Source organism: Trichosurus vulpecula, chromosome 8 (assembly GCF_011100635.1).
Source record: "Trichosurus vulpecula isolate mTriVul1 chromosome 8, mTriVul1.pri, whole genome shotgun sequence".
In the NCBI taxonomy this organism is placed as follows: domain Eukaryota; kingdom Metazoa; phylum Chordata; class Mammalia; order Diprotodontia; family Phalangeridae; genus Trichosurus; species Trichosurus vulpecula.
The window spans coordinates 88,803,886-89,092,243 of NC_050580.1; the positions used below are offsets into that span (position 1 = coordinate 88,803,886).

At 38.4% G+C, this 288,358-nt stretch overlaps 3 protein-coding genes across 3 annotated transcripts; 1 reads left to right on the plus strand and 2 right to left on the minus strand.

The window, feature by feature from the left end:
* Window positions 1-8,354: 8,354 nt before the first annotated feature.
* On the plus strand, window positions 8,355-31,029 carry C8H10orf88 (chromosome 8 C10orf88 homolog). The gene is made up of 6 exons (XM_036735230.1): window positions 8,355-8,759; window positions 11,654-11,857; window positions 21,340-21,409; window positions 23,082-23,288; window positions 24,309-24,781; window positions 29,156-31,029. The coding sequence occupies exons 1-6, from the start codon at window positions 8,575-8,577 to the stop codon at window positions 29,388-29,390; spliced, it is 1,374 nt and encodes a 457-aa protein (XP_036591125.1). The 5' UTR covers window positions 8,355-8,574; the 3' UTR covers window positions 29,391-31,029.
* Window positions 31,030-31,153: 124 nt separating this feature from the next.
* Window positions 31,154-217,010, minus strand: LOC118829577 (deleted in malignant brain tumors 1 protein-like). Its single transcript, XM_036736542.1, is given in 60 exon segments — window positions 31,154-31,329; window positions 33,053-33,321; window positions 36,202-36,593; window positions 38,218-38,390; window positions 39,453-39,667; window positions 41,481-41,631; window positions 42,704-42,912; window positions 45,368-45,503; window positions 46,295-46,412; window positions 60,174-60,487; window positions 63,286-63,476; window positions 66,230-66,256; window positions 66,983-67,036; window positions 67,226-67,229; window positions 71,988-72,187; window positions 73,607-73,760; window positions 94,046-94,224; window positions 94,226-94,352; window positions 94,726-94,925; window positions 126,046-126,336; window positions 127,703-128,085; window positions 130,361-130,536; window positions 131,017-131,049; window positions 132,720-132,755; window positions 134,317-134,628; window positions 137,935-137,967; window positions 138,314-138,340; window positions 140,591-140,623; window positions 141,489-141,527; window positions 144,629-144,664; window positions 147,071-147,100; window positions 162,410-162,439; window positions 163,673-163,681; window positions 166,461-166,605; window positions 168,013-168,042; window positions 171,588-171,877; window positions 175,984-176,037; window positions 177,161-177,472; window positions 178,378-178,595; window positions 179,551-179,704; window positions 181,304-181,330; window positions 182,429-182,461; window positions 183,784-184,095; window positions 184,681-184,898; window positions 186,542-186,695; window positions 188,268-188,309; window positions 188,998-189,312; window positions 190,744-190,961; window positions 197,212-197,365; window positions 198,823-198,855; window positions 201,380-201,412; window positions 201,705-202,022; window positions 203,580-203,609; window positions 205,057-205,374; window positions 208,878-209,068; window positions 210,750-210,897; window positions 213,390-213,422; window positions 216,163-216,192; window positions 216,325-216,642; window positions 216,980-217,010. Coding segments are annotated over 60 exon segments (8,916 nt in total).
* LOC118828550 (60S ribosomal protein L19-like) lies at window positions 135,719-136,413 on the minus strand. The gene has a single exon (XM_036735233.1). It carries the CDS (start codon window positions 136,386-136,388, stop codon window positions 135,798-135,800), a length of 591 nt encoding a protein of 196 aa, XP_036591128.1. The 5' UTR covers window positions 136,389-136,413; the 3' UTR covers window positions 135,719-135,797.
* Window positions 217,011-288,358: the final 71,348 nt, after the last annotated feature.

The window sequence follows — 288,358 nt, forward strand, 5'->3', positions numbered from 1 at the left end:
GGGAATCTTTCTGGTTCCCAATTTTTTGCTTACAAGTATTGCTATATATATTTTTTGGATCTATATTTATTCAGTGATGTCTGAATAAATGCATACTCCACAGTCACTTGGTCCTAGAAAGGATAAGATTATGGTTCCTTTTGGCCCTCCCACTGTATCAATTCAGTGCCTCAGTGGCGGGCCTGTGAAGTTGGATGACCCTATGTGGCTCCTGCTCTGTGAACTGAGAGGCCACGTGGTTCTGAAAGTCCACTCCTATAGATTTTATACTCTGTAGTATTCTTTCTGAGCCTCACTTCTCGGTTGCCTCTTTGGACTTCCCCTAGTTTTAATTGCTGGTGAGACAAGATACTATTTGTTTACCAGTTCTGGATCTTAGCTTTAGCATTTTTCAGGCTTTTATTTAATTGCTCTTATCCTCAATTGTGGGATGCTCCCTTGACATAGTAGCCTAGGCCTTTGGCCTCTATGGCTTTGGCAAAACTTATGGGTTCCTTTTGAGGGTTGAAGAAGAGACTCCTAAGTTGGAGCCTACTCAGTGTTAAATTGCAGAATAGAGGACAATGCTTGTCCAAGCAAGTTATCATAAGAATCTTAAAGGTGGCCTGTTGAATAGGCTTGTGCCCATCTGAAATAGCTTCCATGACTCAAGACTGACCTAAAAGTCACTTTGGGGGACATAATTAACCATCCTGGATAAGTATATTCATGTGACAGTGAGGGAGAAGGGCACGACCTGCTTATCAGGAAAAGGGACATGTCTCCTTTCCCCCCTTTGCTATTTACTGACCCTGCGTAAGTTCTAGCAGACCACTTCTTTCTAGATCTGTTTCATCATCAATAAAATGAAGACATTGGACTAGATCATTTCTAAGGCCTCTTCCAATTCTAGGTACGTTATCCTATGTAACACTGTGTCTCTGAAGTCTCTAAGGATACTGGTTTCAGGGTAGATATTCAAATCCAGTGGAATCCAGAATTAAATTTCCCAAATGTCATTATATATATAGCTAGTGTTTATGGGCTTTCAGGTTTGCAAAATGTTTTACATTTGTTATCCTATTATAATGATTTAAGCCATTGCCGTTTGATTTAGCACATTTATATTAATCATATAACTTCAAATTGTTATAAGTTAGGAATCCTTTAAGATCCAATACCAACTTTTACCAGCTACTTTGTTCTTCCCCTATCAAACCTATTAACCAAGGTAAATTATCTGCTTTTCCCCAAATTTACCAGTTCACTCAGACATTGCCAGTCACTTAGGCCTCAGTGATTTTCAGTTCACCAGCAGCAGTTTCCTTCTATTAAGCCCCAATTGCTTATTACATATGACTGCGGGGGGTGTGTGGGGGTGTCCCTGCCCTCATGCCATAAACAGAGGGACATAAGGTCGACCATAGGTGTTTATAAGAAATCAGACTAGATGAGACAGAGTCTGTAAAGGAATAAAAGGCATAGAAATGAGTGCCATCACAGCCAGCTGGAATTTGCAGAACACTTTATAGTTTATAAGGTGCTTTCATATGCCTTATCTTATAGATTCACAATAAGCTTGTGAGGCAGGTTAGTAGGGCACATATTATTATTCCCATGTTACAGCTGAGGAAATGCAGATTAAATAAACCCCTTTACAGGGTTATATAAGCCAAACAGAAAAGCAAGAACCAACAGCCAGGTTTTTCTGATTCCAAATTCAGTGCTCTTTCTCTATTACATGCTCTTAGTTAATGTTTTTTTCCACAAAGCTATATAAACACATTTAACACAGCTGAAGATTCCTCATCTAGGAATTATTTAATGAATGTGGCTGAGTCACTGATATATTACCAACAATGGCTATATTTTATAAATATGATACTGAATATGTCACTGCATCGTGAAGTATAGAGGTACAAGAAAATTAACCTTTCTACTTTCTTCCAACATAATCTCATGAATCTGCTTATGGTCTGAAAAAATTGAAATATACCAAAAGGCACCACAGAAACAATTTACACCAAGAGGCCATCTAGCTCAACCCTCTCATTTTAAAGATGAGGAAACTGAGGCCCAGGGAAGTTAAGTGACTTTTTCATGTTCCAAAGGTAGTGTTGGAGGCGAGATTTGAACCTCTATCTTCTACTTAAAAACAAAACAAAAAATGCTGAAACCTAACTGTGTGACATTGGTGGAAAGGTTTCCACATGTTATTCTTTTTAATTTATACTTTTAAAAATTTATTATCTAACTGGAACTGTGCTAGATACAGCAGGATTGAGGGCACTTGAACCCTCTACTTCTCTATTTCATTCTCATTCTGTATTCTGGCATGGGGGACAGCCAATGAAAAGGCAGCATTGAGAGATGGGAGTTGAGTGCTAAGAACAGCAAGAAGTCCAGCAATGTTTTGCTTTTCCATTTCAGCTTCTTTTGGAGACTTTTCATTTTTTGACAGTGGAGTCAATCTCTTTTTAAAGGTCCTGAGTCATCTACTCTTCTTGCCAATGGCCAAAAATGCTATTGCCTTCCCCAAAGTACTGGAGTCTTTCACTGCTAAGTTAAACCTGGCAGACTGGGAGCATCTAGGGACTTCTCATTCCCAAGGTTTCCAAGAGCTGAGCTGGCACAAATACCTGGCAAGAAGGGCAGCTTTACATATGCCCTGTCACACTATTAAAACAAAGATTCTATTTTGATGTTACCACACACATTTGTTAATAAACTTTAAAGAAGGATGTTGTGTTTTTTAATTTGTTGGATTGAATTGGTCACTTCTACTTTTTATGCATCTTAGGTACAAGGCAACAGACTGCCAGGTAAGTTCCTATTGTTCCTATCAATACATCTCAGTGTTCTCACTGAAGGTCTATGTTCAAAAGTTTAGTCTCATTCATCTAACTTCATAAAGTTGCCCACATTTATAGGAAAGAAAGGAGTCCATCATATCTTCCTTTTAAAGAAAAAGTACCTGCCTCAAATTTCTACTTTGCTTGTTTTTAAAACTACATCAGCAGCAAATACAGAGGACTTAATTACCACAAGATTTTGAAGCTAGATGACTCATTAGTCCCGCTCATTTCATAGAAAAAGGAACTGAGACCCAGAGAAGGGAAATGACTTGCCCCAAATCATTCAACTTACAATCTCAGATTTCCATTGTAAGAACTCATTATAATGCCTACCTACAGATTAAGTAGAGGTTTTAAGTCTGTTGAACTGAAGCTGAGTATATGTATAGCAAAAACCTACCTAAGACTGGTGTTATGAAGGAGGTCACTCAAAATATCACTTAGGTACCTGGTGTAAGTTCATTACCACTGATGGGATCAAACAAGTATTTTTATGTTTAGTTGTATCCAACTTTTTGTGACCCCGTGAACCAACTGTCCATAGGGTTTTCTTGGCAAAGATACTAGTTTGTCATTTCCTTCTCAAATTTTAGGCAAGGGTTAAGTGACTTACCAAGGATCACACAGTTAGTATCTGAGTTTTCATTTATAATTAATCAATAAACATTTACCAAGGACTTATGTGACAGTCACTGGGCTAGGTGGTGTATTAAAAGGTATAACCAGTCATCACTTACAATATTAACTATTTAATAGTCAATGTACACAGGATAAAATTTTATAGTCATGTATGTGTGTTCACTGCCCAAAAAATACAATTAAAAACATCTCTGATAATGAAGATTTCTCTTTTTATTTGAAGATTTCTATAATTAAAAATTATACCTTTTTTTGGTTTGTATTCCTTTCTGTAGAGAACAGATTGTAATATCAATTAAGTTGAGTGTCTTTGAGTCTCACTAGGTGTTAAACTCCAGGCCCAAGCCCCTATCTATTAGGTGCTAAGCCTATGTGGGTGTGAAGCCCTCAGAGTCCCAAAGGGAGTTGCTAAGACCAGAGCCATCAGTAGGAGCCTGAGTTCTGGTCGCTCGGATGACTTGATGACGGCTAAAGAGTGTATAAAAAGAGAGAACAGAGCTATTTTCTTGGGGCTCTAACTCTTGGAAGCATGTTGCTGTGGAGAATCTGGGAAGCTGTAGTTAAGAGCCTGCCTCCCTTCCCCCCCCCCCCCACCCAGATTGTAAACCTGGATGTTGGGACTTTGTTAAACCCTGGTAACTATGAATTAAGATTTGAATCTGACAAGGTCTGTCTGTTGATGTTTGTAATTTGTCTGTATTTGCTCTGAAGTTCAGGGTGTTGGCTTTTTCCCCTGAACTAAGTGAATGATATTTGTATGTTGGATTGAAATAAGATTGTTAACCTCTTAACGTTGCTTTCCTTAGTAAAGCAGATCAAAAGAAACTGTGTTGACAGCTTTCTGTGTGCTGGTTGTTGGTGGATCTTACACCCTTACAGGAGCTGCTGGCCGAATTGTTGCAACACAGAGGCATGCAATAATTACATTTACTCAATTCTAATTTTTAAGGAATTATTTTCTTCAGTTAGCTTTTGTACCTCCTTTTCCATTTGGCCAATTCTGCTTTTCAAGAAGTTATTTTCTTCAGTGGATTTTTTTTTCCATTTGGCCAATTGTATTTTTTAAGGAATTGTTTTCTTCAGTTAATTTTTTGTTCTTCCTTTTCCATGCTGTTGACTCTCTCTTGAATACCTCTCATTTGTTTTTCTAATTTTTCTTCTACCTCTCTTAATTTGACTTTTAAAATCCTTTTTGGACTTTAAACCGATTCATATTTCCCTTTGAGGTTTCACATGTAGGCATCATGACATTGTCTTTTTCTGAGTTTGTATTTTGATTTTCCCTGTCAACAAAGAAGTTCTCTATGGTCAAGGTTATTTTTTGCTTCTTGCTCATATTTTTGCCTATTTCATGGCTTTTAAAGTTGAGCTCTGCTCCTGGGGCACAGAAGGCACTGTCCCAAACTTCTTGTGCTGAGGGCCAGGGGCCTGCCTGGTCACTGGCTTTGTACACTGGGACCTCAGGTGCTGGCAGTTTGTTCACGTTGCTGGGATGGCTGGGGCTAGAGTCCTGACAGCTGGCCTGCTGTGCCACTGGCCTGCTAAGCCAGGACTGGGGAGTGTTGACTGTCTTTGTTAGGCTGCACTCCCCTTTTATCCAAGTGAGAGAGACCTTTTCTGAAGTCCTTATAAGTTATCTTAAGCCAGAAAACTGATTCACGCAGTCTTTTTGTAGGTTCTGTCACTCCAGAATCCATTTAGAGGCTTGATTTAATGTTGTTTCCAAGGGAAACTGGGGAGAGCTAACGCAACTTCTTGGTTTCTCTCTGCCATCTTGGCTCTGCCCCTCAAGTGTCCCCATGCAATAAGTACTTTGGATTAGTTTTTTTTTTCAACCTGCAGTTTCATGGTGTGATAGTAGTCCTGTAGCCACTGTGCCATGATGCCTCTTCAATCCACTGATTACCTCAAAGAAAAGGTTACTTGTTAACCTAGGTGAGCACAACTAATTTTATTAGGGTGTGTACCCAGGAAATTTTATTTATTTTACATGGCAAACATTTATTGAATAATCATTAAGACAATATTTTTATTGATCAATTAAAAAAATTAAAACAACTTTTTTTTTAAAATTAACAACTTACCTATTCTGAACTCTCCCCTCCATTAGTAAATAAAATTAGGAGTTAGTTTCTTGAAAGAGCTAATTATACATGTACATTCATACATATGTACGTATATACACGCACATACATAATATGCATTACGTATGTGTATGTATTTCCCCCCTCCCCCAACCCAGGAACTGGGAAGAATCATGTTACAGTACAAAAAAAACTTCTAAATATATGTATGACACTAAAACAAATACCACCTGCCTCAAAAAAAAAAAAAACCAAACACCCCGATTTGTAGCTTTTGGTGAGAAGATCTTATCTATTTTGGAGCTGTGGTTTCTGTCCTTAAGACTAGGCTCTGCATGGTGTTATGTTATGATGGCATGAAAAAAATGAATTGGGGGGAAAATCTATCCTATTAAATCGTCTTAGCGTCCTCCAGTTGTAGGAGAGTAGGGAGTGTGGAGCAGTGTGGGGAGTGGGGGTGGGGAATGTAGTCAAGAGGTACTCCCTTCTTAGAGGCCTCAAAAGAAAGGATTTGGAGGAAGGTGTCTTTTCATTAGGACAGAATAAGAAAACTTGCCCTGGACTTTGGAAAGTACATGGGCATCTAGGGAAATCAGATGGTGGTGTTGATTTGTATTTTGACAAGGAGGAAAGGGAAGGAAGACCAAGGGGTACAGCTTAATCCTCCTTCTGCCAAACTCTTCCCCACTCTTCAGGGCAGTCAACAGGAAGGGAAGGAAAACAATGGAACACATGTTCAGAGATAGCTAAAGAGCTCATTTTTCTTGCTCCAGCAGTCCATCAGCAGTGTCCATTTGCTAATATGTTTCTGGTGAGCACCATCTTTCTTTGGCAGCTGTTGGGGAGATGTTGAAGTAGAAAATAGGGTCAGTGGAGGAAGAGCTAATTTGTTAAAATGGGAAAACCACACCACAAATATAAAAAATGAAAAAGGATAAATTATAACATATGAAGATGAAATAAAAGAAATTGTTAGAAACTATTATGCCAATTATATGGCAAGAAAACTAATAACTTAAATAGATGAATGTTTACAAAAATGTAAAAAACCCACAGAATAGAGAAATTTAACAACCCAAGTTCAAAATAATTGAAAAATCTATAAATATAACAAGAATAATAAAATCCTTATTATTATAGCAATAAATGCTAAAAATGCTTTTGATAAAATACAACATTTACTTATGTTAAAAGCGGGGAAAGATGAGGGTAGAATTATGCTATGGATGCAGTTAAATATTCAAAGAGGTACAGCTCCTTGGGAAACTGTCCCCAGGGGGATAATCTGAGGTCCACGGAAGGGTTTTTTTTTTCTTTTTTCTTTTAAAGCCATCTGGGCAGAGGGACTTTTCCAAGGAGTAAGGAGGGACCTGTGCCCTCAGAAGCTTTTCAGATTTAATAGAACCACTTCAGGGATGCCTCTATCTAGGGTGATTAAATATGTCTTTGTAGATAATAGTAGTAATCTGTGTATTTTTATACCTCAGTAAAAGCAATTAACTGATTCAAATACCACAGGATTTTTTTGTATCCCATCAGATCCAACTTGGGCCACTCTCATAAATGGAAGCTAGACTGAGGGCGGAAAAAACTTGATGGAGAGCCCTGAAGAGTATACTTGTATTCTACAGTATGGAGAACAAGTTCAAGTTTGTGAGAACTCCTGTCAACACAACCATCAAGATGAATGTCAGAGGAACATAGGGGAAAGGTTTAGAGCTTGAAGAGACCTTAGTCCCTTAGTTTAGTCCAACCCTCTTATTTTATAAATGAGGACAGTGAGGATGAGAAAGGTTAAATGGCTTGCCTAAGGTCAACGTGGTAGTAAAGTGGCCGAGGTCAGGGGAGAGGAATTATCCCATTGTAAATTCTGTAGCTCTGTTCTCACAGTTCCCTTCTCCAGCAATCTAAATCCTGTCTTTCCCAGAAAGTCCCACGTCTTCCATGAGTTGTTCTCTGGCCACTCTTTCTTCTTCTAGCTGCTCTCATAACATCTATCAAATCTTTTAATCCTTATTTGTTGACCCAAACTTTTCTACTTCCCTCCACAATCTCCTCCCAAAATTGCTGCCCTGTTTTTCTAAAATAGGCCAGTTCTTAGAACATCTTCTCTACCTTAGCAGGTGAGTCAACAGCAGAGGACCCAATTTCATTTAAATCTCCCGTTGGAGAAGCATCTAGGTGGCTAGGGGGTCACCTTGGAGTCAGGGAGATGAATCTGAATACTGCCTGACATTTAACTGCGGCATGACCCTGGACAAGTCACCTAACCTTGACAGGACTCAGTTTCCCCACTTCTAATTTGGGGATAATATCACCTCCCTCACAGGGTTGAAACCCCGAATTCCCAAAGACAACCGTGGTCTAACCACTCTAGGCTAATCATCTTTCCCTCTTCTCTCCAGTCTCAGGGCTTTTGCACAAGTAGTCTCCCAGAATCCCTGGTTTCCGTCCAAATTCAGGCTAAACGCCACTTCTACAAAGGGCCTTTTGAATTCCCCAAGGTTGCAAGTGCCCCTTCCTCCCATTTCTTTTTACATATAGTTTGATGTCCTCCCTTCCCCAATAAAATGAGCATTTTGAGAGCAGGGGATGTTTGCATCTATATCCCAAAAAGCACTTAATGGTGGGTGGTTGAAATAATGAATGAACGAGGACAGAACAGGTAGGAAAGCGCTAGATAGGAAATGCGCATGCCCTTTCTCTTGGCTCCTCCCCCTCCATCCTTCCCACGGCTAGGTCTGCGGAAGAGGGAGGCCAAGGAGAACCGTCGTACGCATGCGTAGCTCGCGGCGCCTGGTTCACGTGATCTTTTCTCAGCCGGCCAGGGCCAGTTAAGGTATCCGGAAGTGGCCCTTTCGCTGGCTAACTCTACCGGTCTGAAACACGTGCTTACGATAGGGAGGTTCCTCAAGCCCCTGCCCGGGTCGGTTCGGTCCGGGTTCGGGGTGGGGGTGGGGCCGGGCCGGCCCTGTCAGGGCGGGAAGGGAACGGTTGGCGTGGGAGGCAGAGGCGGCATGGAGCCGGGGGCCGAAGACTGCGGGGAGGCCGCTCGTTTGGTGGCCTCTTCCTCTTGGGAGGCCCCTCGGCGGGGCTTGGTCCAGAACCTGCGCCTGGCCTCGGCGGGCCTCGGAAGCCCTGACGACGGCGGCGGCGGCGGTGATGGCTGGGAAGAGGAGGTGCTGGGGCCACCGGCGCCGGGGTAAGTGAAGGGACGTGGGAACCCATCCCCCGGATGCCCGGCTCCCAGGCCCGGGCTGGGGGGGGCGTGGCCCAGGGTCTTCCCGTGAGCCGCCTGTCCTTGCGTCCAGACCCCTGGTAAAGGGGCGGGGAGTGTGCGCACAGGTGTGTGCAGGGGAGCACGGGTGCATGTGTATGTATTTGTGCGTGGGTGCACATGCATGCTTTCACAAGGGCATGTGTGTGTACATGAAAGCACCGAACTTCAAACCACCCCTTGAACCTCTACCCATCTCACCCTGCGGGTAGAGTCACTGGCTCACACGTGACTTTTTTTCAAGTCTCAAGTCAAGGAGCCTTTCCCTGCCCTCCTGAATGCTAGAGCCCTGCCTTTGTTGATTGTCTCCAGTTTAACCTGCGTGTGGTTTGTTCGTGCAGATGTTTGCCTTAGACTCGGCGTTCCTTTGTATCCAGCAGAGTTTAGCACAGGGCCCGGCTCATAGGCGCGTCAACGTTTATTGACTCACTCGCCGATCTTCTTTGTATTCCCAGTACCGAGCACAGGGCTTCGTGCAGGGCGTATGTCATTAATGCATGTTTGTTGGCTGACTTGAATAGACACGTTCCTGGTCACACAGCTAAGCGTAGGAACAGGAATTGGGACCTAGATCACCTCTGACTACATACAGGTCCAGTGTTCCTTCCAGACAACATACATATGTACACGTGCCTATGTGTGTTAAATATGTGCATATTACGTATGTATATACAAATACATAAACACTATATGAGTGTATATATATGCACGCATATATATATATGCACACGTGTGTTGTGTGTGTGTAGAGGGAGAGTGTATTTCTATGTGTGTACACAATTCCATTTTTTGTCAGTACGACCTGGGTCCAGTCACTTAACCTCCTCAGTTTCCTTATTTGTAAAATAAGGAAGTTGAAGCGGACTAATGGACATAGTGTTGGACTTGGAATTTGGAATCGGGAAGACCTGGATCCAGATATTCCCTGTAACACTACTTTGTGTAATCCTGGACAGCTCATTTAACTCGGCAGAGCACCCAGTTCTTGATTTGTAAAACGGGGATAGCAATACTTGTGGTACCTACTTCTAAGGTATTTTGGGGCTCCAATGGGATAATTTATATAAAGTACTTTGCAAATTTTAAAGTTACAGTCAGTAATAAGGTCCCTTCCCATTTTAACTACTGTGGTCCTACACACATGCACATGTGCACATACACAAGTGCGTATGCACTGTATGTACAGTAACCAGCTATCATTTTCGTAATAACAATAGCTCCTATTTGTGTTGAGCTTTACAGCTTATAGAACATTTACCTCACAAGAAGGTAGCGTGGTTTAGTGGAAAGAATAAGACTTAGGTTCACAACTAAGCTCTGCTTCTTTCTTCAACTCTTCAGGCCTTGGTTAACTACCATGATATTGTAGAAAGAACGATGGACTTGGAGGCAGAAGAAAAACGGGTTCAAACCCACCCCTGACACCTACCAGCGGTGTAGTCATTTAACCTCCCAGTGTCCCAGTACAGTGGGCTCATTTTAACTGAACACCTGTGTATTTAACTCTTTGGAACAGAAGGGTCAAATGAGGCACTGTATGTAAAGTGCTTTGCAAACTTTAACTTGGTGCAGGTCAGCTGTTTTATTATACTTGCTAATACTTTCTCATCTCTAATGTGAGGAGAGTGGATAGGATGATCCCTATGGTCCCTTTCAGCTCAAAATATTTTTATGTTATAAAGCCTGTGAGGTGGGTGTAGCACCAGTGCAATACCCACATGCTGCTGTGAATATGTCGTGTAGTTCTGAATTGCAAAATATAACAGTCTGTCTTCATTGAAGGCAGAACCAAGACATTTATTCAAACACCAGAAAGCCAAATGCATCATAGCAACAAAGTAATCTATACACGTTATCAATGCAGGGGGCACCTCAGTCCCCAGGCCTTCCCTCTGTTAGGGCTCTCCCTCACACTGGCTGCTGCTCTGTGTCTGTCTGTCTATTTCTCCCTCCCTCTCTCCTTCCACCCCCTCCCCTATGTTCCCCCCTTACCCCCCCCCCCCCCAGCTCTGACTGCACCCTCTCATTCCTCTCAGTCCTGCTCCACCTTTCCTGCTCTACTGTTCATGGAACTCCTCCCACCACAGACTCAATGTGACTCAGGTCACATGGGCCTATTACTGGATGGGAAGATCTTCATTGTATTAATGTTACAGTGGGTAGGGCAAGTCTTACCCCATTTCACTAAAGTGATTCAGTTTGATTAAAATGATTTGTCCAGGGTCAGGTGGCAGAGCCAGATCTCACATTTGTCTGATTTCAAGTCCAGTGCTTTTCCCCCCATATTTGCTGTGAATGTGGTTTTTCTGCAGTATGTTATCACACGCTCTATGTTTTACTCCTAGCTTCTTCAATAAAAAAATTGCCATGTCCATTCTTCACTCCTTTCTGAAATAGCACTTAGAAGCTGTTCCTCAATTCGAAATAGTTATTGACTTCTCTGATTACACCTATTTTACAGAGGAGGAAACAGCTCAAGAGAGGTTGCATTTGTTCTTAAGGGAAGTGTGTATGTGTGTATTCATGGCCACTTGTTTAGTTCCCGAAAAACAATTTTTTCTTTCTCTCACGGAATCGAAAAGGACCTTATATTTTTCTGTTGCTTCCCACCAAGAGAAAAGGAAGACAGAGGAAAAAAAAGATGAATACAGGGAGTTAGAAAGGTAATATCCCAGTGAAGCTAGTCATTTGTTACCCTGGACTAGAGGTAGAGTTTTAAGCTTGTGGGCAGGACTTGGTATTAAAAACCCAAAAGTTATGATATCTAGTAATAATCATACTGTTAAACAAGTATACATTAAAAACAAATAATCTTTCAGTGAGGATCTTGTGCTTCTGAAGAAGAAAATGGACAATGAAGAAGAAAATTCCTGCTTCCTATACCTGAAGTGTAATCCTCACAGATGTGAAGAAATAGTTTCACTTGGGATTTTAAGTGAAGCCAGGAATATGGAAGTGTATGCCAGAGAGGAATATTGTGGAACCAGTAGAGGAGAGAGCGTTTGTACTGTCCAGCGTAACAGGTTTGTGCCTTTAAAATTTGAAGTTTTTTTTTAATCTTTTGCTTATATTTTAATTATCCCAGCTCTTTGCCTAGTCATTGACCCTGAAATTCATTATTCAAATGTTTACTGAGAAAGTACACACATGGTACTGTTGGGGTTACAAAGATGTACTGAAAGATCAGCATTTTAGAGATTAAAAGGGATCTTTGAACTTCCATTCCCACCCCCTCCAGCCTGACTGCCCCTTAACAAATAGGAAAACAAGCTCCAGAGATTACATGTAGCTAGCGATGTCATCCTAACTGTGACTAGCGCTCTTTGCACTTCATCATACAGCCTCCAGTTTTTAAATGAGTTGTGGTCCAACAGTTTACTTGCAAGTTGGTCATTTAGAACTTAAAATGCTTTTTCCCATATAAATAGCATCCTGTGTGTTGGTTAAGTTTCCACATCATTTTACAAAAGCCTGTTTAACTCAAAATGCAACTGAATGATAGTATTTTCGAATTGTTTCTATGGGATGATGTATACTGAGATTCATTTGTCAAAATGGGAAGTCAGAAAGATCCTAGTCCCTTTCCAGGTAAGAGTAGTCTTTTTTCTTTTCTCTAAACAGAGACAGACAGGCAGGCTTTCTCTCCGTACTCTTGAGTAATTTCACGCTATCATTCTCTTTTCCCTTTGTTCCTGTGTTTTTTTCCTCCTGGACAGAAGCAGGGACCTCCCTGCTGTGACAGGCGAGTAATATAAGGAATTAAGAGGCAGACATTCTTGCCATATAAGTAGTGTTTGTAAGTTAGACACTCCTATCTCATGAATGTGCTGCTCTTTAGAAACCTAATATCTACTGGGAGAAATAAGATAGCTACACAAAGCACTAGATCTAGATAATTTTATACTGTGAAAGATTTATAACTTCCTTTCTATGTGATTACTTTCTCTACTAACATAGACTAGAGCTTCTCCAGTCAGCCAGCATCAAGTGGCTGCTTTGTACCCCAGGCCCTGTGCTAAGTGCTAGGGATACAAAGAAAGGCAAAAACAGTCTGTCTCTCTAGGGAGCTGGCATTTTGATGAAAGACACAGCATGCCAATAATTGCACATATAGAAGATATAGATATATACATATATGTAGAGAGAGAGAGTGTGTTTATGTGTGTGTATGTATATGTATATATGTGTGTAAATGGAAGGTAATCTCAGGGAAGGCACTATGGAGGTGGGGGCCTCCTGGAGAAAGTGGAATTTAAGCTTAGCCAGGGAATCCAGGAGGTAGAATTGAGGAGGGAGAACATTCTCGACATGGCTCACAAGGAGTGAAAAGGCATGGAGGAGAGAGGGGAAAGGGGTATATAGCACCTACTCTGTGCCAGGCATTATGTTAAACCAGGCTTGGAGAACCCACAGCCTTGAGGCTGCATGTGGCCCTCAAGTGCAGACCTTTGAATCCAAACTTCTTTGTTTTGTGAAGTTAAGATTCAATCAGAGGGCCACACTTGAGGACCTAGAGGGCCACATGTGGCCTGGAAGCCGTGGCTTCCCCAGCCCTGTGCTAAGCTTTTTACAACTATTATCTCATTTGAACTTTGCAACCAACCTAGGAGGTTGGTGCTATTATTATCCCCACTTTATAGTTGAGGATAAAGTTGAAGTAAACAAGTAACATGACTGGCTTAGGGTCTCACAGCTAATAAATGCCTGAGATGAGATTTGAACTTAGGTCTTGTGGATACCAGGCCTAGTGACGTGTGAGCAGCAAGTAGGCCCACGCAGCGGGATGAAATGTGGAGGGCGGAGTCAAGTGAAAGAAGATTGGAAAGGTAGTTGGGTTCTGGAAAGACTCGAACACTAGTACTGTCGGGGGCATTCATTGGGCTAACTGGAAAATAGTTTGAAAGTGCATAAGAAGATTACTTAACTGTTTATCTGTATTGAACCAGAGAGCCAAACTCAACAAGGTCTGTGAGAGAAAGAAATGTCCTAGAACAACAATATTCACAACAGTGTTTTTTCTGAAATAGCAAGAAAACTGGAAAAAACCTCTTTATTAGGCATTGGCTGAACAAATTGGTTTATGCATGTTATGGAGTATTATTTTACCACAAGGAACGATGAAAACGAGTAGTTCAGAGAAACATGAGACCGTATGAATGGTGAAGAAATCAAAACCAGGAAAACATTTTGCCCAGTGACTATGATAATGTAAATTAAGACATCATTAAAAACCTGCACAATTCAGATAAATGCAATGACCATTTCTGGTTCCAGAGGACTGATGTTTCTTTGGGTAGATGTGGAATGTTACTTGGTTAGTACCAGTTGTGAATCAGGTGGTTTGCCTAACTTTTTCAGTAGTTACTGGGAAGTGATTGTAGCATAAAAACAAAATGGAACAAAACACATTAAAAAAAGGAAAATGAACGCCAGGCTAAGAAATTTGAGCCCTGTTGACTTCCATTAGTAGGCAGTGGGGAGTCATTAACGATTGAGGGAGAGGAAGAGGCGAGATGACTTCTGGTGTTTTTTGCCATATGGATAGGAAAGGGGAGATAATGTAGTTTAAGCTGCATTTTCTGACTTCTGAAGTCAATGAAAGAGAGTTTGAGATGCCAATAATGATCCTTCAGTTTTACTTTTAATTCTATTACATTTGTAAAAATTTCCATTAAATTTTGAAATCCAATTTTGTGTCATATGCACCAGTCTTACCAAGCTGGAACAACTTTCCGTGTGAGTATTAACCTGGCTGAAGGATAATAAATTTTTTGTTCACAGGTCCTTTTTTTTTCTTTTTCTTTCTTTTTGGGGGGATAAATTTATTATTTGTTTTTTCCCTAATTACATGGAAAAACAATTTTTAATGTATATTTTTAAAAATTTTGAATTCCATATTCTTTCCCTCCCCCCATTGAGAAGTCAAGCAATTTGATATGTTATACATGTACAGTCATGCAAAACATTTCCATATTAGCCATGTTATGAAAGAAAACATAGACTAAAAAAAGACCATAAGAAAAATAAAGTTAAAAAAATATCCTTTGATCTGCATTCAACTCTTATTAGCATTTTTTGTCATAAGTCCTTTGGAATTGTCTTGGATAATTGTACTGCTGAAAATAGCTAAGTCGTTCGCAGTTGATCATTGTACGATATCCCTGATACTGTGTATGGTGTACAGTGTTTTGGTACTGCTAATTTCATTTTAAAAGAGTTCATGTTAGGTCTTTCCAGGCTTTTCTGAGAGCATCTTGCTCATCATTTCTTATAGTACTTACATTTTACACACACACACACACACACACACACACACAAGCTAGCTGTCTTATAGTATTTCATCACAATCATATACCACAACTTGTTCATCCATTCCCCAGTTGATGAGTATCTGCTCAATTTCCAACTCTTGGCCAACACTAAATCAACTGCTATAAATATTTTTGTATGTATAGGTCATTTTTCTTTCTTTCTTTTTTTTTTATCTCTTTGGGATACAGACCACATAATGGTATTGCTGGGTCAAAGGCTATGCATGGGTTTTATTGCCCTTTGGGCATAGTTCCAAATTGCTCTATAGAATGGTTGAATCAGTTCACAACTCCACCAACAGTGCATTAGTGTCTTGATTTTCCCACATCCCCTCCAACATTTGTCATTTTCCTTTTCTGTCATGTTAGCCAACCTGATAGGTGTGAGGGATGGTACCTCAGAGTTGTTTTTCATTTGCATTTCTCTAATCAGTGATTTAGAGCATTTTTTCATATGACTAGATAGCTTTGATTACTTCATATGAAAAATGCCTGTTCATATCCTTTGACCATTTATCATTGGGGAATGGCTCTTATTTTTATAAATTTGACTTAAATCTATATATCAGGTCTGCACAACCAATTTTTGGGCTCCCCGAAATTCTTTGGCATGCTGCAGGTTGTGCAGGCCTGCTATATATATTTGAGAAATGAGGTCTTTATGAGAGAAACTTGCTGTAAATTTTTTTTTCACTGTTATGATTACAAGCTATATTTCCCTCCATCCTATTTCCCCCCCATTTATCCTTCTCTCTCTTCTTTTGTCTTCTCTTGTCTTCTCTTTTCTCTTGTCTTTTCTTTCTCTGTCTCTCTCTCCTTTCACCCTGTCCATCCTCAAAAGTGTTTTGCTTCTGACTACCACTGCCCCCGATCCATCTGCCCTTTATCACTCTCCATTCCCCCACCCCCCTTTTCTCTTATTCCTTTCCTCTCCTACTTTCCTGTAGGTTAATATAGATTTATATACGCAACTGAGTGTGTATGTTAGTCCCTCTTTGAGCCAGTTCCAAGGAGAATAAGGTTCAGGTGCTTCCCCTCCCCCATTTTCCCCTCCACTGCTAAAGCTCTTTTGTACCTCTTTTGTATGAGAAAATTTACCTATTCTATCTCTCCCTCCCTTTCCCCTTCCCCCAGTGCATTTTTCTTTCTTGTCCCTTAATTTCATTTTTGTAGATATCATCCCATCATATTAACTCACACACATGTCCTCTGTCTTTGTTTATCCTTCTAATTGCCCCAGTAAGGATAAATCTTCAAGTATAGGAATGTAAATAGTTAATCTGTATTGAATCCTTTATGATTTCTCTTTCCTATTTACCTTTTTATGCTTCTTTTGAGTCTTGTATTTGAAAGTCAGATTTTCTGTTCAGCTCTGTCCTTTACATTGGCAGTGCTTGAAAATCCTCTATTTAATTGAGTGTCTTTTTTTTTTTTTCCCCTTGAAGGAGTATACTCAGTTTTGCTGGGTAGGTGATTCCTGGTTGTAATCCTAGCTTCTTTGCCCTTTGGAATATCAGATTTGAAGCCCTCTGATCCTTTAACGTAGAAGCTCCTAAATCTTCTATTATCCTTACTGTGGCTCCATGACATCTGAATTGTTTCCTTCTGGTTGCTTGTATTTTCTCCTTGATCTGGGAGCTCTGGGATTTGGCTACAATATTCCTGGGAATTTTCATTTTGGAATCTTTCAGGAGGTGATTGGTAAATTTTTTTTTAAGTTTCTGTTTTTACCCCCTGGTTCTAGAATATCAGGTCAGTTCTCATTGATAATTTTTTGAAGGGTGATGTCTAGGCTCTTTTTTATATCATGGCTTTTAGGTAGTTCAGTAATTCTTAAATTCTCTCTCCTGGATCTATTTTCCAGGTCACTCTTGCTTTTCCAATGAGATAGTTCACATTTTCTTTTATTTTTTTATTCTCTTGATTCTATTTTTATTGTTTCTTGATGTCTTATTAGCTTCTACTTGTCCAGTTCTAATTTTTAAGGATTTTCTTCAGTGAGCTTTTATACTTCTTTTTCCATTTAGCCAATTCTATTTTTTGTATCTATTTTTCCATTTGATCAATTCTGCTTTTTTTTGGGGGGGGGGGTGACAGTCGGGGTTAAGTGAATTGCCCAGGGTCGTACAGCTAGTAAGTACTAAGTGTTTGAGACATAGCTCCTCCTGACTCCAGGGCCAGTTCCCTATCTACTGTGCCACCTAGCTGCCCTTCCAATTTTACTTTTTAAGGAGTTCTCTTCAGTGGATTTTTGTGCTGCTTTTACCATTTGGCCTATTCTATTTTTTAAGGTATAATTTTCTTTGGTATTTTTTTTCATGCTTCCTTTACCAAGCTGTTGGTTCTTTTTTCATGATTTTCTTACATCACTCTCATTTCTTTTCCCAGTTTTTCTTTACCTCTTTTATTTGATTTTTAAAAATCCTTTTTGGGCCTGAGAGGAATTCTTTTTCTTTCTTTTTTTTTTGAACATTTGGATGTGGCAGTTTTGACTTCGTGGAATTCTTCTGGGCTTGTGTTTTTATCTTCCCTCACCATAATAGCTTTTTGTGGTCAGGTTCTTTGGTTGTCGTTTGCTTGTTTTTCAAGGCTATTTCTAGACTTTTAACATCATGTTAAAGTGGGGCTCAGCTCCTGGGGTGGAGGGGACACTCAAGCTTCAGGTCTTTCTTGCTGCTGCTTTCAGAACTAGTTCTGGAGTTTTCAGTTCTTCCAGGGTGGGATGATGTAAGGAGAGGTATGTTTACTACTTATTCTCCTGGCCTGTGCTCTGATCAGATCTCTCTTCCACCCTGGAACTGTGACCAGGGTGCCTGCTCCCCTGGGACTGCAAGCTCTGGTGTTCTAGTGCTCCTCCTCTCCCTGGGACTGTGTCCAATGACTGCAATCCAGATCAGTGTGTGGGCAATACAGCAGAGTCCTGCACCCTGTGCTAGCAAAGGGACCCCCGTCATCTCCTTCTGACCACTTGTTCACCACTCCCCTTACAGTCCATGTGCTGAGAACACTCTCACCCCAGTGTGATGGGCCCGTCATGCCGACTTTTTATCTTGGGCTAGAAGATTGTTTCAGCACATCCTTTTGTTGGTCCTACTGCTCCAGAATTCATTTTGAGGTGTTACTTAAAATCTTTTGGAGGGGAATTTGGGAGAACTCAGGTGAGTCCTTGCCTTTCCTCTGCCATCTCGCAGTAGCTTTGAAAAATATCTAAGTTGTAGATTGGTTTCACTCTGCATCAATTGAGGAATTGCCCATACTGCTGAAATCCCAGATCCTTGAGGTAAGTTACTGTGAGATTTTTTTTAATCCCCATAGTAATATCTTCATAATGATTTAATATATACATAAGGAGCTAGCTAATATATGCATGAGGACTAGCATTAATTCACCAAACATTGAACACGTTCTCTTTGCTAAATACTGGGGTGGAATATGTAGGTAGTTTTCATAAGAATCCTTTCCTGCCTTCATGGAGCTTACTGTGTAGTAGGAGGATAACTGAGGGCTACAATGTTATATGATAAGTGCATTTCAGAAGTTAAAGAACACAGCACTTACTTTGTGAAATTTCACTGGTCAGGGGCCAGAGGCAGCTGAAAATCATATTTCCTTCCAGACCCTTTAGGAATCTGCCCCCTCAAGGCAGCAGCAGTTTTTGCCCCCCTCTTTTCTTCTTTACCCATTTTCTTTCCTCGCCATCTCCTGGGATAGAAAGGAACAACTTCTTCCCCTTGGTAAGTCTCCTTTCCTTCCTTTTTCTCGAATCCCGATGTGAAAGCAGGGAGAAGTATGGTACAGTGGAGCGAGCCTTGGGTTTGTAGTCGGAGCAGACATGGGTTTGGATCCCACCTCTGTCCTTAACTACCTGCGTAACCTTGGACATGTCATGGAATTTCCCTGATTCCCCATTTTCTCTTTTGTAAAATGGGGCAAATAAGACCTGTAGTTCCTACCTCAAAGATGGTTGTAAGCACTGTAATAACGTGAATTAGCATTGTTATGATTGCTAATATTACCACTGACCAGGAGGGTCACAGAAGCCTTCGTGGGGCATGTGGCCTTGAAATTGGGCTTTATCGAATGGGTAGGACTTTAATAGGTGGACAGTCTACACGTAGACAATGGTGTCATCAAAGTCTTACTAGCAAGCAACAGGTCTGAGAGCAAGGTTTGTTGATTTTGGCTGGGATCATAGAGTATGTTAAAGGAAATAAGAGAAGGCTAGAGAGGTAGGGGGAAAGTATCAGATGTAGATGTTGAATGAAGAAAGACTAAATTGTATCCAGCAGGTAACAGGGAGACACTGAGGATTTTTGAGCAGAGAACTAGCATGACCTGATATATATGTCTAAGAAAGATTACTCTTACAGCAGTATAAATGATGAATTGGGTGGAGAAAGTGTGAAAGCGGGAAGAACTGTTAGAAGGTCCCTGCAGTAATCCAGGCTGGTGGTACTAGGGTGAGAGACAGTGAAAATAGAGAGGGGATGGTGTAGAGTTGAAATAGACAAGACTTGTTAATAGATTAAGTATGGGAGGTGAAGGAAAGGGAAGGGTCGGTCCAAGGTTTCAAAGATGAAAAACTGGCTTAATAGTGGGACTGCTGGCCAAAAAACAAAATTGCAATAAGGAACAGATTAGGCAGAAAGATAAATAGCTTGTTTTTAATCATGTTGGATTTTCCATTTCTTAATAACCAATTGAATTTTTGAGTATTTTGACCAAGAGCTTAACTGTGTAATACTCTCAGTAGAGTATATTTTGAGGTCAAGTCCAATGACTCTTTAATTCTTTTTAATCTTTTTGCATCATTTGAGATTTTTGACTACCTTCTCTTTCCTTGTCTTATACAACATTCTGTTTTCTTGGTTTTTCTTCTTTTCTCTGATTCCTCTTTTTTAGTTTCTTTTGGTTCTTCCTTTTCTAGACCCCTGAAATGCTTTTCTCGTAGCCCACTTCTTTCCTTAGAAGACTTTTTTTTTCCTTAACCATTACATCTCCTTCCATTGTTTCAGTTGTCTCTTTTTAGATATCTTGCAAGTCATTCCAGGCATTGGACAATGCCTGGTTGATACACCAGGTGCTTAATAACTGATTTTTTTCTTTCCTTCCCTTTGTCCCCCTGACCTTAAGTTCCACATTTTTAACTCATTGCAAAATACTTTCACCTAGATTTCCCATCTACCCTTGAAGTTTACATGTGTAATACCAAAATCATCTCCTCAAATCTTCCCTCTCAGTTTCCTTATTTCTATATGGCACCATCATTCTCTCAGTTTTCCATATTCAGAACATTGGCTTCATCTTTGATTTATCCTTTTCCCACATCTCTACATATCTGGTCAGTTTCCAGGGTATGTCCATTCTGCCCTGGCAATATTTCTTCAATCCAACCCCTCTTTTCTACTTGCTCTTCAGTCCTTTGGTTTAGACTCTAATTAAATCTAGATTATTTTACTAACTTTTTAAATTGTCTCCTTGTGTTATTTATTATTGTTTACTCTTCACACTGTAGTGTAGTGCCAAATTAATCTTCCTAATGCACAAGTCGGATCAAATCCTTTTCTGACTTAAAAATCTTCAGTGATTCCCCATTCCTTACTGAATAACACATAATTTCCCTTGGGCCATGCATGGCATTGAAGGTTCTCCTTAGTCTGGGTCCAAGCCACCTTTCTAATTTAAAATTTTACAGCTTTTGTTCATTTGCTTTTGGTCACATCCAACTCTTTGTGACTCCATTGTGGATATCCACAGTGGATAGAATGCTGGTCTGAGTGCTGGGACTCCTCTTCCTGAGTTCAAATCTAGCCTCAGACACTTACTAGCTGTAAGACCCTGGGTAAGTCACTTAACCCTGTTTGCCCCAGTTTCTTCATCTGTAAAATGAGCTGGAGAAGAAAATGGCAAAGCACTCCAGTGACTCAGCCAAGAAAACACAAAATGGTGTCAGGGAGAATTGGACATGCCTGAAACGTAGCAACTACCCCTTTAGTTAACTTCTTTGATCTAGCCAAACTGAAAGATTGCTGATTCCTTCCTTGTCCTATCACTGTTTTGAATCAGTGGCATAGTGTTAGGAAACAGTCCCAGTATTTTTTAAATGTTGGTTCATTAACATTTGCTTTAAAATTTAAACTCTTAAAAAGTGATAGTGCATGGAATAAAAAAAGATTGTTTCTTTCTCTTTTTAGTGAAAATGAAATTACTTTGTATAAGAAATACCTAAAATTAGAATGTCCCACAGACTGCTGTAAAATTAAGGTAAGACATTTCATTAATATATTCTTTTAAAGGATTAATTTTAACTTTTAAAGTTACTTTGCTATTTTAATTTTTCGTTTTGGTGCAGTGACTAAAATGTTAGGATTAGAGTCAGGAAGACCTGAGTCTGCATCCTGCGTCCGGTGCTTATTTGCTGTGTGCTTCTGGGCAAGTCACTTCATCTCTCTTAGTCTCCATTTCCTCATCTGTAAAATGGAGATTTTACCACCTCACAGGGTTGTTGTGAAAATCAAATGCAATAGTATGTGTGAAATACTTCCTAAAACTAAAAGTGCAAAATGTATGTTAGCTCTTATCCTTAGCTATTTTAATTGAATTAGGTTTACTTAATTTGGGGCAGCTGGTTGGTGCAGTGGACAGAGTGCTGGCACCAGAGACAGGAGGACCTGAATCCAACCTCAGACACTTTAGCTAGCTGTGTGACTCTGGGCGAAAGTCACTTAACCCTGTTTGCCTCAATTTCCTCCTCTGTAAAATGAGTTGGAGAAGGAAATGGCAAACACTCCAGTATCATTTCCAAGAAAACCCTAAGTGGGATCACAAAGAGTTGGACACGAGTAATAAACAGCTACTCAATTTTCATTTGAAACAATGAAAATTTTGAAAGTTTTTTCCCTAAAATTCTCAATTTTTTGCTTGGATTTTTAATCTGTTGGTGTATGTAACATTTGTACTTTTGTGACTAGTCGGATGTGTTTTGAAGGGTACTGAAAGTAATAGAATATGTTTTTATCCTTATCTACTGAGTATATTCTGCAGCTCTGTAGGGGATTCCTGAGAAAACATGGTTGGATAGGATTCACTGCAGGCCAGCAAAAGGGATGGCGAGCTGCTTTATTCAGACAGTAGCAGAAAGGTTAGGACTCCTCAGGTCGGAGAGTTCATATAATCCTTTATGAATCAAGTGAATCCTAACTTTTTTTTTTAACCATATCCTACAAGGTTCCCTTAGAAGCTTGAGAGTGTTAAGGACAAATGAAAAGAATTAATATTTCACATAGTGTGACACTTTATTTAACTCATTACTTTCAAATGGTAATATTGATTGAAATTATTATAAACAGTTTAGACCAGATGTTCTTAACCTAGAGTCCATGAACTTTGGTTGTTTTTTGTTTGTTTTTTGCGAGGCATCCAAAATCCTTGAGATACTGAGGTATCCTTAACTTTTTTGAGGTTGAGGAAGGATAACCTTGCTTTATAAAAGAACAGCCTTCTACAACATAATCCTTTATGTGGACTAAGTCACGGTGCCGAACCAGATGGACTGTGTGTCAGACCCATTTATAGCAGTTAGGGTGTTAAAACATTGTCTTATGAGTTGGAATCTCACTATAATGTCATAAGGTATCTTGCAGTTGATCTAACTTAAAAGGAACTCTTTTGGGGATTTTGGTAGATAACCCTCCTGAGGAAGATCAAAGACAGGCTGCTCTCTTGTGAAATTTTACTCTGGAATAGCTTAGTAGCAAGTTTGAAAGTATCAGGGATGGGATAAATAAGAACTGTAATTGATAATTAAAATAGTTGGAACAAATATTAAAAAATGGAAAATTTCATTCTTGTAGAGTTACTATGTAGACATTATTTCAGCTAGATTACAAATGTATAACTACCTCATTCTAATAGTCTGAAAAACTTTTTTTAACAGCTGCTTTCTTTTGGTGATAAACAAAGTATATTTGTGAGTAAAATTGTAGTCCAAGTAAGGGCAGTTTCTGCAAATTCTTCAACAAGCTTTCCTGCTGTAGGATCAAGGATAGATCTAGACAGAGTTCAAACCATCATGGAATCCATGGGATCAAAATTATCACCAGGTGCTCAACAACTCATGAACATGGTTCGATTTCAACAGCGGGTAAGTCAGCATACCTTATAGTATTAGCATACTGATTAGAAATTAATGGAAAATTATATGAACAGATGGGTCTCCATCAAAAAATACATTGACTGTAGAAATCTTTGTATATTGTCCCTTTTTTACATTGATTTAGCAATTACTTTTTAGAGACTTTTTAAAAAATCACATGTATTGCCTGCTTTTAGAATATGTCATCTGGTCATTAATTTCTAATGAATTAGTCATTTTGATGGATTAAAATTGCAATTTTAAAGACTAGGCTAGAGAAGAAACTATGTTACCTCAGAGATAGAAGATGTTTTAGGGACCTTAGCTTTTTAAATTCAAAGTTGCCAGGTCTGATTTGTTTCACCATCACAGCAGCATAAAATGTTCTATAATAAAATATGAGGGTCTTTTTTCTCCCTGGAATGCATTAACCAGTTGATAGCTTTAAAGTCATTTTCTTTAAAAAAAAAATTTCATAGTTCAAATATCTGTTTGGTATTTTGTTCCTTGTGTCAAAAAGATAGTTTGAAGAAGGAGGAATTGGTCATATACACATACGGCTTACACTTGTTATAATCATATACTATTGTAGTAGTAATAGCACTGACAATATTAATAAAATTACTAATAACCACATTTTAAGATTGGTTATATGTATACTACATAAACCTATTACTGTGAGGTTTTACATCTATACAAAAAGTAATTATGGGCTTTGCATCTTTCCTGAATAAGAAAAAGTGGCTTTTCAGAGGAGAGCCAGAGAGCTTTCCTAAAAATAGTTCATGGTTAACTTTACCTTTTTATAATTGGGTAGTTATAGAATCATAGTAGAACTAGAAAGGACCTTAGGTTATTTAGTCCAAACCCATTTTAAAGGAACATTAAGGAAAAGAAAGCAGAGGCTCAGGTGCAGTTAGTAAGCACACACAGCGGCATTTTCAGAAAACTGCCTTTAGAGTGACTCACTCAAATGAAAACTCTTACTATGGTGATGGAGCTATATATTTTTTTTTCCTTTCCTCTTAGAATTGTATTCCTTTTGGAGAGCAACTTCAGTGTATCTTGGGGAAGAAAGAACCAGCTGTTTTTGGAGATGAACATATGCTTGATGGGTTGCACAAGTCAACAGCTTCAGGAGTGCTAGACAGGTCATCCACTATACCCTTTCCTTTTAAGTCTGGATTGACATCTGGAGCAGTCACGGAAGATATAAAAGCTTACATCGACAAAAGCACAGGACTGCCTGCTAGAGGAAGTATTCCAGATCTTGAAGAATGTAAAAGTATACAACAAAACAGTATTCTTCCTGAAAATGATCTTAAATTTGTAGTATCCTCTTGGTTGCAAAAGAAAGCAAATGATAACTCAAATATACCTAGTTCTGAGCTGCTTCCTTTTCTTCAAAACTTGTGTAGTCAAGTAAACCATCTCCGTGTAGGAGAAAAGAATAAGCCTCAGGGAAACAATACAAAGCCAAATGAAGGCATTGTAAGCATTGGGTAAGTCTTATAACCTTATAGTTTTGGGCATGATGGCTAGAGAGAAACTGATTTCATGTCATTTAGTTTTCTGTGGCACATCATCATTTTCTGGTTCATGTTCATAGCAGTGCTATTTGTATGTGCATGACATCATTCAATATTCATTTCTTAAATAGATATTAAGTATTTGTTTTTTGTTTTTTTTTTTGCTTTTTGGCAGGGCAATTGGGGTTAAGTGACTTGCCCAAGGTCACACAGCTAGTACAAGTGTCAAGTGTCTGAGGCCGGATTTGAACTCAGGTCCTCCTGACTCCAGGGCCAGTGCTCTACTCACTGCGCCACCTAGCTGCCCCAAATGGATATGAAGTATAAGGCTGTATGAAGTACTCAGAGGGAATACAAAGAAGATGAAGGCATTATTTCTAACCTCTGAGGAGTTTAATTCTAATAGCTGGCATTTATTGAGTTCTTTAAGGTTTATGCTTTGCATAAGTAATCTATACAACCACCTTATGGGCTAGGTAGTATAGAAAGGTGAGTAGCTGCTTATTATTTTTATCATCCTGATTTTACAGATGATGAAACTAAGGGGCAAAGAAGTTGGGTTGATTTGCCCTTGGTTATAGTGTGAGGAACTATTTAAAGCAGAATTGAGTCCAGGTGTTCCCAGATTCCCGAGGCCACTATTCTCTTTTACCGTACTGTGCTGCCTCTTTAGCTTTCCATGTAATATGAGAAATTAAACAACTACAACTAGAGCCCAAAGCAGACTATGAAATACATAAGACTGGCTTAGTGCCCTGACATTCAGAAAAGGGAGAGATCGCCTCTGGTTGTGGGATTGGACAATGGTGTCCGTGAGGGAGGCCACTTTTAAACTGAACCTTAAAAGAGGGAGATTTTCCTCTTAACAAAAATTTTTAATAGCTTTTGTGTTTATATTTCCTTCATTTCTGAATACATCTTTCCTTATCCTTCATCAGTAAGCCATCTTTTGTAACAAAAAATACAGAAGTAAAGAGGGGAGAAAATGCTTCAACAAACCAAAGCATTTAGTTCTTCACTTTGGCACCAAAAGGGAGGGAATTACATTGTTTCAACTATTATGTGGTAAAACTTGTTCATTAAAATTACACAGCCTTCAGTTCTTTCCTGATTTCTGTTTATACTTTGACATCGCTTTTCTGAATTCTTTATATTTGACATTTAGAACCCAGTAATATTCCATAATATTCATGTACCGTAGTTTATTTAGCCATTCCCTAATCAATGGGCATCTACATTATTTCCATTTTTTTGCTAGTGGGTAGGCTTTTCAGTGGAAAATATTTGGGTGTTAGCCAGAGAGAATGGAGGCATGAAGGTAGAGAAACTGGCAAGGCATTCAGGAAATGACAGTTCAGTTTTTTAGAGCACAGGGTCCATGAAAGGAAGAAGAATGAAAACGATTGGAAAGGGAGTCTGTAGTCTGGAGCCTGATTTTGAATACTATGGGTTCAGACTTGTAATTTATAGGCAGTAGGGAGCCAAGGAAGTTTTTAGAGTTAGGAGAATGACGTGATCAAAACCAGATATTAGGAGGATTAATCTTGCGTCAGTCTGTAGTGTGAAGTGGTCAGGGCAGAGGAACAAGGTTAGGAAGCTGTTGCTGTAGTCTAGGGGAGAAAGAATGAAGGCCTGAGGTATAATTGTGGTGGCGAGTATAGTTATTACAGCAGTAGATTTCATAGGATTTGTGGATTGATTAGATGTGGCAGATGTGGAGGAAAGAGTCAAAAATAATTTGAGTTTTGGAACTTGTATGATGGGGGATGGTACTGTTAAATAGAAATTAGGGAGAGGAAGGAGGGGGAGTAAATGGAGTAGAGAATGTTTATTTTTTTCTCTGCAAACAGTGGGAAAATTCAAAATTCCAAAAATATGTAAACTAGATGATTTACATGTCACTTCTCTTTGGGTTTAGATTGGGTTTTGTTGTTTGCTTTTTTTTTTTGGGTGGGTGGTAGGAAAAGAGGAAAGGGCAGTAAATTTCCTTTGACAGGTCATGTCTGACTTAGAATTTCAGAATCATCAAAAAGCATTCAGGTATGTTATTGGTCCAGCATCGATATGGACACCCAGGTACAGCATAGACAATTACATTTCCATCTGTTGAGTTTGCAGCCACTGATGGGGGTGAGGGATTGATGGGAGGTACCATGGCAGTTCAGAAGGTCAGGGAGAAACCATGAGCTTTACTCTGCAGAGGCTGTGTATGTTGGTGTACAAGTACACCAAATGAGGCAGCCCCTATTTATAAGCTCACCTTTTACCATAATGCAACAATACATATGTTATGTGCTGAAGAAAGAAAGAAAATAAATACAAAGTACTTAAGGTAGTTTGAAAGGGAGGGCACTTATTTGAGGGCATCAGGAAAGGTGGTGCATGAGGTATATCTTACAAGGAAAAGAGGGATTCTATGAGCTAGGGGTAAGGATGGTGTCTTTCTTTTTTTTTTTTTTTCGGAGGGGGGAAGGCAAGGCAATTGGGGTTAAGTGACTTCCCCAAGGTCACACAGGTAGTAAGTGTGTCAGCTGTCTGAGGCCAAACTTGAACTCAGGTCCTCCTGACTCCAGGGCCGGTGCTCTACTCACTGCACCACCTAGCTGCCCCTTTGGACGGTGTATTTCAGGCATGGGGGCAGCCAGTGTGAAGACACTGAGATGGGAGATGAAGTATTGTATGTGCTTGGAACGCTAGTGTTGGCATGTAAACACCTGTGTTCAAATCCTAGCTCCATATGTAATCTCAGTTAAGGAACGTTTGTTTCCATATGTATAAAATTGTGGCATTACTTATACTAACTGTATCACATTTCTGTGAAGAAAGTGGTGAGCCTTAAAGTATTATAATTGTGATCCATTAATAGTCATAGTCTTATTATTGTCATCATTATTGTCATTACAACAAAATAGCCTTTTAATTAAATAGTTGTGTGATGGTATAGAAAAGCAACTGCTCAAGTAGGGAACGTGAACCGTGCTGAGGCCAGGGGCAGGCAGGATGGTAGTCTAGTATGTATTTTTATAAATGTACATTTTTTTTGTGCCAGAACATCTGCTTTCTTCATATTACCCAATTAGTCTAGTGATGTTAAAATAAATGTTCAAAGCTATCCCAGACATTTACCCACAAAATAATTTTTAAAATCTCGCATAAAGTACGCAGAGGCCTCAGCCAGCTTTAGGTGGAACTACTTAGAAGAAAGATATGGAACTTTTTTTTTTAAGCTGGGAGTTCAGTTTTTTTCTGAATTTTGAAATTCAAAAGTAACCTGGAGGACTTTTAAAAGAAATGACCATGGAATAATTTACTGGGTTTGTGTTTAAATCTAAAAACTGAGGGTTTTTTCTGGTCATATTCAATTTTATGTACATTTTTGAGGGTTTAAAATGTTCAAGATATTGCTAGATACTAGAGAAATGAAAGAAATGAAAAGCAGTCTACCCAAGAAGCTTATATATACCTACTTATTTGGGTACATATAATCAGACAAGTAAGTAAAAGATAATTTGAGCAGGGAGAAAGGGCTTGGAAAGAATTTGAGTAGGAGGTGGCACCTGACCTGAGCCTTGAAGGAAGCTAAAATTTCTAAGAAGTGCACCGAGAATACGTTCCTTCTAAGCATGGGGAGTGGTACAGGAGGGACAGCTTGGAAAGGCATGTGGAGGTAGAAGGTGGAATGCCTGTCCATACCTGTGGTGTTGGAGATGTACTATAAGGAACAGCAAATAGGCTAGTTTTGGTTAGAATAGAAAGGGGGGGGTGAATAATATGAAGTAAGTATGAAAAGATAGGCTTGTTTTATCCTGTAAGTAGTAAGGGGGGGGACCCTAAAAATGTTGAAATGGGAGAACAACATGCTCAGACCTATGCTTTATAGGAAGATGCTTTGATAGCTCCGTGGATGATGGATTGCAGTAGGGAAAGACTAAAAACAGAAAGCCTATAAGGAAGTTATTGCAGTAGTCCAGGATAGATGAGGGCATGAACTAGGTAATTGTGTGAGTGGAGAGAAGGACGTGGGATATGCAAAATGAGACAACCAGCTAGATCTGGCAACTGTTGAATGTGGTGGGAGTGAGAGAAAAGAGTTGAAAAAACTGCAAGTATTATGAATCTGGGAGTTGTGGAGGCAGGGTAAGTTTCAGGTGAAGCAACTGATTTCTACTTTGGACATGTTTAATTGCCCAAGGCACATCGGCCATGGTAGGAATGGGCATGGAACTCAGGAGAGAGGTGAGAGTTCTAAATAGAGAAGTATGTTGGCTATTGAGTTGTATGACACTCTCAATAACTTTCTCTCTCTCTCTCTCTCTCTCTCTCTCTCTCTCTCTCTCTTATTTACAGAGTAGAACAGCAGCCTGTATGTTTCTACTTGGAAAAGATAATTTCTAAAAACATGGAACTAATGGAGAAGAAACTTATGGACTACATTGACCAGCGTATGTACAAACTCCAAGAGCACATAGATAATAAAGTTGTACTGTTAATGGACTTGCTGCAAAATTCCAATTCCACATCTACCCGGGTGACTCAAGAACATTATGATTCTGGAGAAAGACTCTCAAATGGCGAGCGATAATGCTTCATATTGTTATGAGCAACAGATGCCTGCTAGACATATGCACACAAAGCTCAAACCCCCAAAAGGTTTGGAGGGAAATGATTCAAGTTGATATCCTTCCAAGGGTTATTATCTGGTTAACATAAAACAACCTCAGTGTTCATTTTTTATTGCACTTGTTACTGTAATTCTCAGTATTGTACACTAAAAGTTAACCTGTTAGTGTCATAAGATATTTTTTACTAGTAATATTTTTCACTCTTACAAGACCTTCTATGGCTTTATTATTTAAAAAGAAGCTGTTTTAAAAGAGCCACTTTTAGAATTCTAATTCAGCTCAATAAAATTTATCCATACACCCTTTAAAGAGAGAAGCATTTTTCTATTTATATAAATGAAGACTTTAATTATTTTGTAATTTTTAAAGTTATGAAAAACTGCTTTAAAAAAGATTTGATTGCTGTGTTGGTTTGGTTTTGTTTCTAATCGAACATTATTTGAAAATTGAAGATTCTCAGACATGGAGACTTGGATGTTTAGTTCACCCATATTAAACCTAGCATGTGTGCATTTCTTGAGATAGAAAACTATAGCTAATGTTTGGCACTTGTAAATTAATTAACTATGGGGTCATTAACCTTCAGGCCATGTTGGATGGAATAGGGCAATAGAAATCAACTTTGGCATCCCCGTTGGTAGGATTATTATTTTTGGCTCTGGTCATCCTTAAGTAAATCCAGTGTCCATGGTGTTAATTTGTGCTTGCTAATTCTAACCTTATTCCTGATTGGTAAAATGAGGGTCTTTATATGTACAGGGTCAGGTTCCTTCTATAGTTATTTGCTGAAATATGAAATAACGATACTCTGTAGTATTATCAGGGTTTAAGTTAACGATTGAGTCAGGGCATTGCAGGTCTCTTTGGGACACATAATTTCCAGAATTTACTACTAGTGCATATATTTAAGAAAATATATTCATTTCTATAAACAAATCCATTCATTCTGAAAACCACTTAGTTTAGATAAATGAGAATCCATTATTCCACGTATTTTTGTGGTTAATATTATTGCTTAAGGTAATTTGACTCCTTTTTTAGTGAGATGATGTTTCTTCTTGGTTAATACTTTTGTTGAGTTGATTCCTTAAGCAAGGGTTAAGTGATCCTAAGTCCTATAGGATACTTACTATAGGATGTTCATCTACAATTAAAACACAAAAACCCAAACAATAAAAAAAAACTTTCTCTAACACATACTATTGTGAGTTACATTTTGAAATTAAAAGTAATGTGGGGAGATGCAGTAGAGAGACTTCTTAAAAACCCTTCATCTAATTTTGTACTTAAACCTATTTGGAGAAGTGAATCTGTTTTCATTAGAATATGTGAAAAACAAAATGCAGAGGGTAGTCTTTTGTCTGCAAAATATTTCCTTACCAAAAATTCTGTGTTCATCTTCTGGATTGTATTTATTTGAAATAGTCTTGGCATTATTTATTATAAAATAGGTACATATGTTTATCAGTAATTTTGGTGAATTTCACTCCTGTAGCCTTAATGGGGACATGGATTTCTTTGTAAGGCAGTATAGTGGGCTGTTCAGTTTAAGGTATATCTTAAAAGTGTTTCATTAAATGAAATATACTTTCACCAAAATGTTGTAGGAATTTATTCAGATTTATTTTAGAAATTCTCAGTATTAATTAACTGCCCATCCCTGGAACGACATTTTAGTATATGTTTTGGGAAAACGTTTCTCACATAAGACTGGATATTTCCATCAGTAACTCTGTAGCTTCTGGTATTGGCATTCTGTTCCACGATTTCTGTACTGTCTCACTAACATTGCTGCCACAATCGCCACATTCAGAGCCAAAACCATAAAGGAAAGGATATTTAAACTGCTGAATGGCTGTGCCTGTTGATTTTCTTCTGCGTGGACTTGATTCTGAAATTCTTTAGTTAGAAAAAAGACATCAGATCCAGAAAAAGAAAAGAGTTTTTTCAGCATAGTAAATTACTTAGGAGACTTAGACTTTTTCTAGCAAGGATGATGGTATATAAATTTTGGGTTCATTTATATATATTTATAATACATATCCATACATAGGGTAGCTAGGTGGCACAGTGGATAGAGTGCCAGGCCTGGAGTCAGGAAAATGCTTCTTGATATAGCCTTAGACACTAGCGCTGTGACCTTGGGCAATTCACTTAACCCTGTTGCCTCAGTTTTCTTGTCTGTAAAATGAGTTGGAGAAGGAAATAGCAAACTACTCCAATATCTTTGCCAGGAAAACCCCAAGTAGACTCATGAAGAGTCGGTCATAACTGAAAACAATTAAACAACAACATCCATACACATATCTGTGAATAGTCACACAGATACAGACACATAGATTTGATGGCAACTGTAAACGGGAAGAGCAGTGGGCAGATTTGAAAACATATCAGTTTCAAATGATGTATTGAATGTGTCAGTTTGAACTTTAGAATGAAGTTTTTCCATATAGGATTAATTGAGCTTTGAATACAGATGAGAAATTGCACTCAATGTAATTCAAACATAATTTTGAAATGAAAACAGCAGTCATCAGTGGTAACTAAATGACTTGATGCAGTATGGGAAAATCTATTTCATAAGCATTTAACTGATCAGCTTTCTTTGAAATGCAAACAGGATAATTTCTTTCTGTGGATAATTTCTATACCTAATTTTAATTTCAAATTAATATCAAATAATTTTATAACCAAGTGATTAAAATATCTCCAGTGAATATGTTCTTAACATATTCTGTGGTGTATGTTTAAAAATTTGACTAGATAAGAAGTTGACTGCCAACTGAGATGATGAATGTTAACATTTTTGGAAGTAGTAACAACACATGGCATTCATAATTTAGATTATTTGACGCTCTGTTTACAAAGAATTTTTACATACATTATCTCATTTGGTTCTTTGAGCAGTTCTCAAAGGTAGGTAGAACATGGGTCGCTCTCTTCATTTTACAGATGAGGTAACTGAGGTTCAAACACAGCTTAAGGTCTATTGTACTTTCTGCTGTGGTGATATGCCAGGTTCATTTCTATCTAGATTATTTTCCTCTAGACTTTTAATAATAAACCACAGTTTTATCTTCAAAGATAATTTGTTTTTCCTTTTAACAAATGCTCCAGCCACACATTTTCAAGGCCTTGTAGGTCCCAACTCCTAGGGGATTTGGAGCAGAATGTGTAATTGGCCCTGAGACAATACTTGGTCAAAGCCTTTTTTTTTTTTTTTTGGGTGAGGTGGGGGGGTTTGGTAGAACCTGCCAGAATTTATACTCTACCAACAGAGCCTTCAAAGACTTTCTTGGGGAGGTAGCAGAATGACTTTGGTGGAGGATTCAAATATTCAAGTGAAATATTGCAAATTTAATTAAAATCATACAGTCATTGTGATAGAGCTATGTATGGAATGTTTAAAATGTTTTGATAATTTTGTTAATAACTAGCAAGTAGAGAAAATAGTTTAAAAATTTATTGACATTTTGAAAATAAAAGCACTGATAAATAATTTAGGACTTTGTCAAAATATTTCTCTCTAAAACCTTTAAACTTGAAATTTACATGCTGTAAGAATGACAACTTGAATATTCTCCCTCTTGATTCTCTATTTCATAAATAGCATTTTGCTTACCTGGATTGCTACTTGTAATGTGATCTGTCTTCAGACGAATAGGACCTATGACTGATTCTGTCTTCCATTTATATGAAGAAATAGCCCTTTTTCTTCTAGAGACACAACCTTGATTACATCGAGATTGTGCATCATTACTTTCACAAATCAAAACTTTACATTGGAGATAAACAGATCCAAGTCTTCTCAAGAACTTAAAAGCACTGAATTGAAATCTTCCATAGTGTCCAGATAGGGGATAGATCTTACAAGTATCATCTTTACTACATCTGTAACAGAATTTATAGAGAAGTTAAAAATGATTTTAACCTAAATATTGGGTACAGATGACAATTTTCTTCTCATTGGCCTGGCTGGTGACCACTCCTCAACTCTCAAGTAAAATAAGATTTGGGAATGTAGAATTTAACAAAAAAGAGAATAACAAGTTTGCATTAATTAGCTACTTCTCAGAATGCTAACCAGTCATGAGTTCAATGCAGGTCCTTTTCAGTTCTGGAGTTTTATGTACTCGGAAGTTGACTGCCCTCTATCCTCAGATCTTTTCCCTTGTTTAAAACAGTTAAAAAAAAATAGGAATGAGCAAGAATGTGGAAGGTTTGGTGTAAAATTGTTGCCACTTATGGGGGGAAAGCACCCCATCCTGCCATGACAGTATTTTAATATGTCTGTGATCTCATTGCCTCTGTACTCCTTCCCTCTTTCAGATACCTTGAAAATTAGTCCTTCAGTGACTCAAAACCTGTCACATAGTAGGCACTTAAATGCTTCTTGATCAATTGACTGGATACATTTGTTCTACTCCAGCTGCGTTGTTTGTTCTTCATGTAGAGCATCTAGGAATGTTCCATTACAGTTCAATGGGGTGTTTTTGATGTGAAAATGATTCACTAAAAAAAATTTTCCCCCTCATTTTTACCTGTTCAATTTTATTCCTAAATGGGATGACTGCTTAGTTGAATTTTTCACCAAGTTTACTTTAAACTAGTTTTTCCTTCTGTGGCGTTTGTCATTTTATGAGTCAAAATACTACTTGTACTGTTCATCTTCTGAAAATTTTTATAGACCAGTTGACACTAAACTGGTCCTGCCTTTGGCTGCCATCTCTGCCTGGTAAGACAATCAAACATTTGTTGGCCAACATGGCTTCTAGGCTCCTTTAAATTGCTTGTTGTGGTGACTGATTACATCAGCTTCTTTTGGAAATGGTTAGAGCCTGTCAATGTCCTTTCCTCCACCAATTTCCCATTTAGGGGGCATCAGTAGTTTGTTTAAAATAGATGTGAGCAGTTTTAGCTGCGTACCTTATATTTTTATTCTTCTAGTTTTATTATTTTGTTCTAACAAGTCAGTAGTCTGGCAGTATTCAAAAAGCTCTTTTGGGAGTAACTTCCATTTAATTCATGGCTTAAAATGGAAAAAAAAAGTTTATTTTGTAATATGCTATTTGGGACTTGCTGTATCCAGTACCTTCCAATTCTTTTCTCAAGGAACAGACCAATGGAATAGAAGTATAAGGTTTCTGTATCATCTACTATCAGTCCTTTGACTCCTTATTTTCTTATTCCCAAGCTATATTTTCCAACATTTTTTTCCATTCTCCTTTATGTTTACTTTTGCATTTAAATCACCAAGTAAAAAGTACATGTTGCTGTAATTTGGAAGGTTCTGTTGAGTTCTTTGTAGACCTCAGCCTCCTCATAGTCTACAACAGATGTTAACACCCAACCTGAATTTATTTTCAACGTGATCTTTTTGCGAATAGTTAGCACTACAATATAAGATGATGACATCCCATAAAATGATGCTTCTTGCTTCCTTTGAAGATGCATGGGAAAACCAACTTTGTCATCTCCTCTGTTTTCCTCTTAGAAGAACCCATGGACCATGTAGTTCTACCATCCTTCCATATAACTCTATCTTTCTTTTGTCTCTTGGTTTCATTTGTAGATTGACATTCATTTTCTTAAGTGATACATATTCATGTGGTCATTGGACCATTGGGATCTTTCATTTAGAGAATTCGCAGATAATTTTATAAAAACTGTAACGCCTAGTCCTGTCTGCCCCCTTTTCTCCCACTTGTTCATTGTCACTGCAGAAGTAGTTACACAGGACAGAAAGTCATTTTGAATTTTTTTTTTTACTAATAGGTTGTCATGAATCGAAGAATTCATCACCAAGTAGTCACCTACTGGTTCTACTCTTTATATTTAAATAGACTTGTTCCTAGACTGCAGACTAAATCAGTCATATTTAAAACCTCCCACATGGTAAAAACTTGCCAGAGTTTTCATTCTATTGGCATTGCCTTTGAGAATCCAGAGTCATCTCTTTTGTCTTGGTGAAGCACAAGAGTAGTGCTTTGTGCAGATACATTAATAGCATAATATTTTGAAAGGATGGGCTATTTTCAGAGATTGACAAGAGTTTACAATTACTGAGTTTATAGTGAAGATATACAGAAGTTTAGAAGAAAAGTTAAACTAGCATAAAACAATCCTAAGAACAAATTTATTTCCGCCGGCAAAGATCCTGTGTATAGATCCCCAAATCTTAAAGAAGAGGATCCAACTGAAATTATTTTCTCTTGCGTGACCCCTTAGATGTTAACCATATAAAATTACTCTATTAAAAATTACAAATCTCACATTTTTAACGCCAGAAAACGTTTGGATCAAAATAATTTCCTATTCAACTTTTTGAACCTTCTTGGTTTACATCAAAGAGTCACAATTCAATTTATTTTTTTTTTGTTAGTTTACAATGATTTATTAAAATACTTCTAGCATATAAGAAAGATGTTCCTGTCTTGGGCATTCCAATGTTTTAGTATTAATTTTTTATTGTTGCTGCAAAATTATAATGATCAAACTTGACCCCAAAGTAAAGAGATATGGAAAGGTATCCTTTGCAGTGTGGAACACTGCATGTGACAGACTTTTTTTTTTTTTAAAATGTCATAGTTGTCTGGTTGGCTTTGCTGAGCTTTTTTTCCCCTTATTTTTTCATCCTCTCATATTGGGTGGCTTTCTGAAAGTAGGAGAGAGGAGACACTGGGAAATACATAATTTAAAAATAAAGTTATACCATTAAAATTCTAAGAAAATAACAATGCTATTGCTAAGTATGATTGTATAAGTACTTACCCACTCCTGATTAGGTCATACGTTGGTGGGGCCAAGTCAGATGTGGGAGATGCTGTACAAGTATCAAGGAACACCACTAGGTTTGGATCTAGCACATGAAGACTGACTTGAACAAAGAGTGTTTGGTTCAAATCCACGTAGTATGGTGAACTGAGTATAGGATTGTTGAAGGATTCTGACTCATAAAAAGCCATGCTTATATTGTATTTCCCCAAGGCACTTATATTTTTAATTATATCATCTTCTGTTATGTACATTATTTCTACAGTGGAGTTGTTTTCCATCTCACATTTCAGAATAATCTGGAGATGTTTCTTACGAGTGATCACCACAGAACTGGAGGAGTTAGTAACGGTGAGGATGTTCGTGTAAGTAATGGCGTGATCTTCGACCTGTAGGACCAGATGCAAGTAACATTATCTATAACAATTGTAGCACTAATCCAGCGTTAGGCACAAAATATTTCTGAAAATAGGCACAAACCTCATTTAAAAACAGACAGAAACAAAAAGCTTGGATTAAAGATTCTACATGAGTACGAAGCACAATACAAATCAAATTTATTTTTGTGTCTGAAAATACTGGGGCGATGAGAAAGAATAATAGCAAAAAAATAGGTTAAACAATAATAAACAGTCAATTTTCATCATTGGACATAACTATATTGCCAATTGGATCAATGAATACTGCATAGAATGTTTCTGTAACAGCCAGTGAGCAACAAAGAAATGCTTCCTGGGTAGCCCTCCAGGGTCCTAGTTCCATGAGTTTATTATCTTTGTCATGTAAACACTGACACCACAACAGTTACACTTGTTTCTAATACCAATTAACTTGATACTTTTTTTGCTGTTTCTGTAACATCATTCTTCTTATTCATCCTGGTAAATATTTTAGTTCAGGGTTTTTTGTTTTTTTTTTTCCTGCCCAGTATGGTGAGAACTTATGCCCTCCTACTACAGGCCAAGAAATTTTAAAAACTCTGGACCTGGTGGATAGGAGTGAATAGACTAGACATCTGAACAGTCATCTCTAAATTCTGATACTGGTCATGTTACCTTGGCCCAGAAACTTTAGTAATACTACTTATATTTATTCTGCAGAGCCTTGTCAAGTCCATTATCCTATCTGATCCTCACAGCCATGTAAAGTAGATTTGGTAGATGGTACTCAGGTCCATTTTTCAATTGAAGAAATTGATTCAGACAAGTTAAGTGACTTGGCGATAGTGATATAAATATGAAGTATCTGAGTCAGAACCTGAATCCATAACTTCTGACTCCAAGTCTAGCATTCTATCTATGGCACCACGCCGAGATCAGAAATGGCTAGCTCTGTGGCTGGCTAAGTCATTTAATTTTCGTTTACCTGAAGTTTCCTTACTGTAAAAGGGGGAGAATATGACACCTCCCTCCCAGGGTTGTGAGGATCAAGTGTGATAATATTCATAAAGCTCTTAGCATGTGCCCCGCACAAAGTAGGTGCTTAATAAATGCTTGTTTTCTTCTTCCCTCCCTCTTTATACACATTTATAATCCCCTTGTAAGTGCCTACATCCTTCCAAAGCCTTGCCCAACTCATTTAATGCTCTTTCCCTGAAATTATTTTGCCTAACTTCATCTACGTATGTGCTATTTCCTCTCAGACAAAGGTAAGCTCTTTGAGATCATTTTTGTCTTTGTAACCCCAATGCTTAATAGTGCCTGAATGAACAGGACATCTTTATCATCTCGTTTTATAGTAACGGATGAAAGATAAAAGAATATAGTAGGAAGTGCTTTGAACTTTTCTGAGCAAACATCTAAATTTAGAAGATGCTGATATCACATATATAAATTCTCATTAGACTATTAAGCTTTTGTGTCCCTTAACTTTTAAACTTGGTTCATTTTTTAAACATATTTTTCTTAAACTTTAGGGAATGATAATAAAAGCATCATTCTTCAATTGCCTTGATGTATGCATCTACTTGGGGATCACTTAAACTCATTATTACACATCATCGTCAAGGTTTACCTGTTTAATTGTACCACATTCATTCAGAGGGAAAGAAAATTCCAAAACATTTGATATTCTTGGTGTGCACAGTGGATCATTCAGTTGAAAGTCATTCTCATTATAGTGAAGCGACTCCAGATAAGATTTGCCTATGATAGCTGTCATTTGGTCAGAAGAACAGCTCAAAGATGCTGTGATGAAAAGAGGATACAGTTATGCTTTATGCAAGTTGGGACCTGCTGGTTTCCATGAAGATTGTCATAAAGGAATATCCATACAAGTGAAATGCTGAAAGGCATTTTGCCCCAGATTCTGAGGAGGAGAGATGGCATACAGTTACACCATTCTCTGTTCTTAAGAACTTCCAATTGCACATTAGAGTTTGTAAGGCTAATATTTATTATTGTAACCTTCTAGATGGTCTGTTTTCAAGTCAGAAAAATACTAAGATTATACTTTTAGGCCTTGGCTTTAGGGAACCTCTGGGTTATGTTAGAAATGTCTTACTGTATTTGAGATTTTTAAATTTATTAATTACAGAATAGATTACTGCTTATTCCAAAGTCCTTAACATTCAGTCCCCAGATTAGAGACTACTTACTAATACTCAGTTTAATTTGGATTACAATTTACTGAAAGTGGGACACAACTCTGATTTCTAAAGGAATTTAGTGAGATCACAAGGTGGGGAGTATCTTGTTTTATTTTCACCCCATTCCATTTACTTCTCCCACTGCAAAAGGGTGGAAAACTAATTTGTATTTTCTACATTTAGAGGAAGATAGTCAAAGAGACACATTTAATCCCCAGACTCTTAGGGGTTCTTAACCTGGGCTCTGTGAATTTTTAAAAATACATTTTGACAACTGTATTTCAGTGTAATTGGTTCCTTTTGTAATCCTATGTATCTGATTTTATGCAATTGAAAACATCCTTCAGAGAAGGGGTCCATTGACTCGACCAGATTGCCAAAGGAATCTACCACGCTAAAGAACCCCTGCCCCAGAGCTTGAAATGAGGCCTTGTGTCTTTGGTGTGAGAACGGTGGAAAATCACAAGCAGCTAACAATAAAACTTATTTGATTCTAGAACGTGAAGGCAGGAACCATTCATTGTTGATCTTTGTATCTACCACAAGGCCGAATATACTGCGAAGTACATATTATGCACCTGATACCTAGTTTATTAAAAGAATGACTTCATGCAGTCTTAATATTAAAAAACCAATAAGATAACATGGAATTGTGACCTACCGTTGACCTCTTTTTCATAAATTGGAGAATAAGTAGCAGAGAAGCCTCGGTAGGAATTGGCATAATCCGTAGAGAGCACAACTGTCAGGGTATTTGAAGAAGATTGAAAGGTGGGTGTGATCCGACCACACACTTGTGCAAGTAAGCCGGAATTTGTAGAGGGACCGTCATAGACAGCAACAAAGTCAAATCTGCAATTGTCATCTATTTCTAAGCTAGAGAATCAGGGAAATGTGATGAGTAGATTTTTCAGGGTGCAAACAGCAACTATTGATCCCACAATCCTGACAACCATGAAGCTCAAATGATTAGAATGTTTCTGCAATGGAAACTGATTTTGTAAAAACTAAATCATAGTAAATTCACACATAAACACATTCTGGTTTACAAAGTACTTACCTAACAACCCTGTAAAATTAGAAGTCCAAGTGTAATCTTCACAAATGAGGAAACTAGAGATTTAGAGAGATGAAGGTAACTTGCCCTGTGGGCCCATGGCAGCTCTGCTTCAAGACCAGAAGCTAAACTAGAGTCTTCTGGCTTTAAGGCCAATGCTGCTTGCTAATAATGATGCCTTCTGAATTTTTAACAATAGACTCATAAGGTCACAGGATCATAAGATAATTATAGATCTCGTATGAGCTTTGGAGATCATTTAGTCTGACCCCTTTGTTTTATAGATGACAAAATTGAGGCCTATAGAGGTTAAATGAACTTGCATACAGGTTATACTTCCTCTCACTCATGAGGAAGAGGTAGAATTCAAATTCAGATCCTCCAACTCCATAGATATAGATATATGTGTGTGTATGTATATATGTGTGTGTATATATGTGTGTATACAAACACACATATACACACACACACACACACACACATATATATATACACACATATATATACACATGCATATAATGTTGTTCGTCCTTCATTCTCCAAGAGGACCAATGACATCACAAGGGTCGTGTCTTGACTTGTGTGTAAATTGGATTTGTGAGGCAGATCTGTGCAAAGTCATCAGCCTCACTCCCTCCTCCAGAGTTACTGGAATCCAGTGTCAAGACAAGAGTCAAGATGACTGGCAATAGCCCAGCTCTAATAGTGGTATTGCTGTATCGAAGGATATGGACAGTTTTATATTCCATTGGGCATAGTTCCAAATTGTTCTCTAGAATGGTTGAATCAGTTCAGGACATTAGTGTCCCAGTTTTTCTACATCTCTTCCAACATTTGTCATTTTCCATTTCTGTCATATTAGCCAATCTGTTAAGTGTGAAGTGGTGCCTCAGAGTTGTTTTAATTTGCCTTTGTCTAATCCAGGTGTGGGGAACCTGCAGTCTTGAGGCCACATGCGGCCCTGTAGGTCCCAAGTGGGGCCCTTTGACTGAATCCAAACTTCACAGAACAAATCTCCTTAATAAAAGGATTTGTTCTGTAAAACTTGGACTCAGTCAAAAGGCTGCATCCAAGGACATAGAAGGCCACATGCGGCCTTGAAGCTGCAGGTTCCCCACTTCTAATCAATAGTGATTTAGAGCATATTTTCATATGACTGTTGATAGCTTGGGTAGCTAAGTAGCACAGTAGATGGAGTGTCAGGAAGACCTGAGTTCTAAATGTGACTTTACATAATAGATGTGTGACCTTGGTCAAGTCACTTAACCCTGTTTGCCGAAGTTTCCTTATCTATAAAGTGAGCTGGAGAAGGAAATGGCAAATCACTCCAGTATCTTTGCCAAGAAAACCCCAAATAGGATCACAATGAGTTGGACACAACTGAACAACAACAATTTAAACTACATATAATTTTCAAATATATATATGTATGTAATGTAGATATTATATATGTAGATATTATCAGTTTTCTTTATATTTTAATTCCTTGAAAATAGATAATCTGATTTGTTACCAGATCATTAAATGAACCTGGGCATTTCATTTACTACTTCTCTCTACAGAAGGAACTAAGATTTACTGCGCTTCACATAACTACAACGACATGTAGGTTAAGCAGAGTATAATACTTACAAAATCTCTTTGAAGGTCAGATCTATTATGTAGCCCTCATCCACTCGTATGTGCCACACGCAATAAGCAAACTCTGGGTGTGAGTTTGGGTAATTAGGGCTGGTAAAGGAGCCTCCAAAATCATCAAGGTAGCCTCCACAGTTATCATTACCTGCAGTGACAAAGTAAAGGACTAAATGTACCAATCTAGGTGCAAGCAAGGTCAGTGACTTTGTTAAATATTAGCTAGGTTTAATATTGGGGCACCTTGGCTTGCACGAAGTTCAATTATGATAAGAATTCTTCCTTTCCTCTCTACAGAGAGATGAAGTGATTTGGCCATGGCCCCACCATCGTGTAATCTTGAAGTTATCCTGTTCGATCTCTAGTCAGGTTATGAGAAAGAAAATCTGATTTGTTTCAGACCCCTGCATGCAGGCTTTAATTTTTGCAGTATCAATAACAGTTTGCATTAGATAACACAAGCACTTGATATAGGTTGTATCATTTGAAATCACAAAAGTCCTGTGAGTTACACCAAAGTACTATGTCTTTATCCTTTTATAAATGTGGAAACTGTGACCTATTAGAGGCAAAGAACCTGGCCCATTGTCAAATAGCCGGCAAATAAGCCAGGTCTTGAACCTGACTGCAAAGCTACCCAGGGTCTTTCCCCCTTCCTTCTCTGCCTCAGCTCCTTGACAGTTGCAAGGGAGTGAAAACCCAACATTATACCCAGTATTGTTAGGGAGGGTTCAGTAATTTACTCAGGGTTCTCTACCGCTATTCCTTTCCTCTTCCCAGTGACTCTGTATTTTGTTTGTATAGAGCATGTATTTGAGTGGCAGCATGGTATGGTAGGGAGTCAGCTTTAGAATCAGGAAGATCTGTATGCAAGGCCAGGCGGCCCCTGACACAGACAGACTTTAATACTGCCCCACCTCTCCCAAATGTGTGTATACACACTTGTATCTATATATAAATATGCAATACATATGCATATGTGTATAGATATAAATACATACATATGAATGAATAGAAGTTGAGGGTTGGCCTTTTTTTTGTTTACAACTCCAATACCTAGTACAGTGCCCAATATAATGTTCAATAATACTGGCTTTTTGGACTAAAGCCATATTTGGGGACTCCCTAGCCTGAAACTTTGGGGCATTGTACTCAGGGTTTCATTGAACTTTACTAGTATATTTCTTCAAGTTTCTCTTACTAGATTACTGCTAACTTACTTATTTCTGAGTAGTAATAGAAAACAAAGGCGCTTCTTTGGATTACTGAAGAGCTGGTGGATATCTGAAATGTCAGGCTGCTAGATGATGATTCAAATATTGGGACATAGTCAACTTTGCTGCAGACTTTCCCAAGGAGAGGAGTATCAGTAGTGGCACCATCATAAACTTTAATGTTTTCAACTTCACAGCTTGCATCTGGGTCAAGTCTGTGGGCAAAAAACACTTGTGAAATGATTGGTCTTTCCTTTATCTACCCTTTCCCTGATCCAACATGTATCCTGTCTAGTCACTAGAGCAGAGATATCTAGACCAGTTCTGATATCATTGCTTGCCTGCCCAGAACCTTCCATGGTTCACCATTGCTTGCTGGGTTAATCCCTAAGAGTGGCACGTGAGGCCTGCTACAATCTGGGGGCACAACCTTACCAGTTTTTCCCCGTATTACTCCCTTTCATATACTCCATGCTATTGTCAAGCTAGGTTACTCACCATTTTCCAAATTTTTCTTTGCCCTTTATGTCTGCCAAGTCTTTGCTCATCTCAATCCCTCAAACAAGAAAGCCCTTTTCCCGCTGTTAAAATCTGACCTGTCCTTTACAGCCTAACTGAAGCATCTACTATTACAAAAAGACTTCCTTCATCTGCCAAGATAGAAGGAATCCCCCCTCTTTCAAAGTATTTAAAAAAACTTCTATCTAGACATATGCTGATTGGTATTATAGATATGTCTTATCTCTCCCAGGTACATTGTAAACTTTTGTGGGGCAGGGACCAGTATTGTATTTATCTTTGCATCGAAGGATCTAAAGTTTCAAGGGATTGTAGAGATCATCTAAATCAACCACTTTATTTTGTAGATGAGGAAACTGAGGCCCGGTGAGGCTTTATGCAACTTGCTAAACATCATGTAGGGAGTAAGTAGCAGAGGTGGAAGAGAGCTTTGAATCAGTCGATTGATCAATCAACAAACATATATTAAGCACCCACTATGTGCCAGTCACTGTGCTAAGCACTGGGGATACAAAAAGACCAAAGATAGATCCTGCCCTCTAGGAGCTTATAATCTAAGGGGGGAGGCAACATGCAAACAAATATACAAAGTGAGCCATACCTAGGATAAAAAGGAAATAACAGAAGGAAGGTCCTAGATTTAAATGAGGTTGGGGAAGGCTTCCTGTAGAAGGTGGGATTTTAGTTGGAACTTCAAGGAAGTCAGGGAGGTCGGTAGTTTAAGTGTGGGAGAGTGTTCCAGGCCTTGGGGACAGCCAGAGAGAATGCCCAGAGCCAAGGGATGAAGCATCTTGTTGGTGGAACAGCCAGGAACACGGTGTCATTGGACTGAAGAGTAAGGTATAAGAAGGCTGGAAAAGTATGGAGGGCTTTGAATGCCAAACAGAGAATTTTGTGTTTGAGCCTAGAGGTGACAGGGAGCTGCTAGAGTTTACTTTATAGGGGGCTGAACTCTGAGGGATTCCTACGGTTAGAGAGCATAATCTAATCTGAAAGAGAATCCAGCAAAGAAGGAACCATCAGGTAGGAGAACCAGGAAATGGTGATGTCCCGAAAATCGAGAGAGAAGAGAATCAAGGAGAGAGTAATCAGTAGTGTCAAATGCTGCAAAGAGTTCAAGGCTAGTGAGGATTGAAAAAAAGCCATTGGATTTGGCAACTAAAAGATCATTAGTAACTTCAGAGAGAGAGTGTTAATGTTAATGGTAAATCCAGAAGCTGGATTGTAAGGAGTTAAAAAGAGAAAGTGGAGGCGCCTATCGTAAATATATGATTGCTGAGTTTTTGATGAAATTAAAAAAAATTCCCAGTGAATTTAGAGTTTTAGGACTGATTTCCATAGAAACATGTATATGCATAAATATGTTAGATTATTTTACCTGACTGCCTAAGCAGTTTAAGTCTAAACTTCAGTTTTCTTTTTTAATATTTTATTTCTTTCCTGATTATATGTAAAGACAATTTTAAGATTTTTTAAAAATTTTAAGTCCCAAATTCTTTCCTTCTATCCCCCCTCCCTGAGACAACAAGCAATCTGATATAGGTTATACATGTGCTATCACATAAGGTACTCCCCATTTTTGTTCCTTGGAATTCTTAGTTTTCTTCAAGGTGGAGGTCACATTACCATTTCCCACAGGAATCCTTTCTTATCCCCTTAGTTATTAGAATTCTCTCACTTCTCAAATGGTTGTGTCACTTACCTATTTGAATGTTGTATCCCTCTACTAGAGTATAAGGATTGATTCCATTTTTATCTGTGTATCTCTAGCACCAGACAACATGATTCGCACATAACTGGAGCTTAATAAATGCCTGTTGGATTGGGATTGTGCTTCCTGCAATCTTGTTTTGTGTAATGTATTCAAATGGGAAGGGTGAAGGGCACCAATGGTGCCACTTTGTTAATTTCCTATGGAAATCAACACATTTAATGTTATTCTTGCTTCCCCCCTCCCACCGTTCTCCAGGGCAAAGAGGGCACATATCCTCCCCTATTACATATTATATAGTAGTCAATATTTATATAGCACTTTATGTTTGCAAAGAACTTAGCATTCCTTATCCCATTTAAGTCCCACAACAACCCTGAGAGGTAGGTACAATGAGTATTATTCCCCCCATTTGAGGAAATTGAAGCTCAGTGACTTACTGAAAGTAGGAAATGATGAGTCTGACAGTTTGGTTCACTGGTCTTTCTATTGTCCAGGTGCAGTTTTGATTGGCATTGAGGTTCAAGATCATCGCCTTTTGGACGTCTTCTAGGAGGCCCCCGCAGCTCGATCTCCCTGATTGGGACAGTACTTTAGAGCTCAACAGTTACAGTCATTCCCTCCATCCCATTTCCCTACACAATGAAGAATGAACTAAATGTAAGCACATTTTAAAAAATGCCTCTTGGCAAAAACCAAAGTGATAGAGGGATTGGTGCTGCCTAGAAATGAATTTCCAACTCCTAGAATTTATATGTTGAAAATACATAAGATCTTTCCATATATTAAAGAGGAAGAAGAGGAGGGTGGCAAATACATACATGGACACACCCTACCACTACCACATAGGTGAAGTAATAAGAAAGCCAAGTATTTATAATGAAAAAGGCTTTCCATGATCAGTTACAAGAAAAACACCTCTAATTCTCCTATACAACATGACTAATTAATGTGAAAATATGTTTAATAGGAATGTATATAGAGAGCCTATATCGGATTGCAGGCCATCTTGGGGAGGGGGAGGGAGAGAGGCGGAGAAAATTTAAAACCTATGGAAGTGAATGTTGGAAACTAAAAATAAATTAACCTATTAAAAAAAATAAAGAAAAGAAAAACACCTCTCATTGTTGGCCAGCTCATCTTGCCGTTGACAAGAAGGGCTAACCCTGCTTGTGCCTTAGTTTCTTTCAAAGAAAAGTGTGGGTCAATGAAGACTCAGTCCCAGAGTTTGGGAATCATAGCAAGGCAGAGCCGGGAAGACTTCGGCGCTTATTCTCCCCATTTTTACAGATGACAGAACCTGAGGGTCAGAGAAGTTTTAGCGTTTTAACCCTCCCCCCCCAGGTTTCCTATGTGGTTTTTCTTACCTTGAGGCTCTGTCAAATTTTTTTCTGCCAGACATGATGAAATTAAAAGGGCTAAAAAAATGAGCCTTCCTACTGTCTCCATTCTTGTAAGTGGCCGAGCCACCTGGGAGGCTCTCACCTTTTATACTCAAGTTTTGTAATTATTTATATAAAGATTAGTAGTGTTACTGTTTGAGGTCGGCGGCTCTTGTCAGGTTCTAGGCTAGGAAGGTAGTTGATACAAGTGGGAAAACAGCAGGTGTTTTCCATTGGTCCCTACTGAAATTGAGTTATCTTTCTACTATATTTTCTTTCTGGAGACCAACATGTTCTTCTTACTTCACTTATCATTTGCAGGTGTAAAAGACATGCCAGCGGTTTCATAATCAAAGCTACTGCTTGGTTACTCCATTGGAGGAGGACTTCAACCTGGCAGAATTATATTCTTGACCTTCTACCTCTTACCCCTAGTGGTTTTGTTTTTTTGTGATGACCACTCTTTTCCCCTCATAAATAACACTCATATGATATAACACTCATAGTAGGTATGAATACTTTTGCTTTTAAAAATGATTATGTCAAGTCACATCTCCACTAACAATGTGATAGATAAAACATTTATGTGTTTACTACGTGCTAGACACTGCACTAAACAAGCCAAAAAACTCTGTTCATTCCATCAGGTAGCTTATAGTCTAATGAGAGAAAACTGTACATAAAGGGGAGCTGGAAGAGGGTATAATGCTTCTGCCTATTAGTCACTAGGAAGTGAGGTGGAGGTCTGATTCTGGTCAAGAATCATCTATCATAGCCCAAGGTGGTAGCCTGTTTATATCCCTTCCAGAACTTAACTTTATCATAAAAACACCAATCTTTGCCAAATCAATGGGGGTAAGGTGGCATTTTTGAATTTAAAAATTTTTATGTTTCAGATTATTAGACTATTTGAACAAATTTTCAGATGGTCCTTGCTTATTCATGTCTTTTTTTGAGAACTGCTTTTTTCCTTTGATCTCTTATCTACTGGGGAATAGATCTTACTTTTATAAATTTGTTCCAATTCCTTGTATATTTTGTATGGCGAAGAAATACTTGTGGCAAAGATTTCCTCCTGATTGGGTGGGTCTTTTTCTTTTCCTTCTAGATTTTATTGGTTTTTCGTATGCAAAAACTATCTTAATAATAGGGTCCATTTCTTTAGTATGCTGTTTTTTTCTCCTCTCCAGAATTGCTATGAATGTACCATTCCATTTTCTTTTAATCTTTTTATGATTTTTTTTGTATTTAGGTCATTGATTCAATTGCATTTTTTTGGATATTGTAAGAAATATGGAGGTGGCCACTTTTTCCTGCTATATTGTTAATTCTCCCCGACGGTTTTTATTTAACAAAGAGTCTCTTACCTTGTATTCTATGAGGACCTGACAAGGAAGCATTTGTGAGCTCAGAACAAGATTGAAATCTTGAGGTTCTTGCAGTGTAGAATTAGGAGTAAGGTCATACATAGCTGAATTGTAAAAAAAAAAAACAACCTGGCAAACCAAAGGCAAAAGAGAAAAGGCAAAAAGGAGAAAAACAAAGAAGACTCTGCTGTGTCAGAGAAAGGAGTTATCAAGGAGGGCCATTGGTCCTACTGACATCTTGGAAGAGACAAATTGGGTGATGCTACTGGTTGTACTCACCTGCTCAAGGACTGAGGGAATTTCTAAGAATGCACTCCTCAACTTTACCTTGCAGGCAATAGTATAAAATGGTGAAGGAGAAAGGAAAAAGCATTTCTTAAGGACCTACTATGTGCAAGGCACTATGTTAAGCGCTTTACAAATATTATTCCATCTGATTTTTGAAATAATGCAAATATATTTAATAGTATTTGTATGTTAAGGTTGGGAAGTTTTTAGTATTAGTGGAATAAGGAATCTTGTATTCCCTTCTAACAAAATAATTAATTTGACAAAGTATGATTGAGGACAAGTCACATTTAACAGTTAGAAGTCTGAATTTAAATGGAATGAATTTCTCTATAAAATGAAAAACTAGTCGAATTGATTAAAAACCATAACCTAATAGTATCTTGCCTACAAGAAACATTTAATGCGCAAAAAGCACAACAATTTAAGATCAAATGAACTAAAATTGTTTTAGCTAGTTCCAAAAATTCAAAATAGAAAGCATCATGAGAGATAGGTGAAGGTAATAGTATTGTTTTTAAAGATGTTATTGTCAGTGAAAGAATATCAGTATTTATCATTTTCACCCCTAAGGTGTGATAACCACATTTTAAGAGGAATAGTTAAATTATTTCTAAAAAGAATTATAAGGAAAAAGAAAAATAGCATAATATTTTTTTTCACAGAATTACACATTATAAATTCACAGAATTTGATATTGGAAAGTATCTCAGTGTCCATCTAGTACATGAAAGAATCTCTACTTTCCCATTCCCGACAAATGGTTATATAACCTCTCTTTATGGACCTTAAGGAGAAAGAATCCACCACTCTTCACAGTAGCCCATTTCACTTTTGAATAGGATTTTTTCCCTTAACATCAATCTAGAATTGAGGATAATGTAAAAAAAGTTTAATTCAACTAATAGAATAATATAAATCAAATAAACTCAATAGGAAGGAAGAAAGGTATAGACTTGACTAGGGTTATAAAGAAATTGGATTTGGTGGTGATTTGGAAAGAACTAAAGAAGAGAAAGTAGGGAATTGATTTATACACATGGGACCGTCATAAGAATAAGTCACATTCTAGGGCACAGTGAAGTTATAAATAATTTGAGAAAATAAATTTTTGACACATGAAAGAACCATAATTCAATGAAAAAGTTGTTAAATCGTGTCAGACTCTTCATGACCTCATTTGGGATTTTCTTGGCAGAGATACAGGAGTGGTTTGCCTTTTCCTTCTCCAGCTAATTTTATAGATGAGGAAACTGAGGCAAACAGGGTTGAGTGACTTGCCCAGGGTCACCCAGCTAGTGAGTATCTGAGACCAGATTTGAACTCAGGAAGATGTCTTCCTGACTTCAGACCTGGCGCTCCATGCACTATGGCGCCACCTCAAACTTAACCTCTGTTTGCCTCAGTTTCCTCAACTGTAAAATGGGACTAATCTACCTCTGAGGATGGTTGTGAAGATTAAGCAAGATATTTTAAAGTGCTTAGCACAGGTGCTATATAAATCCATATTTAAAAAAATTATACCTCCCCACATACTCTTCAATCTAGTGACCCTGGTTTTGCCTGGAATGCTCTTCTTCCTAATCACTGCTTATTGTCTTTCTTGGCCTACTTAGAGCCCCAGTTAAAATTCCACCTTCTATAGGAAGCCATTCCTTAACCTCTTTTCTAGTGCCTTTCCCCTGATGGTTATTTACAAATTTATCCTGTTTATAGCTTGTTTGTACATACTGTCTCCATGTTGTTTCCTCCATTAGACCCCTCTGTCTTTTGCCTTTCTTTGTATCCCCAACCCTTAGTATAGTACCTGATATAGTAGGTACTTAGTAAGTGTTTATTGACTATTATCTATAAAAATGAATCCACTTTAGTTTAAATATCACATAAAAACAACTTTATATAATTGAATGTCTATATTAATAAGAGAGAAAAATGATGAGTTTTCAGTTAAATCAGAAAATAGCCACAAATGAAGAATCATAATAAAAGGAGAAAACAATAAAAGAACAATTGGATTAATAAGTCAAATTTTTTGGAAGGGAATATTGTTCCTTAGAAAGAATGGCAAAATACCCTAGAATTACAGTACAAAAAAGAGAGGAAATCCAGGCTAACAAAATCAGGAATAAGAAAAGAGATATCATAACAAATGTCAACAACAAGAAGCATTTATTGAGCACCTACTGTGTGTCCAAGCACTGTGCTAAGAGCTGGGAATATGAAGAAAGGCAAAAAATGTTCCTGATTTCAGGGAGCATCCATTTTAATAGAGGAGACAACATGTAAATAACTCAGTAATATAATACAAGATATACAGATAGATACATGTGTGTGTAACTAGGTAATACAAGATATACATACAAGATGAAAGAAGAAAAGAAAGAAGAGGAAAGAGAGAGACAGAGAGAGAGAGACAGAGACAGAGAGAGAGAGACAGAGAGAGAGACAGAGAGACAGAGACAGAGAGAGAGACAGAGACAGAGAGAGACAGAGACAGAGAGAGAGACAGAGAGACAGAGACAGAGAGAGACAGAGACAAAGAGAGAGAGACAGAGACAGAGAGAGAGACAGAGAGACAGAGACAGAGAGACAGAGAGAGATAGCAGAAGATTGTCTTGGAGGAAAAGGTACTAGCGTCTGTGGAGGACTGGGAAAGGCCCCCTCCAGAAAGTGAGATTTCAGCTGAATCTTGAAAGAAGGGAAACTGAGAGGTAACAGGGCCAAGCATCTTAGGCATAGAGGAAAGCCAGTGAAAATGTATGGAGATGGAAGATGAAGTGCTGTATTGAAGGAACAGCAAATAGGCTAGTTGAGCCGGATTGTAGAGTGAGTAGAGGGGACTAAGTTATAAGAATATTGGAAAGGTGGAAAGGGGCCAGATTATGAAGAGCTTTAAATGCCAAAGAGAGTAGTTTATATATGCCCCTGGAGGGAATAGGAAGCTACTGGCACTCACTAAGCCAGGGGTGACATGGTCAGGACAATTCTTTAGAAGAATCACCTTGGCATCTGAGTGGAGGATGGTTTGGGGAGGGACTTGAGAAAGGGAGACCAGTTAGAAAATTATCGCAGGAGTCCGGGTGATAGATGATGAAGGCTCGAACTAGCATTGTGGCTGTATAAGGGGCGAGAAGGGGCCATATATGATGTTGTAAAGGTTGATAATTGGATTGGATATATGTTGTGAGAATGAGAAGTTGAGGATACCACTAAGGTTGTGGACCTCTGTGACTGGGAAGGTGATGGTGCCTTTGAGAGTAATAGCAAAATTCAGAATGGGGAGTGTTTGGGATGAAAGATGAGTTCTCTTTTGGACTTGGAATTTGAGCTACCTACAGGGCATCCAGTGGGAAATATCTAAGAGACATTTGGAGATATGTGGAGAGCTCAGTGGAGAGATTGGGGTGGGATAGGTGGCTGGGGGAATCATATGCATAAAGCTGGTAATTGAACTCATGGTTGCTGGTGAGATCACCAAGTGAGGCTGCATGGAGCAGAAACAAGGGGTCCCAGGACAGAGCCTTGTGGAACATTCATGGAGAATGGGTGCAACATTAGTGAAGAACCAACCAATGACACTGAGAAGGAGCAATTGGACAAATAGGAGGAGAACCAGGAGAAAACAGTATCATGAAAACCTATAGAAGAAAGAGTATTTAGGAGACAGTGACTGACAGTGTCTAATGATGCAGAAAAGTCAAGAAAGATTAGTATTGAGAAAAAAAATCCATTTGGTTCAGAAAATAAGAGACCAACGGTAATTTTGGAGCAGGTAGTTTCAGCTGGATGATGAGGTCTAAAGTCAAATTGCATATGGCTTACAAGAGAGTGTTGCTACAACAAGAGGAAATGGAAACATTGAGTATAAATAACCTTCTCAAGGAAAACATAAGATTGCAGAAATGGCAAGATCAACTGAGGATTTCTAAGGATGAGTAAACATAGACATCTGTGTTGGCAGCAGAGAAGGAACCAGTAGATCTGGAGAAATTGAAGATAAGAGAGGGAATGAGAGTAATTGTGGGGGTATTTGCTAGAGACTAATGGGATGTGGAGGGCAATTGGCAAGTGACAGCTCAGTCCTTAGGGCTTGGGAAGTATTCTTTGACTGCTACGTATCTACATGGAGGTTTGATGAGCCTGCTTCCAGTAATGGATGTGATGGAGAGGTTCTTCTTCCTCGTCTCTCCCCAGGAACTGAAGTAGTAGAGGAGAGTATACTGCCCGTTTTTGGAGGTTTTCGTACTTTGAATCTTGCTACAAGTCTTCTCAGTAAATAAGCCTTTTTATTTTTTTAAATAAAACTTAAATATACAGTAAGGAAAAGAAAAAGAAACATTATAAACTTAAATACTGAAACATACAATAAGAAAAGAAAAAAAAAGCACGTCATGTGCACAGCAGGACATAAAAGAGGATTCAAAGTATACAGCAATAAATTTCCATTTCAAGAAAGCCTAAATAATAAATACTCCTCAATGTGTTGAAAACTGTCCATCTTTTCTTTACTCCCTTGTTAGTTTTCTTTTGTTCTCTGCTGTGTAATTTTTACTTTGCTCTTTTAATCCCCTTTCCTCCTCCCCTCCCCCAAGGCTACAATTAAGTATGGATATGTTTATATATAGATATATACATACACATATATAAATACACATACATACATATAGACATATATAGACATACGCTTTCCCTAACAAATTCTACTCCTGATCTTTGTTTTTGTGTTTGTGTGTATCTCTTATTTCCTATCCCTCCTAACTCCTCTACTTTGCTTCTACCTGCTACCTTGCCCTCCTATTACTTAACTACACCTCCCCTCTCCCCCAAGGATCCCTTCCTTATCCTCCCATTCCCATTAATCTAAACAACCTTCTATACCCCCATTTAACCTGTTCCCTCACCCTCCTCCCTAAAGGTCCTCCCCTTATCTCTCCTCCCTCCCTATCCGATTAGCATTTTATTTCTTTCTGAATTTAGAAGACTTTTATACTCTTCTAGATATATATGTATTGTTACCTCTTGAACCCATTCCCAATGAAAGTAAGTTTCCAGAACTAATGGCCCTCCTCTCCCATCCAATTCCTCTGTGTTGGTTCTTCCTTCCATACCCCACTTGTTGTAACTTTAATGGAAGCCCATTAAGAGGCCAATAATGAGCCCATTAAGGGAAGATTGCTTAGGGGAGGCTTGCTTGTAGGAAGACTTTTACACCTTTTGCTAATTTCTTATTTTTGTTTTGTTTTTGTTTTTTTTAATTTAATATTTTTAGTTTTCAGCATTGACTTCCACAGGATTTTGAATTACAAATTTTCTCCCCATTTCTACCCTCCCCCACTCCAAGATGGCATATATTCTGATTGCCCTGTTCCCTAGTCAGCCCTCCCTTCTGTCACCCCACTCCCCCACCCCATCCCCTTTTCCCTTGCTTTCTTGTAGGGCAAGATAGATTTCTATGCCCCATTGCCTGTATATCTTATTTCCCAGTTGCATGCAAAAACAACTTATTTTTTTGAACATCTGCTTTTAAAACTTTGCGCTCCAATTCTATCCTCTCTTCCCTCCCCACCCACCCTCCCTAAGAAAGCAAGCAATTCAACATAGGCCACACATGTATCATTATGCAAAGCCCTTCCACAGTACTCATGTTGTGAAAGACTAACTATATTTTGCTCCCTCCTATCCTGTCCCCCTTTATTCACTTTTCTCCCTTGACCATGCCCCTTTTCAAAAGTGTTTGCTTTTGATTACCTCCTCCCCCTATCAGCACTCCCTTCTATCATCCCTCCTTTTTTATCCCCTTCCTCCTTCTTTCCTGTGGGTTAAGATACCCAATTGAGTGTGTATATTCCCTCTTCAGGTCAAATCTGATGAGAGCAAGATTCACTTATTCCCCCTCACCTGCCCCCTCTTCCCTTCCAACAGAACTGCTTTTTCTTGACACTTTTATATGAGATAATTTGCCCCATTCTATCTCTCCCTTTCTCCCTCTCTCAATATATTCCTCTATCTTCCCTTAATTTAATTTTATTTTATTTTTAGATATCATCCCTTCATATTCAACTCACCCTATGCCCTCTGTGTGTATATATATATATATTCCATTCAACTGTCCTAATACTGAGAAAGGTCTCATGAATTACACACATCATCTTTCCATGTAGGAATGTAAACAAAACAGTTCAACTTTAGTAAGTCTCTTATGATTTTCTTATATACCTTTTCATGCTTCTCTTGATTCTTGTGTTTGAAAGTCACATTTTCTATTCAGCTCTGGTCTTTTCACTGAGAAAGCTTGAAAGTCCTCTATTTTATTGAAAATACATATTTTGCCTTGGAGCATGATACTCAGTTTTGCTGGGTAGGTGATTCTTGGTTTTAACCCTAGCTCCATTGACCTCTGGAATATCATCTTCCAAGCCCTTCGATCCCCTAATGTAGAAGCTGCTAGATCTTGTATTATCCTGATTATGTTTCCACAATACTCAAATTGCTTCTTTCTGGCTGCTTGTAGTATTTTCTCCTTGATCTGGGAGCTCTGGAATTTGGTGACAATATTCCTACGAGTTTTCTTCTTGGGATTTTTTTCAGGAGGCGATCTGTGGATTCTTTCAATTTCTATTTTACCCTCCTCTGGCTCTAGGATATCAGGTCAGTTTTCCTTGATAATTTCTTGAAAGATGATATCTAGGCTCTTTTTTTGATCATGGCTTTCAGGTAGTCCAATCATTTTTAAATTATCTCTCCTGGATCTATTTTCCAGGTCAGTGGTTTTTCCAATGAGATATTTCACGTCGTCTTCCATTTTTTCATTCCTTTGGTTCTGTTTTATAATATCTTGATTTCTCATCAAGTCGTTAGCTTCCACTTGCTCCAATCTAATTTTTAAGGTAGTATTTTCTTCAGTGGTCTTTTGGACCTCCTTTTCCATTTGGCTAATTCTGCCTTTCAAGGCATTCTTCTCCTCACTGGTTTTTTGGAGCTCTTTTGCCATTTGAGTTAGTCTATTTTTTAAGGTGTTATTTTCTTCAGTATTTTTGGGGTCTCCTTTAGCAAGTCATTGACTTGCTATGTTTTTCATAGTTTTCTTCCATCACTCTCATTTGTTTTCCCAATTTTTCTTCTACTTCTCTTACTTGCTTTTCCAAATCCTTTTTGAGCTCTTCCATGGCCTGAGACCAGTTCATATTTTTCTCTTGGAGGCTTTCCATGTAGACTCTTTGACTTTGTTGACTTCTTCTGGCTGTATGTTTTGGTCTTCTTTGTCACCAAAAAAAGATTCCAAAGTCTGAGTCTGAATCTGAGTCTGTTTTCACTTCCTGTTCATGTTCCCAGCCAATTACTTGACCCTTGAGCTTTTTGTCGCTGTATGACTGCTTGTAGAGCAGAGAGTACTTTGTCCCAAGCTTGAGGGGCTGAGCTGCTATTTTCAGAGCTACTTCTACACAGCAAGCTCTCCCATGCCAGGGCTCCTTCTCCCCAAAGAACTGCCAACCAGGATTGCAGCCCAGATCCAGGCAGGGCAAAGCAGGCTTTGCACTCCCACTCTAATCTGCCACTTAATTCCTCTCACCAGGTGGACCTGAGGCTGGAGGCAACTGCAGCTGTAGCTCTGGAAGCAGTCTCAGAGCTGCACCACCTCCACTGCCCCTGGGGCAGTGGCCGACTGGGAACTCCTTTCACTCTGTCCCAGAAATCTTTCCTACTAACCTTCTCTGCTGTCTTTGGCATTTGTGGGTTGAGAAGTCTGGTAACTGCCACAGCTCACCGATTCAGGGTGCTAGGGCCTGTTCCACCTGCCTCCTGGTCTGGTTGGTCCTGACATGATCTACACTGGGCTCTGCTCCGCTCCACTCCCAGCTCCATGCAATAGACCCTTCCCAGCAACCATCCAGGGTTTCTGCTTCCCTTTTCTATTTCATGGGTTCTGCCACTCTAGAGTTTGTTCAGAGCCATTTTCTATAGTTGTTTGAGAGACCTGGGTGGGGGGAGCTTAAGCAAGTCCCTGCTTTCCAGCTGCCATCTTGGCTCCACCTCCCCGCTAATTTCTAATTAGGCACTGAGTCGGGTTGTGATGCCCTCTGACTCTGAGAAGGGTATATATACTCTGAAGTGAGGTTTTGCTTTGGGGGCTCGCTTGTGAGAAGGACCTTGTGATTCCCTGGTCGAGACTCTGTGTGGCCATATGTTCAGAGATCCCTGATTGCCCAGAGGTAAAGGCTCTCTCCATCCAGAGTGTGTATGTAAAGTGTATAGCAATATTGCTTTGATTCAGGCAATAGAGCCCTGCCTACTGGTCTCCATTTCTCTGCTTGTATTTTCTCTGAAGTTCAGGGTGCTGACTTTTCCTCTGAACTGGTGAATGTAATTAAAGATTGTTGACCCCCTTAAACAGCTATCTTTCCTGGTAAAGCATATCTAAGAACCTGTGCTAGCAGCCATCCTGGGTATGCCAGTGTGGTTGCCCTTACACTTGTATAAGATAATTATTCTTTCTAGTTATTCCTAAATGGTTTTACTTTTTAAAGTCATATCACACTCAGGTCTACCCCAATCTTTCCTACAAACTACCCAGTTACTAATAACAATCTTAGACATATGTTCTACATTTTACATACATGAAAGGTAAACAGTCTGTCCTTACTGCATCCCTTGTAATTAATCTTTGGTATGTACCTTATATTTCTCTTGGCTCTTGTATATCAAATCTTCTATTAAGTTCAGGTTTGTTTGTTTTTTAAACAAAGTCCTGAAAGTTTGACAGTTCATTAAATGTCCATTTAATCCCCATTTCCCTCAGGGTTACTCCTGGAACCTTGAGGAGAGCAGTAACCAGTTCTTCAGGGACCCTACCTGCCAGTGTGAGTGAGGACTTGTGAGAGAGGGGCCTTGTGGGAGAGAGGACTTGTGAGCATAAGAGAATACAGAAAAGGCATTAGTAAAATTTTAATACCCATTAATATTGAAAAAAAAACACTAAAAAGTGTAAGGAGGGAATTTATTGTTGCTCATGTTTCAGTTGTGTCTGACACTTTGGAGCCCTATTTGGGATTTTCTTGGCAAAAATCCTAGAGTGGTTTGCCTTTGCCTTTTCCAGCTCATTTTACAGATGAGGAAATGAAGAAAATAGGGCAAAGTGACTTGCCCAGGGTCACACATCTAGTTAGTGTCTGAGACCAGATTTGAACTCAGGAAGATGAGTCTTCCTGGCTTTAGGTCTGCAGTTCTATCCAATGTGCCACCTTACTGCCCAAGAAGGGATGTATTTTTTTTTGTTAATATGGTAAGAAGCATTTATATGAAACCTAGTTGTCCTTTATATATATATTGAAGAAACACTGGAAGCTTCCCCATTAAGAACAGCGCATAAAGCAAAATTCTCCATTCTCATGATTAATATCAGGCTTGGTTTTTAGAAATGTTAGTATAAGGGATATTTCTGAATTTCTATTCAGGGCAGTCAAGATCGTACTTGGGAATGATGCCATGCTTTTTCTGGACTACTACTCTTCCCCTTGTAAGGCAATTAGGCTGTTTTATTCACTAGAGTGAACCCTAAACTGCAAATACCAGAGGGCAGTGAGTGAGAATACAGATATGTTCCAGCACAAGGTTTTGAGAAGGGGTGATAGGGAAGTTAGGAAAGAGAGGGAGGAAATAGAGGGAGAAAAAATGTGTGTTATGGGAGTGAATGGCATAAAGCATTTCCCCTCAGGTGTTTCTAGGTTTTTTATTTTTATCCCCAGCACCTAGCACAGTGCCTCATTCATAGTAGGTACTTAATAAATGCTTATTGGATTGGCTTGGCTTGACTTTAATGTGAGTTATCTGGCCCATCTTGAATTGGGGATAACTCTGTCACAAGTGGGACCTCCTTACCACCCTGTTGTACCCTGACTGGTAGGATGGACTTTGATAACATATGTATATATGAATATATATATATGTATAATATACATATATATATATGTATAATATACATATATATATATGTATAAACTGTATCTATGACTACTATGAGGGGTTTCTGGATGAGGTACCAAGAATGAACATAAATGCTCAAAAGATCATGAATTAGGCAGTTTATTGCTCATAGGCATGCAAGTGTATGACTCCCCAGCCCTACAGTTCCACAGGCGCAGAAACGAATGGTGGCTTATGCATACAATGGGATGTGTACACCTATCAAGAGCCCAGATCCTTGGGTCTCTGCCCTTAAATCTAATCAAGGCAGATTCCTGAGCAGAAACAGAGTCCCAGGGTAGTTAGGCAACTTGCCTAATGCCACACAAATAGCTGACCAAGGATTTGAACCCACATCTTCTGACTCTTTTCATTCTACTTTATTCTGTAGTCAGTGATTAGAGAGAAAATTGAGAGCCCAGGCAACTAGTGATTTAAAATTCTTGTCACTCAAACACGATGACTTTCACCCCGCCACCCCCCCCCCCCCACATGCATTCCTTGTATTGGAAAGAAGAAGTTGGTCCTAGGAGATTTAGGGATCAATTTCTCTAACAAGCAAGGGAAAAGGAGGTCAATTAGGGTATGGATCTGATCAGACCAAAAACAAGGAAAGTCTCACTTAGATACTCATTGGAAAGAGGGATCATGGAGGCCTAAGCCTCATGCCCATGATTCCTGGAGAGCTCAGGTGCCACTCTAGGGCAGGAATTGGAAAAAGCTAACTTTACCAGAAGGAGAGAACCAGCTATTGTACCCAGACAGTCAATTTGTATCAGGAAAACCAACCTGGATAAAGAATGATGGGTCAAGGGTGAGATAGGACTTTTGGAAGCCAGAGCCATTAAGTATAAGAGGCTGAAGAAAGTGAGAGAGGCTTGGGTTCTATCAGGTTGGGGCAGCAGGATTAGGAGAGAAATCTTTGGAGGACAGATTAAAATATAGGATTTCTAATCTAGGGAGCAAAAACAGGTTTTTGAAGGAAGAGTATGGACTCACTGAGATCAGGTGGGAAGGAAGAGATTCCAAAGGTCTTGTGGAAGAGTCTGAAGCTCAGAGCCTTGTTTTAGGGGCATTGGAGTGACTAGAGAGGTAGGGCCTTTGGCCAGCTGGGAATATCCATCACCAGATCTAAGGTTAGGGATACAGATAATGAATCCTATGAAGTGTTTTGCATGAATTCAAATTTGCCGTATTCAAAGTTATAATTATATAAAATATAGTAATTGGTTCCATACCAATGGAAACATGCATTTCAAATTCAAATAATGCTACCCCATTCAGAAGGCTCATTATTTACTCTAGTGGGTACCTAGATTTAAGTATAGTCATAGCTCACATTCGTGAGCCTTTCAAAATGCATTCTTCACAACAACTCAGTGAGGCGGGTAGCAATATATTATTATTTCTATTTTATAAAAGAGAAAATGAACTCAGAGAGGTCGGGCACCTTGTGATCCATGTATCACACATTTCATAAATGGTAGATCCAAGTCTTGAACCCAGACTTTCTAATTCCAAATAGTGTCAGTCTGTCAAGAAACAGAACCTGATTCAATGTCTAATCCAGACAAAATTCATTGAGCTTACTTTAGGGAAAAGATCTGGAAGAAGAGGTTCAGTCAAAGAAGGGGGTGGGGAACCAAGGCCCCATAGCTTGATTTCCTAACCTCTCTTTATTTTTCTCTATAATGAGTAAGAGTGAACACTTAAAGATAGATTGTTTGATGATTTCCAGAAACATGAGTACACAGAATAGTAAAATAAAACAATAGTTTGGGATTTGGGAGACCAGGGGTTCTAGTACAAGATTCACCACTAATGAGCTATAGGAGCTGGGTTAAAATACTTTATTTCTGTGGTTTTCAATTTCCTCATATCGAGTAAAAGGGTTAGATTAGATGACTGAGTGGAGAGCTCTTCCATTTATAGTGGTAGATGATTCTATAGTTCCTACGAAGGGGTGAAAGCTTGTGCTTTAGAATCAGGCACACTTAGGTGATATTATGTGGTCTTAGCAGTAAGAAACAAGGAGGGCCAACAAAACCAAGTGGAGCTCACTAGGGGAAGAAAGGTGGGGGTCAGTTGCAGCAAGCTCAAGGATCCAAAACATTTCAATCATGTTAGCTTCTGGTCCTTTTAGTGTCTAGGACAAAAACAAAACTGACTGACCATAGCACCATTTCCTTAGAAGATAACTTGGCTTAATATTTTTTGGGAGGTTCTGGTTTTAGATATTATTGTTTGACGTTGGAGCAGATGACACTGGCGTCTTCATAGTGACCACAATTGTGGGAGAACCAGCACCTATGAGGACAGTCACTGAGCTGATATTCATTTCCTGTACACTGGACATCATCTAGAGCAGTGGATCCAGTTCCTTGGCCAAAATGGGCATTTCCTGGGGCAGAAATAGCTGTCCCACAGCCAAGTTGTCTACACACCACTTGTGCATCCTGGAGATCCTACTCGTCATCACAAACTGTCCCCCACTGTCCATAATAATAAACCTCCACCTGACCTTCACATCTGTTAGAAGAAGCTACCAGTCTCACGTTGCCATCTGGAAAAAGAACAAAAATAGCTACAAACAACCATATGAAAAAATGCTCCAAAACATTTATAAGATAAATGCAAATTAAAATAACTCTGAAGTTCCATTTCTTACTTACCAGATTGTTTTTTAGGAAAAAAAAAGGGAAAATGCAATTGTTGGAAGGAACGTGGAAAGATAGGCACACTAATGCACTCTTGCTAGAGCTATGAATTGTTCCATCTTTTCTGCAAAGTGATTTCTGGAAATCAGTTCTGGAAAGCATTAAACTCCAAAAGTCACTAAACTAAGCATTCCCCTTAACTCTGTGATCCCATTGCTAGGCATATTCTCCAAAGAGGTTAAAAAATAGGGAGTAGCGGGCAGCTAGGTGGCACAGTGAGTAGAGCACTGGCCCTGGAGTCAGGAGGACCTGAGTTCAGATCTGACCTCAGACACTTGACACACTTACTAGCTGTGTGACCTTGGGTAAGTCCCTTAACCCCAATTGCCCTGCTTTTCCCCCTCTTAAAAAATTAAAAAATATGGAGTGAAATGATATAGACATACAAAATTTTCATAGCAGTGTTTTTTTAAAGCAAAGACCTTGAAACAAAGTGGGTGTGCATGAGTTGGGAAATGACTGAATAAATTATGGCATATGAATATAATAATTTTTCTGTAACAAATCATAAAAAATTCAGAGTTAGGAAAACTTACATGAATTGATGAAGAGAACAGAACCAGGATAACAACTGGTACAGTGATAACAATAATGTAAAAGAAAATGACTTTGAAAAGATTCAGAACTTGGATCAATGCATTGGATCAATGATTCTACAAGACTGATAATGAAAGCATAATTTCCTTTTTTTTTGGCCAGAAAGTGATGGACTAGAGGTTCAGAATGGAACAAATTTTCAGACATGACCAGCATCTGAATGTTATTTTTTTGTTTGATCATACTTACTTTTTTCACAAATAAGGGCTATAATTTATTATGTGTGTGTGTGTGTATGTAGATTGGTTATAGTCTTCCAGTGTTGAACTCTTTCCATCACACTGCTTTCCTTGTACATGGGAGGACAGAGGCAATAGACCAAAGATTGGGTCTATACTTTTATAGCATCATCAGTCTGGCTCTCACTACCATGGGCTGCCTCATCTTGTGGAGGGAAATCCTCCCTTGGTTTCTGTATAAGGTTATCTCTGGCAAGATAGTTGAGAACTAGCAGTATGTGGCCACGGACAGGTCATTTAATCTTTTTGAGACTCAGTTTCTTCAAGTGCAAAATGAAGGTATTAATACAGATGATACCTACTTCATAATTTTGTTGTGGAGGTCAAATGAGACAGTGAATGTAAATCGCTAGACATATCATGTTATTGTTATTTTTTTGTCTGGTTAATAGTTTTAAGGAAAATAAACATTCGCTCTACTAGATCCCTCTGATTTTAAAAAATATGAATAGAAATATACATTTTAATTTAAAAAAATCAAGACAATGGTTAAATAACTACTATTCAGTTACATTTGAAAACTTTTTATAACCTATACATGAGTGCACATTAGATAAAAGTCTGCAAATTACTAATACAAAATTGCGGTACTCAAATCAGATGAACTGAGCTGCTGTCAATTTTTTTTCTCTCTATGAACTGGAGGTAATTTTCTACACACTATTAAGTGTCCAGTCTTTAAAAACACATTTGCAGCATTTCCATTTAGCAACATGGAGAATACAAAGATCTGGAGAGAAGGGGAATGGGGGAGCTAACCCCACTCTGTCATTATTTGGTGAGAAAGAATTATGAAAGAGTAAGAAAAGAAAAGAAAAACCACTGTCTTCAAGGTGGGGCTGAGCAAGTTATTTAAAAAGCTTTTGATAAAATTCAACAAGAGGGAATGGGAGATGGTATGAGAGAGGATGTATGAAAATAGAAATTGAAGCTATTTTTCACAAAGTTCTTTGAGTAAATTGCTTGTTGCCCAGAGAGAAAATGTAAGTCAAATGCAAGGCATTACCTTTGGGCCTTTCTTATAGGAGAATGTCTCCCAAGAAAGTGATAGCTCCACAGTAAGTGTTACAGTGGATCGTACTTCAGTCTCAAACATGTTGGCCCCAATCACTGCGATGGGGAAATCTGCTCCTAACTAAAACTTGGAGGAAAGGATCGAGGTAGAAATTTTGGAAACATTTTCCCATGAAAATCCCCACGGCAAGGGGATGAAGGGTTAGTGCTGAATTTTAGACAACTGTGAAGTTTAGGAGAGCAACCACACTGGTGGACAAGTAAGGCTACTTGCACTGAGGCAATGCTTTGTGAAACAATTATTCACAGCTAGGTAAAAAAATACTTCTAAAATTTTAAACCTGGCAATTAAGACAGATCTATCTCTAATATTCTTTTTCTGCTAAGGGTTTTTTTTTTTAAATTTTTCTTTGCTTCCAATAAACAAATTTTAACACTTCACAGATTTGGAGTGGTTTTTTTCTGAGAAAAGGAAAAAATGAGGAAAAGTTACTTTCATGACCAAAATCATTCAGATACAACTATTTCTATTTTACTATCTCCTTTAAATGTCACTATTTCAGTCCCAAAGAAATGGAAGAGCTACTAAAAATATTTTAACTTGTTAAACCATGAAAATGCAGAGTGGTCATGAAAAAATCTACAGTTCTGTTGAGCATAGTTTTTTGGGGGGATCCTACCTGAATTTCATTGTGGCAGAGCAGCAGATGGGGAATTTCCTTCACCAATGAAATTGTGCCCCTTTTTTTCCAACTTGTTATTTTAACGATAAATGGATGAACTAAGATTCTTACCTCTGGGAAAAGTTTGATACCGAGCCTGAAATCCTCTTTTTTGAATGTTGTAATCACTTGTAAATATAACTGTCATCTTGTTTGTAAGTGGTACAATTGTGATTGAGGAGCCAGCACAAATTCTCTGCAGCAGAGAACCACTTGGTGATCCATCTAGGATGTCAATATAATCGAAATAGCAACCTTCTAGCCTGAAGAGAATTGAGGAGACATCCTGTTTACTGTGCTGTATCTAGATCAATCTTCCATAATTATACATCAATATCTCACTCTTACACTAGTCTTTTCACACAAGTACACGTATCTTCCCACTGTAGCAAGCACTAGGGTGTGTTTTAAGCCTTTTTTCCTCCACCCTATGTGCTGTGACAATTCGCAGAAATTCAATAGGCTTTATGACTAACTGAACACTATTTGGTGTTTACTTCATGTCCTGTTTCAAGGTGGGGTCACCCAGGTAGGGTCATCATGAGTTAGTTAAAGACTAATAGCACATCCTGGTCTCTCCCTTACTCAGGACCCCTTTCACATTTCTATATGATGACATGGAGTAGGGAGGTGAGCTTCCCTTTCCATATTGTTCTGGGGGTCATTGTAATTGATATTAAGGAGGGAGAGTTGGAGAACACTGGACAGCTAGTCTCAGTTCTGTCTTGTTAGCTTCTAGATCTTTTTTATTGTCTCTTGTGGGGAAAGAAATATCTTAGTTAAGACTAACCAGGCATGCATAAGATAGCTGATTGTGGGGCAGCTCTCATCACCATAGGCAGTTACTAAGTGATAGTAACTCTCTGGTTCAGCTCATTTCTCCAACTTAGCTCAGTGCTTGGCACATTGTAAGCATTTGATAAACTATTGGTCATTAAACCTACAGATCGAACTGACAGACAAAACTAATGGAGTTCTTTTGAGTCTGCGCTTTCCAAGGAGAGGACTTATCCTCTGGGGTCTCAATGTGATGGGACTATAGAAAGGGCCATGGCTGAGTGAATCCCACCATCCTGCCTGGTTCTGACTTTCTGATGAAGTTATAATCTCACCTATCACAATCACAATTAGATTTTAGCCATAGGACCTAAAAGAACATTTGCCATGCTGCCATGTGAGCTGGCAGGTAGTAAACCAAATGTCTTTCTACAGAACCACTCAGTAAAAAAAAAAAGCAGAACTGGGAGGAAAGGCAAAGGTTGCAGCCATTTCCAATTTGGATAGTGGTTGTCAGTTGTCATCCTAGCCTGCCAATACTTACTCCACATCATCAAAGATGAGTTGTATAAATAAATCTGGGTCCACTTCTATTTGCCACACACAGTAAGCATTATTTGGCTACTCTCTTGGGTAGGAGGGACTGGAGAATGAGCCTTCAGAACCAAACAGAAAGCCTCCACAACTGTCAAAGGGATCTATAGAATGAAAGGGAAAGCCTTTTATAGATACTCATGGTCAACTTTCATTAAATCAATGTTCAGAGAAGAGGAGACTCCAGTCTAAGTTAATGATGAGTCTGAACTATAAGATATTTTTACTATTAGACAGCTTGAATGAAAAAGCAACCTATTAACTGTGAAGCTCAAAGTGACCTCTCCTGTTTTCTTTGAGTGCTGTGTCTTCATCTCTCCTTTTATCCTGCTTTGTTCTTCCTTATGTTATATTTGTTTGTGTTCCTATGTAATCATTCCAGGAAAATATAAGCACCTTGAGGATAGGAACTGTCTTGTTTTTGTTGTTGTATCCCTAACACCCAGAACAGTTTCTGGAAGAAAGTAGGTATTAATTTATTAATTCAGTAATCACTTATTAGGTACCCAGAGGACCGCTAGGCAGGGTGGTGCATTGAGCATTATTCTTAGAGTCAGGAAGACCAGAGCTCAAATCCTGCTTCAGATACCAGCTCTCTGACCCTGGACAAGTTACTTGAGCCTCCGTCTCCTCAACTACAAAAAGAGCATAATGAGCATCTGCTTCATTTGTTGAGAATAAAATAAAATTATAAACCACTTTGCAAACCTTGAAGTGCTATGACAAATGTTAGGTATTATCATAATACAAAGATGAAAAATAGACGGTTCCTGACCTATTTAATTGGACCTTTTCAGTTTTGATATTTGCCATCAGTGGTCCATACAAGCCAGAGAGGTCAGGGCTTCTCAGCAGTTAGAGGCAAGAGCAGTACAGTTTGAGAAAGAGGACATAATGATAGCCTTTAACAGACTGTGATCTGTGGCAATTTGGGAACATGAAGGAATAACATTTTGCATGGCCTTGGATCCAGGGAACCATATTTAGCTGGCCTCTGGGACAAACTGTTTTGCATTCCCTCTAATTCTCTATTTGGGCCATCTCGTGTCTTTCCTGATATCATGTATGCATTATTGTATTTTGTTCAGTCATGCCTGATTCTCGGTGACTCCATTTGGGGTTTTCTCTGCAAAGATACTGGAGTGGTTTGTCATTTCCTTCTCCAGCTCATTTTACAGATGAGGAAACTGAGGTAAACAGGGTTAAGTGATTTGCCCAGGGTCTCCCAGCTAGTAAATTTCTGAAGCCAGATTTGAACTCAGGAAGATGGGTCTTCTTGGATCCAGCTTGGCACTCCATTCACGGTGCCACCTATCTGCCCCTCCAACTCCTACCCCCTTTTTACCTTTTGCTCTGGGCATAGTAATCAAATCATTAGTACCATCACTTCTGGAAAGGGCAGAATTTATTGCTCTGTGGATCGATTCATCATCTCTACAACTCCTCAGACCCAACCTCACTTCCCTGACCCTTATATATATCCTTTACACCCTTATATATATATATATATCCCTTTAAACTCCTCGAAGGCTGAGACTATTTCCTTTTTATATTTTTATTCCCAATGCTTAGTATAGGGCCTGGCACACAGTAATGCTGAGTAAATGCTTTTTGATTCATTTAACCAAGAAAAGATTGGACTTACCATATGTTGGAGGAATTGTATCGAATACTGTTGAAGAAAGAGGTCAACATGAGACAAAAAAAGAATTCATCCTGATAAGACTGAAAATGTTTCCAAATGCCTGTTGACCCAAAGTGGATTTCCCCCCAGAAGAATATAAAGTTCTTGAGGACAAAGATTATTTTTGTTTTTGAAACCTGCAGAGTTGCTGACATTGGTGGAGATCTTCCTCCCTGCACTGGAATTGTGATTTAATTAGTATAGGAAATTCCCAGGTGAGGGGATTCTTCCTAATAATGCAGGATTCTTTCTAACAATTGCCACTTTCTCTGCAAATTACATTCTAATAGCTTGAAACAGTGAGAGCATTTTCTCAGGGTTACCTGGCCAGTATGTATTAAAGGCAGGATTTGATCCCAGGTCTTCTTGGCTTCAAGGCTAGCACTTTCTCTCCCTCTCTACCTGTCTCCCTTTTTCCCTCTCTCCCTCTCTCACTGCACCATACTGCTTTTCATTGCTTATACTTGGAATTTGAGGAATAGAATTATTAGTTCTATTCCCTTATTCTATTCCATATTAGCTCTAATCCCTTGAGACCCAGCAACTAACCCAATTCCTTTTTGCCCACTCTGTTGTATTTGTGGAGATTGTCACCGGGAATATTAGTTCTGTCAAGTTTTAATCTAACTGCCAAGGATCAAGAGTCCAATAACCATTATAATCTAAACATTTTGGACTTGGTTCTGAAGACAGCTTAGAAAATCCATGGCTTACCTGGTAGAGTGAAGGGTTCGGTAGTGGTAGGGAATGGAGTGGTAGTATGGCTTTCTGTTTGAGAAAGGAGACAGAGACCAATCACATTTGGATTCTTTGCTTATCATATACAAAGTCATGTTAAGCATATCCTGTTTGTTTTTAAAATCTTTTAAGGGTTTGTACTTCTCCATATGCTTCCTTATGTACACAATTTACAAGAACACCTTACTTACAAAGAGATCACCTATTTGGCAAACTTACCTGTCTGGAACATAGCCAAGAACCACATGAAAAGACAAACAGGGCCTCTGAACACCTGAGGTAGATGGGCTAGAGTCCATGTGATAAAGCTCAGGTACTTTACTCACAAGAGTCTTTTGGGCCCTCACTCATCATCTATTAACATGTCGGCCGAGGTGACTTCTGCTGTACCTCCCCTCTGCCCCGCAATTTGTCGATTCTCTTTACTGTGCATCTCTAACAAGTTTGTTTCTGTTTCCCAGGTCTCCAGTGCCTAGCACATTGCTTGGCACATAGTAGGTGCTTAATAAATGTTTGTTAAATGAATAAATGAAGGATTTGGAAGTGGGGAAAGAAACACAGTCATCTTCAGCTTCAAGGAGTGACAGCAAAGGGGAAGAAAGAAAAATTTAAAAGCAGCAACAAATAATCAAACATTACAGCACTATGGGAACTGTTTATTGTAGGGACAACAAGCCCTACCCACTTCAATAGCTCCTGAAGCTGTTGTCATTGAGATGTCATGGAATCCTCAAAAAATAGTTAAATTTTATTCAGGATCCTTTGCTTAAGGAAACAAGGAAGCGCGTAATCTATTTTAGAAAGATTTCTAACCAAAAAGGGTTAACATTTTCAGAACAGGTGGCACCTAAAGGGGGAAGCTTCAGTTCAATCAATCAATCAATTACCAAGAATTTAGTAAGCATCTGCTTTGTGCCAGAAACTATGTTGGTACAGGAGACTCAAATGCAAAAAATGTTTTTTTTCCCCTACTCTCTCTCAAAGAACTTGTGTTCTCTTATGGGATATATAATATATATATATATATATTATATAATAAATATATAGCTTTTTGTTGCTGTTCAGTCATTTCAGTCATGTTTGACTCTTGGTGACCCCAATTGGGCCTTTCTTGGCAAAGATACTAGAGTGGTTTGCCATTTCCTTCTCTAGCTCACTTTACAGATGAGGAAACTGAGGTCAACTGGGTTAAGTGACTTGCCCAGAGTCACACGGCTAGTAAGGGTCTGAGGCTGGAGTTGAGCTGAGGAAGATGAGTCTTCGTGACTCCAGGCTTTGCACCTAAGCTATTTGTTGTAAAATAAATATGAAATAAATATTAGGAGGAAAGGGGGTAATAGTAATTGCTTGTGGTAGTGGTAGGGGAAATCAAGAAAGACTTCCTGTAGGAAGACATTTTTTGTAGGAAGAGGGTGAGTTAGATGGCAAAAAGACAGCATTGGACTTGGAACCAAGAAGGTTGGAGTCCAAATTTTGCCTTGGATACTTACCAGCTCAGTGATCCTGGGCAAATCACTTAAATCCTCTAAGCTTCAATTTCCTGCTCTTTCAAATGGGGACAATAATAGGACCTACCTCACAGGGCGATTATGGGGATAAAAGAACATATATAAAGTGCTTTGCTAATCTTAAGGCACTATATAACTGGTAGCTAGTATTACTGTCATGGCTACTATTCTATGAAAAGGAAATTATGTGATTGTGCATTCCTGGCCTCGATGAAGGCCTGTGCAAAGGCATGCAGATGAGCACCATGTGTAAGGAATGGAGAGAAGGCCAATTTGGTTGTAACTGTAGAGTGAGGTAAGGATGGTGATATATAGTAAAGCTGGAAAGATAGGTTGGAACCGTGTTCATGGAAGGTTTTACAATGCAAACAGAGAAGTTGATATTCTATCCTGGAGACAACGGGGACCACTAGAGTTTATTAAGTGGGGGAGTGACGTAGGGAGATCTTAAGAAAAATAACTTTATCAGCTGTGCAGAGAAGAGATTGGAGGGGAGGAGATTTAAGGCAGAAAGAGCAATTAAGAGGCCATTGTAATAGTCTAGGGGAGGTATGATGAGGCCATCAATTAAGGTTGTGGTTTTGTGTGAGTAGAGAGAGGGAACCAGATATGTTAGATCTTATGGAGGAAGAAATTATAAGATTTGGTAACTGATTGTACAGGGTGTCCCTAAAGTCTGGACACATAGGAAAAATGCGTATTTTGAAATATTTGGAATATTAACAGACCTTAGCCCCTTTGACTTCTTTTTCTGGGGTATGCTAAAGGAGAAGGTGTACTCAATGAAAATCACAGATGCAACACACTTGATTGAATGCGTAAAGAGTGAATGTGCTAAAATTGACAGCAATGTGGAGTTATTGCATTGAATTCATGTGACTCTTGCAAAGCACATCAACCTTTGCATCACAAATGATGGAAATCATATTGAAGATGTTATTTAATATTCCAATTAAATAAAATGTTGAAAATTTCATCCATTTCATTTCTTGAAAATATGCATTTTTACCTACGTGTCCAGACTTTAGGAATGCCCTGTATCTTTGGGGTAATTGAGAGAACAATACCAAAGTTATAAACCTGTGATACTAGAAAAATGTTAGTGCTTTTTACAGAAATGTAGAAGTTTAGAAGAGGGATGGGATTTGGGGGAAAGACAATAAGTTATGTTTTGGGCATGTCTAGTTTGAGAATTTCTGTGACAATCAATTTGAAATGTCCAATAGGCATCTGATGATTTGGGACCGAAGCTCAGGCAAGAGATTGGGATTGGATATATTGATCTACCATTTATCTGCAGGAAGATGATAATTAAGCCCATGGGCACTGATGAGGTTATCCAGAGAGAATGCAGAGAGGCAAAGGAAGAGTACACAGGATAGAGCCTTGGGGAAGACCCACAGGTAAGGGACATAATACAGATGATGAGCCAGCAAAGGAGGAAGAGAAGAAGCAGTCAGGCAGGTAGGAAGAGAAGTATTATGAAAATCTGGAGAAGAAAGAATACCTAGGGGAGAGGATAGAGTAGACAACAGTGTTAAATTCAGCAGAATGGTCAAAAAGGGTAAGAACTAAGTTGTTTCATGTAAGTTCACTTATATGGAATAACTTTTTTTCCACAAGGATAAGATGTTATTCCAACTTGGTCTTAATACCACTATTTGCTATTTTGGTAATGTCTGATTCACAGAATCCTAGAATTTCAGAGTTTGAAGGGATTTTAAGAGTTATGTCCCATTCATAACCCTCCCTACCAAGAGTCCCTGCCATAACGCTGTGGGTATACAGCCTTTGCTAGGAGACTCTAGTGAGGGGAAGGCCTCTCACTCCATTTTTTCCAAGTTCTGATTGTTCTTAAGTTTTCCTTCTACATCAAGCCTGAATTTGCATCTTCTATCCATTATTCTCCTTCTTTCTTATAAGGCCCAAAGAATAGATCTGAGTCCTCTTTCACTTGATAGTCTTTTAAGTAGATGAAGACAATGACCATGTCCCCCCTGACCCACCTTGAGTCTTCTCTTTAGGTTAAACATCCCTAATTCTTTCAACTTGTCCTCTTATGACATGAAGTCAACCCTTTATTACTCAGGTTGTCCTCCTTTGGTATCTATATTATCAACTTCTGTCCCAAACTATGTTGTTCGAAACTGAAAATGATACTCCATATGTGGACCAACTAGGGTGGTATTGTGCGATACTTCTTATTGTTCAGTCATTTTTCAATTGTGTCTGACTCTTCATGGCCTTGTTTGGGATTTTCTTGGCAAAAATGTTGGAGTAGTTCTCCATTTCCTTCTTCAAATGATTTTACAGATGAGGAAACCGAGGCAAACAGGGTTAAGTGACTGGCCCAGGATCACACAGCTTCACACAGCTAGTGTCTGAGGCTGGATTTCAGCTCAGAAAGGTGAATCTTCCTGACACCAGGCCTGGCACTCTATCCATTGTACCCCTAGCTGCCCCATACTGCAATACCATCAATACCTTACTCTTGAAACTAAACCTCTTTTGAAACAGTTCAACATGGCATTTGTTTCTTTTTAAAATTTTTTGGGGGGCTGTCATATTAAACTGTTGACTCACATTGAGCTTGGAGTCCCCAAAACTCCCAGACTTTTTTTTGGACAAATTTCCATTTGATGATGCTTCCTTCATCTTGTATTTTTGCAGTCAATTTTTAAAATACTATTATAAGACTTTAAATTTATCTCTATTAAATGTTGGTTGTTACAAATGTGCATATATTATTCCCTAGGAGGAACTCTTTTATTCCAAGATGGAGAAGACAGTAGGTACTAGATGGGACCTGAGCAGATGACACTGGCATCTTCATGGTTGTGAGAGACACCGTGGGAACACTGCCAAGGATAGTCTTCAGTTCCTTGTACATTGTATATTATCCATTCTGATGAATTCAGAGTTTTGGCCAACATAGGCATTTCCCAGGGCAGAAAGACCTTCCCCATAGCCCAGCTGTCTGTAGACTACCTAAGCGTCATTCAGGTCCCAGTCATCATCACAAATGGTTCTCCATGTTCCATTATTATAAATCTCTACTCAGCCTTCACACCTATTCTAGGAAACTTTCAATGTCAAGGAACCAGCTGGAAAGCACATCAAACACATACTAATTGTTTGAGTTTCTATTCATTTTGTTGTTTTAATGATCAGTGGCAATATTCTTCTAGGGAGTTTTGGGCAGGGTGCTATTTCCAAAGAGCCTATCATTATTAGGTTAATTATTCTATGATTGTTTCAGCCCTCTATTCCACTTTAACTGAGGAAATGTGGCTTGGAGATAGCTTACACATGAGAAATGAAGGGGATTCTCCATTTCCCAAATTTAGCCCTACCGAAAAGGGAACTCAATGTGCAATAATAGGTGACTAGACCAGTGATAGATCAAAAAAGCAAGAACAGATAGTCATTTTACTACTTGCCATATCAAAATATTAGTCCTGGGTGTTTCTTACCTTTCTGGCTACTGCTATAGGAAGCAGAAAACCCTCGATCTGTGACACTGACATCAGTTTTAAATAAAACTGTCATTCGGTTGGAGCTTGATATCAGTATCCTAATGGGACCTTCACAGAATCTTCCAAATGAAGAAGCATCCAATGAACCATCAAAAATCTCAATGTAGTCATAAGTACATAAATCCTCAAATTCCAATCTGCAGAACAGAAAGAGAAATGTAGGAGAATGGTGGGACTTCCTGTAGCATATTTTGTCAGCATGATACTCATTGTTCTTGCCCTCATAACAGGAAGAATTTCATGACAATCATCCTACACTACAAATAAAAAGGAACTTGTGGTTTAATGGAAAACACTTCCCTAACCCCAAGTGTATTCACATAAGCAATAGATTTAGAGAAAAATCTCTATACAATGCTGCCAAAATGTTTGCAAATGAGCTGAAAATGTCCCAGCTTCAATGATTCCCTGTTGTTTAAAAAACATCCAAATTAACACAAAGATCACAGTCATATGACTGAAGGACATCTTCAAGAGTAAAGTCAGGTCAACAAATATTTATTGAGCATTTACTATATGTCAGGCACTGTGCTAAGTACTGGGGATACAAAGAAAGGCAAAAACACAATCTCTTAAGGAATTCACATTTTAATGGAGGAAACAACATGAATTTATTCTTTCTCCCTCCCATTAAATTTTTTCCACGTATGATTAGATATAGATTTTTTCTGGTGATGGCAGATTTAGAACTTACCTCCTGAGTGGTGAATCTGTTTAAACCGTTACAAACAAGAGTTTTAAAAAGATGTTTTCTTACTTTTAAAAATAATATTCTCATTTCATAATTCTGTCTCCCCCCTCTCCCCTCCTACCATTACCCAAACGCTACAATAGAATCCTCCCTTGGAACAATGAAATACAGTTAAACAAAACAAACTTTTACATTGACTATATCTGGCATCATATGCCCCATTCTGCATCTGGGGTCCACCACCTCTCTAAACGAGAGCAGTGATATGGGCCATGTGTATTTTCTAAAGTGATAGGCTAAGTGTCCAAATAGAACTGATGTTTTGAAAATACATGAAAGACCTTCATATTATCTTATACCAATAGTTTTGCTTAAGAAAAACTCTAGAAATTTGGTCCCCAAGTTCTAAAAACATCTTGGAAAGGCATATTTTCCCCCTTTCTCAAGAAGTAGAAGGGGCGACAACTGATATATTGTTTGGATAGTTGATCTATTCAGGAAATATCCAAAGGCTCCTTTCTGTCACTTGGGGGAAAATATTACCCATTACTTCTGTTGTGAAGAACAGTAGATCCTATCTAGGCTGTCCAGGGAACTAGTATTCTTGGGTCACTCACATCTTATCTCACTCTCGTCTTGCTGGGTAGGCCAACCCATGAGAAAAATGTCACCTCATATCTACAAAATGCCTATGAGTCTGGCTCAGAATTTTGAAATGTCAAAGTGAAATGTGGGATCTATGCTTTGACCCATAAGCCAGAGGTTACCTGACTCAGGAAGTGAATTATTAGACAGCAGCTCAAGTTGATAAATATCTAGTTATTGAAGAGAGGTGATGCTATGAGGTAACCAGGGTCTTACTTACTGCAGATCATCAATGACCAGGCTGATTTGGAAATCATTGCCTACTTCTATCTCCCAGATGCAGTTTAGGAGATTGGGATATCGTCCGGTATAGTTTGGACTGGTAAATGATCCATGAGAATCGACAAGGAGACCCCCACAACTCGTTTTACTGTCTGTAAAATAGAAAGGAAAAAAATTTTTATCTTTTGTGAAGAATTGAGAAGTTGTTTGTTTTTCATGATAGTTATTTATTTTCAGAACATTTGTTGAGTAATATTCTTACATATCTGCTATATTCTTGGGATTGTGTTAAGCCATATAGCCCCATATAGGTCACTGTAGCCATTTTCTTTGGTGTTCTACTCTGAATCAGAACTAAACTAATGTCATCAATGCCTGTGTTGTGCTGAAGAAGAGCCTTTGCTCTTCTAAGAATAAGATTCAGTGATAGCCTCATATAATAGAGAGAACTGATCCAGGTTCTCAGCCTATAAAACTCTAACTGTGAGAATGCAGGCAGTATAATCAATTTATGTTCTTCTTCTATCTTTAATACCAAGACCCATCAGTCACTGCTTTTGAGGACAGCCAAGAAAGAGGATGTATGAAGATGCTTCCAAAAATTCTCAGTGCAGCATAAATAGGAGGCATGAGATTATTATTAATTTTTCATACCTTTAGGTTGCTCTAAGTCCTTTTCTGCCAGGCATTCTAGAATGAGAAATACAAGAGGGAAGAGGCTTCCTAATGTCTCCATGTTGTCAGTGAATTATTCTGGACCATGCACACCTTTTATACCCACACTGAATTTACAATCCTTGGGATTTATGCCAAATATGAATTTTTTGATTAATCTCTGCTTGACAATTTTAAGTAACCAATGTAATGGGAACAAGTGAGAAAACCACAGATGTGCCCAGTGGTTTTTTTTTAGTGTCAGTGGACTGTGATAAAGTGTTTTCTTTCCTGGAAAGCTCATACTTCTTGCACATGCACATAGACATATACATTTATATATACATATTCATGCTTTCTCTACTGTGGAAAAAGAGAAAGTGAGGACAAACTTTTTTTAACCCTTTGGGTCACTTATTTCAGAATGGTCAGAAAACCTTTCTGTAGCTCAGAAGGTCAGATTCTTACCAGAGATGTGGTCTATGGATCTAAAGTTGAAGTGATGGGAATGGCAAGAAAAGGCATGGAGAAAAAGAACTAGAGGCCTAGAATGTCAGTGCTAAAGTCCAACTTTTGAAGTCCAACTCCATTTTCTTTTTCAGATGAGGAAACTGAGGCCCAGAGGAAGGACTTGTCCAGGTTCACGCAGTCAGTTATTGGCAAAGTCAGGTCTCAAATCTAGTTTTCCTGGTCTACAGGACCAGGGCTTTTTCCACTGCTAAAAGTGAAGGCTGACCTTTTTTGGGGAGCAGATCAGTATGCTGTATAAGCTTAGGTGTTCTAAATACTGCCATTGCTCTTGTATCATTCTCCTGTGTAGAGGCAGCTGGATGGTCCAATGGAGAGAACGCTGGGCCTGGAGTCAGGAAAACCTGAGTTCAAATCTGGCCTCAGACACTTACTAGCTATGTGACCCTGAACCGATCATTAACCTGTCTGCCTCCAATTCTTCACCTGTAAATGGGCATTATAATAGCACCTACCTTCCAGGACTGTTGTGAGTTTCAAATGAGATAATATTTGTAAGGCACTTAGCACAGTGCCTGGCACATGGTAGGCACTTAATAAATCCTTCCTTCCTCCCTCCCAACATATAACAATCTTTTAAATTGCTATCTATCTATCTATCTATCTATCTATCTATCTATCTATCTATCTACGTTTATTTATTTACTTATTTATTTAAGACTCATTTAGAATCTCTCCTTCCCACCCCCATTAAATAAACAAGCAAAAGGACCCAGAAAAAAGCAAGCATAGTTTGGCAAACCATTGGCCATACTCAAAAAAATGTATGTTTTCCTCTGCATTTTAAGTTTGTCACTCTTACGGAAGGTGACTGGAATGTTTCATCATAAATTCTCCAGACTGGTGGTTTAATCATTGCATTGACCAGAGTTCTAAAGTCTTTCAAGGTTGTTTTTCTCTATAATGTTGTTGTCATTGTTAAAATTGTTCTAGTTTTACTTCCTTCTGCATTAGTTCATAGAAGTCTTCCCAGCTTTCTCTGAAACTGTCCATTTTGTCATCTCTTATGGCAAAATAATATTCTTTTCTATCCCTATGCCATAATTTGTTAAGCCATTCCTCTAATAGGAGGGCACAGCTGTTGTTTTCTATTTTGGGCTACTATGAAAAGAACTGCTAATAGAACCTCAAAGTCATTTCAATTTGAGTTTCTCTATTTATCATCATTTATTTTCTTTTATCTATCATATTTATTTATTTGTGAATCTGTTATTTACTAATTTCTTATCATTAATTTACTAGCATTTATTAGTAATTTAAAATTTAGAACGTTTAAAAAATGATCATTGATAGCTTGAGTTTCTTCTTTTGAAAACTACCTGTTTGTATCATTTGACCATATATCTACTAGTTTTATACATTTATATCATGTTCTTATATGGTCTGAGTCTTATATAGATAGTCTTATATTAGAGAAACTTGATGGAAAGATTTTCCCCATTTGCCTGCTTCCTTTCTAAATTTTACTATGTTGGATTTGTTTGTGCAAAAAACTTTAAAATTTTATATAACCAAAATTATCCATTTTATCTTGTGTAACCCTTTCTAATTGTTGGCTTAGTCATTAACTCTTCTCCTATCCAATCAGAAAGGAAATTTCATCCTTGCACCTGAAACTTGTTTATGATATGATCTTTTATATCTAGGTCACATATTCATCTGAAATATGATGTGAGATGTTGGTATAAACCTAATTTTTGCTAGACTGCTATCTAGTTTTCCCGGAATTTTTTTTATCAAATAGTGACTACTTTCTTCTCTCAGTAACTGAAGTCTTTTGGTTTATCAAAACTATGCTGCTGTGTTTATTTGCTTCAGCATGTTGTGCAATTAAGCTGTTCCACTGTTTGAATATTCTATTTTTAAAAACTTTTTCATATTTTATTATTTAGTATTTTTACTTTTCAACATTGATTTCCACAAGATTTTGAGTAACAAATTTTCTCCCCATTTCTGCCCTCCCCCCACTCCAAGATGGCGTATATTCTGATTGCCCCATTCCCCAGTCAGTCCTCCCTTCTGTCACATCACTCCGCCCCATCCCCTTTCCCCTTACTTTCTTGTAGGGCAAGACAGATTTCTATGCCCCGTTGCCTGTGTATCTTATTTCCTGGTTGCATGCAAAAACAAATTTTTTTAAGCATCTGCTTTTTAAAAATTTGAGTTCCAAATTCTCTCCCCTCTTCCCTTCCTATCCACCCTCCCCAGGAAGGCAAGCAATTCAACATAGGCCATACATGTACCATTATGCAAAATACTTCCACAATAATCATGTTGTGAAAGACTAACTATATTTCCTTCCATCCTATCCTGTTCCCCTTTATTCAGTTTTCTCCCTTGGCCCTGTCCCTTTTCGAAAGTGTTTGCTTTTGATTACCTCCTCCCCCATCTGCCCTCCCTTCTATCGTCCCCCCTTTTTTATCCCCTTCCTCTTTCTTTCCAGTGGGGTAAGATACCCAATTGAGTGTGTATGTTATTCCCTCCTCAAGTCAAATCCGATGAGACCAAGATTCACTCATTCCCCCTCACCTGCCCCCTCTTCCCTTCCAACAGAACTGCTTTTTCTTGCCACTTTTATGTGAGATTATTTGCTCCATTCTATCTCTCCTTTTCTCCCTCTCTCAATATGTTCCTCTCTCACCCCTTAATTTTATTTTATTTTTTAGATATCATCCCTTCATATTCAACTCACCCTGTGCCCTCTGTCTCTATATATGTATATTCCCTTCAACTACCCTAATACTGAGAAAGGTCTCAGGAATTATACACATCATCTTTCCATGTAGGAATGTAAACAGTTCAACTTTAGTAAGTCCCTTATGACTTCTCTTTCTTGTTTACCTTTTCATGCTTCTCTTGATTCTTGTATTTGAAAGTCAAATTTTCTATTCAGCTCTGGTCTTTTCTCTGGGAAAGCTTGAAAGTCCTCTATTTTGTTGAAAATCCATATTTTGCCTTGGAGCATTATACTCAGTTTTGCTGGGTAGGTGATTCTTTGTTTTAATTCTAGCTCCTTTGACCTCCAGAATATCATATTCCAAGCCCTTCTGTCCCTTAATGTAGAAGCTTCTAGATCTTGTGTTACCCTGATTGTGTTTCCACAATACTCAAATTGTTTCTTTCTGGCTGCTTGCATTATTTTCTCCTTGACCTGGGAGCTCTGGAATTTGGCAACAATATTTCTAGGAGTTTTCTTTTTGGGATCTTTTTCAAGAGGTAATCAGTGGATTCTTTCAATTTCCATTTTACCGTCTGGCTCTAGGATATCAGAGCAGTTTTCTTTGATAATTTCTTGAAAGATGATGTCTAGGCTCTTTTTTTGATCATGGCTTTCAGGTAGTCCAATAATTTTTAAATTATCTCTCCTGGATCTATTTTCCAGGTCAGTGTTTTTTTCCAATGAGGTATTTCACATTGTGTTCCATTTTTTCATTTCTTTGATTCTGTTTTATAATTTCTTGTTTTCTCATAAAGTAATTAGCTTCCACTTGCTCCAATCAAATTTTTAAGGTAGCATTTTCTTCAGTGGTCTTTTGGACCTCCTTTTCCACTTGGCTAATTCTGCCTTTCAAGGCATTCTTCTCCTCATTGGCTTTTTAGAACTCTTTTGCCATTTGAGTTAGTCTATTTTTTAAGGTGTTATTTCCTTCAGTATTTTTTTGGTCTCCTCTAGCAAATCTTTGACTTGTTTTTCATGAATTTCTTGCATCACTCTCATTTTTCTTCCAATTTTTCCTCTACTTCTCTTACTTGCTTTTGAAAACCCTTTTTGAGCTCTTCCATGACCTGAGATTAATTCATATATTTCTTGGCAGCTTTTGATGTAGGCTCTTTGACTTTGTTGACTTCTTCTGGCTGTATGTTTTGATCTTCTTTGTCACCAAAAAAAAATTCAATAGTCTGCATCCTTTTTCGCTGCCTGTTCATGTTCCCAGCCAACTACTTGACTCTTGCACTTTTTGTTAGGGTATGACTCCTTGTAGAGTAGAGAGTACTTTGTCCCAAGCTTGAGGGACTGCACTGCTGTTTTCAGAGCTACTTCTACTCCACCATCACTGCAAGCTCTGCCACACCAGTGCTCCTCTTCCCCCAAGAACTGCCAACCAATATCAGGACCCAGATCCAAGCAGGGCAAAGCAAGAAAACCTGCCTCTGCACCAGCAATGCACTCCCTGCACTCCTGCTCTGATCTGTTGCTTTATTCCTCCCATTGTGTGGGCTTGGGGCCAGAAGTAGCCACAGCTGGAGCTCTGGAAGCAGCTGCAGGAGCTTCCTGCTGCTGCCACTGCTGCAGCTGGGGTGGACTGCTCTCACCCCCATCCAGTAGTTTTCTTACTGACCTGCTAATTTGTCTTTGTCATTTGTGGGTTGAGAAGTCTGGTAACTGCTGCAGCTCAGTGATTCATGGTCCTAAGGCCTGGTTGGTCCTGGCACAGCCCATGCTGGGCTGTGCTCCACTCCCAGCACTGCACGATAGACCCTTCCCGGTGAACATCCAGGCTGTCCTGGGCTGGAGACCTACTTCTCCCTGCTATTTTGTGGGTTCTGTATCTCTAGAATTTGTTCAGAGCCACTTTTTACCTGTGTTTGGAGGGATTTGAGGGAGAGCTTAAGTGAGTCCCTGCTTTCCAGCTGCCATCTTCTACCATTCTATTTTTTAACCACTAAAAGTCATTTTCAATGACAACTGCTTTTTGTGTATAGTTTTAACTCTGGTACTGATAGACATCCCTTTTCCCCATTTTTTTCCTTTAAAACCCTTCAGATTCTTGACCTTTTGTTCCTTCATATGAACTTTGTTATTATTTTTGTGGCTCTATAAAATATTTGTCATAGTTTGATCAGTGCATCATTTAATAAATGAATTAACTAAGGTAATGTTATTATTTTTATTATTGTTATTTGACAAGGAAAAAAATAGTTGAATTCATATAGCCTGTGAGTGAATCTTTGTAGATACACTCTGGAATATTTTATAGCTTCTATGGTTGTTTTGAAGGGAATTCCTCTTTTTTGCTCTTCTTTACCAGGTTTTGTTAGCTATATTTAAAAAATGGTGATAGTTTGAGTAGATTTATTTTGTATCTTACAACTTTATTGGGAGTAATAATTATTTCAATAATTTTTTACTTGATTCTCTAGGATTATGTAATTATACCATCATATCTACAAAAGTGATAATTTTGTTTCCTCTTTTATGTGTTTATTCTTCCTATTACTCTTTCTTGTCTAATTGCTACACTTAGCATTTCTAGCACTATGTTAAGTAGCGGGGGTGATAAGTGACATTCTCACTTTACTCCTGATTTTATTGGAAAGATCTTTAACTTTTTCCTATTATATATAATAATTTCTTTTGGATTTAGATAGATATCATTTGCCATATTAAGAAAAGGCCTATTTATCTCTATGCTTTCTAGAATTTTTAATAGAAATGAGTGCTGGATTTTTGCATAGCCTTCTCAACATGTATTTAACAGTAATATGGATTTTATTATCTATAGTATTTATATGATTTGTTATATTTATATTCTTCCTTATTTTGAACTGACCCTACATTTCTTGCATAAGAATGACCTGGTCATAGTATATAATCTTTCTAAAATGTTATGATAGACTATTTGCTAATATTATTTAAAATTTTTGCATCAGTGTTCATTAGTTTATGTATTTTGTCCCTCCATAGTTTAGATATAAAGACAATTATAAAAAAACAAATTAGAGAATTGCCCCCTCTTTCTAATTATTGCAAATAGTTTATAATTAGTTGTTCTTTTAATGTTTGATATAATTCTTTATAAGTCTATTTGTTCCTGGAGTATTTTTTTCTTTGAGATTTCATTTACGACTGGATCAACTTTTGGTTATTTAAATGGTCTATTTCTTGTTTTGTTAATCTGAGAACTTATATTTTTGTCAATTTTTATCCATTTTTATGTTATCAGTTTTGTTAGGATATAATTGGGCAGAATAGTTTCTGACAATTTATTTCTCCTGTAATTGTTGTGAGTTTTTGATTTTTTACATTTTGATATGAACAATATGGTTTTCCTATCTTTTTTTTTTGGATTAGCTATTCATTTTGTTATTTCTTTTTAAAAGCTCCTAGTTTTATTTATTAATTCAATGGTATTTTTGTTTCAATTTTTTTTTATCAATCTCTGTAACTTTCAGAATTTGTGCTTTGCTATTTAGTTGGGCATTTTTTGTTGTTCAAGTTTTTTTAATTACTTGCCAAATTCATTGATTTGTTATTTTTCTCTTTTATTGATGAATATTTACTGCTATAAATGTTTCCCTCAGAACTGCTTTATCTGTGTCCCATAAATTGTGATGTTATTTCATTATTGTAATTTTTCATGATGGTATTTTCCATTTTTTTCTATAATTTGTTTTTTGGTCCACCAGTTCTTTAGAATTATGTTATTTAGTCTACACTTATTTTTAAATTCTTTCCTTAAGGGCTTTTTATTGAATATAATTTATATCGAATTATAATTATTAAATGTGATTAGTTGTTTTGCTTTCTACACTTTTTGGTGAGGTCATCTTTACACCTCAACATATGGCCAATATCTGTAAAGGTGCCATGTGCTGCTGAGAAGTAGAGATATTTTTCTGAAAAGCAAAAAATAAAAATGAAAGTTTTAGCTATAGTCTTCAGATTCATTTTAACTCAATTCCTTAAGGACAAGTTTGAAGGTAACAAATGTAGCTTTGGTACAATTCCCTTAAGAAAAACAAGAGATTAGATAAAATGAGGCTTTCTTTCTGTTTCTGGGAAGCTGTGGGAATATTTTAATCTTTTCTCATGAAGATTTCTAGGTTTCCTGTAATGCAGAATAGATCCTGGAAATAGGCTGGGAAAAAGAGCATGTGAACCCTTGGCACCTTGGAGAAGAAGCTTTCTGGATCTTTGTGTTTCTTGTGATTTTCAAATTCTCCACCTTCTCAAGTTGTTCTTATATGATACCCAAATGGTCATTTGATTCAGTTGGTTCAGGGAAGAAATCTTTTCAATTCACTGATCATTAACAGTAAGAGTGCTTTAAGGTTTGTAAAGCACCTTATCTTATGACGTTTGATCCTCACAACAATTTTGTGAGTCGATGTTATTATTATCCCAGAGGGATAATAATATAGTATCCCTGAGGGATCCTAAGTGATTTGCTCTGGGTGACACAGTAAGTGCTTTAGGCAGCATCTGACTCAGGTCTTCCACCATCTCTAGAGTACCATTCATCAAGCCATCTGGCTGCCTCAATCAGTCAAATATTCATTGAATAAAAAAAAGAAAAGCAATTCAAACCAGAAGCCGTGATTATGAATTCCCTGCCCAATTATTTACTATGTGATTTTGGTGAAATCTTTTATTCACTTTGGGATTCTTTTATGACTTTCTTTGTAAAATGTGGGAATTGGACTAGGTGATAAGTATGTGGGAAACAAAAGAAGGAATTCTGTTTCCACAGATTAAAAATACTCCCAGCTTTAACTGATAACAGAATGTAAGTCAGAGGTGACTGGTTCTAATCAGAGCTGTGACCTAGCAGAACCAGGCTTCTGATCAGGTAAAAGGTTAGAAGCTAGTATGCATGCTTAACAAGGTGTTTGAGGGGGGGACATATCAAGTAAGAGAACATGAAATGGGAAGTTCAGGAGGTTGCGTCTAGCCAATGGAGAGTGGTGGGGGGCAGGGTGCAGGAATTTGAATTGGGAATAGCATAAAAAACGTTTTTGAGCAAACGTTTTTGAGCAAAAATTTGAGCAAACCTACTCTCCATTCAGGAGGTACCCATTCACTAGGAAATGTAGAGTAAATATAAAATAAAATGAGAACTTTCCTGGCTTCACAGTGAGTATTGTTCTTTCTAGACTAAGCACATTTCTCCCAATTGCTGTGATCCACTTCATTCATTGGGCCTATTCAATCAACTCTTTAATCAATAGATTCATATGGATATTCTGCCTTGTTTTTCATTCTTTAAATTTTTTTTATATTCAGCATTTAAAAATATCAAAAAAGAACATTTTCATATACAAAGTAGAAGAGGAAGAAATGTTTATACATGAAACTGTGTATCTCTTTTGTTTACATCATGCTTTAAAAATAATAAATGTAGCACATTCCTTTCAAAACTATCCAACATGTCTATTTACTTCTGAACTTTCTTCTGTTTCTCCTGGGCATGTTAAAAATATGTTTCAGTGACCCTTTTTTCTTTTTTGGAGGGCAACATTATTACAAGATTACAGTTCTGCCATACTGTTTTCCCATTTTCCTAGCAGTTTTTGTGGAATAGTATTTAGATTTATTTAACCCTGGGTCGTGACATTCATTTGCATCTATAGGTTGTATACCTAATCTACTCTATTGATCAACTTTTCTATTTTGTAGCCAGTGTAACATAGATTGGTAACTACTGATTTGTAGTATAATTTGAGGTCTGGTACTGTGAGTCTTGCTCATAATGAAGAAAAGCCTCCTTCCTTCCCACATTTTTTTCCATTGAGAATCTTTATATTTTGTTCCAAAGATGACTTTTGTTATTATTTTTTTTCTCATTTTCTAAAGTAATATTTTGGTAGTTTCACTGATTATGGTGCATAATAAGTACATTGATTGAGAGAATATCATTGTCATTTCTATTATATTGGAACAGTCCAACCATAAACAATTAAAATCTTTCTACTTTTTTAGGTCTTTACATCAAAAGCAGTTTTTTAAAGTTTTATTTATATTATTCTGATGTGTACCTTTCCTATCAAATTCAAAAGGAAACCTCTCAGTTGTTCCCATTCTTTGGTAATTTCTCCATTGGAGAATGTAGGGGCTGAAGGAAGAACTCTATCTAGTCTTATTTTAACTAATTATTCTAGGTGCTAAGCTCCATATTTTTGCTGCAGAAGGATTACAAGTTCTACCAACATGTCATAAAATTTTGCACCTTGGGACAAAAGCCATGTCCCTCTGCCTTAGTTACAGTTACTTTAAAACCAAAGGGATTATGGTAAATCTATTCAGAATTTCAGGTTATAGTCTTGTTTAAGAAAGCCTCCTATTGCCAAACAGAACATACTTGAAGGCCATAATTGAGCAAATACCAAAGCATTTAATTTGTGGACAGAGCTATTATAGCTACTGGAAGGATGGGGTAATTGTAGTTTTTTGGTGAAAGCAAAGATCTGGGACTGTGAATGCCATGTGAGTTAAGAGCCTGATTGATCAGGGTCAGTCACTTAATCTCCCTGTGATAGCCTTTTAATCAGCACCAGGGATCAAATGACCCAAGTGTGGTTAATCAACTATTATTTTCAATGTTTAGAAAGTCAGGGCAGCAGTTTAAAAAAGCACTGATTCTCCAAAGAAATGGCCTGTACCCATTCACAGACCACCAAGAAGCCATTTGTATTTTCTTTACCTGTTGGATTAAGACATGTTTCACAACGGAAAAGCTTCAGAGCTTTACAATGAGGTTTAGGGACAGATCGGAAGAATGAACATATTTCATTCATTAGGAGATCCTATTTTTAAAGATTCTTAGATTAAAGGAGCAGCAGGGACCCTGAATGAAATGAAGTCTTTCTGTGCATTGTTCCCCTGATCTGTGATTTCTATTGCATTAATGGACCCAATGGTGCAACCTCATCTCATATTCTCATACTTTTTCTCTGTCCTTGTTGTGGTTCCATATTTGGTGCAGTGGGTCACTCAGAGCCTGAGGGTTCAAAGAAATAATCTCTTTAATTAAAACATACAGAAATACCCCCAGGTAAAATCAGGCTCTAAGGTGGTTAACAAGCAGTTCTTAAGAAGGTAAAGGTTGATAAAAGCTGTTAGTAGGAAAAGCAAAAGCAGGAAGCAGGCGTCTGAGGAGCTCTCTGATAATGTCCTGAAAACCTCTTTTGCATTTTCCTCACCCAAACTGCCCTCCACTGGGTCCCAAATCAATTGCCTGGTGGACAAAGATAACTCAAATTGCCCCAGGTCTGCTCTATCACATCACTCACATTAGCCCCATCGGTGTTTCTGCGTCATTGGTGGTGAACTCAAGCCTCTCCAGTAGTACCAGTGTCCTGGCCCACTGCGTTTTCCATCCCTATCCTATATTTTCCTCCTTTCCTGAAGCCCTCTCTTCTTTCTATCATTCCTTCTCTGCTCTCTGTTTCCCTTCTCTCCTCCCTCTTTTCACCTTTCCCTTTTTCTTTCTCTCCAGTTGTTTGGCTGGAAGGGACCTTAGAGATCCAATCCTCTCAATAACTGAATAAACATTGTTGGAATGTGCACGGATATTAAGTTTGAAGATCCTATTCAATGTGGTACAATTCTGAGGAGATTACTTGGAGGTGGCTACATTTCTCAGAAGCCTAGTTGTTATTGATTTTTATTTGTGCAATATTAGATCCAAACTGCACATTGTCTTCCAGCAGAACAGCAAACTCTTTAAGACTGTGTTCCAAAGCTTTAAGAGGCAAAACCAATTTCTTATCACCTCTGTGGAGATAAAGTCAACTCTGCTTTTTTTTCAAAATGGGTAGAGAATTTAGAAAGGGGACAACATTTTCATTAAGGAAAAGAAATCTTGCTTCTCTTCCATGATCACCAAGAACCTTGTCATCATAGCCCAGATTGCTAGAAAAAACTCAGCTCAGTTCACTTATTGTTCTTTATTTAATTCCTCTTAATTCTTAATATTTAAGGCCTCTAGACCAGAGGACCAGTTCTTAACCTTTTTTTTGAGTCATGCATCCTTTTCAGCAGTCTGAAGAATAATGTTTTTAAATTCATAAAATAAAATAAATAGAATTACAAAAGAAATCAATTATATTGAAATTCAGTTACAAAAATATGTATGTACATGTATATATACACATATACATACATATACACATATACTTATATACACACATGCACACACACACACACACACACACACACACACACACACACACATATATCCAAGACTGCAGCTATCACCTTGAGGCTCAAGAATATAACTCTATTGGGAGCTATACTTTAACACTATAGCTCACGAGTGTCCATTGGTGTGTCTTCCATTAACAACTAGCTCTTAGCAAAGGTATTTACTACAATGATAAAATAAAAGTGGTAGCTTAAAAATATTTTCCTTTCCAGGTACCTGGAGTACACTCTCACATGACATAGAGCATCTGTAGGAAGGATGGCTTCAGGTTTAGAGGATGTAGGTTACATGTGTGCTAAGATAACTCATAGCTCCTGGTACTGTAGAAGTTCTTTCTGTCTTTGCAAAACAGCCCCTATCCTTTGGAATTTTGGAGGGTTTGCCCCAGAGTTTGGATACTTTGCTTAGACCATACCTTCCTCCTCTCATCAAGTGGCCCAAGAGGTGTAGCCTTCCCTGGGTCTATTCCTCTGCTTTTCCCCTCATTCTGGAATACCTGCCACTCTAAGCCACCTCACAACTCCATAATATCAGGGTTACTGGTCCTGAGTAACTTGATTTATATACCTCTGCTATTCAGGAGATTTTTAAGGACTATTAATAAAATAAAAACTGTAAGTTTCTCTCTGTAGAGAGGTCTATATGTAATGAGTGGGCCCCACATGTAACCCTCCCTATGAATACCACAGCTGTCCTTCCATATGTAGCATGGGGATGGCATTGTATGGCCTGAAGGGAGGCAGAATAGACATTTCTAACGTCTTCTCCCCCAAACTTTCTCCAAGGGAGACTTTTATTCCTGTTGGTAGGTTGGGGCCAGGGGCTATTCTCCTCTCCTCAGAGGCAGGGTAAAGGGCTAGAATCGTATCTATCTGTACCCTGAAATATTGTTAGTCTAGGCTAGGAGATATTATCAAATTCAAGCTAACTTCTGATTGCTTTGTCATTATTATGGGGGAAGCAGAACCCCAAGCTCTGTATCCAGGTCTTGACCCCTTCCCCACCAAGTATCAGTCCCATAATGAACACATGTAGCAAATGGTAAAGAAACCCATTTATCCAACTCATAGCAAAACAGAAATCAGATCAGGTACGCATAGGAGAACATATAGCAGACAATACAAAGTGAAGGAGCTCTCCCACTGGGAGTGAGATAACTCTTGGTGAAATTCCCCAAAGTTTCTAAAGTAGCAAGCTGGGGATAGGAACATGATGGAGACTGCTAGTTCCTCTCATGTCATCCCAGAGTTTTTCCCTTCATAACCCGAAGCAGGGTTTATACACACACACACACACACACACACACACACACACCCAAGACTGCAGCTATGACCTTGAGGCTTAAGTGTAACTCTATTGGGAGCTATACTTTAACACTATAGCTCCATCTTCTTTCTTGAACTTGGAAGCCAGAAGAGCCCAAAGTGACTTGAAGCTTGAAGAACCCTGAAGAAGACCAGACAATAACTGAAGTTCTGCTCTTGCCCACTCTGTCTTGCCCCTCATGTAGGGCAGCAGATACGTTTCCATCAATAAGGAGAAAGTCCCATACCAATGAGTGTTGGGACAGTGGTTACACCTTTAATTTGGCTCAGCCACTAGTTGGGGGTGGGGGTAATGGGAAGAAAAGAATTCCATGCTCTAACACTCCTGGCAGTCAGACAGAGAAGTTTTGTTCTGTAGGCTGTTCCTTGACTTCCTCTGTTGCAATATCTGTTATGCAATTAATTACCAGACAAGAATCATAAAGAAGTTATGAATGATCATAATTTTATATGCAACAAATCAGGAATTAGAAACAATTTAAAGAAATAGTACAATCATGTAGAAATTATTGCTAGCTGCAGGCTTTAGGAAAAGTGCAGAGGAGTTAAACCTTCACTGTCCTGGCTCATCCCAAAGGAACAACAACAGCCAAAGCTTCAGTCTGTTCCAACCATTCTCATCAGAGTCTTGGGTTATGGCCCCTGCAGCCACACCTGCAATACCCAGGCTCTAGTCTCTGAATTCCCATTATAGGACCTTCTTTCTCTTCACCCTTCACACCTACTGTTCTCATGATCACACTGCTTGTGAAGCCATTGGCTACAGCTTTTCCAAGCTGTGGGATCGAGCACAAGCTTCCTCTGGACTCTCAGGGCAGTGAGAAATAATACTGACTGGGAATAGCATCCATACATTTAACACGGTTAGGTTTGGAAAGTCTGACTATCTAGTTTCAGACTTGTCTTTGTTTTCTATTTTCCTGGTGTGTATTTTTCCAAGTCATTCAGAGTGTTCCATTCTTCTTCAAGTTGGAAAGTGCACCCACTGCAACTTTTTGTTCTTTTATTCTTGTTTGGAGGTAGCCTAGCAGCAGAAGTGGCAGGCACAGTATCATCCTCCTGTGCATGTGTGCTCCTGCCTGGCATTGTTGGCCCACTGCCAAAGGGAAAAAAAGAGGGGAGGCTGAAGCATGCCCCTCCATTCTCTGTTTCCACCTAGATGGAACTCTCGAAAGTCAGGCATGTTACCTCTCCACTTAAGCTGCTTGTGTCATTTAGGTCCCCCCACTCAAAGACCTTTCCTCTAGAGTCTCTTGTGCATGACCAATGCCTAATTTTAAGAATGAGAACCCTAAAGATCAGGGCGGTTGAGTGATCCATCTAAGGTGGCACAGTAAAGATTTGAACATGAACCTCCTGACTCCTAGTTCAGGACTGTGTCTATTGTGCCATGATATGGGAGTGCTTGTTTTTTTTTCTGCTGGGGGCTCTTCTCCTCCAGGTAAGAACGATGCTAGGTGGGTATGGGTGAGTAATAGAACGCTTTATTTGTATGTGAAAATCAAGCAAAGACCATTTAAAAGATGCCACAGCAATTTAAGCTGAAACATACAAGAATGTAGATAGATGCATATTTTGTTGTTAATGCAACTTATATTAGATATTCCATCTGCCTTCTTTGGAAAATATCAAACTATTTGATATTATTTGTAGTGACTTTAGAAGTCATTTAGTCTAATCCATATTCCCAAAAGAATTCCAACTATAACATATTTGACAAATATTGTCCTTGGCTTGAGGGCTTCCAATGACTGGGAACTCACTGCCTCCAGAAGTAGCCCATTCCATTTTTGAATAGCTCTGATGTTTAGGAAGTTTTTTCCTTACTTTACATCTAAATTTATCTCTTTAAGACTCCTGCCGGCTCAGATTCAATCTAGCTCAGCTTAGATTGAATCTGGCCCGCTTGTGAAAACAGGTGTCACAAAGGGTGGGATTTCTTAAGACAACCTATTATGGTGAATCCCTAATAAACTTTGTCTTTTCCCTTGGCTGAGAAGGCTTGAATCGAATTCTTTCAGCAGGACCCGCTGTGTCGGTATTTTGGGGTCATGAGCACCCCTAGAAGCGTATGGTTCCCTACCATCATCATTTTGATTAAACCTCTTCATTTTTTTTTTGGTTCCCTGATCGGGAAAACTGCTCATCTCAAGTTCTTCTCCAGCCAAGACTGGAAGGTAAGCCTCTCCCTCTCCCAATCCCCTTCTCACTCTCCAAGCATTTTGGAGGTGCTTCTCGGGCCTGACTCCCCAGGTCCCCAGTAGGTCAGACAGCTGCTTGCTGTCTCCGACTCAGCCTGATGCTCTCAGGATCTCAGTCCAGTGGTTTATGTTCGAGGCCATGGACCTGGGCACACCTTCTGAAGCATAGAGGACAAGGATGGACACCCTATCCAGAAGTGCTCCCCCAATTTTCTCAATTCTCTCAGCGCTAGGGAATGGGAAAACCTCAGGTACCTTTTTGTGTTTATTTTTTTTCCTGTCTTGCTTTGTTCCTTTTTGTGGCTTATTCCCAAATCCTCCTTGCAAAGGAAGGGACTTCCAGCCCCCCAAGCCCACAGTGGGTCAAACCTCCTTGATCCCCAAAAATTCACCCTTGGGCTGTCTTTTACAAAATTGGAAAAAATCTAAGTTCTCTAAAGAACTTAAAAAGAAAAAGCTGGTATATCTTTGCAATACTGCTTGGCCACAATATCACCTAGAAGGCCATGAAGAGTGGCCTGTTTTTGGGACTTTACAATATACTACTCTTTTACAGTTAGAATTATATTGTCAGTGAGAAAGAAAATGGACAAAAATTCCTTACATAACGACCTTCGTGGAGCTCTCTCGGAACCCTGTTCTCAGAAAAGATTGTAAGATGCTCATAGCTAGAGACCCCCAACAAAGGGGCAATGGGGGTCAACAGGACATTTCGGATAACCACCTCCTTATGGCCCCCAGGGCTTCAGCCCTAGCCCCTCCTCCTGTTCCCCAGAGCACCCTTGATTCCTGTGCTCCCCCTTCCTTGGCCATCTCCTCTTTCCCTTGGTTTCCTGTAGTGCAACCCCTCTCTTTTCCTGCCGCCTTCACGGTCCAAGTCTCCTACCCTGCATCTCCTCCCATGGCCCCTCCCCCCCGGGTGACTCCTGCTCAGGTCCCAGCCAAGGGTCTTGTTGAGGTGCCTCCCTCTGTGGCCCCTTCTCCTGAAGGGACCCCTACTCAGGTTCTGGCCTCATTGCCTGTCCCTATTTCTGGCCCTGCAGTATCTACCATCATGGGCCCCACCCCCGAGGCAACTCCTACTCAGGTTCCAGCCTCTGGCCCTGCCCCCACGGCAGTACCTCCTCCCCTGGCCCCTCTCTCTGAGGTGGCTCTCACTCAGGTCTCTTTGGTATCTCCCTCTCTGACCCCTACCCCTCCTCAGGTACCAGCTGATCTTCTCCCTTGCCAGACAGATGCTCTGGCCTTGCAGTCTAATCTAGGTCAGCCGGAAGCTCCCAGCCCCTCCCTCACCAGAAGCGGAACTTCCTAAATCCTTCCCTAAGCTCCAGGTCCCATGGCACCTTCAAGGCTTTTTCCCCTGAGGAAAGTTCCTGCCTCTCCCACCGGGACAAGGAGAGTGCATGTTCCATTCTCCATTTCGGATCTCATTCAAATTAAAGAAAAACTATGGAGATACTCAGAAGATTCCACTGAGTTTACTGAGGGCTTTAGGGATCTGTCCCTACAATTTGAACTTTCTAGGTGGGATTTGAATATCCTTTTCTCTACCTGTTGTACCACTGAGGAGAAGAGGAGAATCTGGGAACACGCTCAATTCTTGGCTGTTGCCATGGCCAGGAAAAGACCCAAGGAATGCACCTCCAGGGCACCCCCTTGGAGGAAGCCCTTCAACTTGGGCACTGGGGAAACCTGCTTTCGATGCCACAAGGAGGGTCACTGGTCCAAGGAGTTGTGTTGGTAAGCAAAATGGGCTCCTTAGCACTTAGTTCAACTAAGTGCCCTTGAATAGTTTGGCTTTTGTTCCCTTTGACTAATTCAGTGTACTTCATTGAGCCTTACTAGGTGCTAAGCCCCAGGCCCAAACCCCTATTAGGTGTGAAACCTTAGTGGGTGTGGATTGGCAACTAAGGTGGGGCCCAAGGTGGGGCTAACTCCAGGGAGGGCCTAGTTTATATGTCTGGGACAGCAGAGGCTTTTAGACCACGTGGGTTTAAGTTGCCTCTTTGTGATGATTCTAGGTCACGTGGGTGAGTCGAATGTGTGACTCACCCCTGATGCTGAAAAAGATATAAAAACCAGGGGTTGGCTGTCTCTTCTCTGGAGCTCTTACCCACAGCCGTGGTGGCACACGTGATGCTGGGCCAGCCCCTGTTTTGAGCTCCCGGGCTGAACCTAGATGTTGGTAACTATGAATCTGTATTTGGTCTGTCTGTTGATGTTAGTAATTTGTTTGTAATTTGCTCTGTAGTTCAGTATGCTGATCTCTTCGCCTGAACTAAGTGAATGATATTTGTATGCTGAATTAAAGTAAGCTTGTCAACCCCTTCACCTTGCTTTCCTTAGTTAAGCAATCAAAAGAACCTGTGCTGTTGGCAGCTTTCTGGGTGCTGGCTGTGGGTGGATCTTACACCCCCACAGAAGCTGCTTGCCGGATTGTTGAAACAGGAGTGCCCCTCTAGGGTGCCCCTCTGGAGGAAGCTTCCAGGATTGATGCCTTCAGGACCATGCCCAGCATGTAACCGGGAGGTACATTGGAGGAAGGATTGTCCCCAAGGTTGGAAAAGTAGTAGAGCCTCCTCCCAGCACGCTGTCCTCCAGTATTCTCAAGACTTGGAAGGAGGGGAAAGCCTAGGGCTTGGCAGTGCTCCCACTTTCTCCACCTCTCTCACTTTATCACGGCTATGTTCTCTTGTTTTAACTAATTGCTCTGGCCCTAAATGCCCCTCGACCTATCGGGTCATGGGCGTCAAGGATCTGTTGTTTGAACACTCCTTCTATGTCCCTGCCCCCTTGTTGGGAAGGGACCTGATGGTGAAATTGGGAAGCCAATTTTCTCTAGTTAAACCTCATAACTCCCTTTTCCCTCTGTTTACCAGATCTCCCCATGTTCCCTCAGAGGTGTGGGAGAGGGTTGAGCCAATTGTTTGGGATCAGGGAATTCCTGGGCAAGCTACTTCTGCCACCCCAGCCATAGTTCCTCTCTATCACCTTCAATATCCAATTAATCCCAAGGCTTGGGAGGGACTGCAACCATTAATTGCCACTCAAGGCCCTGACTCACTCCTTCTAGAGTGGGACCCCTACCAAGCAAAAGCTTTTAAGACTTTGAAAACTAAACTGACCATCACTCCTGCATTAGCTCTACCTAATCTAGAAAAACCTTTCACTCCATATGTTGTTGAAAGGAGAGGACAGGCATTGGGAGTCCTAACCCAGTCCTTAGGACCTGACCCTAAGCCAGTTGCCTGTTTTTCAAAACAATTAAATTCTCTGGCTACTACAACCATTCCAATCAGCCCCTAGAATCTCTTACTCGCCAGAGCATCCTAGAAGCAGAGGGCCACCAGTGGCTGGCTAGCCACAGGCTTACCAAAAATCAAACCTTCTTCTTAGATACCCCCAACCTAATTTGGATGTGCTACACACTCCTGAACCCCAAAGCAGTGTGGTACACAGAACAAGTGATTAGGGGAGCTAGGTACAAAATAGTCATCTTTAATAACCTCCAGGAAAATTGTCCTTTTTCTGTACTCCTATACTGTCTGTCTGGTTGTTTGCTTAACCTCTTTCCCAGGTTTGTCTCCTCCAGGCTCCAAGCCATCAACTTCCAGATGACTACTCAGACTACATACCCCCGAACTGGACCCATCAAGGCAGGGACAGCTCTATGCCCCTTGCCAGCAGGAAGCAGTTTCAGAAGCTGAGACTTCATCCCTGACCCCAGAAGAATTTGGGTCTTATTTGTTTGAGGGGGGAATGATGAGGGCACAGTCTCTAGGAACCCCCTTGAATCTGAAATATAGTCTCTGGGAGCCCCCTTGAACTCTCCTTGAATCTTCCAACTAGATCTGGCCTTCCCCTAAGGCCATAAGCCTTACATTATCTTTAGGCCCAAATCTCTACCTAGCCTTGCCCTTTATTGTCCCACCCTTGATACTATCAATATCCATGCCTTCTGCTACTTCCCACCCTTAATCCTATTCTCTTGGTTCCTGGAGTCTGACCTCATCTCATCTTCCTTAGACTCCTCCTCAAGACCCTCCCTACAGCCCTCCTCTAGTCACCCCAGACCACCCCTCAATCCCTCCTACAATCTTTGTGTATATAATCTCCATCTTGCTTCCACGAAGGTGCTCAGATTCAATTATGGTGAATCCCTAATAAACTTTGTCTTTTCCCTTGGCTGAGAAAAAAAAAAGACTCCTGCCCATTTTTGCTGGTTCTGCCTTGTGAAGCCAAATAGAACAAATCTTAACCTCATCTACATGATGGTCTTTCAAATACTGAAGACAGCTATCATGCCCTCTGTTAGTCTTCTCTAGGTTAAAAACCACCATTTCTTTCAACTGGCCTTCATTTAAAATGAACTGGAGGTTTGCCGTCATTCTGATTGCCCTGCTAACTTGTTAATGTCCATACTAAACTGTGTGCTCAGAGTGAATGCAATTTTCCATATGTGGCCTGACCAGTGTGGAAATCTGCAGGACTATTTCCTTCTTATTCCTGTAAGCTATGCCTTTCTTTATAGAGTCCAAGATTGTATTACCATTTTTTTGGTCTGCTTCTTATGTTGTGGACTCTCATTGAGCTTGAAGTCCAGTACTATTCCCAGATTTTTTTTTCAAAATTGAATTGATGTTTAACCATCTTTTATTTGTGAAATTAATTTTTAAGCCCAAGTATAAGACTTTATATTTCTCTTTATCAAATTTTTGGTCTTCATAAATATGTGGGAATGTTATTCACTAGAGGGAAGTCTTCCAATTCAGAGATGGAGAAGACAGTAGGTAAAAGATGATACCTGAGCAGATGACACCAGCATCTTCATAGTGGTTGCAATTGTGGGAGAACCAGTCTCCGTGGGAACACTCCCACAGATGGTATTCATTCCCTGTACATTGTACACCATCTATTGCAATAGGTCCTGAACCTTCTCCAAAATAGGCATTTCCCAGGGCAGAAATAGCTCTCCCACAGTTGTCTGCAAACTACCTAAGCATTGTTTAGGTCCCAATCATCATCACAGATGATCCCTCATTTTCTGTCATGGTAGATCTCTACTCGACCTTCACATCTGTTGTTATTGCTCATCAATCTCAAGGAACCCTCTGGAAAACACATTGAGAACGATTGAATTGCTTGAGTTTTTATCTATTTTCATGTTTAGTGATCAGGGACAACACTTCTCCAGGAAGGTTTGGGAAGGGTCTATTATCCAAAGGGTATATCAGGAGGTGAATTATTTCATGATATTTCTAACCCTCTGCTCCATTTTGACTGAGAAGATGTAGTGTGTTGGAAGGGGCACCCTGCACATGGGAAATGAAAGGGATTCCCCAGTTTCCAAATTTAGTCATAAATGAAACAGAAGTACAATCATCAGTAATGGATAATTTGACCAACGACAGACCAAATAAATAAGAGAAGACAGGCAATGCATGATTTGCCCCATCCCAAACATTTGACCTGAATGCATTTTACCTTTGTAGATAGAAATATAGGAAGCAGAGAACCCTCGATCTGTGACACTGCCATCAGTTTTAAATACTACTGTCATTTGGTTGGATTGTGATGTTAGTGCATGGATGGGACCTTTGCAGAATCTTCCAAATGAAGGTGCCTCCAGTGAGCCATCAAAAACTTCAATGTAATCATAACTGCAGGAATTGCTAAATTCCACTCTATGGGACAGAAAAATAAACTGACAAAATTTCCTTTTCCACTAATCCCAGTTACATTCGAAGCCATGCCAATATTAGAGAATGACAGGGCTTCCTGCAGCATGCTTTGGCAGTGCCTATACTGTTCTCTCCCACATAATGGGAAAAATTTCCTTGAAGTCATCCCACAAGAAAAATGACAACAAACCACTGACTTAACTGAAAATATTTCCCCAACTGTTTTCACAGAAGCAATAAATTTAGAAGAATTCTTCATAGAGCATGGGTATATATCATTTTAAGGAATTAATGCTTTACATTATTTTTTAGGCATTGAACGTTTGCTATTTAAATGACTCAAATTAAATAATTTTATAGAATGAATGATCATTCTTTAAATGAATCCATTGCATCAATCCATATTTTCATGGATTAGCATTACATAAAGTGGGTTTTCCTACTAAGGTGTCTGGAAATGAGCTGAAAATGCTGTCAACCTACATTGTTTTCCTGTTGATCGAAGAATGTGTTCCAGATTACGCAAGTTTCCCAGGAAGCCTATTGGAGTACATCTTTGGATTCCAAGGTCTTCTTCTTCTTCTCTCCTTAGCATGGAATACTCCTCTACCATGATTAGGTGAAGCATTGGCCAATGCAGATTTAGAATGTATCATCTGAGTTGTGAACATGCTAAACTGTCAAACATTGATTAAAAAAATTGCTTTATTGATGCTTTTTGAACTTCATTGTTTTTTCTTCACCACAACAGAATTCTCTTTAGAAACACAGAAGTATATTTGAGAAAAAACACATTGACACATAGCCCATATGTGACAGTGTCTGTCTTGTTCACCCATAGTCATTCTTTTTACCAGGAGGAGGGAGAGATGTCATGACAGTTTTCCAAGGTAATGAGCTAAGTGTTCAAGTAAGATTGCTACTCAGAAAAAGGAAAATGTTGACTAGGGCTTATGTTAAATTGTATCAATAACTACGTCTAAACAGAACTACTGAAATGTGTGGATCACAAATTATAAAAGCATCTTGAAAATGTGTTTTTTCTTTCTTGAGAAGCAGATCGCTCCAAGGGGCAACAGCTGGATATGGGTTAGACAGCTAATCTATGAATGAAGTAGATATCCAGAGTCTCCTTTCTCTTTCTCAGAGAAAATCCCCTCATTTCTTCTGACTTCAGGCTGATTTATAAACCTCTTCCCCTCCCCAGTCCCTCTCCCTTATTCCCTGGACCTAAGAAGTAGTATTTCCGGGTTGCTAGCATCTTACAAGGACTACCCATGAGAAAAATGCCACCTGATTGGAGGTGAGGGTAATGAACCTCATAGTTACAAGAGGCCTTCTGCCTAGCTCAGAATCTTGAAACATCAAAGTCAGAAAGGGGACTTGTATGTTTACCCATGAGTTGGAGGCTACTAGCCTCAGCACTTGGATTGCCAGACTGAAGCTCAAGCTAACAGATATCTGGTTATTGAGGAAGGATTATACTATCACGTGGCTGGGCTTTTACTTACTGGAAATTATCAAAGACCGGCCTGATTTGGGAATCTTTTGCCACTTCTATTCCCTAGATGCAGTTCAGAAGGGTAGGATAGTGCCCAGGATAATATGGACTAGTAAATGATCCACTAGAATTGGCAAGGTGGCCCCCACAAATTACTTTCTTGCCTAAAAAATAAAAAGGGAAAAACTGTTATTTGTGAGAAATTGAGATGTTAGGTTGGTTTTTCTGTCAGTCATTTATTCTCAGACCATCTTTTCAGTTCCTGCTGTATCCTTGATATACATACATACATATATATTATATATATCTCACCATATACAAAATCCTATAGTTATGGTCTTTAATGTTTTATTGGGAATCGGCACTTAGCTGGTGTCCCATGTACCTACAGAGTAAGTGCTACAGAATAAGTCTCTGTTCTCCAGAGAATAAAACTCAAGGATGGTCCCATATTAGAGACTTGGTACAGATTCTTGGTCCATATGTCTATGGAAAAAATTACAGGATCTGCAAAGAGTAAGATGATGCATAATGTATGTATGTCCTTATGCATTTTGAGAAGACATTGAAAGGACTTTTGCTTTAGAAATCAGATGCCAAAGAGAACTTCCTGTATAGCTATAAGACTTAGCATCTGTATTCTGGTCTCCTCATCCTCTTCCTACCCAAACTGGACACTGGCCTGGATCTGCACTCTGAGTGAGGAGGCTTCACTTTATCTAATCCAGGTCCTGGTCCACCATCCCACTCCCTTGGCTATCTCCAAGGCATGCTGCCTTCTGCTTCATCCTCCACCCCGATTCTAACTTTTTTCTGGGGGGAGCAGGGCAATTGGGGTTAAGTGACTTGCCCAAGGTCACACAGCTAGTACGTGTGTCAAGTGTCTGAGGCAGGATTTGAACTCAGGTCCTCCTGACTCCAGGGCTGGTGCCCTACTCACTGTGCCACCTAGCTGCCCCCACCCTATTCTAACTCTTACTTTCTATGTGAATTGGCTTCCCCTTTTGGAAGTAAAGAAGGAAACATTTTAAAGTACCTGTTATGTGCCAGGCATTGCACTAAGTGCTTCACAGATATCACGATATCACAAATATCGCAATAATGCTAAGTTCCATTATTACCTCTATTTTAAAGTTAAAGAAAGTGAGGCAGACAGAGGGTAAGTGACTTGTCCAAAGTCACACCACAAGCGAGTGTGTGAGGACAGATTTGAGCTGGGGTCTTCCTGACCTCAGGGCCAGTGTTCTGTCTACTGTGCCATCTACTTTTATAATATAAGATCCTCCTGGGTTGGGGACTGTTTTGCTCGTTTGCATTTGTATTCCCAGCACTTAGCAAAATGCTTTGTACATAGTACGTGCTTAGTAAATATTTTTTTTTCGTTAATTAGTTATGAGATAATTAATTTCTGGTGACCTAAGTGAGAGATAATAATACACTGGCAAATTAACTACAGTGTTAGAGATGAAAGGTCAGCTTTGCTGGGTTAGATTTGCCTTTATAATAATGATGATGATAATAATAACAATAAATAGCTAATGTTTATATAGTATCTACTATGTGCCAGGCACTGTATTAAGTGCTTTATAAATATTATTTAATTTTATCCTCATAATAACCCTGAAAGATAAGTGCTATCATTACCCCCACTTGCAGATAAGTAAACCGAGGAAACAGAGGTTAAGTGACTTGCCCAGGGATCACACAGCTAGTTAAGTATCTGCAGCTTCATTTGAACTGAGGTCTTCCTGACACTAGGCCCTGTGCTCTAACCACCGAGCCACCAAGCTTTATAAACAAATTTATAAAAGTCATTTCACTGAATTTGGAAAAAAAAGCACCTTTAGAAACCACCCTTCCATCCTTTCATTACACAGGACAGGGAGTTGAGGGTTGTTAAGTGACAGCTTACATCAGAAATCCCAGTAGAGGCAAAGCAGAAACTAAAACCCAATCCTGACTCCCAGTCCAGCATCCTCTCCATTCTACTACTGGCTAAGATTGTGGGGGGAAAACCCCAACCAAACCTACCAAATGATGGAGGATTTGAATCTGAGTCCAGTAGCTTCTCTAGAAAGCAAATAATACCAAAATTAGATGATTCAAATTTATAGCCATGGGAGCAACAGGTGAATTAGTAATAAGATCCTAGATCCTCTATTTGAACCCAAACTCACTTTCTTTGTTCTGAGGCCAATCTCTCCTCATCGAAGGGGTGACCCTGTGAACTGTAAACCCCGGCCTTCACTGGGGCATTCCAGAGTCTGGCATGAGCTCCCCACTGAGGCCCTCCAAAAACCTATAAAAAATGGCTCTGAACCAATTCTAGAACTGCAGAACCCACAAAATAGCAGAGGGAAGCAGGGCTCCAACCCAGGACAGCCTGGATGGTCTCTGGGTGAGATCTACCCTGCACGGAGCTGGGAGTGGAGCGGAGCAGAGTCCAGCATGGGCGGTTGTGTTGGTAAGCAAAATGGCCTTTGTTTTCTTTGAGTAACTCAGTGTATTTCATTGAGCCTTGCTAGGTGCTGGGCCCCAGGCCCAGAGCCCTATTAGGTGTGGAACCTTTGTGGGTGCGGATTGGTGACTGGGGTGGGGCCCAAGATGGGGCTGGCTAAGGGGAGATGTTAACTCCAGAGACATGCCCTATTGGGTGTCAACCTAATCTATGTGGATGTGAACCTCCCAGGGTCCTAAGGGGAGGGACCAACTTGAGAACCAATCACCAGAGCCTGGGCTCTGGTCATTCAGACAACGCTTGATGATGTCAAAAACTCCATAAGAGGAGAGAAGACAGCTTGAAGATCCTTTTCTGTTGGAGCTCTACCTGCAGCAGTGGTGGCGAGTGTGACTCTGGGCCAGCCCTTGTTCCGAGCTCCCCGGCTGAACCTAGATGTTGGTAACTATGAATTGTATTGGGTCTGTCTGTTGATGTCTCTAATTTGTTTGTATTTTGTTCTGAAGTTCAGGGTGCTGGTTTTTTGCCCTGAACTAAGTGAATGATATTTGTATGCTGAATTAAAGTAAGCTTGTCAACCCCTTCACCTTGCTTTTCTTATTAAGGCAGATCAAAAGAACCTGTGCTTTCCCAGTATGCCGGCAGCTTTCTGGGTGCTGGCTGTAGGTGGATCTTACACCCCCACAGAAGCTGCTAGCCGGATTGTTGAAACAGCAGTGCGGACCAACCAGACCAGGAGGCAGGCTGAGCATGCCCTAGCGCCCTGAATCAGTGAGCTGCAGCAGTTACGAGACTTCTCAGCCCACAAACACCAAAGACAACAGAGAAGGTTAGTGGGAAAAGCTGCGGGAGTGGAAGGAGTTTGAGGTTCAGCCACCGCCCCGGGGGCAGCGGAGGTGGGGCAGCTACAGAACTAGAGCTGCAGTTGCTTCTGGCCCCAGGCCCACCTGGTGGGAGGAATTAAGTGGTGGATCTGAGCAGGAGTGCAGAGCCTGCTGAAGATCTAAGTCCAGTCTGGGTTGGGGGTTCTTGGGGAAGGAGAAGTGCTGGTGTGGCAGAGCTGGCGCATCCCCCCAAGCTTGGAACATAGTTCTCTTAACTCTACAAGCAGTCATACCCCGCTGAAAAACTCAAGGGTCAAGTTTGTTGGCTGGGAATATGGCCAGGCAGCGAAAACGCACCCAAATTCAGTCTCAGACTTTGGATTCTTTCTTTGGTGACAAAGAAGACCAAAACATACAGCCAGAAGAAGTCAACAAAGTCAAAGAGCCTACAAAAAAGCCTCCAAGAAAAACATGAACTGGTCTCAGGCCATGGAAGAGCTCAAAAAGGGTTTTCAAAAGCAAGTTAGAGAAGTAGAGGAAAAATTGGGAAGAGAAATGAGAGTGTTGCAAGAAAACCATGAAAAACGAGTCAATGACTTGCTAAAGGAGACCCAAAAAAATACTGAAAAATATACTGAAGAAAACAACACCTTAAAAAATAGACTAACTCAAATGGCAAAAGAGCTCCAAAAAGCCAATGAGGAGAAGAATGCCTTGAAAGGCAGAATTAGCCAAATGAAAAAGGAGGTCCAAAAGACCACTGAAGAAAATACTACCTTAAAAATTAGATTGGAGCAAGTGGAAGCTAGTGACTTGATGAGAAATCAAGATATTATAAAACAGAACCAAAGGAATGAAAAAATGGAAGACAATGTGAAATATCTCATTGGAAAAACCACTGACCTGGAAAATAGATCCAGGAGAGATAATTTAAAAATTATTAGACTACCTGAAAGCCATGATCAAAAAAAGAGCCTAGATATCATCTTTTAAGAAATTATCAAGGAGAACTGCCCTGATATTCTAGAGCCACAGGGAAAAATAGAAATTGAAAGAATCCACTGATCACCTCCTCAAATAGATCCCAAAAAGAAATCTCCTAGAAATATTGTTGCCAAATTCCAGAGCTCCCAGATCAAGGAGAAAATACTGCAAGCAGCCAGAAAGAAACAATTTGAATATTGTGGAAACACAATCAGGATAATCCAAGATCTAGCAGCTTCTACATTAGGAGATTGAAGGGCTTGGAATATGATATTCCGGAGATCAATGGAGCTAGGATTAAAACCAAGAATCACCTACCCAGCAAAACCGAGTATCATGCTCCAAGGCAAAATATGGATTTTCAATAACATAGAGGACTTTCAAGCTTTTTTAGTGAAAAGACCAGAGCTGAATAGAAAATTTGACTTTCAAACACAAGAATCAAGAGAAGCATGAAAAGGTAATCAAGAAAAAGAACAAGAAAAAGAAATTGCAAGGGACTTACTAAAGTTGAACTTTTTTGTTTACATTCCTACATGGATAGATGATGTATATGATTCATGAGACCTCAGTATTAGGGTAGCTGAAGGGAATATGCATATATATACATATATGTTTATGTATTTATATGTATATGTGAGTGTGTATGTATGTATATATGTGTGTATGTATATATATATATATACAGAGAGAGAGAGAGAGAGAGAGAGTGGGCACAGGGTGAGTTGAAGATGAAGGGAAGATATCTAAAAGAAATAAAATCAAATTAAGGGATGAGAGAGGAATATATTGAGAGAGGGAGAAAGGGAGAGATAGAATGGGGTAAATTATCTTACATAAAAGTGGCAAGAAAAAGCAGTTCTGTAGGAAGAGAAGAGAAGGCAGGTGAGGTGGAATGAGTGAATCTTGCTCTCATCAGATTTGACCTGAGGAGGGAATACCATACATACTCAATTGGTTATCTTACCCCACAGGAAAGAAGGAGGAAGAAGATAAAAAAAGGGGGGGATGACAGAAGGGAGGGCAGATGGGGGTGGAAGTAATCAAAAGCAAACACTTTTGAAAGGGGACAGGGTCAAGGGAGAAAATTCAATAAAAGGGGATAGGTTAGGAAGGAGCAAAATATAGTGAGTCTTTCACAGAGTATTGTGGAAGGGTTATACATAATGATACACATGTGGTCTATGTTGAGTTGCTTGACTTCTTAGGGAGGATGGGTGGGAAGGGAAGAGGGAAGAGAATTTGGAACTCAAAGTTTTAAAAACAGATGTTCAAAAACAAAAAAAAAGTTTTTGCATGCAACTAGAAAATAAGATACACAGGCAATGGGGCGTAGAAATTTATCTTGCCCTGCAAGAAAGGAAGGGAAAAGGGGATGGGAGGGGAGTGGGGTGACAGAAGGGAGGGCTGACTGGGGAACAGAGCAACCAGAATATACGCCATCTTGGAGTGGGGGGGGAGGGTAGAAATGGGGAGAAAATTTGTAATTCCAACTCTTGTGAAAATCAATGCTGAAAACTAAATATACTAAATAAAAAAAGAAAGAGAGAGAAAAAAGTGAAGGCCGGTTTGCTTTTTTTCTGGGTGGGTCAAGGTGCTATATAAGCTCAGGTGCACCTAAGGCTAGTTGCTCTCATATCTGAACCTGGAATCTCTAGCATTATCATTATTCCTTAAGGTCCTTCTTTTGCCTTATGAAATGAAGAGAAGGCAGAAATGCTCCGTTAAGACTTAAGAGAATCTCCAAGGTTCCTTCCTGCTTCAATATTTTGTGATTCGTTCTTTTATCTGGATGGGGGAATTCAGTAGTAGAAATTAACTTATCAAGTTGGGATAATGACCCATTTTCACTTATTATTCTGTTTCCAAAACTAAATAAACCCTGAGGAAATTTTTTGCCAAGGAAAATTATTTTCAGATTGAGAAGTAAAGGACAAAAATTGTCAACATGGAGTTGAAACCTTTGATAAATGCAGTAGTTTGTAAAAGATGCCCTGCTTGTCCTTGCAGTGTTGAGGTTCCTAGGTTTGGGTGAACTGCATACCAGGGTTTGGGGTGGGATTGCTTAGTAGGGCTGACAGTGATGTTTAGAAGCTTTTAGAGATGAAGGAAGCACTGTGATGGTGGCAAAGGACTAATGTCCCATTTTAAAATGGGAAGAGAGTGGTGATTACAAATTACAGGCCATTGAGTTTGACTTCTATTCCTGGAAAAATTATAGAACTTACTGATAACGGGAAGGCTTGTGAATATTTAGGAAAGGAAAAAGTAATCACTAAAAGCCAGTACAGCTTCAGTAGGAACAGGTTATGTTATACTAACCTCACAAGGTACACACAGTACTATAATTTTAAATAGTTGTTATTGAAAAGAGACTAGGACCTTTTCAAAAAAGGGAGTTTAAATTGAGAGCAGATGGATCTAAGAAGGATCCTGTGGAAAAAATGGAATGCAATTTTAAAATTTTTATCACACCCAGCTAAGCTATTGATCAGGAGAGAATATTGATTAGGAAAAAGAGAAAAACAAGGACTTCTACTCAAACCCAGAAAAGACTTAGCTGACAGGAAATTTGATGATTAATCAGGGGAAATACACCCTTTAAAGTATTTTATGTTTATGTGTGCAGTCATCTAAGTTGTGTCCTACTCTTTGGGACCCAATCTGGGGTTTTCTTGGCAAAGATCCTGGCATGGTTTGCCATTTCCTTCCCCAGCTCATTTTACAGATGAGGAAACTGAGGTACGCAGAGTTAAAGGAGTTGCCCATTTCCTCATCTGTAAAATGAGCTTAGGCTAGTAGAGACTCTTCATGACCCCATTTGAGGTTTTCTTGACAAAGATACTGGAGCGGTTTGCCATTTCCTTCTCCAGCTCATTTTACAGATGAGAAATTGGGGCAAACAGTTTAAGTAATTTGTCCAGAGTCATACAGCTAGTAGGTTTCAGATTTGAATTCAGGAAGATGATTCTTCCTGACTTCAGGGCCTGACACTCTATCTATCATGCCACCTGGCTGCCCCAAAAGTGCTTTATACATAAGTATAATTTTGTTAGACAATCACATCATCACATAATGATTTCTTCTTCTTGTATCGTCATGACAGGAGAGAAAAAAGGAAGTCAAAACCAGCATAGCAGAGATCTTTTCAGCAGATTAGGAATACCAGGAAAGGTATCTCTTTAATTAGTTCTACTAACCTAAGGAGAATCAATAGAACACCAGTGGTAATGATGAGGAGACTTTAGAAGCACAGTCAGTACAGTAAGATTGTCACAAAATGAGGGGAAAAGGAAGAACTGAGAGCAGTGGAAGGAACAGCTCATTGTATCTCCCACCTCATATCTACTCTGGAATATTTACTCATTGAAAACGGCGTAACTGCCTGAAGCAGTTAAAGCATTCTCTCTCTATTTCTCTTCCCTCTCTCTCTCATTCTCTCTCTTTATCTCTGTGTTTTTTCCCCTCTGTTTCAGCTTTTGCTGAACGCATATAATTGGATTTGTGTGTATTAAATACATCTATGAATGATTCTGTTGTACCTGAATTTAAGCAGAGCACTGGGGGAAAAACATCATGCTGGAGAGGTGGGATAGATACTAATACAGTTATCAGCCTCAATACCTGAATGGTCAGACTGCAGCTCAAGCTGATGAATATCGGGTTATTGAGGGGTGATGATATTACCAGATGACCAGGGTTTTACTTAGTGCTGGTCGTCAATGATCAAACTGATCCTGGAGTTTTTAGCCACTTCTATCTCTCAGATGCAGTTCAGGAGGTAAGGATAGCTTTCAGGATAGTTTGGACCATAAGAACCATAAGAATTAAAAATGTGCCCCCACAATATTTTACTTTCTATAAAACAAAAATGGGAAATTATGTGATGTATAAAAAGTTTGAGAGACATAGTTTCTGGGTAATTAGTCATTTTATTAATTATGCTAGCAGATAATCAATAAAAGGAGTCAGTAGAACTCTTAAATGCCAAAGATCCCTCATGGAACCCACTCAATGTTTATGTGCTCTTGGAAGAGTGAGTGTTCCTGATGGTGGCAATCAATTCTGATTGGGTAGCAATTAATGAGAAGAAAGAATATTATAATGAGAGGTGGGTCTATTCCAGTGAGGGGCTGGGGCATATGATTCTGATCACTCTTGCTTCCAGACCACCCCTAGTCTCAGGCAATTTAGACAAAGGATCTACCCCTCTGCTGAAACCTGCCCAACTGGAACACAGTGGGCTGAAATTCACTTTAGATTAAATTCTTTGTAAGGTTCTCCAGTAACAATCCTAAAATTTCATCTCATTATCTGTTCTGCCCTTCTGAGAGCCAAGTTTTGACCTAATCTTCAAATGCGGAAGGGAAAAAGTCCTGGATCTTCCCAATATTAACAATTAATTACTTAATAATAATTTCTCTCAATTAGTATTTGTTGTTAGGGTTTTTTGTCAATTATTTCTTTTCTGAATATTTGTTGAGTTCGTGCTGTATTCTTGTAACTGTATTAATTTGTGTCACCCTATGCAAAGCACTATGGACATAGTCTTTAATACTTTACTGTAAATCAGCACTTAATTCATGTGCCAAGTGCATGTGGGGCACTTCAGAATAAGTCTCTGCTCCCCAGAGGATAACATTCAAGATGGCCCCATGTAATAGGATGGGTATAGATTCTTAATCTATAGACAATACTTATAAAAATGATAATCATAGTAACTGCAAAGACTATAGAATGATGCATAGAACATATAAGGTTTTATTAATTTTGTGATGAAGCTGAAATGACTTTTGTATTAGGCATCTGTACTGAAAGATGAGAACTTTACAGCCTTTTCTAAGACATGCCACTTGCATTCTGGCATCCACTTCTTCCTCCCATGAGTATTGGTTGGGTCTGTTCAGCCTGGAACAGGGGCTTTGATTAAGAAGGCTTTACCCCCTGTTACCCTGGTCCAAGTCCCACAATACCACTTTCCTGGCTATCTCTAAGTCACACCACCCTCTGCCATACCCCTGGCCCCACCCTCCAAATTTTGTTCTTTCAAATGTGTTCGTACATATATATATATATGCATATATATATACATATATATATTAAAGAGTATAAGGTACTAGAAGGGTAGGGACTATCGTGCTTATTTATATTTGTGTCTCCAGGAATTAGTTCAGTGCTCAGCATACAGTAAGAAAATAATAAATTTTTTCTCATTCATTCATTTCCAATGATCTAGGTCAGAGATAAGCACACAATGGCAAGAGAACATTAATTATGGTGTCAGAGTTGAAAGGCTAAATTTGACATTCTTCCTGAAATCAAGTCTTACTGAGCTGTATTTCCCTTAATAAAAGTTATTTAATTGAATTTGGAGCTAGGAGTATTTTTGGAGATTTCCTCCTTCAATCCCTCCATTACACAGGATATGAAACCAAAGCTAGGGGTTATTAAGTGTCTTTTCTCAGGTCATAAAACACAGTAGAGTCAGAGCAGGAACTAGAACCCAAATGTCCTGACTCCTAATCCAACATCTTCTCCATGCTACTGCTGTACCTAAAGACCTTGGAGAAAACTCGGAAAAATACCTACCAAGTTTAAGGATAAAGAATAAGGATCTGGGTCCAAAAGTTTTTCTGGGGGGAAAAAGCAATACAAAAATTAGGTAACACAAATTCATAGCCATTAGAGCAACAGGTGAATCAATAATGAGATGCCAAATCAGAATTTTTCACAACTCATAAATTCAGCCCAAAGTCATTTTCTCCCAAGCACAGGTATTTTTCTGCTCAACTGAGGGATGAACTGCACGCTCTGTTCTGAATTCAGAAGCCTATTTTTGGTGGGTATGTTATCAAGCAAACCATCTTCACTTTTCCAGAATCTCCAAGAGAGGCTTTAACAGCCAGTGCAATCGATTTACATCCTTCTCCTCCTCCTTCATGGTTCCATCTTTAAAAATAAGCCTAAGCAGTCACAAATTCTTAAGGGCAACCAACCCTTCATGCCACTTAATGAACGTTTCAGCAATAGACAGGGAGGTAGTTTATATCTCTACAAAACAATTCTTTTGACATAAATGGAGATAACAGCTTCCATTTAAAAAAAATGTCCAAGTGTCAAGTAGGAAGGGGATATGTGGAGATGTTTTAGAAGATGTCTAGCGTATCACAAATGGGAGGCATGGGAGTGTTGTTACTGCTTCTTCATACTTTTAGGTTCCCCCAAGTCCTTTTCTGCCAGACATGCCAGAGTGAGAAGGGTAAGAGTGAAGAGGCTTCCTAATGTTGTCATTGAACTGCACTGAGCTATCCAAGCCTTTTATACCCACTCTGTATTCACAATCCTTGAGGATCATGCCAAGTATGCTTTACTTTGATTATTCTCTGCTTGACATTTCTATACAACCCAGGCAATGGGATAGTGTGACAAAACCACAGATGTGCTCAGGGTTATATGTTGCCTGTGGCTGTCAAAGTGTTTTCTTCCTTTGATACTCATGCCTCTCCATACCCCCTAATGCCCATGCACATGGACACACCCACACACCCACCCACCCCCCCCCCACACATTTGCACATGGAGGGTTTCAGCACTGTGGAGATATGAGGGAGGGAGCGTAACCACTTTTTCCTCTGAGTCACTTATTTCAGAAGGATCAGAAGTTGTTTCTGGAGCTCAGCAGGCCAGGTTATTACTTGAAATGTGGGCCTGATGATCTGAAGTTGAGGTGATAGGGGTAGCATTCAAGGCTGAATGGGAAAAGGAGAAGTAGAATGTTAGCAGAGGAAGGGGCTTTAGAAGCCAGCTAGTTCAGTGCCTTCCTCCTGAATGAGGGTTTGCCCAGGTTCGCATAATCATTTGGTGGTAGAGCCACACTTCCAATCTGAGTCTCTTGATTTCTTCTTTCAGATTCTAGATTTGAAGGTTAGTCTTTTGGGGGGAACAGCAGATCAGGAAGCTGTATAAGGGAATGGAACATTCATTTATTAAGCACCTGATATGTATGGGGTGCTGTGCTAAGCACTTTACAAATATTATCTAATTTGATCCTCAGAACAACTCTGGGAGGTAGGTACTGTTACTGTCCTAATTTTACAGATGAAGAAACTGAGGCAGAGGTTAAGTGACTTGCCCAAGGTCATCAGCTAGCAAGTGTCTGAGGTCATATTTGACCTGATTCCAGGCCTAGCACTTTATCCACTGTGGCACCTGGCTGCCTGTGATGTACCTAAAGGTCAAAATTGCTTCCCCTTTTCTCCTCTGTCATCACCATTGCTTTATAACAGTTAAAGTAAAGATAGACTGAGGCACAAAGTTCCAAGCATGATCAATTTATTAGTAAAGTGAGAATTTATCAATAAATAAAATCTCAGCTTCCTTGGCAAAGCTAAGACCCTAAATGAAGGGTTGGCTCTCTTGTTTTGGAGGAACACAGAACAAAGAATAGGATTTCACAGGTGAAGAATAGGTTATGATTGGTGAAAAGAGCTTGACATCATGAATGGTTACAGAGCTGCGGCATGGAGAACTATATGATAATTTGAAAATTGGGAATGAGGGGCTAGCAACAGCCCCCTCCTTCCCTTTTGTGACTAAGAAATGTTCATTGTTTGAATCTACCTGCAAAGTTAGAGCTAGTGGACCAGACTTCTTTGGATGGCAAACCAGACATCCTTGAAGGATAGCTTGGTGGTATAAAGATACTAGGCCAGACTGTCTGGTGCTCACTCACATCCCTCAAGCGTAACAGAATTCTTTGAGGCAGGGATAGAATGGTGGTTAGCAGGAGAACTGGACTTCTAAACTTAACTCCTCACAGTCCAGCTGAATTTCTGAATTAGGTTCCGAGACAAAGAAACGTGACTCAGGCAGTAATAGGACAAAATTAATTGTAAATAGGATCAATTCTAAAAAGTTACAGAATCATTCTCATCATTTCGGATTCATTATGGCACTTCCTATGGCATGAGAGAATGTTAAAGCTGGACAAGACCCTAGAGATTATCTAATCTTACTCATTATTTTACAGATGAGGGAACTGAGGCACAAGGCCACAAATGGTCCAAAGTTAAGTGATTTTAGGTAACACAGCTAGAAAGTAGTAGGCATGAAATTTGAAACTAAATTCCTTAATTTCAAATCAAGCATTCTTTCTTCCATACTTTTTCAGGGGGCAAAATGTAGCATAGTGTAAAATTGTTGGATTCGGGGTCAAGAGATGTGAGTTTTATTTTCTGCTCAATCACACAAAATCTAAGTGTCATACAAAAGAGGAGAGAGCAGGAGGAAGAATACAGAGGTCCAGAAGAGGGGACCAGAAATGTACCCTGGCCTGGAGAAAGGAATCTTGAAGAGCTGCAGGCCCTTAGGCAAGCCTCTTTCCTGCTTCATACTTCAGTTTCCTCTTCAGGTTAAGTAGGAAAAATGTAAAATACTGCCTTAAGACTAAAAATCGAAAATAATCTCTGAGGCCCCTTCCAGCTTTAACATTCTTTTGCCTGATTAAGGGACTTTATTAGAAGAAATTAGCTTATGAAATGGGCATGCCCCATAATCATTTATTATTCCTTACTAAAGAGCAGGCCCTGAAAGAATTCTCTACTAAGGATAATGATCTTATTGAGAAGGAAAGGACAAGCATCGTTGAGAGCTTTGAAATCCTAGACAAATGAAGAGGTTTGTAAGAGATCTGTTTACCCTTGTTGAATTCATCCCAGAGTTCTGAAATGGCTAAAAGATGTAATTGCTACATGGGGCTGTCAGTGATCTTATACTGATAGTAGAGGACAGGAAAGGTTCTGCAAAAGTAGAGAATGGAAAGTGTCCCATTTTTTAAAAATGGGAAGAAAGTGGGCCATTGAGCTAGGTTTTTATTCTTGGAAAAATTCTAGAATTCACTGTCAAAAGGAATGTTTGTGAGTTTTTAGATAGTAAAGTAAATAATCACTGAGAGCCATCAGAAACAGGTTATTCCAGATTAATGTCTTTTGATTTTAAAAAGTGTTAGTCCACTGATAGTTTAGGTAAATGTTATAGACATAGCATATAGTGCAGTTGCATTTTAGATTCTAAAGTCAACATGTGAAGCAACAAGTCATGGTTAATGAAAATTACCTTTGAAAATCCTTTGACTTGTCCATGACGTAATATATAGTACTGTACCTTTAAGGAAATGTAGCTGGAAAGAGGTAGAGTCTCTGTAAAAGAAGGGAGCCCACATCCAGAGAAAATGAATCTTCCCCAGCCCTTCTTTATTCCAGTGCCTTCCCTCTCTTAATTATTTCCTATTTATCCTGGATTTAGTTTGCTTGTATGTATTTGTTTACATGTTGTCTCCCTGATTAGACTGTGAGGTCCTTGAGAGCAGGAACTATCTTTTGCCTCTTTTATATTTTTATCTCTATCACTCAGCACAATGCCTGGCATAGAGTAGGTACTTAATAAATGCTTATTGATTGATTGACTGATCTAAGATAGTTTCTATCAAAAAAGTTGAATGGGAATTTTAAATTTCAATCCTCCTGGTCAGGATATTGACTGATCGGGAGAGTGGCAGGAACGAGGACTTCTATTCAAATAGAAGGAAAAAAAACCAAATGGGTAAACACTTTGCTGGAAGGAAAATTCATGATTTAGAGAAATTACAGTTTTGAAAGTGCTTCACACATAAGTGGAATTCATCATATCAGAGAGTGATGACACTGCCACACAAGGATTTCTTCTTCCTGCTTCATTTTGAGGCTAAAAAAATGATACAGGGAAGTTAAGGTGAACACATTAGGGACCTTTCTGATGACCAGGAAATCTTGGAAGTCCTGCTAAGGTGGTCTTTTTAATTAAATCCATTAATTGAAGTTGAATGAATCCACTGTCTGAGGGCATGATGAAGAGATTCTTGAATCACACAACAGAGGGACATGTTTACTCTGTGAGAGGCAATTGGGGATCTGAGAATGAAGGAAGAATCAATTAATATCTCCATCTCATGTCTAGTCTGAAGCATAGGTTCACCAGGTAGATAAAATTGTAAATTTTGAATAGTTATTTCTCCCTTACACACATATATAGCTAAATTCATGTAAATTAAGTACATGTGGAGTGGAATCTCTAAACTATAGGCCAATGAGCCTGGCTTCCATTCCTGGATAAATTCTAGAATGAATTTTCTTTTTTTTTCAAATAGTTTTTATTGATGTCTTTCTCCAGTCTCTCTCTCCCTCTCCATTCCTGAGAGCCATCCCATATAACAAATAGTATTTTTAAAGACAAAAATAAAAAAAGAGGAAATGATAAATGATAAACACATCAAAAAATCTAAAAATATGTACAGTTTGCAACACTTCTGCTTCTGCAAGGAGTGGGGTGGGAATATCTTCTTATATCTCTTCTTTTGAACCATGTCTGTCATTCATAGTTTTGCAACACTGTTATAGTTATTGTGTATATTATTTTCTCAGCTCAACTTACTTTACTCTATATCTGTTCATGTAGATCTTCCATGCTTCTCTATATTCATCACATTAATCACTTCTTACAGTAAAGTAACATTCTACTATGTTCATGTACCATAACTTGTTTGGCTATACCTCAATCAATGATCATCTACACGGTTTCCAATTCTTTACTAGCACAAAAAATTTGTTGTGAATACTTTGGTATTTGGATTTGCTTCTTATCAATGACCTCCTTGGGATATATGTCCGGTAACGGAATCTCTGGGTTGAAGGGTATGGACGTTTTAGTTACTTTATTTGCATAATTTCAAATTGCTTTCCAAAATGTTTGTACCAATTCACAGCTCCACCAAAAATGCCTATCTTCCAACAACCTCTCCAATATTGATTCTTCCTATCTTTGCTGATTTTCAAGGTATGAGATGAAACCTCAGGGTTGTTTTCATTTGTATTTCCCTTATTGATAATTTGGAACACTCTTTCATATGGTTATTAATAATTTTTGCAGTTCTACTTTTGAGAACTGTTTGTTCATATCTTCTTACCAGTTATCTGTTGGAGAATGGCTGTTGGTCATATCTACATATCTCTCTCTACATTTACCTGTTAATTGCTCATTTTTCGGATTCTAAATTCTTAATAGAGAAATTTTTGCATGTGCAAGATTTTTTTTCTTCATTTGATTACTTCATTTATTATCTTAGGTGAATTAATTGCGTCTATGCAAGAATTTTTCAGTTTCATGTAATCAAAGTTAACTATTTTAGCTTTTGTAATTTCCTCTATCCCTGATTTGGTCGAGAACACATTTCTTACTAAAGTTGTAAGAGGTATATCATCTTCTTTCCTTCCATTTTTAAAAAAAAGTATGATCATTAATATTAAGGTTTCATATATATGTATATTTGGAATGTATTGTGGAATACGCTATAAGGTGAACATCTAAGCCTAATTTCTACCAGACTGCTTTCTAGTTTTCCCTAAGTAATTTGTATTCTCCACTTTATTGAACACTGGGTTATTAAGTTCTATTGTTTCTTGTTTTCCCTTGTCTAGTCTGTCTCATTGTTTTACCTCTCTATTTTTTAGACAACACCATCTGGCTTTGATGATTTCAGCTTTATAATATAGTATGGGGTCTAGAATTGCTATTATGCATTTAACCTTACCTCTTTTCATCAGTTCTCTTGATATTCTAAATCTTTTGTTTTTCCAAGAAAATGTTTTTAAAAATTATTTTATCAGGTTCTACCAAGTATCTACTTGTCATTTTGATTGGTAAAGGATTAAGATGTAAGTTAACCCTGGTAATACTGTCATTTTTATATGTCATATTGACATGGCCCACCCATGAGCATTAAATATTCTTCCAGTTATTAAAATTGTTTATATTTTTACAGAACACTTATAATTGATTGTCTATAAGTCTTTTGTGTGCTTTGGCAGGTTGATATCCAGATTAATGGGGCTTCTCTTTCCATTGTTGTATTTTGGGTTTTGTTATTATTTTAAAATGTAATTTCAAAGTTTGAATTGTGAGTATTTAAAAAGGAAAACAGTAATCTTGAAGAACCAGTATAGTTTCATCAGTGTCAGCTCATGCCAGATTGGCATAATTTCATTTTTAAAGAAGTGTATTAGAAGAATGTTACAGTCGTAATATCCACTGTAGCTGCATCTCATGCTGGGTTGTTTTAAAGTCAATATATAGGATACCAATGAGTATGGTCAGAATTACCCTTGAAAGTCCCTTAAATTACTTACAAGTACACTATAGTATCTTTAAGTATTTGTAATGGAAAAAGGCCAGAGTCACTTTAAAAGAAGGACATCTATATGAAAAAGTAGCTGCATATGAGATGGTTACTTGAGTATACATTTCATCTTTTACTACACCCTGCTAAACTATGGCTCACATGAAAGCTTGGGACCAAGACGTACCCAAATAGAAGAAACAAAAACAGGTAAAGACTTAGCTGGCAGGAAAACAGAAGATTAGAGAAAAATATGCTTTTAAAAGGACTTCGTTTAAGTTTAACTAAAGGGTAACCATATCCAACATAACTGTTTCTTCTTATTTCATTATGAGGTAAGAGAGGACACAAGGATTTCAAAGGGAACACAGTAGAGACCTCGTAGCAGCCTAGAAATGCTAAAAGAGCAACTTAAGTTGTCCCTTTTTTAACTTTCCCAAGTTAAGTGAAATGAATCAACTGTGGGTAATATAAAAAGGAGGTTTTAGAACCACACTCAGCAAAGAGAGGCATAGGATAGTCAAGGACATAGGAGATTCATGGGGTTGCATCTTATGCTCACTCCTGGACATATGCTCACTGAATAGATGCCAAAATTACCTATGCCATTTAAATTGTTCCCTCTCTCTGTCTCTCCATCTTTTCTTTTTTTTCTTTCTCCCCCTCTCTGTTTCTCTTCTGCCTTCCTTGTCTTCCCAATTTCTGTCTGTTTCTTTCTCTATCTCACTTTGTCTTTCTCTTCCCTTCTCCCCATCTTTCTTTCTTTTCCTCCCTCCCTCCCTGCCATATTCTGCCATATTCTGCCATATTAGCTAATCAAAGAGGTGTAAGGTGGTACCTCAGAGTTGCTTTAATTTGCATTTCTCTAACCAATAGTGAATTAGAGCATTTTTTCATATGACTATAGATGGCTTTCATTTCTGCATGTGAAAACTGCTTGTTCATATCCTTTGACCATTTATCAATTGGGGAACAACTTGTATTCTTATAAATTTTACTCAATTCTCTATATATTTGAGAAATGAGGCCTTTCTCAGAAACACTGTGAAAATGTTTCCCATCTTTCAACTTTCCTACTAATCTTGATTGTTTGTACAAAACCTTTTTAAATTAATGAAATCAAAATTATCCTTTTTGCATTTCACAATGTGCTCTATCTCTTGTTTATTCATAATTTCTTCCCTTCTCCATAGGTATGACAGGTAAACTATTCTTTTCTCTCCTAACTTGCTTATGGTATCACCCTTTATGTCTAAATCATGTACCCATTTTGACTTTATCTTGGTATACCATGTGAAATGTTGGTCTATGCTTAGTTTCTGCCATGCTATTTTCCAGTTTTCCCAGCAGTTTTTGTCAAATATTAAGTTCTTATCCCAGAAGCTAGAGTCTTTAGGTTTATCAAACAGTAGATTGCTATAGTCACTTATTATTGTATCTTGTGTACTTATTCCACTGATCCACCATTCTTTTTCTTAGCCAGTACCAAATGCTTTTGATGATTACTGCTTTATAATAGAGTTTTAGATCTGGTACAGCTTGGCCATCTTCCTTTGCATTTTTTTTTCATTAATTCCCTTTACTCTTGACCTTTAATTAATTAATTCCCTATTCTTATTTATTCCCTTTATTCTTGACCTTTTGATCTTCCAGATGAATTTTAATATTATTTTTTTCTAGCTCTATAAAATATTTTTGGTAGTTTAATTGGTATGGCACTAAATAAGTAAATTAATTTAGGTAGTATTGTCATTTTTATTTATTATTATTATTATTTATTATTATTGCTCAGCCTACCCATGAGCAATTGACATTTTTCCATTTGTTTCGATCTGACTTTATTTGTGGGAAAAGTGTTTCATAATTTTGTTGATATAGTTCCTGGGTTTGTTGTGGCAGGTAGATTCCCAAATATTTTATGTTGTCTATAGTTATTTTAAATGAAATTTCTCTTTCTGTCTCTTGCTGCTGGGCTTTGTTGGCAATATCTAGAAATGCGGATGATTTATGTGGATTTATTTTATATTTCGCAACTTTGCTAAAGTTGTTAATTATTTCAGTAGTTTTTAGTTGATTCTCTAGGATTCTCTAAGTATACCATCATATCATCTGTAAAGAGTAGTAGTTTTGCTTCCTCATTGCCTAGTCTAATTCCTTCAATTTCTTTTTCTTCTCTTATTGCTAAAGCTAACATTTCTAGTAAATATTGAATAATAGTCGTAAAAAATGTACATCCTTGTTTCACATCTGATCTTATAGGTAATGCTTGCTGATGCTTTTAGATAGATACCACTTATCATTTTAAGGAAGTTCCATTTATTCCTATGTTCTCTAATGTTTTTAATAGGAATGGGCACTGTATTTTGTCAAAAGCTTTTTCTGCATCTATTGAGATAGTCATATGATTTCTGTTTGTTTTGTTATTGATATGGTCAATTATGCTAATAGTTTTTTCTAATATTGAACCAGCCCTGCATTCCTAGTCTAAATTCTAACTGGTCAAAGTGTATTATCCTGGTGATAAATTGCTGTAATCTCTTTGCTAATATTTTATTAAAAATTTTTGTATCAATATTCATTAGGGAAATTAGCCTATAATTTTCTTTCTCTGTTTTGGCCTTTCCTGGTTAGGTATCAGCACTGTATTTGTATCATAAAAGGAATTTGGTAGGACTCCTTCACCTATTTTTCCAAATTTTTTATATAGTATTGCAATTAATTGTTCTTTAAATGTCTGGTAGAATTTACTTGTAAATCCATATGGCCCTGAAGATTTTTTCTTGGGGAGTTTATTGGTGGCTTGTTCACTTTCCTTTTTCCAAATGGAGTTATTTAAGTATTTTATTTCCCCTTCTGTTAATCTGGGCAATTTATATTTTTGTAAATGTTCATCCATTTCACTTAAATTGTCAGATTTATTGGCATACAGTTGGCCAAAATGCCTTCTAATTATTGTCTTAATTTCCTCTTCATTGGTAGTGAATTCACCTATTTCATTTGTGATACTGATAACTTTGTTTTATTTTTTAAAAATAAAATCAGCCAAAGTTTTATCTATTTTATTGATTTTTTTCATAAAACTAGCTCTTATTTTTTATTTATTTTATATCTTACTTTCAATTTTATTAATCTTTTATTTTCAGAATTTCTAATTTGGTGTTTAATTGGGGATTTTTAAGTTGTTCTTTTTCTCGCTTTTTAAATTGCATACCCAATTCATTGATCTGCTCTTTCTCTATTATAAAATTTCCCCTAAGCACTACTTTGACTGTATTCTATAAATTTTGCTACGTTGTCTCATTATTGTCATTCTCTTTGATGAAATTATTGTTTCTATAATTTGTTGTTTGATCCACTCATTCTTTAGGATTAGGTTATTTAGTTTCCAATAAATTTTTAATCTATCTTTTCATGGCCCTTGATTTCATGTAATTTTTATTGCATGATGATCTGAAAAGGATGTATTTAATATTTCTGCCTTTCTACTTTTGATTGTGAGGTTTTTATGCCCCAATACCTGGTCAGTTTTTGTATAGGTACCACGTATCACTGAAAAAAGGTATATTCCTTTGTATTCCCATTCAATTTTTCTCCAGAGATCTATCATATCTAACTTTTCTAAAATTCTATTAACCTCCTTAAATTCTTTCTTATTTATTTTGTAGTTATATTTATCTAGTTCAGAGAGGGGGAAGTTGAGGTCCCCCAGTAGTATAGTTTTGCTGTCTATTTCTTCCTGTGACTCACATAACTTCTCCTTTAAGAATCTGGACGCCAAAACCACTTGGTGCATATATGTTTAGTATTGATTTTACTTCATTGTCTATGGTACCTTTTAGGAAGATGCAATTTCCTTATCTTTTTTAATTAGATCTATTTTTGCTTTTGGTTTGTCTGAGATCAGGATTGCTACCCCTGCTTTTTTATCCCTTAATTAATTTATTTTATCATCACATCAAAGCCAACTTAGACCTATATCCTCTAAGTATACTCCTTCTAATTGTCCTAATAGAGATCTGTGCTGTGACTAAGAGCCTCTTAATGGCTTGCCAGGACACTGACTGCACTGGTCTCTGCTCCCCTTTTGCCCTAGCAAGACAGATCTTTCCTGAAGTCCTTCTAAGTTATCTTGGGCTAGAAAGTTGTTTCACTCCAACTTTTTGTGGATTGTGTCACTTTGGAATTCTTTTAGAGGTTTGATTTAACATTGTTTTTGAGGGAAACAAGGGAGAGCTTAGGCAACTTCTTGGCTTCTCTCTGCCGTTTTGGCTCTTACCCTCCCCCCCCCCCATTAAATTCTTTAGGTCAAAGAGTGGTCATTAAATTAATATGGGTATAAACTTGGCAGGAGTTCTCTAATGGAGTGTCTCAGGGATCTGTCCTTGTTCCTGGGCTGTTCAACATCTTCACCAATGACTTAGGTAAATGGGTATAGATAGCATGCTTATCAAAATTTCAGACTATTTGATTCTGGGAGGGACAACTTATGTATTTGATGACAGTCAGGATACAAAAAGATAATACAATAGGCTAGAGAACCACTGGAGTGGTCTGACATTTCTTCCTCTGGGTCATTTTATGGATGAAGAAATGGAGGCAAACAGGGCTAAGTGAGTTGCTCAAGGTCACACCACTAGTAAGTGTCTGAGGCTGAATTTGAACTCAGGTTTTCCTGACTCCAGGCCTGACACTCTATCCAACGTGCCACCTAGCTGCCCCCTTAATAGGCATACTGTGAGTAAAAAGCAGCATAATATAGTGGAAAGAGTGCTGTATCTCAGTTCAAGTTCTGGCTTTACTATTTATTGACTTTGAATAATGAAAGGCAACTCAGCAGCACAGTAGTTAGAGCATTAGGCCTGAAGTCAGGATAGACCTGAGTTCAAATGTGGCCTCAGGCACTTACTAGTTGTGTGGCTCTGGGCAAGTTATTTAATTTCTGTTTGCCTCAGTTTACTCATCTGTAACGTAAGATCAGGATAACAATAGCACCTACCTCCCAGGGTTGTTGTGAAGATAAAATGAGATAACATTTGTAAAGCATTTGCCAAGCTTAAGATGTTACCTATTATTCGCTATCGATCAATATTTTTATTAATGCTTAAGATATGTCATATACTGTGCTGCAAAGACAGAAGTCCTTGCCCTCAGGCAGCTTACCTTTTAATGGAGGAGACAATGTACATGCATAAGCACACACATAGTATATACTAAAGGAATATAATGCAGTTAGGGGAAAAAGTATACCAACAGCTAGGGGATCAGGAAAGGCTTTTTGTAGAGGGTTGGAGGCTGAGCTATATCTGGGAGGAAAACAAAGATTCCAGGAAGTGGAAGAGAGGAGGAAGTGCATTGCACTTAGAGTCACTTAACCAAGGAAGATCTCATTTCTTCATCTGTAGAATAAGGGAGTTAGACTAGATGGTTTTTAAGGTACCCCAAATCCCCTTTGGTTTCCACTTTATAGTCCTTATGTTGTTGCTTAGTCATTTCTTCATGGCCTTCTCAATATACATTTGCTCCAACAGGTACAAGATTTTTTAAGCTGTTAGCAGGGAACTAGTCATTGTTCCTTCCTTTAGGCAGCTGTGGCTTAATGGAAATAGTGCTGGGGAGTCTGAAGAATTGGGTTCAAATCCCAGATCTGATATGGATAAGCTGTGTGACCATGGATAGGACTAAATCTCCTAAACCAACAGAGCAACATTAACTTCTGCTATCCACTTAAAGTGGCACTCCAAAATGGGAGTAATTATTTGAGAGGCCAATTATCTTTGGATTTGCAAAATCCATAGCCTGTAAAAACTAATTTATCCACCCCCAGACAATTACATTTCAGGAGGAAGCTGAAATTAGCAGCACGTGTGAATACAACAGGGTCACAAATTTTGCCTTTTCTATTCAAGTACTCCATTTTCACATACCATTTTCATCTAATGGACTAGTAATCACATGTCATTAAATTCTACCACTTTTATCAAGGGAATTGTGCCAAAGGGAATATCAAAACTGTGTTTTTAGTTAACAAAGCTTGGCTGCTGGTAATACCCTCCACAATTAAGGGTTTTTATTTTCTAAATTATCATTGGTGATGGAGAAAGCAGGGTACAGTGGAACAAGAAGGGCTTCAGAATCAAAGGACCTGGAATCGAGGGTTACTTTTCCTGAAAGTCCTTAGGCAAGCATTTCATTTCCAAGAGACTGAGCTCCTCATCTGTAAAATGAGGAGGCTGGACCAGATATATCTATGTCTACAACTTTCTTATTCTAGCTCTCTCCTTTGATCCAATTTTCAGATGTCTGACCATTATGGCTTTTCATAGCAGAGGAAATCAAGGAGAGCTAATAAGCCAGACTGCCGTGCTGTTATGTGTGCCACCGAAATGTTGCTATTGTCTACACACAGTAGGTCAAACAGATCATGTAGGCAATAATGAGTCTGTATTTCTAGTTTTCATGCGCTGTTTACTGGCAAAGTATTTGTTGGAGGTAGAGGCTTGGATCTTCTAAATACTACTACTGAATATCTTCTGAAACCAAAGAAGAAAAGTGAGAGAAAATTCTTACTACAGTCAAGTATGATTTAACATACCTCAATTCCTTAAGGATGCATTTTAGGTAGCAATTCTAGACCTGGACCATTTTCCTTAAGAAATAATAAGATAAAATGCAGATTTCTCTCCACTTCTGGGAAGCTATGGGAATATTTTAATTTTTTTCTCATGTCCTTTTTCAGGTTTCCTGTAAGACAAACTAAATACTGGAAGCAATCTGAGAAAAAAAGCATGTGAGCTCTTGGCACACCAGAGGAAAGACATCCTTGGTCATTGTGTTTCTGGTATGTTTCACATTCTCTACTTGCTCGAACTGCATGTACATGACAAATAAATAATTAGTTAGACTCAGTTGGCTAAGGGAAATGTATGGTCAGTTGCATGAATAAAAAGGAAAAATCCAACAGTAGTGGAAAGAACCCCGGTTATGAATTTCTAATCCGCAACCTCTTAACTATGTAATAGTTACTTCACTCCTCTGGTCTTCTTTAATTTCTTCCTATGTAAAATGAGACTCAATGATCTCTAAGGTGCCTTCTAGGCAAGTATGTGGTCCTTCCCCTAGGAGGATTTGAAAGTAAAGATACCTTGAAAAATTAAGCAGATCAATCAATTGCACATCTATTGATGTGCCCCGTCTTTCTAGTGTTAATTAAGAGTGCTAAACTTAAAGTCAGGAAGACCTGAGTTCAAATGCCACCTTAGACCCTATGTGACCCCGGGCACATGACTTAATTTCTATTTACCTAGCTAGCTCATCTATAAAATGAAAACAGGGAGATTAATATCTACCCCGCCCAGGGTTGTTGTGGGATCAAATGAGATATGAAGCAATTTGCAAAGCTTAAAGCACTATATAAAATATAGTTATAATTACTAATCTGCCTCTAAGTGACTACAAGTTATTTCATTCAACTTAACAGTCAGTTAAGAACTGATCCAGTACACCAAATGAATACATAATTTTGCTTTTCTTTTCAAAAACATTTTATGGATATCTTTTGTTTCTGCATCACTTTAATTTTCCAATATATCCTTCCCCTTCCTTATCCAGAAAAATCATAATGAATAATAAAAAAGAGAGGAAAAAAAGCAGGTTCACAGAAAACATATCATTTAACATCATATACAGTATTCCACACCTGTAGTTCCCCATCTCTGCAAATACAAGGGGGAGTTCCATTCATATATCTCTTTTATTTTTTTCAGGGCCAAATTTGGTCATTATAATTACACAGTATCCACTTTCAATTTTTAAATTTATTTTGGTTGTTGTTCTTTCCATTTACATTGTTGTAGCCATTGTTTTCCTTGTACTGCTTGCTTCATTTTGTATCCATTTATATGTCCTATGCCTCCCTGTATTCTTCATATTTTTTATTTGTCTTGGTGCAGTGATATTTTGTTGTGTTTACTTATCCCAGTGTATTTGGTGGTTCCTCAGTCAATGGGTATCTCCTTTATTTCTAGTTCTTTTTTTATAATGACAGGTGCTACTATAAATATTTTTGCCTATATTGAATTTTTATTTTTCATCTTTCGGGAATCTTTGTATAGGAGCACAGTCTCTGAGTCAGAGGGTATAGACATCTTAGTTACTTAGTACCATTCCACATCACTTTGCAGAATAGTTGGACCTATTCACAACTCCTTTCCAAGTATATCAGTGTGTCCATCTACTCACAATCACTCCAACATTGACTACTCCCACCTTTTGTAATTTCTGCCTATTTGTAATTTATGAGGTGAAATCTTAGAGTTATTTTGATTTGAATTTTTCATATTAGTCATAATTTGGAGCAATGTTTCTTGTGCTTAATAATTTTCAATTTTTCTTTTGAAAACTGTTTTTCATATTCTATGATCATTTATCCATTAGGTAATAGCTCTTTGTCTTATATATTTGTGAGACCATTTAGTTGACTGTAAGTATATTAGTTCTTTCTATATCTTATATATCAGACACTTAAGATATTTGGTGCAATTATTTGTTTCCAATTGACCACTTCCCTTTAATCCTGTAATTAAATGTATCTATTTTATTTTTTTATGATTCCTTGTTTGGTTAAGAATTCTCCCCATAGCTATAGCTGTGAAAGAAATCTTAGTTTCTTCTAACTCTTAGATGTTTAGGACATGTTTCCATTTTGATATTACTAAAGGTAGTCTAAATCTAATTTCTGCCAAATTATTTTCTAGTTTTCCCAACAGTTCTTATTTAGTTGGGCATTTTTGTTCAAGTAATTCTGGTTTGTGGGCTTATCAAACATTGAGTTCTTGAGTTCAGTTGTTTCTTTTTCATCCTTATCTCATCTGTTCTATTGATCTACTTTTCTATTTTTAGACCAGTATCAAAAAATTTTGATTACTATTGCTTTATAGTATAATTTAAGATCTAAAAACACTATTCTCCCTTTGTTTCTAATTTTTAAAAAAATTCTCTTGAGATTCCAGGTTTTTTGTTTCTCTAAATACATGTTATTATTATTTTGTCCAGCTCTATGAAGTATACCCTTTGTAGTTTGATTCATATGGTACTAAATCTGAAAATTAATTTAAGTAATAGCATTTGAAAAATCTTATTGGTGCACCCCCATCACTGAATATCCTTCCAAATTACTTAAGTTGTTCATTAATTCTTTAAAGAGTATCTTACAATTCCCGCTACATCAGTCTTGAGTGTGCCTTGATAGATTAATGCCAAGCTACTTTATGTATTTTGAAGTTTTAAAAAAATTAATATTTTATTTTTTCTTCCCAATTGCATGTAAAAGCAATTTTAATGTTCTTTTTTTCCTCAAATTTTGAGCCCCACATTCTCTCCCTTCTTCCCCTCCCCCCTCCATTGAGAATGCAAACACTTTGACATAGGTTATACATGTGTAGTTATACATAACACATTTTTTTTGGAGGGGGGAAGGCAGGGCAATTGTGCATAACACGTTTTTGAAGTTATTTTGAATGGAACCTCCTTTTCTATTATTTCCTCTTGGGATTTGTAATTGATATAAAGAAATGCTGTTATTTTTAGTCAATTTATTTCTTCATTTTCCTACCTCACTTTTTGCTGATTCACAAGAGTTTTCTATGTAAAAAAAATCATGTCATAGGCAAATAGGGATAGCTTTATATATTCATTTCTCTTGTCTCATTGCTATTTTTAGCATTTGTAGAACTGTGTCAAATAATAGTTTGGAAAGGATATATCCATTCTTGTATTTATTCAGAAAGTTTCTAGCACTTCCCAATTGCATATAATACAAACTTTTGATTTCAGACACGTACTTTTTGTCATTTTTGAAAAGTTGTTTCTATTTTTATGCTTTGTAAGGTTTTGAATATAATGACTATCATACTTTTTCAAGGTTTTTATGCATTTTTATGTGCTTTTAGATGTTTAAAAGTAGCATTGATTATATTATCTTCTCATCCTTAATAGAAATTCAACTTAATAATAACAGGTAATTTTTTGACATGATGCTGTAGTCTTTTTGCTGGGATTTTAAAGGTTTTGAATTGCTAGTTATTAATGATATTGATTTATAATTCCTTTCTTTGTTTTTTCCTTCCCTATATTATGTATTAGGAATATATTTGTCTCATAAGAGGAGTGTGGTAGAATATTTTCTTTCATAATTTTTGAGAATAATTTGTGAAGTAAAGCATTGATGCATGGTAGGAGTTACCTCATGCTTTAAATCATGAAGTCCAGGCCCTTCTCTATGATCAGTTTCTATCTTCAAGGCTGTTGCTTCTTTGGCTCTATGTTGTCCCTATCCCATTGTGTCCCAGCTCTATTTAGGAACTCACACATTCCTTTTCCTGTGGGCAGAATAATTCCCAAAAAGGGACAACAATCTCTTGGAGAAGATGGACTTCCAACATACAAGTTTTTCCCCAAGACTCTTCTCAACTGCTCCCTTTCCCACTGAAGGCCCACATGTCTATCACCTATAAAAATGCTCTTCAATACCACTCTGTGTGGGTTACATCCTCCTACATCCAGTCCCTTTCCTATACCCTTTATTTAATCCATATTCCTCTTCCTTGCTAATAGACAGTAAAAACCATCATTCCTTCACTGTTCAACCACAAACTTAGCATGAATATATCACCGATTGCCTTCCTATTATCCTATTCCCCTATTCCCTCCTACAGAAGAGAGAATGATCCACTTGGCCTGGGGAGAGGTCAGGGGATTAGTTCCTAGTGGCTCAATCCAACTCTTCCAACTTTGCTTCTTCTGAGTTAAGTTCTCTGGAAATCTTCAGCTCCTTTTTACATCTTGATGATCTATCTTTCTTCTTTTGCTCCCTAGATATTTTCTCTTTCTTTTTAAAAATCAATCAATAATCTCTAAAATTGAGATAACTATTTTTGTTACTTTTTTCTTGATAATTGTAGTTCTCTGCCTTTTTTTGTGCTTACACTTGGGGTGTTTGCCAGCCACATCTGTTCACTTTTTTTTTAACTCAACAGTGCCTTAAATTTATTTTATTTATTGAGTGTCTGTCTACCTGTCTTTCATTGATGATTAGGCCCCAATTTGGTTTACTACATGAACTCCATTGCTTCTTGGAATATATCATCCTATTCCTTTTTCTGATTTCTTGTAACTATGGAATAATAATGTATTATTCAATTTGCCTCTTTCATATGGGTTTATGGCTACTTGCAAAATTTGTGATTTGTTATTGAAATTATTAAATTTAACAACAATGTCTTAGAGTTTGAAGAGGTCTTTTTTTCTTTCTGGCAGAGAGCTATAGATTCTCTGGATTAATGCTTTGTTGTCCACATTCAGAAATTTAGGATGGTTTTCTGGCATTCTTCTTGCATTAGGGTGTTTGAGTATTTGGGTTTGTTGTATTCTTCTGAGGACCCATGATCCTTAAGTCATTGCTGTGTGCCCTGTCTTTAAGGTCAGTCACTTGAACTCACATAGAATTTATGTGTTTAATGCTGTTGCCCTTTCATTTCTTACCTGCGTTCCCCTTTCATCATCCAGGCATTATTTGTTCACTTTCCTTGTTATAGTATTTGTGAATCCTACTTTGATTTTGTTTGGGGGTTTATTCTTTTTTCTTCTTCTGATTTTTAGAGTCTTGTCTGTTGCTTTATTTATTTGTGCTTTTGTTATGGTTTTTTTCTCACGCTATCTTTGGGATTTTGGTCTTTGGTCTCTTATATTCCACATGACTCACTCTCTGGCTTCTTTCTCTCTGGTGCTGCAGACTACTGAGGCTGAGATCAGTCTTGAGATTATTCTGCTTCCTCTTCTGGGGGATAATGGAGTTCAGTGGGTCCCTGCCATGAGTAACCTCTGGGATGTGTAACTGTCCCCAGGTAGATTTACACTTGCTTTTCTCTAATGCTTAATGTAGCCATTTGAACAATTTCATCTTCTGCTCACCCAATTTCTTCTTTTACTCTTCTCTTTTCCTTTATGGGGCTGGGCAGAGTAAGTGTCTGCTGCTTCTTGAGGGTTAGGGAGAGAGGTGTTTGGAGAGAGTCACTGAAACTGCAGGGGATCCTTACCTGGGACCTGGCTCTGCATAATTCTTTGAGTCAACTGTCTGCTGAGGGTTTGTGAAGACAGGAGATAGGGCAGCAATGAATGAGTACTCCAAGTATTTAAATTCTCCAGTGTTAATTCGTAGGAATTCTTCCTTATCTAGAGTTGTTCTCTTTTCTTATCTTGTGGACTCCACTTTAATTACTTTGTCCTAGGCACTTAATTCCTTTCTTTTGGAGACTGGAGGGTTGAAGAGGTTTGCAGAGAATGATCAGTTTCTTTCTCGCTGGTGACTTATTTCCATCCTGGATGTTCAAGCTTGTCCGGAATTAAGGATTAATTCCCACTTAGACCAGGGGATAGAAATAAATAGTCTTACTTGCATTCTTCTGAATAACAAGGTAAGGTCAGTCCATAAACAAATATCTACTTGGTGCCAAGTATAAAAAATGATTTAAGATCCATAATGTATCATAGAGGGAATTCAGAAACACAATAATTCAATCTGATTAAAATAAGGACATTTCATATTAACAGACTCTAATTTGTATAATTATAGCTAGTAATTGTTTTTTTTTATCATGAATACTTAAAAAAAGATAACATTTCTAAACTCCAAAGGGCTTAGTTAATCACAGAATTTGAGAAACAGATACACAAGGTTTATTTGGAAAGAAACAGTAAGTGAACAAATCTTACTTTATTTATCTGTTTTCACTAAAATTGGTAACATCTGATGTGTCAAAACATCAAGGAATATTTGTTAAATGCCAACTATGTGCAAGACACTGTATTGAGGATATAAAGATGAGAAATATCACCATCTTGGCCTTCAAGAAACTTACTACACTTTTTTGGGAGGGTGAGGAGCAACAGGTAAAGCATGAATATAAATATATACAAATACACATATATCTCTTTCTATATATGTATATTACAAGGTAGGGTGTGATAGAAACAAAGGAGGGTTCCCAAACACTCTGGGAAAATTTTAAAAGAATCAATCTGTGAAGAGATAAAAAAACAACAACTTTGCCTCTTAATTTCAAAACAGATTTTTGTGAAAACAGAAGAAATTACTGTAGACTCCTTGTCTGATTGACTCCTTTCTGTATCTCCAAAGGTCCTATAAATTCAGATCCTTCCTTTGCTGCTTCTATTTTTTCCTGGTCACTTGTATCTCGCTTGTTCCTTTGACTCATGCAGCCCTTATAGCATCGGGAGGAGTGGTCATCTGCTTTGCACACCACAACCTTACACTGCAGGTAAACCACATCATAGTTGTTGAGAAAATTGAAGGCGTTGAATTTGAACTGTGCCACGTTCTTGTGAGGTGAGTTGAGGTTTGCATAGGAATTGTCCTTAATGCATCTATGGAAAAGAAAACCTCCATCTCATTAATTACTACAATTATTAATGATAGTGCCTTATATTTCTCTACTATTTTAAAGATTATTTTGCCCCTTCTACTCTCAAGAAGGCATCCATAGTCAAATCTATTCTACTGTGCCTGAATTGGCAGAAACACCCTCAGAGACACTGCTGGTTACATTCTGAGACAACCATACATATCTTATAATGGAGCTGGTGGCAAATGGCAGCTGTGGTAGGGGGTGTGGTGTGGGTAATAGCACTGTCACTGTTCAGCAGCAGGTCTAAGAACTTCAGGCTTTAGATGGGCTGGGCTGTGATTGGGATGAATGCTTGGAAGCTTGAAGCCATTTTTTTAAAATGGGCTGTTCATTACTGACCTGTATACATCTATCCCCAGTTAGAGGAAATGGAAACCTATATAATCAGAGTCATAGTTAGGTGTTTTTTTATGCTGAGGGCAAGTACCACAAATTGTACCTGGGGAACGCTTCCTAGGAAGCCACTGCATGAAGATAAGGAAAGCAGAAGAGATAATGGGGAGGTAGCATACGCCAACTGGATATACACTAACTTCCTATTTTAACAAATTAAATTTTATTTTAGGCAACTAGGTACTAAATCCTGTTGTTTATGCTGCTGAAGGATTTCAAGTACAGTTAGCACCTTCTAACTTCACAATGGGGACAAAAATCCTAATAAGGATTACCCTCCCTCTCTCTCCCTGCCTTCCCCCTCTCTCTTTTCTTCCCTCCCTCTCTCTCCTCCTCCCCCTACTCTTCCCTCCACCCTCTATCTTTCCTCTTTCTTCCCCTCCCTCTGTCCCTTCTCTTTTCCCCTCCCTCCTCCTCTCTCCCCCTTCTCTCCGGCCCTCCCTCCTCCTCCCTCTCTCTTTACTCCCCTCCATCCTTCCCTCTCCATCTCCCTCCCCCTTCTCATTCCTTAAGAACTAAAAAAGGCATAAAAATCCTTAGGTGATCCAAAGGGATCATGGAAAATCTAATTAGATGCTGAATAAAGTTTGGGCTAATAGAGCCTGTCATTGCCAAAGAGAAGACACCTAAAGCCCAAATATGAACCATGAGAGAGGTATAAAATTAAAAGAGAGGAGGAGGCATGCTAGATTATTTGTATCAGTATGAGACTGTGAGAGCCTGAGTGATCAGGGACAGCCATTTAATGCTCCTGTGCTAACCTCCTACTCCATAGGGATGATGACAGTGCTAATCTACCCAACAGAGGTTTTGTATTATTTTGTACCATTTAAAGATCATGACTGAATTTTAAAAAAATACTGATTCCCAAAAGAAAGAAATGGTGTGTGCCTGTCCTTAGATCACCAAGAAGAAAACTGTATTTTCCTTACCCTTGTTGGATTAAGACATACTTCACAGTTGAAAAATCTTTGGCATCAGGAGAGGCCACACATGTGTCTACAAATAGCATTAAGTTTGGGTCTGGGCTGTGGAGTGTGGCTTGAAAGAAGACCTCCTTCCTTTGGCCAGCATGGTCTGGTGTCATGGTCTCTGGAACCTCGAAAAATGTTATGGATACATCATAATTGGCGACCTGATTATTCTCCTTGGGGCTGTTAGCCACATGAATGATTTCAACCATTGGAGCCTGGTTAGTGTTACATGTGAATTTCAGCTGAGGCACCCTGTGCTTTACAATGATGTGGCCTGGGTGGACCCGGACCCGGTTTCTTGTCCTGATAGAGTTGGAGTAACTGACAGAACCAAACTTGTCCTGTGAAGAATGAAAACAAGTAGTCACCAAAGCACATGATCTCCTGACCAATGACACCCCTTAACAAAGGTCTATCAAGTGGAGATTAGGTAAGACAAGCAACGCATGTTGGTAGAAAAATAACGAGACCCTTGTATTACATGACTATCATAGGTTGAGTCTTCCTTGATGTTGTCATGGTCTTGCCATAGCAATCACAGGTAGGATTATGGCCCAAGCCTGCAGGCCTCACAGCCTATGAAGGAAAGGAGCCTCTATGGATGCATTACAAGAATTTTTCCAGGCTAGTAGGGCTGAGGAGCTGTGAGCAAAATTTTACTTGGGGTTTGACATCTGGACTTATGCTGCCAGTGGTTGTTAACCCATATCTCAAATGGTGGGTATGGAGGAGTTCCGTGGAGCCCTTGCTGATATCTCTCTAGCAGAAACACAATGCTCTTCTTTTGAGGATTTACAGTCTCTTCATGAACCATTTTCAGCTGTGAGTTACCTAGGACAGGTGACAAGCTAATTGGCTGATTTATTGTACTGTATGCAGTGGAACTTGCCTGGTTTGGTTCAGAAGATCATTGACCTAGAGCTAAGGAAACTCAGAAGTATAGTACAACCCCTTTATCTTGCAGATGAGAAAACTGAGGCTGATCACGAGTATAATTATTGGTTGGACCAGAACAGGAAGCAGGTACTAACCAATACCAGACCTTTATTGATCTCCTTCTATTCCCTCATTTGGCCCTAACTCCATCCTCAGCTTAGCTCCAGTCTCAGCCTTTTCCTTAGCATCCACTCTAGTCCTGGTCCCCTCTGTCATGTTGTGTGTTCCTCCAAACCCAAGGTGACCTACATACTGGTGAGCTTTGGAGGAGGTGGTGAGGATAGTTGGTTTAAAGGGAAATAGAGGAAAAGAGGGGCCTGTTCATTTTCCCTTTTAAAAGTTGAAAATTAATGTGCAAAACATGAACCTGTGACCTTCTGTAAGATAATTTTTGTTGTGAAAAACTACTTATTAAGCTTCACATAGTAAAAAAAAACTCCTCTGATTATATAGCCTTCTGGACTTTTTTGTTTCCTTCTATTTATTTTTTAAAACAATGTTTTATTGAAATTCCTTCCTTCCTTCCTTTTTCTTCCTTCTTCCTTTCCCTCTTTCTTTTTCCTTCTTCTTCCCTCCCTCTCTTCCTTGCTTCCTCTTTCTCTCTTCCTCTCTCTGTCTTCCTTCTTCTTCTTCTTCTTCTTCTTCTTCTTCTTCTTCTTCTTCTTCTTCTTCTTCTTCTTCTTCTTCTTCTTCTTCTTCCTCTCTCTCTCTCTCTCTCTCTCTCTCTCTCTCTCTCTCTCTCTCTTCTACAAATTCACTACCCTTTCCAAAATAAATCCTCTTGTAATGAGTATTTGTAACAAAGCGCTCACTTTCTCCAGCTTCCTTCCTAAGTCGTGTGTGTGTGTGTGTGTGTGTGTGTGTGTGTGTGTGTGGTTTTGCACAGAAGAGTGAGGCATTTTCAGTGATACTTTTACAGTAACAGTATATAGTGATACAGAGCTTTGAGGTTTACAAGCACTTTCCTCATAACAACCTTATGAGACAGGTATTACTCCAAGTATTATTATCCTCATCTCCATGATGAGGAAACTGACACACAGGATGGATACATGACTTGTTTAAGGTTACATAGCTAGTAAGTGTTACAGCTGGAATTCAAACCCATATCTCTTGAAAGCAAGTCCAGCACTTTTCATACTCATCACAATTCCTCTTTGTCATCTCTGCCTCCACATCCTCAAGGAGCCCCTTAGAATGCCTGCATTTTGGTCATTGTTTTCTCTCTGTCGGCTGTGATTTTTAAGTGTAATAAGGGCACTTCAGAAATAGACTGGGGCAGCTAGGTGGTGCAATGAGTAGAACACCAGCCCTGGAGTCAGGAGGACCTGAGTTCAAATCCGGCCTCAGATGTTTCACCCTTACTAGCTGTGTGACCTTGGGCAAGTCACTTAACCTCAATTGCCTCACCTTCCTCCTCCAAAAACAAAAGAAATAGATGTTGGGGAACATTGAAACTACCAATCCTGTATCATTTACCACTTCATACTGTGACAGCTAAATATAAAAGTCCCTGCCGTATAGAAAGAGAAAATGAGTATTCCATATCACAGAAATCAAATTGAAAAACTGTGTTAGTGTTTTTCTTCTTTGCCAATCATAAAATCTTTAAAAGAATGTTGTTTTAAATACTCATCAAACAAGATCCACACCCCCTTGACTTTCCAGCCAATTTCTTACCTGTCTGATTGTCCCACACCTGCCAAAAGGTATGTCAAATATAAGAAAACGTCCTGAAACCTGTGGTCTGCACAACCTGTCATTCAAGTGCACATTCCAGGAAGAGTAGCCTAGTTGATGAAGGTAGCCTCGGTCGATGACAGCTTGGAATCGATCTGGGAAGCAAGAAAGCTGGGCTGGAATGAGAAGAGAAGGGAACACGTTTACAGAGGGTACCAGGTCACTGAGCATGCGAGTTTTGGGGGGACTAGTTATGCATGTACTGTCAATGGGGAGGACTACATAAATGCTGACTCACTCCAGACCTGGCCCTACTAATGGGACAAATTCAAAGCCAGAGTCTCATTGACAATGCACTATGCATCATCACTGTGTTAGAAGGACAGTGCATTTCACACATAGAGGCCAAGCCAACAGAATTCCTCAGTCTTTCAGTAAATCCCATTTTTATCTTTGTGTGAGAGGCAGGGTAGGACACACCAGATATATCTAGGATCTTTTTTCTTCTCCCCTGCACCTCCACCTTCATCGTGTATTGATTTGTGGGAAGGAATGAGCAGCAGAAACACAGAAGCATGGTCTCTTCATGCAACTCTTCTCTTGGTTACTTACCCTATTTGGGGGAATTTCTAACCCAGGATGATAAAAGAATTTACCGTGTTTCTTGGGTACAACTGAGCTGGGTAAAGCTGGCAATAGGGAAAAAAAGAATGAGAAATTTTCACCTTTGCTGAAAGACTTTTGAACAATGTATTAGCTACAATTCAAATGAGTGAATAATTATCTAATTGATAGGCCAGTCTTTAAGGGAAAAGCTTACTGGGAGTAGGACACAAAATAATAAGAAAGTTAGAGTTCTTAAGCTGGGGTCCATGCCCCACTGTCCCAAGGGTCTGTAGATTTCAGGGGGTCTATGAAATTGGATAGGAAAAATACATTTTTTCTCAATATAACTGATTTCCTTTATAATCTTATGTATTTTATATCATGCATTTAAAAACATTCTGGGAAGGGGTTCATAGGCTTTTCCAGACTACTAAAGGGGTCCATGATAAAAAGTTAGGAACTTCTCATCTTCTCAAAGCAGAGAGAGTAAGTTTGGATTTCCAGATGATAGGGACTTTTGAGGTCATCAGTGGAATGTCTTCATTTTACATACTAAGTAACTGAGGACTGAAAAAGAGAAATACCTTAAAGGTCACACAGGCAGTAAACCACAAAGCCAGGGTTTGAACCCATGTCCTCTGATTCCAAATTCAGAGTTTTTCCACTATAGCATGCTCAGTTTGGGAGACAGAACATCTTACAAATAGGCAGCACTGAATTTAAAGAAGGAAATAGTAGAGACTGGTTTTATTTCCATTAGTGTTTTTTTTTGTTCTAGAAGTGATAGTGTTCATGTTTCCAGAGAAATAGGCAAAGTAGTTCTAGCTGGCAGGTACTTTACGTCTATCAGTCAACCAATAAGCATTTATAAAGCACCTACTATGTGCCTGACCCTATGTTATTGTTGTCGTTATGTTAATATAGTTGTGACTCTTCGTGACCCCTTTTGGGGTTTTCTTAGCAAAGGTAGTGGAGTGCTTTGCCATTTCCTTCTCCAGATCATTTTACAGATGATGAAACTGAGGCAAACAGAGTTAAATGACTTGCCCAGGATCACAGAGCTAGTAAGTGTCTGAGGCTGGATTTTACCTTAGGTCCTCTTGATTCCAGGGCTTGTGCTCTATCTACTGCACCAATATAGTCCTTCTCCTCAAGGGGCTTATTGTCTTTCAAAATATATATGGCACTATAGAACATGGTAGATCTGAATATGATCCATTGCATAGTTCAAGTGGCTTCACAGACAGTATCTCCTCTCTATCCCTCTCTATCCTAATGCTAAGAAACCAGGAGTAGGACCAGGAAACCATAAACTAGAACCAAGTACTACCACCTGAAAACCAGGTATCTGAGACTTTCTGGCAATAAAGAGGATGTCAAGGAAGGCACCTGGTAAGCGTTACAAGGTTGTGCCTTAGTGACCTGAAATCCCATCACGGAGACCTCAAAAGAGAATATCACCTTCTTTAATAGTACTCTAACTGTGTAGATTACTGTAGTTAGAATTTTTTAATTCAATGTTCAAAGAACAGCCCACTTATAAATAAGGTGAAGTCTCATATTCTTTTTGGATCATGAGAAATTCCTCATTCTCTTAGAACATTTAAATTGATTTTAGTTTTTTTGAAAAGGCATTTAGTTAATAAGGATTTTTCTCAGATACCAGGAAAAGTTAAAAGAGCTCTTGGCAAGATGTAAGTCTCACTACACAAAAGAATAAGTCTAGTTAGAAGTGGAATGAATCATTAATTACCATTTAGATTTGTTCCTTCAGTTTCACTGGGGTAGCCTGAAAATGTAACCAGATAAAACAAGTCAAGATCATGGCAAAGAATGACTATGATGGACTTAATGGTAATTGACGTGATTAATATTTTTCATCTACTTTTGCCAATTTTTTAATGGTTGACTTTTGATTCCCCCTCTCCTTATAGAGAATGATAGAATCTTATACTTAGAATTCATCTAGTCCATCTCCTACTGGATGCCTGAATTTTCTCTATAAAATTCCTGTTAGTCATCTGGTTAGCTACTGACTGGTTGAACATCTTCAGTGATAGAGAGCTCTGGACATAGCCTTTCTATATCTGGAGATCTTCCTAATTGTTAGGAACCTCAGTTATACTGAGCTGAAATCTCCCTCCAATCTATTTGATCCTAATGATACCTTCTAGGGACAATCTTAATAAGTCTAAGCCTTTTTTTTGACATGGCGGCTCTGCAAATATTTGAAGCCAGTTACCTGTTCCTCTGAGACTCTTCTCCATGCTAAAAATCCCCATATCCTTCAATTTATCCTTATATGACAAGCCTTCAAATTCCCCCACCATCTTGCAAGCCCTCTTCTAAATTGGTTCCAGCCTATTAATATTCTTCTTAAAATGCGTAACATGAAAATGGTTAATAGCAATAAAAATGATTAAAGTTTACTAATTCATAAACAGTAGAGCTACTTATGATTATAAATAAGTATAAAAATATTAGTTCTCAAGATACTAGAATAATATAACCATGGGGCATCCTTGCAAACTTGAGTAAATATCACTTCACATAGTAGGACTTGCTTTAAGAGGCACCATAGGCTGAATATATAGTTAAAAAAAGTTTCTTTAAAACTACGAGTGATAGTATTATACTGAATAGTGAGGGGAAAAACTAAGATTTTGGGGTGAGGTCTCTAATTTTTGGCAGTGATATCATGGAGAACAACTATGTTCTTCCAAAACAGAAATATCTTTCCATAACACATCCAGAGACAGAATAGTAGGCTGGGCAAATCATTAGTATAGAATAGAATGGTAATTCTTCTGTTCTTATGAGTATTGCTCTACTTTTCTGTTCTTTTATTATGTCATTTTGAGAGATTATTTAGCATAAATTAAACACTCCTCCCACCCACCCCCAACCCTCCTGGTCTAATAATTTCAATGCATTCTTTAAAATATATTTCAGAATAGAAATCCTAAAATCAACTTTATCAGTGATTTAAGACCAGGTTATAAACACCAATGTCAAGTTAGAGAAGCAAGGCATTTAATACCAGGATAATTTATGCAAAATATCTGCTCTTACCTAAGGCACTTTTTCCTTCCCCACCCCCTGCATTTGCTTAATTATCTCAATTTTACATCTTTACTTGGTTGTGAGCACCTAGCCAAGATATAATTTTCTTGGGGTTTATGAATTTTAACCTCACACATGCTTGGTTAAAAAAAATAAAACAAAACCCAAAGTGAGACTCATTCATAGTCCCTGGAAAAGTGAGTCAATTTCATTCTCAAAGACATTGAATGGCAAGGTCAGAAGGAATAAACTGATTTCTATTTTCAGTGGGACGACTTTATACATACCTGCACAGATGACCCCTGCATCTTCCTGGTGTTTGCAGTTGTGGATGGCCCAACCTGCGTGATGACATTGCTCCAAAGAAGCCTCATTTCCCATACAGCGCACATCATCTAGCAATATATTTCCCATTCCTGCCCCAAAGTGACCACGTCCAGGGGCCCCTACAGCCTTGCCACAGCCAAGCAGTTTGCAAACGACTCGTGCATTCTTTATGTTCCAATAATCGTCACACACGGTGCCCCATATGCCTTTGTAACGGACTTCAATCCGACCCTCACACCGGTTACGTCCATTCACTAGTCTGAGTGGCAAATCTTGAAAAGACCAAAGAATTGTTCAAAGTGAGAAGAAATCTCAGTTTTTTATATCTTCTTATTTAACACTCTCATTCATTCAATATTAACTAACATTTATTGAATGCCCAGTATCTGAGTCTTATTTCTATATACATCAGAAAAATATATAACCTGGAAAAGAGAGCATCAATTCCTATTTTATGGCATGATATTGCTTTTTTTTTACACAAAAAGTAAAATCTCAATTATCTGAAGTCCTCAGGGAATGAGTCTTTCTGGATGGCTGAGGCTTCTAGGAAATTGAAGATTTGCTCCTTTAAATATAAGCCAAATATTTAAAAACTGTAAAGATTTTGGATGGAAAGTCTTACAAAAATAAATCCTATGCCTTTGTATATTCTTAAAAATACATGGCAAATACAATTAAAAATTTTCTCAATGACTCAAGGTCCTCACAAATAACTATTTTATTGTGCTATAGAGATCACCTAGTCTAACCACTTTATTTTATGAGGATAGAAATTGAGGCTCAAAGAGGTTTGCCCCTTTCCTCAATTTCAGAAACTTAGAGCACAGAGACTTGAGGCCAGCCTTATGTATGTGGAGGATGTTCAGAATTTCAACCTTCTTTTGCCCCTCCCTAGAGAAGCTTATGGAGTACCGAGGCTGGACCCTTTTAACTATGGATCCAAAGCAAACTTTAGGAAGAAGCCTTATAAAGGCTGGACATTCGTTCATTTGTGCTTTTGCTCTTCCAAATCAAAGAGCTGTAACACAGTGGAGGTTTTAAATTCCATCTTGAACTCTGGAGAGGACAACCCCTACAAATCCTATATGGTCAGGTTTGGCTGACAGAGCATGCCAAGGCAATTGACTCCCTATTGTACTAGTTTTCCAACATTGGCAATCTTGTCTCAGAGTCTTAGGTGCAATCAGAATGCCTATACTATTTTGCCCGTATCTAAATCACCCATATTTTTCTCCAGACAAATTCTGGGGACATCCATGGTTTTGCCCATTCTGTTCTGTTCTTTGGAACCCCTACTCTATTCTCAACAAATATCTTGCATCCTTGAACTTTTGAGCAAATATTCCTTCTTCCTTTTAATTTTTTTTTTGACAGTCTGTCAAGTTTTATTGTATAAGCCAAATAGAAGGGTGCTATGTACAGAGGAGATAGGGGAGGATCATTTCTTAGTCTCCTCCTCCTTGGACAAGGTCTTGATGATCTCCTCTTTCTTAGCCTGCAGACGCTCTTCCCGACGCTTTCGTGCTTCCTTAGTCTTGGACCGGCGAGCTTCAGCCTGGTCAGCCAAGAGCTTCTTCTGGGCCTTGTCTGCCTTCAGTTTATGAATGTGCTCCATGAAGATCTGCTTATTCTTAAACACATTTCCCTTCACCTTCAAGTACAGGCTGTGGTACATGTGGCTGTCAATCTTTTTGGATTCCCAGTATCTTCGGAGCAGACGGCGCAGAATCCGCATTCGCCTCATCCATGTCACCTTCTCAGGCATACGAGCATTGGCAGTACCCTTTCTCTTACCAATACCCATGTGCCTGCCCTTCCGTCGAGCCAGAGTATTTTTCTGGCATCTAGCACGAGAGTGCACAGTAACGGGCTTCCGGATGATCAGACCATCTTTAATCAGCTTCCGGATCTGCTGACGGGAATTGGCGTTGGCAGTTTCATTGGTCTCATTGGGGTCAAGCCATACCTTCTTTTTTCCACATGGAAGGACACTAGAGGCAAGCCTCTTCTGAAGCCTGAGCATACTCATGGCTGCAGCCGCAGCGCGGAAAAGGAAAAGGCTTCCTTTTAATTTTAACAGAAACATAGTTCTTCCCTGTCAACATCATATGTCTTATAACTAATTTCATTTAAGGTCAGTCTTCTTCCCACTCCCCACAACTCAGAAGATCAGAAGAATGGGTAGACATTCTCCTTACTTACCATGTTGCTTCCAGACTTGTTAGGGCACAGATTTAGAACTAGAATGGTCCTAAGAGGTCATCCAACTCAACTCCTTTATTTCACAGTGGATAAAATTGAGGCCCATACAGTTTAAATGACTTACCCAAGATCACATAGGTATAAAATGGACAAACTGGGATTTGAACTGGTGCCTGTGCCCTTTTCACTGCCCCTCTTTTCACATTACCTCTTCTATCACAGAGTTCAAAGAATTTTTATCTCCTGAGGTCCATGTAATCTGCATAATACCTTCCCTTCCCATTCTTGTTACTGTTGTCCACTCAATTCCATGTCATTTTTTCCCAGTGGCTTTAATATTTGGCATTTAGGCTTGCCTGAGGAAGCTCTAGGAAAAGCTCATGAAGAAGGAACTTCTTTCAGCTGACCTAAGTCACAAAATTACTATCCCATCTTTCATTTCCTCTTCCACTGATAAACTTCTTGGGAATTTTTTTGTACCCAATGCTTTGCATTACTGACTATCCCCTCTTTAACTCCTTTTTATTGGGGTTCCATTCCTACTAAAGACTCCCTAAATGTGAATTCCAGAGGCCCTTTTTCAGTGTTCATTCTCTCTGACATAGAGGCATAATAGCATAATGAATGAGGTGCTGGGCTTGTAGTTAGGAAGGTCTGGTTCATATTCCTGCTATGATACTAGCTGTGTGACCCTGGCAAGTCACTTAAATTCTATGTGATCTTGTGTGACCCTGCTCACATAGCTCAATATCACATCATTCCTGTTGCTGTGATGTGGCAAACAGATATAATCATTCTATCAGCCAGAAATAGCTAAGTAGGTGAATAAATCAATAAAAAAAGGAGGGAGTGAGGGAGGGAAGGAAAGATGGAAGAAGGAAGAGAAAGAAGAAAGGATGGAAGGAGGGAGGGAAGGATGAATGGAAAGAAGGAGGCAACAAAGGAGAGATGCAAGAAGGGAGAGAAAGAAGGATAGAAAGGGAGTAAGGGGGGGAAAGAAAGACAGAAAGAGGGATAGAAGGAAGGAAGGAGGAAGGAAAGAGGGAAAGAAGGGAGAAAGGAGGGAAGAAAGGAAGGAGGGAAGGAGGGACAGCAGGAAAGTGGGAGGGAAGGGGAAGGAAAGGAAAATTTTTGTTTGTTTTTTCAAGACAATCAGGGTTAAGTAACTTGTCTAGGGTCACACAGCTAATAAGTGTCAAGTGTCTGAAGCCATATTTAAACTCAGGTCTTCTTGACTCCAGGACCAGCGCTCTGTCCACTGAGCCACCTAGCTGCCACCCTTTTTTTAATTTGTAAATTATTTTAAACTTAAATACAAAATAAGAAAAGAAAAAAAGAAACAAACTTAAATACTGGAAAGAAAGATGTTTTACCAGGTGTAGGGACTGCTTCTGCTTCAGTTGGATCTATAAATGTAAGAAATAAAATCAAATATTAAAGAACTGACTTTGAGCAGATAGATCTTCACAGCCATTATGACACTCCAAACTGACTAAATGATTTAGATCACTCCAAACAAAAATAGTCTCTGTCTCTGTTTCCAGTTTGGTTTGGATCTGGACACCTTGGTTACAAAACAGAAAATTCTCAAATATTATTTTCTTTAAATTCATATTTAAAATATTATTTTCTTTACATTCATATTGACATACAGTGGTAATCCTTTGAAAAGAAAATATTTCTCATAGAAATGTTGGAAAAGAAGATCAACAGTAATGTGAAGGTGCTGGAAAGTGGCATCAAAGATCTGACCTTTCATAGGAGTTACTTCCAAAGGTTCTAGAAAACAAAAGAGGAAACCAAATTTTAGTTCCACCTCAGCTACTTGCTCTTCTCTGTGTGTAACATCCCACCTCTCACCTCAGAGCCTCTGCTCAGGTGCTTCCCCATGCCTGGACATCCTCTCTTCTCTCCTTTGCCTCCTGAATCCCTGGCTCCTTTTTAGTATCTAATCAAATAGTCTCCTACAACAGACCTTTCTTGATTTTCCCAGTGGGTAGTACTAATCCTTTAAGTAACTTTGCATTTCTTTTCTAAATATTTAAAACTTACTTATCTGTGTACATGCCTGAAGCATACTTCAAGTAAGATGTGAGCTCCTGGAGGGGAGGGAGTGTTTCATTTTTGTCTATATGTGCCTAGCATTATCATTATTTATTTTATAGAAATATATGTTTATTATAATTATCATTGATAGCTAGCACAGTGCTTGGTATCTAGCAGGTACTTACATATACTCAAGTAATCCCATTACATCCCATCTCCTCTAGCAGATTTCCCCCTCTATCATCCCCACTCTTTTACTTATCTTCCATCTCTCCCCTGTCTTCCAGCTGTTTCTTTACTGCTAGAAACATGCTCATATCTCCCCCATGTACCCCAAAGGTCATTTGATCCATCCTCCTTGCTAACTACTATCCCACATCTCTTTTGCCTTTTGCAGCAAAACTCCTTGAGAAAGCTGTTTACCATGGATAGCTCCACTCCCTCATCTTTCACTCTCCTCTGTATCCAGTCTGCCTCATCATTCAATTGAAACCACACTCTCCGAAACTGCCAACTATCCCTTAAATGCCAATCAAATGACTTTTCCTCAAGCCTCACTATTCTTGTCATCTCTGCAGCCTTCGATATTGTCCATCACCCTCTTCTTGATACTCTCTTCTCGCTAGGTTTTCATGACACTCCTCTCTTTTGGTTCTCCTAGTTGTCTGACTGCTTCTTTTCTGTCTCCTTTACAGGATCTTCATCCAGGTCATGCCAGCGAACCTTCGGCATCTTTGTCCCGGGCTCTCTTTTCTTCTTTCTCTATTCTGTTTCACTTGGTGATCTCGTCAGTTCCAATGGATTCAATTATCATCTCTATGCTGATGATTCTCAAATCTACTTACCTAGTTGTAATTTCTCTACTGACTTCAGGTTTCACATCTCCACTTGCCTATAGACATCTTGAACTAGATATCCCATAAACATCTTACGTTCAGTATATCCAAAGCTAAACTCACTTTCCTCTTAACTTTCCTATTACTGTTAAGGTAGCGCCATTTTCCCAGTCTCCCAGGCTTGGAACCTTGACATCATCCTTCACTTATTCTCATATACTCCCCTTTCTCTCTTCTGACAGGGCTACCACACTGGTAAAGGTCCTCATCAGGCTTAGACCATTGAAAGAACCTGCTGGTTGGTATCCTTGCCTCAAGTCTCTTCCTCATTCTAGTCCATCTTTCACTTGACTGTCAAACTGATGTGTAGATATGACCATGTCACCTTCCTACTCAATAAACTCCAGGGCTACCTCTGAGTCCTGCTTGACATTCAAAGCCTTTTATAATATGACCCCCTTTACCTTCCCATTCTTACACTTTTCTCCTCTACGTGTACTTTGTGATCCAATAACATAGGTCTCTTTGCTGTTCCTCTAACAAGACCCTCCATTTCCTGACACTAGATATTTTCACTGGCTGTCCCCCATGCTCTCCCTCCTCATCTCTACCTGGCTTCTTTCAAGTCTCAGCTAAAAGTTCACCTCCTCCATGAAGTCTTTTCCTGATCACCCTTAATTCTAGTGCTCTCTCTATGTTGATTATTTCTAATTTATCTTGTTTGCAATTTATTGGTACATAGTTGCTTAAATGTTGTCTCCTCCATTACAGTGTAAACTCCTTGAGGGCAGGGATTGTCTTTTGCCTTTCTTGTATCCCCAGAATTTAGCACAGTACTCAGCATATAGTAGGTGCTTAATATGCATTTACCAGCTGACAACTTAATAAGCACTGATTGAATTGAACTGAACAGTAACTTTCCAGAAAATCTTTCTAGATGTGAAGCCTTCATGGGGCGGTGGCATTTGAGATATGCTTTAAAGAATAGGTAGGAATTCTACAGGAATTCCTGTAGGGGGGGGATAAGGGGCATTCCAGGAATAGAGAGTGGTGGGAATGGAGACACTGAAGCAGGAGGACAGTTATAGCTTGGTAAGTGTGGTAAAGAGTAGGATGAATTATTTTATAAATAGGCAGAAAGCATTACCAGGTAAAAGGGTCATTTCTGTTGAACTTGAAACTGTAAGTGAAAAAAAGAGAATTAAATATTCTTGCCCAAAACTCAATACTTAAAAATAAAACAAAAACTTTTTTTTTACACAGTGAATTATTATGTATGTTTGAATATGTTTATTGCATGGAGTAAATAGGGGCACCTGGAAATTGGCATTAGGCCTTTCTTCTCTCAAAATAAAGGGGCCTTATAAAAGGGTTCTACTGTATTTAGTCAAGGTCACATGGGTTGGACTGCAAACTATGGGTTTGTAGTCAATGCAAGCCTCAGTCTTGGGAGAAGGCAGAGGATTGAGGAAAGACAGGTCAGGGTTGTTATGTTTCTTCCCAAAATGCTCTTCAAGGGATATCCCTCTGGCCTCAGTTTCTTTGTCAAGTAAAGTGGTAAGACTAGACAAGGTCCCTTCCAATTCATCTAATATATTTTGTACTATCTTGTAAGAGAAGTCCAAGGGAGAGTCCCAAAGCCACTCTTTGTTTATGCAGGTATTTGTCTTTCCCCAATATTAGACTTGGAAAGGGTTTCTACTCTATTTAGGGACATAATTAGGGTAAGTGAGGTAGAGGTGGTGGACAGTGATCTAAAAGAAAAAGAGAAAGCACAGAAGGAATTGAGGGAATGGAGGTGCTTAATGCTTCCATAGATTAATCTTGAGTCATCTTCTAGTGACATTTGCGTGTGTTAACAAACAACAACCAGCCCCCCAAAGCAATCCATAACCAAACCAGAATCCACATTCTTTTATCAAAATGGAAATAAAGAAGCAGCTCCAGACACAGACACAAAAAATTTGTTACCTAAATGACTTATATTGCACAGGAAAGTGAGTGATATTATTTTAGAAAATGAATATAAGTAACAAAGATTTTACCAGTTGAAGGGGTCACTTCTGATGAGGTTGAAATTGTAACTGAAAAAGAGAGAATCAGGCCGAAATATCAGTGGAGGAAGAAACAAAAGCCTTAACATTTTAGTTCCTACAGACATTTGCACTATAGCTGAAATATTCATATGGTTATCTCTTCCACATTGCAACTTTCCCTATCATGGTTTCCATATCATGGGTTGGTATAAAAAAATTTAATGGGAATTTTTTGGGAGTTTTGTGAAAGCCACAAGTGACCCAGAAAAAGTTTAGAAACTCAGAAATGTATAATATATATATATATATATACATACATAGTATGGAATAATATCAACATGTTTTATCTTTTAATACCATGATAATTCATACTTCTCTGGTATGAAAGGAAGGACAAAAAATTTTACGTGGATTTTCCAGATCATGGGGATGCTGCATCCCTAACCCCCACAGTGTGGAAGGGACAACTGTAGTTCACCAAATAAAACATAGTAAAGTCATTAGATGACATGGTTTACTGCTACATGGATCTGGATACATTTTGAAGGTCAAATCATGACTCCACAGACCTCACTCCTGAGGAGAAAAACCTGCTATACTGCAGGGTGTTCCCAAAGTTTTAGTGCATGGATTACGATTTAATAACTTAACAATGCATAATAAGCCTTAGTAACTCAAGAAAGGCATAAAACTGCATCGGCATCTGGGACACCTTGTTTAAGAAAGCCAGACTTAGAGCCAGGAAGGAAGAACTGGGTTCCATTTCTGCTTCTGGCACAGCCTGGCCATGTGGCCCTAGGCAAGTCACGCAACCTCCTAGTAATTTTAACAACTCTCTGAGACTCTAAACTGCAGAGAATGGTTGACCTGTATTGGTACAGGGAATTTCTTTATCAGAGGGTTTCATATGTTAGCAAAATCACGGGTTCAGCCCATATAGTATTAGATCCAGATGGTAGGTGCTGCTAGTTCAGGTTTCTACTTTTTTATATCAGTAGGGGGCTCCACTGTACTTCAAAGTAGAAATCCATCTTATTTACTAATAAATTGTGTATGAGGCTGAGAGCATTACAATATGAAAGGATCAATTCTGTTGAAGATGAAGTTGTGTCTGCGCATAAAGTTAAAAATAACCCAACATCAAACATTAAAACTAGTGGGGAAAAAAGAGCTTTAATATCTGTTTTCATGTAGGATGCTATTTTATCAGATATATAATGAAAAAAGGAAAGTGAGTGTGAATTCTCTTAGCCCCTGCTGTTGTATCATCCCCGGGATGTGTTGGTCTGCTGCCTCTTTTCATCCATTGACCTCTACAATGTTAAGAATCTTCATGCAAAGAAATTCTTTATCTCTGTAACCTACTTTGATCATAATATCTTATCTTGGCCTTATAAATTTTGTGATCCTCTTTGGTCCAAAGCAGTACAATTTGACCTGACCTGACTCAAAGTGCAAAGAAAAGTTAAATGCAAAAGAACGTTTAAAATGGAAAGCCAATTACTTCTGGATTACTTCTGAGTGGAAATGAGAAAAATCTATGACATACAACTTAGACCAAAATGATTGTCTAATTTAGTCAAGTAAGAAACCAGGTCAGTAAACCAAACAATTATTTATTTTTTCAACAATTCTATTAACAAAGTTGGTTGAACTGACAGGGCTTTTACATCACATGCAGCTAATTGCTGAGGTGGATCTATTTATAATTTCTTCACTAGGGAAGGGGCCTGGGAATGTACTTATAAACTCAGGTGAATAGAGACATATATAAAAGAAAAGGGTCCTGAAGACTCCGAGTATAGTGTTTTATAGATTATAAGTTCTGACAGACACACCAGCTGTGTGACCACGGACAAATCACTACCTCTCAGTGCCCTAGGTAACCCTCTAACAGTATGCAAAGTATCACATGACTTCCCAATCTGGATTGATGAAATTATAGATTCCCATAGTCCCTGATCCTTCCTCTCCCCACAAAAAAAGAATTTAAGAAACAATTGTTGAATGACTGAATAAGATGAAAGCATAGCATACCAAAAGGAATTCTCAATTTTGTTATAATTGCCCTCTACATTGAAATCATAAATAATGGAAAGGCCAAAAATAAGAAAAGGAAATTAATTTCAAAACAGTGAAGGATAAGAAGTCCACACACATGAGAAGCATCCGCAGTGGGAACTGTAATATTCTTACCTTAAGAAAATCCATGAAGAGATAAAAAGTAATTTCTAGTCACATCTTGGAAACAGTTATACCTATCTATAGTAATGCTTCATATATCTGACAACACAAAGGAGTGTATGTAGCTGCTCCACAGAAGTGCATTTTCCTGATTACTGAATATTTCATACATAACTATATAATCCTAATCCTTTTACACATTATGATTCCAGTTTCAGTTTCACAGAAAATTAAACACACTAAAGAGGGAGTTTCCTCACCAGGAATTCCTTTGTGAGGAATGAAATTATATGGTCATCCATCCATCCATCCATCCATTGTATGTTTCAACAAACCAACTGGTCCATTAGCTGTCCCTTCAACTCAGCATTCAATACATGGTATCATTCCTTTAATGAAAGTCCTTTTAACCTCTTCCTCTATCCAGTAGTTAGTGCTGTTTTCCTCCTAAAATTGCCTTCTATCTACTTATTTGGATATGTGCCTTATTCCCCCAGTAGTGCTTGGTTCTAAATTCTCAGCTGTAATCTTTGTCTTCTGGATTTTCTGGCTTCTTCAGGTCTCAACTAAGATCCCACCATCCCCCAAGAAGCATTTTCCAGTCTCCCTTAATGCTAGTGATCTCCCTCTATCTAATATTATCTCCAAATACATCCTATACATTCCTTGTTTGTACATAGTTGTTTACATGTTGTCACCTCCTTTGGAATGTGAACTACTTGGGAACAGAGATTGTTTTTCTGGACTCTCATTATATCTCTACTGTTCGGCTCCTGGAACAGTAGGTGTTTAATAAATACGTGTTGACATGTTCCAAATAGTAGAGTTAACCAAATAATGAGCTTCAGAGAACAGGTATTTCTGTTCTATCTACCATATATTGGTTTCCATATAAGAATACTCATTAGAAGCCCAATGACAGAGAAGTAAAAAGAATACTTCTATAAATCACAGGAAAAGTTTACCAGGCATGGGACTCATTTCTGTTGCTGAAGTGAAACCTGTGAGTGTAAAAACAGTAAAAAACATTAAAGTTACATGAAAATATCTCCTTGTCCAAAGAAAGGTTTAAATTCAACAGATATTCAGGTTCTTATGGAAAATACCTGTGAAAAATCATTTAGCTCAAAGAATCCGCTTTGGCTTTGTTCATGTTGTCCAGTACTATTGCATTGTCCCCCTTTCTAATCCTCCAAAAGTCATTAAGCCTGGAGGAGAAACACTCAGATTGTGCCTTTGGGGGATCAGAGGTATAGAGCACAATGGAAAGATCTGGCAGGAGATAGAGTATGGAACTTGGTGAAGACCTGAGCTCAGTCTCCCCCTCAGCTGCTAACTTGCTATATGATCTTGAGAAAATCACCTAATGTCTCTGAATCTGTTTTCTTATCTATTAAAAAAGTCATTTGTAAACCTTAAAGTGCTAGATAAATGTAGTTATCATTCTAATGTACCTGAAACCTGAAATAGGTGATACAGTGGATAGAATGCTGAAGAAAGACGGGTTAAAATCTATCCTAATACACTTACTAGCTGTGTGACCCTGGGCAAGTCACTCAACTTTTGTATGCCTCAGTCTCCTTATCTGTAAAACGAGGGGAATAAATAGTACTTACCTCCCAAACTTATTGTAAGGATTAAATGTGAAAATATTTGTAAAACACTTTGCAAACTTTTAATATCCAAGAAAGGGGTCATGCATGCCTGAACCGGGGTGGGAGCCATATGAACAGAAAGCAGGAGACAATATGGGAGCTGTTCAATTTCCTCATTTGTAAAAATGAGTGAATCATCCACTGGATTGTTGTGAGGATCTGAAGAAATAATTTATGTCAATGGGTTTTTACTTAAGGCAGGAAGTACATGCCCACTATTCTTATAAGCACAGATCATTCTTCTTTACTAGGTTTCCATCACTTGCTTTTACACAATTGTGGAGAAATGGGAGACTGTAGACTGGGTGCTCAATCCAGAGTAACTACTTTGTTTTCAGCTAGGTATAAACTTTCCTTTTTTAAAGAATAAAATTATTTCTATGCAATCTACCCATCCCACGATGTAAGGGGCGGGGAAATCCCCTTAACACCACTTAAAAAGGATTCTTCTGTGATTGGTGCTAAAACTCTAAAAAAGATGAAAAAAATCATACTTAAAGTCCTATCTTGGGTGTATAGGAAGTTTCAGAGTTATAATTTACCAGGCTTATCAGTGAGAGGCAAATTGAGGTAGTGGGTGAGGAGCTGGCCTTGCAGACCCAAGGTTCGAATCCTGTCCCTGATGCCCACTGGCTGTGCAACCCTGGACAAAAATCTCTCCCTACTCCAGGCAACTCTTCAATATTCTAAGTTGTCTGTGAGGCAAGGACCTGCATGGGTAAAGGGAGTTTCTATGCCAATGAAATTTCAAGTCCAGTCCTGATCCTTATCTCTATATTTCATTCATATTAGTCACAGGCAGAAGATGCTGACTTTTGAAATGGAAAACCTGAAAATTGGCAAGTTTTTCATCAATGAAATTGAAACAGAGGCAGAAATACTAAGAGCAAGAATTTATCTTGTTTGTAAAGATAGCATAATCTCTTGTTTTTTGTTTTAAAAAAGTCAATTTAATTGACCCTGAACCATGAAAATAATAATAATTGTTATGATTGTAGCTAATGTTTATATAGGACTTAGTATGTTCTAGATGCTGTGCTAAATGCTTTATAATTATTCTATCATTTGATCCTTAAAACAACCCTGGGAAGTAGGTGGTATTATTATCCCCATTTTACAGATGAGGAAATGGAAGCAAAGAGAGGTTAAGGGACTTGCCCAGGGTCACACAACTAGTAAGTGTATGAGGCTGGATTTGAACTGAAGTCTTTCTGTGGCAAGGCTCTCTATCTGTTGCACCAGCTAGCTGCCTCAATATTTTGGGGCTTGGTAGAATACAAGTAGGAACTATTAGTCTCAGTGGTTCTGGAAGAGTTGAAGCTGTTGTGACTATAAAATGTGCATTTCCTTGGACATAAGGGACATGGAAAACTTGGAGTTTCCTAAAATTCATTTAAACAAACAGTTAAATGTCTCAGTGGAAAGTTAACATTAAACATCAAAGCAAGCAACAGGAGTTATTTACAGTTCAATAATTTCAATGCAAAATGTATCCTGGCACTTTTTCTTTCTCTTTGACTATTTGTCATGAGAATTCTTTGTTTATTCACTCTCATTCACTATCCCTCATATGACCATAGGACGGACTCCATTCTCATGGACCTTTGCTTAGTTTCATAAGTCTATCCCGATTTCCCAGTTTTCCTCATCAATCCTCATAGTGTGAACTGCATTATAGGATTGACATGCACAGATAACAAAAGCATTCTATGGATCATCCTCATTCCAGGAAACAAAAACTAAAATAATTACCTGGTGAAGTTGCTTCTTCTGTGGTTGAACCTGGAATTGTAAAAAGACAGCATAAGTCAAACCTAAATCCTAACTTTATCTGAAAAAGTTTATATTATGTTTTAATTTACAAGGCCTGTATTTCAGTCATATTAAGCATTGGCATAGCACAGTGTTGAGGCCTTAGAGTCAAGACCTGGGATCATGTCCTGTCTCTGGTACATAGACAGAGTCTGGTACAGAGACCGGTCACACATACTGGCTGTGTGGCCCTGGGCAGGTCACATCCTCTGGGTGCTCTATGTAGTCGACTCTCTGAGACTTTGAGTTGCAGAGAAGGTGCTGCCCTGCATTGGAGGAGGGGAGTTTCCTCATCTAGAAGGCACCTTTACCAATGAAATCACAGATACAGTCCCTATCCTTAATTTCATACACAAGATGTTGTTTATGAAATGGAAAAGAAAGAAACTTTTCTTAAATTCAAACATGAAGAAAGAATTACTAAGCCAGACTCACAGCTTTTCTTATTTTGTGATAAACATTTATCATAGGCTTACTCAATCCAAATCTTTGAGTAACTGGTGAAAATATTTCCAGTCTTGGAAAAGAACAAATTGAACTGTGATTCTTTTAATTCTGCACTCATACAGATTATAGTACAACTTTATTGGCAGCTAGGAGGTGCAGTGGACAAAGTGCCAGGACCAGGAGTCAGAAGTCTCATGTTCCTGAGTTCAAATCTGGCCTCCCACACTTATTAGCTGTGTGACCCCAGGCAAGTCTCTTACTTCTGCTTGCCTCAGTTTACTCATCTGTAAAATGATCTGGAGGAGGAACTGGCAAACCACTGCAGTATCTTTGCCAAGAAAACCCCAAATGGGGTTATGAAGAGACAGACACAATTGAAAATGACTGAATAACAACAAAAATAACTTTATTTTGTGGGTCTCTGCCTTATGGAATTTTTGCTCCCAACAAATGGTGTAAGCTAAAAAAATAATAAATTCAAGATGGAATTAGGTGAATTAATGGATGATAAATCCATAGTGCAGACATCAGTAAATCAAAGGAACTAAGGGTGTCTGGAGATCATTCCCATTTTTTTCTTTGGCATGGAGAACCACTACCAAGTCTCACAAGACATTCCCAGGTGTTATGAGAGACTCAAAGGGCCAGATGCTATTGTGTTAGCCGATAAGCTCTCCAACAAGTTGATTGATGTATTCCTTGGTTGTGGCAATCCACCATCAAGTTGGATCAGTCTGCTGGGGATACACCTCTCCGTCTTTAGCTAGACTGGTCCTCAGAAAGCCAGCATTGTCAATAGTGAGGCTGTTGCTTCCCATCACTCCTTATTTTGTTCTACTTTCTGACAGAGATGCGAGTGAGCAGCAGGAAGGAAAGCCCAGGTAAGCTACAAGTTAGATAGACTAAATAAAAACACATCAGTCTGAAAATCTAGCCTTCCAGAATTGGAAGGGACTAGGAAGATAATCCACTCTAATGCCCTTATTTTGAACACATTGAGGCTAAGAAAGATGAAGTTTCATTATTGTTATTATCCAATTGTGTCTCTGACTCTTCATGACCACATTTTGGGGTTTGCTTGGCAAAGACACTGGGGTGGCTTGCAATTTCCTTCTCCAGCTCATTTTACAGATGAAGAAAGTGAGGCAAACAGGGCTAAGTGACTTGCCCAAGGTTGTACAACTAATAAGTATCTGAGGCTGGATTTGGATTGAGATTTTCCTGGCTTTAGGCCTGGCACTCTATCCATTGTACCACCTAACTGCCCAGAAAGATGAAAAGACTTCTATGATGTTACACTGCCAGTCAATGGCAGAACTGGTCTTCTGAATCCCATTTTAATGCTCTTTCCATCAAAGTTCATAAAATCATTAAGGGTTTGGGAAGGAACTTGTTCATCAAATTTCAGAATATCAAGATTAAGTGTTTACCTTCTTGGTAGAAGCGAGTTTATGAGAGATTAGAGAACAGGATGCTTAGCTTGCTTTCAGAGATTTGCTTTTTATATTAGGGTAGGGAAATGGAGAAATTATGTACCTTACAGAGAGCAGGTGTTCAATAAACAGTGCCTAATTTAATATGAATTAGACATAAACATTCCTTTTCAATAGCCAAGCATTCTGTGACATGTCTGCATTTCATAAAGCAAGAGAGCAAAAGCAAAAGTAATTACCAGATAATGCAGTTGCTTCTGTGGTTGATGCTGAAATAGCAAAAATCCAGTGTAAATAAAATCTATATCCCACATTTTGAGCTATGTTTTCTCTTATAAAGCATATATTTCAGTTATGTTAAGCAAAGGCATAAAGCATTGCTTTTCAAAATTGACAAGTGTTTTTTTTTCTTAAATAAAATTATGAAATGAACAGAGAAATACTAAGATAGAAAGCAAGAAACTTTCTTCTTTGTGAAATGTTATAGGACCTCTTGTATTTGAATGATGAGTCAGAATATTTCTAGTAATGGCAGAAATTCAGTTAGAAAGTAGAAGGCTGTCTAAATCATGTAGCCATAGAGCGATGAATTCTTGAAGTGTTGAGATGACAATACAAACAATTGTTAAATACCCAAGGCAGTACACCAGGGTGGGGTAGCATGAATGATGGACATTCACAGAGAATTCCAAAAATTCATTTCAGCCAATTGTTTCCAACTTCTCACTCATTAGAATTGTAAATGAGGATTAGAATGGTCAGCTATGCATTACCCATCAATTCCTGATATGTTTTGACAGAGAGGTGAGTAAGTAGTAGGAGCCAGAAGAAGCACAAAATATCCACAAAATAAATTGATTGAAAAAAGAAACAGTTTAGCCTGGAAAATCCCAGAATGTCCAAGCCCTTAGAGTTCATCTACACCAACTCTTTCAGATTATAGGTGAGGGATCTGGGGCTCAGGAAAATAGAAGAGCTTGTCCCAAGTCCCACAGCCAAACAATGGCAGAGCTGGGACTTGAATTTGTTTCTTGATTCCTATTCCAGAGCTCTTCCTATCAAAGTTTATAAAGTAATGAAGGACGTGGGAAGAGTGACATGGATTTGTTCACCCAATTCCAGAATATCAGAATTAGGGGTTAGCTTCTGAGGCTGAGAAGGAATCACGTTATGAGAGATGAAAATTAAACATTTAATGTAATTTCAGAGAGTTTTGTGTGTAGTAGCGGGAAAGGGAGATAGTGTGTGCATATATGGAGCAGTACTAAATAAATATTGGTTGATTTAATTTGAATTAAATTAATTAAACTAAAAACCATTCCCTTTGAACAAATAAGGCTTGCCTACATTCCATAAAGCAAGAAAGCTTTAAAAAAAAGTTACCGGGAGAAGTATTCATTTCTGTGCTTGATGCTGAAATGATAAAAAAGAAAGGGTGAATAAAATCTGTATCTCCAGGGAATAGGAGGCTGAAGGTTTGTGTAGTTTTCATCTATACAATATGTGTTTCAGATATATTCAGAATGGACAGAAATAAAGCAGAAAACATGGATATTTTCTTAAATGAAATTGTAAAGAAGAAAGAAATCCCAAGGCAGAGAGTTTTCTTGTCTGATTGTAAAATCTCATCAGAAATTATCATATCTTTGACAAACCAGTGAAAATATTTCTAGCCATGGCATAATACAATTAGAAGTAGTAATTATTTTCTAGCTAATTACCAATAACACATAAAGTAGTAGTCTGGTTTAGGACTCATGGAAAATAAGCAGACTGAAGATGGAATTGGTTAATTTCCCAGATGACAGATCCACAGTGGAGAAAACAGTTAATGAAGGGAGCTAAGGTTGCCTGGGGAATGTTATTAAATTTTTTTTGTCATGGAGGGCAGATACTATATTTTGTAACAAAATAATCCTTCGTGTTATTTTGAGGGATTAAGCTGAATGAACTATAAGCCAAGGTGGCACTTACTGACCTTTACGTAACACAATTTGAAGAATGCTTTGGTCATAATAACTCAAAACTATGTGGTAAGCCTGCCGGTGATAAGCCTCTCCATATCTAGTTGGGCTAGTCCTCTCAAAGTAGGCATTGTCCATTGCTCAGATTGTACCTTTATATCACTTCCTGTCTTGTCATACCTTTTTAACAGAAATTTGACACATAGTAGGGACAAAGAGAAGCCTGAACAAGCCACAAGGTGGATAGACTGAATAGAGCTCTTCAGTTTGAAAATCACAGCATACTTGAGATAAAAGAGACCCAACTGATAGTCTACTTCATCCATCAATAAACAAAAATTTGTAAAGCATCTCCTATATGTCAGTCACTGTGCTCAGTTTTAGGGATACAAGTAAAAAGAATGAAACAATCCCTGCTCTCAAAGAGATATTTGAATGGTGCACTATAAGAACAGACAGAATCATTACAAAGAATTCATTTATGGAAATGTGAGGTAGTTTGGGAAGTAAGATACTGTAGGGGATCAGGAAAAGATTTGTGTAGAAAGTGGTGCTTGAACATTTTGGAGGAAGAGAGGGATTGTATGAGCTGGAGGTGAGGGGAAATTGCATTTTAGGAATAGGAGATAGCAAATGTAGAGGCATGGGAGTGGGAAATGTAGAGCTGTGTGTGAGGTACTGATTGCAGAATATGGGAGGGAGAATTATATACAAGGATCCTGGAAAGATAGAATGGGAGCAATGCAAGAAAATTATGAAGAGAATTAACAGTTGGTAAAGCAGGCACAAAAAATACTGAAGAAAGTAACACCTTAAAAATCAGAATTAGCCAAATGGTAAATAGTTACAAAAATGTTGAAAAAAATAACTTTAGAAGTAGAAGCTAATGACTCTATGAGACATCAAGAAACAATAAAATAAAGTGAAAATATTAAAAACAATAGAAGAAAATTTGAAATATAGAAAAAATGACTGACCTGGAAAATAGATTGAGAAAAGATAATTTAAGGAATATTAAACTACAACCACTCTGAAAAACTATTTGGAACTATACCCAAAGAGTTACAACTTTGTGCATATCCTTTGATCCCAGCAATTCTGCTATTAGGACTATACCCCAAAGAGATCAAAGAAAAAGGGAAAGGACCTACATATACAAAAGCATTTATTGCAGCTTTTTTTTGTTGTGTCAAAGAATTGGAAATTGAAGGGATGCCCATCTATCACAGAATGGCTGAATAAGTCATGGCATATGAATGTGCTGTAAGAAATGAAGGCTATAGCTTCAGAAAGACCTGAGAAGACTTATATGAACTGATCCAAAATGAAGTGAGAAAACATTGGACTCAGTAACTGAAATACTGTAAAGATAATCAGCTGTGATAGACTTAGTAACTCTGATCAATACAATGATTTGACACAACTCCAAAGGACTCATGTTATAAAAGACTTTTCACTTCCAGAGAGAGAACTGATGGACTCAGTACAGATTTTTTCCTTTATTTTTCTTACCTTTTTATTTTTGAGCATGACTAATGTTTTCTATGACTTCATATGTATAATGGGTACTGTATTATTTGTCTTCTCACTAGGTAGGGAAGGGTGTGGACAGAAGGAGAGGATTTGAAAAAATAAAATAAAAAAGAATTATTGGGCTACCTGAAGGATATGATAGAAAAAGAGCCTAGACATCATATTTGAAGAAATTATAAAGAACTTACTATATATCAAGCAACAGAATAAGTGCTAGGGATAAAAAGAAAGGCAAAAAAGCAGTCCCTGTCCTCAAGGAGCTTATATTTGAATGGATATTTCTAAAAGACTAGATATAGAAGGTTTATACAGAGTAGATGAAGATAATCTGAAGGAGGAAAGGCATTTGGATTTGCAGCCATGGGGCATGAGGAAAGGTCTTCTCCAGAAGGTGAGTTTGAACTGAGCCTTGAAGGAAGCCAGGAAAATGAAGAGGCCATAGAGTGGGGTTAGAACATTCCAGGAATGCAGGACAGGTAGTGCAAAGATGGGGGACAGAGTGTCCCATTCAAAGATCTGCAAGTAAGTCAATGTATCTGGATCATAGAAGGAGTAGAAGGGAGTAAGGTGTAAGAGGTGGGAAAAGAGTGCAGAATAGGTAGAGGATGGGTGAGGCATATTGAGAGGTGGCATGATAGGCTATAGTCAGAAAGGTGAATGTTGGAGTTTTTGATTAAGGAACTGGGAGACTTTTGAGTAATTATGAGATCCAATGAGATTCCAGTGTGTGACTAAGGGAGAGTGAAGAAATAGATGAGGAAACTGCGGACCATTTACATGAAGTGACCAACACAAGGTTACACAGCCAGTCAGGGGAAGAAATTGTTTCCTAACTCCCATTTCTGTGTACCTTCCAATGAAGAATCATAAAGGATATTAGAAGGGACTTGTCTGTCTACCGCAATCTAAAGTATTAGAAATAGAGCTTACCTTCTTAAACTTTGAAGGGGAAAGTTTATGAGAGATGGGGAAAAGCATAATATTTGACTTGATTTTAGACTCACTTTTATATAATAGTGGAAAAATGAAGATACTGGGTGCCCCATGGCCTCTCAGAAAGAACAAGTGCTCAGTAATTGTGGGTTGATTTAGTTTGAATTAGATATAAACACTATTCCCTCTAAATAGCCAGGGCATTGTATAGCATAGCTGAATTCCATAAAGCAAGAAAGAAGCAACAAAAACAATTACCTGGTAAAGTGGTCGCTTCTATAGTTGATGCTGAAATTGCAAACATAACATTGGAAATAGAATCTATATCCCATCATTGGTGAATAAAAAGTTTAAGTGTTATATTTTCATTTAGAAGGTTTCATGGATTCAGTTTTAGACATGTTGAGATAGTCACGAGACTGCAGATCAGAGAGAAGCTAGAGTGGATAAGTAGATATAAGAATCACATCTTGAGTCATATTAAACAAAGATACAAAGTGTAGCCTTGTAAAATAATGATGAATCACTATCGTTCTCTAAATTCTGTAATATTAGAACTACAGTTTACTTTCTGAAGCTCAGAAGAAGCATGTTTACAGGAGTTTAAAGAATATGGTATGTTAAACTTGTCTTTATAGACGTACTTGTATCTGGCAGCAGGGCAATGGAGAAAATATGTGCTCGGTGCCTTCAAAAAAGCAGGTATTCAATAAATATTGGTTGAATTAATTAGAATTAGACCTAATCCCCTCTCAATAACCAAGCATTCGGTGGCATTGCTATATTCCAGAAAGCAAAAAAAGCAACAATAAAAAGTTACCAGATGAAGTGGTCACATCAGTGGTTGATGCTGAAATAAAAAATGATAGTGAAAATCAAACCCAGATCTCATCTTCAAGAAGCAAGATTTTTAGGAGTTATAGTTTATTTATATAGTTAATGTGTCAAATGTGTCAAGAATAAATAAAAGAGAAAAAAAGAATAAATACAAGATATTGGATTCTAAAATGAAAAACTGAAAATTGGGAAGTTTTTCTTGAATGAAACAATGAATCAGAATCAGAGAAATCCTAGGGCAGAGTGGTGATTTTTTTAAACAGTTATAAAGCAAGTTTTTGAGAGATTGAAGAATGGAATATGTTTAACATGCCTTCATATGCATGCTTGTATACCTATGAGAAGGGAGGAATGATTTGTCCATTAGATAGTGAGCTCCTTGAGGGCAGGAACTGTCATTTGCCTTTCTTTGTATTCCCAGTGTTTGGTACATAGGAAGCCATTAATAAATGCTTATTAGATTATTAGCTTATTAGCTGATTGCAGAGATAGACATACAATAAGCATGCTTTGATTTCATTTGATTTAGACATAATATTCCAACTCTAATTACCAGAAAAAGTGGTCTCTTCTGTGGTTGATGCTGAAATCACAAAAAAAGAGACCATAAATTAAACCAAAATTCCATTTTAAGGGAATGAATATTCTGAAGATCATAGTTTCATTTATACTAAATTCAGATATTTAACAATATTTAAGTCACTGCCCTGTTAAACCAATAAATAAGATATTGGCTTCTTAAATTTAAAATTGAAGATAGGGAAGTTTTTCTTCTCTGAAATGTGAAATAATCAGGAATACAAAGATAGAGAATGAATATTTTCCTGTTTTATTCTTATAGAGTCATCATAGTCTCTTTTCTTTAAAGGATTAGGGACAGTCCTTATAGGAATGGCAGACATGCAATAAGATATAGTGCATCTTTTCACATCCCTTATTAATTATGATTTCTTGAAGTATTGTAATGACAATATAACCAACTCCCAAATACTTAATGTAATGATATTACATGGATAGATGCATCCACAGATAATTTAAAAAATAATTTCAATCAATTACTATAAATTTTTCACCAATAAGACTGAAAAATATTATTAGTAGTAATAATAACATTAGTTAACATATACAAATATTACACGTACATGCATACATACATATATACGTGTATATACACATAGGTAGGGCTTTGAAGTATTGTTGCTATTACAAGTATGTAAAGAGCTTTTCACAGGTTATCTCATTTGATTCTTACACCAACATTGTGAGGTAGATGCTATTATTCGCATTTTACAAATGAAGAAATAATGACTGATAGAGGTCGTACCTAAGCCAGTTACACAGGTAGGAAGTATCTGTTTGACCTTCTGATTCCATGTCTCTATATGCTATGCTATCCAACTACCTCCTGATTCCTGATTCCATGTCTCTATATACTATACCATCCAACTACCTCCCACATTCATATTAAATTTGTCAGTTATGTAGCATATGATTTCAACTTGTAATCTACCTTTTGACAGAGAAACGAGTGAGTAGTAAGAAGGAGGGGACAATTCAGAATGTCTACAGAGTAGACAGACTGACAGTAAGGAAACTCTTTGGTGTAAAATATACTAGAATAACAGAATTGTAAAGTATGCTGGAGACTGAACCCAACTCTCATCTCATAGGGACGAAATCACTTTTCAAAATCTCATACATAGCCAGCCAGAAACAGAGCTATCATGTGAATCCAGGATGTGGCAACTGCCATCAAATCAAACAAACATAAAGTTTCTAAAATCATGAAGGTTATGAGAAGAGTAAAGATGACCTTGGTTACCAAACCCCAGAATACCTAGAACTAGGGCTTATCTTCTGATTCTGGGAAGAGACATTATTGTGAAAGATAAAAGAAACTAGGATTTTTCACTTGGCATTAGAGATTTATGTCTTTAGACAATAATGAGGGAATGGGGAAACTATGTGCCTACTGTTTTGCAGAGAACAGGTGCTCAACAAATATTAGTTAATTTAATTTGGACAAAATTTAAACATCATTCCCTCTGAATAACACAGGCATTCTGTGGCATGTCTATGTTCCACAAAGCAACCAAGCAGCAACAAATACAATTACCAGATGAGGTGGTCACTTCAGTGGTTGATGCTGAAATCATAAAAAAAAACAGCATAAGTCAAACCGAATCTCATCTTCCTGGACAAAACATTTAGGATTTGTACTTTCATTCATACACTTTAAGTCTCAGATATGCTAAGCACAGAAACAAGATATTTGGCCCTAAAATGCAAAATCAAAAATAGGAAAATTTTTCTTGAATCAAAGTGTGAAGGAGGAATAGAGAACTCCTAAGGCAGAGAGGTAACCTTTCTCCAGGGAGCATCATGTCTCCCTCAGGACAAAGTGATCAGATGCAATCTCATTACCACAACCAGGATGACTCAGTTTTTGATACTTAGCACCTTCTCAGTTCCCTCAGTTCCCTCTCTTCTCTGACTGCAGGGCTGGAGGGTGGAGGAAGAAACTCTTACCAAAGCCTTTCTTTATAGAAGGCTCCAAACTTTCCAGGTAACTCTCTATTTTCTATCAAACGCTTTGCTTGGTTTCTCCATGGAACATCATGATGCACCTACCTGGTAACCCATCCGTCTCTTGTCAGCTTCCTCTTGTGTATTGTCTTCCCTCATTACACTGCAAACTTTTTGAGGGAAGGGGCTGTTTTTTGTATTTATATATTTGTATCCCCAGTGCTTAGCACAGTGCCTGGCACATAGTAGGTACCTAATAGATGTTTACTGAATTGAGTTGAAGTTAATAAGGATAAGAATTGAGAAAAAGGCCATTAGATTTGTCAGTTAAGAAGTTATTGGTAACTTTGCAGTGGGCAGCTTCAACTGAATCATGAGTTCCGAAGCCAGAGTGAAGAGGCTCTGGTAGACAGTGAGAGGAGAGAATGCTATGGGTGTAGACAACTTTTTTTGGGAGCTTGGCTAAGAAAGAGCGATACAGAAAGATATTTTGGGGGAATGGTAGGGTTTGATGAAAGTTTTTTAAGCTTTGGGGACCCTCAAGGATGTTTGAAGTCAGTTTGGAAAGAGCCAGCAGATAGGGAGAGATTAAGATGACAGAGGTTGGAGAGGAGAACTGACCTGGAAAAGTTAAAAGGGAGAGGGCTTGGCCTTAACAAGGAGAAGTGATATTTCATTAAAAGGGACTAGGGAAAGGAGGAGAGAGGAGGAAAGGATGTCAAGGGGTACAGAGATGAAGAGATTAAGGAGTTCACAGTGAATTGCTTCAATTTTCATAGTAAAAAAGCATGAGAGTCTCATGTAAGAGGAGGGCAGAAGGTGGAGGTAGGGAGGAATGAGGAGATAAGGTAAGGTTTTGAATAGCTTCCATTGGGAGGAAGGATAGGGAATCAATTAAGGAAGAATAAAAGGAGTGCCTTGCTGTGGTGCCCAGTTGAAGGTGAAGCTACATAACATGAATTTATACTTGCTACACAGTAAGGATAGATGGGTGATCTCCTTCAACTCCAAAAAGCATCATGTGCAGTAAGCAGGAGCAAGGAGGCAGGCAGATGGTGGGAGTAATCCAGAGCTAGAGACTGGCAAGGAATGAGGTGTGACTGGACAAAGGGATGAAGGGATTGGGAGCTGATGACACTGTGGAATTGAATTGGGCAACCACAGGTCAAGAGTGACCAGGGAGAAAAGTGAAGTCAGAGGTGCAGGATGGTCAGAGAAAGTGCTCCAGAGGTGGAGGGTTTTTTTTAATATCAGTCACTCCATAGGCATTTGTTAAGCACCTAATATGTGCCAGGCATTGGGCTGGGTACTAGAGATAAATATAAAGGGAAAACCAGCTTTTGTCCTTAAGGAAATCCTACTTTCGTGGAGGTTTTGCAAAGGCCTAGGTACAGAGATGATTTATAGAGAGCAGATGAAGATATAGTGGAAGGAAAAAGACATTTGCCTTTGCATGCAAGGGAACCAGGAAAGGGCTCCTGCAGAAGGTGGGATTTGAAGTGAGCCTGGAAGGAAGCCAGGGAGCTGATGAGGCCCAGGTGAGGGGTCAGAGCATTCCAGGTGTGGAAGTTAGGCAGTGCAAAGTCACTGAGATGGGAGACAGAGTGTCTCATTCGAGGAATTTGGTAAGTCAGTGTATCTGGGTCATAGAGTGTATAGAGGGGAGTAAGGTGTAAAAAGCTGAAGAACAGGTGTAGTAGAGGTGAGGCAGAGGGAGAGTTGGAATGAGAAGTTACGGTCAGAAAGGTAAATGTTGGAGTTTTGGTTAAGGAAGTGGAAGACTTGTGATCAATTATGAGATCCAAGGTGCAGCCATCCCAGTGTGTGACTGATGGGGAAGATGAGGAAACCGAAGCTCATTAAGCTGAAGGAACTTGTACCAGGTCCTATAGCAAGTCGGGGGAAGAACTGGTCTCCTATATCCCAGTTTTGTGCTCTTAACATTAAAGGTTATAAAATCATGAAGGGTACTGGAAGGGACCAATTCACCATAATCCACATTATTGCAGGTAAGGATTGCTCTCTTAAGCCTTGGGGAGGCAAGGTTGTGAGAAATTATTTAATTTTATTTCAGTGGATTGCTTATAAATAGTAGTCAGAAAATTAAGAAATTACATGCGCATGCCTGCGCAGAGAGACAAGGTGCTCAATAATTTTGGGTTGATTTAATCTGAAATAGATACAAACACCATTCCCTCTCAATAGCCAAGGCCTTTTGTGCTATGTCTATATTCCATAAAGTGAGAAATCAGTAACAAAATAATTACCAGGTAAAATGGTTACTTCTGTTGTTGATTCTGAAATTACAAAAGCAAAAAAATAAAAAGCAATGTTAATAAAATCTACATCCTGTAATTTATGAACAGTTACATTAACAATTATATTTTCATTTAGAATATTTATACTTCGGTCATATTAGGAAAAGACAGAAAATGCAGGCTTTAAAATGTCAAGGAGAAAAGAGGTATTTTCCTCCTTCAAATTATAAAATAGATAGAGGAATACTTAGGCAGAGAATAAGAAATTTTCTTGTTTGTGAAGCATTATCCTAGACTTTCTTATCTTTGAATAAGTGAAAATATTTCAGGAATGGCAGAAATAGAAAGAGAGAGCCTTTCTAAGTCCTGCACTCATTTGAATGACAGATCCTCAAAGTGTAGGGATGACAACACAAGAAACTTTCAAATAGACAATGGAATAATAATACACAGATGTAGCATGATTGATGGACATTCACAGATAATTTCCAAACCTCATGAAAGCCTATTGTTTACAATTCATCGCACACCAGAACTGCAAAGAAGGATCAGAATTTTTAAATACATATTTCACATCTCTGAATTTTTTAATTCTTCCTTTTATCAGAGTGTTGATTTTGCAGTAGGAAGGAGGGAATGTCTAAAACATCCACAAAATAGATTGACTGGAAGTCAGAACTATTCAGTCTAGAATGTCATGTAATATCACAGTAGTAAGAGACCTTTGCCTAGTCACAACTCCACACTGTACAGGTGAGGGAGCTGAGGGCTACAATATGAAAAAGCTTGTCCCAGGTTCCTTAACCAAGAAGTGGGAGAGCTGAGATTTCAACTAGAATCTCCTGATTCGAATCCAATGCTCTTACAGTAAACATTTATGAAATCATGAAAGATATGGGAAGAATAACATGGACTTGTTCAGCAAATGCCAGACTATCAGAAATATGGCTGATCCTCTAAATCTGAGGGGTAATTTTATGATAGAGCAAAGAGAGTGAGATTTGGAACTTGAGTATGAAAGACTTGTTTGTATACAATGGTGGGGAAATAGAGAAACCATGTGCTCGGCACCTTGCAGAGAGAAAGTGAACAACAAGTATTGGTTTATATAATTAACAATGGATACAAACATCATTTCTTCTCAAGATCCATGGAGTTCTGTAGCATGTCTGTATTTTAATGATTTTTTTATTCGATATTTTTTAGTTTTCAGCATTGATTTTCACAAGATTTTGAGTTACAAATTTTCTTCCCATTTCTACCCTCCCCACCCACTCCAAGGTGGTATATATTCTGATTGCCCCATTCCCCAGTCAGCCCTCCCTTCTATCACCCCTTCCCCTCCCCCTATCCCTTTTCCCCTTACTTTCTTGTAGGGCAAGATAGATTTCTATGCCCCATTGTCTGTATATCTTATTTCCCCATTGCATGCAAAACAACCTTTTTTTTTGAGCATCTGCTTTTAAAACTTCGAGTTCCAAATTCTCTCCCCTCTCCCCTCCCACTCTCCCTAAGAAGGCAAGCAATTCAACATAGGCCACACATGTATCATTATGCAAAACACTCCCATAAATAGTCATGTTGTGAAAAACTAACTATATTTCCCTCCCCCCTATCCTGCCCCCCTTTATTCAATTTTCTCCGTTGACCCTGTCCTTTTTCAAAAGTGTTTGCTTTTGATTACTTCTTCCAGCTATCTGCCCTCCCTTCTATTGTCCACCTTTTCATGTCAGCATTTTGGAAAGCAAGAAAGCAGCAAAAACAAAATGAAACAAGAAATAAAAACAAAACAATTACCAGATAAAGAGATAACTTCTGTGGTAGATGCTGAAATTGCAAAAAAGGACTGTGTAAGTAAAATCTACATTTCATCTTGGGTGAACAAGAATCTTCATAGTAATGTCTTCATTTATAAGATTTATCCTTTAACCACATCAAGCACAGACACATAATGCTGATTCCTAAAAAGGAAACTTAAAATATAAAAGTTTTCCCCCTGAAATAAACTATGAAATGGACTGAGGAATACTGAGGCCAAGTCAGAATTTTTCACTTGTTTTGTGAAAAGTTATCACAGAGTCTCATATCTTTGACAAACTAGTGAAAGTATTTTCCATCCTGCAGTTATGAAGTTAGAAATTCAGATTCTCTCTAGTTGCCTACCACTACTAATTCAAGAGGTAATATTATACTTTGGGTTCTGACTTCATGGAAAGTGAGTAGAATCACAATGGAAGAAGGTAAATTTGTGGATAATGGATCCACAGAGAAGACATCCATAAATCAAAGGAGCTGAGGATGCTTGGGGAGCTGCCCTAAATTTTCCTCTTTGACATGGAGGACAGCTACCACATTCTCCAGTCAATTCAACAAACATTTACTGAGCACCTACTATGTGCCAGGCACTATGCTAAGTTCTGGGAAAACAAAGACAGGCAAAAGCAAAAACAATTAAAAAATAATCATTCCCTGATCTTGAAGAGCTTTTAGTCTTCCATAAAAATATCCCTTAAAGTCATTTTGAAGGATTGAATGTCCCATTTTCCTGTGCGGCACTTGATGAGCCCTTGAGCAACTGAGAGGTAATTAATGAACTCCTTGGTGATAGCAACCCACTACCAAATTGATGGTCTATTGGGGACAAGCCTTTCCATTGGTCCTCAGAAAGCAAACCTTGTCTGTTGTTAGAACTGCTTCATATAACTTAATGTTTTTTCTGTCACTTGACAGAATGAGCGGTAAGAAGTAGAGAAGTCATGACAAGTCATCAATTAGGCTGTTTGAATAAAAACACTCTTCATCCTGAAAACTGACACCATGTCTGAGCTGGTAATCTGTTCTAACTCACTTATTATACTCATGAGGAAGCTGAGCCCCAGAAAAAAAGATGAATTGATTTATCCATGGTCAAACAGCCATCAGTGGCAAAATTTGATCTAAAGCCCAATTGTCTCCATTTGCAGTTCAGTGCTCTTTCCTTCGAAGTTTATAAGAACATGAAGAATTACTATCATTCGCCAAATGCCATAATATTAGAATTAAGAGTTTAACTCATGTAACTCTAAAGAAGCACGTTTTTGAGAGATTGAAGAATGGAATATGATTAATTTGCCTTCGTAGACATGCTTGTATATCTGTGAGAATGGAGGAATGATGTGTCAGTGAGATCTTGGAAGGCAGAAACTGTCATTTGCCTTTCTTTACATTCCCAGTGCTTGGCACATAGGAAGCCCTTAATAAAAGCTTATTGATTAGCTGAATAATGTGTTGGATGCCTTGCAGAGACAGATAAAAATAAGCATGCTTTGATTTCATTTGGTTTAGACATAATATTCCCAGTCTAATTACCAGACGAGGTGGTCTCTTCTGTTGTTAATGCTGAAATCACAAAAAGAGAGCATAAATTAAACCTAAATCCCATTTTAAGGGAATAAATATTCTGAAGGTTATAGTTTCATTTATGCTAAATTTAAATTTTTAGTAATATTTAAGTCACTGCCATATTAAGTTGAGATATAACACATGGGCTTCTTAGGTGGAAAACTGAAGATAGAGAACTTTTTCTTCCATGAAACTGTGAAATAATCAGGAATACAGAGGTAGAGAAAGAATATTTCTCTGTTTTATTTGTAAAAAGTCATCTTAGTCTCTTGTCTTTAAATGATCAGTAACAATCTTTATAGGAATGGCAGACATATAATTAGATAAAGTGTGGCTATTCACACATCCAAATTAATCATGATTTCTTGAAGTATTGAAATGATAATATATCCAACTCCCAAATACCTTATGAAAAATAGTATTATAGTTACATTCACAGATCATTTCAAAAAATCTCTTCAACCAATTGCTACAAATTCCTTACTGACCATGACTGCAAATATTATTAGTAGTAACAATTACCCTAGTTAATATACACACATTTTACACGTACATTCATGTATATATATGTACATGCATACATACATACATATACATATATACATAGGTACATATAGGGCTTTTAAATTTGTAAAGAGATTTTCATCTCATTTGATTCTTGCACCAATATTGTGAAGTTGATGCTATGACTCCCATTTCACAAATGAGGAAACTAGAGCTGAAAGAGGTCATGACGCCCAGTTACACAGGCAGATAGTGTCTGAGTCAGGGTTTGACCTTGGATATTCCTGACTCCACTCCTCTATGCACTATGTCATCCAACTACCTCCAAATTCATATTAAGTTTGTCAGTTATACATTGTACATGATTTCAATTTTTATTTTCCCTTTTGACAGAGAAATGAGTGATTAGTAAGAAGGAGGGGAAAATTTAGGGTGTCCACAGGTTAGATAGACTGACAGCAAGTAAACTGTTTAGTCTGAAATATAACAGAATATAAGAGCCATAAAGTATGCTGGAGATTGAATCCAACTCTCATCTCATAGGAATGAAATCACTTGTCAAAGTTCTCATAGCCAGTCAGAAGCAGAGCCATCGTGTGAATCCAAGACATGGCAATTTTCATCAAATAATACAAACTTATAAAATTTCTAAAATCATGAAGGTTATGAGAAGAGCAAATATGACATTATTTACCAAATTCTGGAATACCTAGAACTAGGGCTTACCTTCTGATGCTGGGAAGAGACAAAATTGTGAAAGATAAAAGAAACTAGAATTTTTCACCTAGTTTGAGAGACCTATCTGTAGACAATAGTGGGGGAGTGACGGAACTCTGTGCCAGTGGCTTGCAGAGAGCAGGTGCACAACAAATATTAGTTGACTCAATTTGAACAAAATTTAAACATCATTCCCTCTGAATAACCAAGGCATTCCATGGCATGTCTACATTCCACAAAGCAAGAGAAAGCAGCAACAGAAACACTTACCAGATGAAGTGGTCACTTTAATTGTTGATGCTGAAATCATAAAAAGACAGCATAAATCAAACTCAAATCTCATCATCATGACAAAGCATTTAGAAGTTATATACACTTTCAATTTCAGACATGCTAAGCACAGAAGCAAGATATTTGGCCCTAAAGTGGAAAATCAAAAATAGGAAAAGTTTTTCTTGAATCAAAGTGTGAAGGAGGAATAGAGGAATCCTAAGGCAAAGAGGAAATGTTTCTTTTGTGCTTTGTGAAAAAACCATCATAAACTATCTTGTCTTTGGCTGCCTAGTAAAATATTTTAATCACAGCATAATGCAAATAGAAATAGAAATTTTTCTCCAGTTCAGGCCCATTACAATATTAAGTTGATAACTCGTCATTAGGGATCATGGAAAATAAGTTCAATCAAGACTCAATTAGGTCAATTCATGGATGATAGATACATAGTGGGGATATCAGTAAATCAAGGGAACTATGGTTAGCTATGGAAGAACCCCAAATTTTCCTTGTCATGGAGGGAAACTACCATATTTTTCAACAAAATATTCCTTGATGTCATTCAGAGGGACTAAAATGATTAGGCTATTAGCCAGCATGGCACTTAATTGTCTATATATAATTGGTTTCCAAAAAGTCTTAGTGCAAATTTAAGCTTTAATTACTTCAGCTGTATAAATGATGCAGATTTTTAAAAATTTTGAAAGTTTAAGGTTCTTTTAAACTCATTTGGCTTTATGACATTTGAATAATATGTTTTAGTGTTAATTTTAAAAGACAGGGCACCCCGCCATTATGTATCGTGTGAGTGACAGCTGCTGGACGATGCTTTTGTAGACTGAGGAAATCTTCTTGCTTTGGGGCCTTACATGTTTGCTCTATCTCCATTAGATTTTTCTTGTCACATCACATCAAAAATGTCATGTAACATTGGTCTTTGGATGATCTTAAGGCTAGCATGACAAATGTAGTCCTTTTCTTATCAATAGCTGGTCAAAGTTTTTTTCAGTTTGTTTGAGATGGACTCGTCAGCCATTTACAGAGTGTATGGTATAAATTTGTCACAGATCGTATCCTAGTGTTGAGAAAGCAGCATCTTCACAGAAATAGAAAGAATCCCCTAAACTGTACTCAATTGTACCTTCACATCAATTCCTGTTTCCTTCCACCTTTTGACAAAAATTTGACTGAGAATCCAGAGGAAAGGGAAGTCTGGACAAATCACAAATTGGTTAGGATGAATAAAAATACTCCTGAATCTAACTATCTCAGTTTATCAGAGATGGAAGAGATCCTAGTGACAACCTACCCAAACCATCAATAATCAACTATTTATTAAGCCCCTACTGTCTGGCTGGCACTGGGCTAGGTGCTGGGAGGTGGAAAAGCAACAACAACCAAAAAACCTAACTAGAAATATTTCCTGTGTTCAAGGAGTTTACAGTCTAATGGGAAGACAAGTTCATATGTGCATATATGTATGCATATATATAACTATAAAGAGAATAAGTACAAATAAATATAAGGTGGCCAAATAAGAGGCAGTTTGGGAGGGAGATCACTAGCAGGTATGGGGTTTAGGGAAGGCTTCTTGGAGAATGCCATGTGGGAGTTATATCTGGAAGGACAGTGGAGATTCTATGATGTGGAGGAGAGGAATAAAGGCATTCTGGGCCCAGAGGATTGCCAGTACAAGGGTTCCAGAGATGGGAAGTGGACTTTCTTCTGAGTGAATACAAGTGGACTTTCTTGTGTGAAGACCAGAGAGAGGGATGCTTTCTCTGGATTGCAGAGTAGAGGAGGGAGGGCGATGTACAATGAAGCCAGAAAGACAGTTTGGGAGCCTGGTTATAAAGAGCTTTAAAAGCCAAACAACAAGGTATAGTAGAGTTAAAAGCCAAACAACAAGGTTTATATTTTATAGTAGAGTTAAAAGTGACCTACGAGAGTAGATCTGCCATTGAGTTAAGTGAGTTAAGGCATCAGGATAAGAATAGAGGTACAAAGACAGATAAAAACCAGTCCTGCCCTCAAGGAGTGTCCATTCTAATGGGAGAGGTAACATGTAAATGACTAGGAACATAGAAAAGATAGACAGTAGATGAAGATCATATGAAAGGGGAAGATATTCAGAGCTGGGAAAGGGGGAGCCAGGAAAGGCCTCCTGCAGAGGATGGTGGGTCCGAGCATTCCAGGAATGGGAGACACATAGAACAAAGGCTCTAAGACAGGAGATGGAATGTCCCATTCCAGGAAAGTCAAGTAGACCAGTGTGACTGGATCATGGAGAATATAGAGGAGAGGAAGGTGTAAGAAGCTGGAAAAAAGAGCAAATGATAGGAATAGGAGAAGGGAAATGAAATGAGAGGTTATAGTCTGAAAGGTGAATGTCAGAATCTTTGATTAAGGAAGTGGAAGACTTGGGAGTACTGGTGAGATCCCCAATGCAGCTATCCCAGTGTGGGACTAAGGGAATGAAGAAACAGATGAGGAAACAGAGGCCCATTAAGATAAAGTGACTTACACAAGGTCACACAGCCAGTCAGGGAAATTGGTTGCCTAACTCCCACTTCTCTGTTCTTTCTATCAAACTTTTTAAGGTCATGAAATATATCAAAAAGGGCCTGTTCATCAGATTCTAGATCATAAGTAGAATTTACCCTCTGAATCTAAGTAGAGGAAAGTTTTTCAAAGATTAGGGAAAGTAAAACAATAAACTTGGCTTGAGAGACTTTCATGAATACAATAGTGAGGTAAAGGAGAAAGTATGTGCCCAGCGCCTTCAGAGGGCAGGTGCTTAGTACTGGTTGATTTCATTTGAATTAGACATAAACAGCATTCCCTCTCATTAACAAAGGCATTCTAATGTGTACTCCAAGAAAGAAGCAACAAAAATAGTTACCAGATGTAGTGATGTCTTCTGTGGTTGAGACTGAAATTGCAAAACAATAACAAAAACAAAAACAGTGTAAATAAAATTACATCCCATCATTTGTGAACAGGAAGTTTAAGAGTTATATTTTCATTTAGAAGGCTTACAATGAAGTCCTATTAAACAAAGATACAACACGCTGGCTTTTTAAAATGGAAAATTGAAAATAGGAAAGTTTTTTCCCCTTGAAATTGTAAAATAAGTAGGAGAATACTGAATAGAGTAAGAAATTTTCCTGTTTTTAAAACATAATCATAGATTCTCTTGCATTTGAACAATGAATGAATGCCTTTCTAGGAGTGGCAGAATTATAACTAGAGAGCAGGAGACTCTCTAAATCATGCATGCATATGAGTGTTGAGTTGATAATTTATCCATCCCTTAAAAAGTTAAGAAAATAATGGTATAGAGGTATAGTACAAATGATTGACATTACTGGATAATTTCAAAACATTGCTTCACCCAAACGTTTCCAACTGAGATCAGAATGGTCAGCTATGTATTTGCCATCACTTCATGTTTTTGTTCTACATTTTGATAGAAGGGCAAGTTAGCAGTAGATAGGAGGGAAAGTACAGAAAATATGATAATTAGACTGATTGGATGAAGGAAAAATATATTCAGTCTAGAAAGTCATGTAATATCAGAGTAGTAAGAGACCCTAGAGATTGTCTAGTCTCAACTCCTGCACTGTAGAAGTGAGGGAACTGAGGCCTATAAGGTAAAAAAGCTTGTCTAAGAGTCTAGAGCCAGTCAATGCCAAAGTTGAGACAAACCCAAGTCTCTTAACTCTTAGTACAGAGCCCTTCCCATAAGAGTTTATAAAATCAGGAAGGGTGTGATAAATAAATACGGACTTAGTCACCAAATGCCAGAATATCAGAAGTAGAGCTTACCCTCTGAGAAGGGGCAAGTTTATGGAAGAGTAAAGACTGTAAAACTATTAACTTGGCTTAAGAGATGCACATGTATGCACTAGTGAGGAAAGGAGAAAGTATGTGCCCAATGCCTTCAATAGCAGGTGTTTCATAAATATTGATTGATTTCATTGGAATTAGACAGAAACACCATTCCTTCTCAGTAGCCAAGGCATACTGTAACATGTCTGTGTTCCATAAAGCAAGAAAATAACAAAAATGATTACCAGGTGAGGTGGTCCCTTCTGTGGTTGATGCTGAAAATGAAAAAAAGACATTATAAGTAAAATCTGCATTTCATCTTTGGTGATCAAGAAGTTTAATAGTTATATTTTCATTTACAAGGCTTATTCTTTTGTTTCATGCTGTGCCCAGACATAAAATGCTGGCTTCTAAAATGGAAAATTGAAAATATGGAAGGTTTTTTCCTTCATCTCAGAATTAATTTGTAAAAAGGACAGAGAAATCTTAAGGCTGAGTCATCAGATTCTTAAAAACTTGGTCATAAAAAGTCATGATAGACTTCATTTTCTTTGATGAACTCATGAAAATATTTCCCACCATGAAACAATAGAATTTGAAATTGGGGCCCCCTCTAGTTGTGCATGAAACCAATTCAAGTGGTAACGTCATGCTCTAGGTCCTGGCTTCGTGGAAAATAAGTTGACTCAAAATGGAAGTAGTTAAATGTATGGATAATGGATTTATAAGGGATATATCAGTAAATCAAGGCAGCTAAGGATGTCTGAGGAACATGCCCAACTTTTCCTGTTTGTCATGGAAGGCAGCTGCCATATTCTCATGGTTAATGAACTAGTGCTTATTAAGCACCTACTAGGTACCAGGTATTGTGGCAAGAACTAGGGATACAAAGAAAGGCAAAACATAGTCCCCGCTCTCAAGGACTCTCAAGGAGCTCATAACCACCAACAAAACATCCATTGGAGTCATTTTGAGGGACCGAATGACTTATTTTCCTGTGTGGCATTTTATGAGCCCTTGAAGTTGATTGATGAATTCTTTGACGATGGCATTCCACCAGTCTACTGGGGATGATCCTCTCAATTAGCTAGGTTGGTCCTCAGAAAGTACACATTGCTAGGAATGCTTTACATCACTTCCTGTTCTGTTCTATCTTTTGACAGAACGAGCAACAAGAAGGAGGAAAGTCATTATAAGTCACCAATTTCACATGCTGGATAAAAGAACTCTTTATTCTAAGAAATTACAGCATGTTGGAGCTGGTGATCTGCTCCAAATTTCTCATAATACACATGAGAAAGCTGTGAGTCAGATGGATAAAACGGCAGCACAGTCACACAGTGACTAATAGCAAAGCTGGGACTAGACCCCAAATGTCTTGGCTCCCAATTCAGTGCTCTTTTCATTAAATTTTATAAAACCATGAAGAATCACTATCATTCACCAAATGCCATAGTATTAGTAATAGGGTATATCTTCAGCTCAGAAGAGGCAAATATATGAGAGTTTGAAAAACTCATTTGTTTAACTTGCATTCAGAGACTACATTCTTGAGGATTAGGAAGAATGGAAGAATTATATGCCTAATGTCTTGCCAAGATGAGGAGCTCAATTAATATTGGTTCATTTGATTTGAATTAGACAAATATTTCACCTTTAATAACAAAAGCGTTTTATGGCATGTCTGTAGTTCATAAAGCAACAACATAACAAGAAAAACAATTACCAGGGTAGGTGGTCATTTCTGTGGTTGATGCTGAAATCACAACAAATAGCATAAGTCAAACCTAAGTCACACTTTATGCTAACAGGAAGTTTGAAAATCATAATATCATTTGTATGTTTTAGGTTTTTGTTGTTCAGTTGTGTCTGACTCTTCATGATCCCATGTTTTGCCATTTCCTTCTCCAGGTCATTTGACAGAAGAGGAATAGAGGTAAACAGGATTAAGTGACTTGCCCAGGGTCACCCAACCAGTAAATATCTGAGGCCAGATTTAAAATCATGAAGTTGAGCCTTCCTGATTCCAAGCCCAGTTCTCCAACCACTGGGCCACTTAACTACCCCTATTGTTTTAGGTTACTGCACTACTAAGCCCAAACACAAGATGTTGCCTTCTAAAATGGAAAATGAAAGTTAGAGTTTTTTTTTTCTAAATTTTATAAGACTATGAGATTTATTATGTGTTGGATGCTGCTCCTGCCCCTCTACTAATACTCCCTTAGTCTCACAGAATCTCAGAATTTAAGCTCTGTAAGGGAGCCTCAGAGTCCATCTAGTTCCATCTATACCCTCTACAATCCCACCAAAAACCATTTATTTATCTTTTGTTGGAAGACCTTCAATGAAAATCTCACTGTCTCCAGACATGGCCACTTACGGATAAATTTAACTGTAAGAGAGTTATCTTTATATCAAGCCCAAATCTGTCTCTCCACAATTACCATCCAGTACTCCTAGTTCTGCCCTTTGATACCAGCAGACTTAATAACCCATCCACATGAGAGCTTTCCAAGAACCTGAAGACAGGTAAGTCCCCTCTGAATATTCTCTTCTCTAGGCTAAGCATTCCCATTTCCTGCAATCAAATAGCACATGTCATGTTTTTCAGTCCCCTTCACTTTCTTAATTATCGTCTTCCAGATATACTACAGCAAGTCTATGGCTATTCTAAAATATGTATCCAGAACTAAACACATCAACCTATTAACTTCTTAAGCATAAAGTATTATATCCACCCTGAGGATGATACAGGACAAGATTTGGAAGAGGGAAAGGTCTGGGGCATGATCTACTTCTAGGAGAGATCACTGTCAGGTAGGTGACAGAGCAGGACATACTGAGCAGCCATAGGTTCACAGTATCACGGATTTGGGTCCAATCTAGCCCAATACCTCGAATTTACAGATGAGGAAACTGAGGCTCAGAGAAGTTAAGAAGACAAGCCCAAGATCACACAGGCAATGACAAAGGCAGGATTTGAACTTTAGTCCTCAGATTTCAAAGCCAACATTATTCCTATTGTCCCATCTGCCACAGGACATCAGACATCTAGTGAGGGAGTGGAGAGGCATTAGGGGATATCCTTGTTAGGAAGATGGAACAGTAATTTCTCTCCTTCTACAGTAGTTTAAATGACCTACTGAAAAACTTGTAGATTCACCCTAGGTAAATGGACTAGGACAAAATTATGCTTTAAGTCTAGACTTTGCTTTTTAGCCCAGCTGACATAATCAATATTGAGTAATTGATACCTGACTTTCCTATTGATGGAGAATCTGTGGAGACAAAAAGAAAGCATTAGTGATGAGTAATAATAAGTTAGTTACAAGATTAGAAACTGAAATTTAAACCTTGACAATGAAACCAGGTGTAAACAATTGACATTTGCCTTCCATTTTACACCTCTTTGAGCTTTTAACACTGTATCCTAGCTAATTTCAATCATCTGGCTAATAACTGTCAAATTTGAAAGCAGACAAATTGGTTGAATAATGAATCCCTTTATGCAACTAGGAAAATGTGCCCCAATGAGCTAATGTCATTACAGGAATAAAGTGTGGCATTCTTAAATAAGAAGTCTGAAGTACTGATTCGATCTTCCCTTTCCCCATGATGATGCGATTGGAGTGGATCATTCATTCTTGTTTTAAAAAATTTGGATATTTTTAGGAGTAAGGACTGTGAATAGTACAATAGGGGTACTATATACCTCTTTTTAACATGAGTTACTTTAATACACCAGGGGTTTCCAACTTTTATGATCGTAACATGACATTGCGATTTTAGTGAGCCAAACCAACACACTTGAATGGATTACACTGGCATCTTCATGGTGCCCACAGTTGTGAGCGAACCAGTTACTGTGAAGACACTGTCCCAAGGAGGACTCCTCTCCTGTACAGTTGACATCATCCCATCCCATGCTGGGATCAAACCTGGCTTCTGGAAGTGAGGCCTCTGCTAATCCCCAATCAAGCTGTTTGCAGACAACATAGGCATCTTTGATGGACCAGCTGTCATCACATAAGGTCCCCCAGGTGCCATCATGATAGACTTCTACACACCCTTCACATCTGTTCTGGCCATCTGCTAACCTGATATCTGGACCTTGGATTGACAGAGGGCAGAATGAACCCTGCAAAGACTTGACAGACAAGTTGGTATTGATAGGGCAAATATCTGTCGTATTAAGGAACTATAAGAGATCTACATTTTTGGGTTTTATTTCCCTAATTAGAATATGAACTCATTAGGTAGAGGGATTGGTTCATTCTTTTTACTTTTATCCCCAGCACCTAGCATGGTACCTGGCACCTAAGAGGCACTCAATAAATACTTGTTAATTAGTAATCATTCAGAACATTTTGTTGGTATAGTCCCCAACCCCCAATTTTTTTCTGAACTGGATTGTTAATATACTAGAATTTTCTACCTTCTTTTGTATTATATAAGACCTGGTTTTTGTCACACGGGATCTTTAGGATTTTTCATGTAAAACAAACAACATTGTGACACAGTGTTGAGATTATTGTGTTGAGAGTTAGGGGACCCAGCTCTTAGTCTGGGTTCTGCGACAGACTCACCCCATCACCTTGGATGTGATCTAGAACTATAGCCTTTTAGAACCAGAGCTTAGAGATGAGCTAGTGCAATCCTATTATGAAACAGATGAGGAGGGTAGGCCAGCCAGGTGAATGGTTCATAGAACATTAAAGCCAGAAGGAACCTTGGCAATCATTTAACACAATCCATTTTATAGATAAGGAAACTGAGGCCAAGTAAGGTTAAGTCCCAGAGCTAATTAGTGCCAGAGCTTGGATTCAAACCCAGTGTTCCTAGTTCTACCATCTGGGGCCAGGCAGAATAACCTAATCCATCTTTCTTCACCATGACAGTCCCTCACTTTGGTTGTGTTTTTTGGCTGATTGGATGCTCAGTATTGATTAATTGATTGATTTTGGGAAATTGGGTAGGGTTGGAGAAGGAGTGACTGGAATCACCAGAGTGAAAACTGACTGTGTTATGAGAATCAGTTCAAGTGGACTCTAATTCAATTTCAATTTGAGATTTTCCAGTGCCAGTCCTTCAATTTTAGTCCTTAATAGTCTTTTTGTTTGTTTGTTAAAAATAACCTTTTATTATCTCAGGTTAATTGTAGTCAAAATAGTACTAGGCTAAATCTGAGAATTATTGAGAGCAAGTAGGATGCTGTGAAAATAGTTTAGAGACGGCTCCTCTAACGAAGGATCGCTATTACAACACTCTTGGTGATGCAAAATGGAATTTTGGGACTTGGGGCCCGGGAACTAATCCCTTTGATATTATGGCTTATTTGTCTCTGGGCTGAATTCTGGGTATGGGAAACTCAAGGATAGGCAGTATTGGAGGAAGGAGGAGTTAAAAGATTTTCATAGTGTCTGAGCACAGGGCTACACCAAGACGAAATAGTGAAATGGGTAGATTTTGTCTTTGTCTCCCTCCTCCCTGCCTGCCATCCTCTCCTACTTTTGGTGCTTCCCTGGTACATAGTGTTCTTGACGTCCTCAATCTCCCCTTGGACCACCTCACCCTATTCTACTGCCTAAATGTTATTTCCTTCTCTTCTCTAACAAAAACCAAATAAAACAAACAAAAAAATCCGTCCATTCACTACTGCAGCTGATCTCAGCTAGGTATTAGGAGACAGTAATTACCAATTCACATTACATATGAATGAGTAAATACTCCTGAGTTATTTATATTTGAAAAGAATTAAGATGAAAATACCTAATTTATGGAATTTTAGTCAGCAAGGAAGGGAAAAATTAGGATTGCATATATGTGAGCTTGAGCAAATATTTTTGATCCAAATGATTACCATGAAAACATCCCTTCCTAGGGGTCAGCCTCTAGTGATAATTTCCCAAATCAGTTCCTGTTTTTTCACAATTTCTTCCTTTTAATCTGAGCTTAGAGTTTCTCTAATAGCTCCGGTGATAGTGGGGTTGGTGGTGGAGGAATAGAGAAGTAGAAGTTAGGAGGGTGGGTGGCATTGCCTGTGTATCTATAGGCTGATTCAGGGATTATCTGTACACATGTAAGGCATTTCTAGCAGTACACTATATTTTCTAATAATCATTCAATTTACAAGCATTTATTGAGCACCAATTATTGCCAAGTACTGTGCTAAGCATTTGGGATACAGCAATAAAAGACAACATGTCCCTTCCTTCAAAGAGCTTAGAGTCTAGCTGTGAGAGACAGCATGTATAGGTATATGCAAAATATATTACATATATAGTGATTTTGAGGAGGCACTCATAGCTGCGCCAGAGGCAGGGGCTGGGGTGGGGAGGGAGAAGGCTTGACAAGAAAGACCTCCTGTAGAAGTGGCACTTGAGCTCAACCTTGAAGAAAATTAGAGATTCTGGGAGCTGGATGTGAGGAGGAAGTCCATTCCTGGCTTTGGGGAGAAGGGTCTGGTGTAAAGATCCAGAGACAGAAGATGGGATCCCACGTGTGCAGAACAATAAGTGGGCCAGTCTGACTGGATCTTAGTGTGTATGGAGGGGTGTAATGTTCAATAAAGATGGAAAAGTAGGTTGGGGTCGGGTTGTCTAAGGTTATATATGTAACCTTTTAAATAAGTTAATATAATTTAAAGAAATTTTAAGTAACTAATAATTTAAATAAAGTTTGTAAAATGTTATATGTATATTTGACCCTGGTGGTACTAGAGAACCACTGGGGTTTGTTGAGTAAAGAAGAAACATGGTCAGATTTGCATTTTAGGAAAATCAGTTTGACAGCAGTGTGAAAAAAGGGTTCGTTGGATATAATGATATAGTTTCCCTGAGCTAAAGATATGATGAGATGCATCGTGAGAATGCATGAGAGAATGTTACTAGCTGTTGGGGTGATTCCGTTGAACTTAGAAAAGCTGCTACTGTAAATAGAAAGTGGCTTGATTATCTAATTTGGGGATCATTTGCAACCAATTTCTAACTCTAGGCTAGTGTTCTTCCATTATCTCTGCAGATTCTGGGGCTCTTGTTTCCATCATTCAATTTGTATTTGCTCAGGTTATCCAGGTTAATGATTTAGTATCAACCCCACTCCCAAAAATACTTAGGGTATTCCTTTACTTTAAAAAAAATCATCTGGTGGATTTAAAAGCCAAACGAAGGATTGTAGCTATTGATTATTTTGGATTACATATCCCAATGAACAATTAATAGGATCACAAATTCAGAGGTAGAAGGGGACTTTGAGATCAGTTAGTCCAACCCTTTCATTTTACATATGAAGAAACTGAGGCCAGAAGAGGTTAAAGGACTTGCCTATGGTTGCACAGGTAGTAGTAAGTTGGAGAACCGGGATTTGAACCCAGGTCCTCAAATTGCAAATTTACTACTCTTTCGACAATGCTAGTTGTCTTCTCTGACTCATCAACCATTCTGCTGACTCTCATTTTTGGCAAATAAGGATTCCAGCTGACTACATTGGGAATTTGGCTACTATTAGGACCAATTGTGTGAATCAGAGGTCTTTATCCCTTGTTTGATCACAGCATGAGAGTGACCTGGGTTTTTCAGTGAATGTGCCAATGGAGTACAAACTCTGGTGGGTCCTCAAAGTCCAGAAAGGTTCTCAGGGTGGCCAGGTGATGGATTGTATGTCTAATTGTCTGAGAACTAGGCAGCTGAGTTCAGAAATACAGACGGCTATGCGGCTCAGTGGATAGAGCACTGGACCTGGAGTCAGGAGGATCTAAGTTCAAATCCAACCTTAAATCCTCTGTGACCCTGGGCAATTCACTTAACCTCTGTTTGCCTCAGTTTCTCATCTATACAATGAAGATAATAATAGCACTTCCTCCCAGAGGATCGTGATAACTCTTAAAGATCATCTACTAAACCTTAGAGGGATTACATCTATGTGGTTGGCAGGAATATCCACATTAAGGAAATCAAGGGGAATCACTGTTGAAATGATGAAGACTGAGTGTCAAAGCTTTGGAAAGGTGAGCCAAGGTTAATCTGAGATAGAAAGAAGTGTTACTCCTCCTCTCTCCCTCTTTCCATTAAGATGGAACCTAGAGGTTAAAAAGATAAGCCTATGACCTATCTTTGGGTTTCCCTTGGAGCAATTGGAGAGTCACTGACTCTGTGTCTTTGCCATTAACAAGCTGACTTAGATAATGTTTTGTCAATTGAAGAAGAACCAAAAAGTACCTGATGTTGAGTCATGATCTACAGTCACCGTTAATGTCGAAGAGTCCGTTGTAACTAAGAAAGACAAGGGAAGCTTAGGTAAATATTTAACATAAACATAAGACTCATCTGTTTGGATATTGTTCTGGAAATTAAAATTATCCAAATATGGCAGTTGTTCATTTGTTGCCCTAAACTCCCATAACTCTTATTGCCCCCCACTCATTTGTTATTTAACTATGTGTAGTAACAAATGACTTCTCACACCAATTTGGAACCCAGTTAGATAAATAATACAAGTATTCGTTTCATTGATTTATTAAATCATTATTGAGTTGATTATTGACTCATAAAATTTTAGGCTTTAGAGCATGAAAAGAACTTTTATTATTATTTTTTGGCAGGGCAATTGGGGTTAAGTGACTTGCCCAAGGTCACACAACTAGTACATGGGTCAAGTGTCTGAGGCTGGATTTGAACTCAGGTCCTCCTGACTCCAGGGGCCAGTGCTCTACTTACTGCACCACCTAGCTGCAACCCCCCCAAAGAACTTTTAGAGTTCTTTTATCTCTATTAGAGATAATTTAGTACAACCTCTTCACTTGATAGCTGAAGACATTGAAGCCCAGAGAGGCAAAAGACTTCCCAAGGTCCCACAGATATTAAGTAACAGAATCAGTATTCAAAGATCCCATATTTAGTGCCTGTTTTGTAGAAGGCATTGAGTTTATTTGTAGAAATACAACTTGAAGCTAGAATTTGGTTTCCAATAATAAGGAAACTGGGGCAGGCAGAGGTTAAATGATTTTCCCAGGGTCACTTAGCTAGTAAATGTCTGAGGCTGGATTTGAACTCAGGTCTTCCTGATTCCACTATCCACTGTGTCACCTAATTGCATATTATTGAGAACCACTTGTTTAGGCAGCTAGGTGGTACAGTGGATAGAACACCAGTTGGTCCTGGAGACAGGAGGACCTGAGTTCAAATCTAGCCTCGAACACTTGACATTTACTAGCTGTGTGATGCTGGGCAAGTCACTTAACCCTGATTGCCTTGCAAAACAAAACAAAAACTCACTTGTCTAGAAACAGGTTCTTTTGAGTTTATATAGAGTTTTGTGGCCAAAAGGTCCTTTATTCTGTCCCACTTCCTTCAAATGATTCCTCCACAATTTGCTTCAGTGGAAATAAGATTGTACCTGAACAGCTAACTCCGGCATCCTCATGATGACCACAATTATGGGAGAACCAGCCGCTGTTAAGGCAATGCCACAGTTTTGCTTCATTTCCAGCACATTCGACATCATCCAAAGCAATAGATCCTGAGCCTCGGCCAAAATGCGCCCTTCCTGGGGCTGCCATAGCTCTTCCACAGTCCAGCTGGCTGCACACCACCTGTGCATCCCGGAGGTCCCAGCTGTCATCACACACTGTGCCCCAGGTGTCGTTGTAGTATACTTCAACTCGTCCTTCACATCGGTGACTCCCATTCATCAATCTTAGAGAAATTTCTTGGCAATAGGGGAAAAAATTGGTTATTGTTCTATGGTGCTTTCCACTTAATAGTATTTTCAAACAGTGGGTACTGCAATTCCTTAGAGTTCAGTGGTTTCCAATTGTGTAGTTTACCTACGCTTAGCCCTTCAGGAAAAAAAAAATTGGAAAAAGCCCTTTAACTTTCCGCTTTGACATGTAAGTGTTTACCAGATTAGAGGAAATGGCTTTTTATAATGGAATTCATTGTTAGATGAAAAGATTGGGTTCTCCAACTTTGAACTTTAAATCAGAGTTGTTGACTTTTTTTTTAACAAAGACGGTATTAGCTAAATAAAACAGTGCTTTAAAAAGTTTCCTAATCATTCTATCACATAGGATGACTATCGTGTGCTGAGCCTAAGTCCCCCAATGCCTCAATTATATTATGAGAAATTACTTAATTTCTCTTGGCAGCTACATCAATTCTTTCGAATCACTGGAACACTAGTGAGTACACTACAATTTCAAAATAACTATTATGGCTAAGGACAAAATATAGGGTGAGAAAAAGTCATTAAGTTCAAAAATTAAGGTCCCACTTAAGTCAACCATTTATATTCTAAGATATCCTGTCTTTGTTAAAGCCACTCATCTATCTGAGAAAAAAGGACAATTATTTGACTTTCAAAAAGAATGATTGAACACAGAATATTTTCATTTGGCTTTAGTTGATTTATCTGCTAGTCTTGTAAGTAGTGGTAAGTCTGAAATCAGAAAACTCAGTTAGCCTACCGAACAATTCAACAAGTAAACTAATCTTTGCCTGACCTAGAGTAGATGTGTCATTTTGATCTCAACTCAATTTTTAGAATAAATTTCTTATACTTTAGAATGAAATATATTCATTTTTCAGAAATACCCCAGCATTATGAGCACCTACCACTATCATTTTCATCTGGCACAAGGGAATAGTAGGAGGCATAGAAGCCAATATTGGTGATGATGGCGTCACTGTGGAACACAACAGTCATACTGTTGGAGGAAGATGTAAATACTGGGATGGCACTAGAACAGAACCTCCCCAGGGAAAATGATGCACTCTGGGGACCATCAAATATTTCCACAAAGTCATAAGGACAGCCATAGAAGTTTTCCATCCTGTGAAATGAAATGACATTATCTCTTAGCAGAATCATCTGGGTGGCATAGTAGATAGAGAATTAGGCTTGATGTCAGGAAGACCTGAGTTCAAATCTGATATCAGACATAGCTTTGCAACCATGGACAAGTCACTTTAGCTCTCTTTGCTTCAGGTTCCTAATCTGTAAAATGAGGGGGTTGGTCACCCAGGGCTCCTTCCAGCTCTAAATCTATTATTTTAACTAAATGGGCACTGAAGTAGAAAGAGCATTGGATTTGCAGCCAGATGATCTGTGCAAATCTGAGCACTTTACTTAATCTTTCTAAATTTCAGCCCTATCTGTAAAATGGAGATCGTAACATCTACAATGCTTACCTGCTTAGGGTTGGCATGAAGTTCAAATGAGATGTTAATGAAACATTTTTAACAGTAAGGAGGCAATATAAATGTCAGCTGCTATCAAAATACATTTGTTTCTCTCTAACAGGTGGTGAAAGTCATTTAGAAAGTTTTCATCTGAAATTTTCATATTTATCTACATAGTCTTCCAAGGCCCCTTTTGCATTTGCCCAACTATTTCACTTTTGAGAAAGGAATATATAACATTTTGTATGACTTGCTCCCACTCTCGCCCTCTGCCCTACCCAGGTCAGCAGCATGAGTCCTTAGTCTATGAAGGTTAGGGAAGAAGGGCAGAAGAGGTGTGAATTGTTTAGTTAAAGGTTATTATCTGAAAGTCTGTATTTGTCCCATTCCTGCTCTTGTCTAGTCTTTGGCTATTAAGTATCATTAGCCCTTTTCAGGATACAAACAATTCATACTTTAGCAGGAGATGATACAATGACAACTATATATATATATATATATATATATACATATATATATATACATACATACACACACTATATACACACACATATATATGTGTGTATATGTACATATGTATGTGTGTGTACACATACATTTACTTACCTCACTACTTCGAATGTGAGTTTGACATGAGCCTTGCTGTCCACTTGTATTTCCCAGGCACAGACTATGTTTGTAGGGTATTTTTTAGGGTACCAAGGACTGGAAAAAGAGCCCGAAGAATTTGTGAGCAAACCACCACAATGGAAATCTTCATCTGCAAAAAATATGGAAGGAATCACATTAGATAACTTTTACATGTTTTGATTATTACTAGTTGTGTGACCAGGAGTACCTTTTCAAGTCTCCTTATCTGTAAAATGGGGTTAATAATTTATATTATTCTTTATCTCAGGGGTTCTTGTGAGAAAAGTGCTTTGCAAAATTTAAAGCATTACCTAATATGGTATAATCATCATCATCATCATCATCATTAATTTGGTTTAAGGGAAAAGGCACTAGGTCGGAAATCAGGATCCCTCATTCCATTTCTGGCTGTCATAATCTCCATGCCTTCAGCTTTTTTTCACTGGTCTGTAGGGATAGTAATGGCTACACAGTCAACTGTGTTGGATTGTTTGAAAATGTGAACTGGACCTGTGATTTTATTGGGGTAGGAAGCTCCTGATTAGAAAGTTAGGAACTTCTACTACCGATGCAGATCAGCACCTTCTCTGCAACTTAAGTCTCAGAGAGTCTCCTAGAGCACTGAGTTTAAGTGACTTGCTCAAGGTCATACAGTCAGTATGTATGAGTCACGGGCAGAATTTGAACCCAGGTTTCCTGGCTCCAGGGCAAGCCCTGTATCCAGTATACCATTCCTCAGGAATATCATGAGGTAAAATGATAGAAAGACATTTTGAAAAGTTGAAATTAGATAGGCAGTATTGTATAGTCAGGATAGAGTGCTTGATTTAGTAGTCACAAAGACCTCAGTTCAAATCCTTCCTTTGACACTTTCTATTTGACAATAGGCAAGTTACTTAGCTTCACTGCACCTCAGTATCCCTATCTGTAAAATAATAATAATAGTAATAACTCAGATATCTATCTCCTAGGATTTTTGTAAGGATCAAATGAAATAATGGAAATATAAATATCAGTTGTTAAAAATGTTGCACATATGCCAGATATTATTTTGTATTCAGATAGGGCATGGACTAAGCAACTTCTTAAATTCCTTTCTGCAGATTATATATATATATATATATATATATACATATGCATATATATATATATACACACACATATATATATATATATCTATAACATTAAATATGATGTACCCTAATCTTATGTCTTCTGTTAAGATAAAAAATTAAATCAGTAATTGTGTTCAGCACTATATTTTTGAACAAAGTCTTTGATTTTTCTGGCATATAGTCATAACCTCTCATTTATACCCGTACAATGAGGAAAGAACACTCATCTAGTGCCTGGAGGTACTGTTATTTGAAAAACAGATGGTGGCTCAAGCTTTTCATCTCTGCTGCCAGGGAGGCTGATGCTGGTGGATTTCTTAAGCTCAGGAGCTCTGAGCCATGGTGTTTCAAGTCAGTCAGATATCTACGCTAAGTTTGGTATTATATATTCAACCCGTGAAGCAGGGGGCCATCAGGGACGGCCTAGGGATAAGCAAACTGGCTCAGATTGAAGACAGAGAAGGTCAAAGCTACCATGCGGATCAGTAATGACATCTGCTGTGAGTGGCCTCCGCACTTCCAGCCTGAGTAAGGTGGGGAGACTCAGACTTTAAAAAAAAAAGAAAGAAGAACAGTTGGCTGAGTATGAAAGGCAAATAAAATGGCAGTGATACCTATTGGTGGAGGCTCATCATTCGAGTCTGTAAAATAAACAGAAAAAACTGTCATGAACAAGGATTGTATTAGTCAAAGTACAAGTCACTCAGAAAATATCAGGCCCCCTCTCAGAACCAGGGCCAGGGTTCCCTTCTCTATGTACCACTGACTGATCGGGTGACTAGGTCCTTTCCAAGTCTGTTCCTCTTGTGCACTTGATGTTGCATCCCTTCTAAAATACATATCTTATATTATTGTATCACAGCTATTTGTGGACATTATAGTTGCCTCCTAAGCCCCATGAAGGTAGGGAACCGTGTCTTATTTAAACTCTTTCCTCCAGTACCTAGCATAGTTCCGTGCACGTAGAAGGTGCTGAATGACTGATTGTTGAACTGAGTTTGCCCTGGATTTGAAATCAAAGCAGTGGGCTTTAATACCGACCCTATGGATTTCCTATGTCACTCTTGGCTAGTTAATTTAACTTCTCTGGGCCTCAGTTTCCCCATTTATAAAGTGAATGGGCTGTACTGGAGGATTTCTGATGTCTGTTGTAGCTTTAGACTCTATGATACCACCAATAATATATGGTAGTCTACTTCTGAGAGAGCTATGCGGTGTAGTGCAAAGGACATGGAATCAGGAAGATCTGAGTTCAAATTTGGCCTCTCTCTGGGTAAGTCATTCAACTTTCATTTACTTCAGTTTCTTCAACTGGAAAATGGATACAGTGACAGGACCTACCTCCTAGGGTTGTGAGGGTAAAATGAGATAATATTTGTAAAGTGCACAGTGCCTAGAATACATCAGACACTTAAAAAATGCTTATTTTCTTCTTTCATTTTGTATACTTGTAAGCATCTAGTACAGTCTTCTGTGCTACTAACTGGTTAGTTAGTAGTCAACTGACTAGTTAGTAACTAGTTAGTAACTAACAGACAACTAACTGGTTCAGGAAATCCCAATGACTTTATGGTGTTTTTCATCTCTAGTAATACTAGTATAAATCTGCATTTCACTTGGCAAAGAGCCTCAAAAATCAGTGGCTACAGGATTAAATAATTGATATGTATTTGGGGAACCTCTCTGCCTACCAGTCCGTCTATCCCTGCCTGATAGAAACATGATGTGGCAAATGATACCTGTTGGTCCTGTCTTGGTGTGGCCATCAGAAGCTGCTCAGATGCAGAAGACGGGAGAGCCAAAATGAATAAAAGAATAGAATATTTAAATAACAAATATCACACAGTTTTCCTAATAAAAATGGTTGCTATTAAATCACCAGGGATGATAGTAGCAATAATAGTCAATGGCCAAGTTAGTTCAAAAGTTTATGAACCAACTCTAGTTTGCCCGAGTTGGTAAGTAACTTCTCTAAGTTTTAGTACTCAGGACAAACAACAAGACAAATTCAGTTGGGGGCTGGTGGGAGTGGAGGTAGAAAGCTCAAACTACAGGACATCAGACATAAGGACCTCATAAGAATAGAGGAGAGACAACAGTGTAGAGCTAATCCAGGAAAGAAACCCCATGAGATGTATCTGTTTGATTTGGCTAGAGGGAGGAAATGTAATTTCCTATTTTAATTAATTATTCTCGCCAGATAGGTGCTAAGTTCAGTAGTTTCTACCTGCTAAAGAAGTATAAGTGTCTAAAATTTAATACTCTGGTCACATCCCAAAGGCCCTGCTAAGTTATAGCTCTACTCACGGGGCTACCAGATTGGATTTTTTCTCACAGGTTTAATGATGGTACAAAGAGAAATAAAGTATTTTTTATTAACCAACAATGATGTAATCCCAGGAAGTAGGGTTGGCAGGAGCATGCCTAGCAGGACAAGAATGATCACTTGGAATCAGTAGGGATCATTATCAGTAAGATAATATGGTGCAGAAAGAGTCTTCTGATTTGGCATCATATGACTTGGGTTTGACTCTCTGCTCTGCCATTTGCTCCCCAGGTGACCTCGGAGTCCCAGGCCACTTTCCCTTGGAACCCAGTTTCTTCATCTATCAAAATAGGTTTGGACTGGGTTCTTTCCAGTTCCTAGGATTATCTTTCTAAATAGATAGGAATGATGTTATAGTATAGAATTTCTGCATTTTAGGAACTCCTAGGCTTTGAATATTTGATGATTCCCATTTCTTATTTAGCCACTACCACCCAATTAACCAGTTCATTCAAATTGAATCTTGGTATAAGATGTGCTCAAATAAAACCTTTGTACATTTTACACAGGTATGCCATTAAATTAAGGGACACTCCCAGTGTGAGAACTCTCTCAACCAATGTAGATCATAACCTAAGACTTAGTAAATAAGTCTTAGAGTGTTGTTTGAGGAATATAGTAAAGTAACTTTTCCATGGTCACTTTGATCATCTTAGGAAAGTCAAATATCAATAGCAAATAATAGAAAAATGAAGGAAAGGATGCTGATACACCCAAGACTACCTTCTCAACTGTTGCCTGACATTGACAGTGCCAACTGGAGTGTACCTGAGCAGACAACACTGGCATCTTCCTGGTGCCCACAGTTATGGGAGAACCAACCATTGTGCATACACTGCCACACTTTGGCTTCATTTCCAATGCACTGCACGTCATCCAGAATAATGGGTCCTGAACCTCCCACAAAGTGGTTACGTCCTGGCGCAGACAGAGCTTGTCCACAGCCCATCTGCTGGCATACGACCTGGGCATCTGTCAGGTCCCAACTGTCATCACACACTGTTCCCCAGGTGCCATTGTAGTACACCTCCACACGACCTTCACACCTGTGACTTCCATTCACCAATCTCAGAGACATATCTTAGAAACATAACAAAAAAAGGATGGCTTAGCTACAGATAGGGCTTTGGCTAAAATTTAGTTTCCAATCCCAGCTCTGTGGAACCATGGACTAGGAGCTTCATATTTCTAGCTCTCAGTTGCTCCTCCTTAAAATGAAGGGGCTGAATTATAAATGAGCTTTCAGCTCATTTTTTCCAGCAGCAAAAGTGTGATTCTCTGCTACTGTGATTTCCTATTTAAGGGTGGAACATGATTTCAGCACCTGGATGCCAATGTTTTAGAATACTAAAGAAGCCAAATATGGTATAATTATAATGAGCAATCTTGGCCCTGGATAATGGATGAAGAAATTCACCTATCTCCTTTCACTGGAAAGGTAGGGGTCAACAGATACGGAATGGTGTGTAAGCATATATGCATCGCATATAATAACAACATTGATTGATTTTGTATAACTTTTTCTTGGTTATAATGGAAGGCCTTCTAGTTATGTGCTTTGTGTAAATAAAATTCCAAGCTGTGCCGACAAAGGGCCCATTCCAGACCAAATTTCAAGTACTATTCTCTCTTAAAAACAAAGGAGTCAGCTTCATAGATACCTACCAGCTTCTTGTTCACCTTGCTGGATAGCATTGTACATTGCAGAGAAGCCAGTGCTGGTGATCACAGAGTCACTTCTGAACACAACTGTCATTTTGTTAGAAGAAGAGAAAAATGTGAGCTCTGCCCCAGCACAGAATCTCCCCATGGACAGGTAGGCAGCTTGATGTCCATCAAAGACTTCAAGAAAGTCATAGGGGCATCCATAGATATCTTCTAGTCTGAGGAGGGAAACGCATCGTTATCAGTTTCCCACCATTATGGTCTAAAGATCATTTCAAATTCATAATAAAATAAATAAAAGAACACTTAAAATGAATATTCTGAATTTAAAAATGGCCCTTTACCTTGAGAAACCTCAGGTCCCTAATTTCTTTTTTAAATATTACATTGAAATTCTTCGGTTCAACCAGTTAATCAATGAACAAGTTTTTAATGAGCGCCTGCTAATGTGTCAAAGACAAAAGGGAAATGGTCTCTGCACTTAAGGAGCTCTCATTGCATTGGTTCCCCTGGGAGAAACAGCATGAGTAGGTCTTCAGATTCTGCTATGATCTTCTATTCAGGCCTAGATGAGAATGAGTGCATGACACGTAGTACAGACAGCCTATTTAATCTGGAATCTGCCCCTAGTTCAGCACCACAGATAAATGCAAAAAAAGTGTTTTCATTTAATGGTTTCATAAGAGTAAAGGATGAATCACTGTCATCCACACCCACAAGCATTGATAAAGTCCCTGTCCAGGCAAAAGTGAAGTACCTCTGCTTCCTCTTCTTCTATGAAGATTTTCCTCTATCTATATATGTAATCTATCTATTTTTTGATCATCAATCTATCATGTATCCACCTATCAATCTATCATCAATATTTGTTATCTATCATCTTCTTTCTACCATCTATCCATCTATTATCTATCTTTTTACCTATTATCTATCATCTATCCATCTGCCTGTGTATGTATCTGCCTATTTTCTTTCATCTATCAATCTGTTTTTCTATCATCTATCAATCTATTTCTCTTCATCTATCCATTTATCATCTATCTTTTTTATCTATTGTCTATTATCTATCCATCTGCCTATCTTTGTATCTATCTGCCTAGTTTTCTTTCATCTATCAATCTATTTTTCTGTTGTCTATCCATCTGCCATCTATCTAATATCTATATCTATCTATCTGTCTGCTTCTGCCTGCCTCTATTTTGTTTATTTATTTATTGCACTTTGAAGACAACTATTTTAAAAAGCAAATCACAGCCCAAAGACAGCAGCACTTGGGGACTAAATACAGATTGAAGGCTTTGAATTGTGATAAGATCACACAATTAGGAGCTGTAAGGGATCTTAGTGGTCATCTAGTCTAACTCCATCATTTCACAGATGAGAAAACTGAGGTCCAGGCAGGTTATTGCCATATCTGAGGTCACCTGGGGAGTAATTGGCAGAGCCAAGAGTTGAGTCAGGTTCTGTGACTCCAACTTTAGCCCTTATTCCACTACATCCAGCACTTCCTTATATTTGAAGATGTTTGGAAGCAAGTTGGAGAAAGGAAAGGAAGTTTACTGTGATATATAGGCTAGAAAGATAAAGCCAGAAGGAAAGCTGTCAGGAAACTTAGCACTACTAGGGGATGGGGTGAGAAACAAAAATGGAAAAGCTGTCAAAGAGAAACAAAAATTAATTAGGTAAACTACGGAAAAAATAAGGGAAAAATAATCTCCTTTTCTAGAACTTCTAGGTAAAAGCCAACTGAAATGTTAAGAAAAATCTTTCCCATGGGAAAAATCCAGGTGTAGTTAATAGAAGTACTGATTCCAGTATAATCTGAATATTGCAGGTGTAATAGTTTAGATTGTTTACTTACTTCAGGCTGGGGACCTGAAGTTCTATGCGGAATTTCTCCTTCACATGTATCACCCACACGCATTCTATATCTGTGGGATAGCTTTTAGGATACCAAGGGCTAGAAAATGAACCAGAATGCTTTGAGATGACTCCACCACAAGAGTTACTTCCTCCTACAAAAAAGGGGAAAAAAGGAAGTCAGATTTTACTTTTTTTAATTTGTTTTTTCTATTTTTGGTTTACAACACTCAGTTCCATAAGTTTTTGCGTTCCAAATTTCCTCTCCTTCCTTCCCCTCTCTCCTCCCCCCAAGACAGCATGGAATCAGATATGTAGTCTACATATACCTTCACATTAGACTTATTTACACAATAGTCAAGTTGTAAAGAAGAATTATAACCAATGGAATGAATCACAAGAAAGAAGAAACAAAACCAAAAAAGAAGAAAAAAAAACCAGAGCAAACAGTTTGCCTCAATCTGCATTCAGACTCCATAATTCTTTCTCTGGATGTGGATAGCTTTTTCCATCATGAGTCTTTGGAGCTGTCTTTGAACTTTTTTCAGGTTTTACTTTTACACACTTTTTATATTTTCACCACAAATGCTCCAGAGGAAAGTGGGATAGGTATACATAACATTTGTTCTACCTCATAGTTTGGGAACTGGTAAATTGGGGAGATGGTTTAGTTATGAATCTTGGTAGGCAAATCAAGGACAGATATAAGGGGTGTGTGTGTGTGTGTGTGTGTGTGTGTCTGTGTGTCTGTGTGTCTGTGTGTCTGTGTGTCTGTGTGTAGGGCAGGGGTGGTTAATCATGGAGATTGTACCCTAAAAATGGAAATGTTATGGTACCTTGATACTAGACTGACATGCTCATGAACTGAGATAGCATGTATGGCATTATACTAGTTGTCTTCTGCTCTGTAGTTAGTGTCCTGAAGCCTCAGCCCTAGAAGACCAATCCCACGTGGAATTATTCCACTGTCCCCCTCCTCCTCTCCACCTCCAGCCATGTAAAATCATCCCCTGCCTGTCCATCAACCTTAGATTTTACAGCAGAGGGGATGCAAGGGAAGTTGTTTTAGGGGCATTTAATTTACTCACGTCTTTGCCCTCATAATTGCTAACTGAATCATCATTGGAAGAAGAAAATCTACCCTACTTTTAAGGATTCTAGAAATAGTAGTTTCAACTAATGACATCATAGGGAAGGGAAAGACTTTCAACAGGAGAGAATTACCTTTGGGCATAGGTTCTGGTAGAATTGAAAAAAGAAAAAAAAACCAGGAAAAGTTTAGATTTTTTTAAAAAATGCACTTAAAGGCAAGTCAGAATCCTTGTTATTAATGATTTTAATGTTTTGATGCTTTTAATGCTTTCTCAGTAGAGAAAGTCCTACTCTTGACTTATAAATGCTTCAACCAAGTGAAGTGACCGCATCAAAAAACTCTCTCACAGAAATCAATCATGAGTGATTTCTGATAAGTTCTGAGATTTACTGATGCTATAGTTGCTTGGATATTTCCTTGATAGGTGAGAATTACATTGATTCTATAATCCCATCTGAAATTCAAGGGAAGGATACTTGAGTGGTTTTTTTTATAGAATCAGCACTTATTAAAAATATAATAGTCAAGTCCCCACTCCCCAGTGCCTGACTTAGTCCTCTACACACAGTAGACATTTTAAAAATGTTTGTTGTTGCTGAGGATATCTAGGACTCTTAAAGAGCTCTTGGCATACCTGGAGGTATAGGAATCACACCTGGAAGCGAAGTTTCAGCATCTATTTATGTAGAAAAAGAAAACAAAAAAATTAAGGAAAATTCCACTTGCACTTTAAAAATTAATAAGAAACTATTGCTATGGTGACCATGCCTATAAGAGCTGGACTTAGTATCTGTTGAGCATTAACACTTGTGTTTCCAAGTCCTAGGTCTTAACCTCCAATAGGCAACTAGGGAAGCTCCACAGCCTAGCAGACAGTGTGTAGGACCTGAAGTCAGGAAGTTTAAATAACACCTTAGATGCTTATTAATTTTGTGACCCTAGGCGAATCGTTTAACTACTCTTGACCTCCATTTACTCATTAAGATTGAAAATAATCACCTCATAGGGTGGTTGTATCAAATGAAAAAATATATACAAAATGGTAGGCTACATCATATATATATATAATACATACACACATATGTTTATACATACACACATGTACATCTCTCTTTCTTTCTTACATATACCTATGTGTGTTAGTTATTATCATTACAAAGAATTGTTTCTGTAAATAGGAACAACTGAACTTTGGTCATGGTCCAATTTTTCTGTGAGATGGCTGCCTTTTTTCCCACCAAGATGGAAACATCTCCTGAGCCACTGTTCGGTTGCTGCTTTCTGTGGCTATATCTTTGCAGCTATCAGTAGGATGTATCCAATTTAAATACTAGGGTCTGGAATGTTGAAATAAGAATGTATACCTGAACATATGACTCCAGCATCTTCATGATGACCACAGTTGTGCTGAGACCAGCCAGAGTGGGCACACTGTCCGAGATAGTTCTCATTTCCTGCACATTGTACGTTATCCAGGAGAATGCTTCCTGAACCTGGTCCAAAGTGAGCTTCCCCAGGGGCTGAAATGGCTTCTCCACACTTGAGTTGCCTGCACACCACTTGTCCATCATTCATATCCCATAAGTCATCGCACACTGTGCCCCAGATTCCCTGGTAATGAACCTCAACTCTTCCTGCACATCTCCCAGAACCAACAAGGCGCAATTCTGGTCCTTTATCTAAACATGGAGCAATTTTAATTGTAAATTTTTGAGATCTTAGGTAAGGAATGAATTACCTAATAAAATAGAAAGATCAGTGTAACATAAAGGATCTTGAATATCTTCCCATTTTAAATGATTTTTCCCTATAAATGCTGAAACATGGTTGTATCTCAATACTACTGTAGAAGTATGTTTGTTGTCTTATGTTGTTTCAGGGGTTGTTTTAGCCACTTAGTAATTGGTATTCTTATTCCTTCAACAAGTATGAATCTCTCATGGTTGAAAGATTCCTGTTTAATTTATATTCATCTATTCACCAAATATTGGGCTACTGCCCAATAGAGAATAGAGGAGAAATATGGTTCAAAGAATAAAAACTTTGATTTCCATATTTATTCTGGTCAATATAAATGGTTATATTGCCCAGTGAAGGCTCCTTAAAATACCTAATTGCCCACTGAGCAGCAGTAAAATGGACTCAGCAAGTAAAATGGACTACCTTTTTCCATTCTAATTTGAACCATGCTGGTTACAGAAACCTGAACTTATTCTTACCTTTAGTGAAAAACATAGATGATATCATGTTACGTATTTATAAATATTTGTAAGGAAGGCCACCAGAACACTGGGTGGATCAGCTATGATGAATTTATGGGAAGATTTGTATGAGAGTTATACAGGATGGGCAGGTATGGATAGTTTCATCTGAATTCCTGCAGGAAATAACACTGACAAGATCATGGATCCACAGGTGTATTGCAGCATTTCTAAACATGCTTCCCAAGTTAAGGCAGTAACTTACAAAATGATACCCTAATGGCCTGGAAGAACTAATCATACTCCAATAGATATCTATATACCACTTCAAGTGATTAAAAATATGCATAATGTTATATTCTGCTCACAGTTTGATAGCAATGCAAACATTGGCTCTTGCTTCCTCCATGGCCAATTTTAAGTGCAATGGCTGACCCAAACCAGAAATGCTTTTGATTTGTCTGCTTTTATTGACCACGAATGTGGATCTAGCTAACATCAACCAGGATGTAATTCAGTTGCTGGGAGAATGTGGATTTTTACTAATGGGGGACAAAGGGTTCCAGAACTCATCACTTGAAAGAGCCTTCACATAGTGGGTTGCTGCAGACTTGGACCTACAGGAGTATTTGGCACAAATGAAATTTTCCTCAGGAAATAAGTTGGGCGACCATTTATATCTTCCTTCAGGTCACAAAGACTCACCTAAGTGGCCTGTGTCAATTTGCAACTTCACCTTCCTTGGTGAGCAGAAATAAAGACAAGGTGCTATTTGTGAATGAATCTCCAAGTTTTGCTGATAAGGAGGCTGTTAGGTCAGATTGGATTTAAAAGATAGGTTCTGGAAAACTGAAGACTTTCCCCCTGGGTTTTCTTTTAAAAACAAAGGACCTAGTTTAAAATACTTGCCTGTTTCCTGTTCATTTTGCCTAACAGCATTGTACATAGCATAAAAGCCTGTGCTGGTGATCATAGAATCACTTCTGAACACAACTGTCATGATGTTTGAAGAAGAGAAAAATGTGAGTCCCACAGATGAACAGAATCTCCCCAGGGACAGAGAGGCCACTTGTGGCCCATCAAATATTTCAATGAAATCATAAGGACAGCCATAGATGTCTTCCAACCTGAGAAAGTAAAGAGAGGGTTAGTCAGACCCACCTTCCAGATTTAAAAACCTTCCAGATTTAAAGCAAAGCAAGAGCATAGACAAAAACACACACGATTATTTGAAGTGAAGATTTGGTTTGAGTTTCAAATCATACTTTAAGATGTATGGCATTAGCTACCTTTTAAAAATCTTTTTGTGTTCAGGGTCTCTCGCTTTCTTTGCCCAATGATCATAGTTATATTATTAAAGCAAATCAAAAGCTTTCAGAGTATAACTTTATCACCAGCTACACCATTTACCAATCACACTTAGCATCAGGAAGGAATAACGATGTGCACTACACAATATTTTTCAATAGTATCCTCAAACTTTCTATAGAGCAAATAATTGAGTACTGAAGTTAAAATGACAGCAGGAGAAAAAGAGAACTGGAACTCATTTGAGATGTGCTGGTTGCTCTTAAGGAAATCATTTTGAAGGCAAATTAGTAGTTGTCAGAAAGATGGGTTTTAAAAGTAAAAGTAAAGACTGATTATGTTATTTACTGTTTCATCATATTCTTGTAAGATATAATTTTGTTTTGAAAGAAATGAGAGGTTAAAACCTCTTGTGCTGGGGCGGAGCCAAGATGGTGGCAGGAAAGCAGGGACTTGCCTGAGCTCCCCGCCAAGTCCCTCCAAAAACCTATAAAAATGGCTCTGAACAAATTCTAGAACTGCAGAACCCACAAAATAGCAGAGGTAAGCAGGGCTCCAGCCCAGGGCAGCCTGGATGGTCTCTGGGTAAGGTCTATTACGCATGGAGCTGGGAGCGGAGCAGAGCCCAGTGTGGGCTGCGGCAGGACCAATCAGACCGGGAGCCAGGCGGAGCAGGCCCTAGCACCCTGAATCAGTGAGCTGTGGCAGTTAGCAGACTTCTCAACCCACAAACACCAAAGACAACAGAGAAGGTTAGTGGGGAAAGCTGCAGGGAGTGGAAGGAGTTGATGGTTCGGCCACCTGCCCCGGGGGCAGTGGAAGTGGTGCAGCTACAGAACTACAGCTGCAGTTGCTTCTGGGCCCAGGCCCATCTGGTGGGAGGAACTAAGTGGCGGATCAGAGCCAGAGTGCAGAGCCTGCATAAGATCTGAGTCCAGTCCGGGTTGGGGGTTCTTGGGGAAGGAGGAGTGCTGATGTGGCAGAGCTGGCTGTAATAGCTCTGAAAACAACAGCACATCCTCTCAAGCTTGGAACAAAGTACTCTTTACTCTACAAGCAGTCATACCCCAACAAAAAACTCAAGGGTCAAGTAAGTTGGCTGGGAACATGGCCAGGCAGTGAAAATGCACTCATATTCAGTCTCAGACTTTGGAATCTTTCTTTGGTGACAAAGAAGACCAAAACGTACAGCCAGAAGAAGTCAACAAAGTCAAAGAGCCTACATCAAAAGCCTCCAAGAAAAACAAGAACTGGTCTCAGGCCATGGAAGAGCTCAAAAAGGATTTGCAAAAGCAAGTTAGAGAAGTAGAGGAAAAATTGGGAAGAGAAATGAGAATGATACAAGAAAACCATGAAAAAAAGTCAATGACTTGCTAAAGGAGACCCAAAAAATACTGAAGAAAATAACACCTTAACAAACAGACTATCTCAAATGGCAAAAGAGCTCCAAAAAGGCAATGAGGAGAAGAATGCCTTGAAAGGCAAATTACCCAAATGGAAAAGGAGGTCCAAAAGACCACTGAAGAAAATACTACCTTAAAAATTAGATTGGAGCAAGTGGAAGCTAGTGACTTTATGAGAAACCAAGATATTATAAAACAGAACCAAAGCAATGAAAAAATGGAAGACAATGTGAAATATCTCATTGGTAAAACCACTGACCTGGAAAATAGATCCAGGAGAGATAATTTAAAAATTACTGGACTACCTGAAAGCCATGATCAAAAAAGAGCCTAGATATCATCTTTCAAGAAATTATCAAGGAGAACTTCCATGATATTCTAGAAGCAGAGGGTAAAATAGAAATTGAAAGAATCTACAGATCGCCTCCTCAAATAGATCCCAAGAAGAAAAGTCGTAGGAATATTGTTGCCAAATTCCAGAGCTCCCAGATCAAGGAGAAAGTACTGCAAGCAGCCAGAAAGAAACAATTTGAGTATTGTGGAAACACCATCAAAATACCCAAGATCTAGCAGCTTCTACATTAGGAGATCGAAGGGCTTGGAATATGATATTCTGGAGGTCAATGGAACTAGGATTAAAACCAAGAATCACCTACCCAGCAAAACTGAGTATCATGCTCCAAGGCAAAATATGGATTTTCAATAAAATAGAGGACTTTCAAGCTTTCTCAGTGAAAAGACTAGAGCTGAATAGAAAATTTGACTTTTAAACACAAGATTCAAGAGAAGCATGAAAAGGTAATCAAGAAAAAGAAATCGCAAGGGACTTACTAAAGTTGAACTGTTTTGTTTACATTCCTACATGGAAAGATGATATGTATGATTCATGAGACCTCAGTATTAGGGTAGCTGAAGGGAATATACACATATATACATATGTGTGTGTATGCATATATATATATATATACATATGTGTGTGTACATATGTATAGACAGAGGGCACAGGGTGAATTTGAATATGAAAAGATGATATCTAAAAAATAAAATCAAATTAAGGGATGAGAGAGGAATATATTGAGAGAGGGAGAAAGAGAGAGACAGAATGGGGTAAATTTTCTTGCATAAAAGTGGCAAGAAAAAGCAGTTCTGTAGGAAAGGAAGAGGAGGCAGGTGAGGGGGAATGAGTGAATCTTGCTCTCATCAGATTTGACCTGAGGAGGGAATACCATACACACTCAATTGGGTATCTTACCCCACAGGAAAGAAGGAGGAAGAAGATAAAAAGGGGGAATGATAGAAGGGAGGGCAGATGGGGGAGGAGGTAATCAAAAACAAACACTTTCAGAAAGGGACAGGGTCAAGGGAGAAAATTCAATAAAGGGGGATAGGTTAGGAAGGAACAAAACATAGCTAGTTTTTCACAACATGAGTATTGTGGAAGGGTTTTACATAATGATATGCATGTGGCCTATGTTGGATTGCTTGACTTCTTAGGGACAGGTGGGTGGGAAGGGAAGAGGGGAGAGAATTTGGAACTCAAAATTTTTAAAAACAGATGTTCAAAAACAAACAAAAAAAGTTTTTGCATGCAAGTAGGAAATAAGAAACACAGGCAATGGGGCGTAGAAATTTATCTTGCCCTACAAGAAAGGAGGGGAAAAGGGGATGGGAGGGGAGTGGGGTGACAGAAGGGAGGGCTGACTAGGGAATGGGGCAACCAGAATATACTCCATCTTGGAGTGGGGGGGAGGGTAGAAATGGGGAGAAACTTTGTAATTCCAACTCTTGTGAAAATCAATGCTGAAAACTAAATATATTAAATAAATCAAATTTTTAAAAAAGAAAGAAATGAGAAGGAATATAGTATATCTTCTTTTCTCACCTCTTTTAAAAATATTGTTGTAAGAGATGGAACTTAGCTTTCTAGGCTGGGTTCTCTAGTGGTTAGTGTACACAATTGTTATATATTAGGGTACACATTCTAAATCAATGACTCTCTAGATACAACCCAAATCCAAATCACTGTAGAGATGTCAGATCATTATAAGATTCTACGGCATTTTGCAGTAGAGAAATCGAGTGTTTCATTCAAGATGCAGTATGGAGACCAGTGCCACTGGATCACAGAGTGGGTTGGGGAGAGATGTAAGGTTTAAGAAGAATGGAAAGGTAGATGGGGGTGGGGCAGGTTATGAAGGGCTTTAAGTTGCAGATAGAGGATTTTATGTGATCTTGGAAGCAATAGTTAGCGATTGCAGTTTATTGAATAGGGGTGTGGTGAGGTGTGTGTATGTGTATGTGTATGTGTATGTGTGAGTGTATATGAGTGTGTGTGTGTGTGTGTGCACGTGCACGCGTGAGAGAAAGAGAGAGAGAGAGAAAGAGAGAGAGAGAGAGAGAGAGAGAGAGAGAGAGAGAGAGAGAGAGAGAGAGAGAGAGAACCAAACCTTCATGTTAGGAAGATTACTTTGGCAGCTGAGAGAAGATTGAACTGGAGTAGGGAGATACCACCCCAGAGGGTGGTGGCAGTGTCAGAGGAGAAAGGGGGACATATAGAAGAGATGTTGTGGAAGTGAAATGTACAAGTCTTGCCAACAGATTGGCTATGAGGGCATGAGAGAGATGGAGGAATTGAGGAGGACACCTAGGTTGCCTGCCTGGGTGACTGTGAGGATGGTAGTGCTCTTGACAGTAATAGGCAAGTTCAGAAGTGAAAGATGGTGATTACCACCTGAATTCAGGCCCTCCTCTCTCCTCATCTAGATCATTGCAATAGTCACCTAATTGATTTCCCTGCCTCAAACCTCTCCCTACTCCAGTCTATCCAAACATAGCTGTCAAAGTAACTTTTCTTAAGTATAGCTCTGATGATGTGATTCCCCTACTCAACTATTCTCAAGTGGTTGTCTTCCTATTTCCTATATAATAAAATTAAAAACTTCTCTCTTAGCTTTTAAAATCCTCTATAACCTGACTACAACCTACATCTCCAAGCTCGTTGGATATTTATATCTATGTATATCTATATATCTTTATCCTTTTGAACTCTGTGATCTGGATAAACTTGTCTTCTCTCTGTTCCTCACATAGAAAACCACATCTTCCATGACCCTCGGCCATTCCCATGATTGGAATATACTTCCTCTACCTCTGCCTCATACAGCACTCTCTTCCTTTAAGATACAGCTTAGGCACTGTCTTCATTATCATCTGCATTCATAGACTGCTTTTAAGGTTTGCAAAGTGCTTTACAAATGCCATCTCATTTTATTCTCACAACAACCCTGGGACTTAGGTGCTATTATTAATCCCGTTTTACAGATGAGGAAACTGAGGTGGATGAGGGTAAATGACTGCCCCAGGGTCACACAGCTAGTAAGTATCTGAGGCCAGATTTGAAATCAGGTCTCCCTGACCCCAGGTCTAGTGCTGTATTCATTGCACCACCTAACTTACCTCCAACACTAGTGCCCTTCCTCCCTCGAATATATTGTATTTAACTACTTTGTATATATTTGAATGTATCTGATTTATATTATGCTCCCCTGTTTTTATATATAGTGGTCATCTCATCCATTAGAATGTAAACTCCATAGTGGCAGGGATTGTTTGATTGTTTTTATCTGTATCCTTAGTGACTTAAATAGTGCCATTAGGCACATTTATGCACTTTATAAATACTTGGTTGATTGATAGTAAGAAAACCTAAATAAAAGAAAAGAAGTTATGATTTGGGACATAACATAAGATCATTCAAAGGAGAATGGACAATGATCTAAATGAAAGATGTTAGGAAGATGAATCACTTATGTTTGGGTAAAATCTGTTCAAGTTGAATGAATTCTTTTTGATGATAATAAACCCAAACTTCAATATTGATAATACTATGGAGTTTTATAATTTTGCTTTTTTCTGCCTAAATATTTTTCTTAATAAAAGAAAATATCTTTGCTAAAATTACAAGTTAAAAACCTAATGTAAATTTTGTGATTGTTAGCTGAAGAAGACCACTTAAAAGTTCTGTTCTTAGTATCAAGTAGAAGAAAGAATTACTGACCTTATAGAGTTTGCAGGGTAGTTGGGAAACTGATATAAATACATTTAAAAAGTGATAATATGGGGCAGCTAGATGGTGCAGTGAGTAGAACACTAGCCCTGGAGTCAGGAGGACCTGAGTTCAAATCCGACCTCAGACACTTGACACACGTACTAGCTGTGTGACCTTGGGCAAGTCACTTAACCCCAATTGCCCTGCCTTACCCCTTGCAAAAAAAGTGATAATACCAGGTGGTAGAAGGTTATGCCAACCAAAGGTACAGGTAGTGAGTACTAGGGAAATTTGGAGGATAGGATTACCCCAACTGTGGCTGATAAGGGAAGGGTCCATGGAGGAGGTAAGAGGTGAGATAAGCGCATAATAAATGTTTTTAATTGACTAATAAACAATGTAAAGACTGACTACTGATACAGGAGTCAGAAAACCTGGTCTGGTCTTGGCTCTGCAACTTATTAGTTGTATGTGAGTGACCTTATACAAGTCATTTACCTATTCTAGCCCTCAGTTTCCTTCTCTGTAAAATGAAGAGGTTAGAATAGATGATTTCTTGGGTCCTTCCTATCTCTAACTTCATACAGATTTATGCAACAATTTATACCATTTACTTACTTCAAGTTTGGAATCATGAGCTCAATATAGAATTTCTTATCTACGTGTATCTCCCAGACACATTGTATGTCTGTAGGGTAATTTCCAGGATACCATGGACTAGAAAATGATCCAGAAAGACTTGAAATGACACCACCACAAGAAAGAATTCTTCCTAAAAACAAACAAAAAAAAGCAGCCATGTAGATTTACTTCCACAGAATCCAAACCACTCATTGACTCATGGAAATTTTGGACTTAGGGTTCTCTTCTCCCAAGGGAGTTTTAAGGTGGGTCTTTATGACTGACTAAATAAGCCTAGAGCCAAAATAGTGCTGAATTTGATTTCTTGGAAGATGTGTCAGCAGCAGTATGATCAGCCTTTTAACTTTGACCCCTTGCTGCATAGTTGAGCTACCTCAACTGGGACAGATTCAATATTTTAGTCCCATCTGGTTCACCTACATTTGGTTAATGTCCCTTGTAGACTGGTACCCCAGGAAACTTCTTCCCCCTTTTTTGATTGAAAGAGTCAGCATTATAACGGATTCTTAGCGTTTTTTATGTCATGGACCCTTTTTGTTCCAGGAAGCCCACATAACCCTCCTCAGGCTAATGTTTTTATATGCATAAAATAAAATATTGGGTATTACAAAAGTCAATTATATTGAAACGCGGTGATCAAACAAAACAAAAAAAAATTTCACAGATCTCAGCCTAAGAACCCTTGATTTATAGAGACATTAATTCGACAAATACGTACTAAGTACCAGCTTAATAAATGTCACTGTGCTAGACAGTATGGGTGATGTAGAGATAAATAAGACCTCCATTTTGAGGAAGGGCCCAGACCTCTTGCCACCACTGAGAGAGCTGCCTTAACCTTTTGTCCTTCAAGTCTGCTTCTCCCATTGGTTCCTCCTAGAACCTCATTTTCAGGAAGGTCCCAGACCAGCCATCTTTCATTCTCTGGACTTTGCCCCCATCCACACATACAGTTACCTCTCTTATCCCATTTCAGCTCCCCTTATTTGATGGTCTTCTGCCATTAGAATATATGCTCTTTGAGGTCAAGAACTTTTGTTCTGCTTGTATTTGTATCTCCTGTTCTTAGTAGAGTACCAGGCACACAGTAAGTGCTTAATAAATGCTTGTTGACTGAACTCGACTTAGTCCCTCTTCAAGTAGTTTCTAGTTGAATCGGTAGGATAAGGCATATCTATTATTACAAAACAGCAAATTGTTAAGTTTGACTGGAACATAAAGTGAGACAGAACTGTGTGAAATAAGATTACAAGGTAAATAGGAATGATTTGTTCATTCCCCACCCTGTGCTTAAAGAGGCTGTGATGTGGATATAATTGAGACTTTTTTCCCTCTCACCTTATCCTGAATCACTGACCGTCATGCTAGTTAGCAATGAAATCATAGGTGACCTCACTTTCCTTTCTCTTAACAATTATAATTCTTCTACCATTCTATGGATTGCCATAAGACTCTTCGCCTGAGAGGGGTCTCAAGACACATTCTAAAATCTAGAGCACTGTGGGCAGGTTATTGATATCTCTATTATCATCAAGGTAGTTTGAATTACATTCATTCTGAAGTTTTAGATGAAAAACAAAGATATACCTTCTGTGTGATTTCTGGAAACTTCTGGAGAACCTAGAAAGAGAAGTAAGCAAATGAATAAGGGAAAACAAACAAACCAACAAACCCACTTCAGTCCATTTTCTACTCTTGATAATCAAAATGGTCTTCTTGAAGTACCTCCACCCCACTCCCAGTTCACATTCAATAAACTCTAATGGCTACCTTTAGGAATAAACTTTTCGTAACTAGCCCATTCTTACCTTTTCATTCTTCTTACATTTTACTCCCCTCTATATACTATGCAATCTAATGACCCTGGCCTCTGCTATTTTTCATGTAGAACAATTCATTTCCCAGCTCGCAGCATTTTCGTCGACTGCCCCCCCATGCCTGGAATTCTCTCCCTCATCTGCATCTTTTGGCTTCATTGGCTTCCTTCAAATACCAGCTAAAATTCTGCCTTCTACAAGAAGTCTTTCTCTATCACCCTTAATGTTGGTACCTTCCTTCTGTGATTTTCTCCAACTTATCCTGTATCTTTTTTTTACACTGGGTCTCCCTATCTTGCCCAGGCTGGAAGTACAGTATTCACTCATGCCCTAATCCCACTGCTGTTTATCACAGAACTTCGATTTGGGTCAGTTTTTCTCTTTTTAAGCAATCTGGTGACCTCTATTTCTGGATTCTTACTACATTGGTGATAAACAGTGTGGGTGCCCAATCATCTTTAGCCCTAATATAGCTTAGCGATCTCAGACTCACGCAATCCATCAGCATCTGCCTCTCCTAAGGATTACAGATGTATGTCTTCATGCCCAGCTACCTTGTATATGGATACTGGATATATCTTGTTTGTACACAATTTGTCTTGTCTCCTCCATTAGATTGTGAAATCTTTGAAAGCAGGGACTATCTTTTGCTTTTCTTTGTGTCTCTACCTCTTACCAGTACCTGGCACATAGAAGGTGCTTAATAAATGTTTATTTACCTGATTTGACATATGTAGGTTTAAAGATGAATAAAATGCTCAGGATCCCTTGTGGCAGAGCTAATACTCTTAGTATGGATAGAATAAGGTCAGGAAGTGCTAAATGATTGTTCTTTTAAGTTTTTTCCTTCACCTTAAATCCACCCATTTGCTTCATCCTTCTCTGTTTGAAAAACATATATACAGTCAGTTCAGGGAGATGTCAAGGGCCTGAGCTAAGGTGGTGGCTGTACGAATGGAGAGGATGTGATATACCTCTATATTTCTGTCTATTTACCTATTTATCTATATGTCTGTCTATAAATCATCTATATATCTATCTTTCTGAGATTTGAAAGTAAAATAAAGATTTGGCAACTATTTTTATAATGAGACTAGAAAATTTGTTTCTCAGACTTTAAGGAACAGTGAACAAAAATTTGCTCAGAATTCATCTCTTTCATGAATTATTCCCTCCCACCCACGCATTTTGTTCTCACTTGCAACCTGAGGAACCTGGATTATAAGGTACTGTCTGGAAAGTAGCTGCACTGGGGTCCAGTTAGAGGTAGCAAGGACTGAAGGTAAAGGGCATTCTCATTAGGGTGGGATATTGCATCTTCTTGTTTCCCCATAGAAGACTGATTATTACATGCTGGTATAGGACAGAGATCATATGAATCTGATGAAGTTAAGCCATGCTAGAGGTCTTAGGCTATGAGAAACACAGCTCTTCCTCTAATATCTCCTAGCTATGCCTTTGCTGATTTTAAAATCCATGGAACAGCACTTGTAGAAAATAAAATCAACTTCACCATTTCTCTCTAACACGAGGTTTCTCTTCCAGTGACACCACCACAATTAATTCCTTAATTTTGACCTAACCACATTGATCATTCTTTCTTGACTGATACTTAGCCCCATGAAATGTTCAATCAACAATACATATGTAGGTTTAGAGATGAATGAGTGTGTGTGTGTGTGAGTGTGTGTCTGTGTATATTGCAAATATTTGCATTATGTATATACATACATTGGGGCAGGTAGGTAATGCAGTGGATAGAGTGCCAGGCCTGCCTGGAGTCAGAAGAACTCATCTTCCTGGATTCAAATGGGGCCTCAGACACTGACTAGTTGTGTAACAGTCACTTAACCCTGTCTGCCTCAGTTTCCTCATCTGTAAAATGAGCTGGAGAAGGAAATGGCAAACCACTCCAGTATCCTTGCCAAGAAAACCCCAAATGGGATCACCAAGAGTCATGACTGAAAAACAACTCAACAACAATACATATACATTGTGTATACATTACAAATATATACATTATATATACATATATAATCTCTATTGCATATATTTGTTGGTTGAACATTTCATTATAGATATAGATATATAGAACACTTACTACATACAAATCACTGGGTTAGTTGCTGGGGATACAAAAATGAGTAAGACATTTTTCTTTCCTTAATGGGGCTTATAATCTAGTGAGGGCAATAAGACATGTATATGAGTGACTATTAATAAATACAAGGTAGGATGTGAAAGTGTAAGGAGAGGAGCCCCAAGGACTAGAGAGTGCAGAAGTCAGACAGATATGATGTAAAAACATGATATAGTGTTTGACATACCTGGAGGTGCAGTAGTGAAGTTTGTTGCATCTGCTTGTATAAAGAAATAAAATGTCATTAAATAAAAGCAAATACAAAGTAAGGGAGAAGCTAGAATTAATTCTGGAGGGCAGTGATGAGGATGTTATTTCTTCTTTAGTTGTGCTTGGGGCAATATGACAAAAATCTTCTTTTCTGGAGATATTCAGCAGCTCAATTAAAGAAGGATAGATGGGCAGGGTGGAGGGGGATGGAATTAATTATAGTTAGGGTCACTGTGGCTTTTAAACACCATGGCATTTGGGGGAAACTTTAGAAATTGATTTCCTGACAGAGTAATGAGTACCTGAACAGATGACGCCAGCATCTTCATGATGACCACAGTTGTGGTTGGACCATCCAGAGTGAGAGCATTGGCCTAGGTAGCCTTCAGTCCCAGCGCACTGCATATTGTCCAAGAGGATATTTCCTGAGCCTGGGCCGAAGTGTGCTTCTCCAGGGGCTGATACAGCCTGTCCACACCCCAGCTGCCTACATACCACTTCGGCCTCATTTAGATCCCACAGGTCATCACACACTGTGCCCCAGACCTCTTGATAATGGACTTCTACTCGTCCTGCACATCGCCCTGAACCACCCGCCAATCGCAGTTCTGGCCAGTCTTCTAAAGAAAAAAATTATTCATTGTGAATCTATGGAAGGTATGGTGTCTACTTTGTTCTAGGAACAAGGATCACCTATGTGATATAGTGGGGAAAGGACTGGATGTAGAAACAGAAGGCCTGGATTTAAATCTTTCCAATGTTACTTACTTTTATCTTGGAGGAGTTAGTTACCTTACTCTTCAAGGGCATGGCTTCCCTGTCTTAAAATGAGGGGATCGTATTAAATAAAGTTCCTTGTAACTCTCAATGGGATGATCCTAGTAACCTGTGCCTTGAAGAGCTCAGTCATGGAGGTGAGAAGTAATAGCTGTTTCAGTTGGTCCAAATGGATATTTCTTGTACATTTCTATTACAGTCACTGTGGACTTAGGTGACTAAGCTTCCTGATGTTCTCTTTTTCCCAAGAGATCAGAACTTATGTATTTATGGCAAGGGTGCCATCTTGTATACAAAATACAATACCGTTAGTAAGATATGTGCTTTGAATTGATTTATCAGCACTGAGGATTCATTAAAGCTGAGCTATGTGATCTCTTATGCATTTCTCTTGGTGATGAATAACATATTCATCCATTCAATGAACATTTATTAAGCACCTACTATGTTCCAGGTACTATGCTAAATGCTGAGGGATACAAAAAGAGGCAAAAGATAGTTTCTGCCCTCAAGGAGCTCACAATATATTACTGAGGCAACTGACTGAGAAAAGGGGTATAGTCTGTGTCCATGGGACAGAGTTAATTTCCATGAGAAGTTGGTTGGCTCATGTGATTATCAAAACTGCAGTCTTTGGAATCCATGGCAATTTATTCTAACAAACTGAGTCAAACACTGGTTCTTTTAACTGGGCCAAAAGTTTTGGAATTGCTAGAAAAATGGAGAGCATCAAGATGTAACTTGCAATCCTTAGGACCAAGACGAATACAGTCAATAAGGGCTTTTTGACAGGTTGGGGTAAGACTTAAGATTTAAAGAATACAAGGCCCAATGGTCAGAGAGACCTTGAAGGGGGAGACAAAGATCTCAGGACACTGCCTTTTGGAGACATCTGCCCAGTACTGCTGTGGAAGCCATAGCCAGGGGAAAAAGTGGTTCATATGGTAACTTCCTAGTTTAGTTATTCTTTTTAACTTTTGCTTAACTTAGTTGTGCCCACTTGTTAAAGGAGTATAGGTGCTGTCAACATCCTCTAAATTTGGGCATTCTGGGATGAATCTCTTAGTTTTGGCTTTGGAATAATGTAATTATTCCAGATCTAGAGTTTTGATATGTCTTTTCATATGTATTTTGCCCCAAAGTATCAAGCATAAAAGCTTTCAGACACTTTGTTGAACCCCAAACTTTCTGGTCACTGAAGTAGTATCTTACTAAATGACATATTGGAAATCTGAAAGAGTTTTTGGAGTTTTCAAGAATGCTTAATTAAACCAAAGATTAGTCAAAATGTTTTTTGAACTGAATTAAATTGGCTTAGGTTCTGGAAGAACATATAACTTGGAATAATGTCAAGATATGGTAAACAATGTCACATTACCTGTTTCTAATTTTAGACGTACCTGGATTGGTGTCATTTGAAACTCCAGCATCTGTTTAATATAGAGAAATAAAAATGTCTATCAATGTTTTTAGGAATTTTAGCAAAAATGATAAGAGAGGTTAGGACTGTCTCTTGCTAAGTATTTACTAAGCCAACATATGCATGATATTTCCTTCAGCATAAGATCCACCATGGGTGAAATAAGAGAGTAATAATTTACTAAAAGATAATTGTAGATGTAAAGTGTTGTCAACATAGCTTCTATAATATTTACTCCAAAGTACTGTTTAAATACCTTGAAAAAGAGACAGGGTGGTATAATAAATAGAATGTTGGATTTTGGAATCAGGAAGACCTAAATTCAAATTTCTTTTCTGAAGCTTAGTAGCTGTGTAATCATGGGTATGACACTTCACTTTTACGTACCTCAGGAAAACTCACTAAAACATTAACAAGTTGAGATCTTCAGAGTGTAAGATATGTTGTAACAATATAAAGTTCAGTTTCCACACAGATGAAGCCCTAGGGCCTCTCTTGTGAAATGTTCCACACACAAGACGGGACAACCTAAAGGCTGCTGACATAGGATCCCCATAACAATCTTGTGAAATAAGTTTCCACAAACATGGAGCCAGAGGGCACCTCTTGTGAAATAAGTTTTCATGCAGAGGGCCCTTCCCCAACCTCGTGACAACCTCAGGGTTGCTGAGATAAGAAAAAGACCTTGACTACTCAGCATTGTACAAAAGGAGGGGCTCAGAAACCTTGGTAAGCAACAATTTAGCAACTGTTTGGTAGATAAAATGGGCATATAGGGCATGATGTAACCGGGGAGGATGAGGACCAATCTTAGGACCAATCCTGATCCAGAGGGGAGGGGTTGCTACTAACCTGATTTAGATGGGAGGGGTTGCATTAACCCTATAAAGTTCACTCTCGCTTCTGTACTCAGCGCACTCTTTCTGAGTTGCATCCGCTTCTCATGAGAATTGAAGGGGGAAACCCTTCAGCCTCTTGAATAAAACACTTGAGACTCCAACTTCGGAATTGAGTCTGGCAGCTTCTTTATATCAGGAGATAAAGGGAATTCCCCCACTAGAAGCTAATCACCGTGATAAAATCTCAGATCCCTTGCATTTTTGCATATTACTTAATCACTGGGAATATCTAGCTTCTGTCATGTAACCACCAAGAATCTTTACTTAATTGTTTCAATCATTGTTTTCCTTAATGTTTTCAATGTAATTTAGGAACATTTGAGTACTTTATATATTATATATCAAGTCAGTGAATCTATATTTACAAACTCAAGTGCTTTATTACCTTTGAAAGTTTAGCACCTGAAATATTTCCAGGTTAGAATAACTCAAATAAAATTTCATGTCAGTATTTCTTAGTTATTCTATTTACCTTTGTCATATTTTTTGGATGTCAATATAATTGGCCCAGAGGGAATATAATGAAGGAAGTGATTTTTTTGAGAGATGAGGGTATACCTGAGCAGATGACACTGGCATCTTCATGGTGACCGCAATTGTGTTCAGACCAACCAGAGTGGGAACATTGCCCAAGGTAACGTTCAACTCCTGCACACTGCATGTTGTCCAGAAGAATTTCACCTGAGCCTGGGCCAAAATAAGCCTTTCCTGGGGCAGAAACAGCCTGCCCACATTTGAGCTGCTTGCATACCACCTCTGCTTCATTAAGATCCCACAAGTCATCACAGACAGTGCCCCAGTTCCCTTGGTAGAGGACTTCGACTCTTCCTGAACACCTTCCAGGACCACCAACCAGCTTCAGTTCTGGCCAGTCTCCTAAAGACAGACACATTTGACTATTAACTATGAAATACAATGAGTGAATCCCTTTCTCTCAGACAATAGCTAAGAATCCTGAAATACTATTCTTGTCCACCCCATCTTTTAAAAATAGTTAGAGTCAAGTTCCAAATCTTGAAATCAAGTTTATCTTCCTTGAAAAATTGAGGTTGATTGTCTACTTTGCTTGAAGTCACCAGTTAGCACCATTTTCTTTTGTCAGTTAATCTACTTCTCCAAATGATTCTATTCAGATGATACAGAGGTACTAATTTGCAGTGGTCCCTAGAATGCTATTAAGGTTTCTCGGTAAAATAAATAATCATTTAAATGAGGTAGATTGAACCGATAGAATCTTTTGAATAGCAGCTTCAGAATTTTGTCTTGCTCAAAGTGTCCAAACTCAACATAGATTTTTTTTCATGGCCAAGAATAAGAGACGAAAGGCCTAGCTTGAGTGATAACATTATTTTCTTTAAAACTTTAAAAGAATGAAAGAACAAAACTCTACAGAGGTACCAACATGCACCAACATATCAGAGAGCTACCCTTCAAGCCTCTATGAGGACTCCATAAAGGGAGAAAAGGCTTTCCGGTAACTGAGAGATGTAAGTTACCTCTTTGCCATACACATTCTCTTTACGTGTGCCTTACTATTGTATTTCAAGTTGTTTGTGACCATTCTCCCAATAGTTCTTGTGGCTATTTGGAGGAAGCATGCCCCAGATCCTTGGGGGAATATTTCTATAGCAATGGTACCTGACATACATACTTAGAATGAATGGCATCCCTTTCTAAAAGTGAACTAACCATGGCTGATCTATTGATAGCTAAGGTGAAGCATATCAAATGGAAGTTCATCAGCAAAACTACTAGAAAAATTATAATCACCAGGACTTTAAAGGGAAGAGCAGTCAGCCACTCATCATCATCATCATCCTTTGAAGTCATAGCCAACGTTCCTAATGGTTTTGAATGATTCTGACTTTGTCAGTGTATTTGGGCAGAATCAACTGGGCAATGTCTAGGTGGACACATCAATCTATAAATGGTACAGATTCTGCATACACCCAACTGCTGAGTAGAAAGTAATTAATTTAGTGAACCAAAGGAGGTGTTCATGTTTTTTACCTGGTCTTGCTGTAATTATCCTGGATGGCTGGGTATACAAGATTGTTGGAATGGCTGGGGATACAAGAACCCCCCCCCATCCCAAAACAAAATGAGACTTTAAGAAATTAAATATTAGTTCTACTAAAATTATTATCTAATTGCACTGCCCCAACATGATAGATAGATAGATAGCTAGATAGACTATGTTTTAATCACTTTAAACACTTTCTATGTGACAAGCATTGTGCTAAATGATGGGGATATAACTACAAGCAAATAAGACAGACCTTACCTTCTTGGCATTTACATTCTAATCAAAGAACAACACATAAAGGGGATCTGGAAAGTACTGGATGGAGAGGGGAAGGAAAAATCCAGAGAGTGAGTTGAGCCAGGAGTGAAAAGAGTATAGCTGAGGTCCTGCTAGAAAAGGGAGTCCTAGATAGATAATCATCAGTCTAGAAAATAGGACATTGAGAATTAGAAAGAAGTTGAGAAAAAAGTTTGAAGACTCAACAGAATTAGGAGCGAATTGAGCATGGTTGGAGATTTTTGGGAGACAGTGGTCCAGAGCAGGTGGTCACTATCAATCAAAACTAAGTTTGCTTCTTTGCAACTTCCATACATTGCTCCAGGGTCAGCCATCATTTTGAACATATTTCCAGCCTCGTGTTCTTGGAACACAGTAGGATTGATTTGCCCTCTACTCTTTCCAGTCATTTAAAAGATTAACAAATTTTAATCATTGTCATTCTGTGTTTAAAACAAAACACAAAATAATAATGTGTTAAGAACACTGGATTTGGAGTTAGAGGATAGAGCCATAGTTGGTAATTTTGGCAGCCCGGACAAGAGGCACAAAACACCTGGGATTAAGAATTTGGACCTCAGCACCTGAGGCCCTTTGGGGTTCTTTCAGTGGAAAGACACAAGCCCTGAGATAACAGCTACTTTGGGCAGAGATCTCAGGTGTGGAGAGACTGCTGTTGAGAAGGCAGCTGCCTGGTGAGGGAATATGGTAGTGCTTCATCTGCAAGACTGGGGTGTTGAATCAGATGATCTCTAAGTGCTAAATGTATGATCATAAAATTTTAGCATTGTAAGGGGCATGAGAGATCACATAGCCTAAGCCCCTTGTAATACAGATGAAGAAACTGAACCCTATGAACAGAAATATTCAAAATCCATGTCTTGTTGATAAACTCGAACAACTATTTTCTTCTGATTTATTAGAATTGCTTTCATTTACTGTTCTCAATGTGCATGTGTGGGTAATTTGATAAATGTTATTTCTTCTTTGACAGAAAATTGAATTATGAATTTCAATTATCATTATATTATTAATTGCTATGACAGTAATACATAAATAGTTTAAAAGTAAAACCTCACAATTTAAAGCTGTTTAAAATCATAACATGGTTATAGTTGAGCAATCATACTTATAAATACATGTATAGAAATATCTAATATCTGTAAATTAGGATTGATAGAAGAAAATAGAAACTGATTACTGAATAAAATAGATTATTGATATTCATTAAACCATAAGGTAATAATATGATATAAAATATTTATTAAAAAAGTAATTTAAAATGGAATATGACTCACTTATTACATTTGGTGTCTTGGAAACAGTTTCTGCAGGTACAAACAAAGAATTATATGACAATGAATTTGTGATCACTGTGAGGCTACAGTGTTATTAATGTTGGTAACATTTACACATTTTGATGACATTATATATTAGGGAAAGGGCCTGGAATTTTACTAGTATAAAGATGTCCCAGATGAGGAGTCTCTTTCCACCAGTGCATCTTTTCTTTCTGCAGCATATAGCTTTAGAGAGTTGCCAGTGGTACTAAGAGTTTAAATGACTTGCCCAGGGTCACACAGTCAGTATGTGTCAGAGGCAGGGGCCAGTCTTTTTATCTATTATGCCATGTTGCCTCTCATATTATTAAGTGCACATTTTTAAAACATAAGGAAGTAAAAACAAAAGATATGATTTTTCAAAATGACATACATTTCTAATGTCACATAGGACAGGCTTCAAGATAAAGCATAAAATATATTTAGACCAGTCCATAGCTCCCAGAAAAAAAAAGATCTTAATCTTCCCAGATTGGTAGTTGTATATAGATAGGGCTATCTAATCAAGTTGCTATAAAGGAAAACTTTTTGTGAGTTGTAGATTAGCATATAAATGCAAGTTATTAATATTATTAGCAGCAGGAGGAATAAATCTCATACTGCTTTTGTATCCCTCCCAGCACCTGGTACAGCACCACTTCCAGAGTAGGATGTCAATATTTGCTTCTTAAGTGAGTACAAAGGAATATGTTGCTGTGCAATTGGACATTGTGTTGTCGCTGTTTTTAAATTCTTACCTTTGGCTGCAGAATAATAATAAGCAACAAAGTTCTTTCCTATATTGTTGTAACTGCGGTAGTACACAAGTGTCATTGAGCTAGAAGAAGAAGAGAATTTGAGGTAGGTTCCATTACAGATCTTCCCCAGGGAATCAGAAGAAAATCGATCTCCATCCAGGATTTCAAAATATTCATTGGTGCAGTCCAGGCTACGGAAGCAAATTCACATTCTTAATATTAGAGAACTATTCAAAGGTGTGGATTATAGATACTTTGTTTTTAAACATTGTAGTACTGAAGCAAGTGGGCAGAGATAATTCCTGGCATTTCAATGGCACATTAAGATTTGCAGGCACTTTGTGTATATTTTCTCATTTGAGTCTCGCCAAGCCCTGAAAAATAAATATTATTATCACCCCCACTTTACGGATGAGTCAACTGAGGATCAGAGTGCAAGGAAGCATAGAATGGCAGGATGAGTACTGGATTGGGATTCAGAGGGAACTATGGTGTTCCTGCTTCTGTCATTTACTACCTGTATAATCATGGATAAGTCATTTAACTTCCCCAAAATTTAGTTTGCTATCTTTAAAATAGTGATAATAATAATAGGCCTTGGTTCATAGATTTGTTGTGAGAATCAAGTGACTTAAAACACTATGTAAATGTGAGCTGTTATTATTGTATGACTTGCCTTTAGTAGCACAGATAGTAAGTGAGGACTTGGACAGGAACCCTAGCAATTGGGTGGGGGATGATAAAAGAGAGATGGGAGTATTCGAAAGACAAATTTAATTTATTTCTAAATTTTGCTTTTGCCCAACTCTCTGCCAGAAAAGGGAGAGCAAACACTTTTTTCTTCCTTCTTCTCCTTCCTGCACACATGCTCATATCCTCCCCTACTTCCAGGACTCAGAACTCAGGATAGTACTCTTAAAAGCAAAGTTCAACTACATTATATTTAAATAGGCTTCTGTGGGTTGGCCTGAGAAACTAAATCCTTATTATAATATTGTTTGAATGGGCAAAGGCAGTCAGAATTTCAAACAATTGGACTAACACATTAACTTTTAGAATAAAAATTATTCATAAATGAGAGACAACTTGTATTTGCCAGATGGGTTTTGTGGGAGCAATATGGCTCGGCAAATTGCTGTTCTCAGAGCTATAACAAATAATTTTTGCAGCTGGTCCCTGTTTCACAAAATGTGCCTGGGGTGAATAGTCAAATTGTACCATCAAAACAACTCTTTAAGATAAATCAAGTTTGATTTGGGGGGAGAACTCAGAGACATTGCGAGACCACTGCTGATGATGCCACAGTGGGGGGGAATATAGTAGAGTCAGACTGGGGAGGAAGTCACTAGGGGTATAGCTACAGCAGACAGGGGCACACTGTTTAATAATTTCCTAACTTGGTGCTAAACTTAGTTGTTTCTATTCTGCAGTAATACAGGTGCTCTCTGAAGCCATCTATATTTCAGCGCCCTGAGGCAAAGTCCTAATTTGTCTTCCCTAGATATAGGGGACTAATTGTAACTTCGTTATGAAGTCTGGGTAAAATCCATGAAAAGTTCTACAATGAAAATTTCTCTATGGAAAAAAATAAAATCTAAGTCCCAGTCAATTGACTACCCATACAAAATCATATTTTGACTCAGTGCTATTCTGATAAAAGTAATAAGGATTGTAGTTAGTAGCTTGGACAGCATCTCATCACAAAACTTTATAATTAAAAATGAAATGAACTGAAATATGTGGGATGGATTTCATTTAAAAAGAAAATGTAGAAGGATATTTTATTCTCTTTTGTCAAGGAGAAACTCTAGAGAATTAATGGAATTATAAAAACTAGACCAATATTATATTGCTAGTGTACTTTGTACTTACTTAAGATAAGGAAATGCCAGCAGTATGTGATCAGATGAATTGGCCTTTATTTCCCAAATGCATGTTATGTTATCATGCATTTCATTCTGGGGAGGGTTTCTAATTGACCCAGATGTGTTTGAAATGATGCCACCACAGGAAGATTTTCCTGAATGTAAGAGGAAGACATTTTCAAAGTTATTTTTGTTTTTATTATCAATTGATTATCATTATCATCTTTCAAAGTTTATCTTAGCTATTGCCTACTACTGGAAACTTCTGATAACTCCCACTCCCAGGTTTTAATGCTTGCTCTTGCCTCAAATTCTCTTGTATTTACTGCTTTCCCAATTGAATGTAAGCTTCTTGAGGGCAGGAACTGTTTTTGTCTTTGTATCCCCAGAACCTAGCTCAGTGCCTGGCACACATAATAGGCACCAAGTACAGCCAATTTCCTGTTTCCTGTTGTTTATTCATGTCTGGCTTTTCGTGATCCCATTTGACAAAGATACTGGAATGGTTTGCCATTTTCTTCTCCAGCTTGATAGGGTGGATAGGGTGAGAGATATGAATTTGTCAAGATGGTTGTACAACCATAGAAAGTTAGGGAATGAAACATAATTATAAATGTCTCACCTATTCTACTGTTTAAAAAAAAACAAATCTATATACTAACCTGAGATGTCTAATGCTTTGTCAACTTCTCAGCTTGTGCTTTTGCTCTATTGCCTGATTATGTTAGGCAGTCCCAATTATTTCACCACTAGTTTTAATGAAACAAGTTACTACTTCAATGTACTAAGTGAAATTCTGGCAAACGTATAAATGTTCTCTTCTTTTTATACAACGATACCACCTAGGACCCACCACAAATAGATCATACACTTTACATTGCTTTTCTAGTAGTGGCAACATGGCAACATAGTGCAGAGTTATAACAAATAATTTTTTGCAGCTGGTCCCTGTTTCACAAAATGTGCCTGGGTTGAATAGTCAAATTGTACCATCAGAACAACTCTTTAAGATAAATCAGGTTTGATTTGGGAGGAGAATGCAGGGACATTGCAAGACCACTGCTGATGATGACACAGTGCGGGGGAACATAGTAGAGTCAGACTGGGGAGAAAGTCAGTAGGGGTGACTTCACACAGCAAATGGGGGCACACTGTTTGATAATTTCCTAATTTGGCACTAAACTTAGTTGTTTCTATCCTGCCGTAACACAGGTGCTCTCTGAAGCCATCTAAATTTCAGTGCCCTGAGGCAAAGTCCTAATTTGTCTTCCCTAGATATAGGGGACTAATTGTAACTTCATTATGAAGTCTGGGTAAAATCCATGAAAAGCTCTACAATGAAAATAAGATAAAAAAATCAATTGCCTGCCTATATGAAACAGGTAACACTCCTTAGTGCTGCCGAAACAAGATTACAGTGTAATTGGAAAATATTTAACAAAATGAATAAAAATACAACAGAACATAGATAATGTTAATATGTAGTTTTCTAAGTCAATATTTAGTTGGCAGGGATACTTAAGTATGGTTCAGTGGCCTGCATTTCTATGAGCTTGATATCACTTTCAAAGGCTCAACTTAGAGTGAGGAAAGAGCTAAATTAAAATCCTGTCCCTTATACTTCCTAGTGCTATCGCCATGGAAGTTACTTACCTTCCCTAAAACTTTGTTTCCTCATCTGTAAAGGGGAAAGGAGGTAATTATAGTACTTATTTCACAGGGTTGGTGAGAAGTGCAAATGAATTCTATGACTCTCCTGTTTCATCACTCCCACCTTTACTCTACTTCCTGAAGACAACAAGCCTTACATTTGTAGGATACATTGTGGTTACAAAGTGTTTTCACATTTATCCTATCACTTGATCCTTACAAAATCTCTTGGGGGGCGTAGAGGTAGAACAGGTATTATCATTTTACAAATCAACAAACGGAGACAGATTCTTGTCTCAGCAAGATGCCTAAAAATGAGAGGAAGGCAAACTTCATTTACCTTACAACAAGCAATAAATACACTGTCTGCTCTTGAAGTGATCTTTGCCCATTTGTACTTGGCCTCTATCACAATTTCCAAGAAGAGTAACAATCATTGACTATTTGCTATTCCTGATCTTATTAACTAATGATAGTAACAGGCGACATTTATAGAGTACTATGGCACAGTGCCTGGCACATTAAGATAACCAAAGTGTTGTACAAATATTATCTTATTTGATCATCACAACAACTTTGTGAGGTAGGTAGATGCTGTTAGTATCCACCTTTTACAAATGAGGAAACTGAGGCTCAGGAGTTTAAGTAGCTTGCTTAGCATCACACAGCTAGTAAGTGTCTGAAGTGGGACTTGACCCCAGGTGTTTCTGTCTGTGGGTCTACTGTACTGTCCACCACATCACTGGCCGTCACTGGCCCTACCAGTGAACCGGTAGGGCTGCAAAGAATGAAACAGCTTTTGGTTAATAAAACTGATGCTTAGAATCCAGATTTTAGCAAGCATTTTGACTGGAAAGGATGGTTCCTTGACTACCAGTTGTTCTCTTAGAAGATTCCCTTACTTACTTTCTCTCTAGAGAGAGCAATATGATGATAAAACATGATAAATAAGTGAAATATACACCACTAACTAGCACAAAGTTGGTAGGAAGCTTACCATTTATCCTCACAGGAACATTAACTGGAAGATCTGTTAAAATAAACAGAAAGAAAAAAAGGTAGTCAACAACTAACTAGGTACTTTGGTGCATTATATTCATTCATATCTTGAAATACAAAGGAAATTAAAGAAATGAAATTCTGGCTCATGTTACCCATGCCTAGCTGAGACTTAAGAAGGCATGATCGTAGGGTCATAGATTTAGGCTTAAAGGGACCTTAGAGGTTATTTTTATAGGGATTCCTTTCAAAGACTCCGGTTTCCTGTATGCTATCACTCAGCAAGAAGCTCATTCATTGGCAGAGTGCTCTCAGAGTCACTCTGAAGAGCTTTGGAATTGATTGTGTGACATGGGAGATGCTGGCACAGGACTGCTCAGCATGGCATGCCTACTTCAAAGAGGGTTCTGTACTCCATGAGCAAAGCAGAATTGCAGTAGTTCAGAAGAAACATGAAATATGTAAATTTGGACATCTCCATTCCAAATGTTCACATGCACTATTGTGCCTGACCTGTGAGCCTTCTGAGCTCATATTGGTCTGATCAGCCACAACTGGAAACACTGTAACTTGATGCCAACATCGTGGTGTTATTTTGGTTCTCTTTGAGAATAAAGGACAACAATCAACTTGGTGGTCATCTAAATGTGGGAAGCGTCTCCTTTCTTTACTCTTGTCTTCCTGCCCCCCACCCCCCAAAGCCCCTGTCCTGTTCATACAACTTGAAATTATTCATTTGAGACATTCCTTTGGATTAAACTCATTGCTGCCTCCAAGTTTCCTTTTTTTAAACAGATATTCTTGGAAGGTTTTTATACGTATAAAGGATATATTAAACTACTGACAGAATAACAGAATATTGGAGATGAAAGAGACCTCAGCATCTGTCTTGATCAAATCCTACACTATTTTATTGTGAATCCACTTATCATTTTGAAGCTGGTACCTAGCTGAGATAAGAGCAGTGGGGGAATAGGAGTTTTGCTTGACAGAGGAAGGGAAGTTTGAAGCATGGGATATGGGGAGTAGGGACTGCCTGGGGAGAGTGGGCCTGGGTGTAGTGACACAATGTGTTTTACTGGGAAGTCAAGAGGCACTGTGAGAACAGTGGGCTCTTGCAGAAATGAGGATAGATGTAAATGGGTGGGGATGGAAAGTCCCAATTTTAATTCTGACTTTACCACTTACTATGTGAGCTTAGACATACTTTCCCTAGGCTTGAAGTTTCGTGGTCTACAAAATGAGGAGGTTGGATTAAACAATCTCCAGACCCTCCCAGGTCGCACATACTGATAATAGAACTCTAAGACAAATTTGGCTTATTTCATAAATGGCTCTTAGGCTGGCCTTATAGTCACGGATCTGCACTTTTAATAAGTGCATCATCACCTTGTTACACTTTACATTTTACTTTATGGTTCAAAGGTTTAGCGCAGCACATGGTGCAAAGGATAGAGCCTGGGACTTGAAGTCGGGAACAAGTGGGTTCAAATCCAGACTCAAACACTTAATGAGCTGGGCAAGTGAAGATACTGGGCAACTCGTTTAACTTCTATCTGTCTTAGTTTCCTCACCTGTAAAAGGGGAATAATGATAGTACCCGACTCTCATAGCTGTGGTGAGGATGAAATGAGATAATATTTGTAAACCACTCAGCGAAACTTGACATATTATATAAATGCTAGCTATCACTGGCTATTATGTACACTTTCTCACTTGGTCCTTGCAAATGTTGTGCAAGGTCACCAAGACATGTTAGATATTATCCATATGTTACAGATAAGGATCCTAATGGTCAAAGTGATTTCCTCAAGTTCACACAGTTAGTACTTGATGAGTAAGAACTGAAACCTAAGTTTTTAGACTCTAAGTCCTGTGCTCTTTTTATCATACCATGTGGGCTCATTTCACGGCCTGCTGAGCCAGAGCTCAGAATCCTCCAAATACCTCCTACACAATGACATTTTGCTTTTAGCCGCATTTCCACAGGAATGTTTTATTTTTTCTGGCATTCTAAAAATATGCTGCCATTAAAATGAAATAATGAATAGCTTAGGGGAAACTGGAAAACTTTTCTACTTCTTCCTATTATTTCCTTATTTCATTTCTCTAAACCTTTGTGTCCTTATTTGTAAAATGAGGGACTTTGATTAGATGACTACGAACTGAGAAAATAGCAATGCATCATGGATGCTAGGAAAGTTGAATAAAGATAAGACTCAGCATCTCCCATCATTACTCCACAATAATAAGACTGGGTTTTGGTGTGTATAGACATATAGACATAGACATCTGTATGCATACATGTCTAAATATACACACATACATAAATATATATCTGACTATACATATGTATGCATGTAGATAGACAGAAAGATAGATAAATAGAAAGATGGATGGATGGATGGTGGATGGATAGATAGAAAGAAGGTTTGGACCCATACTCGCAGTGGCACACAAAGTTCCAAAGTGAGGAAATTCCATTTATCAATGTAGACTGTCAATTCTTATGCAACTTTAGTCTTAGAGAACTTCCTGGACCTCTGACTAAGAGTTTAAGTGGTTTGTCCAATGTTACATAGTCAGGATATGTCAGTGGCAGGACTAGAATCTGCCATCTTAATTCTGAAGCTCACTTTCTCCATAATACCACATAGCCTCAGGACCCTCTTTCCTCCCCCTCCTCACTCCTTTCTCCTCATCTATTCTCCTTACCTTCTGTTTTCCTCTACTATACAAGTATGCATTTTAACATTTTTTTTGTTCCTTACCTGCTATGACAACAGATGAATTTTCAGCATCTGGAAACATTGAGAAAAATTAGAACACCAGGTATTAGTCAATGACTAGCCAGGTTCTAAGGTTTTCAACTAATTATTAGAATACTTTCCATTTGAAAAGATAGACTATTGAGAAGGAGTGTTAGAAGTTACCTGAACAGACGACACTGGCATCTTCTCCATGGCCACAGTTGTGGGAAAGCCAGCCTGTATGGGAACACTCGTGGAGATAATTTTCATCTCCCTTACAGTGCACATTGTCCAGAAGAATTCTCCCAGATCCTTGCCCAAAATGGGCCTCACTTGGGGCTGAAACAGCCCAGCCACATCCTAGTTGCCTGCACACAACATTTGCTTGATTCATGTCCCAGAGATCATCACACACAGTCCCCCATTCTCCTTGGTAATAAATTTCAACTCGTCCCAAACATCTTCCTCTACCTCCTACTAGCCGCACTGGTGCCCATTCTCCTGAACACAAAGAATACAGAATGTTAGTTTTTAATTTAACTTCCCAGGCACGTCAACATACCTCCCTCCTTCTATTAATGTGGCTTCTTTCTTTCTTTCTTTCTTTCTTTCTTTCTTTCTTTCTTTCTTTCTTTCTTTCTTTCTTTCTTTCTTTCTTTCTTTCTTTCTTTCTTTCTTCCTTTCTTTCTTCCTTTCTTTCTTTCTTTCTTCCTTCCTTTCTTCCATTCTTCCTTCCTTCCTTCCTTCCTTCCTTCCTTCCTTCCTTCCTTCCTTCCTTCTTTCCTTCCTTTCTTTCTTTCTCAATGACCTATCTCTCCAGTCTTATCTCTCTCCTCACTCCCACCCCCAACATCATATACTGCCTCCATCTCTCTCTCTCTCTATATATAATGTATCTCTATCTATCTATCTATACATATATATGTATATATATATGTATATATATACATATATATATATACATATATATATATATATATATATATATATATATATATATGGAGCTCTTTCATACTATGTGTATAAAACACAATTGAGTTCCCTTGGGAAATCATAAGAAAATGCCTAATTATGCTGGCAGCTGATTTTTTTGGAGGGGTAACTGCTCATCATACCTCTAGATATCAGACTCTACCACTGGGATGGTTAAAAATGCTAGCTCATTCAAAATGGCTTTAGGGTATTATAATTAATCTAGTCCTCATGAAAAAATAGCCCTGTGGTTGAAATTAGATCCATTAGAGGCATCTAGGTTCTGCAAAGAATAGAGTGCTGGGCCTGGAGTCAAGAAGATATGAGTTCAAATCTAATCCCATTCACTCCCTATCTTTATGATTCTAGGCAAGTCATTTAACCTCTGTCTTCCTGTTTCTTCAACTATAAAGTAGTACCTACTTCACAGGATTGTTGTAGATCAAATGAGATAATATTTATAAAATGCTTAGCACAATGCCTGGCACATAATAGGTACTTCATAAATGCTTCTCTTTTTTCCCCCTTTCGGATTAAAAAGTAACAGCTGTATTTAATAACAAATTACTGGGATCTAATTGAATCAAATTGGGTTATTTAGGGAAAACACAATGCAATTATATAATTTTGTAGCTGATCAAAATCCTTAGCCTAAGACCCAAATCTGGCCAAAAATCTCATAGGGTTGTCAGCAAGTGTAAACAAACAATTAATTGAAGAATGACATTGCAGGCTAGAGGTACCTCCTGAAGAGAAGCACTAGAAATGGTCATTAAGAAAATGATTCCGTCTTCTCAACTCCTCTTGCATCTGTGTGAGAGATTTCCCCACTTACATTACCACCATCCTATTGATCTTTCATCCAGCCTCTCTCTGCTCATAACCCATCATCCACAAGATTCCAAGTTGATATTCTCAAAGGACAGATCTGACTCTGTTATCCCACTGCTCACAAACTTCAGTGGTTCCCTATTTTCTTTAGGATTGTAAATGGAGTACCGGCCAATGATGCCCCAGTCCTTAAAATATGCTCAGATTTGCTGATCCTGGGGGGCTAAACCGAGAATGCAAAATAGTACTTGGTTCCAATTTTACACATCAGTTTAGTGAACCTACTCACACCATGAGTGACTGAGAGGCTGGTATCATGTGGTAATGAGGAGTCTTCTCATTACCACATGGGCCAAAGACCTAGAAGGCCTGATAACTAAGGAGACCCAAAGTTGGAACTAAGTTTGAATATTAAAGGAATTATATACCTCTCTTCTGCCACTCTTTGTGTTTTCCTTTCTGTTACAGGGCAAAGAAAAAACTGCCATGAGCTGCTGGAAAAGGGAAGGGACCCTAAGTTTATTACCTACACCCTAGCCTCTATTTTTTCATGAACTCATGGTGCTTTTATTTCTTTCATGCTTATTTTGCCTGATTTCCGGACCTGAGGGGGGCAAGTATTTTGCAAGGAGAAATTCAGTTGACTAGTGAGACCTAGTGATTCATCAAAACAGTCCTGAGGATCCACCAGTCACTACAATCAGTAACTATATATGAGACATCTACCACAGCAGTGGTGACCTTGGAAGCAGGTTGGAAAGAGAGAGAGAGACAGAGAGATAGAGAGAGGCAGAGAGAGAAAGACAGAGAGACAGAGAGAGACAGAGAGAGAGACAGAGATAGACCTAGAGAGAGACAGAGAGAGGGAGAGAGAGACAGAGAGATGAAGACAGGAGAGAGAGACACGGAGACAAAGATGGGGGGGGGAGAGAGAGAGGGAGAGAGAGAGTGTGTGTGTGTCTTTATGGATAAATAGATGAAGAGTGAGAGGAAGATGTTCCCTGAAAGTAGCCAGTTCAGCTGAGCAAGGGAGGACCTTATCCATCATCAAGGTCATACCCAGAAACAAACTTAGTGGAGACTCTGATGAGAAAATGACTTCCAGGGCCAAACTTCGGGACGTACATCTTTTTCTCTACACATGTGCTTTACTCCCATTATACTGACTGTTCTACTATAATATCCCTGACTCCTCAGGGATCTTGTGTGGATGCAAGGGGAGAATGAACCCTCTGGTTTGGGCAGATGGTTTTGCAGCTACTATTCTTGTGATATTTTCTCAGTAGATATCCTTTCATAAAAGCTAATGGAGTTCTTTTGGTTGATTAATATTGGGGGGTATGACAGAAGGGGGCTTGTGACCAACAGCACCAAAAATCCCAGCCCCTCTGGGTAGGGGAGAATAAGTCATTTACATCTAGGTACCTTAGTGTGAGGTGGGAGAGTGCTACAGGGTAAAATGCAAACTTCTCCATTTGGCATTGGAAGCCTTTCACAGTCTGGTTCTAGCTTATCTTTTCAGGTTGATTTTACTTTAGTATCCCTCACACACTATACATACAAACCATGATACCCTATCTATTGCAGGCCACTACAACATTCCATCTCCAGCCTCTGTGCTTTTTGCACAGCCTGAAATCTGGGTAATGGACATTCTTTATCCATTAAGGTTTTCCTGTGTGGATGAACAGACCAATGCCTTTAAGTGATGATGGAGCCTCTGCAATTTTTTTGGGGTTTGATGGAATCAGCACAGTATCACGCACAAACAGAACTATCTGGAAGACCTCACCATCACCATGTCAACTCTCTGCTGAATCACCCCATAAAATTAGCACAAGCATTCATCTCCATGATGTATGTTTTGCCAAATTTTTCTTATCATTTGGTAGGCATGATTGGATTTTATATTCTGTACATCATTTAGTTAATTGTGAACTGATAAGGGTTTCACCACCTGGTCATTTCCATACCATGGCAATTGAAGTCTGGTCATCATCATCATCTCCCATTTCTATTCCCTCTCTCCTTGTCCCTGGACCTGAGACTCGGCTATTGGGACACTGGTGTCTTATAGGTGAGCTTTTGCCTTATCTTGCCTAGAACCAGATTTCTACACCACTTTCTGACACTCTCTACACCATGTTCTCATTCTGCCCATTATCTTTATCTTTCTTCCTTCTCCCCAACCCCTGCCCCAGAATCTTAGACTCTGCCCCTGGAATACTGGACTCTGATAGGTGAGCTTTCCACTTATTTTGACCAGAGGCAGGCTTCTATGCCTCTTCCTGATTACCTGTACACCAAATTGCCACAGACCCACCTCTTTCTCCTTTCTTACTCCTTTTATTTGTTGTCTTCACCCATTAGAATGTAAGCTTCTTTAGGGCAGAGACTATCTTACTTGTTTGATTTGTATCCTCAGCACTTAGCACAGTGTCTGGTATATTATAAATGTGCTTACTAAATCCTCTATGCATTATCTATGTATCTATGTATCTGTCTATAAATGTGCTTACTAAATCCTCTATGCATTATCTATGTATCTATGTATCTGTCTATAGGGGTGATCCAGTGTTTATCTCATATGTAAAAGTCTAATAGCCTTGATTCATGCATAGATAACTCATAAGGACTTTGTATTGATATAAGAAGAGGCATATAGGTCAGTAGTTATTGATGATTATTGGTTATCTTTTTTTAGTATTGATAAATTACAATTTTTTCCATTCCTTTGGTACTTTACATATTTGTCTCTTGACACCCTCACAATTGTGTTCCTTTCAGCACAAATATCTTCTATAAACACTGGTCTAATAAGGCTGCTTTTCATGTCTTTGTTCCCTGTGCCATTTTTTCCTTTTCTTACAAGCTCACCTGGAACTGCCTTATTAGAGTCCAAGTTTGATTGTTCCACTGTTCTTGATGGAGAAATAGTTTATTATGATGATTTTGTAAATATTTTCCATTTTTCTTTTTTAGTTGTCTTTCCATTTTCATCATTAAATGCATTTAAGATGATTTTTACTTAATTGGATATCTTGCCAACCTTTCTTTTTCTTTTTTGCTTTTCCTTATTTTTTTTATAAATAAATAATTTTTTTAGTTTTTAACATTCACTTCCATAAGTGTTAAATTTTCTCCGCCTCCCTCACCTCCCCCCTCCCCAAGACAGCGTGCAATCCGATACAGGCTCTACATATACAGTATTATTAAATATCCTACTTTTCTTTATACTGGTTTTACCTCTACTGATTCTCTCTGCTTCATAATACAATCATGAACCTCTTTAATATTTTACAAATGATTTTATATTGTGACCTGGTATTACCTTTGGCAGCTATCTCTTGCCATTTGGTAAATGTCAAATGTTTGCCAATTTTCCACTTTCTGTCCTCCTTTGGTCTGTTTGTTGTGGCAATTTACATTGGTTAAATTTCTGGATGAATTCTTTATTTTTATTACTATTATTTTTTGGCAAGGCAATTGGGGTTAAGTGAGTTGCCCAGTGTCACATAGCTAGTAAGTGTCATGTGTCTGAGACTGGATTTAAATTCAGGTACTTCTGACTCCAGGGCTGATGCTCTATCCATTGCTCCACCTAGCAGCCCCTTGGATAAATTCTTATGCCTAGTACACAGGAAGCACTTAATAAATGCTTGCTGACTGGGTTGGTATCATTTTGGGGGCCTGTGTCTCATTTTTAATTACTCGTTTAATTAGATCAGGATTCAGCTGTTTCAATTGTACACTATATATTTTTCTATTATTTTTTTCCTTTTCTAATTCTGATCTTACCTCAATGGTCTGATTGTATATAGAAGCTTTTCTACTAAGCAGCCTCCTGGTGTCCCATGGGTCTCTGACTTTCCCACCAAGGAACAGTGTTCCAGGAGTATTGCCAAGATCCTACTAGGGTCTTGGGTCTAGGGGTCTCTTTCTTTCCTCTACTACCTTCAAATGAATTTATCTTATTGCTTGTCTAGGAAGGCACCTTACTGAAGCATTTGCCATAGTTGCCTGGTTTGCAAGTTATAGCTCTGGCAATACTTGTACTCTGTGTGTGTGTGTGTGTGTGTGTGTGTTTGGAAGTTCAGAACTTTGAGTTAGAAAACCTTGCTTGGAGATCTGGTTTCACCAATTACTAGCTGTAAGTGACCATGGGCAGGTCACTTAACCTTTCTGAATCTCAGTTTCCTCGTTTGTAAAGGAAAGAAGATAGCAACCCTGTATGATGTGACAGTGTTCTCGTGAATTATAAACGAAATATTGTCTATAAAGAGTATTGCAAAAAAAATGTGTTATGTAAAGGTGAGGCATACAACAGAATTTCTCTCTACCATTCACACTTGCTTTTTCTTTGAAATAGACACAGATATCATTGTTGGAATTTTAACTCTTCAGACATCCCTCCTTTTTCTTTATGAAGGGATATTATACTCTGTAAAAGAGCAGAGATTCGTGAAAAATATACCTCACCTTGAGATGTAGAAGGAGCTGCGTTTTCGCGATCTACAAGACAGAGAAATAAATGTATTTACTGTCTATTTTATTACCGTATTATTGAATATCAGAAGCAAGACAGTATTAATGTTACAAAAGCCCCAATCAACTTACTGGGCATGAGAGAAACATTAGAACCCACATTAGATGAAGGTCAGATGCTTATGCTATAGTTTTGTTTTTTTCCTCCCATGGAGATGTCTGCAAGAGGACTTGACCTGGGAGTGGATATATTTTCCTTATGCTTAATGAAGTATTTGAGATATATTATTCATATGTGGTAATATTTAATGGTATTATTACAGTGGATCTGGATTAGACAGTGGATCTAATTCTTTAACTATAGCTTGGACCCTGAACTTACGTGAGACCACGGAGGATTTTTCCATTTGAATGTGAACTCCTTAAGGATGGGGACTGCTTTTGATATTGTCTTTGTACCCCCAGAGTTTAGTGTAATGCCTTGTCCATAGCAGAAACTTAATAAACCTTTATTGAATGAATGAATGGAGAACACATTGCATTACAAGCCAGTTTTTAGCTTGAATGACACATTGGTATATTTTAACTCTTTTCTAAAGGTAAGAAAGGGCAATATTTCATAGAAAATGAATCTGATGCTCATATAATTAGTTTATGCAATGATTGTGACCTACCTGGTAGTACAGTTGCTGAATGTTCAGCAATTATAAATGATGGCTTGGAAACTGAATGTTCAGGAGGTACCACTATACAAAATATAAATAAAAAACATTAGATTGCTGAATCAAAATTATGAATAAGGAAAATAAATTCAGGAAAATGAAGAATATTAAATGGTAATAAATTATTTCCTCACTCATGCTGGGTTATAGATTTAAAGTGATAAGTGAACTTAGAGAAGCCACTTAATCCAGTCTTTTCAATTTCTAAGGAATGAAACTGAATCCCAAGAAGCTAAATGACTTATATAAGTCACAGAGATGGTAATGGGCAGGACCAGGATTTATACTTGTTTCCTGAATCCCAGTCTAAACTTCTTTCTCCTGTTACGTTCAACTCTTTGTGACCCTACTTGGAGTCTCCTTGGCAAAGATACTGGAGTGGTTTGTCAGACCCTCCTCCAGCTCATTTTATAGATGAGAAAACTGAGGCAAACAGGGTTAGGTGACTTGCCCAGGGTCAATGCAGCTAGTAAGTGTGTGAGGGCAGATGAGCTCAGGAAGATGAGTCTTCTTGACTCCAGGTCCAGCACTCCATGCATTGGGCCACCTAGTTGCCCCTTTCTGCTGTATCACATAGTAAAGGATGACCTTATTAATAGTGAATTCAGTACAAAATAACTCAATGAAACAGAATGAAATGCCAGAAACAGAACCAAATAATGCAAATAACCTTTAATCTAGAAGTTTTTAGTTAGGAAAGAAAATGGTATTTCTTTGCTGTCTGTGATCAAACCCACTAGAACTACACAACCAATTAAAATAAATAATATCTGATTTTCAACACCAACCTCCAATGGTGACACAAAAAAATGTTAGCCAACTTTCAAGCACATACTATCTTTGTTATCCACAGAAAATTTAAAAAAATCTACTCAAGTGTTTTAAAATCAAACTGAAATAGCAAATGTTTTGTTTTAAAAATTACTTCTGGTTGTCTGCTGTTTTAAATCATTTAGTAATTGCTCCCCTTCATTAGTGAGCTAATCAAAGCAAGTGAGAGAGGTTGGAAATGAAACATACATTGTAAGTACCCATTTCCCACCACTGAACCCCAGATCTGCTTATAGTTACAAAAGAAAGAGATATTTATTGTGCTTCGTGCTTCATTGTGGAGATTCACTGTAATCCAGTCTTCATAGTGAAGGCCATTATTTAATGCTGAAGCCAACATATGGAAAACACTTTGTATGTAGAATCCTTTTTTTGTAATAATAACTAATATTAATAATAATGCCTTTCATGTGTCTTATAGTTTTCAAAATATTTGCTTATCTTTAGAACAACCTTGTCAACTGGGTAGGTATAATATTTAAATAGGTGTATATATACACATGCATGTACATTATATATATTTATACCTGTGTGTAAAATGTATATAGAAATACATGTGTAACCAGAGCCTGTGATCTCATTGGTATATAGAGTTCGCAGTGAGGAACTTTATCTACCAATGTAAAGTAGCACCTTCCTGGGGCCCTGAAAGGTGAGGGGACTTGCCCAGGGTCATACAGCCAGAATAGGTCAGAGGCAGGCTTAACCTAGGTCTTCTAACAAAGAGACCAACTCTCTGTTCCCCTTGCCATACTTCCTCTGGTAGGGCACATATTACTAACTCCCTTTTCAAAATGAAGAAACCAAGGCTCAGAAAAACTAAGACTTGTTCTAGGTCCCTTGGCTACTAAGTGGCAGAGCTAGGACTAGACTCATTCTCCAAATTCTATCCATTCCACCATGCTATCTCAGGCAGCACTGGTTGTAATGGAACCTGCTCACATAAAGGCAGTCCAAGTATCCTTTTTGATCTCTGTAAAACTCACATAGGGAGAGCAGCTAGGTGGTGCCACAGTGCATAGAGTGCCAGGCTTGGAATCAGGAAGATTCATATTCCTGAGTTCAAATCCAGCCTCAGACAAACACTAGCTGTATGACCCTGGGCAAGTCACTTAGCCACTTGCCTCAGTTTCCCCCTCTGTAAAATGAGCTGGAGAAGGATCTTTGCCAAGGAAATCCCAAATTGGGTCATGAGGAGTTGGATGTAACTGAAACAACTGAACACCAATAACAACCAAGCTCACATAATTTAGGTCAGATGGTAGCTAATATTTCACTCATATAGAACGTGTCCTACCTGTGGGTAGAGAAGTTGGAGAATTAGCACCTATCAGTGAGAAAGAGAGGAAGAGCACATAAATATCTCTCTCAGTGTCTCTAGGACTCTATCATTCATAGTATCTTTTATAATATACGTGATAAAACAAGAGATAGTATATTTGGAGAAGAAGAAAGGAGTGAGTCTCATCAGAAAGTTTTGGGATCTTTCTGATGATCAGTTATAGATCGGGTACTGCCCCAAAGCATGTTCTATCTCTGCATACTATACATTGTTCAGAACAATTTTTCTTGACACTACTCCAAAGTGAGACCTTTCTGAGACCAAGTCCATTTACATGCTAGTTCTTGGCTTAGGACATCAGCTCCATTTTCGTCTTAAACAGTTCCCCTGGTTCCTTGGTAGAGAACTTTGATGCTTAATCTAGGTATTTAATCAATGTGTATTGACTTACTATTTTATGGATGTAGTTTGTGTGGTGTGGTGAAAACAGTGCTGAATTTGAAGAAGAGGAAGTAAGCTGGGTGAGTACAATGGGAAGAGAACTTTGGTATGAGTAAAAGGACCTGGCTTTAAATTCCATCTCTGCTACTTTGTATGTAGGTAACATTGGGAAAGTTCATTAACCTTCCTGGATCTTAATTTTTTTCATCTGTAAAATGAGAGGGTTGGACAAAATAGGCTTCTGAGGTCTCTTCTGGGTCTAGAACTATAATCCACTATTGCCTGGGCTCAAAATCCAGGCCTGCCATTTATCTACTGGACCCCAGGCAAGTTAGTCCATCTTGTTGGGCCTTGGTTTCTGCAGCTGTCATGGGAGGGGGTTGGACTAGATGATCTTAAGGGTCCATTTCATCTGTAATTCTGAGCATTTTCCCTGAGCTGTCTCCCATGCCTGGAATCCTCTCCCTCCTTATTTCCTCCTCCTGTCTTCCATGACTTCCTGCAAGTTCTAGCTAAAATCCCACCTTCTTCAAGAAGTCTTTCTTGATCCTGCTTCATTCTAGTGCCTTTCCTCTGAAACTGTCTCCAATTTGTCCAGTATGCATCTTATTGTACATAATTGTTTGCATATTGTCTCTCCCATTAGACTGTGAACTTCCTAATAGCAGGGTCATCTTTTTCCTTTCTTTTTATATGCAACAATTAGCACAGTGCCTGACCTACAGTAGGTGCTTAATAAGTATTTTATTGACTGACTGAGTAAATATATGATCTTGTAATACTGGGGAGATTCACTTATCCATTCATCCATCCATCTATCCCTCCTTTGGTATTTACATGTCAATTAAATACAAAGTTCAGCATTGGAGAGATAAAGAGATGAACTAAATATGGTTTAACCCCTCATGGAAAAAAATCTGGCGAGGGGGATACACAAGCATACAACATAATACTATACTTTATAGTTCAGGGTGGTATAAGGTACTATGCAGGGGTGGATAAAGGAAAGATATGAACCTGTCCTCAGTCCATTCACACTTACTGTAAAAGGCTCACAATCTTTAACAGTCAGAAGGCAAATCAAATGAATAGCGTCAACAGTAACTTTGCTTCTTCTCTGATTGCCTAATATAACAGGACTGTCCCCTAGAATGATGTTTCCAGCTAATTCATTCTCCTTAACTTTTGCCATGAGCACAGGATAAACTGTGAAATTTTACAAAGTGATGGAGTTGGAAAAATGAGACTGCTTCACAAATATCTCTGAAATTTCCAAAGGAACATTAACCTCTGCGCAGAGAGCCACTATGGTTTAGTGCAATGGAAATAGCATGAGTCAAAAGACCTAGGTTCATGTCCTGGTACCACTTACTAACTATGTGACCTTAACTTTGAGTAGGCCATTTAACTTCCCAGAGACTTAATTTCCTTGCCAGTAAAATGGAGATTACAGTACCTGACCTTCCTGTTTGCCAAGGGTAGTGTGATGATCCAGTGAAATAATGGATTTTGAAAGTAATTCAAAAATCATATAGTACTATTTAAATAAAATATTATTATATAAGCAAGTTTGACTCTCCCTTATTTTGGAGAGTGTGAAAATTTAGGGATGTAGGGTTGTGGGGTCCAGAGATATTATAAAATTGACATGATAATAACTCAGAAAAAGAGAGCTACAGAAAAGAAATGTCTAAATGGCAGTGAATTAAGCAAAAGCATTGCCTTGCCTTCTGATAAATGGAATGTAAGAAGGACTGCTCTCTCTTTTGAAGGTATTAAAGCAGTTACTTTAGTAGTTGATAATGTGCCCAAATGGAGATGGTATCACTCTTAGATAGCACCTTAGATACAGTCCTGTTCTCTGTAATGCCTAATTTAGCAATTCGTCACAAACACTCTCCTAATGGAAAGAGTGAGGCACTTGGAGTTGGAAGAGCTGGGATCAAATCCTAACTCTGTAACTTACTAGCTGTTTGAAAGGAAGTTACTCAACATTAGTGGGCCTCAGTTTCCTCAGGTGTAAAATTCAGAAAATAACACTTGTAGCATCTACCTTGAGAGGGGTTTGTGTGAGCCTCAAATGAGAGATGACATGCCAAAATTCTTTGCACATTATGCTGTACAAATGCAAGGGGTTTACTCTTATTAATGTTTACAATGAAACAAAAAGTTGTCCCACCAGCTAAACTGTAAGTTTCTGGTGGATATTTGGTTCTTTAGTGTGCCCTGGAATGGCCTGGTGCCCTAGTGGTCCTGGAATAAAACCAGAACTATGGTTGTCAACAAAAATGTGTTATTGCATTTGTCATTTTATTAGTATCTATCACTGCTGAATATTTGCTATGCAATGAGGGTAAAGGAAACACCCGAGAAGTGTATCTCCTATAGATAAAGACAAGTAGTTAGGCTTAAAGTCCATATTGGGGAAAAAGCAGAGGGGAAGGTGATCTGTTCTCATGGGCAGGGACTGTCTTTTGCCTCTTTTTGTATCCCTAGCACTTAGCACAGTGCCTGGTACATACTAGGCACTTAATAAATGTGTCTTTGAATTAAATTGAATTGAATTGAAGTTTGCCCTCTGGTGCATACTGTCTGGGTAATGTTGGGCAAATGATTTAATCTCTTGGTAGCCCAAGCAACTTTCTGAAGTCTATAGCTTGTGTAACAGTTACAGATCTGAGCTAGAAGGGGTTCCTTTACAGAGAATTCCCTACAAAGATGAAATCTTATGTCTGGACCAAAAAAGAAAAATGAAGTGTATTCAACTCAAAATCTTTCCATAGGGGCCAGGAAACTGTGAACACCTTTATAACATTCATCTTGTTTAGAATATTCTAACCCTTTAATACTGCATAAATCAGACTCTCTCATCCAAGGAACTATTTAGCCAAATGAAGTCATGTCTTCAAAAACTAAATCCTAGGAAATATTTAGGAAAATATTACAGAAATATCTCTCCATATGTTATACATAGCCATATAGATGCCAAATGTCACGTTATGTTTAAGCACCCAGATGTTTGGCATTGTGAAGAAAGAATCTAAAAAATATGCCCCTTGAGTCACTTTTCTCTCTCAATATGTTCAGTTATTTCAGTCATGTCTGACTTTTAGTGATCCCATTTGGGGTTTATTTGGCAAAGATACTGGAGTGATTTGCCATTTCCTTCTTTAGTTCATTTTACAGATAAGGAAACTGAGGCAAACAGGATTAAGTGACCATGGTCACAGCTAGTGAGTGTCAGAAGGCATATTTGAACTCAGGAAGATGAGTCTTTGTGACTCAAGCTCTATACACTATACCATCTCACTATATAAAGAGAACCAAAAGAATATTTAACAAGTTCAAATACATATGTCATTTTACCTACTGGTTTTGTGTCAGTTAAAGAATCAGTGTATCTATATATGTGTGCATACATGTGTGTGTGTGAGAATGGTAACAGATTTTTTTCATTGCCCTCACTGCCTGCAGCATCACATCATCCATTCCTAATGCACTCGAGGAATCAAAAAGTGGCCCTTAAAGGGGAACAAAGAAATGAACCTAAGCAGATGACCTCAGCATCTTCCTGGTGCCCACAGTTGTGTGCCTCCCAGCACTGACCCAGATGACTCTCTTTCCCCGTGCACTGCACGTTGTCCAGAAGGATTTTTCCTGAGCCTGCTCCAAAGTGGGCCCCTTCCAGGGCTGAAATGGAATGGCCACACTCCAGTTGTCGGCACACCTGAGTCAGCCTCATTCTTGTCCCAGAGGTCATCACACGCAGTCCCCCAGGTTCCTTGGTCATGAACTTCCATACATCCTGAACACCTTCTGGTCCATTCACAAGCCTCTCTGCCATCCAGTCATATAATGAAACGCCATGGTGAGAATTTATGATTTTCTACAATATTAAACTTTTCTGGCCCACTCTTAAAGGTGGTCTGAGGCTCATCTTTTTCCTCAATCCCCAATAATTTTATGAGCCTGGGGACCAGGAGATTATTCTGTCCAGGCTCAGATACCTTTCCTTCTGCTTGCCTGTGATAATGGGCACTATTCCTTGGAGAATCATCCATGGTTGAAGTCTCTTACCTTTTACCCCAAGAGATATGGAAGGGATGAAATTTAGAAATACTGTGGCAAAATGGTGACATGTAAAATGACAACTGCTTGCTCCCCCTAGTGGCTACAATGTTTACAAGTGCCCTCTACAGTTTGCTAGTGCAGGTATCCTTATCTCCATGTAAAAGATGAGTTAATGAGTTTCAGAGAGGTGAGATGACCTCTTTAAGGTCACTCAGCAAGTTAGGGTCCAAGCCAAGACTTCAGCCCATTACTACTAATTCTAAATTCAACACTTTTGGAATTGAAAAACATTTGTCTTTGTACATATATAAAATTTCCTTAGAAAACATTCAGATTACATTCAATAAATCCCCAGAAAACTGATTCCAGCATTCAAGAGGACTGCTTTCCTGCCCACTAGGAGCTTTCCATCAAATAAAAAGGTAACAGAGACCCAGAAAACAACAACACAATAACAGCAAAATCCACTAGCGGAGAATATGGGAAAAATATTTTAAAGTTCGCCTTTCTGAATATGAGTTTTGCCATAACATACTGTGTCATATTGGCAACCAAATGACTGATACTCAATTTCTTGTTGATCTTTGTCAAATAGCTGAACACTAGAACCTACTGCTTGTTTCACTTCCTTGACTACTTTGTCCACCCCCGGTAGCTCCAAGGTAGTTTCAGGCAGGAGCTTGGGTGAAAAGACTTCAGCTCAGTCTAGAAATGCCTACACAAGGACCACAATGACTTACCTGTTGGCATGTCTGCTATTTGAATATTATCAGGCTCTTACACATAGTCAATGACTGATTAGAAAATCAAAAATCATGGAAATTATTAGACTCTAAAAAACTTTGGTTTAATGTCTTCCCTCTCAACTTTTGGCTTGGCTCCCTCCAACAGAGGGGCAGAAAGCTTTTCCATTGCAGCACAAGGGAATCATTTTAGGTAGACTCCTCATAACTTTAAAATATTGACTCTGGCTACACAGTCCACGTGAACACTTTAAACATCTGTAAGCCCATATCATACAAGGAACTACTAAGTCTGATGAAGTAATGCCTTGAACAGCCAAATCTTTAGCTACATTTGAGGGAAAGAATGCAGGAATTTCTCCACCTGGGAAAGTCTTTTCAGGAAACATCCAGATGTCTGGAGCCATGTAGAACAAACATTCTAATTAATGGCTGGACTTTTTAGCTCGCCTCTAGATGTTTGACAGCTGGAACTGGTCTCCATGAAGTTACAGCATAAACAATGTGATATATACAAAATGCTATTTGAATGTCCCTTTTTATTTCTTCTTCCTGTCTCATTGACCCACAGGTCAGAAAAACCTTTTTTGCCCCATCTTCATGGGATCAATTCAGATTAAATAAAATGGCTGTTTTGTGTGGTGTAAACAAAGTAATCTGCAGATTGACCTTTTCCATTTGTACCATTTTTTTGGTCAACCAATAGATAAACATTTATTGAGCTCCTACTACATACCAAGCACTGTGCTAAGTACACATGGATGATAGCTGTGTGTGTGAAAACTGTCCTGTGTGTTAGTACATTCAATGAAGAATCACTATCTAGCCCTGTGAAGAGAGGGACAGGTGCTATCTATCCATGCCTCATCCATCTTATTAAAATTGTGAAATTGATTTTCTGTGCCCAAGTATAACATTTAGGCCAGCCTAAGTATAGTGAGGCTCACCACCAGTTTGGCCCCAGGAGCTTTTTTTTTAGCACCATTAAACCCTAAAACTCTCTCCCAAGACACAGAGGGGATGCAATATGAAATAGTAGAAAGAATAACCACTCCAGTGAAATCAGATCGTTTAAGGAGTGAGACTACCAAAAGCATTGGAGCATGTGACAAGGAAATTTATTTCATAAAATAATGCAAGAATTTTCTTTTGTATTTGCTCAGATGAATGGATAATAGGGAGACTGAAGATTAGGCTAGAAGGAATATTGATATTCTCTGCCAAGGAACAGGAAGGATGGTGTGTGATGATTTCTGGGATGCAGAATCACAGAATCATAGCTTTAGAGTTGGAAAGAACCTCAGAAGTCAACTAGTCCAAACTCCTCAGCTTACAGATGAGGAACCTGAGGTTCAGAGTGGTATAGATTCATGCCCCAAGTGACAACTTTGTTGAACAAATAAGTCAATATACCATTGGAGGAATTGAACCTCTCTCATATTGACATCCTTACTAGAAGAAAACAAGAAAACATAAAGAAGCTGAATCTAAATGGAAGGATGGATCACAGGTTCCCAGAAAGGCAAATAAAGGAATTGGTAGAGTTCATTTCCTAACATTCACATCCAACAAGATGACGAAGCTAATAGAGGCCAGAAATCAACTCAGCTAGCAAATTCTTAATCTCCTTGACAAGGGGAGAGTTGTGGCAGCCAAGGCTTTACAGAAACCTACAGAGAACAAACTTGCAAATAGTTAATAGCAAGAAGAGGGTTTGCAGAGAGCTAAACACGGGATCCAATTAAGCTTGATCATCCCAAGAGCGTTTAAAGAAGAAACTTGAAGAATGGCAAACCAATTGTGAAGCAAATCTGTCAGCATTTCTATAACAGATGATCTTTTATTATTAGTGATAGCTGAGCCAACAATTTTGACTCAGTCACTCCCTGAGAGGTTAAATAAGGAAGTAGAAATTATATTACTTCCCTTTACACACACACACACACACACACACACACACACACACACACACACACACACTACATTCCAACTAATTCAAACCACTAGCTATTCTCCAAACTTGACATTTCATCTTCTCCTTTCATAGATTTTCACAGGTTGGCCCTCATATCTGGAACACACTCCTTCTCCAGCTTTACCTTGGAGAATTTCCTTCAAGGTTCAGTTCAAGGGCCATCTCCCCTTTGCATTTTCCCTAGACCTACAACCTCAATTGTAAGTGAATTCTTCTCCTTCTTCTTCTTACCTTGTATTTACTTATCTATGTACACGTTGCATTATTCTAAAAGTAATAGGGAAAGAACTATGCCAATTTCATCTATTCCTCATCACAGCACTTTTGGCGCTCAATTATTTTTTTGTAGAATGAATAGATGATGTATGCTTGCCAAAGATGTTTGCTACTGTCATGGAAGAAGTTAGGAATGGATTCTAAGGATGGTGAGGCTTTTCAGCTATTTCTTTTTGATGGGGACATTATACTGAGAGATGGCACCAAAGTCCCCCAAACAGTTTCTTCCATTATATCCTTGGCCACAGCAAATGGATCTAGCAGTCTAGTCTACTCAAGAAAAAAGCAAGTGAATAAAGAAGGCATATCACCAGCTTCTGATACGGAATGGGATGGGAAACTCATTTAATTAGTCCACTACTATGTCTTTCTTGGACACTACATGTGAATGGTAAGGTGGGCCTAGAACTGATGAATTGCATTTGGGAAACTGAACAGCAGCGTCAATGATGCCACCCTGTTCTCTGACACTGAAATATATACATATATATATGCATACATATTTTCACATTGGTATTCCCCTATCAATGTTACATGACAGTGCACGATGGTATTTCATGATCTTTGAAGACTCAAAATTGTAGACAACCCAAAGGACAATAGAGAAATGCATGGTGGGTATAAAAGGGCTGTAGTGCATCACCAATGATGTCTTGCATGTAAGAGATGGCATAAAAACATCATCAAAAAATTTATGATTAAAAAAGGAATTGTGCTGGTCATGTAGCAAGAGCAAGGAATAGCAAATGGAAAGCTGAGAATTACACTGGTGCCATGAAATGTTAAACCCTCCAGTGGATCGGGTGTGGATTTATGGAAGGACATGGACAAGAATCACACAGGATGATAACAAAGAAGGGTCTCAAGAGGCACCAGTAGAGGAATAATTGACATTAAAGAGATCACAGTTCCTCCGAAGTATTGAAGTATCTCATCACTATCCAACATGTGATTGCTTTTTTGACTGAAGTAACAGAATCATTTTTTACTTAGGGGTACTCACAATTTTATGGCACTCAACTCTTCAGTTATAATAATGATAATTCAACAAAGACAGTAAGGATGTTGGTGACATAAAAAATTTTTGTAAGAAAATGAATTATATTAAGCTGAAAATATGACCAATTTTTCCCCAGAAAACAGATCATTAAAAATATTACTCTCCTTTATGTAACAAGTTGGGAGACTATGGATACACTGAATATAAGATATATTGAAATATCACTCTACTTTGCTTCCTCGGGCTTTTTAACAAGAGAGTTATGGGGGAGGGGGAGCATATAACTCCGGTGTAAAAAACAAAAGGCATCCATTTATTCATCCGCAAACCATTTATAAAGTACATATTAAATACACTAGAGATACAAAGACAAAAATTAAACAGTCCCATCTCTCAGGGTGTTTATGTTCTATGGTATGTGGGGATGGGGTGGGGAAAGACACCATATACACAGATAAATAAATAGTAAATTTGGGGGGGGTGATGATACTGGCAACTGGAGGAATTTATATGGGCCTTTTATATGAAGTCTCACTTGAGCTGAGGCTTAAAGTATACCAAGGATTCTAAGAGATAGAGGTGGGGAGGACACGCGTTCTAAGCATGAGGGCCTGACAGTCTGCACCTTCCAATGAGACACTGAGCATGTACAGGGAACAGCGAACAGGCCAATTTGGCTGAATTGCAGTGTATAAAGGAGAAATAAGGTATAGCAGAAAGTCTGGCAGAAGGTAGGCTGCAACAAGATCGTGAAGGGCTTTTAATGCCAGAGGCATTTGTGATTCATCCCAGAAATCATAAAGAGTCACTGGAGTGTCTTGAACAGGGGAATGACAAGGTCAGTTCTCTGCATTAGATTTACCAGTTTAGTAGCTGTCTGAAAGATGGTTTGGAGAGCAAAGAGGCCTGAGACAAGGAGACCAATTAGGTGGTTGTTGAGAGAGTCCAGGTGAGAGATAATAAGGGCCTCTATCCAGGGTAGTGACCAGTCAGTAGAAGTCTTTATTTACCTTTTTAAAGTATCCTATACTTTTTAGACTAACTTAAAAATGCTTCAATTTTTGCAATGGATTCAAGGTTTTTTTTTAATAGAATTGCTTAATCTATAGAGTGAGTTAAAAGGTTTACTATATGTTAACTTTACAAAAACAAATAAAAAACATCATGCAGGATCTATAACGTTTTATAAAATGTATCTAGAAAGAACCAAAATTTAGCTAGAATCCAACTTTGAATATCTAAGTTTTAGAAATTTATTTAGACAACTGCCATGTAGAAAGAATTCGAATTTGAATATTCCGATTCTTGTATCATAAGTAATGGCCAGAGGATCCTGTATTTTGGTTAACCATACAATAATTTTCTTTTGGCTGGTTAGTAAATGAGTAGATCCCCTACATTCCTTACTCCACCCAAGGCCTAGGGCAAAGTTTGAGATATAAGTGCCCAGTATCCTGTAATCTGATATTTATCTATCACCTCCAGTATCTAAAATCTTTGGAAATAGGGTAATGTAAATCATTATCAAATCAACCCCCTGCCTGTACTTTGGACTTCATTGCTGTGACAATGAAAAAACACAAACTTTCCACCTGCCTTTCCAGATACCACCAGCTGTGAGGGTCCCTAAGATCTTTTCCGTGCTCTTGTCTAAGCTGATTTAATTGTTAACCAAAGAAGCATGTTTTTTTTTTTTTTAAATATCAATAGGGATAGAGTGGTAGTAGAAAGTGTGTGGAATTTAGAGTTAAAATCCTGGCTGTAACTCTTCTTAGTCCCATAACTTTGAGTGTTCACCTTTCTGTACTTCATTTTCCTCATCTGTAAAATTAAGGGGCCTCTCTAGACGACTTCCAAAGTCTTTTTTACATCTCTCTATGTTCCTATGCCCTTGTGGGTAAGTGACCCAAATTCACAACTGTTACCCATATGCGATTTAAACTATATTCAGGGAAGAGATTCAGTACGTCAACTGTTAGAACGCTAAAGGGTCAACCAAAAAGCTCAAATAATCATCCCTGATTCTACGATTCTACGTATTTCTCAAATATTACCAAACACTTCATTGATGTAATTGTCTATAACTCCTGAGCCTAGTATTTAAAGTCTTACACAATCTAGTTCCAACCTCCTCTTCTAGACCTATTTTATATTCTTGATCTTCGTGTTGCCTTTGTTCTGGCCAGATTGCCCTAGGACTAATCAGTGTTCCCTTAATGATCTTTTTCTCACTTTTCCACCCCTGCACAGGCCATTCTTTCTTTCCACCAATTGCCTTGCAATTGTGAACATGTTGTGTTTCCCTCCCTCCCCAGTGGAGTGAATAGAAACTTCTTGAAGGCAAGAACTTTTGCCTTTCTGTCTTTACATCCCCATGCCTGGCAGATTTTAAGAACTTAATCAATGTTTATGGATTGGAATCTACTTTCTTCACTCTTGGGAAACTCCAATGTAGCTTGCTGTAACCTTTTTAAGCCAAAGGCTGAGAAGATAGACTAGGAGTAAGGGCATTCCCAGGGAGCTTTAAAAATTGAAATGCATTCAATTCAACTAGACTGACAAAATGCTATTTGCTTGTTAGGCTTTTAGGACAGTGAATGAGGCTCCTGGCCTTTCAGGACTAGCTTGTGTGTCTCCTATTTCCTGGCCATTTTCTCAATGGCCTAGTTAGCATCCTTTCAAGGAGACCAGAAACCATTTCCAGGAGGTTTTAACCCCTTCATTTCTCAATCTGCCTTGAGCACTGTCTCCCCAGAGACAGAGCCCAGCCACGTTTTACTTCATTATCTCCTTACCAGTGCCCTTAATCCCATCCCTTCTGGTTCTCCTTTTTTTAATGGAAAATACAAATACAGTATTTTATTTTTAAAAGCCAATACAAGAGTCAGGTGTAAAGCTTTTAAAAATGTTTTTTAAAGTGCTCTATTTGGACAAATTGTTTACGAACCTATACAAGTTTGTCCTCAGAAGCTATTGCTAGTCTCCAGCAGAGTGGTTAGTGCTCATGAAAAATGAATTCTAGAAATTAACAGGGCTTTCAGTCATTCAAATTTCACCATTCATACAAAAACTAGAGACCAGTAATAACCCAGAAGCTTCCAAAGGCAAATGAACTACACCCTCAAGGTAATCTCCATTTATAAGACTGTCCAAATCTGTTTATATACTCAAGGAAAATGCACTCGCTCTATAATTTTTGTATCAAAAAGACCTTGCTCTCAACCCCCTCTACTACTTCTCCAGAATCTTGATTCTCTTCTTCTCCACTGGATCCTAAGTCTTTCCTCCCCTTGGTGGGGAAAAACACTCCTGCAGATTCAGATCTACCCATCGGTTTGGTTTACTTCCATTTACTACAAAACTTAAATATGTCGACTACACCCATTGCTTTTATTTCCCTGTTATTTACTTCTTTCTTAATTCCTTGTTACCACTCTGAAGAAACTGCTTTTCTAAGGTTACCACAAGACCTTAATACTAAGTTCAAAGGTCTTTTCTCCAATCCTGACCTCTGTTCTCTACCCCATTTTCCTACATTGGCCACTCATTCTTTTCTTACTTTTGGTTTCATGATGTCCTACTATACCTACCCTTCCAATTGCTTCTTCTTTCTCCTTCATTTTGCCTCCAGAATGTGGAGATTTCTCAAGGTACCATCCTTGGCCTTCCATTCTTATTTCACTAAATACTCTCTTGGGGAAACCTGCTATTTCCATGATTTCAACTAATGTCTCTTTGCTGATGACTCCTAAATACTTATCTCTGGTTTGTGCCGTTTCAAACCCTCATTCTGTGTTACTCGGTGCCTGTTTGACATTTACATTTGAATATCCCACTGCCACCTCAAACTTGAATGTAAAAAACTTAATTAATCATCTTTTCCCACCGAATAGTTTCTCTTTCCAATTTACCTGTGTTGGGCAATGGTGCTGTCTCTCATTTACCGTATTTGAAGAAACTCCTTCATCTCCTGTATCCAATCAGGTACTAATCTCACCCCAATCTATTCCTCATACTGTCTCCAGGAAAATCTTCTTTAAATTCCACTTCTATCATGTCAGTACCCTGCTCCACATCCTTCAATGAATCCTCATTGCCTACCACATCAAGTCTAGACTCTTCTGCCTAGATTCTAAGATCTCATTAATGAGACCTCGACCCATTTAGAGGAGCTTATGCTCTGTAATTTATCAACCTACAACTCTGATCAGGCCAGCTTCTCCACTGCTCCCTGAATATGCTTTCCTTCCTGACTCTATTGTCTCCATGAAATACTTTTCCCTCTCTTGAATCAAAATTCTACCCCTTCTTTGAGGCTCAGCCCAAGTATTATCTTCTCCATGAAGGCTGATCATTCCAGACTTTTTTGATAGTTCTCTTCTTCAGAGTTGTAACTAGGGTGGAACAATCCAGACTTTGCCCCAATGTTTTGGAATTTAGAGGCTGATGATAACACATTGTCCACCAGTAGCGTAGAAACAATTGAGTTTAGTATCTAGTCAGCAAGACTAATTAGTAGGACTAAGACACTACCAGACATTGACCTTCTTTTTCTGACATCTGTACCTCAGGGAAACTCCTCCCTTGCTCCTCTTGGCCCCATCTTCTGTCCTTACAGTGACCTTCCTAGCAGCCACCTTGAAATATGCCCTGGAGAAGAAGAAGGGCTTTCCTGGGGCTATAACTAGGAAGAGGCAAGAGATGATGAAAAGGGTGGAGAAAAATGTGCTGACCTTAAGAAGTACTTGCCCAGTACATCTCTAAATGAGTTTGTTTTGATTTGGGGTCCTGTTTCTTCCTGTTTGCTACAGGCAGTATAACGTAAAACTTGTCCCAGGGGCTCATATGGTTAGTCATGGCTATGATCTTATCTAAACTCCTCCAACATTTAGGAGTGAATGACACAATTCGGAAGTGTATCATATACTATCTGATAGTGTTCATAATTTCGTCATGGGTATTAGTCTTACCTCCTTAATTAGACTTTGAGTTTTTTGAGGGCAGAGAATATGCCCTATATTCCTTCTTAGGCCCCCACAGAGCCTAGTGCATTCCACAGCACATAAGGTGCTCAACCGGTACTTGTTCAAGGTGCTTCTCTCTCATTTGCATCAGGAAAGAGGTAGTACACTTTTGGAATGGAGAAGAGAAGAGCATCTTCTGCCCAGTGTTTTGTATCACTACTCTACCTGTTTCTCAACTTCAGGGAAAAAAAAAGCCATTTAACGGAAGCATAAGCATAAGATTTTTCATACCCATTGCTAGAACAGGTGAAGAGTCAGCATCTATTGCTATGAAGGGAGAAAGGGTATGTTAACTGATTGTATGAGTACTAGGTGGTATATATGTAAATTAGGTAAAGTAAATTAGTAATGATAATAATGGCATTGCCATCAGAAGTTACAGAAGGGTTACTCTTTTTTATTTTGGAGAGGGGAAGGCAGGGCAATTGGGGTTAACTGACCTGCCCAAGGTCAAGTTGTCAAGTGTCTAAGGCTCGACTTGAACTCAGGCTCCCCTGAATCCAGGGCTGGTGCTCTACTCACTGAGCCACCTAGCTGCCCCTGAAGGGTTACTCTTAATGAATTTGGACTTAGTAACATAGATTTTGCAACAAAGTAGTAGTCGTTTTCAGTTGTTTCTGACTCTTCATGACCCCATGAGGTGTCCTCCGCAATGGTTTGCCATTTCCTTCTCCAACTCATTTTACAGATGAAGAAACTGAGACAGAGTTAAGTGACTTGCTCAGGGTCACATAACTAGTAAGTATCCAGTATCTGGTCCAGAGACCAGATGTGAACTCAGGAAGATGAATCTTTCTGACTCTAAGCCAGGCATTCTGTCCATTGTGCTAACTAGTTAGTTGCCCATCACAAAATAGTAGGAATTATTCAATATATTGTTGAAAGCTATAAAAGTTTAGCATCTACTAAGTACCTAGCAAGAGCTCTGACTCCAGTGGTTAGAATTATACACCAGAATTGTGTTACTTTTCATGGACTAACAAAAAAACCCCAACAATCTCTGTACTACAAATACAGACCTCCAAACATCTTAGAGAACTCAACCAATAGACTGTAATGGAAACTGTAATGGAACAGGACCAATACTATGTACTGAGTCATGGATGACACTTTTGACAGATGTCGCTATATCAAATATTCAAGCTCCGTGGAGTGAAAAGCTTTCAAAATAGTGGTGTAACAGAAGATGGAGATCGAAATCACAGGGAACCAGGACAATGTACATATCACCTCTGTTGTCCTGTTTGCCTCTGGAGTTGTACTGAGATGATTTCAGTTAGCTTACATTCTAATGCTTTCATTCAACTACAAAAGTAATTGTTTTATTCACCTGGGCAATGGTTTTTGGCCCAGGCTCAGGGAAAATTCTCCTGAACAAGGTGCAATGCACTGGGGGTGTGGGGGGGAACCATTAAATAAAAAAAAATATTAACAGGACAGGTACTTGTTTTAGAATTATTTGTATCTCAGCATCCTTGTAAAATTTGAATATGAGATGATGGTAATAAGAACCTATGTCCTTATTTATATCATGCTTTAGAGTTTATAAGACATTTTCCTCTCATTTATAAAAGGAGGATAATAATATCTATATCACTTCCCTCTCAGGGTTATTATGAGGCTCAAATGAGATCATGTACATAAATAGCTTTTCAAACCCTAAAGTGCTATAGGAATATAAATTGTTATTGTGATTAGTAAGTGGAAGGGCTGGGACTCACACCTGGGTGCTTCAATTTTAAGTCCAGGGCTCTTTCCACTATAGAAGTGACCAATACAGAAAAAGAAACAAATTAACATGAGCCGACAACTCTACCATCATCTCAGGGCCCATGGTTTTCTTCCGTCTATTCTGTACATAGCTAATGTGTATCAAGTCATTTTCATGTTTTTCCCTCATTTGAATGTGGGCTGCTCAAGGGCAGGGCCTCTTTTTTGCCTTTCTTTGTATTCCCAGTGCTTGGCACATAGTAGATATTTAATAAATGTTTGTGGAGTGACTATTTGCTGAAACTGTTCCAGGTGGCTCTGTACATTGTCCAGGAGGATTTTTACTGAGACTGCTCCAAAGTGGCCCTATTCTGGGGCTGAAACATACTGTCCACACTCCAGTTGCCTTCATTCTACATCAGCTGCATTCCTGTCCCTGCAATTGTCACATTCAGTCCCCCATATTAGTTAAGGGAGCGTGTGGCCATGTCCTGAGCCATTTGCTAGCCTCACTACTATCTAGCGGGTGACTCAAATGGCTATAGAGTATGTATTTTCCATGGCATTTAGTCATCACTGGTCCTCACCTAATGGCTTATTTGACCCACTTGGCATTTTTTTCAGTGTACTGAATTTAAAAGCACCTATCTTGATGCTGATGGCTTAAGGGAGCTGAGGTGATCATTTTCACTCTTCTCAAATTTCATAATGTTCTCATGTCAAGTAATGGATTCATTACTCAATGATCTGTGTTAATGGCAGATTAAGTCCATTGCCAAGATGCATGAAACAACCAGGCAGAGAATTTAGGGGTCAGCTATTTCCATTATCCCATTGACACACTGGAATGAACTCAGCAGTTTGGTCCATTATTCAGGAATCTATCTGCAAATGGTCAAGCTTCCCATTGCCCGAATCTGGCCTGAAGAACTATCACCATGATATCACTGGGTGTGGATAAGTACTAGGACTTTTCAATAATTTCACCTTTTCTCAAAGTTTTTCAAACTCCCTCCATTTTATTCACTTCCATCCTCTCCTTCCTCATGACCCCAAACAACAACTTCTCATGTCTTTTAATGTAAATGATTACAGTCCACTCGGAGGCTGGGGTGCTAGCCTAACTAATGGGTGAACTCAGTGGCTCTGTCCTCATTATTAAGAATGGGAAGTAATGAGGGGGTAAAAAGATGAGATCTCCATAGCACACTCAGCTGTGAGCCCCAGAGATGAATGCAGGAAAACTGTATTCTAGGAACACCTCGGCCTGATTACGTTAGTCAGTCAGTCAACAAACATTTACTAAGCATTTACTATGTGCCAGGCACTGTGTTAAGCACAGGGGATATAAAGAAAGGCAAAAAACAAGGTCCTTTCTCCAAAGGAATTCACATTCTAATGGAAGATAATGTGCAAACAGTTACGTACATGCTCTGTATATTCTGAGTAGATAGAAAATTAGCTTTCTTCCCTTTTGGAATCTCTTTTCTGGGTATCTGAGTGGTTTCTGAGGTTGTCTTAAATAGAACTACTGCCCCATACCTACTTCAAGATAACCCAATCCATACATTTCATCCCCAGCTAGAGTCTAGCTGATATCATCTTTGTAGAAAAGATTTATGTGCTAATTAAAGGGTTGGAGTAGAGGCCTCTAAGATCATTTCCAACTCAAATACAGTATGAACTCTGACATGGATTTTCTGAATGAGATAAAATCTGTCAAGGAGGGCTGGATGTCCTGTTGATAGTGCAAAAGCAGTACTGGACATGTGGGGAACATCGTCCTTATCATTAGTGACACCATGCTGTTGGCAGCTGGGACTAGGGTCCATTCAGTCAGTTCAGCCAGAGGAGGCTCACTGTGGACAGTTACGGTGATCTTCATGAGAATGTCTACCCCTCAGAGAAGAAAACTGAAATTGTGCTTAGGTTCATGCCACAAATGGGATGCAGGAATGATGGGACTGATTTAGACAAAGATCAAGGATTATTGGAGACCCTCAGGTGACCTGTGACCTGCCTTTGGCATTATATAGACCCTGAAGATGCAGCACCTTGAGGTCAAAGTACTTGAGTGTTTTCTTGTTGTGGACAGTTGTTCAGATGTTATGGAGAGCAGATACCTAGATTAAGGTCTTATCTGCCTCATGAAAGGAAGTCAAGAAGGTCTCCCACTTTTGGGTTCAGGTTAGAAAAGCTCCTTTATAGAGGGACAATCAAAGGCCAAGTGACTATGTAGTACATAGGCCATGCTGGACTGATCCAAGTGAATAGGGAAGTAGCAGGTGGTGAAATAACACGGCTTCGTTTTGTGCTGTGTGAAAAGATCCATGTTCTCAGGGAACTGGATGTCACTAAATCTTAAATATTTCTTAGTTGAATTTTTTTTTGGCTTTTTGGCAGGGCAATGGGGGTTAAGTGAATTGCCCAAGGTCACACAGCTAGTACATGCATCAAGTGTCTGAGGCCAGATTTGAACTCAGGTCCTCCTGACTCCAGGGCCAGTACTGTACTCACTGTGCCACCTAGCTGCCCCCTTAGTTGAATTTTTAAAATGAGATTCTTACTATTTACCTTTGTCTCTAATTTTCCACTGAAAGAAAATAAACCCAGCTTGGCCAAGCGGGCTGCCTACAAAATGGGAATAAACCAAATAAGTAATTGTCCTACCTGCTGAAGTATCTGCTGAATTTTCATCTCCTGTTGGTGTGGAGAAATGAAGACATGGTAAAAATTTTATTAACTTTGCATTATTTTACTGAGAGCAAAATGGCATCTCCTATCTATATGCTCATATACAACTGCAAAGATGGAGCTAGTAACTCAGAAAACTTCGATCCTTCCCTTCTCAAACCACTTTTTAATCAAGTTCTACATATAGCTGTTTGGTTTCAGGATTTTTTTCAACTTACTGTGGATATGATGAGTCTAAACACACATGAAGTAGCGTGGCTGTGTCTTTGAGAGAGAAAAGCCATACTCACCTGCACAGATGACGCTGGCATCTTCCTTGTGACCACAGTTGTGTTTGAACCAGTCATCATGGGAGCACTGAGTCAGGTGGCTTTCCCCCCCAGTGCATCGCACGTGGTCCAGGAGAATTTTCCCTGAGCCTGGGCCAAAGTGGGCCCCATGGGGGGCAGAAAGAGCCTGTCCACAGCCAAGCTGCCTGCACACCACACCTGCTTCCTTCAACTCCCAATGGTCATCGCACACGGTTCCCCAAGTCCCTTGGTAGTAAACTTCCACCCGACCTGAACATCTTCCTTTCCCATTTGACAGTCTCACAGTAGGCTGATTGTCTAAGTACAACAAAGAGATGAGGGTCAGTACATTAAATGTGCAATGTTCATCTTCTCTGTACTCATAATTTTTTTAGAACTTGAAGTTTTTCCTCTATCTTATCTTTCGACCAAGTTCAGAGCAGTGCGATGTAGTAGAAAAGTGGGTGGAGACTCAGGAGACATGGGATTGACCGATTCTATCACTGGTGAGTCTTGTGACAATGGTCAAACAAGTCATCGTAGTTCTAGAGTTACCTTTAACTGTCCCTCACCACCATACTACCCGGCCACCTGGTATAATCCCAGGCCAAAAATTTGGCAACACTCCTCCCTTCCAGGGAGGGATAAATCAAAGCCTGCTTTGGCATCTGGGGCAGCAATGTTCTTACTGATGAGAAAAGATGACCAGTTTTACATTAGCCCTCAAGAATCAGGGAGGGCTTAGATACTAGTTTCTTAGCATCTATCCATTCAACCACCTGGCTACCACACTAGGGAGAAAATCAAATTAACATCCGAGCTAGGCGTAGCTCCCCTTTTACTAGGAAGGGTGTGACAATTCTACAAATAGTCAAACATTTCTCCCTCTTATGTAAACCACCATGATTCTGGATAGAAAGCTGCTAAAGCTAACACTCTCTTTCCCTACTACCACTCCATGCTGGCTCCCTAATCTTCATCCCCATTCACCTCAGCCTTGCCCCTCTCCTATCCCTATTCTGTTCCCGCCACCCCCTATCTTTCTTATTATACTTATGAAGTTGAAATTTCATACTTAAGTACAAGAATTAATCTACCCTTTGCCCGGACCATTGCAGTTTCCTCCTGTCTCTGGATTCTTCTCTCTACAATTCATTTTCTACAAAACCACCAAATCGCTAATTCCTAAAGTATGATTCTGAATATGTCACTGTCCCACTCAAGAATCTTACATGGCTCACTTTTACCTCTTAAATAAAATATACACTTTTCTTATTGACATTTAAAATCTTTGACAACCTAGCTCCATCCTATCTTAAGTAGAATGATTTCACATTACCTCCCCATAATGCATTCTGTGTTCTAGACACAATGATTTAATTGCTCTTCCCCAAACATGATATTTTACCTCTCATACCCATACCTTTGCACAGGGTATCACCTCCTCCCGCAAGCCTTAATGACTCTCTTTATATCTCTGCCTCTTGGAATCCTATCAAGGCTCAGCTCAGTTGCTGTCTTGCACATGAAGCCTTATGTGATTTCCGCAGTTACTGGCTTTCTTCCCAAACACTCCTTCCCTCTGCAGCAATTCCTTTACATTTACTTTGTATGTGTGTTAAATCTACTTATTTGTGCACTCATTTCCTCCCAGTAGGATTTGAGATCCTTGAGAACAGGGGCTATTTTGTATTTCTTTTTGTATCTTGAGCACCTAGACACCATGCTTGGCCCATTCAGAAGATGCTTAATAAGTGCTTCTTGAACTAAATACAAATGTCTAGCCTTAAACTTCCTCATTTGTAAAGTGTGTGTGTGTGTGTGTGTGTGTGTGTGTGTGTGTGTGCATGTGTATGTGTTCTGGGGTGCCAAATTGTTGGGCAAAAGTTCCTTTTAGCTAGAAAATTTTATGATTCAATGGAAGCCTGAGAATTTCACTTTGGGATTTATCAAATTCTATTACAATCATTAGAGGAAAAAGTGTTCCCCTTTTGAGTATGACCAATAGCATTTTAGATTCATTTCTTAAGTAATATCATAAGATAATACCTCTGGGGACTGGAAAGGTCATTGAGTCTATCTTTATTTTATAGATGAGAAATCTGAGGCACAGTATGTGCAGCTAGATATGACTGACTCAGTTCAGTGCCTTATCCACCAATCACCACTGCCTCTGGCATAAAAATGTTGAGCTCTAGAATTGAAAATCTAAAGTTTAGATGGAATTTCCTAAGATTTTTAAAGACAACAAATGGTTGGAAAGGAATTTATATGACTATTTAAAAGAATTTGAATTTTCCTTCCAAATTTTTACATCTGTTACAGCTTCATTACACATGGTTTATTCTTATTATATCGATACTTGTGAAGTTTCCTGTCTCTTAATAGGCTTGAATTTGCAATGACAACGTAAGAAGTTGCTTTATTCCTACCCACTCACCATGCCTGTAAATCACCTAAACTACCACCAGGGGGCAGTATTGCTCAAGCCACGACCTCACGGCCAGCACCACTAATTAGGCTCATCTGAAGCAATCAATTAAAAAAAAATCAACAAACATTTAAACACCTACTGTGCTAGGAAGCTTGTTGGCACTGAGGACGCTAAGACAAAAGTAAGAAAGTCTTTGTCCTCAAGAAGCTTATGTTCTATTGGGAGAGACATATTTACATATATAAGTATGTATAAATAACAGCAAAAGATAGAAAACAGTTTGGGGTGGGGGAAGATAGTAGTAACTAGGGATGGCATGGGTCAGGAGAGGTTTCATGTAGAAGGTGACAACTGAGCTGAGTGCGGAAGGAAACTAGGGATTATAAGAGGTATAGGTGAGGAGGAAGAGTATTCCAGGCATGGGTCCTCAAGCCAATACAAAAGCACAAATATAAGTGCACTTCCTTCCTTCCTTCCTCCCTTCCTTCCTTCCTTCCTCCCTTCCTTCCTCTCTTCCTTCTTTCCATCCTTCCTCCCCTACTTCTCCCTTCCCTCATTCCCCCTTCTCATTCCTTCTTCCCTTCTTTCCTCTTCTTCCTTCCATTCCTCCCTGCCTTCTTCTCTCCCTCTCTCCCTCCCTCCCTTCCTTCCTTCCCTTCTTTCCTTTCTTCTATTTTTAGTCATCACTCAATGACATCTTAAGTTTCTTTAGACTTGAGTAGATTCAAATTACTTATTCTGAATTTCCCAACTTGGAGTTTGACCAGGATTCAGATGCATATTTGAGCTTACTTGATGGATTAGGTACTTTTGAAGATGGTAGAGGTGGTTCTTGGAGTGATGATGATGATGCTGGAGATGAAAGTAGAGGTGATGACATTGAGGATGAGGATGGGGATGGTGGTAATTCTGCTGCTGCTGCAGGAGATGAAAACAAAGAGAATTCTGTTTCTATTTGCCAGGAAAGAACTACTCATCACTTTATTGTTATTATGAAATGAAGATCAAAAGCAAATGACTGAAGCCTTCAGCCTTCTTTCAATAGCTGTTAATGCCCTGATATTACATCTGGGGATACCTGTTGAATAGCATTGGGATAGAAGGTGTGCCAATGATTTCATTGGTGTCATTGGTCTTTGGTTAGTATTGAGATTTTATTGCCCCTCAGGTGAAGAATCAGGTCTCCAAACAGAAGATCTTTTGTTTAACTTTGTTGTTCAGTGGTTTTCAGTCATGTCAGACTCTTCAGAACCCCATGGAAAGAAGGGAGAGAGAAAAGAAGGAAGGAAGAAAGGCAAGAAGGAAAGAAGGTTTTCTTGACAAAGACATTCCTAAGTGGTTTGCCATTTTCTTCTCTAGCTCATTTTAAAAATGAGAAAACTGAGGCAAATAGGGTTAAGTAACTTACCCAGTTAGAAAGTATCAGAGGCCAGATTTGAACTCAGTAAGATGAGTCTTCCAGACTCCAGGCCTGATTAACTGTGCCACCTAAGCTGCCCTGTTATTTAAGTACTGTGGAAATTAAGTGTGGAGATTTCTGACACTGATTTAGTTTGGCATCTCATTTGTATTTAGATTGGTAGAGAATTGCCTGGGATGCTGAGAGATTAAACAACTTTCCCAGAATCACATAGATGGTATTTGTTAGAGGTATCAATTGAACCCCTATCCGTTCTTCCTGACTTTAAAGTTTCTGACTTTCTCTAGATGTTGCCACCTTAATTCATCTGCCTTTTTATCTTGGAATTTCCATCAGCACTTGTTACCTTTCCACCCTGAAACATTCCTCTGTCATGATGGCCGCCTTCTTCCACTGGTGAGTTGCTTCTAGGGGTTTCCATTTTGGTGATTGGTCCATGCTTACCATGCTTCATTCCCCTCCTCCAGTGCTCCTGACTCTCTGAACTTCACCGCCATGCCCCAACCTGGGTACCTTCCCTTTTCCCCACCTTCCTATATCTCTCAGCTCCCTTTTCTGTGTTGTCTTCCTCCATTAGAATGTAAGCTCCTTGAGGACAGGGAAGGTCTTTCATTTTGCTTGTATTTGGATCCTTGGTGCTTATCACAGTGCCTGGTACTTAGCTTACTAAGTACTACTTGCCAGTACTATTTCTAGAGTTCTCTGCCCTCACCACTGGGGCTACTTTCCTTGAGAATGTCAATGGGGCAGGCCTACTCTGTGGCAATAAGTATATTCTACTCTTAAAGAGCCATAGCAAAACTAGAATGTGCTTTAGGGAAATACTGAGGACTGGTAGAGATAGTTGCAAATCAATTGCATTTACTTGTCAAGAGGATTGGAGTGAACGAGTTGCCAGTGGAATGAAAGAAAGATGCCTTATATTCTATTGCATCTGGGGTAATACCCCAAAATACAAAGTTTATGGAATAATCTAATATAGGGACTAATCAATAAAAGAGGTGAAAAACATATAGAGTTCTATGCATTGAAGGGAAGCAATTGCAATGGAACCACCAGTCGAATGTAAGCTTTTTGAGGGAAGGGACAGTCTTCTTTCTGTCTGTATTCCACAATGCTTCTTACATAGTAGGTATTTAATAAACACTCAAATTGCCCAACAGCAAGAGATAGAGAAATTCCATTTAAACTTACTGTAGACATTATAAAATATTTGGGCGTCTACCTGCCAAAATAAACCCAGGAGCTATATGAACACAATTACAAAACACTTTTCAAACAAAGAAAGTCGGATCTAAATAATTGGAAAAACATTAGTTGCTTGTGGTTGAGCCAAGCTAATATAATAAAATGACAATTTTACCTAATTTACTTGTTTAGTGCCATACCAATTAAACTACCAAAAGTTTACTTTATAGGGCTAAAAAAATAATAACCAAATTCATCTGGAAGAAAAAAAGGTCCAGACTATCCAGGGAAATAATGAAAAGAAATGCTAGGGAAGGTGGCCTAGCCATACCAGATCTTAAACTGTGTCATAAAGCAGCAGTCATCAAAACTGCTTGGTACTGGCTAAGACATAGAGTGGTGGATCAATTGAATAGGTCAGGTATAAAAGACACAGTAGTCAATGACTATAGTAGTCTACTGTTTGATCAACCCAAAGACTCCAACTATTGGGATAAAAACTCATTATCTGACAAAAACTGCTGGGAAAATTGGAAAATAGTATGGCAGAAACTGGGCATAGACAAATATGTCACACCATATACCAAAATAAAGTCAAAATGGGTTCACAATTTAGATATAAAGGCTGATACTATAAGCCATTTGGGAGAGCAAGGAATAGATTACCTGTCAGATTTATGGGAAAGGGAAGACTTCATGACTCAATAAGAAATAGAGAGCATTATAAAATGCAAAATGGGTAACTTTGATTACATTAAATTGAAAAGTTCCTATACAAATAAAGCCAATGCAACCAAGATTAGGAGGGAAGCAGAAAATTGGGAAAGAATTTTTACAACCAGTGTCTCTGATAGAGGCCTCATTTCTAAAATATGCAGAGAACTGGGTCAAATTTATAAGAATACAAGTCATTCCCCATTTGATAAATGGTCGAAGGATAGGAACAGGCACTTTTCAGAGGAAGACAATGATATCTATAGTCATATGAAAAAATGCTCTAAATCACTATTGATTAGAGAAATCCAAATCAAAACAACTCTTAGGTACCATATCTGTCAGATTGGCTAACATGACAAAACAGAAAAATCATAAATGCTGGACAGTATGTGGGAAAATTAGAACACTAATGGATTGTTGGTGGAGTTGCAAACTGATCCAACCTTTCTGGAGAGCAATTTGAAACTTTGCCCAAAGGGCTATAAAAATGTGCATAACCTTTGATCCAGCAATACTACAGCCCTAGAAAGGGCTGTATCCCAAAGAAATCATACAAGTGGGAAGAGGACCCATATGTACAAAAAATATTTATAGCAGCTCCTTTAGTGGTGACAAAGAATTAGAAATCAAGGGGATGCCCATCAATTGAGGAATAGCTAAACAAGTCATGGTATATGAATGTAACAGAATACTATTGTGCTATAAGAAATGAGGAGCAGACAGACTTCATGATAACCTGGAAAGATTTATATGATCTGATGCCGACTGAGGGGAGCAGAACCAGGGGAACATTATACACTATTTCAGATACACGGTATCTCTTTTAACTAACTTTGATAGACTTGGCTCTTCTCAGCAATGCAAAGTTCTAAGATAACTCCAAAAGACTCATGATGGAAAAAGTGATTCACATCCAGAGAAAGAATTATGCAATCTGAATGCAGATTGAAGCAAACTATTTGCTCTCTTTTTTCTGTTTGTTTTTGTTTCTGTTTTGTCTCTTGTTTCTTGTGGTTCATTCCATTCCTTAAAGTTCTTCTTTACAACTTGACTGTTGTGAAAATGTGTTTAGTGTAAAGGTATATGTAGACTCTATATCAGATTGTATGGTATTTTGGTGGGCAGGGGGAGGAGGGGAAAGGACAGAAAATTTGAAACTCAAAAACTTGAGGAACTGAATGTTGTAAACAAAACCTAAAAATTAATTAATTAATTAAAAAAATAAACACTCAAATTGAATTCAATATGAAGTTTGTAGATAAAGTGTAACTGAAGGAAGAATGATCATCCTGGAACAACAAAGAAATAATCCTCATTTTTGGAATAATGATAATGAGTCATTTGAATAAACTGGGCTTAGGACACTGACTTTTGCATAGAAACAATGTGAAGTCTAGCCAAGAACCAACTGGAAATACACACAAGTAAAAGATATTTTAGGGGTGTAGGGCCAGGTCTTTTAGAATCTGTTAGTGTAGAAAGATGAAAACATTAATAAATAGTGGAGTAGGTCACTAAAACCTGTCTAGTAGACTCTTTGAATTCTGTGCATGGAGCATGAGATTTGAGTTTTTAAGAGAGGGAACATTCACTCACCTGAACAGATGACGCTGGCATCTTCTTTGTGACCACAGTTGTGGGTAAACCAGTCATCATGGGAGCACTGAGCCAGGTGGTTTTCCCCTCCACTGCACTGCACATTGTCCAGGAGAATTTTCCCTAAACCTGGGCCAAAGTGGGCCCCATGGGGGGCAGAAAGAGCCTGTCCACAGTCGAGCTGCCTGCACACCACACCTGCTTCCTTCAGCTCCCAGTGGTCATCACACACTGTTCCCCAGGTTCCTTGGTAGTAAACTTCTACCCGACCTGAACATCTTCCTGTCCCATTTACTAGTCGCACAGGAGGCCAGTCTTCTGTGTGCACAAAAATAATGAGGATTAATTCATGAAGCATAACACATTAATTTTCCACTGGACTAATCTTGCCCATTTAGTTCAGAAATTCAGGAGAATCCATTTGTCTCAAGTTAATGGGAATGCATCCAGAGGGAAGGTACCATAATTACAACTCAGTGTAGTGATCTTCATTCAGGGAAACACAGTCAGCATAAGAAATAATAAGTTTTTTTTCTCATATGTTGATGTCTTAGAGATTAATATGACTGTCTCAGCTTTTGGAGCAGAACAATAACAACAGAAATGATAACAAATAATTATATTTCGTAGCCATAAAGTGTTTTCTCATGATTCTGAAATAGGTTGTACAAGTTGTATCATTACCATTTCCCAGATGAGACAGCTGAGGCTCATAGTAGTTGAATGACTTGCCCAGGGTCATAGGCTAGTAAATTGGAGAAGTCAGAATTGGCAACCAAGTTTTCTCATGCTAAGTATAGGCCTCTTCCCCCCACAACACCATGCTAGTATAATACTTCTGCTTACTGTGAAAACATTAATGAAGGTAACGTAAACAGATACTACAAGCATCTAAAATTCTATCTCATGTATAACAGTCTTGGAGAATGATGGCCCACCTTGTAACCATTAGGCTTTCCCCATTATAAACTACACACTGGTAATGGCCCAACTCTGCAACTTAGCAGTTATTCAACCTTAAGAAAATGACTGGTTTCCCAGAGCCTCAGTTTTCTTGTACATAACGTAAATAGGTCAGGCTAGATGATGCTCTACTGTCCCATCTAGCTCTTCAATTCAACGACAGTTGCCATTAATTTCACTTTATTTCATTGTTGTTCAGTCATTTCAGTTGCATCTGACTCTTCATAACCTCCTTTGGGGTTTTCTTGGCAGAGATACTGGAGTGGTTTGCCATTTCCTTTTCCAGTTCATTTTATAGGTGAGAAAACTGAGGCAAACAGGATTAAGTGACTTGCCCAGGGTCACACAGCTAATAAATATCTGAGGTCAGATTTGAACTGACAAAGATAAATCTTCTTGAATCCAGGTACTGTATCCACTGTGCCATCTAGCTGCTAGTTTTATTCCATAAAACAACAGAATATCAGAGTGGAAGGGACCTCAGAAGCCATCTAATATAACACATGCCTTAACAAAAATGCCTCCTAAAACTCTCGTGGCTGGTCATACAGTTTCCATTAAAAAAATGCTAGTGAACCCATTACCTCCCGAGGTTTGGCCAGTTCTAATCATTAAGACAAGTTTCTTAGAATCACCCTACATTGATTCTGAACTTTCTACATTTTGCTTCTAGTTCTGTTTAGTTCTGGGGCCAATAAGAACAAGTTAATCCAGCTTTCTGTCTTACATCCTTTGTAAATCCTTTCTTTTCCATTTCTTTCAGTCCATTCTGTTATGGGATCATCTGTAGTTCCTTCACCATATCGGATTCCCTCTTCTCAATACTCTCTAACTTATGAACACCCTTTCTAAAATGCAGCAACAGAACCGAGCACAATACTCTAGACCGGTGGTATCAAACTCAGATAGAAATAAGGGTCACTGAACCATGCATAGGATCCCTGTTGGCTACATATTGAATTTGTTTTAAAAATGTAATGTCATCTGCTTTTTATTGTATTTTTATTTTATTTGGTAAAGGATTTCCCCATTACATTTTAATCTGGTTCTAGCTGCACTTGGAAGTGTTGTAGGTTGCATGTGGCCTGTGGGCCATGTGTTTGAGACCTTTACCCTACACATGATCTGAAATGTGCAAAGTACAATAGGATGATTGCTCTTCTCTCTTAATGTCAGGTAAGAATTATATTAACTTTTTAGGGGTGCAATGTCACAACCAAAATTGGTTTTGTATTACAATAAAATCCTCAGACCTTTTTTGGAAAAACTGTTATCTAATCATGTCTCTTGCATTCCAAGTTCATTTTAGGTACCCAAGCATAGGACTTTACATTTATCTTTAAATTTAATCTTTGATTTATCCCTCTGAGAGATTTTGGATTTTTATTCTATAATCTAATATATTAACTATCCCTATCAGCATATAAAAATTGGATGAGCATTCCACTTATGCCTTTATCTAGCTCATTGATCAAAATTAAGCAGAACTAGGTCAAAGAGATTCTTGGGGCACTCTATTAGAGTCCCTAACTCACACTGACATGGAAAATGATTATTCTTTGGGTCCGGCTATTCAACCAATTCCAAACTTACCTAACTGTAAATATTGAAACTGTTCACAAAGATATTATGGGAGATTATACTATGGCATGACAACAACAACACCAGAACAATGACCATATCAGGCCCATGTTAAGGACCTATTTCCCAGCTTATGAGGGAGGTATAAAGTTTTTAATAGTCATCGTCCCTGCCCTCAGTATCTTATGGTGTAATGGGAGAGAGGGTTGATGCCAATACAAAAGTATAACAGCATGTATTATATAGCTAAGCGTATAAGAAAGTTGCAAAATAAAGTGACATGTGAAGTCTAAGAAGGAAGGACCTTACCAATCAGGAGGTGTCAAGTCAGGCTTTCTGGAAGAAGTGGCATTTGAGATTGGCATTAAGAGATTGATATCCAACAGGTGAAGAAAGGGAGGGAGGGTTCTCCAAACACAGGGAGTAGCTTGGGCAAAGGAAAAAAAATGTATGCTCTGGGGACAGATTCATCCAGTTTGGTTAGAGAGTAGAAGGAAGAAAATAAGTATTTATTAAGTACTCATTGTTTGCCAGGCATTGCTCAGCACTTTACAAATATTATCTGATTTAATCCTCACAAGAACCCTAGGAAGTAGGTAATGTTATCATCCCTACTTAACAATTGAGATAAATGCAGAGGTTAAATGACTTGGCCATGGTCACGTAGCTAGTAAGTGTCTGAGGCTGGATTTGAATTCAGGTCTTCCTGACTCCTGGCCCAGAGCTCTATCCACTGGGCCACCTAGCTACCACAAGTAGTATAGAATACAAGAAGGTTTGGAAAGATAGCCTGGTGCTTTGTTGTGGAGGATCTTAAAGGCAATAAGAGAAGTTTGAATGTGGCAGATGATAAGATGTCACCGAAGACTTTTGAGCAGAGGAGAGACATCACCAGAGTTAAGCAGAAAGAATCATATTCAGGTAGCATATGATGGATTGGAGGGAGGGAGAAGGAGAGAAAGAGAGAGAGTGGTCATTAGAAGAACAGGAAAAAGACGAGACAATAATCTAGGTGGGTGGAAATGAGATCATGGAATAACAATGCTTTTCTGGGGGCAGATGGGTGTGGACCTGTGATTTCATGAACATGGGGAAATTTTGATGTAGAAACTCCTTCCACTGGTGCAGATGGTCTATTCCAATTTAACCTAGCATTCTAGAGAAATGCCTGGGGCTCTGAGAGGTTACGGGAATTGCCAAGGGTCACATAAGCAGTATATATCAGAGGCACTACTTGAACCCAGGTTATCCTGACTAGACTATTGGCAGTGGTCATAGAGAGGAAGGTCACAGAGAATTTGGAGAGAATACATCTAAGAGGATCTGATAAATGTTTGACTATTAAAGATGAGTGAGAGGATCTCTTTGTGCTGCCTCTTAGCAGATTATTTTGATTCTCTTAGTTAATAGTATTATTTTCCTTGTTAAATTGCCTTTTATTGATTCATCTGTTTACACGTCATACTCCCCAGTCCAATGTAAGATCCCTAAGGGCAAGAATTTTTTAAAATTTGTGCCACCAGGCATAAGCATGGTGCCTTGTAGGTTAATAGATCTTTGTCAAATTCAGTTGATGCAAACAAAGCTGAACTGGGAAAGTATGCATAGATCAGAAACCAAAAATCATTATAAGGGAGAAATTGTATGGTCAGTAAAGTTCTTCTACCTGGTTGGGTAATGGAGTGGTCAATGTGTACAAGTAATGGAGGTGGGCAGCAGGTAATGTTATATTTAAATAAAAAGACTTCTTAATAAAAGTTTAATTAGCTTGGGATAGATGCAAGAAAACTTGGAAACAAGATTTGAGTAAAAGAAAGTGTGGGTAATCTTTTTTGGTATTACCTACCAATCATAAGTTTGTTTTTCTACATAAATATACATTTAAAGTAATGGATTAGTGAAAAATGTTTCTGAACCATATATTTTTTTCCGGAGTCTCAAAATAAAAATCTTTTAAGGTCTGCATAACTTTACCCTAAATTGAAGGCCATATTTCTCAGCCAGAAAAAAAGAACACTTAGTTGCAGAAGCTTGTCGTATTTAATATGTGTGTTTGTTCTGGTTTTTGGGGTTTTGTTTTGCTCTTTTAGTCCCAACTTATTTTGCCTCTCTTCATAGTAACTAGCCTGGAATTTTGAGTTCTATTTAAAATTACCATTTACCCTGAGTTCTGAACCATTTTCCGGTCTTCACCGTGGCAAAGTCTTAGATATCCACAGGAGATCTTAGAACCACAATATTAGACTCGTAAGGAACAATACAATTTCCAAAGCCTTGATAGAAACTTGACCAAAGTCACAATTGAGCACCACCTATTGCTTAATCTTGTCATGCTCATTCCTTTCTTCTGTTTTTCCTTCTTATTTTCTTCTACAGTTTTGATCTCTCCATCCCCATTCTGATATTCTATGTTTAAAGTGTGAAGTGAGAACTGGTAATCAAAGGAAATGAGGAAGGAATTTAATATAACAGAGACAATAGCAGATTTAGAGCTAAATGGGTTTGATTGGGATCCTGGACTTGCTACTTATTCCTTGGATTTACCCTCTATGTAAAACTAGAGTTAGCTTAGATGATCTTTAAAGGCCCTTCCAACTCTAAATCCTAGGACTTACAGGAAATTCTACAAACAAACACACATAGAATATACGTATGTCAGCAATGACGAGTCAGTATTGGAAATGGATGCCAGCAGGTCCCATGATACCATGCATGGGTTCTGACTCAGGTTGTAGGACATATTGGACAATGCAGGGACTATTGAACCAATGCCTGTGTTAATATAAGATGCTCAAGGTGCAACTGACATTACCATTGAATGGGCCAACTGAATACATGTTTATTCTGCGTACACTCAAAAATCAATGATAATTTGGTACAACCACAAAAAAGTCAATTCAACTATGTTCAAGTGTATTATCCATTTTGTGAATTATTAAGGGCTAAACTTAGACCCATAGACTTTCTAAGAATAAATGCTTTAAGTTTCAGATACTTCCCAACTCTGTCAGATAATTCATGATTAGGGGATGCAAATTAATATTTCAATATTCACTTAAAATATTTAGCTATCCAAAGCTAAATACTAGAGATTCTTTGGGTTAGTTGCTGTTTTGGATTGTTTATCCTAGCACTCCATTAACAAAACCATTGAAAGTTGGCAATGAATCCAAATGCCTAATATAATCCATATGTTAAAAAAAGGCCCTTTCTCTAGAGCATTATTAGGTGAGCTCTTTTATGTGGGCTTATGCTTTTCGCATTAGCCATAGAAAATCTTTTCACTTTAAAACCACATTGTAGTTGTATGAAGCCTGATTATTATGGGTTTTCCTATAGAACATACCTAGTTTAAAATGTTATCTTTCCAGTTATTTCTTTTTATCTCCTATGTCTGGGTGGTTAGGCACAAAACTTACCAAGAAAAATTATATGCTCATGTGGCTTACCCGATAAAATAGTTGTTGGATTTTCATCACCTATTGGAAGAGAAATTAAAATAACTATAAACATCATGGTTATTTATTGGCCATTTTGTTTTTAAGAATATCATTGAGGCTATGAATCTGATCCATGCCAAGGATGACTTTTAAAGAGAGGAAAAGAAACACTCACCCGCACAGATGACACTGGCATCTTCTTTGTGACCACAGTTATGGGTGAACCACTCATCATGGGAGCACTGAGCCAGGTGGCTTTCCCCTCCACTGCACTGCACATTGTCCAGGAGAATTTTCCCTGAACCTGGGCCAAAGTGGGCCCCTCGGGGGGCAGAAAGAGCCTGTCCGCAGCCGAGTTGCCTGCACACCACACCTGCTTCATTCAGCTCCCAGTGGTCGTCACACACTGTTCCCCAGGTTCCTTGGTAGTAAACTTCTACCCGACCTGAACATCTTCCTGTCCCATTTACTAGTCTCACTAGAGGCTTGTCTTTTAAAGACACAAAATGATGAAGGTTAGCATGTGAAAGGCATCATGTTCATTTATTATTGCACTACTAGTACATAATGGCTTACCTGAACCTGGAATTGACTTATCAAGAATTTCTGGTGGTGGAGGATTTGAATCTGCAACAGACAGCACTGTAAAAAAATTCAAATGGTTATTACCAGTGTATACTGCTCACGTTGAAAGAGAGGAAGTTTACTCTATTTATTTGACCCAGCAATCAAGGTGAGGAACACATTATCCCTTTCTATGCATATTCTGATGGAGATAATTCCATCAAGTAAGCGGCATATTCTAGTTTGGTGTAAGACCAATGGATAGAAATTTAGAGACAGATTTTGGCTCAAAATAAAAAAGGGCTTTTGAACAATTAGCGCTGTTTAAAAAAATGAACAATGGTGAAAAAGCTAGGAATATTCAGACTTTCATAGAAGTGATGCAGGTAGGGCATTATAACTGTCTTAAAATATTGGAAGGGCCATTACATTTAAGGAATATTATATTTATTTTATATACTCATAAGGGAAAAATAGAACAAAAAAGGAATTTACATATGAGCAGATTTTTATTAAATATAAAGAATTTTCTAAGCATTAGACCAGTACCAAAAATGGAAGACTGACTTCTTATTTATTTAGTTCTGCAATAAAAGTGTTCAAGTAGAGTCTTACGACCATTAGAGATGTCAGGTATTGATTTCTTCAATGAGTGGGAAATTAGATTAGTTGATTTCTAAGGTACCTCCCAACTCTGAGATTCTATGACTCAGTGATTAAATAGGCATGAAGTGAAAAAAATGCTTTCTTTTTGTATGTAGCTATGAATGGGTGAGGTTTGGGAGCTATAGAATACCACAATATATGATAATAAAACTTAAGGTAACCAAAGGCAGAGGTTTTTAACCTGGGAGGAGTGTCTATGAACTTGTTTTAGGAAGATTTTTGTAGCTATTTCAATATAATTTATTTGCCTTGTAATTCTGTGTATTTTATTTTTTGCATTTAAAAAGATTATTCTGAGAAGGGGTCAATAGGTTTCCCTGGACAGCCAAAGGGATCCAAGACACACAAAAAGTTAAGAATCCCTGGATTATTGGCAGATTATAGATGAAGAAATTGATGGCATTTAGATAGGACAGTGAAGCCAGAATTGTCCCAAGGATCTTAAAGTACCTTTAAATTCTCATCCTTTTGTCTCAAGTTATTACATCAGTAGTATTTAAATAGTCCATATTTTTAATCAGTTTCTTCAACCATTACTATGATTCAAGTGTAATTTCATGCTCTAAATAACCACTTAGGGTTACCTATTCATAATGTCCTACCTGAAGGCATATTTGTATCAAAGACTCCTGGTGATGGAGGAGCTGAATCTTCGGTAGAGAGTGCTATAAGAAAATCAGAATAGATATTTAAAAAATTGAAACTACTCACTTTCAACAGATGAACAAGGTTACCTAACATACTTGAGGCAATATGGTGTTGTCAGAAGATCATTGGGTTTAGAATCAGAAGACTTGGGTTTACGTTCCAGCTCTGCTACTTATAAACTCTATAATCTTGGTTAAATCACTTAGCTTTTCTGAATTTCAATTTCCACCTGGGTAAATAAGAGATATAATACTGGTAATCTTATACCACAAGGTAGTCTGGAAAGGAGTATGTTGTAAACTATATCTCTATAGAAACATGAGTTGTTATCAGATCCATCAATTCAGAAAGGATATTCAATTATCTATAAATGTGTTTATTCAAAAGAGAACATTTCCAGAATCTATAGGATGCCAGGGAGGAGAGTTGTCCAGAATGGGCAGCTATGGAAGGGATTCAATCGCCATCATTGGAGAAAGCCCCCATTTTGATGAAGTATTAGAGAGTTAGATTTCCATAGAGCAAACAGAATGCTCAAGGTGGCATAAAATGTCTTTATTCTTTGACTAGACTAGATGTGAGAATCTCACCAATTTTGTATTTTTATTTTTCAGTGATTTAATAAATATATGAGATTGAGAACCACATAGTTCAATGATGTATGGCAGTAAAATTCTAGCAGCCTAGGCTAAGTTTTATAGATAGATTATGGATAAACAAAGGCAACTGGTGAAAAACACTGAACACAGTAGTTTTAGAGAACAATACATGCCATTTTTCTCCTCTTGGGCTTTCTAATTTTTGGTGATCCTCAAGGGTATCCAAGTAGTCAAAACACTACACACTCTGCTGTCATATTAATCTTCCTAAAGCACAGTTCTGATTATTTGATCATTATATCACCTTTTAAAAAATCTGTAATGGTCCTCCTTTGATGGGTGGATAAGGTCTTAATCCTCTAGCCTCTTGTTGAAAGCAGGCCCACCGTGATAGGCCCCCATTCACCTTTCCACACCATTGTCCCATTACCTTGTTTCACATTTTTTATGTTACTAGAATTTCCAAACTAGAGTTTTCACCTTTTCCTGAATAAATCTTCATGCTTTTGTTCAAACTGATCCCTCTTTGTGGAGTGCCCCTTCCATACATACCCATCTTTATTATATACTTGCCAGTTTTTAAAGACACAGATCAAATGCCACTTCCTTCATCAAGTCTCTCTTTTACCTCCAAGCTGGAGGCAATCTCTCCTTGCTCTCACCAGGGGTGGGGAACGTGCGGCCTCGAGGTCACATGTGGCCTTCTAGGTCCTTGCATGCAGCCGTTTGACTTGAGTCCAAGTTTTACAGAACAAATCCTTTTATTAAGGGGATTTGTTCTGTGAAGTTTGAATTCAGTCAAAGGGCTGCCCTTGAGGATCTAGAGGGTCACACATGGCCTCGAGCTCACAGGTTCCCCACCCGGGCAACTCTCACATAGCACTTTGTGTCTCTTATTGTATTTGTCCAGTTTTCTTTTTATTATAGTTAAGGATGTTTGTTTTATCTCTCCTACTAGACTATAGTCTCCATGAAGGCAGGGGCTCTGTGCCATTGATCTTTTATTTCTAGCACTGAATATAGCCACTTAGTAAACATAGTAGGCACAATAAATAAAAATGATCTCCCACTTCCATTATATTCCCTAATTGTTTATAAGGTTCCAGTCTGGCTCAAGGATAAGAAAGCCACCTGTTAATGCTTTTTTCAATTACCAGCTATTACCTGATTGTTTCTCTGGATGGTCAATACCTCCAGGTGAGATGGCAGCAGGTAGAACTATAATAAAGAAAATTCCTATTAATAGTGAATAACTGATCATCTTGATGAAGAAAAATGTAATATCTTCAATTTTTATTAACAAGAGACATTTTCCCACACACTTTCAAGAGCATCTAAAATTTGACCAATATTTGAGTTTAACTCCAATAAGGATGCAACAGGAAATATCATGATTTAAAGCAATATATTGCCTATCACACCCTAGATAAGTGGTAATAGTGGCTGTCACTCCTGGCCCATTGAGCCTTAAGATCTGGTTAAACTCCTGCATTCTGATCCAGCTCTGAAATACTTCTTCATGTCCTTATCCAAGAACTCATACATCTCTCTTAAAGTCAGTGTTTAGCTACGACTAAGGATCCGTGTATGCAACACAGTCTGTCTGCTTTGCCAGTTAGCACTTAGAAATCTCTCACAGTGGGTCAGTGGCTCCTTCCAAGCAGCTTGTCTGTTGGTTCTGAACACTGGGGTTTTCTGGGGCCTTTTCCCATCTGAAGGTCATTTGTGAGTTCCTATCATTAATGATTCTTACTCTGCCTCTAGCAACAATAACTCAATTCCCTGAAGGAAAACCAGGTGCAACAATTATGGAATGTGGACAGGGTAGTTATCTCACCTTTTTTGTGTCAATTAAAAATTTTTTTTAAAGTATCAAAATTTAAAAGCATCGTAGGCTACTTTAGAGATTATTTTGTTAAACTCCTTCATTTTACAAATGAGAAAAGTGAAGCCCAGAGAGGGGAATTTGTATAAGGTCATACAATGAGTTAGTATGACAGGCTCTAATAATTCTGTTATAGATGTGCCCTGATCATAAAAGCACTACACTATTGGTTGCCTTTCCTGGGGTGAGTGGGAAGAGAGAAGAGGTAAGCATTTCAGTAGAGCTCACGAGTACCTATGCATGTGTACATACACACATGAGAAGGCTTCTGCATGTTGCCTTGCTAAACTGATGGTCCTGCCTTGTTCCTTCTTTCTCCTTTCTTGTACTGGCTTAATGCCTGATGGTAGGCTTATGACATCGAGCTCAAGGATCAATATCAAACAAATATTTATTTGTTGCTGTTCAGTTGTGTCCAGCTCTATGTGACTCCTTGGACTTTGTCCATAAAATTTTCTTTTTCTTTTTTTTGGAGGGGGGAAGGCACTGCAACTGGGGTTAAGTGACTTGCCCAAGGTCACACAGCTAGTAAGTATGTCAAGTGTCTGAGGCCACATTTGAACTCAGGTCCTCCTGACTCCAGGGCCAGTGTTCTACTCACTGCGTCACTTAGCTGCCCCCATAAGGTTTTCTTAGTAAAGACATTTCCTTTTCTAATAAATCCCCATTTTACAGGTGAGGAACTGAGGCAAATAGGGATTAAGCGACTTGCCCAGGGTCACACAACTAGCAAGTGTCTGAGGCTGAATCTGAACTCAGATCTTTCTGACGCCAGGCCTGGTGCTCTATCCACCGCACCACCTAGCTGCTACAAGTATTTTCCAGTGCTTACTATTTGCCAGCCACTATGCTAGACTTTGTGAATACAACTATAAAGAATGAAACAATCTCTACTTTTAAACAGTTTGCATTTCAGTAGGGGAATTAATGAGTAGACATATAAATATAAACTGCCTAAATAGAAAGTGAATAAATACAAACATATGCAAAGTAGTGAAATGCAAGATCTTTTGAGACAGAGAGCATTAGCAGCTGGGGCAGGGATCAGGAAAGGCTTAATGCATAAGATAGTGCTAGAACTAGAAGACTGAGGAAGAAGACCTAAAAGGCAAAGATTAAAGAGAGAGGGAGCATCTCAAGTTCTTGAGCTACCCAGAGCTGAGGCTTAGAGATGGAACATGGAATGTTGTTTGTGAGAACTAAAAAAGAAGGCCAGGTTGAGTGGATGGCAGAGTGCCACAATGTGTGAGACTCTGAAACATTTCTATTTTGTTCCAAAGGCAAAAGACATTGATTAAGTGGGAGAATCACACAGTCAGATTTATGTTTAAGGAAAAATATGTTGGCAGTAGCGTTTAGGATGGATTGTACTGGGGAGAGACTTGAGGTGGAGAGGTGCGTTAGGAGGGTGCTGCAGTAATCTTGGCCAGGTGTTGAGGGGCTGGGCTAGCTGTGTGAATAGAAAGTTGTCATATGTGAGATGCCGCGAAGGTGAAAATGACAAGATTTGGCAACTGGTCCAATATGTGTGGAGAGAGTGAAGAGTTGAGAATTATGCCAAGGATATAAATCTAGGAGATGGGAAGGATAGTAGTGCCTTTGATGGGAACAGGGAAGTCTGGAAGAGGAGAGGGTTTAGAATGAAAGAGAAGGAATTTAATTTTTAATATATTGAGTTTAAGATCCTTCTGGAACATCCAATCTTAAATGTCATGAGAGATTTAATTACTACTTATTCTTGATTTTTTCAAGGCTGCTAAGTGGCGCAGTGGATAGAGGGCCAGGCCTCCAGGCAGAAAGACTCATTTTCCTGAGTTCATACCCGGCCTCAGATACTTGCTAGCTGTGCGTTGCTAGTCAAGTCACTTAATCCTATTTGCTTCAGTTTCCTCATCTGTAAAATGAGCTGGAGAAGGAAATGGTAAACCACTCCAACGTCTGTGCCAAGAAAACCCCAAATGGGGTCATGGAGAGTTGGACACAACTGAAATGACTGAGCAACAAATCTCTGATTTGATGAGCTGGCTTCAGGTTGCCACAGGGTTGGTGCACCCACCCCTGAGCTCTTACCTGCATTTACTGCTTTCCTGCCCCATACAGCTTTGTTGTACTCCTTTAGCCCTTTATACCAACATAGTAGCAGGTCTTAGACTAGAACTTGGACTTTCTGCTTCCCAAGCCATTGCCTTTTTTATTCTTTCCTGCATGTGCTCTATACATCACTCACCTGTCTCTGTCTTTATGACCTTTATTATTTTCCTCTCTCCGAGTCACTATTTTTGTTGTATCTTTTAACGTTCCATTTTCCAGACATCATGCATTGTCCGGTAGACATATCTAGTACCTTCTAATTAACAACAAAAAAGGAAACTTCTGAACTGGGAAGAAAATCAAATGGTGTATGTTGCACTGAAGAATAAAATCTACGAGACTTTGGGTTGGCCACCAAAGTAAGTAACTCAACTGAGAATTGCAGATGTAAGGGACTCCATGATGTATTATAAAGAGTACTGAATTTAATCATGGAAGACTTGGTTTTTAGTCCTGATTGCTATTTCCTACTTGTACAACATAGGGCAATCACTTAAAATTCTCTGGGCATTGATTTTCTCAGCTGTAAAATGAGACCTGTGGATTGGATGATCCCCAACTTTCCTTCTACTTTCATATCCTAGGAGAATTAGAAGATATTGCCCTCAGTTTTCACAACAATACCATCTTCTTCCCAACTGTATGTATCTAAGGGTGGCCCATTGAAAAACCAATTTGACTTGAATTCACATTTCACTTCTAACACCCAGGATGTATACCTAAGAAAGCCAGTTCTAATGGCATAAGCTGTTTAATATATTTGGTAGGTCTTCCTTTTATTTCTCTCTCATACATTTTGATGGTTAGAAAAATATTTTCTTACCTGATACCATAGTTGACAAATTTTCATCACCTATTGATAAAGACAAATTTTAAAAATCTCATCACTATTCTGCTTTATTAACTAGCCTGTTTTCAATATATTAGTCTAGTAGAATCCATAAAATGTGAAATAAGGTCTCTTATCTGTGATACAACATCTTGTGGTGTTCAATAGATATTTTTGATTTGATTTGACAAAAGGAGAGAAATGTTAACCAGAAAGGTAACAAATACTCTTGTTCTGACTGTTGACAGCATGTAAAACCTGATCCAGGTAGTTTTCATTCTAAGTCACTACACATTGTATTGGAGAATTTTTCCCAAGTCTGGCCCAAAGGTGGGCCCCAGGTGGACCAAATAATTCACCCAAACTACTACTGCTGGTTCTCCACACCTGGTTCATCCAGAAGCCTAGGAGTTGATAAACACTGTCTTCCAGATCTCTTGGCTAGTACATTTTAACCCATTCTGAACATCATCCCATTGATATCTGGAAGTGAGATCAGTTTTCTAAGTATACCAAAGGGATGAGAGTCTATATATCAGACATTATCAGCTCTGTTTCCTCAGGGTCCTAGCCAGAAATCATGTTGCCCAACATTTCAAGTAAAAAATTTTATTGCTTTATAAGAGAAGGAAATCTTTAAGAGGGAAGGATAGTTGACACAAAAAGAACTTACTTATTTCCCCAAAGGATGACTCTTCAACATCTACTTTTGATGGAAGAGTTACGAATTCAACATCTGCTGTAATGGAAAAAATCCATAGATAAAGCTATTAATAGTCAAGTGACTCCAGATAGAAACCTATCTTTCCTCATGATGATGGATGAATGCTAAACAAGTAATACTGTAGAAATAGTTTATAATGAGTTTGCCCAATATTTTATAGAAATTGAACTTTTAGTATTTAATTGTGAAAAAAACAACTTTTTCCAGACAATATCCTTAAAATTTAATAATTGAAATATAAAATAAAGAGAACTTGAAGAAAAAAATGACCTAATAGTATTTTCTATTCACTGGTAGAATTTGTAGAGAATGACTTCTGGCCAGAGCTCCCATGGGAAAGAATAATCTCTTTCCCTGTCCACTGAGAGGGATGGGCTAAGTGACAAGCATTCTTATAGAGGGATACATTGTAGGGGGAGCAGGGTTATTTTTGTCAACATACATTGCTCTTTGTCATATTTTCCCATTATATGTATAGGCCTTTCCTTTTTCCTAACAGCCTTTGCTCTTGCACTGTTAGAAAGGACGAACTGACAGCTAGAAGATGTGGTGAGTCTACCATTCTCAGAACCAGAAGGTTTCCGGAGAATGGGATTCAGACTCAAAATGCAGATATAGCTATGTTTTCTGGGAAAAGGAAGAATATTTAACTTGGGTCTATGTTTAACATTTTAAAAGTGTTAGACACATTACCTGTTATAACAAAAGAATAAAATTATTGCTGTTTTAAAATGAATTTGAAGTTGAATTAATGAAAATTGCCCAGGATTGCAGAAAGATCTCTGTCAAAATACCTAAACCTTGTCAAACCTATCCCTTTCAAGTGATGTGACAATGGCATTTAATGTTAGAATCATTTGTACTGTGTTTACCACCTCATACTTTTCTGCATTACCTTCCTGAGAACACTTTGATAAGTATGTTGAAAGACTATCATGTTAAGAAAATTGAAGGCTCAATTTACCTGTTGCTGTAGGCATCAAATACACAGGCTCTGTCAATACAGGAAAAGAAAACATCTATTGTTAGAGAAGGGTAGGTTTTTTTTAAAAGAAATGCTTCAATTAAAAGTGATTCTTAATTATGAAATCAAGGAAATAGAATGTGTAACGCCACTTTCTTGGTCCATGTCACTATAAGCAAAATGCAATATAATAGACAATTAAGCTCTTTATGCCCTACCTTAGAACATCATGGAAGGCTCTCTGTAATCAACCAATTAATCGGAAAGCGTTTATAAAACACCCACTATGTGCCAGGCACTAGGGATACGAAGACAAAGGTGAGAGAGTCCCTGCTCACAAGGAGCTTGCATTCTACTGGGAGGACACTTATGGCTGACTGTTTTTGTTACATAAAACCTGTTTCATCAATTACTGTGCAGGGAAGACGTAACTTCCCAGAAATGAAGCATTCTGGTTTTAACCAGCAAGGATACTTAAGTGACTGTTTCTATGGAGATATACATTCAATAAAAATGGTTGGATAAGCTGTTGGATTGTTTGAATTTACTGAACCAATTGGTTATTTTGCTCTCAGTTAGATATGGTTTAGTGGGCCTAATACAGATGGACTCTTCTCTGATGCCTCCAGTTGGCTGGTGATGACTTTCCCCCTTAAACCTTGCGCTGTACTTGGCTTGGGGCGCATCTTTCTTCTTTCGCTGTTGAATTATTTTGTATATATGCTGTATATACTTATTTGTGTACATGCTGTCCCTCTCTATCTCCTGGGGTCCTCACAATAAAATGTAAACTCTTTACAGATAGGGACTGTTTGTATCCCTAGCACAGTGCCTGGCACATAACAGGTGCTTTTTGAATTGAATTCTTTTCCATTAGAAGCAATCTGTGCAAGCATCATTTCCCCCAAACAGATTGGTACCTCCATCATCATCATCATCATCATCATCATCATCATCATCAGCAGCAGCAGCAGCAGCAGCAACACAATCATCCCATTAATCTTTGCCATTTCCGTCATTATCATTATGATAACAATAATAAAACAGCTGGAATTTATGTAGTGCTTTAAGGTTTGCAAAGTTCTTTATATATGTTATCTCATTTGAGCCTCACAACAACCCTTGGAGATAGGTGCTATTATTCATCCCATTTTAGAGATGAAGAAGGTTCAGAAAGGTTCAGTGATTTTCCCGGGGTCACACAGGTAATAAATGTCTGAGGCAGGAATTGAACTCAACTCTTCTCAACTCTAAGTCCAGTGCTTTATCCACTGTGCTACTTTATTGCCAAATGGGCAAGGATGCACCTACTCTAAACTTTGTATTGCCCCCAGGATGTGAGTCGAACACTAGGATTTCGTACTCCAAACTCCCTGCCACGTTATCTTATTTCTTTTAGTGGTACAAATCTATGTCTTAGCATTTGTCATATTTATGGAAGTACCATAGTATGCTAACATTGGTACTAATACTTCTTGGTCAAAGAATACTGAACACAGAAGGAAGACACAGTAGAAAAGGTGGAGCTGGGGTAGTTGACACAAGAACTCCCCATTATTTTTCACCTTCATTAGATTACTAGCTTTTCCAGGGGAGGGGTAGACATAGGTCTACCATTTTGTTTTTATCTCCGCACATTCCAATGTCCTGTGGTACACTCTGCATAGTGATCTATCTACATAATGTTGACCACCTTCATTCTGGCTTTGTAGGAGTAGCTTGAGAATATACTGAAAACACATTCCTTAAAATCCAGCCACCCTGGAGATCATGTAACTTTTTCCTGTATGAGCATTTCAGTTCTATTTTAACCTCTCTTTTTGGCCTCACTCTTTTATGAGCTCCAAATTTTCCAATGGCTCCTCATTTTGGGCTTATAAAAATAATTAGGAATTTTCCATAATGGAGCCTTTTATGAATTACTCTTGACACCAGTGGAAATGCATTTAGAAAGCGATATGTGTACTTAGGAGAAGAGGGAGACATTACCTGAACAGATAACACTGGCATCTTCTCCATGACCACAGTTATGTAGAAACCAGCCTGCATGGGGGCATTGCCCCAGATAACTTTCTCTTCCCGTACACTCCACATCATCCAAAAGAATTTCTCCCGAGCCTTCACCAAACCGGGCCTCAGTGGGGGCAGCAATGGCTCGCCCACATCCTAGCTGCCTGCAAACCACATCCGCTTCATTCATGTCCCAGTGATCATCGCACACCCTGCCCCATTGGCCATGGTAGTAAACTTCGACACGTCCACAACATCTGCCTGACCCGTTCACTAACTGCAATTGGGGCCAATCTTTCAAAGACACAAACACGTTGAATATTAAGAGAAGAAATATACTATATTTAGTCATAAGACTTTTCCAACTGTTGCTCCCCACACCAATCTATATTTTGGGGAAGAAAAAAAAAGAAAATTATTTCCCTGAGTCCTACTCTGTCCATTCTCTCTCTTTTATTTCCTTATTTAAAAAAGCTATCCTTACTGTCACTTGAGGTTGCCCTAAATCTAGGGTCCCTGGACCCATGTCTGTGTATAGATGTCAGAGGATCTATGAACTTAAATGTGAAAAAATTACACCTTTACTTCAGTGTAACTGATTTCCTTTATGACCATATATTTTATTTTATGCATTTAAAACATTATTTTGAGAAGTTCATATGTTTCATCAAACTTCTAAGGGAATCCTTCACACAATAAAAGGGTAGGACCGCTGCTCTAAGTGGAACTCTATAGTTTTTGCCTGGGTAAACCAAAGAATTAAATTAAAGGAGCAAATTCATCTATGGCCTTAGAGTATGGAGGCAAATCACTCAGCTACTCTGGCACCTTCAGTTCCTTGGGGAAAAACAAGCTGTGAGCACTGTTTGGTCTTTATTTCCTTTGACCAAAGAAACTTAAATATACACAGACATTTGTTGAATTACTTAAACCCTCAACCTTATAATTGAAAGGAAATGAAATCCTACATTCAATAACAACTTTAAATCACTTGCAAATTATTCCTCTTCACTCCCTCCCACTTCTATTACTTACCTCTTGGAAACAGTAAATAAAGTGTTTAAAACAGATGACATCCCAGATCTGCTAGCCTTATCAGGAGCATGGAGAATACATGATCTTATTGGGAAAAGAGTCCACTTTAATGAGTAGTGAAAATATACAACATTTCTAAGGCAAAATATCCTGGCAGTACTTGAATGTTAGGGACGACAAGTCATTTAGAAATACAGGATTGACCAAAGCTTTTCAGAATTAATTTTAAAAAATGACATTACTTACCACCCAGAAATGGGGTTAAGATTTCAGAGCCTATGGGCACAGAGAAATGAAATGATTTATTATTTACAGATTTTCTCTTTTCATATATACATACATGCCCACATACACATATAATGTGAAAATAGATTAAATTTATTCCATGTGAATTTAGAGAAAAGGACCCTAACCTGCAAGGGGGCTCTGCCAGTGGTCAGAATATGAGATTAAATGACCTCTAAGTTCCCAGCCCAGCCCATGATTCTAGCGGGCAAAACTATGACCTCTTATTTACACACGTGCAGATTATCAAATTAGTAGATATTCTATTTGATTTTTTACCTGGCCCTCAGTAAAAGACAAGTTTTGATAAAAAAGTTACCTGTCTTTTATCTTTTTTGATAAAATTCATCTAATAAGAATATGCTTGTATATTTATCTGAACAATTTAATCTGAACATTTGTCCCCATCCTGGTCTATTTAGATTCATCATCTTATGGTAAAGTTCTAAAGGAATGAAGTTGAATGATGACTCGCTGATTGCAAAGAATCTGCCTTGTCATTTAAAAGCTATTTTCCCTAATCAAGGCAAGGGGAACATGCTAGATAATTCTCCATTGGTCACCACATCTATTCAGTTAAAGTGAAGGGGATATTGCTTCAATTACCTGAAAAAAATATCCATATAGGCAAAGGTTCAATTATAACTTTCTGGAAATGCATAGAATACATTTAATGCATAGGATTTACATACATACGTGAGAGTTAGCATGGCCTAATTGAGAGAGTACTGGAATTGAATGAAGGAAAACCCGCATTTTCCCGCCTTTATTGTGTACATTTATTGTTTAACCAGGGGTGAGTCACTTAACCATTCTCACCCTTGGTTTCCTCATCGGTAAAATGATACGTATCTATTTCACAAGGTTGGTGTGAAGCTCAAATGAGATAATGTATATGTTTTCCTTAAAGTGCTACACAAATATCACTTTTATTATATGTAAATACTTGTGTGTGTCTACGTGTGTGCATGTGTGTGTATGTTTTAAACCAGTTTGTGGGGGCATTACTGACTATTCGGCTAATGTTACACAAAAGTAATTTTTTTTTGGTGGATGCAGCATGGATAGGTCATTATCTACATCATTCACTGGAGGAAGTAGCCAATATCAATGAAATCAGAGACCTATTAACATTCTGACATATAAGAGTATGAGTCTTACCAGAAGCTCCAGAGCTTTCGAAGTCATAATCTATGAACGAGAAGAAATGAAACATTGCAGATCAGTGTCCAGTCTCTACTTTCAGGGAAAATGCAGTGATGGGATTTCCCATACTTTGTGCCTAGGAGCCTAACTTTCTGGAAATGCATAGAATACATTTAATGCATAGGATTTATAAAGTGTTTAAAACAGATGACATCCCAGATCTGGTAGCCTTATCAGGAGCATGGAGAATACACGATCTTATTGGGAAAAGAGTCCACTTTAATGAGTGGTGAATTACATTATAAAATGTAAGAGACAGCTGTTATGGTATTGTAGAGAGAGTGATGAAAACTACCTTGACCTTTTAAAAACTTCTTTCCTCTAAGACAGATGCCTGAAATTTCTAGCAATTGTGGTGGCTCCTAAAGGATTAAGCCTTTGTTACTGGGGAGGGGTAGCTTATTAGTTCATTCATTCAAATGAAGGAATTAGCTTTTCTATTAACCCTTACTACTTATTTAGGGGATGGAGGACTGAGATGAGGGCCTCAGGAAATGAACAGAATATAAGAGGTATGTTTTGAAAAGGCCAGATGGAAAAAAGTAGGGGCATGGGAGAAGCAGGGTGGTGTAATAGAAAAAAAGTCACCTTGCGTCAAAAGACAGGGATTCAAATTCTGGCTATGCTTTTTACTTCCTTTGTGAACAAGGTTTACCATCTGTATAATGAGGAGGTTGAATTAGATGACTTTTGAGGGTCCCTTCTGGTTTGAAATTTAGGAAACTATGGAGTTCTGGATTCCTTGTCCCTCCCTTGTGGGATTTAGCATATAAAGTCAACTTTACCCTGGTTCAGTGAATTATATTAATAGTTGAAGAGAATCCAAACTACTATAAACTCAGCCAACTGGAAAGCTACGAAAGGATTCCTCAACATGCCAAGAGATGAGTCCCTAATAATTGTTTATAAAGCATATTTCTGTATTTTCCATCTGTTAAAAATGTAGTAACATATTTCTCCAGGAAATTATTTTTATTACAAGATAAATTAAAATCACATTGAAGATTGCAGCCAATCTTTAAAGTCATCTTCAAAAGATCTTGGATTTCATCATAGTGGGCTCATTTTCTATGTTTGAAGAATGTAGCTCCTGCAAAATCACCCTTCATGAGATGCTGTGACCAAAAAATAAAATCATATCTTGGTCAACTTTTAGGTGTTGAGTCTATTTAAGGCAGACACTGTTTTTCATCCTAGCCATATTCAGAGCTTTTTACCAATGCTGCCATTCTGCTGGTATATAGCTTTGAGAAGGCTGGTTTGCTTCAGCTCCCCAAATGAGACATCAGAGTAGGGCTTTAATGGAAAGTTTATATATTAAAAAAGATAAGTACTAATTTTCACTAATGGGGAAGATGGGTCAGAAATGAAAAGTTTTTGTTATAGATTGCAATACAATTTCATTACTTTCAAGTGATGATATGTATAGGCTAATTAGTATCATCTAAGTAGAGGTTCACTAATAACTTTGCTTTAATGAATAGATTAAAATGGAAACTTTTAAGGCATTTGAAAAGAGTCTGTTTTCTTGAATTGTTTACATACTTCTCTGAACTTATGGCTATATAATATATTAATTGGCTGAATCATCCTCTTTAAATAAAGCAGAGGTAAATTTCAAGCCAGGCACTGTTTAGGTCTGTAAAGCCCATAGAGTTATAGAAATGAAAGCTGTCACTAATTGGCTTGGTCCAACTGAAAAGGCCTTCCATTCTTGAAAACAAACTCCAATGTGCAATTATAGCATGTTAAAACTAGGACAGACTTTGAGAATGAGGAGGCAGTGTAGTTGTAGATAAGCATCAGACTAGAACCTGGGTTCTAGTTCAGATTTGCTGCTCGTTCACTTTGGGCAAGCCACTCCTCCATTTTGGGCCTTGATCTCCTTATCAGTAAAATGGGCTAGGTGGTCTCTGGGGCTCATCTCTAAAGTTCCATCATTCTATCTTGTCCTACTGGGATGATGGTCACGTTAGATTAGATGACCAGGAGAAAGAGAGGGAGAAAGTTGGCAGGGTCATGTATGACTTTTTTATTATGAGATTCATTGAAGTTTTAAAATAGGATATAAAGAGTCTTTCATAAGGAGGGGGTGAAGGGGAATTAAGAATCAGACAATTAGTGTTCAAGGTGGCCATCAGCTTTATGAGATATCACAGTGTTATTCTACCTTCTCTTAGAAGTGACAGCTTGTTGAAGCTACTATAAAACATTTCCTTGGTAAAAATTCCCCTTCTTCTGTATCCCCCATTACCTTCTCCTCCAATACAGAGTGTCTAGGTTTATATTTATTTGGTGTATTTGTTAGGAGATCCTGGAACCATAAGGCCTCTTCAGCTTCAGTGGAGTAGCTGTTCCCAGGTCCATGCCAAAGAATAAAAGCAGTCCTCTTGGAGGCTGCAGACCATTTCCCAAAGTTTCTGATTTTTAGAAAATGCTTGCTCAGTCCAGTAGGAATGAGAGGATGCAGAAAATACATCAGAAAGCCTAGGATTTAGTGGATGGAAGCCAATGACCCAGCGGCTGGGCATAATTGTTAGTGTCATTTAATAGATATCTGAGATAAATAGTCTTTGGCTAGTTGATAAGGCCTTTGATGACCTAAACCAGGAAGACAATGCCCTAAAAATGTCCTATGAAGAAAGAGGTATACTAAGCCTTCTCCTTTGACCAAATGTCAGTTGCTTTTTGAATGATCAAATCCAGTGTTTTCCCATAGCCCAAACCTAATGATGTTTATGATTTTCTTATTTAAAACAAATGGAAAAATGAGAAGGAAAGAGTAAGGATTTTTTTAAATGATTGACTTTAAATGACCTCACAAAGATGAGGAAAAATATGATATAATTTCTCAATACTACATAAAATTTAAAACAAATAACTTCAATTGTACCAAGCATCTCATTGAACCTGCACTGACTTTTATTTATGCCTGCCAACTACAGACAGGGAATGGGACTGGGTGTGGGGATGGGAGTCGGGGAGGTGGAACGGGATGAGGGTTATGTGAGTCGTTTTATTATGAGGTCAGAGGAAGAGGGGTTGATGTTTCAACTCATTCTTGATCACTTATAGTTTATTTTTAATTTTAAGATCAATAAATGGACAGACGGGTTTACCAATGGGGGGACGAACCAGTTAAAAAGAAAATAATCCTTAAGATTAATATGGTTTGTCAAAAGCTTAGCACTTCTAACCCTCTCCTGTAGGGTATTTCTTCCAAGGGATAGAGTCTTTTCCCATCTCCATAGATTAAATTGTCAAGGAGTTTGACTAACAGCACCCTAAGGTTCCTTCCAATTTGAAGATTTGATGAAATTTAGATTTGAGAGCATTTAAAATTAAGGTGAGGCCCTTGGCTGAGATTCCTCTGTGACCCCTTGCCCCTGTCCACAGCCCACACTCATGAGGTTCAGCTGGGAGCTAGCGTCTCTCTTTTCCCATAGTTCCCAAACTGCTTCACATTTTTGGTTCCATCCACCAAACTTCATTGGTTGATTACAAAGGGGCTGTTTTCCATATATCAGATTACTGGATGGTGTTATAATTTGAGGTAAATAGTATAATGGTAAATATGAAACTTGAAATCAAGAAGGTTTGGTTTTAAGTCCCACCTGCAATACTTATTAGCTCTATGACTTTGGGAAAGTCATTTATTTCACTTTTCTGAGGCTTGTCTGCCTCATTTTTAAATGGGCAACAATTGTAAAATCTACTTCACAGACCTATGGGGTCTCAGGAAGATCAGAATTCAAATCTAGCCTTAGACACTTACTAGCTATATGACCTTGGATAAGTCACTTAACCTGTGTTTGCCTCGGTTTCCTCATCTTTAAAGTGAAGATAATAGCACCTACTTCTCAGGATTGTTGTGAGGATTGAATAAGATAATAATTGTAAAGGGCTTGACACAGTGCCTGGCACATAGTAAGCGCTATGTAAATGTTAGCTATTATTATTATTAGCTATTATTAACATACTTTACAAACTTTAAGATATTATATGAATGTCAATTTACATTATTAAAGTACTGGGTGCACAAGAATTAATAAAATTTTGTTAAGATTATGATCAGAGTTAGGTTGATTGACTAGTTAATTAATTTCTTAATTGAGCATTTCCATGCACTGAATTTCTTTTTCGATGAAGGACAGTTGTATTTCTGAATAAAATGATGACTTTTTAATCAGAGGTATTGAATTTTCCAAAATGCAGACAAAAAAGAACGCAGAAAGATTTGAAAGGCTAAAAAAAATCAACTTCCCAAAGAGTAAAGAAGAAATTTACCTGAACAAATCACACCAGCATCTTCACTGTGCCCACAATTGTGCACAAACCAGCCTGCGTGGGAGCACTGCCCTAGGTAGCTTTCACCTCCAGAGCAGTACACGTCATCCAGAAGAATCTGGCCAGAGGCCTGGCCAAAATAGGCTCCGCCGGGGGCCGAGACAGCCTGTCCACACCCAAGCTGTCTGCATACCACCTGGGCTTCCTTCAGATCCCAGAAGTCATCACACACTGTTCCCCAACTTCCTTCAAAGTAAACTTCCACGCGTCCAGAACACCTTCCGGACCCAGCCACTAGTCGGACTGTTAGCCAGTCTTGGTGGAGACCCAGAAAAAAGCCCAGAAATCTAGTGAATGATTTACATCTTTTCCATTTCCTGGGATCTCACCCGCTCATTCACTCTGCCCACTTTTGATTGTGCCCTTTGGTTTGTCTGCTGCCATGGGTTCATTTGCACCAGTAGGGACTTGGGAGACTATCCTACAATATCACTATCAGGATCGTAACTGACATTGACATGGCACTCTAGACATTCATATGGCTCTCTAAGGTTTGTGAGTCACTTGTCCGTTTTATCCTGTTTGATCCTCAAAACAACCCCTGGAAAAAAGTGCTACCAAGATTAAAATCCTGATTTTGCAGATGAGAAAATTGAGGGTGAGAGAACTTGCCCAAATTCCATGTGTCTTAGGGTTCAAATCCACTCATTTCTGACTCTAAGTCCAGCGTTCTGTGCATTGTACTGCTTAGCTTCTTTCTTGCCATCAAAGGAGGCCTCTCTATAGGAACTCAATGTGGTATAATGGGCAGAGAATTGGGCTTGCCAAGTAAGAGAGGGTCCAAAACCCACCACGGACACGAACTAGTGATTTGGCCTGGGGCAAGTCATCTATCATTTCAAAGCAATAGTTTCCTCATTTGTAAAATTAGATACAATAGGGGCTCCCTCACTGGGGTATTATGGGAGTCAAATTAATGTACGTATAATGCCTCATAAGTCTCAAAGTGCTTCATAATTGTGAGTGTATATATATACATATATATACATATATAATGTACATCCATATGTGTATCTACATATATACATGTATGTAAAATCATAGGCGTAAGAGTCTGAAGGGTCCATAGAGATCATCAAATTCAACATCCTCATTTATGGATAAATTAAAGCCCAGAAAAGTTAAGCAACTTGCCCAGGATTTCACAGAAGCAGGATGGTCTCACATAGGGAACATTGGAATGGGAGTGAGATAAGGGGATTTAAAGTCTTGACTCAAGCAGTCAATTAGTGGATTATTTGTTTAGTGCCAGGCACTGTACTAAGTGAAGGGGGATACAAAAATAGGCAAAAGACAATCCCTACCCTCAAGAAGCTTACAATCTAATGGGAGAGACAATATGCCAACAAATATACACAAAGCACACTACTATATATACAGGATAATTAGGAGATAGTTAACTGAGGGAAGGCACTGGAATTAAGAAGGACTGGGGAAAACTTCCTGTAGAAGGTAGGATTTTAGTTGGGACTTACAGAAAGCCAGGGAAGTCAGTAATCAGAGAGAAAGAGGGAGAGCATTCCAGGCATGGAACATAGCCAGAGAAAATGCCCAGAGCTGAGAGATGAAGCATCTTATTTGTGGAACAGCCAGGAGGTTAGTGACACTGTATTGAAGAATATGCATCAGGGAGTAAGATGTAAGAAGACTGGAAAGGTAGGAAAGGATTAGGTTATAAAGGGCTTTGAATGTCAAACAGAACATTTTGTATTTGATCCTGGAGGCGATAGGGAGACACCGGAGTTTATTAAGTAGAGGAGTTAACATGATCAGGCCTAAGCTTCAGAAAAATCACTTTATGGCTGAGGATGGATTGATTGAAGGATGGGCTGGAGTGGGGTGAGAATTGAGGCAGGCAGACCCACTACCAATCTGGGTGTGAGGTGATAAGAGCCTAAGCCAGAATAGTGGCAATGTCAGAGGGAAAAAAGAGGTGTGTATGAGAGATGCTGCAAAGGTTAAATGGGCAGCCTTGGCAGTAGCTTGGATATGGGGGAATGAAAGATAGTGAGGAATTCAGGACAACTCCTAGGTTGTGAGCCTGAGGGACTGGGAGGATGGTGTTGCCCCCTATAGTCCTACGGAAGGAGTAGGGAAAGACTTAGGGAGAAAGATAATGGGCTCTGATTTGGACATATTGAGTGTAAAGTGCCTACTGGACATCCAGTTTGAGACATCTGAAAAGCGGTTGGAGATGCAAGACTGGAAGTCAGTAAGAAGGTTAGGGAAGGATGGACATATCTGAGAATCATTGTCATTGAGATGGTAATTAAATCCATGGGAGCTGATGAAGGCGGATGGATGGAGGGAGAAGAGAAGAGGGCTCAGGACAGAACTTTGAGGGACACCTACAAGTAGATTCTTAACATTTTTAGCTGGGTGGCCTTGGGCAATCTAAATCTCTCTGGGCCTCAATTTCCTCATCAGCAAAATAAGGTCATTCCAGTAGGTAACTCTTAAGGTCCCTTTTACCTCTACTGAAATAGTTCTAAATTATACAGTTAGTTAATAGGAGAGTCAGGACTAGACCTGATAACTCGCCTTTCTGTTCAGTGTACTTTCCCTTTATTCCCCAAGTTACTGGTACAAAATAATAGTCTCTTGCATATGTGTGCCACTTAGTGTTTTCAAAATACTTTCATGTTTGTTATCTCCTTCGATATTCAAAAAGATACTGTTGGGTTGAGAGGGTTGATGCCAGTATCCTCATTTTACAGATGTGGAACCTGAGATTTATGGGCCTTGAAACTTGTCCAGACATCAGTCAACTGACTGGTAGAGTCAAAAGTTGGTTGCCCTAGGCTCCTACCGATTCTTTCCAATACATCTCACTATTCCCCACTATTAATCCTGACTCATTATTAATAGTGCGTATTTAAATATATCAGCTTTACAGGTATGGTTAAATTTGGTGCAGGACCCCATCATAGTGAGAACGAAGGAGTTGGATCCAAAAAAAAATTGTATTCGAATCTCATCCATGCCACTAACTACCTAATGTGATCTTGGACAAGTCACTTAACCACTGAATATTCATTTTCTTCAGGGCAGTTAGGTTAGACGTAACAGGGGCTCCCTCACTGGGCTATTTTGGGAGTCAAATTAATGTATGTATAGTACTTCATAAGTCTTAAAGTGAACAGTGGACAGAATGCTGGGCCTGGAGTAAGGAAAACTAATCTTTCTGAGCTCGAATCTGGCCTCAGACACTTACTAACTGTGTGACCCAGGGCAAGTCACTTAACCTTGTTTGACTCAGTTTCCTCATCTCAAAATGAGCTGGAGAAGAAAATGGTAAACTACTCCAGAAAGAAAACCCCAAATAGGGTCACAAAGAGTCAGACACAACTAAAATGATTGAACGAAAACAAAGATTCATTTTTTTTCATCCGCCAATTAGAGATGATAATATTTGTGCTATCTACCTCACAGGGTTGTTTTAAGTATCAAATGAAACAACATATGCAGAATAATCTGTAAACTGTAGAACACTATGGAAATGTCAACTTTTATTTTTATTATTAAACAAGAACCAAGATAGAGAGGAAACAACAGATTGTTGTTGCCAGATGGGAACAACATATGGGAGCAGGAAGTTCTACGGGAAATAAAAACTATCCCCAGCCCTGTTCTCAAACACCATTCATCTTTCTTCAGAGCAGGTTAACATTATCCAGCCTGATAGGAACCATTTCTTATCAATGTTATTGATTAAATGCATAATGAGAATGCTTGAACTCTTGAAGCCTCATGCCTCCTGTCTGAGTGAGATGATCATTTACCTTCTCTCTGCTCCAGGGGCACATCTTCCTGGTTTCTGATTCTCCAGTGATGCCCTTTCCAAGGTCCTCCTCCAGGTCTTCTCTTACCCCACCTGCAAACTGAGATGCACCAGCTCTTTAACACCTGAAAGCCAGCCAGCAGGGGAATGAGTATGTTAACCAAATAGGTGCTCTCCACCTCAATGACTCTTGGACATTATTCCCTTCCCCTACCCTGAATACTATTGCTGCAAATTCACATGCATTTATTCTTTTTTTAATTAAGTCTAACTGATATATTTCGTTTTCATATCATACTAATTTCTGGATCCCTCCACCCCGCTCCATCCTCCAAAAATAAAATCTGCCTTTTAATGAAGGAGAAAACATTTGAATAACAGGAGCCAATACAGTAATCCCCTTGTACAATGTATGCTTGGTAGTACTGTGGTTAGAGCACAGGACTTGGAGTCAGGAAGACCTGAGTTCAAATTATGTCTCAGATACTTACTAGCTGTGTGACCCTAGGCAAGTCACTTAATCTTTGCCTCAGTTTCCTCATCTGTGCAATGGAGATAATATTAGCACTTATCTCACTAAATTAAAAATGAGTTAGCACATGTAAAGTGAAATATAAATTATATTATGATTATTATTATATTCCATTTTTCTGCAGTGTGGAGGGAGCTATATTTCATTTTTTGTTATCCGGGGCCATTATTATTGGCTCCAGCTCAGGATTTGGCCTCTGTTTAGCCATTTTTTCATTTACGCTCAGTCCTTACGTAAGTTCTCCTTCTCTTACTTCACAGTTCAAAAATTTATACAAATCTTTTCATTTTTTTTCAGAATTCTGGATATTCTTCACTTCCCATGGCACAGTAATATTCCACTGAACTCATACACCACAGTTTATTCAGACATTCCTGAACTGACGGGCATCTGTTTTGTTTCCAATTTTTGACTGCCACAAAAAGTGCTGCTATGAATATTTTTAAATGGATTGAGACTTTCTGTTTTTCACCTCCTAAAGGGCACATCCAGTAGGGGACCACCGGGTCAAAGAGTATGACCATGTTAGTCACTTTTTTCATATGAATCTTGTTTTTAGAGTTATTGGATCACCTCAAAGCTAGACCTGCACCTCATCTTCATGTTTTTTTCCCTTAACTGGACTTACTTGAAGCACTTATTTCCACCTGAGGTTTTTTATTAACCACCACAATCAAAATGAAATCCTCAGATATATCTTATTAACTTTAAAGAAAATACTTTTATGAATGCCCCCTTTCCACTTTATTGTGTTGCAGTTTCCAAATTCATTTTAGTTGTGCTCTCTATCACTTGGATAGCTTTTTGGCACTTGCTTTATTTACTTTGCCATGGTGCAATATAACAGGTAGATAGATGGGTTGCCATCAGCACCAGTGGAGCCAGACCCAGGGGGGTGACATCAAGGACCCACTGAAATAACACAATAGCCTAGCAAAAACATCAGATTTTTTTGGCTCCTGGTCAATGCAAATACTGTACAAATTTCCCCTTTTCCTGCTTCCTCATTCTTTATAGCTTTGTACAGCAGTTTTACTCTAGCCACTATGCTATTATCCTAGCACACAATCAGATATTATCCTTCTAAATCATACAGCCTTAATTCATTTAAAACTATTTTAGTATTTTATTTTTTCCCAATTACACGTAAAAACAATTTTTGACTTCCATTTTTCACAATTCTGAGTTCTAAATTCTCTCCTAGCCTCTCTCTGCTCCCTCATAATAGAGAAGGCAAGTAATTTGATAAAGGTTATACATGTGCAGTCATGCAAAATATATCTCCATATTAGTCACATTGTGAAAGAAAAAACAGAGCAAAAAAATAAACTAAGAAAAATAAAGAAAAGCAACACCATGCTTCAATCTGCATTCAGACTCCAATATTTTCCAGGAGGTGGATAGCATTTTCATCGTAGGTCCTTCACAATTGTCTTAGATCTTAGTATTGTTGGGAATAGCTAAGTCATTCACAGTTTCATCATTGTACATTATTGCTCTTTCTGTGTACAATGTTCTCCTAGTTCTGCTCACTTCACTTTTTATCAGTTCATATAAGTCTTTCCAGGGTTTTCTGGAGTGATCCTGCTCATCATTTCTTATAACATAATGGCTTAACATCACAATTATATATCACCACTTACTCAATTGATGGGCATCCCCTCAACATCCAGTTCTTTGCCACCACAAAAAGAGCTACTATTGGGGCAGCTAGGTGATGCAGTGAGTAAGAGCACTAGCCCTGGAGTCAGGAGGACCTGAGTTCAAATCCAGCCTTAGACACTTGACACACTTACTAGCTGTGTGACCTTGGGCAAGTCACTTAACCCCAATTGCCCTGCCTTTCACCCTCAAAAAAAGAATAAAAATAAAAGATAAAAAAGAGCTATTATAAATATGTTTTGTACAAATAGGTCCTTTCCCTTTAAAAAAATCTCTTTGGGATATAGACCTAGTAGTAATATTGCTGGGTCAAAGGGTATGCACAGTTTTAGTCTCTTTGGGCATAGTTCCAAATTGCTCTCCAGAAGGGTTAGATGAGTTCATACCTCCACCAACAGTGCATTAGTGTCCCAATTTTCCCTCAAACATCTGTCATTTTCTTTTTATGCAATATTAGTCAATCTGGCAGGTGTGAGGTGGTACCTTAGAGTTGTTTTAACTTGCATTTCTCTAATTAATAGTGATCTAGAGCATTTGCTTTCATATGACTATAGATACCTTGGATTTCTTCATCTGAAAATTGACTGTTCATATCTTTTGACCATTTATGATTTGGGGAATGACTCATATTACTATAGATTTGAATCAATTCTCTATATATTTGAAAGATGAGGCCTTTATCAGAGAAACTTGCTGTAACATTCTCTCCTCCCCCCACCCAGTTTTCTGCTTTCTTCTAACCTTGGCTATATTGATTTTGTTTGTGCAAAAATGTTTTCATTGAATGTAATTAAAGTTATCCATTTTACATCCCATAATGCTCTATATCTCTTGTTTGACAATAAACTTTTCCCTTATCCATAGATCTGATGGGTAAACTAATCCATGGTCCTCTAAATTGCTTATGGTATCACCCTTTGTGTTTAAATCATGTACCCATTTTGACCTGTCTTGGCATATGGTGTGAGTGTTGGTTTCTGCCAACCTGCTAGTTTATCTATTTTCTGCCAAACTGCTTTCCAGTTTTTCCAGCATATTTTGTCAAATAGTGAGTTCTTGTCCTAAAAGTCTGAATGTTTGAGTTTATCAACACAAAATTACTATGGTTGTTTCCTACTATGTATTGTGTACCTAATCTATTCCAGTGATCCACCATTCTATTTCTTAGCCAGTACCAGATTATTTTGATGATTACTGCTTTGTAAAGTAGTTTGAGATCTGGCATGGCTAGGCCAGATTCCTTCACATTTTTTTTTCACTAATTCCCTTGATATTCTTGACCTTTTGTTCTTCCAAATGAATTTTGTTATAACCTTTTCTAGCTCTGTAAGATAATATTTTGGTAGTTTGGTTGGTATGGCACTGAATAAGCAAATTAGCTTGGGAAGAATTATCATTTTTATTATATTGGTTCGGCTAACCCATGAGCAATTAATAGTTTTCCAATCGTTTACATTTGATTTTATTTGTGTGAAGTGTTTTGCAATTGTGGTCATATAGTTCCTGGGTTTGTCTTGGCAAGCAGACTCCCAAGTATTTTATATTATCTTTACTTATATTAAATGGAATTTCTCTTTCTATCTCTTGCTTCTTAATTTATTTTTATACAATGATCTCATCTTTTGTGATCCTTTCCTTCCTTTCAACTGTGTATTTCTTTTAACTAGTTTAAAGCAGGGGTGAAACCCATGGCCTCAGGGCCACTTATTCTCTAGGTCCTCAAGTGCAGCCCTTTGAATCCAAACTTCACAGAACAAGTCCAGGTTTGTTTGGATTCGGTCAAAGGGCCGCACTTGAGGACCTAGAGGGCAACCTGTGGCCTTGAGTCTGCAGGTTCCCCACCCCTCCTTTAAAGCATCACAACATCTAATTTGAGAACAACAGATATAATTAGGTTTGTGTTTTAGAATGTCAATATCCTTGAAAATAGGGACCAGTGTTTCACTCATTGTATATGTAACCTCAGTGTGTAGCACAGTGCTTGAAACATAGGACATTTAATAAATATTTGTTAAGTGATTGCTATTGATGCATATCAACAGCTTTGCTATATATAATTTAAATCAGCTTTCAGACAATAATTTTCAAAAGAAGAAATGCAAACTATCCATAATCACATGAAAATGTTTCAAGTAACTAATAAGCAAAAAGCTAAAAACTCTGAGGTTTCCTTTTTCATTCATTAAGTTGACAAAGATGATAGAGGACAAAATTAGTCAAGGACAGTGGGTCTGTGGAAAACAGGCACATGAATACACTTTTGGTGAAAGTGTGTCAATTGGTTAAGCTGTTCTCAAACAATTTTGAGTCGTACAAGAAAAGTTACTAAATTATTCATACCATTTGATTCATACCCACTACTGGACATATATGCCAAACAGATCTAAGACTGAAAGAAAAGTCCTATATATACCCCCAAAGTTCATAGCATCAGTTTTGTGGTATCAAAAAACTAGATACAAAGTAGGTGGCCATTGAATGGAGAATGGCTGATCAAACTGGGCTAATGGAATGGAATATGTACTAATGTGTTACAATGAATTCATAAAACATGGGAAGACTTATAAGACCTGATGAAGAATGAAGTCAGTAGAACCAGAAAAATGAAATTTACAATAATAACAACATCGATGAAAACAACACTAAAAGGCTCATGAGTTATGATTAATCACAATAGTTAACCTTGGTCCCAGCAGACAGATGATGAAGAATGCTTCTCTACTCATCATAGAGAGGTAGAAAACAGCATGTGTGAAAATTTAAGAATATCACCAGAATTGGTCATTTTCTCAGTCACTTTTGCTTAACTCTTTTTCTTTATTATAAGAGAAGATTCAATGGCGAAGTGGTAGTGGTAGAAGGGCTTGTATTGAGAAAGTACTGTGTTATAAAAAAAGAAGGAAAGGGCAAACCACTTCAGTATCTTTGCCAAGAAAACCTCACATGGGATCATGAGGAGTCCTACATGACTGAAATGCCTCAAAAACAACAACAAAAATCCACCCTTAGGAAACTAGCTGGGGTGATGAAATTCACATACATGCTACAGATAGAGAGTGATGCCAGAAAAATGGAATCAATACCAAAACATGTAATACAGGCAGAAAATGCTATGAGAGGTCAGAAATCAAGATCATTGTGGACTAGAGTGGTTAGGAAAGGCTTCTTAGAGGACTTCAGGGTCACACTATCACACAAGCTTGAAACTTCAATCATATTTTTATGCCCCCTTCTCCCTGACCTCCATCTCTGCCTAATTAGATGCCAGGTTCTATTAATTCTTCCTTCACAATATTTCATATCAGTCCTTTTCTATGCATAGTACTTTATGCTTTTAAAAACTCTTTTCAATCCATTATCACAGTTGTTAAACAATCAGAAAAGACATTATTATTATTGTGTTATTATATAATTGAAGAAATCAATACCTAGAATCACTCAAAGCCACACAGGGAGAGAGAGGAGCTAAGATCAGAACATTAATTTGGTGTTCCTTCCATTTCAATACACACTGCCTCCTAATCTTCCCTCTTGTGCACTTTCAACATTTTAATACGAATTTAAGTCCGTTAGCATTACATCATGGAGAGAGAACTGGATTTGGAGTCAGGAGAGCTGAGTTCATATTCTGGCAGTGCCCCTTCCTAGTTTTATGATCTTGGGCAAATCACTGAACCTCTCTGAGACTCATTTTCCTCCTCTGTAAAATGAAGGGATTTGCCTAGATCATCTCTAACATGCCTTCTAGCTCTAAAAGTAAGACCCCATTCACCCGGACTGTCATAATATTCTCCTCCTGGCCTCTCCGACATTCATTTTCCCTATTCTTATATAGCCTACCCACTACTATCAGATGAATTTTCCTAAAACACTGCTTTCATTATATCATTCTTCTCCTCCAAACCTTCAATGGTTCCTAATTACCTGCAGGGTAAAGTCCACATTTCTTAGCCTGGTCATCTACAAGTTAAGCCTAACCCTCCTTTATGGCTTGCCTTTCACCACTGTCAGTCCAAAAGGCTGGCCATGATATGAGATTGAGGACAAAAGTGATAGATATGTATTATCTAAGATCTGTATCATCTACATAGAGATCAGAAATTAACCCACTAGAGCAGATGATATTACAGCAAGTGGAAAATATAGAGACCAAAGAGAAAAGATCCAAGTTAAGACAGAACCTTGAGGGTAAACCCTCATTTAGAAAGCTATGACTTGGATGAAAGTCCAAGAAAGAAGACTGATAAGAATAAGTTAAATGGGTAAGAGACCTGAAAGAATAGTGCTATGAAAACTGAGAGCGGAGGGAGTATCAAGGCAGAGAAGGTGGTTTTGGGTGCCAAATGGTGCAGAGATGTTAAGAAAGATGGGGCGGACATTGACATTCAAGAGATCATCAATAACTTTGGCGATAACAGTTTTTAGTAAATTATGAGGTCAGGAAACAAATTGAAGAGGGTTCAGCAGAGAATGGGAGGAAAAGAAATGGAAACACTGAGTGTAAATCATTTTGTGCAAGGAGTTTAGCCAAAAAGGAGAGAAGAAATACCATACAATAGGTAGTGGAGGTAGTAAGGTCCAGTAAGTTTTCTTTTTTTTAATTTTGAGGATGGGGAAAACCTGGGCATATCTGTAGGCAGCAAGGCAGAAACTTGTAGAAAAAAGGAAATTTAAGACGAGAGAGGAGGGGTGGGGAGAATGATAGTGGAGGAAATCTGCTGAAAATGAGAGGTGCTGGGAAGGGTTGACCTTGGCAAGGAGAAGGGCAACTTGTTCTTCAGAGACAAGTATGAAGGAGCAATGAGTGGGGGATTATATCAGGCATATATGAACTTAGGAGAAGGGGGAAAGAGGCATGGGTCCTCAGTTAAAAGAGTGAAGAGAGGGGATTCTTGTAGAAGTTCTGAGGGGAGGGAAGAGAGTGCTTGAAACAGTTGTGTGGAATAAAGGATTAATTAGGGAAATTGAGGTTACATGATTTGCCTAGGTAACACAGCTGGTAGTATTAGAGCTAGTATTTAAACACTAGTCTCCTAACCCTAGTTTTCTTTCTCCCGTACTCCACTGTTTTCTCCTTTTCATCCTATATCCAGCCCAAATATGTTCATTTCTTTCAAGCATCCTCCAACAATACAACTTTGAGTTTTCATTGCTTGATTGCCCTTGACTGGTTTTTGTCAAAGTCCTTTCTATAAAGTGGCATCCAGAACAAAAATGCAGGGTGGAGTGGGTGTGAAACATTGAAGGGGAGGGGGCCTGGTCCCTTCTTTTCTTGTTGTCCCTGAAGGATTTGATATTTGAGAGCAATTCTAGAGAGATTGGAAAGAAGCTGATGACTGCATTTGAAATCCCAGGAAGCTACTATCTTTGTGGTTTTTGTTGAATATTGACTCAACCTAACCCTGAGTAAATTAAGGACCAGAAATTTGATTGACTCAAGATTCTTTAGAAACACACAAAAAAAGAGCCAATCTAGATTTGGAACACGCCTTTTGACATATTTCCAAAAGATGCAAAGGAGACAAAGACAAACATGAAAGAGTATCTAGGTAAGCAACATCTTTCCTAGTCTTTCTATTCTTTTAAACCATTTCCGTCTCCTCCACTGGAATGGTTTGTAAGCTGATTCTTGTAAGGTTTGGGGAGATATTTTGATTGTTTATTTTGGATAATGTTGTTCAGATAAATTCAGCCCCCTTGAACAATAGCATTTTGAGAAACAAACTTTCTTTCACTATAGGCCAACAAATAGTCCCTTGTCTTCAGTTGTCTCGTCCATCTCCCAGGGGTTATATTGGTAGAAATCGGATTGTCTCCAGATTCCCCAGAATCACTTTCAAAAAGTCACTTTTTAGAGGTTGCTCTTAATCCATCACTGGGGACTTGTTCCAAGAAGGTCACATTGGTGTTATGCAATCTGCAAAGCCTAAGAAAGCTGTCACATTCTCCTAGTATCACGTCACTAATCTGTGTTCTCCTCAAAGCTCATGAACTTGCTCCTAAGTCCTTGGATCCACGTGTCTTCCTTTGTAGGAGGTAGGGATTTTCAGAGTTAGGTGGAAGGGTTGCAAATTGGGGCAGAGATAAATGAAATGAAAACCAGCAATAAAATGGTATTATTGAGAGACAATAATTGCAAATGGTGCCTAAAAGATATCCTGATCAGCTTAGCTATACTTAATGTTAAGGATAGATCAGGAGACATGTAGTCCTCATTTTGTTCATGGATAGATAAGCAGAGGTAATTTAGTGTAAGGAAAGGAGCATGGACTCAGGAGATGTGAGTTCCTGTTCAATTCTACCCTTAACTGTGCAAGTTTGGACAAGCCCCCTCCCCTCTCTAGGCCTTAGTTTTACTGTTGCTGTTCAATAGTTTCAGTCATGTCCAACTCTTCATGTCCTAATTTGGGGTTTTCTTGGCAAAGAGACTAGAGTGGTTTGCCCTTTCCTTCTCCAGCTCATTTCATAGATGAGGAAACTGAGGCAAACAGGGTTAGGTGACTTGCCCAGGGTCACATAGTTACTAAGTGTCTGAGGCCAGATTTGAACTTAAGTCTTCCTGACTCTAGGCCTGGTGTTCTATCCACTGTGCCAGGCCTGGGTTAACTCCTCTGTAAAACAAGGGACTGGACTACATGATTGCTAAAGTTCAACTTTAATGTTTATTGATTCTATGATAGTTGGCATTTTTTCTAGGAGGGTAAAGTGAGTCAAGAACTTTTGATGGAGTGGGGAATAACTGCACTATAGCAATATATTCTTCACATTCTGTCTTATCATCCCCCTATTAAAGAGTAAATTCATGGATTTCATTGAAAACAGTTGAGTGATACAATATTAGATCGGGGAAGAGGAAGGGGACAGTTGAGTCATAATGTAGCTATCCAGTCCCTCTAACACTTACAATTTCCAGTGTTAGAACTATAGAATCTAAGAGAAGGCACCTTAGAGATTGTTTTAGTCTCCCACCCTCATGCAGAAATCCCCTCTACCACATCATTGACAAGTGGTTCAGCCTCTTCCTGAACCTTTCTAGCAATGCAGAGTTCAGTTCCCTGTGAGGCAATCATCCTCTTTTGGACCGCTATAATTGTTAGAAATTCTTTGCTTATGCATGATGAACTAGAAGAAGCACCTTGTTTTTTTTTAACAGGGCCTAGATTTAATTTTTAAATCTACGATTTACCAATTATGTGATTTTGGGCAGATCATTTAGCCTTTCCAAGCCACCATTTCTTCACCTGTAAAATGCTGATAAGTCTACTTGCTTTGCTCACCTCCTAAGGCTGTTGTGGGGATAAATGAGATAATCCATGTAAAGTTCTTTGTAAAGCATAAAGTCCTCTATTCATGTGAATTGTCATCATTATTTCACTAAGCCAAAATTTACCTCCCTGTGATTTCCACCCTCTGCTTCTGCCTTAAGGAACTACACAGACTAAATTGTAAAAATATTTCCACATGACAAACTTTCAAATATTGGAGGACAGCAAGCATGTTTCACCTAAATCTTCTCAGTCTTCTCTCTTCCAATCACAGTTATTATATTTCAAAAGATCCTCACTGGCAATGATCTTGAGACCCTTCAGTATCTCAGTTGCCTTTCTCTAAATGTACCCCAGCTTGCCAACAGTCCTTTAAATGCTCATAACTGAATAAAATACAGCAGATAGTCTGACCACCACAAAGTACTGTGGAATTGT

What these genes read in the sequence shown, in the direction of transcription:
- C8H10orf88 (XM_036735230.1), top strand. Translation starts at nt 8,575, where the DNA reads ATGGAGCCGGGGGCCGAAGACTGCGGGGAGGCCGCTCGTTTGGTGGCC. An exon ending in CTGGGGCCACCGGCGCCGGG is followed by an intron (nt 8,760 to 11,653) that starts GTAAGTGAAGGG and finishes ATAATCTTTCAG; the next exon opens with TGAGGATCTTGTGCTTCTGA. An exon ending in TGTACTGTCCAGCGTAACAG is followed by an intron (nt 11,858 to 21,339) that starts GTTTGTGCCTTT and finishes TTCTCTTTTTAG; the next exon opens with TGAAAATGAAATTACTTTGT.
- LOC118828550 (XM_036735233.1), bottom strand. Translation starts at nt 136,388, where the DNA reads ATGAGTATGCTCAGGCTTCAGAAGAGGCTTGCCTCTAGTGTCCTTCCA.